This window comes from Mauremys reevesii, linkage group 5 (genome assembly GCF_016161935.1).
Source record: "Mauremys reevesii isolate NIE-2019 linkage group 5, ASM1616193v1, whole genome shotgun sequence".
In the NCBI taxonomy this organism is placed as follows: domain Eukaryota; kingdom Metazoa; phylum Chordata; order Testudines; family Geoemydidae; genus Mauremys; species Mauremys reevesii.
The window spans coordinates 70157191-70445548 of NC_052627.1; the positions used below are offsets into that span (position 1 = coordinate 70157191).

At 40.9% G+C, this 288358-nt stretch overlaps 2 long non-coding RNA genes across 3 annotated transcripts; one reads left to right on the plus strand and one right to left on the minus strand.

Annotated features, from left to right (window-relative positions):
- Positions 1-38514: 38514 nt before the first annotated feature.
- On the plus strand, positions 38515-195444 carry LOC120405764. Its single transcript, XR_005598840.1, has 4 exons — positions 38515-39286; positions 98716-98798; positions 128791-128836; positions 195137-195444. It is a non-coding gene; the product is annotated as an uncharacterized LOC120405764 (long non-coding RNA).
- LOC120405765 lies at positions 96847-119980 on the minus strand. Of its 2 annotated transcripts, XR_005598842.1 has the most exons (4): positions 119917-119980; positions 101265-101346; positions 97380-97508; positions 96847-96951 (listed from the first exon to the last, which is right to left on the minus strand). It is a non-coding gene; the product is annotated as an uncharacterized LOC120405765 (long non-coding RNA). The 2 variants fall into 2 exon arrangements; XR_005598841.1 differs by lacking the exon at positions 96847-96951 and having other exon boundaries at positions 97313-97508.
- Positions 195445-288358: the final 92914 nt, after the last annotated feature.

Consider the following 288358-nt stretch of genomic DNA (forward strand, 5'->3'; position numbering starts at 1 on the left):
CAATTATTTCCATTTGATGATCTTGCAAGCACTTAAACATATTCATAACTTTGCTCACTTGGGAGCCCTTTCTGAAATGATCAAGCAAGATAGTGGCTATATCAGTTGCCCTCACATCATGAAAAGTGTACATGGAGGGAAAATGTCTCTCGCAGAGTCTGGAACTACTGCACAGAATGGGTCAGTTGGTCTTAAGGGACATTCAGAAATAGACTTGTAGTTTTCCAGGTTAGCTTGCTTGGCTATCCGTGTTTTCCTGACTTTTCTTTCTTTTTTTTTTTTTTTAAAGTTGAGACTTGCGGGGAGCCCTGCCTGATTTTATTAGGTTGGGAATTTCTCAAAATTTCTGTTGAGGAGACTTTAGCTGTTTTGTGACAGCACTTTTGTATTCTTCTTATTAAAGTACAATAGACAGCTGGTTGAATATATTCTGCTTCTTTAGGCACCTCAGCAATGACACAAACAACTTATATAACAGTGTCTCAGAGGAAGCTTATTTAAAATTTATACAGCTACCAACAGCATGTTTCAGGTTTGGCCAGCATACTTTTTGTAAACCAGATAAGTTGGGGATCAATAATTTTTTGGCTATTATTTGCTTGTATATTTTCACATACTGTTTGAATGATGCTAACTTTTGTCTGTCGTGCTCCCTGGGCTGGATTGTAATCTGTCTATGTAAATTGCAGCACATAGACATGCTGCCCCAGAAGCAGAGGAAGAACCAGATTAGTGAGGCTGTGTCCCTTTATCTGTTCCTGAGTTCTGCAGAGACTAGTGATCTGATAGACTGGGAAGCAAGGTACTGGCCAGTGCTGAATGGCTCATGTGATGTAGGGGTAGCCTATGCAGATCTTCTACTTTGAGACCTGAATGGAGGAGTTAGGGAGATCACCCTTGGAGAGACGGAAAGAGCAAGGCAGGGGTGACAGAGAACCTGGGTAGGGAGGGACTACTAGAAAGGGTAGGTGGTGTTAGGAATGATGTCTGTTTATGTGTAATTATTTAATAGATGGTGCCAGTAGATGGTGCTCAAGAACGTACAGCAGTGTCTCTGGACTTTGTATAGGATCAATAAAACTTGATGCTGCACACAGCAAGTGGCTTTCTTTATGCAGATCTATACATTGGCTCTTAACACAGGGAAAATGAGGAAGAAACAATAGACTTTGAAGTGAGAACTGGGGCTAGGATAGGTAACACAGAGAGAAAAGGGGACAGTTCAGAGCAGGAGGGATAGCTGATGGGAGACAAGCATTCTGAAAGCCTACAGAGGAACAAAAATGTATCTGATATTACAAACTTTGAGCATGTTTATAATTAATAAAGTGAATTGAATTTCTTTCGTAAAGCCAAAGTGCTGTTTGCTTTAGCAGGTGTATAGAAATCAGTGTCTGAAGTTAATTATTGCAAGGCTGTACTTTTAAATAGGATTTATGATTTTGTGACAAACCAAAATGTCTCTTTGTATTTTAAGTTTATCTTAATAAATCCAGCCATATAGACAGAAACTTCATATCATAGGTATAACTGACACCATCTAAAAACCTCTGGAAACTGTATATTAGTCTGGGCTCTAGTTCAAATTTAAATAATCCAGCTAGGTACCAGACCAATTGTTTTGACAGCGCTTTTTATCATACCAATCTTGATTCTGTGAACAATGAGCTTGTTAGCACAGTGTTTCTCTCACACTTGCTTGCTCGCTCTCTCTTGTAGTAAACGTGAGGTGCAATCACTTTCCCAATTCACTAACAAGTAAAACTATATTAGGCATGGGACATCACTACTTTAAACTCTTTCAATAGCTACAAATAAGAGCTACAATACAAAAGTAACATGCCTGTAAGTAGTATGCATATTATATGAATTGTACATAGCTGTCTGTAATGTAACCACGGGGATATTATTTTTTATGGCTATGGTAATTGCAACGTCTCAGTGGCTTAACCACAGAGAGCACAAAAAACCATCTAAAATGTGTAATTAACCCTCATCATTTATTTTGGAAATGAATAAAAGTGATTAACTAGGATCCCAGTCCCTCCAAGACAACAGTTATAAGTAGCATAATTTTTAAAATGATTTGTCTCCTGCTTTTTTTCATTAGTTTCATTCCTTGCTTCTTCTCTATTTTTCTACCACCTATTCCTCTAAGTCTTGTTTATTTCTTTCCAGCTCTGTTCTTCTTCTAACTTTTTTTGTAAAGTCTTCTCCTATGATTGTTGTTTTTGTTTTCAATGTGTTATTTATGTCTGTTCTTCTTTTCCTCCCATTCTCTTGTTCCATTTTAGTATTTTTACTTTAGCTTTTACAATTTTATTTCTTGACCTGTTAAGTTATATTCTTTCATCACATCATATCCCTTCATTTCCCTCTGTACTGGTTATTCTTTTGGTAGGTGCTCTCAATCTCTCCCTCTTCCCCTCCTGCAGTTATTTATACTCTGGATTCAGCATGGCCTTGTTCCTGTTTCCTGACCAGAATAGAGGACTTTTTTTTGAGGGGGCAGGGGAAGTTCCAGAATCGATAGAAATTGTGAGCTAGATGTCATGGAATGTTAGGAAGGAAATCTGCATAAAGGCTGTACCCATTCCCCTCTGAGACAGACACTAGAGCAGGAGTTCTCAAACTGGGGGTCGGGACCGCTCAGGGAATAGCGAGGTTATTACAGGGGGGTCGTGAGCTGTCACCCTCCACCCCAAACCCTGCTTTGCCTTCAGCATTTATAATGGTGTTAAATATATTAAAAAAGTGTTTTTAATGCATAAGGGGGGTTGCACTTAGAGGCTTGCTGTGTGAAAGGAGTCACCAGTACAAAAGTCTGAGAACCCCTGTACTAGAGGAAAAGAGAGCCACCTGGTGGGTCTTCCTTTTGAGAATGCCTGGGAAGGACTAGCTGTGGTAGAATCCAGGAGAGAGCTTGGGAAGGCTAGGTTGCGGGGCTGCTGATGCTGGAGCTTTTGTTTCTTTTTGAATTTTTCATCACTCAAAAGGGGTGGAGGTTTTAGTTTTGCTGGTGGATTGACCCATAGGAAGAAAGTGAAGCATATCTTCCTTCACATGATGAAAAGGTAACCAAATGCTACACACAACTCTTCAGATTTGCACAAGGGGACAGATATGGCTCCCCAAATACCCTGGTTTTATCCTCTCCAAATTTGTCCAAGGTTCCCAACTTTGCCAAAGATTTTGCTTTGATTCACGCCCAGCCTCTTGTTGATTTGCATTGTGGTAATGCCTTGCAATAAGTGCAGAAAGTGTAAGAATAGAACTTATTCCTTGTGGAAAATGTTTTTTATAGCAAGAACTTTTTCTGCTAAGTAGTAACCCCCTGAATACACAAAAATTCATTCCAAGTAACTGTTCTTGAGATTCACAAGAACTGTTTCAGCATAGTTCCTGCAAATACAATTCCAGCATAACTCCTAAAGATGAAATTGAAATGAAATGGAAGACTCTGGGCAACTAACTAGTACATGATACAAGTGTTGCCAAGCTAATAAAGCACAATGTGCATTCCTCCTGTAAATTCAGTTTTGTATATAATTCTTGTTTATATTTTTTCTGAAGAAAACAAAGATCCAGATAAATAGTAATATATTTTGTTTAAGAATCTGAAGAAAGACCGTAGGTTTTATAGGCTTGCCACTGGGAGTTCTCAAAGTTCAATTGTGAAAGGTCAGTGGACTGTGGTACCATTATAGTTAAATTCTGTGCCTACAAGGAGAAAATATTAAATGTGGAGTTTAACCTTATAGTACTTATTGTCTGACATAAAATGATGTGCAATAGTTTGGGTGGTTTTTATGTTGCCTGCTGCCACTGTTAGTGCTTTAGATTTTATTGAGAAATTTATAGGTGCTTGAGTTTCACATCAGTTAAGATAAATAACCTTTAGAGTGCTCTGCAAGACTAAATACTTTAAGCCCCTTCTAAAATCACTTTTAGACTTTTAGTTTTCATAACTAAAATGAAGAGTACATAGGAAGAAACCCAATCAAACCATGCAGATGCGTTAAAAATGCCAGTGATTGCGTAGACATGAAAATAACAAAGGCTGGGAACTTCATGTATTTGTGACATATAAATGCAATACATAATTCACAGTAATATGTGATGTCTTAAGGCTTGTGTGTTTTAGAAAGATAGGTGATAGGCAAGAGGTCATACAGTGATTGTTCTCATGAATGAGATGCATCATAACATGGATATAGTAACGTATGGGCCAATCATGTATACATGGATATATAGTAACACATGGCCCAATCTAGAGTAGAATAACTTGCAGTTAAAAGCAATACATTAACAATTGAGTGTTCTCAGGCTGAGGCCTATAACCTGTTATGAATAAAGGTAGCTTTAAATGAGAATATTTTGCAGTCTGCATTTAGTCTAATCATGTCTTATACCAACAAAAGGCTACTTTTACTATTGCATCTTATTTACTAAATGAAAATGATGCCATATCAGTTCTTCCTTGGATGAAACCTATACATCATGTACATTTTAACTAGGGCTAATTGGACATTTCCATCAAAATATTTTCAGTGGAAAAATGCAGTTTCTGCAAAATTGAAATTTTCTTCAGGAAAATGTTTTTTGCTGAAATTTTTCAATTTTCAACAGGAAAACTGAAATGAAATATATTGTTTGGTGTTGAGTTGACTTTAATTGAAACATTTGGTGTGCTAAACTGAATCAATACATTTCATTTCACATCACTTTGGCATTAATTTGTTTGACTTGGTTGCTATAGTGCCTCATGGAAGTTATAGTCAGGTGGCTCATGTGCCCATTCTCTTCTATGAGGCTGTCTTCGCAGCTGGACTACATCTCCCGTGATGCACTGTAGTTTCCTCCTTGTTGAACCAATGTGATATATCAGGGCAGTCATGACCATGGTGCATCCTGGGTCATGTAGTCCATCTGGAGAGACTGCCTGCCCTATAGAGGAAAATGTAGTCTGGATACATAATGACCCCAACTCCTGTGAGTGACTGCAAGAACTCAGGGCAGCACTGAATGGAAGTAAACTGCAACATTTCAGATATGAAATTTTCTGGAACTTTCAGTTCTGCAAAAAAAAAAAAAAAGGATGATTTGACCTTTTTGCTGATTAGAGCTGAAAACATCTGTCAAAACATTAGAATTTCCTGCAGAACAGGAATTCTTATTTTAAAACAGCTCTAGTGCCCACTATATAACATATAACTATAGTATTGTTCTGTTTTTGTACCATGCCTAGCACAATATATCGTTGGGGTTCTTAGTTAATTAATAACAACAACATAGCATTGACGTGAATGTGCATGAAAATGTCTGGTTTTGTTTGTTTGTGAATCTCCTATTCTATTAGGTAAGTGTACAGCCCTTTAGAGAAGAGCCATTGAGTGTAGAGACCTTTGGAGGAGAGCCAGCGACCCAGAGTGTAAAAATGTGAGCAATTACTTTTGCCAGGTTTAATATAAAAATAGCCAAATCAAATTTCTGTTACAAAAATTAAAACTTAAAGTTGTTAAATTTAAGCTATTTTTCTTGCACTCCAGATAACCCAAATAGCTTCATTAAAAAACTTGAAAGTATTAACTACTCTATGCCTATTTATCGTTCAGAAATATTTTAAACAAATATCTATCACTGAAAAGGACTTGCTGAGCATGCATTGTTCTTTGTCATACTTTCAGAACATTTAAAACAGCATTGTCAACAAACAGTTTGAATCTCCAAATATACAGTGGACATGCAGTCACAGGCATTTTGGTCTGAATATTCTTCATCTGATTATATTTTAAAATCGTGGGGAAACATTTTCAAATTATATGAAGAGCAGGAGGAATTGCTAATACATTTACATGAATAAATTGAGACTTTCTTCACTTTTCTCATTATTTTGAGAAGGAGAAAAAAAGACTGGAATTGTTTACCTTAGGAAAGAGATGACCAAGAGGGGATATGATTGAGATGTATATAATCATGAATGGTGTGGAGAAAGTGAATAGTGAAGTGTTATTTACCCCTTCACATAACACAAATAGGAGCAAAGAGTCCTGTGGCACCTTATAGACTAACAGACGTTTTGGAGCATGAGCTTTCGTCGGATGCATGCATGCATGTATTCACCCACGAAAGCTCATGCTCCAAGACGTCTGTTAGTCTATAAGGTGCCACAGGACTCTTTGCTGCTTCTACAGATCCAGACTAACATGGTTACCCTTCCGATACTTGACAAGAAATAGGGTCACCAGATGAAATAAATAGTCAGCAGGCTTAAAACAAAAGAAATTACTTCTTCAAACAATGCACAGTCAACCAATGGAACTTGTTGCCATGGGATGTTGTGAAGGCCAAACTGGGCTCAAAAATGAATTAAATAAATTCATGGAGGAGAGGTCCATCAATGGCTAGTAGCTAAGATGGTCAGGGATGCAACCCCATTCTCTGGGTATCCCTAAATCTCCAACTGCCAGAAGCTGAGATTGGATGACTGGTTGGTCACTGAAATTTCCCAGTTCTGTTCATTCCTCTGAAGCATCTGGTACTGACCACTGTCAGAGACAGGATACTAGGCTAGAAGGACCATTGGTCTGACCCAATGTGGCTGTTACATTCTCATGAGACTTTTCTAAATATGCTATGACACACTGATACATATTCTACAGAGTATAGAAATGTTATTTATGCTGAGCACTAGCACTTCTCAGTTGCCTTCTCCAGTGATATTAATGTTCCTTTTGATAAGTATTGCTGCAGTTTGTAAAACTGCAGAAGAGCAATCCGAAAGAAACACATTAAAAATTTATCTTAGAATAATATATTTTGTAAGTTAGAGTGATTTACAAGAGGTAATGGTATTTCCTTGTAGTGGTTGGCAGCTTGAAAGAGGATTTCAGTGTTAATAGTGACAGGTAGTGGAGCTTCTTCTTTATCAGTATTAATGATAAAGCAGAAGCCATTAAAAATTCAATATGCATTGAACAGTACGACACAGAATGGAGTCAGTTTTTGCACCATTATTCAGGTTGGGTGAAAATCATCCCGTGTGATTGGCTTCACCTAACGGTTATTTAAGACCTCAAAATCTGGAGTAAGTTGCACCTACGCCATGTGCTTAGTCTAGGTACTGGCATGACTTTTCCCCATAGGCAGTATTGTCAGACCCAAGTATTCAGTAATCATGGATCAGGCCCCAAAAATCATGAGATTTTTAGAAAATGGTGATTTTGGGGTTCTTCAAACTTGCCTTCTGGCTTCTGAACCTTTAAGATAGACGTGGGTCACTTTTTCAAGTTTTAATCTGCACCCATGAGTTCTATAAATGCTTTTATTTTAAGGGAAAGATGAGATTCTCACATAATCACAAGATTCCAAAAGCTGGGGCTATCAGAAAAAACTCCAAATATCATAAGACTTGAGATAAAATCACGTGCTGGCAACACAGAGTAGTGTCTTACTTCACAAGTAGGCCCAATAAAATCAGTGGAAGTGCTCATGGAGTCAGATCCTGAGGAAGGGTAGCAGAATCTAGCCAGTTTTGAAAATAATAATCTAGCAATGGACCCTTGGGTCATGTGCCTGATATCAAGGGGTTTAGAGATGTTATTGCATTACATGTGTTATTTTCCTCATAAATACTTTATAGATTTTAGAGTAAGAATGAAAGTGAATGGGGGAGAGGAGGAAATTCAGTGGCCTGAAATGAATAATATGCAGATTAATATGTTAGTGAGGTTCCCATTTTTGTGTTATTAATTTATTTATGAAAGTGAGGTATTGAGGTAATTGCCCTGACTGACAAAGCAAATTACATTAAAAATGCAGTCTTGTTCCGTTTGAGCTTTGCAATTGGAAATAAGTTGTTCACCTTCACAAAGGAACAAAATCTGATTTCAGAGACAGGCAATCTGTTGGATTACATCTAGTAATTTATTTTGGAAGCTTTTGAAATGCTATTGGCATTGAAATGACAAAGAGCACTATTGTCCTTAACTATAATTATAATGGGCTTGATTGTATAATTCTCCTGCATTTACAGAAGTAGATATTGGCCTTACTAAACTCCAAGCAACTTCAAATTTTCTGATTACACTATTAAACCTCTAGTGTAAATTGTAAAGGAACTAGATTTGCAGCACTTCTTTATAAGAACAGTTTGAGTTGTCCAGGGAATGTGAAAATGTGAGAGGTATAATTTTGTTAAAAAGTGATTGGAAAAACACATGGTATGACTTATAAACATCACACTTTCCAGTGACCACTTTGCTTGTGTGGATTTTAAGAGGTTAAAAGAAAATCTTCTTACAAGAATGATTTCTTGTTCACAAAATGTTATGATTAAACTGCAGTCAAACATTTCCCCTCTTCTATGTTCCACTTCCTCTTGATTGCTGTCAAAGCCAGTGAAATCTGCTCAGCCTGAATAAATCATGAGTATTCAGGCTTATCAGGGGCAGATGAGGAAGCAAAATCCACCTCAAACCTAAAGTCAGGGCCAGGACTGTGTGCTCCAACCCTGCAGCTACTATTCCATGGGGGCACTATTGTCTAATGTAGAGAGTACTGGACTGGGATTCAGGAGACATGGGTTTGATTTCTGGCACTCCTATTGGTTTGCTTGGTGACAGTGGGCATTTCACTTAACTTCCTTGTGCCTCCAGTTACCCATGTGTAAGCAGAGTTAGGATGAGCTCTACCCTGACATCTGGTGGTACATTATGAGGAGTGGGCAAAGGAATTTTAGGAATGTGTATTTGCATTGGTAAACCCACTCCACTTAGCATAACACACAGCAGCATGGGATGGTTATTTTCACACTGTGGAATCCCCAATTTCTTTGTTATTGGGGCAAGAAGGAAAAAAAAGTGCGGTTACCTTAATTATGTGAATGAGGAACTATGAGACTGCTTTATGACAGAAATGACTCAACCTACATTAAATAGTACTTGTTAGACAAGGGACATGGGTTCCAAAACCCAGTGGAGAGACATGGGTTCCAAAACCCAGTGAAGAGACAGAGGCTGGGGACTGGTGTGTGTACCTGATGGTATGGGCCCCTTTTGAGGGCCTGGAACACCAATTGCACATCCGCCTCTCTCCACTGTTAAAGAGCAGAGCTAATTTTGAATCCTTTAGGAGTCCATCTGGAGGCTGCTGACCTGAATTCACGTTGGGCCAAGGTGGCACTGGGGCTCCTCTACTACAAGTTGAAACCACTAAGAGCTGAAATCACTAAAAGAGCTAAGCTTACTGAGCTGAGATCACTGAGTGGGGGAGCCTGAAGATTGATCGCTAAGCAGCTGGCACTGCAGAGCGGAGCAGTCTGCAGCACATTGGCGCAGCCCGTGGAACAGTGAGCAGTGTGGAGCGGTTCGCGTGGACGGCTGATGCGGTTCACGGGTTGGCTGGAGGAGCGGCACAGCTAATGGAGTGGAGCCAGTCGTGGTGAAGGCTACAGCAGAACTCCACGGAGAAGCGGGGCAGTCGGCCCTGGCCCACGTAAAGTGTCCCTTAACACCCTGCGTGTGCCCCCCCCCATTTCCACCCAGGCTGGGGGGGTAAAACTCTGCAGATAAACTTTTGAACTCTGGAGTGGCACTGACCAGAGACAGAGACTCTTGGGTTGTTGGACTTTGGGGTGATTGGACTTAAGACTCTAAGGGGGAAAGGACAGTGCCAAATGTACTTGGAGGTGGGTTTTTTGCTTATGGTTTGTGTATAGTCCTGTTTGTGGTATCTCTCCAATGTGATGCCGCATTGTTTCCCTCCTTTATTAAAAGGATTTTGCTACACTCGGACTCTGTGCTTGCGAGTAGGGAAGTATTGCCTCCTAGAGGCGCCCCGGGGGGTGGTAGGTAATTGTCCCAGGTCACTGGGTGGGGGCTCGAGCCGGTTTTGCATTGTGTTATTGAAACGGAACCCCTGGATACTGAACCCGGCCCTTGTTGCTGCCAATTCAGAGGGGCAGAAGGGTTACACATGTATGAAATGGGGATTATAATACTTTCCTCCTTTGAGATGTGTGGATGAAAAGTGCGGACTGGAATAACAGCTGCTGTCAATTTTGTGGGATATTGGGGCATTGTATCCATATAAATAAGGATCTCAGGCCCTGCCCTGGCTCATGCTCAGCTCACTTCCAATATATTTTTGCACTGGCCTATGCATGGTCAGCATGGACTCCTCTTTTCCCCGCACATAATGGAGCTGCTCAGCTAACAGACCCTGATGCAGAGCTTTAGTGATGCAAAAATCCTTTTATTAACCCTAAAACCTGAAGAATTTCACCCCTTCAGATTAGATACAACATTCTGTGACTATCTGTTGCTACTATTTAAAAAAAAATCCATACTACAAGCTACTTTTTTATTTGTACAGATGTATATAATGTTTTTGTTGCTAAAGTGTTGGTGTGTGTTCTATTCAGACAATTCTGTAAATATACATATTATACCATTTTTCAGGAGATGGTACAGTGAGCGAATGCCTTCGTAACCCTAGTTTATACTATTTCTTTACCATAGCAACTTATGCTTCTAATGGAATAGATTTGATCAAAGACTTGTTGACTTCTGACATTTTTATATTTCACTGGCTTTCTCAGCTTTACTATACATAGATATATACATATAAAACTATATCAATGACCAACCAATAGCGGGTCTACCAATATTTGTTGCATTTTGAAGTTGTGATCCACATTGATCTGATCTCTGCATTGCTCTGATGCTCTTTAAATGATCCTGCTTCATTTGAGCTTCCCTGGTTAACTCTAGTAAGCTATAGTCAGACTTGACTAGAATATTTATTTTTGGCCCCTCCGGTACTTTTGCTGCTACCTCTTAATATAGATACCTGGACTTTTCACTGCTTTCTAAAAGCATTAGGGGCAATTCCTATCCCGTCTTATAAGATTCATAATTCTCCCACTCTGACTCTCATTCCTTTCTTAGTCTAAGATGTTTGTTCTGGCTTTTAGTATACTAAGGCTTATAACAGGGGTGGGCAAACTTTTTGGCCCGAGGGCCACATCTGGGTATGGAAATTCTACAGTAGGCCATGAATGCTCACAAAATTGGGGGTTGGGGTGTGGGAGAGGTATAGGCTCCAGCTGGGAGTGCAGGCTCTGGGGTGGGGCCAGAAATGAGGAGTTCAGGGTGTGTGCGGGGGAGGCTCTGGGCTGGGGGTTGGAATGTGTGTGGGGGGGTGAGGGCTCCAGCTCAGGGTGCAGGAGGGTGCTCCAGGCTGTAACCGAGGGGTGCAGGAGGGTGGCAGGGGGATCAGGGCTGAGGCTGGGGATTGGGGCACGGGGGTGAAATTTAAATTCCTGCACACACCCCATCGTTGTTCTCATTCCAGCAGATCTGATTCCAAGTCCAGCCTCTGTGCTTTGTTTTCTCACCAAGGGCTCTGGGCAGCATATGCCAGTGGTTATGAATAATCAAATAGCTTTTTCAAACCAGAGCATATTTAATGTAATTATAAAAGGTAATGGTAGAAATATTATCAAAGAAATAAGCATGTGGACTCCCTTAGGATGCTAGCTGGGCACCCTAGTTATAGCCACTCTTTTATGGGAGAAATGTGACAGTCGTAACTAGAAGAAACACGAAAAAAAATGGTTTTACAAAAGGTTTCACAATGTCAGTCATATTTTCAAAATTGGATTTTTTTATTTATTTTGTGAAATATTTTTTGAAAAGAATATAGAAATTTTTGTTGTTGTTTATTCTCCCTGCGCTTTTTCTTTCTTTCCTGAATGAATGAGTTATGTCCATGTTTTCAACATGTGAAGCAGACTAAGTTGTGAAAGGAAAGATTGTCAAAAGGAAAAATGTAAAGAGAAGAAACATTGGAAAGTGAAAGAGAAACAAACCCTAGAACCATAATTTGTTCTGTTGTACTCAGTGGGGAATAGGAGTTGGAACACTCCTCCCCAGAAGCCTGAAACCCAAAATGTCAAAATATTGAAAAACAGAGAAAATTTTGAAAAATTGAGGCAGAGGTGGAGGGAGCCAATTATCATCAAAAGAAATTTTGAATGAAAAAGTCCAAGCAGTTCTAGTTGTAATAGTTGTAAACCATGGGACTGATCCTGCAAATACTTCACTTCCAGGACTCCCATTGAAGAAACTGGGAATTCTGTATGCTGAGAGCAAGTGCAAGAAATTATGTTCATGTTCAGAAACTCTACTGGAACCTGATAGGTGGCAGTCTTTAGTCATGTTTCTGCTAGCATTGACTGTTTTATATCCTCCACATAGACGTATTAAAAAAAAGTTGTTTTAAAAAAATTATAGTTAATACAGTTCTGTTCTTAGTATCAAGAAAGCCTTTCTCACTCTTTCCATTTCCTCTGAGTTTTCTTTCTCAGATTCTTTGATAATTTGGATATATTTCCTTTTTAACTTTCCATTATGCTTTGGACAAAGCATTCTTATTCCTACAGTACTTCAAAAAAAGGTACTCTCCAAAAATCCAGGAGGGACACCAAAGGATAAACAAATGTACATGGTCCAGTCTGAGTATGCAAATTAGTAAAGGGCTGCAAAATACATAACGGGGGCGGGGTAGGGGCGAGTGGGAGGAACCATCACGAGAACCATTATTCTCTACAAAGCTATCTGACCGAACTTGGCACTGGCAGTGGTTAGCCACATTTTTTTTCCTGAAAAGCACACATATACATTATTATAGTGAATTACTTCTCCAACTATATTGACGGTTATATTTACACAGACTTTGTTGACACATCATCCAGAAACGTAAGTCACTGTTTGCAAAATATGGAGTTCCTGAAGGTCTCGTATCTGATAATGGGTCTCAATTTACCTCTAAAACATTCCTAGTATTTGTGCAAAATTATAATTTTAAACATTGTACTAGTAGTCCACATTACCCCCAAAACAATGGGAAGATAGAGCAATGCAGACTTTAAAAAGACTTCTTCAAGAATCTGTGGGCCCATATACAGCACACCTGCTCAACACTATTTGCACTTGGACTATCTGCAGCAGAACTTGGGAAAGATGGGAAGATTGACTAAAGATGCCTTTACCTGTGGCACTGATACAATTTAACTTTGTCATCTGATTTGAAGGAATTTCAAAAATGGGATGCCGAAATAAAAATTTGGCAACAACAAAACTTCAATGTTCAGGACAGAATAAAATCACTACCTGAACTGAGAATAGGGAACACAGTTTGGTTCAGAAGCTTCCAGATATTTGGAGCTGTTCAGAACTTGGCAGGAGCTCCCAGAGTCTATCTAGTGGTGACTCCAAAAGGACTTCTCCATAGGAAATTGGTTAATCTTCAATATTTCCCAGTATGATGAAGAGAGTATCTGCAGGTCCCAGATACACTTAGGAAGTGAGCCCCTTCCACAGAGAACTCCATGCACAAACTCAGTGGAAGTGAGAACACAGTCTGGAAGACTGATCAGACCCCATCGAACACATAATCTTTCAATCGTTTTAAGGATTTAAAGTTTATTTTGAACTATTGCTTATGCATATACATTGGTTTATAATTTAAGTTTTAATCTTTCATTATCAACAGGGCCAGCTCCAGGCATCAGCTAAGGAAACAGGTGCTTGGGGCGGCACTCCCTCCGGTATTGGGGCGGCATGTCCGGGTCTTCGGTGGGAATTCGGCAGTGGGTCCCTCAGTACCTCTCTTCCGCTTTGTGCTGCCGCCGAAGAGGAAGAGAGAGAGTGAAGGACCCACTGCTGAACTGTTGCTGAAGAATGGAGCGGTGCGATTGAGCTGCCGCCGAAGTGCTACCGACCGGCTTTTTTCCTGCCGCTTGGGGCGGCTGAAAACCTGGAGCCAGCCCTGATTATAAAGAAAGGTTATAGGAGTCCCTGGTCCTCCACAGTTACCAGGAAGGACCAGGATGTGTTGCAGTGGAGTTCTTAATTCCCTGGTATGGGGGTTCTCTACCTACTGCTTAAAGCATGGCTCTGTTTGTCGTCACACTATGCTTTCTCTTGGTTTCCTGTTGCTGTCTGTCTATATTTTTCCGTGGTTCACATTACTCGGCCATCTAATTACTGACTGTATCTAGTGCTTTCAGAGTACTCATGCCATAGGACCAAACGTGCTCTCTTCTACTACTCACATTCTGCTCTTTCCACATTCGTAACTAGACCAACTTTGTGTGTTAGTCAGCTCTTGTCTTCACCCTCCTTTGTGTTTTTTGACTCCTTTACATTTTTATTCATAGAGAAACCAGCAGCTGCTGTTGCAAACTTTTCAATACAAGAGCCCCACTGACACCTGCAATAATTGACCATGGCAGAACGAACAAGTGCCAAGGAAATCCTTAACTTCAATTTTCTTTCCTTGAAGGAAAACCTATTTAAAGAAAACCTCTTGCATGGCTCATCATGATATGCAAACCTGAGGCATGTTACATTGTTGCATTTCCCAAACCAGCTCTCAGAAGGGGAAAAAAAAAAACAACTTACATTAATCCACAAAGTCCATTTCAGACTCTAATCTCTTTTGGACCAAAAATACTTCCCAAATCATCTTAACTGGAGTTTCTGGCTGTATGAGATAAGCAACAGTGCTGAGACAATCTTGTTTCTTCCTTTCAGCCTAAACATCTATACCTAAGACCAAGTGCTCTGCCTGGCAAGATGAAATTTAGAATAGCTTGTTTATATTGCATATTTTCTTGAACAGTTTAGTAGAACTGTAGGAATCGGGAGGGGAGTGAAGAGCAATACACAGACATTTACTACAGTGTATAATACACTCTGGAAAATGAATGGCAATAATTGTTTTAATAAAACAATGAAAACTTTTGAGTCAAAACTTAAAAGTAAAAAATAAAGTGAAAACTCTCTCTCACACCCCCATACACTTAGTGTTTTTACCTTCTACCTCTTTTGCCTAATTTTGAGCATTTATGGCTTAGTCTAACTTGTGTCCTTAAAATTATTGTGAATTATTTTAAAGGAAATCTAGTGCTAGTGAGAGTCAGCAGACTGAAGTCCTTTGGCCACAAACCAGGTACAGCATAGAGGAACTGGCAATGCAAGGGCTGTACCAGGGGAAAGGATTGTGTCCAGACTAGGAAGGCATCCAGTCTGTGATAGAAGTTTATTGAAACATCTGAGGGTGAGATTTTATAAGCTTTATACAGGGTAAAACAGATCTATTTGGGGTTTGGACCCCATTGGGAGTTGGGCATCTGAGTGCTGGAGACAGGAACACTTCTTAAGCTGGTTTCAATTAAGCCTGTAGTCTCGGGGTGGGATGTTGTTCAGATCTGGGCCTGGGTTTGCAGCAGGCTAGCATGTCTGGCTCAAACCAGGCAGGACACTGAAGTCCCAAGCTGGCAGGGAAAGCAGGAGCAGAAGTCGTCTCAACACATCAGTTGGCAGTCCCCAAGGGTGTTTCTGTGATCCAACTCATCACAAAGTCCATCTCCCCTGTGCTGCTTCCTACCCCACTCAGTCACTGGTGCTCTATTGAATGGGGACTTTGTCTCTTCTCCTCACAGTCAGGGGTCAGTCACTTCAGTACCTCCTCAGGGTCTCCTGTCTCCTCTGGCAGCAGGGGCCTGCTCCACTTGAGGGCTGGTTTGGGATCCCGTGAAGGACTCTGCTGCCTGGAAGAGATGTCTGGTCCCTCTAGTGGCCCAGCCCCAACTGAGCTCCAGGGCTCTCCTTTTATATTTCTTGTCCTGCCCTGAGGCTTCCAGTCAGTGGGGGGTGGGGGGATGGATTTGGCTCCGCCCACCATGGTGAGTGTAGTGGTTCCTTATTCTCCAGTTCCAAGGGAGGCCACTCCACCTCACTACACCCTGTTAAAATGTGTGCATCAAGATTGTAGATGGAGTTATGAGAGTTTGCTATATGTTGTTACTGAAACCTGTTGTGAGTCTGGAAAATGTCCACAGACCAGCTCCCTAGAAATAACAAAGTATCTGTAAGCACAAGACTTACATGTCAAGCTGCACGTATACAGGAGGTGCAAGCAGGAATTTGCAATTCATTTGAAAGGCTGAGTACAGAGCACGTAGGCTATGGAACTACTTTACCCCATGATACAGCAAGGACTTTTCCAGTAAAAAGGGCCAAGATATAAAAAGAGGGAACAAAGGCCCTTGGCCATGTCTCCTCCCCCAGCTATACTGAAGGCAACAATATTATTTGGAAGACAAAGAAACAACATTGAACTTGGGGGAGTGGTTCTAACTGGAAAAACTTTCCTATTACCACAGACTCCTGTAGGCTTTTGGGTAAGAGAAATCTTACTGCTTCAAATTTGCCTTAGCTTGATAAAGTTTAGGATTTAGACTGCAATTCTGTCTTTTTATTTCTTTTTGTAGCTAATCCTGATCTTCTTTGCCTATCCCACTTATAATCACTGAAAGTCTATTTCTCTGTAGTTAATAAACATATGTTAATGTTTTATCTAAGTGTGGTTTTGGTTGAATTTGGGGAATCTACTTGGGTTATAAGGGTTGATGCATATTCATACCGTTTGATGGAATGATGAACTAATTAACGAGCCTACTCTGATCAAGGGAGTCCTGAGCAATGTAAGATGCACATTTCTGGGGTGCAAGGCTGGGGCTGGGGGAATTTTCAGGTGACTCCCTGTAAACAGTTCATGAGTGGCTGTGGGAGTCTTTGTATAACTTTGGGTGTGCCTTCCCATGGCTGTGTGAGAGCAAAGCCTGAAGGGGCTGCTTGTCACTAGCAGAGCGGTGTGAGAGGTAACCTGAGCTAGAGAGTTAAGGGGCACAGCAATTCCACAGTCCAGATTGTACTGGGACATGTCACACAGGGAGATCAACTAGATCATCTAATCAGGGGCGGCTCCAGACCCCAGCACGCCAAGCGGGTAGTTGGGGCTGCATGCTGCGGGGGGCGCTCTGCCAGTCGTCGGGAGGGCGGCAGGCGGCTCCAGTGGACCTCCCGCAGGCGTCCCTGCGGAGGGTCCGCTGGTCCCGCGCGGCTTCAGTGGAGCCACGGGACCAGCGGACCCTCCAAAGGCACGCCTGCAGGAGGCCCACTGGAGCTGCAGGACCGGCGACCGGCAGAGCGCCTCCCGCGGAATGCCGCCCTGTTTGGGGCGGCGAAATGTCTAGAGCCGCCCCTGCGTCTAATACCCCTTTTTCTATCTTTAGATTCTGTTCTATCGGCAACCATGAGGCTTTATCCTGTTTCGGTTTTGCTTCGTACAGAAATTCAAGAAGAGTTTATCATTTAAGAGGTGAAGCTAGAAATTATTATTGCTGGCTTTAAAATGAGGTTATTCTGATTAACTAAACATGTCTGAATTTTCTCACTGTCCTCAGATGGGCTCTAACCTGAAGGGAATTGATCAGAACATTATTGTAATTAGAAAATAGAAAGCAAGATCCTAATGAAAATACTGCCTTTAATCATACTGGAAATAAATTGTCATTTTTCACCCCAACAGGTGGAATTGTCTACAACATGCTGTATGTGCCAAATCTGAGTTTGCCTAAGAGCCTGATATATTGAATGGCTCAAATTAATCTAGAGTTGTAATCATGTTTTGCATGTATAAATCTTAGTGTGTTGAATGCATTTATTTAATCAGTTGGTGAACAGACAGTAGGTTCTGTTCACCTCTTTTACTCTGGTGTGAACCCAACCTGAAGTCAAAGGCAAAACTGTTTGAGGTCTCAGATGAGTATTTATTTATAGTTTATCATCTAAATTAAATCTTTAACAATTGGAAAAGTCAGTTTTTTTAGGTCATGTTTAGGATGCTGGTTAGTTGTTCTGTACCAGAGTGTAGAACTCTGCATAGAAAGACTCTTTATTAGGTAGACTACTGTTAAATAAATGTGTTTCTTTAGTGGAAATAAAAACAATTTACTATTAGGACACTTTTTCTTCTTTTATTCATTAGGATTTCCAAGTCACAATAATGAAGTTTACTACACAACATAAATGTTGAGTGTTTTATTCTGTTTTGGACTGTTGAACCAGTATAATAAATGTCAACACATGACATGGGCATCACAAAGAAGCTATCCAGAGTGCCTTCTTATTTCTATCTCAGCATCGGATGCAACACTTTTTGAAAATGAACTTTGCTATGGGGGCCTATTTCAGAGACGGTGATTTCAAAAGCAGCATGCAGTTTGCTACAGTTTATTGCTGTGAACAGAATTTCTGCAGCACAATATGTCAGATGTTAGCTGGCTGATGATGTAAAACTTTTTATTTTTCATGATCATTCCCTTTAACAGCAATGCAGGAATCTGGGAATATGCACCTATGCTTCCCTCCCCCCAAATCTTTTAAAGTATGCTTTCTTCTTGGTTAACTAGACTGTTTTAAAGTATCCTCATCCTGTTTTAAACAGGCTTTTACATAATAAAAGGAAGAAAAAGGAAAAATCTCCCCAATTTCTCCCTTTACCCGCAACTCTCTGGATAAGGCCAAAGGTGCACAAACATTTCTATGAAATGCAAGGCAAAGTGAGTTGCCTTGGGGGAGGGGGAAACAACTTTTAAATAATTCTGCAGAGAAACATGCAAGAAGACATAGAGGTTTGAAGACTGCAGATGCAGGGACTGTGATATAATGTGTTAGGTAGTTTCTTTTTATTATTATTATTATTTATTTATTATTAATGTGACTAAACAGTGAGACATATCAGATGACAGATTTTCTTTATAGAGTGCATAATTTTTGTAGTCTTTGGCAGGGTGAGTATCTAGTGAACAGGCTGGCCAGTATGAAAGAAAGGATTATCAAGAAGCAAACTTGAACAGTCGTCATGTGAGAGATGACAGACAAGGGAAGTAACGTTATCATAGACTCAGGGTGATGTGCAAGATAACAAGGACCTATGTCCTGTATATATATATATATATATTGGTATTCATAAAGCAGGTTGAGCTGTCAAATATTAAATGAAGTAGTCATTAATATTAATATGTTATTAAAATCTACATGAATTCCCCAAAGATAGCTGAATAAAATGCCTTCCCTCTTTAGCTTGTTAATATGTGTAGGATGTGAACTAAATTCATTGGAATCAGTATTCCTTTTGTTTTTGAACTTTGCTAACTCTGAGATACCCATTAATGCATAATGACAAAAAGAAGCAATTTTCTCTTGTCAAGTATTCTAAGCAAAAAGCAAAGCCAATAATGTGAAACAAAAATTACATGCAAGGAATATCTATGCTGGTGACAGTACATGTGCCTGGTTGTGCCATAACCTCATTAATTGTCCACACCTAAACCTCAGAAGCACATACCTGAAGGTGAATAGGGGGTGGATAAATAAACACCTTAGGCTGTGTGATGGCCCTGTACCAGTGCCAGTGTGCAGTGTGGAGAGGGGTTAGGTGCGTGTAGGGAGGGATAGCTCAGTGGTTTGAGCATTAGCCTGCTAAACCCAGAGTTGTGAGTTCAGCCCTTGAGGGGGCCATTTGGGGATTTAATTGGAGATTGGTCCTGCTTTGAGCAGGGGGTTGTACTAGATAATCTTCTGAGGTCCCTTCCAACCCTAATAATCTATGATTCTATGTACCACATCTTGAGTTTTAGTAGTCCTCCGCTCCCATCCCCCACAATGCACTGAACCCTCTCCTTTCTGACCCTTACACAATCAATAAAGGTCCTTGTTCCCCCATTTTCACTGTGCCTGACCACATTAGAACAGCCTTCTATTAAACACTTTACAGATCAGTACAGGTGACAATGGATCTTATTCCAAGGACAACTCCCTGCCATCCATACCTGTGTGTTGATCAATGTATGGTTGGAATACACTGTCCTCCACGACTCCAGCCCAGTGCTGGGAATGCATCAAGTATATCAAAGCCATATTTCTGTATGTACTTTATTCTTAAATTTATTTATATTTCTTTGTTTTATATTTTATGAACTGGAAATTTTGTAAGAAATATTAATTACTACTTGACCATCATGTAATAGGTTCTCCAATACCATAGTGACAAATACAGGATAAGACTCTCAATGGAAGTATGTTTCTCCTTAAATATAACTGAGAGATTTCTTTTAGCTCCAAGAGTAGATAAATAATAATAAAATCCTACATTCTATCATATGTCATGTACTGTAGATTTTTTTCTTTTCAGATTTTTATTCCAAATAAGATTTCATAGTCAAATTTCTTATAATTTCTACTGGCTTTTTATTATTTTTTGATAAAACAAAATATTTTCTCTGCCCATACATATATTTACTATTTCACAAAAAAGATACCCATTTAAATGTGAATTTGATGGTAAAAATGTTTGATATTTCACAAGATTATGACTTATTAACAACATTTCTTGTTTTATCAATAATGGCATGTATTATGAAAGATGATATTATGGTACAACATTTTCTAGAAGGCTAATTTCCACGTGCTAATTATGTGTATTTTTATACTTGCTACATCCATTTTTTTTTAAAGTTTTCTCATTGTGTGAGCAAGATTTTTCTGTCATTGTTACACTGGTGAAGTACAGCACCATTACAATACTCATTTCCACAGTCTATGAAAAGTCTCATGATGGATGGAGTTAGAACCTTTTAACAGGGAGAGGAACTCATGCCACACTTAGCTCACAGACTTTATACTGCCCTGTAAAATAATGTTTCCATATAATGATCCTTCATTCGGTTACAGAACTAACTAGCAGGACCATGCTGAAACTGGTATTAATAATGACTTCAGTGGAATTCTCTGATTTGCACAGTGCTTTAATAAGTTAGAGGCTTTTAAACAGAAAACCAGCGGATCATGACAGTCATCCACTTTAATGAAAAATACTGGAACGACCTCAGATACTCATCAAAATTCAGCAGCAATATAAGATTGCTGATAAGCTCATTCAAGGCCTGGTTGGAGTGACACATTCTATAGTGAAGGACATTCTCGACTGAAGTTGAGCAGTCCACAGTTACATAAGGGACTGTAATATTACTTATGGCATTGATTTGCAGGCTGTTATGGGCCTTGCATGCTTCTTATTAAAGTCATTTGAAACTTGTGTAGAGACTAGCAACTAATCTAGTCTTATCCCATAAATCCATTTTTTTATGTCTCAAAATCCTTGGAGCGAGAGTACAGAGGGAGGCAGTTATTTAAGAGACATCAACTGGTCTTACCAAAGACATGGGAGGCAAACTCAAGGATGATGCACTTGTTAACTGCTTGCTCGCATTGAGCAAAAACAGCCTACTGGATCTACAGTTTAATACAATCACACTGGGCCAAATTCTTCTTGTATACACTGGGATAAATACTGAAATGTTCTGTTAATGTCAGTCAAAGTACTTTATATTTACACAACTGTAAAAGAAGCATGGTTTATTTTCCTTGGATATTGTTGCACATAGTATGTAGCACTCTCTGGAGAGTCCTTTGTTACCTATCCACAATAGAATGAATTTGTAAAGCTGGGTCTAATCTGGCTAGGTACTGCTATACAGTGCAGAATGTTCTAATCTGCCACTGACTTTAACAGGAGTTAAGGGCACTTATAAGAAGGAACTCAGCACCTGACAGGATCATTCCTGATGTCTTTACCTTATTTTTGATTCCCTTGATTGGTGGGTGATACCTAGAGCTTCAATATTTGCTTAAGTTACAGCACTTGATTCTCTACTATGCCCAACCTCTACTCAGGCACAGTGGATAAAGATGCTTTCATCACCCTTCTACATCCCTGACATGCCCCCGCTCTTCTCTTATGCCACTTTAGTTTTACTTTGTGCCATAAGAGGCACAAAGTCACCTTGCTGAACAAGAGAATTTGGCCCATTGTATGTAGGAGAGGTGTGTCAGTTTATGTTGCTAGTCCTTGTACAGTATTGAAATATTATTTTTCATCTATAGTTACTAATTTATATGTGTAGTCTATGCTATATTTAGCATATTGTCTAGCTAATGTAGGTATTTCTAAAGCATCTATCGCCATAGTATCCAAGGACTATGACAATTAAAGGGCCCAGTCTTTCAGTCCAGTTAAGCAGAATAGAAAGTATTTGCAGGAGTGGGGAAAAGGCAGTACTGATGCAAAGTAGAAATGAAATTACAAATTAACCAGATATATCCATAAAATATTAACAACCTCCTGCTGATTCACTACTCTATTGTTCTTCTCTGTCCACCTTTACTTGGATTAGCATGTGTCCAGGGAGGACTATGGGATTTTTATGACCTCACAATTTCCTAATTGGAGGTTAGCATGGATAGCCAACATCCCCGGAATAACGAGTTCGGTAAACAACAGAACCACATGTACTTATTGCTGAAGGAGGGTACAGAGGCAGCTCCACTCCTTGTGTTTCTAGCATGACTCCTGCTTTATCCCAGAAGCAGGAAGTACAGATACACCCCGTGAACTTCCTCTCAGGTTTACTTTCTGAGGGTACGTCCATACTACCTGCCCGGATCGGCGGGTAGCAATCGACTTCTCGGAGTTCGATATATCGTGTCTCATCTAGACGCGATATATCGAACTCCGAACGCGCTCCCATCGACTCCGGAACTCCACCACCACAAACGGTGGTGGTGGAGTCGACGGGGGAGCCGCGGACGTCGATCCCGCGCCGTGAGGACGGGTAAGTAGTTCGAACTAAGGTAGTTCGACTTCAGCTACGCTATTCGCGTAGCTGAAGTTGCGCACCTTAGTCCGACCCCCCCACCCCAAGTGTAGACCAGGCCTGAGACATGGTTTCTTTCCATCTGGGAGGAGGCCTACTTTTTAGGGGCTGTATATGGGTTGGCCAGTTACTCATATCCGCTCTGCACAGTAACTCTGTTACAGTATGGTTTAAGTCACTGTTACTGTACATATGGAAAAGCCTTCAGTAGTATTTTTCTTTAAAAATGGACAACTGGAAGGTATTCTAAAGTAGTGCTCCAGGGTTGAATCCCAAGGGCAGCTTGCTAGGTGGCTGGTTATGCTGTACTGACTTTTTGGATACCTGTTTAAACATTTCTTTATGAACTCACCTTTCATTATGAAGAATTGTATCTTGCATTAAGCTGCTGTCCTTTTACAGGAGTTGAAGTACAGTATCTATCATTTTTGTGATGAGTAGTAGCAATTCCATATCTCTGTGAATATATCATCAGAGAAAAAGGCATTCTGGAGTCAAAATAGCTTTTTTCATCCAACATAATAGGGTTTCTTATTTTTTTAATTCATTTTCTAAGGGGGTAGAGGATCCAAAAAACTCCTTTTTATATTGGAAAAAAATCTCCCATTTGGTATAAATATATAAAAAAATAATCTCTAATTCACATTCAAGTGTAGCTAGCTGGTGTATTTTAAATGGACCGTATGCACAATTAGAGTCAAATTTACTACTGAGGACACATCAGGTATGTCTGGAAAATATACCTATGCATCTGTTGCAAACACACAAACAACACATATGCAAATTGGGCAGCTCTGTGTGTGACTTGGTACTTAGGGATGGATGTACCCAACATGCCACACAAGGGCATGTATTTAGTATGGATATACTTATTGCATCTTCCTTTGAAAATATAGTTTTAGCGTTTGCTAGTTAACAGTCTTGCTGTTTGTAGAAAATTATTTCAAATATGGCAAAGTTTGATTTCCTTATTTAAATTTATGTTGGATGGCATAAGAGTGACCTAAGAATTTATAGAGAAATTATTTTCAGCCCTCTCAGGTTATGACACTGGGTAAGGTTGAATATTCTCAGGCCCTAGCTCTGGGAGGAGAGACTCATCCTCCCTCTTCTCCTGGCTACAAAACAGAAGGGCTTCCTGTTCCCAGTACCAGATTTACCATGGGGCCGGGGCCACAGTCCAAAGGGGCCCCAGCCCACTCTTCTCCGCCCCTTCCCTGCTCTCTCCTGTGGGGGCAGAAGCTTGATGCTGCTGGCTCCTGCTGCAGCAGGGCAGGCTCTGCTGGCAACCAAGCTCCTCCCGCACCTCTTCCCCGGAGGGTGCTACGTTTCCTCCCCTCCCCCTCTCCCTGCTGCTGATCAGCTGTTTGCTGGCAGGAGGGAGGTGGAAGAGCAGAGCCTCAGCAAGCTCGCTGCTCTGGGAATGAGGAGAAGAGGCAGGGGCGGGGCCTTGGGGAAGGGGCTGGAATTGGGGCATACTCCCCCCAGCCCCCAGCCGTGAGCACCCCCAGCCCACATCCCCAGACCCCTGCCCACCCTGACCCCTGTACCCCCTGCTCACCCTGACCCCTGCACCGCCTCATGCCCCCATCCCCCTGCCCTGACCCCTGCCTCCCCCTCACACCTCCCCTGCCCAGAATCCTGCATGCCCCCAGCCCCCTGCACCCCCTTCAGACCTCTGCAGCCCCCTGCCTTGATTCCTGCACCCCCCCACATGTCCATCCCCCCATATGCCCTGACCCCTGCATTGCCCCAAATCCCCACCCCCACTCTGAGCACCAAATGGGAGCTCCTTCACCCCACCTCCCATTCCCACCCACACCCCTCACCCCAAACAGGAGCTACCCCAGGTAAGCGCTCCACACACCAAGCTCCTGCCCCAACCCTGAGCCCCTCCCTCACCCTAGCTCCTGGTCAGACCCCGCACCCCAACGGTTTTTTTACATTTTTTAAAATAAAGTGCTCTTATCCAAAGCACTTTACAATAGTTAGCTAACGGTACAAACGAAAGATCATGAAGTGATCCGTCGAGACCCTCCACGATTTTCAAGTGGTCTGTGGAAAAATAAGTTAGACTCAAGAACAATCAAGTTACCTCAGTTTATTTTCATTTACTTGCTATTACATATAGGAGGAAGATGAATGGAAAAAAAGAATGAAAAATGGGGGCGGGGGGAGATAAGGAGGGGCCCCAAAAATGAAGCTGAGCACAGGGCCGGGGGGGCCCCACTAACTCTAAATCCACCACTAGCTGTCACGTTACCTCGGCTGGGGATACTGTGTTGACTGATCCCCACAGTCTCCAACCTACCTGGGCAGTACAGTAGACATGGCCCTGCCCACTAGCTCCTCTCCACTTCCTAGCCCACCCACCACTTGCTCCCCCCGCCCCGCTTAAAAATGATTGCTTGCTTCTCTCCCCCCCCCTCCCCGGCTTTTCTGACAGCCTTGTTGCCAGGTATCCAGTTCTAGACTGGAAACTCCAGTAGAAAATGGGGCCTGAGTGTCTGGTTAGCAGTGCTGACTGGAAACTAAAAGTCTGATTACAGAAGTAACCACATTAGCCTTCGCTCCTCCCTCTCCCAACACCCGCCCCAGAGGGCTGGAAGAGAACCTGTCCTGCTGCTGTGGAAGGAGGGGCAGCTCAGTGCAGAGAGAGACAAATAGAATGGGCTCCCCTTCCCTGCTGTGCTTGCAGTTTACCCCTGGCCCCTCCCTCACTCCAGGGACCAACCCTAGCTCCCGCCCCACTGTGCTTTTGCCCCCGGCCCCTTTTACAATCATTCCCCAGGGGGACCCACAAATGTTTGGTGCTGGGCCCACAAAAACTTAATCCGGCCCTGTCGGTTCCCAGACAGCATGTGCCATCCTGGAAGCCGGAAGATGGATGGATTTTGAGAAACTGCTTTGGGACGGTGGTGAATTTATGTCAGTTTTGCTGAATGTTCATTTATCCCCCATCCCAAAAAAAATTCTGAAAAATCGAAATGCCTTTTTTAACGATTTTTAAAGGAAATATTGCAATTTTTAGTTTGAAATGATTTTTTGTTTCAAAAGTTCCTTTAAGAATTCAAAGAAATTTAATGGTCAAAATCAGAGGGAACAAAAAAATAGTCCATCATTTGCCCAGCCCTATATAAAATACTAATTGAGAGGAATGAAAAGATTACATTGCATGATGATGTAATTGAGTCACTGAGCTAATTTAGTATCATTCAGACTTACCTCTGAACTAGCCATCTGTTTCCATCAACTGATATGAAATAAACAGCTTAATCATAAATACTTAAACTGATTTTTTTTTTAACTGAACAGGACATGTGATCTCCAGGCAAAATTAAAATCTCTTATTTTGATGGCTCTTCTGCTTCCTTTTTTTAGAGAAGAGTGGAAGACTCCAGAGAGCTGAACATGCATTTTAGGCTCTCTTGCTCAGGTCATTTGTCAAAAGCATATGCTAAGGTGCAGTCATGTCTCCAGTTGGAACCCTTGACTATATATTCATCTCTCCATTTCCTGCATTAGATTCACAGTTTTGCTTTCTGCATTCATTAACAAGGTCATCACAGCATTCACCTTATGGCTGAGAAGGCTGGCAATTTCTTCCAGTACTGCAATACCACTCTTTAGCGAGCCACCAGAGGATATTGGAGACACAATCTGCAATCTATTCCCCCAGCCCAAAATTGTAAACCATTGCTCTTCCAAGCAACCAAACATACGACTCAGTCCTACAACCCTTATTCATACGAGTACTTCTTACTTCCATAAGATGTCTCATTCACTTCAGTTACATTGCTCATGTGAGGGCTGCGGGATTGGGCTGTAGGGCTAGCTTTTTTCTTCTTGGTTCTTTAGATATTCATGTAATACAGAAACTGACATGTTCCTCATTAAAAAGCAAAATAAATCCATGAAATGCTGACACAACAACCATAACTATGATTATGGTTATAGCTAGTGAACAGAAAGGATATTAGATCTTTAATACGTATGCTTTTGAATTTAAAATACTCCATAATTTATGAATGACTATTATAACCTTCACCACATGCAGCACCCTCTGAAATTCACAGAAAGCTAAGGAAAGCTATCATACCAAAATGGAATATAATTTTAACCTTTCTCTAACCCTCAGTCTACACTTTTGTAGATTTAAAGCTAACCGTTAACTTTCTGAATCAAAATTGTAAGTATGAATTTTAATCCTAAAGTGATTTTTACAACTTCTTCAGAGCAACAGATTTATAGATCGTTTTCCATCATGCTGAGACATCAATTAACTCTTAGCTACTTGGCTTTGTCAGGTTTCTTACCTCTGGGCTGGAAATCTTTTACTGCTCTGAATGACTACATGCACCTTCTATGCATGCTCAGAACAGCAGACTGGGGAAGATGATTTGGTTAACTTTGTTTTCTGTGAAACTAATGTTAGTCATTTGAAATGCAGGTGAGACGTAATAAAGCAAAGGAAGAGCTCTGGTTGGCTAATACATGACGTATTCAGGCCTAGATTCTGAGTCTGACTGCATAGCTTAAATGGGGGGAGTAAAATCCCCCTCATACAACTACTTGGGGTACCCACTTATTCCTCCCCTAGAGCAATTGGGCATATAGTGAGTAAAAGGGGGCAGGGAGTGAGTAAAGCCTTGGTTGGACTCCCCCAACATGCCAGCCAGCACAACCGAGTTGGTACAGAAGGTGTTGTAATTCACTGATGGGATCAGCCATCAGTAAATGACTACCTTCTGGAATAATGGGGTAATAACTGAACTGGATTTCACCAGGATATCTGAGGCACGATGCCTTTGGACTATTTTTAGGGTGATGCAGTTTATGAATCAGAAGAGTTTAACAGTTCCCTAATTTCCCAAAATATATTTTCAGTAGCTCCCTTCCTTCCTTTGTACTGCTTTGACTTTTAGGGTTGTATCATTCCATCCTGAAGAGAAAAACATGGAGGGAAATTGTGAGCAGCTCATCATGCAGAGTCCCCACTCACCAACCCCTTGAAGGAAGTCCTGCCCTGGGATCAAGGCACACAGCACTCCAACCACATGGCTATCCTAAGATCTGTGGGAAAATCCCAATGAAATCAAGACACCTGTGAAATGGGGCAGCCCCTTTGTCCAGGTCTCTGGCAGCATGGGAAAGAGAGGAACTGTTCCTGACTGGTCACCAGTGCCTGGTGAGGTAAGAGGTGACAGCTAGTGATGAAAAGTCTGCATTATTTGTTGCATGAATTTCCAGTGAAAATTCTCTGGGTTTGTAGGGGCATTATGCTACATACAGTAATTGTCTCTCATTCCAGGTCCCTCTCTCTGGCCATTCCTGAAACCTCACAGAGCTTCAAACATACAGCAGTCATGGGGAAAGGGAGATTATTCCTGTTTTTAATTTGTTCCACTGCTTCCTGCTTACCAGATAATTTTGCCTAGTATTTGTCTGTCTATGTCTCTGGTGGTGTGGGGCAAAAATATCTCTTAGAGTCTGGAGCCTGAAGATGTACAGATTGTTGTTTTGGTATTGAAGAGAAACACCCAGCAAAAATAGTCCCATTGAAATGAATAGGCTACACGAATGAAAACAAAAGATAGACAAACTTGATAAGCTTAAACATGGCTCCTAACTGAGGGTGAAATTCCCTGACAAGAGAGGTATAATTCAGGTCTCTCATGTTTCAAAAGCTCTGCCCTATTATTTGAGCTAATGCAGGATCTCTGTTAGATATTAGCAGTGTGAGGTGTCTGCAACACAGAAATTGTTCTGTAGAGGGCAGAGATGCCCAAAGACTTATTTTACATCATTTATATCTCTTTCCTTAATACTGTCATAAATTTGCTAATTAAAATGTGTATTAACTAAAAGTCAAAGGCTAAAACCTGTGATCCTAAGTCAGATAAAACTTTGGCTCCACCTAAGGAACTTTACCAGAAGAAGGAAAGGAGGATTTCCCTAAAGTGAACATTGTGAAGTCCACTAATATTTACAAGCAGGCTAATGCATATTCAGCAGTTGCAGGTTATGACTGGTTCTTGGCACATATATTCAGATTCACAAAATAATGAAGTGTTTAGAGATTGCCATGGAATGTCATGAAAAAGCTGCTATGTGGCAAATGGGAAAACTCCCGGAAACTCCTGATCCCCCACCTGCTGCCATACACATGCATGCACTCACACACATCTATGCAGGTGTAAGGGCACAGTGTTTACAGACTGCACCTCTTGCAAGCTCAAAGGTGTGGGGGACTCTGGACTGGTGGGAGAAAGGGGTAGTGGCTCCTTTCTCCCCCACTTCCTTTGAGGGTTGGGAGAGGGAAGCTGCAAGAGGCACTACATAAGCTAGGGAATGGCCAGTAGGGCTCAAGAAAGTAACTGATCTCTGCAAACATGGGGAATGGTGTACTAGCTCTATTGCTCTGGCCTGGGGCCTCTCTCACACTTGGATTAGCAGTTCACACTAGCTGCTGAGATGCCACCACAAAGACACCACTGCAGAGGAATGGTGCCTCCCCAGCATGATGGGTGGCTTTTTTCTTCTTTCCACTGCAGCTCAAGGACCTGGTGGGGTAGATCAGGAGGAAAGGTTCATGTTGTTGCAGCTTAATAGGCAGGAGATGTCCAGTGCATGTGGGTGTTCCATAAGGGTTGAGATCCTTAATAAATGGGAGATGGAAGTGGACTTAGGGGAAGGCATCACCTGAAGAACCTGGGGAATGGGGTTTGGGCACCTAATGTAGATACAGCGAGGAGACAATCCCCTTTCCTCAGCTCCTTGCCCCTCATATGAGGAGAGGGAAGGGGAAGGGGAAGAGTGAACTGGACCCATCCGTGGAGAGGTGAGAGGCTAATGGCAGCCATCCACCAGGTGGAAATGATGATTAAGGAAGGAACCATGGCCTGCACTTTTCAAGATATTTCTGGATAGCTCACAGATGAGTTACTTTAATAAAGTTGTGGCCTAGTTAAACCTCATCCCTTGCATGTTGGCTTTGTTCCTGTGTATCCAGGACAACAGTCAAACCATTAGAACACTAGCAGACATTTGCAATAGTAGGGGGTACTTCAGCCTTCCCATTGATGGCAATTTGCTTTTTGAAGTCTATTTAGAAAAAAGTGTAATAACTCCCCCCCCCAGGATAATCTCAATGACTGAATGAATTAATGCAGCTTTACAAATGTAAATGCTAATTGAACACAGCATCAAACCTATATTTAATTTGAAAAATAAATAGGGGCTAGAGGGACAAGAATAAAGAGTCTCTGAATCTTGTCTTTCTTTTATTACGTTAAGATACAGTAGCCTGGATGTTAACCATGAACATGCTGTATGAAACCTATAGAAAAAAAAATCACTAGACTAACCCTCCCAGATGTGAGGATGGGCTGCTGAGGCCAGGTGCTGGGTCTTGGAGGGGTTTGGAAAAGCACAACCCCCCCACCCCTTCTCTTTTACCTACAGCTACTCCAGTAGCTCCCAGGCATTCCCAGTGCAGTGGCTGCTGCAGTTGCTTCTACTTTGGCATCAGTATAGGAGTGGCCATATAATTTTCATGTTCATGTGCTGCTGAAATTATCCTGAGGAAAACAAATGGGAGAAAGGAAATGATGATATGCAGAAGTTGATCTCAGTCAAACCTGAAAGGAGTTTTATGGGACAAAGAAAAGCATATGCTGGTTTCTCAGAAGAACAGTGTAGCTTACTGAATAGAGCACTGGACTGGATTCAGATGACTTAGTCTATTCCTGAGGCTGTCCTGCTGGGTGACCTCAAACAAGTCACATCAGATCTTTTCTGCCTCAGTTTCCCCTTCTTTAAAATGTATAATGATACTTACTTCCTTTGTAAAGCACTTTTAGATCTACTGGCAAAAATGGCTTTGTAAGAGCTTGGTATTACCTTTTCATTGCCAAATTTCAAAGGGCCGCTGCAAACAATGGAAGCATTAGAGATTCTCTTTAAAAAAGTACACAAGCATCTTTTATAATGGAAAGCATTAGGCAGCCTAAATATACTAGCTACCCCTATAATGATGTCCTGTATAATAGGAATGCATGTATATGCATTTAATCAACTGTTGCTCTCTAAGTCCATTAAGTTCATGTCACCAGTGTCACTATCTCTACCACAGAATATCAATATTTTCAAAGACAGTGAAGATACAGAATCATTTATAATAGTGTATTATTTATAGTAGAGTGTATTATAGTGTATTATTTACTTTGTTTTTAAATTAATTAGAGTAAAACAGCAGTATATGCATCAGCCTTTCTTGTACCAGCTTCTCACCTCTGATAGGGTAAGAAAGCAAAAAGCTGCTATTTTATCATTTATACAAATATTGTAAATATTTGAAAATTTGCTGTCATCTTATTTTTGCTGCATGGCTATTCAATGATTATCATGTTTTCGGGGTTGATATTTGTTTTTCTATTTTGATGTATTTATTGTATTTTTAATAAACTCTGAGATAGCTAGAGTATAAGATAGTTGCTTTCTGTTGTTTTACAATTCTAAATAAATAAATCTAATCTCTTATCTTAAACTACCATCTCTTTTTCCATCTCCTAGAAAAGTAAGGGGATGCATCTAATTGCAGAAGCATGTAACACAAATCTATAATGGATACCTCTGACACCATAATTAATTAGTCTGAAACTCAAATGGAAAAGGGCTTCAGATGTTACTTTTGCTAGCACAGTGATATAGACTTTCTAGCTGAATATCGAGGAATTCTAATTTAGGATTAGTTCAGGTCAAAATAAGGCATTGACTAGAACAGGAAACTGTTCTTCTTTCCTATCCCAGGCTCCTGGGGAGGTGTGATTAAATGGGTAGGGGATAGGGATAAAGTCCCTGTGCTCAACACCTTCAGATATGTTGTTGGAGAGGGAACACAAGTGAGTATCACTTTATTTGAACTGCCAGGGGCAAGGAAACTGCAATGAGGGTGAACAGGTTACAGAAAAGACCCTGAACCCTGTGGACAAGACCAGGGCTGCCCAGAGGGCGGGGCAAGAGGAGCAATTTGCCCCAGACCCCGGGCCCCACAGGGGCCCCCATGAGAGTTTTTCGGGGGCCCTGGAGTGGGGTCCTTCACTCGCTCCGGGGGGCCCGGAAAACTCTCGCGGGGCAGGGTGCAGCAGCTTCTTCCGCTCCCGGTCTTCGCCGGCGGGGGGTCCTTCCGCTCCGGGGCGGAAGGACCCCCCACTGGCGAATTACCGCTGAAGCGGGACCCACCGCCGACGTGCAGCCCGGTCTTCAGCGGTAATTCGGCGGCGGGTCCCGGAACAGAAGGGCCCCCCGCTGCCGAAGATCCCAGGGCCCAGGAATCCTCTGGGCGGCCCTGGACAAGACTGAATTGCCCCCGAGTGTTTTTAGGAAGAGAGGCACAGTCAAAACGTCTTAGATTGCGGGAGGAGTTGGGTTTCTCGAATGTATTATGCTCATGCCGGCACAGGTTTGATAACTGTACCTTTCAACGTGAACTAAATGCATATTATGTAAATTGCTTTTGTTTTCTTAAAAAAGGTACATTAAAATTCATATGCTGTGATGCTCCTTTTAAAACTACCCAGGGTAGATCCCAAAGCCATTATCAGGGTACTCTTGGATTTCTGTTTGCTGAAGGCAGATCTATCTGATGTTCCACAGCAGTCCATTTTTAAAACTTTTGAAGCCTGATTGTTACTGCAGAGCTGTCAAAAATACAGCTATCTTGTAGTTACAGGGAAATGTGACTGGATCACACTCTTATTTAACATCCTTGCTGTTAGAACAATTTGCACTCCTACTGGTTTTATTCTTCTGCTTTACAAATGGTACTGAATGCATAGAACTCTTTGGAACTTTATCCATTTTGCATAATCTATGAAAAGAGAGCTGGAAGTAAAGTCAAGCAATAGTTAACACTGTGCATTCTAACGGATAAGCATTCTAAATATTACAGGTAAAAAATTGAAGTGTTGGGGGGGAACCCTTTAAGTGGAAGACATCTCATTTCACAGTCAGTGGTCTATCAAACTTTGCAGTGCAAGCACAAATGTTCCCAAAATAATAACTCTGCTCATGTCATTGCACAATATGTCTTCTACACACACTAGATTTAGATTGCTTTGATATTTGCCCAACAAGTCTTCCAATTTCTCTTGAATGACATATGAATTATTTAAGGCCTTATTTCCTGCACCCACCCACCCCTTTTTACTTGGAGAATGAGAGCAAGCCTTCAGAAATGGCTTGGCAGCATGACCCTGACCATTAACGTATAAATAATGTATAGCTGGTCTATATTTCAAGAGATATGATTGGACCCGTAAACGTATTTGAACAAATCTGTTTATTTAATCCTCATCCACAAAAAAATAATCAAACTAGCACCAGCCTTGAAAGATAAACTAATAAATCTTCGGAAGAACTATGGGCACCTTCAATCTTTGCTTTGAGAAAGTAGTGAATAAAGGATATATATTGGTGAACAAAATATTGATTGATAAACCTATCTTTTCTAAATGCTGAGGCAGTGTGGCTGTTAGCCTTTATTGATGATGACATGATGGTCAGTTTTATTTCGGCAACAAATCATAGTATGACAGATACAAACGTATTAGGTGATAAATCATCCAGGAAGAACAAACAAATCACTTTCAGAAAATATCTAGTTTGCAGAATAATATTTACAAGTCATTTACATATTAAACCAGGGAAACACATTGTATAGAATTCTTTTGAAGCTGAATTGATTTGTCTTAAATACACACACTTTTCTAAAGTAACGGGAGAGGGTTTCAACGAAAACATATTTCAGTAACCTAATTTTGGGGAAAGAGAGATGCCTTGTATTTGTGCCATTTCTAAATACCAAAAATGTATTGTGTATCCCTGTTTCTGGAATAAATTATTCAAAATGCTGAAACAACTACAAATGTTTTAAGGTACATTTACTGAGAGGTAGTGTGGTGTAGTGAATAAGGCACTGTATTATGAGTTAGGTGATCAAGCTTCTATTCCCAATTTTCTGATTTGTGACCTTGGGCAAGTCATTTCACCTTGCTTTGCTTGTTTCTTCCTATCCCTTTGCCAATCTTCTTTATTTACTTTTTGAGCTCATTAGAGCAGGGACTGTCTCTTACTCTTATTTAGACTGCATAGCACAAGGGGGCCTTGATTTCTGTTGAGGCCTTTAGGCACAAATGTAATAGAAATAATAACTACACAGAGTTGCCTTATAGATGTTTCATGAAGTACAATTTACTTCTAAAGCAGTGAAGCCATTTAATTCTACAAGGAATTCCTGTAATGGGAGGTAGAGAGACAGTATGTATGGAGACCTGTGGAGCAGGTGGGAGCAGATTTACATGAGCCCCCTACCCCTCTTGAAGCTTTATAGATCCACACTGCAGAATGAGGAACCAGTCTGCACACCTTCATGTGATGACTTGACAGTGTGGATGTAAAACAAGGATTTCGGTAGGGCCCCTGCATTCCTCTTTCTCCTACATTACAGGGCTCGTGATTTGCCAAATCAAATTCTGAGCTTTGGGAATTATAGTTGATTAAATAGAGCCAGGATTTCACCCTACAGTTGAACACACCTAAAAAATCCTCCTCATCTGCAGTAATGGAATATTCCCAAGCAGGGGCTCTGCCCCACCAATGTTTTCTCCCCTGCTTGGAGCGCCCCCCCCGCCGCCGCCGCCGCCGCCGTCGCCAGGGCTGGAGCTTCCCCCCTCCCCGCCCGGCAGGGGCGGCTCTAGGCACCAGCAAAACAAGCTGGTGCCTGGGGCAACAAAAGGCTGGGGCCCCAGCTCATCCTGCCGCTGCGAGCCGAGGAGCGGCCCGTCCCCTGCAGCCGGGCAGGGCCGCGCTCCCGGCTCCGCTTGGGGGAGAGGGATGGCCCCTTACCGGTAGCGCGGCCCCGCCTGGCTGCAGAAGACGGGCCGCTCCTCCTCCGCTTGTTCCCCGGGTCCTAAACAGCCCGGCAGCAGCTTGGCTGGGGGGGGCGGGGCTAAGCTCCGCCCCGCTCAGAGCCGCGTGGGGAGGGGGTGGGGCTGGGAGCTTCGGGCCGAGCGGCTCCTCCCCTGACCACGCGGCTCTGAGCGGGGAAGCGCTCAGCCCCCTCCGGGAGCCATGCGGCTGCCTCGCTGGGCAGGGCTGCTTCTCGAGGCGCGCAGTGAGCGGGGGGTGAGCAGCCGGGGCCGGGAGGGTGGCTAAGGGGCAGGGAGTCCCGGGGACACTCAGGGGGCACAGGTTCTGTGGGGGGAGGGGCGGTCAGGGGCCAGGGAAGGGGGGTTGGATTGGGGGGGTCTCAGGGAGGTGGTTGTCAGGCACCCCCCCGACCCCATTACCCCCCAGCTCCAAGCCCTGACCCCCAGCTCCAAGTCCAGCCCCACTGAGATGGGCACCCCCCAAACCCATCCCCCCACAGCCCTGACCCCCAGCTCCGAGCCCAGCCCCTCTGAGCTGGGCACCCCCCCAAACCCATCCTCCCCTCCCAGCCCTGTCCCCCAGCTCCAAGCCCAGCCCCTCGGACCTGGGCACACCCCCGGCCCCATCCCCCTCACAGCCCTGACCCCCAGCTCTGAGCCCAGCCCATCTGATCCGGACACCCCCCTGTACCCATTCCTCCCACAGTCCTGACCCCCAGCTCTGAGCCCAGCCCCTCTGATCTGGACACCCCCCTGTACCCAGTCCTCCCACAGCCCTGACCCCCAGCTCCGAGCCCAGCCCCTCTGAGCTGGACACCCCCCTGACCCCATTCCCCCCACAGCCCTGACCTCCAGCTCTGAGCCCAGCCCCTGTGAGCAGGGCACCTGACACCATCCCCACAGCCCTGACCCCAGCTCTGAGCCCAGCTGCTCTGAGGTGGGCACCCCAACCCCATCCCCACAGCCCTGACCCCAGCTCTGAGCCCAGCTGCTCTGAGGTGGGCACTCCCCGACACCATCTCCCTCACCCCAGACCCCCAGCTCCGAGCCCAGCCCCCGTTGAGCTGGGCACCCCTGACCCCATCCCCACCCCAGACCCCAGCTCTGAGGCGAGCCCCTCTGAGCCAGACAACCTCCGACCCCATCTCCCCACAGTCCTGAGCCCAGCCCCTGTGAGCCGGGCACCCCCCAGAGCCCAGCTCCCCACCCAGCCCTGGGCAACAGCAGCACCAACCATCACCCAGCAACAGCCCATTATGTAATTGCAAATGTAGACAGACCAGTAAAGCATTTAATGTTTTTAAATAATGTATTTGGTGTATTTTCAAATTATTACAAATTAATTTTCACTAGTTATTTTTTACATTTCCAAATACATGTTACTATAGTATTGCAACTTTTTTTTATGGAAGGGGCCCCCAAAATTTGCAGAGTGAGTGTGCTGAGGGGGGTAGGGGGACAGAGGAGGGGTCCCTCCCCTGGAGCTTGCTGCTGCCAGTGGTGGTGATGGGGAGTCCTCTCTGGCCCTAGCCCTGGTGCAGCCTGTCTGCACCCCAAGTTCCTCATCCTCAGCCCTGGCTCACCCCAAAGCCTCCACCCCCAGCACCGAGCACACTCCTGCACTGTGAACCCCTCATCCCCAGCCCCACCCCAGAATCCTCACCTGAGGGGAAAAACGTGCAACTTAAATTTGGTGGTCAGTTTGGAGTATCATTGTATTTAGCACAATATTTGATTATTTTACACCCTTCAAAGTATGTAACTGGTCATATACAGGTGTTTTCTCTGAATACTGTCTGTGTGCCTCAGTTTCCCCAATGCATTTCTTAAGGCTCTAGATGGTGGGATAAGGGGGTGTGATTGTTGTAAAGCCCTAGAGGGTCAGTGTGATGCCGTCTGCACAGAGAATGGCCGACACCCTGTCTCCAGGCAACTGATGGCCTGGGCCACCCCCCTGCAAGGTGCCAACTGAAGGTGTTGGAGAACAAAGAGATCAGGTGGCCTCCTAATGCCTGGAAAAGAGACAAAGGCCAGAGGAGGGAGTGTCAGTGCCTGTGCGGACTTCCGGGAAGTGCATGGTGTGGAAGGGGATGCTGGGATGCTTTGGAACAACTCCATACAAAGCCAGTCAGGACTCTGGGGGAGCCTCCTCTCTGAGCAGACTGTCTCCAGGGCAAGAAGCTTACACCTTCCTGGGTCTGACCTCGGAGCATTCAGCATGCCCTTCCACACCATGCACTTTCCGCAGCGAGTGTGCCCAGGTAGGTCCTGGGGCAACCAGAGGTCCCTGCACCCCAACTCCGCAGTCAGATGTGACTCTCAGCCAGACAGTAAAACAGAAGGTTTATTAGATGACAGGAACACAGTCTATAACAGAGCTTGTAGGTACAGAAAACAGGACCCCTCAGTCAGGTCCATCTTGGGGGGTGGGGAGCCCAGACCCAAGTTCTGGGCCTCTCCCGATTTCCCCAGCCAGCTCCAAACTGACACTCCCTCATCTGGCCTTTGTGTCTCTTCCGGACAAGGAGGCCACCTGATCTCTTTGTCCCCAACACCATCAGTTGGCACTTTGCAGGGGAAACTGAGGCACCCACACAGTATTCAGAGAAAACATTAAGAACATTCCCACTTTGTCACAACAGGTGCAACAAAATTTAATACTGTATATTAAAGCAGGCAAATGCTGTTTCTGACTTTCCACTTTTAATTGACCCTTGTAATCTTGTGATGCTGACGCATTGTAGCTTCATTTTATATCAGCTTACAGGGTGAGAGCGGGGGGGGGGGACCACCATTTTGGGCCCCACCAAAAATTATACGAACCTGCCGCCTATGTTCCTGTCTATTCAGACCAACAATTCCACTACCAGTAGAACGATAGTGGGTTTTTCTTCCAACCTACACTTTGTTTCCATTCTTTTCTTCTCAAAGCAATTCCCAGCAAGTCAGAAGAGAAATACAACAATCCACAAATCTACAGCAAATAATGGGCTAAATTCCATCTTTGAGAGCTAGAGGGACACTGAGAGTTGTGCTGTGGAGGAGTAGCACCTGATCATTAGTGACTGGAGTCACTAATAAAGCTGCATAAGACACAGACAGGAAGGCTGTTTTAGGCTATATTGGGAAAAACGCATTCAGCTGTAACTACTACGTCTTAGAAAGTGAAGTGTGCCCTTTCCTTAAATCCATTTCTGTGAACTAACAGATGCACAAATATTGATGGATTCTAGCCATGCCACATACTAGTCCATTCATCATCCCCTTCATTTTGGTGAGCATCTCTAGCAATGCTAGCCATCCTCTACTTGGGCTCAAGAAGTGTGAGCAGACACCTTCTGTCTTCCTACATATGTAAATGTATAGAAGGAGAAGAGGTGCCCTGGAGGGGGAAGGGGTTTTGCTGTGCATTCTCCTCACTCTATACACCCACCTGCGTATGCCTTGCAAATCCTGCTATCCATAGGTAATAATTGGAGATATACCAATCTCCTAGAGCTGGAAGGGACCTTGAAAGGTCATCAAGTCCAGCCCCCTGCCTTCACTAGCAGGACCAATTTTTGCCCCAGATCCCTAAGTGGCCTCCTCAAGGATTGAACTCATAACTCTCGGTTTAGCAGGCCAATGCTCAAACCACTGAGCTATCCCTCCCCATAGACATCAAGAAAGGGTGAGAATTCCTAACCAAAGCTTACAGCCCACCTCTAACTACTGGTGCAGCTTGACCCATACATAACAGTGGTTCTTACAATGGTTAATTGCAGTTCCTGTTGACACATCATAATCCCTCTTCCCTTCAGCCAAAAAAGAGAAATAGAATTTAAAGTTTCTTTAACAAATAAAGATATGCGATTGGTTTCTGTGTTGCACAAACCCCACATTGGGTCAGAAGGGGTTAAGGAGCGTTTATAAGCTCAGTCAGCCCTACCCCCCTACATCTGCTGTAGGCATCAAGCCTGGAGAGAGAAGTTAATAGGGCTGAACCCAGTTCAGCTGGGGGAGGGGGATGACTGGGAAGAAAAGCAGGTTGTTGATTCTCACACAGTGAAAGAAGGTTGGCTGAAGTCAGGGAACTGAGCTGGTCTCTTCCTCCTTGAAGGAGGATAGGTCTGCAACAGGGAGTACAAGACAGTGGAGAATGAAATCGACCTAGGTTTCTCTGCACTGGGAGAGAAGCCTGCAGAATCAGGGACTGCCCTGCAAGGGGAATGGAGAAAACTGTCCTGCAGTAGAACCAGCTTGGTGGCAGAAAGTGCTAAGAAAGTCCGCAGTGAGCCTGGGAAAGAGGCTTAGAGAGAGAGAGAGGCAGTGATATACTGTTAGCCTAAGAAGAGGCTGTGGCAAAAGCCCAAGACAAGTTGAGATAGGAAGTGATCCAGGGAGGCAGCAAGGGATCTGCCTAGCTAGCTCTTGACTGGACTGGAACCCAGTAGAGGGGGTTGGCCTGGGTTCCCCAACTAGCCCACTGAGGAACATGGGGTAGCAATCTCTGGACACAAGGGGTATGGATTATGGACACACCTTGATACTAAGGATACATCCTGAGTTGGACTGAAGATGGATGGACTATTGGATTACTGGGTTAGTCTTGCCCATCCAGGCTATGTGACCTCATTGGCAGGCTGAGTCACAAGAAGCAGTTTGCTGAAGCAGCTGTCAGTAGGGTACACCAGATGAGCACGCACTATGCTATGCCATGCCCAGCTACAAGGTCGCACGTGGGCTGGTGAGTCACACTCTTATAGTTTTGTTGCATGTTCCCATTTAAATGATGGTCTGTTCTTAATTAAAGGTATGTTTCTTTAAAACTCATGTTTTTCACCTGATATTCATGGTAGTAAGGAGCCCCAAAGAGCCTCATGCTGGTTGCACCTTTGGCTAACCAATCCCAGCGGGTGGTTGGCTTGGTATACAAGGGAAATCCTAAAGAAACCCAAATCTACTCTGCAGAAGGCTCCTTACCATTCAACAGCCTTGCACTAAGCCCAGTCCTATCTCATTCAAGGCTGAGTCCATGCAAGTTAATGAAGCTACACTTCTGAGCTGCCATATGGGAGGTCCCTCTTCAAACCACACTACTCATCCAATATGTGTCTGGCTGTAAATTTGAGGAGGATCCTGACCTCATTTGGGACCTTGGAAAGGCACTTATCATAGAATCATAGACACATAGGACTGGAAGTGACCTCAAGAGGTCATCTAGTCTAGCCCATTGTCCTGAAGTAAACTTAAACCATCCTAGTCAGGTGTTTGTCTAACCTGTTCTTAAAAACCTCCAGTGATGAGGATTCTAAAACCTCCTTTAGAAGTCTATTCCGCTGCTCACCTATTGTAATATCTAACCTTAATTTCCCTTGCCACAGATTAAGCTAATTATTTCTTGTCCTAATTTCAGTGGACATGGAGAACAATTGATGACTGACCTCTTTATAACAGCCCTTACCATGTTTGATGACTGTTACCAGATCCCCCTACAGTCATTTTTTCTCAAGATTCTACATGCCCAGTTATTTTAACATGTCCTAAAAGGTTAGTCTTTGACCAAGAGGGGATGCTTGAGTAGTGGCCACCAGGTTACAGTGCAATTTTTCATTTTTCCTGCTTCTCTTTATAGCCCATTGATTGACATCTAATAACGATATCATGGCATATCTCCAGAGCACTGGAGATTTCCAACTAATAATAAAGAGTGAGCTTTGGAAAATGAGTGCTCCAGTTTACTTGCAGGATAAGAGCTAATTTCATAGTGATATTGGTTTTTTAATCACACAGGACTATGTAGTCCATAGAGAACTGGTTTGGGGGTTGAATGAAAAGCAGTAGGAAGACCTTGAACAGTAACTAAACAATCTCTTAAAAAAAAGAACAGGAGTACTTGTGGCACCTTAGACTAACAAATTTATTTCAAAATAAGCTTTCGTGGGCTACAACTCACTTCTTCGGATGCATAGAATGAAACACACAGACAGGAGATATTTATACATACAGAGAACATGAAAAGGTGGAAGTCTCTAGTATCCATCACAGGATTTCTAGTGTACAGTCAAATTTGACTTAGCATCTCTACAAGCAACTATGAAGCAATATTATATAGATTCAATTATACATAAACATAACAACACTATATTTTTAATTTCTTTATACAGGCCATCTATGCCCCAATAGCATTAATAAAGATTAGAAATACAAACTTATCCTCCTTTTCAGTCCAGTAAGTTATTAGCAATATGAAAAACCTGTGGGTAAAAAGAGAGATTAATGTTTTGATATTGCTTCAGATATGTTTTCATACTTTCTAAATTAGAACTGACACAATCAAATAAATATATTTACCTCTTTTGAAAAAAGATGAATTCAATTTTATAGTTGACAGTCACCTGTACAGAGTTGTCAGAATTTTTGTTATTGTTTCTGCCATAACCATTGCTTGCTAATCAATCATGTGACTATTTATAGAAGAAACAAAGGCTGACATTGACAACTATACATCTGAGAAAAGAAGCATTTTTGTATGTTTTTGCAAGCTAGGAATATATTTTCACTTAGAAAAAACATTCTTGCACAACAGCAAAGGGATATTTTCATGACTTTACCTTCATGTCCCAGTTTCAGGACTACTGCTGGGTAAGCCATGCACAAAGAATAATATATTTTTAAGTGTAAAGAGGGATGGATGAATATATTCTCTCACTTAGGTTAATTAACATATTTGGTTATCTCTTGTGCAAAATATTTTAAATGACTAGTTATCAATGAAATTAGAGATTCTTATGTGAATGTAAACAAGAGACTTTCAGAACACAGTATATTTCCAGATAAAAACTGTTAAAATAGAGTTAGGGTTGAGACTACATGTCAATAATTTAGGATTAAAAGCATAACAGGGAAGTTGTAATAATGCTAAATGCAAGTATTATAACCCCACAAAATTCAGTTAGTTCAACTTTAAAAGAAATTCAAATGTTAAGGAACAGTACACAGTTAAAGAACCCAAACACCCTTTACTCTTCCTTATAGAGACACCATGAGGCAAAAAAATCATGAGTCTAATGTGTCATCAGAATTGTATTGATTTAAGAGACAGCTAAGGGGAGATATGATTGAGGTCTATAAAATCATAATTGGTGTAGAGAAAGTAGATAAAGAACTGTTGTTTACTACTTCTCATAACAGAAGAACTAGAGGTCACCAAATGAAATTTATAGGCAGCAGGTTTTAAACAAATAAAAGGAAATATTTCTTCACATAACACACGGTCAACCTGTGGAACTCCTTGCCAAAGAATGTTGCAAAGGCCACCTTGTGCTCCTGTAAGGCACTTTTCCTGTACCCGCTTATGTTATTTCCCACACCAAATGCATCTTACTGTGGTCATGGAACCCTTTTTTCCTTCGCGGTCCTCTCACTGCATGTTGTTCTGGGGGTGTTGTACCATGTAGGACTTTCATCCTTTCTCTTGAGGTGTCTGCTGTGTGCCCTGTATCTAAGCATCTGTCTAATGTGAAATTGTTTTCCTTGAGCAGTTGCTCCTGTGGGAGGTGATCCCAATTGCTGCAATCTATTCTGTCCCCAATTAAGGAGTGTGAAGTCCCAAAATTGCACGTGTGCATCAGGCTGTAACAAAAGGTCTAGCACCTCCCTTTTGGATTGGAGTGGAAAAAACATGTGTCACTCTACAGTTTCATTGTGCTTTGGGGCTCCTAGGACTGCTGTGAGGCTTAAGGCAGTGCTGAGCTTCAGAGTGTTGCGGCTCCTTCTGCCTTGTTCCCCAATGAGGGAAAGTAACAGTTTTGCTTTCTTGCTGTTGTCTTCCTCTTGCATGGTCAGGTCTGTGTACAGCTTGAACTCTTTCTATCACCGAGTCCATTGCTGGGCTAGCTTTCTGTCTGCAAAATCCAGGGTTCTCTGCGGCTTCAGACAGAGTTCCATGACTCATGCTGCTAGCTACTGCACTGCAGAGAACTTGCAGCTCAGATGCCGCGACACCATTTTCCATTATCACAAACTGAAGCTGAATGCAGGTTAAGTTGAACAAGTGAAACCTTGTTAAACTCTGTGTACTGCTCTGTCTGTGGGCCTATGCTGCTTCCAGCCTAACTCCTCAAGTTCCCTGTTCCACTGGTGTCCCATCAATAAGTCTCTTCAGGGAACCTGGAACTTCTGACTCCAGTTACACTGATTGTGCTACATTCCTGATGGACAGCTCTTCCCCACTTGCATGCGCTGAGCCCAGTGGTTACAACAAAGAATTTTGATGGAAGTTAGGGGGAAAGGAAGATAATTGCTGGTGCCAAATTAATTCTGTTAACAAATAATATGATGTAAGACGCCCACTCACCGGGGGCCTCTATTACCTAATCCAGCTGGAGTGATTTCAGTTTTAATTGCTGTTTAAGCAGGTCTGCACCAAAATCCCTTGTATTAGGCTGCTGCTCTCTGGGTACCTCTACAATGCAATTAGACACTTGTGACTGGCCATGGCTGCTAGGGCAGGTGGTTGGGATGCGGGAGGGGGTGAGGGCTTTAACTGGGGGTGGGGTGGGCTCTAACTGGGGGTGAGCTCTGGGTTGGGGCCAGAAATGAGGGGATGAGGGTGCAGGGGGTGGGGGGGCTCTGAGCTGGGGAAGGGAGTTATGCTGTGGGAAGGGGTGTGGGCTCTGAGGTGGAGCTGGGGATGAGGGGTTTGGGTGCAGGATAGGGCTCCAGGCTGGGGGGGTGGAGCCGAGGGATTTGGAGTGTGAGAGGGGGCTGTGGGTTGAGGCATGAGGCTGGTGTGTGGGAGTGGATATGGGGTCTGGGTTGGCGGTGTGGGCTCTGGGGTGGGGCCAGAGATGAGGGGCTTGGGGTGCAGCCAGGAGCTCCAGGTTTGGGGGCGCTCAGGGCTGGGACAGGGGGTTGGGGTATGGGCTTCGCTTGGCTGGCTCCCGGTCAGCGATGCTGCAGGTCTAAGGCAGGCTCCCTGCCTGTCCTTGCTCCGCGCTGTGCCCCCGAAGCAGCTAGTAGCAGGTCCAGTTCCTAGGCAGGGGCAGGGGGAGAGGGAGGAAGCTCCTCCTGCTGCTCTCACTCGCAGGCACCCACTCCAGCTCCCATTGGCCACAGTTCCTGGCCTATGGGAGTGGAGAGCCGGTTCTTGGGATGGGGGAAGCACACGGAGCCCTGTGCCCCCCCTGTCTAGGAGCCAGACCTGCTGGCTGCTTCCAAGGTGCAGCGTGGTGCCAAGATAGGTAGGGACCAGCCTGCCTTAGACCTGAAGCACTGCCTACCAGACTTCTAACAGCCCAGTCGCTGGTGCTGACCGGAGCTGCCAGGGTCCCTTTTCAACCAGGCATTCCAGTCGAAAACCAGACACCTGGTCACCCTGTGTGGTGTAGAGGTTTGGGCTGGGGCTGCAGCCCAAGCTCTGGGACCCTCCCACCTCACAAGGTTCGAGAGTTCAGGCTCCAGCCTGAGCCACACAATGTGGTGCAATGTCTGCACCATAATTAAACAGCCTCTTAGCGCGAGTTCTGCAAGCCTGAGTCAGCTGGCACAGGCCAACTGTGGGTTTTTAATTGCAGTGTAGATGTACCTTGTGGTTTCAGCCCAAACTACCTAGCTCTGCTGTCCATCCCCTCACAGATGCCGCTGTCAATCTGAGCCATCCATTGCCTTGGAGAAGCTGCAGCTGATGCTAATCTGTAATGTCTGTCACATTGGAGCTCCTGCCACTGCCATCTGTAGCCACCAAATTGACACTACTGCTTTGAATCTGCTACCACTCTGCACTGTCCACTGTTTAGCAGTCTCAGCTCAGCTCTTGGGGGAATCAGTGATATCTAGGACCCTTGACTGAGTCCTTACCAGCAGGGAGGCATTCCCAGCAAGAGCTATTTTACCCCTTTCTCTCTCTCACTCTCTTAGCTCTCTCCAGGCTTCCTTACCCAACTGAACCTGACAGCAGTCCAGTCAGTGTGACCTGAGGCACATTTTAGGTTGATGTGGTGTCCTTGTATTTCCCAACAAGGTCAATTGCATTTTATTGCTGCCAAACTCAAAACTTAACTGAATTTCAACCCAAATGAGGTCAACTGCCTCAACACTGAAACGTAAGTAAGGCCTGGCCTACTTAACTCCCCTTTCTTTCCAGTAGATGCTCTCAGAAAGCTCCCTCACCAGGGGAGCCCCTTCCAATCTGCAATTCTTAAACACCTCTGGGCCACTCTTCCGCCACTTCACCAACAGCTGACGGTAGAGGCTATGTTTACGCTATGAGCTAGAGGTGTGATTCCCCAGCTTATGTATGTTTACTCAGGGTAGCTCTAATCAAGCTGACACGAATACGAATAGCAGTGTAGCCATCGTAGCATGAGAAGTGGCAGCAACAGGCATAGCTTAGCCAGGCCAAGTGCAAACCTGCCTGAAACCCATGGGTATCAACTTGGCACAGCTAAGCCATGCTTCTGCTACTGGTACCCATGCTACCACAGCTATATTCATACTCGCACTAGCTTGATGAGTGCTAGCATGACTATGTGTACATAAGCAGGGGAATCGCACCTCTAGCTTCTTGTGTTGATATAGCCATGGCTGCTGGCCACAAGGGTTACACTATGTATCTCAGAATTTTGTAGTAGCACACATCAGAGTATCTGACCAGACTTCATATTTTCACTTGTATACACATGCTCTGAATTAGGCACAAACTGTCTCTTATGAACAATCATGGTCCCAGTTCTGGCTGAAGAGGACTCATAAATCTGGAGCAGAAGAGCAGAAAGACAGCTTTGAACTGCTATTACATCCCACTGATCCAGGGATTCTCTGGGTACTGGTCTAGTCTCTGGCATATATGAGAGCTGCCTGAAGGGACCCATCATGACAGTTGAAAGGTATGTGGGTGCAAGGATGCCTCACCCCCTTATTTTCTCTCCATGTCTCTGCACCAATCAACCAGGGAGTCCTCCTATACAGGAGGTTTTGTCTAATAGCCACTTAAGGTGGGTTAAGGGCTGCTTTGAGTCCAGGGCATTATAACAAAGGACATGTTTGTTTTTTTAAGCTACCAGTATTTCTTTCTCTCTCTCTCTAGACAGTTATAACTGCAAGGAAAAGTACATCTCCTTTAACTTCCATTTTCCCTGGTATTTCTCTTAGACCATCTCAGGTTAATACTGCGATATACAATTTTATCTTGTATTTCTGATGATTATTTTTGGGGCAAGGGACATGAGAGATGTAGAGAGATGCAATGAACATGTGATGTGAAGGACATGCTTGCGCATTTAAAATTATAATTAAATGTTTTTATCAAGTCTCTAATGTTACCTAGACAACAAGCAATGGGGAGAAGTTCCTCTAGCAGATGCTTGAAGACCACAGTTGTAATTCTTCCCCAGCACCAATTCCTGTTTTAGAAGTGAAATTCATTGTCCTCATCATTAACATGTAAAGGTTTAGAGAGCTGTCCGTAGCCACACCTATTAAGAGTCTGTATTAGCAATAGAGATGTGTGAATAGTAAATTATTCGATTCATTTATTATTCCTGATGACTAGTAAATTACTTTAATGACATTGACTATTCTATTCATGTATTATTTGAGAATGATTGTAAGTGAATAGCTGTCAAGAAGGCTCTGCAGCTGCAAAATTACTTTTATACTATATTGTGTTTACTTTTCAATGTAATTTAATTTTCTCTCTTTCCCCTCTTCACTCAGTCACCTGTCATTCAGACACCTCTATACCCATCTGCTTAGTATTGCCTTGCAAGTGTCTAGGACATTTTTTTACTTGCAACACACTCACTCTTTATTCACCTCCAGTTAAAAACTATTCTTCCATTGTCCATATCTGTCTAACAGAATCACTTGTAACGTATAGGTCAGGGTCCTGAAACACCTTAATCTAAGATGAGTTTTGCGCAATCCCAATCAAATATAACCATCTAAAATCAAAACATGTCTAATATTTTATATGATTCGGTGTCAACATTTTTGAGACTTATTTTGGAGAGGACCTAAATCTCATATGCAGAACATTTATCCTGTAATGAGTAATTTTGTCATCTATATGATTGTTTACTGTAAAAATGCTATTTTACATCAATGTCTCTGAATATATTGTTTAAAATAAATAATGCATTAATAAAGTCACTGAACAAGGTGTATTGTTTTCATTTTGTCCCTGTAACATCTGATTTTTTTCCATATACTTCTGTGATGTTTAGAGAAGTGTCCACACATTTTTCATACTCAGAATAGAATTTATGCTGTTCTGAACATTTCTCGGGAGTGACTAACTGTTTTATAGAGGGACACTTGGCCACAGGCAGAACCACTGTGAAAATGAGGGTGGGAATTGAATTGACCATTTCCCTGTATATCTTCGCCTACTACACAGGCTGTTTCAGGAAAATTCGGTATTTTTTCCTTTAATAACACAACATATAGCTTCATCTGATTAATATTATCCTCATTTCTAATGGTTGTCTTGTGTACTACAATACTGCAGCTGGCTCCTGAATGAACATCAGCCTAAACTGTTTGTAATAAAACACTATTTGAAACATCTTTCCCATTATTTCCCATCATGAAAATATCTATTAATTACCTAAAGAACTGGTAAGGTCTGATTTAGGTAGCATACCTTTTTCTATCACAACTACCTCTTCTGTATGAGGTAGGTGTTTTCTGTCACCTCTATTAGTCTTATATACTTTTAATAGTTGCATCAGTCATCCACTTTCTTCAACTACCAGAGGCCTAAGTACCACAATAAGTGGATATTAATTAGCATATATCTTACTGGCATGCTATGGCAAATTTCTGATTTTCTTTGAGATAATTACAGTATTTTACAAATCTTGTTTATGGCCATTAGTTGCCAAGATCCTTATCCAGAAGCTTGAATTAACAAATAATAAAAGTACATCTTTAAAGTTTACATCTTAAAGATTACTGCAGTTCTTCATTTATTACATGCTTTTTCTTTCTTTTTTTAAAGGAATAACTCCCACAACCCTTGATTTATCTTCAGGTTAGGAACTTCACTAAAGTCAGTAAATATTATCTGTTTAGAATCAGTAGCTTTTAAATCGTATGGTCTTAATTGTCACCAAACATGTAAGTGAATTACTAAGGTTGACATCCAATTAACACAGTCTGTTACAGGTTTAATGAGCAGTGATAAATTTTAATCCTTTCTTTGGCACTTTTAAAGTAAGTATAATTATATCTTGAATGAACTAGAGAGATTGTTGTTCAACGGATTCATAATAAATTCTTTAACTTATTTGTGTTGAGACAGGAGGCGTCTTTGCAGTGAAGGCCATAGGTTATTTAAATAATTCTATCTGTAATAATGTGCAATAAAACATTAATTCCTACAATATGTAGGATAATGAAAGGGTAAGATGAGACGTGCTGTTTCATTACATGTTCTTATTTTTAGACATTCAATTAGTTTCCTCTGTAGCACTAAAATTTGTGGCTTTCCTTGATTTCCTTTGACATTAGTTTATTGTTAGTTGTGAGAAAAACATTGCTTTGTTGTCTAGGTAACATTAGAGACTTGATAAAACATTAAATTATAGTTTTAATTAGTAAGTATGGCCTTCACATCACATGTTCATTGCATCTCTCTGCTATTCAAAAGTGGGAAGAGTAACTTTTTGTTAAGCAAAAGTCCTTGGGAAATGATTAATATTTTTATCCAGGCTTGAGCTCACCAGTTGTATTCTTTATTAAAATAGTGGGACCGATTCCCCTCTCACACCAGTTTTATACTTGTGTAACTCCAGTTATTTCACTGGAGCTATTCCTGGTTCATATTAGTGCCAGAGCAGACTCAGGCCCATTAAATATAAATATGCAAAGCAGGGGCGTCTCTAGGTATTTTGCCGCCCCAGGCACGGCAGGCAGGCTGCCTTTGGCGGCTTGCCTGCGGGAGGTCCCCAGTCCTGCGGATTCGGCGGCAGCCTGCGGGAGGTCCTTCGAAGCCGCGGGACCAGCGGACCCTCCACAAGCATGCCGCCGAAGGCAACCTGCTTGCCGCCCTTGCGGAAACCGGCAGAGCACCCCCTGTGGCTTGCCGCCCCAGGCACGCGCTTGGCGTGCTGGTGCCTGGAGCCGCCCCTGATGCAAAGAAAACATGAAGAGATGGTGTCTGATTAATATCAGTATGACTTAAATTGTAAACCCTTTTGTGTAGGGACTATCCTTTTTGTTCTGTTTGCATAATGCCTAGCACAATGAGATCCTAGTCCATGACTAGGGCTCCTTGACTCTATTACGTTACAATAATATTTAATAAAAATAATCTTTAAAACAAATTTTTACACTCTGATGCAACACCCAGTCTAAAACGTGCTGCTCATGTCTGCTAAAGTTTTTATATTTTATATGCAAAACTAAATGATCTTCTATGAAAGTGTGGATCAAAGTTTCAGATCAAATCCCTGGTTGACAGAGGTCCTCAATAGCCTACCTATGTACCTGTTTATTTTATAAACTAGTTTTGTTATTTAGGGCACACACGATCATAGTAACTGAGCAGTAATCAATTGAAATTTTGAGAGTATAGTGACTATTATTTTGTGATTTATTATTTGTATTATCATAGCACCTAGGAACCCTAATCATGGGCTAGGACCCTGTTGTGCTAGGTGCTTTACAAATACAAAATCTAGATAGTCTCTGCCTGAAGGAGTTTACAATCTAAATAAGGTAGCTCCTCAGTGTGCATACCAGAACTAGGTATGTCAGAAGACTGCAGACAGGAGGCATAAGCTTAAATGCATAAATAGGAACCTGAATGTATATTCTGATAACTCATTAAATATCTTTTTTCAGTGGCGCTATACACCCAGTGCTCCCCTTGATTTCAGTTCAAGTTGTGTGTACTCAGCAACTCTTAAAAATATTTAGGTGTCAAAGTTTGAAAAATTTGGCCAGAATATTTAAAGTTGTTTTTTAGGAAATTATAAGAGCTAGCCAAAAATTTCCCAGTGGAACAATTTTCTCTTGGAAAATGCAGTTTTATTGAAATCCAAATATTTCATGGGAAAAATTTCAACACAATTTTTGTTGGGGGGGGGGGGGGGATCTAAACAAAACATTTCAACTTTCTTTTTTAGCTTTAGTAATGTCAAAACATTGCATTTTTGACTTTTTTTCTTTTGATTCCTTTCATTTTGACTTTTATATTGTATTAAAATATCAATTTAACATTGTCATATAATATTTACTATTCTATGTGTGTGTGTATATATGTATGTGTAGGTATATATATGTATTTGTTTTATATTCTAATATTTTAATGGTCTCAAAACAAAATTATTCAGATGGTCCCCAACTGACATTTTTTGAAATTTTCATTACATGGGAATTTTTTATTTTGTTATGGTTTGGAGTGATAAAAGTTTCAAAATGTCAGAAGTCCCCACATAGTAGAAATTCCAATTTCTAATTCTATTTCTATGAATTATGGAAAGAGTTCATACAGTGGATCTGATTCTTCATTGGCTTTACAGTTAATTAACTCTATTTACTTCAGGAAGGAGAATCGGTCCCAACTTTTTATACTGCAGCAAAGAAACATTTATTTAATACTCAATTTCAATACAGTACATAAACCTGCTTTGTTTAAGGATTAGAGATCCTCTGTAGATCTTTCTAGTCAGCAAGGAGTTATGTTCTTCCATGGAGATTGTCAAAAACACAAAGGCTAGTTAAGTGCCCAATTACCTTTGAAAGTAAATGGGATGTGAGCCATTTCTGCGTTTGAAAATCTTCCTGTAAATTAACTTTGTACTTAGACAATCAATTTTAAAGGCATAGCATTAGCATAATTTCATAATTACCTAGGAACAGATTATGGTGTGAATATCTGTCATTCTGTGATTTCATTCCCAAAAGTGTTGTTTTAGAAAGGTGATAATTTGGGAAATAATGTAACAGAGATAGAGAACTTCATGAGCACCTGCACTGTGCTAACATCATCTTGTTAGTTTTATCTTCCCAAAGACCTATTTGTGACATAGGAAAATCATTAGAGAGACAAGGTGGGTGAGGAAATATCTTTTATTGGACCAATTTCTGTTGATGAGAAGGACAAGCTTTCAAGTTTTTATAGGGTATATGCCTATACACATGACTAAAGCTGCATTCAACAAAAAAGGAAGAATAATAAAATAATTTTAATGACATTGAAATATAAATTGTGTCCTGGTTAGCCATTTCAAACAATGAGTTAATTGTTGTCATTTGATCTTAAATTTCACAATCTTGAAAAAAATCTAGTTTAAATCATAATCTGGTTAAATGTGAGCAGCAAAGTGGTTGTAAGGGGTGGTAGGATGATAGAAATGTTAGCTGTGCTGCCCAATTATCTAAATAGATAATTCACACTTCTCTTAAATAGCCAAAAGACAAAAAAGAAAGGCACCAAAACAGTTACTATGGATCTTGAAAAACTAGATATTGCATTGACCTTAATCTAAATCATGGCTCTATGGGATGAGTGAGGCAGTTTCATGCATTACTCTGAAGGAAGACCCATTTGTCAATTGTGGTCAAGCAGCATGGTATCAAGTTATTTTCATGCAGAAAAGATTTTCACATCAAAACAGTATTTTTTTCTTGGAATAGTTTTTAAAATCTTGTATTTTTATAAAAGTCAGTTTAGTGGGGAGTTGCATCCTTTTACATCTGGGCTGAATCGAGTCCATTATGCACATGACTATTGGAAAATATAAGTTATGAGCTTGTGTAATCATGGAACACTAATATTGGCTCCCTGGCTTTCAAAGGTAATTAGCAGTTTGGCATATCCATAAGATTTGGTGGTCTCATTTTCAGATATAACTGAATTCAGGGACAGCTGATGGTGCTTAGCACCAGTAAAAATCAGGCCATGGGAGACCAAATTCAGATTGATTGGAATCAGGTGTAACTCTGACATCAGAGACAGTGCTTCTGTTTATACCATAAGAGACTTGACCGCATTCTCTGTGTTTTTCCCCCCCACACACTTACAGTTGGGACTATTGAATTTCACTGTAACAGGAGTCTGAGGTAGTGGACCAGGGCCTGGATTCTGTGTAAGTGTTTAAGCAAGGGGAAGGGTCTTTATTCTTCTATGCATTTACTTTAGTCAAGGGAAATGTTTGTTTTAGTATCTCTTAATATAGTTTTATTTTCATGGGTTTCATATATACCAAATTGTCCCTGATTAGATTAGATCACAGGTTCTCAAACTTCATTGCACTGCGACCCACTTCTGAAAACAAAAATTACTACACGACCTGGCGGGAGGAGGGGGTTAAAGCCAAAGCCCAAGCCCCACTGCTCTGGGCAGGGAGGCCAAAGCCAAAGTCCAAGGGCTTCAGCCGTAGGAAGGGGACCTGTAACCTGAGCCCCTGGGTGGTGGGGCTCGGGCTTCGCTCCCAGGCCCCCTCAAGCCTAACACCATCACTGGCAACCCCATTAAAATGGGGTCGCGACCCACTTTGGTGTCCTGACCCACAGTTTGAGAACTGCTGACTTAGATAATTTTCCTGGGTTTTATACACTCCACTTTGTTTAGAAATCATTGATATTGGGCACAAATAATTTTCATTTTGATTCTAGGATTTTGCTAATAGTCTTTATCCACCTCAATGGAATATTATGAATTGTAACTAATTAAAGCTTGAAAAACACTTTGAGGTCATCGAAGGTTGGAGGTATGATGAGCATAATAGAGATTCAAATTATTAATGACTGTTTCCATCCTTGAATCATGCTAGGTTTAAACAAATACATTAGAGGGATCACGCTGGTCTTCTTGGCTATAAAGAGTAATAACCAAAACAGAGTGATGGTGTTAATCATTATAAAAGCCTTCTGGAGAAACTCCTTATGATGGATGAATTCTCCACCTGTGGAAGATATCCAGGACAATTGAATGAAATATTGTGAAGACTCTGCATTGAATATAAATTCATAAATAACATGCTTTTGTTTCAAGAAAAATGCTTGGAAAGAGGCAATGAACATAGATACTGCAAAAGAATTGTTCCCCCTCCCATGCTCTATTAACTCTCTGTTAAGTTATTTTCCATTCTAGTCTATACCACAGATGATGATAGCAGTAAGCAGAATTAGTCAACAATAAAGAGTTTTTACTACAGGTAATGAAACCATCAGGCTATTTCTAGATGGCAGAATGTGGAATTGCATTCACTATTCTCTATATCACTGTTATTTTAAACAGATTTAGATTTTTAACTTTCATTGAAGGCATTACATACACTGTCATAATTGTCCTTCTTACTGCACTTCCACAGCAACTTTCTTAGTAAGTAGGTCACTTAGACTAAATAAAATAAAGTATATGTTTTCCAGCGCAAACTACTCTAAACTTTCACAACCATGTCTGAGACAATTGATTCAATATGGTTTTCTTTTTTCACAAAGACCCTGAGTTAACTGCAGTTTTGTATCATAGGGGTAGCCGTGTTAGTCTGGATCTGTAAAAGCAGCAAAGAATCCTGTGGCACCTTATAGACTAACAGACGTTTTGCAGCATGAGCTTTCGTGGGTGAATACCCACTTCTTCGGATGCAAGTAGTGGAAATTTCCAGGGGCAGGTGTATATATATATATATGTGCAAGCAAGAAGCAAGCTAGAGATAACAAGGTTAGTTCAATCAGGGAGGATGAGGCCCTGTTCTAGCAGTAGAGGTGTGAAAACCAAGGGAGGAGAAACTGGTTCTGTAGTTGGCAAGCCATTCACAGTCTTTGTTTAATCCTGAGCTGATGGTGTCAAATTTGCAGATGAACTGAAGCTCAGCAGTTTCTCTTTGAAGTCTGGTCCTGAAGTTTTTTTGCTGTAGGATGGCCACCTTAAGATCTGCTATTGTGTGGCTAGGGAGGTTGAAGTGTTCTCCTACAGGTTTTTGTATATTGCCGTTCCTGATATCTGATTTGTGTCCATTTATCCTTTTCCTTAGAGACTGTCCAGTTTGGCCGATGTACATAGCAGAGGGGCATTGCTGGCATATGGTGGCGTATATTACATTGGTGGACGTGCAGGTGAATGAACCAGTGATGGTGTGGCTGATCTGGTTCGGTCCTGTGATGGTGTCGCTGGTGTAGATATGTGGGCAGAGTTGGCATCGAGGTTTGTTGCATGGATTGGTTCCTGAGCTAGAGTTACTATGGTGCGGTGTGCAGTTACTGGTGAGAATATGCTTCAGGTTGGCAGGTTGTCTGTGGGCGAGGACTGGCCTGCCACCCAAGGCCTGTGAAAGTGTGGGATCATTGTCACTGCTGAACCTTCAGTAAAATTTTAAGGTTTTATTTTTGGAGTTTTAGTGTAGAACTTTCAAAAGCACTCAGTATTGTGTTAGCTCTGCTGCCATTAAAATAAATGTTAACACTTGTCTTCAATGGAGCACAATTTGGTTAATGCTAATGTAATCAGGGTCTGAATGAGCTCTCCCCTGCCATCTGGTGATGAGCTGTGGAAGAGTTTCAGGAGTTGATCTCATTTGCATGGGCACACCCACCCTGCCCAGGGGCTCAGCAAGATGGGATTGTTTACTCAAATGATTACTTTTGGCTTGCGTTGGATTCCCTGTCTCCTTGTCATTGTGGCAGGAGTAATAAAGGATTGTTATCCTTGTGTGAATCAAGGCAGCAGAACTGTGCTTGGCATACCCTGATTGAGGGACTCACCCTCAACTAAATGGCTCTTGCTAAGCAGGGGACATGGCTTCCAAAGTCCAGTGAGTTGAGAGAGGGTGGGGGCTTTGCTTAAGGGTTTTAGCTACTATTTGAACTGTCCTCTCTCCACTGTGTAATAAAAGAACTTATTTAGACTCAATTGAGAGTCTTGTTACACACTGCAGAACTGAAATCACTGGTACTTAGGTCTAAGCATTAGATCTACTTTGGGACAGAGACTCTGATGCAAGAGATTGCCTAGTGTGCACCAGCAGTGAGGCTCCCCCATTAACAGCTGAAATCATTGAAAGCTGTATTAAACGGTGGGACCTAAAGACATCGTATTGGATCAATAATTAGCTGGCAGGGTGGCCAGCGGAAAGGTGTGTCAATTGGCCAGTGAGGTGGCCACTGGAGAGGACCAGAGTGGAGCCCCACAGAAAGATGTGGTGATCGGCCAGCAGAGCAGCTGGCAGAGAGGAGCAGAGCCCAGCAGAGAGGCATGGCAATCGGACAGCAGGGTGGCTGGTGGAGAGGAGTAGCAAGCGAGTGCCTGGGCAGCGGAGCAAGTAAGGTGCCTTCTTACTTCCCTCTCCACCCAGGATGGGAGGTGAACTCTGCAGATGCACCTCTGAACTCTGGGTCTGCACTGAACAAGGACAGAAACTGTGAGTGGGGTGCAGAGAAGAGATGGGCATGTTAAAGGGACTTTTGGTTACTGGACTTAAGAACTTAAGGACACTGCCCAGCTTACTTGGGGGTTGGTCTTTTGCTCAGTGTTTATGTTTATGAACCCTGTTTGCGTGTTTTCTCAAATTAATGCTGAGTTACTTCCCCCCTTTTTATTTAAAGTTTATTTGCTACACTCAGACTCTGTGCTTGTGAGAGGGGAAGTATTGCCTCTTAGAGGCACCCAGAGGGTGATGTGCTACTGTCCCAGGTCACTGGGTGGGGGCTCGAGATGATTTTGTGTCGAATTGTTGAGAAGGACCCCCTACATATTGAACTCAGCCCTTATTGCCGCCAACGCTGACTGGCAGAAGTGTTACACTGAGAACTTTTGAAAATCTGGACCTTAGTGTGCAGTAGTTACAGAGAAAGAGAACCCTTCCCTACAAAATTACATAACGAGAAAACATGGAGGACAAAACCCAGTTAGAGGTATGAGCCAACTTCATAACAACTGGACACAGGTTTCTGCTTTCTTGCCACTTCAGTAGTTTCTTTGGGTTCCCTTATTCCCTCTGTGACTTTGATCAAGGCCTTCACTCCTTTCTCTGTTACTCTGCTCTGTAAACACATGAAACTTGAGCAGAATGTTTCTGCAGATCAAGTAGAGGCTCAGTACTCTGCCACAGAGAGGTTCAGAAATGAAAAAATCAGAAAACAGAAAGCATGAGAGAGGGGAACAGAAGCAGGGAATAAACAAAGGACAGAAAAGAGGGGACAAGGAGAGGAGAAGAAAGAAAGGGGGAAGGAAAGAAAAGTGAGAAATACCTTGTTTCAAAAATCAGAGGGGTAGCCATGTTAGTCTGGATCTGTAAGAAGCAAAAAAGAGTCCTGTGGCACCTTATAGACTAACAGACGTATTGGAGCATAAGCTTTCGTGGGTGAATACCCACTTCGTCGGATGCCACAGGACCCTCTTTCATTTCTTGTTTCAAAAGTGTCTTTCCCCTGTTTGTGGTAAGTCTCTCTCCATGTTGCGTTGTGAGGCTTAGGCTTGTCCATAAGTTTAAGGCAATATTCAATGGGCCAGATTCACTGGTTCCATTTGGTGGTATGCGTCAATAGAAAGGTAGCTCGTAGGCACTGGTGAATCCGCCACCCACTTTAAAACTATATATATTTTACCAGTTTTTGCTTTTAAAATCAGATTTCTGTTTTGAGATTCCTGGGGATTTGTTGTTAGAAAATATTTGTTTGCTCTAATTCATCTAATTAAGGTAATTTTGTTGAACTGTTATCTTAAAACTACCTCCCTGACTTTTATTTAGACTCACTGAGGTCTTCCCTAATTTTTCTCCTACTAAGGTATGATGGGTATCTTTTAATTGTGTATATGTGAGCTCAGAAAGATGCAAGCAGTCAGATATGACTCCTTTTTTCCTTTTTGACTAGAACTGTCTGTGCAGAAGGAGATCAGAATGCTTTTCAGTTGTTCTGAATACACAGAACCTAACTGTCTGCTCTGAGTGATTCTCAAATAGAAGCAAGTTGATCTGCATTATAACATGGGGCAAAAAACATCCTTTGAAGTTTGTGGATGAGAAAAGATCTTTGCAAAGTAAGGCCATTTGGGCTTTGCTTTTTAAAATGACATGTTTTCTGAAATACAGAAGGGAAAACTTATTTTAGTTTAATCCTGTTTCTTTTGGGCCTACTGATTTTCTAGTGGGATCTAATGGGGCTGGCTAATATCAAAATTTTTAAACAGATAATTTTGAAACTTTTAAAAGTCAACAGATACCAACAGTCGGTCCTTGGGTTTTCTTTCTGTAGTTGTTCAATGCCTCCCTGAACAAAAAGCTCTGACTGTGCTAGGGCTGATCCTCGGCTGTGCTGCTTGTCTCCTGCAGGGTGCTGCTGAGGGCCCTTCACATTCATTAAGTTGAATGGCAGGTGGAGATACTTAGCATCATTAATGTAGTCTTCCACATATAGAAATAGAATATTTTCTAAGTCTTTTTAGCCAGATGGTATATTGGTAATTTCTCCTTCTTGTAGTTTTACTCATTCACAGTGTGTGTTTAGATGAATATAAAATCTTACCATATAAAATTATATAATTTAGATTGCACAGAATAGGAAACTACACCTCTTCTTTACCAAGCAAACACCTAGTTTATTTACATGGGCCCTGATTCAGCAAAGTACCTATGCACCTGCTTAATTTAAAACATCTGAGTAGTTTTACTCAAATCAGTGTGACTATTCACATGCTTAATGTTAGGCACCTGTGGAAAGAAGAGACATGCATACTGTTCCATTAATTTTGGTGAAGTAAATGAGCCCAGAAAGTCAAAGGTGTTAACATAGACTTGTAGCTGCACAACATCAACAGTTTTAAGTAAGGTTCAGAGTATAGAGACTTTGGTCTGCCTACTATTATGGCACATATACTAGAAAATGTATGATAAAAGGTTGGAAATATATTTTGTGAGCTAACCAAAAGGAAGAGTGAAAACAAGGCAAAAGGCATTGAAAATGAAATTGGGTGGTCTTCCAAAACAAACTTAGTTAAATCTATCAAAATCCCCTTTTCAGAGAAAGAGGTCATTGATTAGAGTTTCTTTTTTTAATCAAGCAGGCCTTCTTGGTGGAGAAGAAAGGGTTAGTTCTGTTTGATTTTTAATACGGAATGATGGTCACTTTCCTGCTATTAAAAAAACAGACTCAAGGGGGAGAAAAGAGGGGATTTAAAAAAAAGGGAGGGAAGTATGGCTTTTGTTGATGCTTTGTGCTGGTGGGATGGCCACGGCAGCTCTTTTTCTGTGCCCTAGTTCAGATGCTATCCCTGAATGGGGAGGTGGTTAGTCTGGTAAGATCCTTCTCCTTCACTGGTCCTTCTATCCAGCTCTGGTCACCCTCAGGCCATCTTGTCTTGTTATACTGTGTTCATGCAGTGCAGTTGATTTCAGGATCAGGTGAAATGCTGAGAGAGAGAGAGATAGGGCAGGAGGACGATAGTGGGGTCTGAGAAAAAAAACACAAGGGAGGGGAAGTCAGAGCAGGATCTCACATGTATCGGGCTGGGATCCTCTCTGGTGTATTGGTGATGGTCAGGCATCCCCATTGTGTGCCATGGTCTGAGTATCACAGTGAAAAGTCCCTTAACAGCTGTCATAGTAGTGGTACTAGTAGTTTTTCTCCCCCCCCCCACCAGTCTCTCTTTAATGGCACCTAAAAGGAGTGAGAAATGGATAGTCCATCCTCTTGTTGTTTTTCTCATCAGTTAAGCCTAAATTTTGACACACCAATTTTGGTTCATTGATTTCTAGTTCCACACTTCAGTTGTTTACCATGCATGATTTTAACAAACTCCTTGAATTATATCAGTACTTCTTGGGGGGATTAATTCAGTCTCTGGCCCAATTATTACAATGCCCTTCAGAATTTGGCCCTGTATATGCTCTATTGATTTCTCAATCAATAGCCATATACTACAAATTAATATAATGTTTATTTTCTTTACCTCCTATTATTTCAATTTATATTTTCTGATTACCTAACAAGAGGGATGTTCTATTAGTTATTTTTATGTGATCAAGTATGTGGCACTACTTATCATGGTGGACAAAAATGTATAAAATTGAAACACCTATGGAAAGGAGATGTGCGGATGTTTGGGATTGGAATATTATCAGCATACCTCATCCTTGCTACTTGTACTAATTGCGATGATATAAACTCCTGACAAAATTATAAAATCCAGCATTGTCATCATATATTGTAAATGGTAAGCACCAGGTTGTTTGAATTTAACCTTTCTTGTTGACTTTCATCTCATTTTGAACATTGGGAAATATAACAGAAGCTAAATGCCTAGAGATCATATGTTAGGTCCTCCATCATCTTGCAGAGTAAAAGAGTTTAAATGACCTTCTGAAGAACACATGAAAAAATCGTCTATTCTAGATAACATATAAGTATAGCCAAGGACAGAGAGGACAGAGAATTCTTTATAGTGAACTTTTTATTGGCTAGTGGCAATCTATTACTGACAGTTTGGGGCTAAATGAATATCAGACAGTTTTAGAGAAAACTCTATCTTTCACATCTAAGGAAAGCCACGCACCTTTTGATTAGTGCTGCATCAAGCTGTTCACCAGAGATTCCAACTCTTTCAAACAAGACTTTTGAATAAGGAAGAGTGAACTGGCCTTTTGGATAGTTCAGTTCCACATGCAGTTTGATTAATTCATTTAATTTGAAGTGGGCCCAGCTTTCTGGGGTTCTTTTTTTTAAAGAAAAAGGACTTCCAGTCCATGCCCCGTCACCTACTATCATGGCCTTACATCTCAGTTAGCTTGGTTAGTGTTCTACCTACTACTGAAAAGTTGTGAACTGTGTTACTTATTGTGAATCTTGCAAGTTAGGGTACACATATACTTGTAGTAAGACTGTTTACTAAACAACAGACTACAGGTGATATGACCACTGTGAAACTGTATAAACAGAACTTTCAGTTCAATGTAAGCTTCAATATAGCTGAATGAAATGGGTCAAAATTGTCACTGCTTTATGTGGTGTGTGTAGCTGTGTGTGTATGTATATGTAATCCATATACTGAACTTCACATTCAACTGAAAATTCTGTTTATTTGGTTTCATGTGGATCATCTTACCTGTGGCTTTGTGACAAGGTGGACTAGGTCCAGAGGCCCCATGATGGAGGCTTTCCAGCCCTGCCTCACCCTGCTCCAGAAAAGAGCAGAGAAGTCCTCCAGGCATCCTATAGTTTCAGAGAAGCAACCCAGAGCAGCGCAGAGAAGCAACCAATCAGAGGGGCTGCTGGAGTAACCAATCAAGGGCCAGAAGGGCCATATAAAAGGAAGCAGCAGAGGCAGGTCAGTCAGTTGCTGCTAGCACTGACCTGTCAGCATTGAAATGCCTTATATTAAAAAGGTACAGCAAATAGAACACCAGAAAATATAATGTCCCCCTACACACACACACACACACACACACACACCTCTCTCTGTAAGCACAGAAAGCTCACATACCTCTAGTAATATTTTTAAAGAATAAGGATCAGAAAATAAACAAGCCTGTAACAGCATCAGCACCCACCTCTCCCAAGTACCCACTTATGATCAAGTGTGAGCCTGCTGTTTTCTCTGTTCTTACAATGTGGTGGCATCTGCTTTTCATGAGTGCCCCTTCTTCTCCCCGGCTGATGGTTCTTTTGGTAGGTCTTCAGTGACTCAGCCCTCCTGCTGAGTCACACAGACTCTACCCTCTTCTTGGATATACAATCTCTATTTCTTGCTCATGGCCCTGGTATTGGGCCACAGTACCAAGGCGTCCTCCCTAGAGGCACTGCCTTCTCTAATAGCCAAACTGGGGCCCATCTTGGTACCCTCAGTTGGTGTCCTTTTGGCAGACCTCATCTGGGCTTAGTCTTCAACCAAACCAGCTGGGCCGATCACGGTACCTTCACCCAGTCTAGCTAGGTTCTGGGCTCAGTCCCCTGGGCTCAACCTGCTAGCACTGACCTGTCCATAGTTCTGTTTCTCTTCCAGCCAGGCACCCAGTCTTTGGCAGCCTTCTCTGGACTCAGTCCTGCCTGCAGGAATCTGTCCATGGTCCTGATGATCTGCCAGCCAGGCACCCAGTCCCCCCTCTCCAATCTCCAAGCAGCAACTGACTGACCTGTCTCTGCTGCTTCCTTTTATATGGCCCTTCTGGCCCTTGATTGGTTACTCCAGCAGCCCCTCTGATTGGTTGCTTCTCTGCACTGCTCTGGGTTGCTTCTCTGAAACTATAGGATGCCTGGAGGACTTCTCTGCTCTTTTCTGGAGCAGGGTGAGGCAGGGCTGGAAAGCCTCCATCATGGGGCTGAGAGTCAATTCAAAATTGCGGTTATAGATTAAGTAACACATTATGCTCTCTCAGAACTACCAGGCCATCAACTATGATAAGCTGTCACCCTAATTTACCTCCTTTTTAATGAATATTGACATGAATTTATAACCCCGCTCCTGCCACCCAAGTATGTCATATACTTCTTTTTACTTTATATAATTAGTTTTGTAATCATACATGTAACTATAGAAAGGATTTCACATTTGAAAATGCACAATCTACATCTTCTATTAACTTCAAAAGTGCAGAATTAGCACTAACTGTTTACTAGCTACTGTATTTAGTCTTCAGGATAAAAGCTTTTACTTTCAACAGTGTCTGAACTTTGATAATTTATGTGAATAAACTACATTGTTGTTAATAAATCATATCTCAAATTCTCATTCTTCTCAGGCACTTCAAAGAAACTAAACTAACTAATTTTTTTGCTATAAACACACTTCTGACAAGAAGCTATAGTGATATGAAACTCGAAAGGTTTTGATTCATACTCTTACTATTCTAACTAGCCAAAGTGTGATACAATATGGAGATCATATTCAAAAAGTGTGATCCCCACCCATTAATACACACAACATGAATCCCTATTTAATCAACTAAGCCAATACAGGCTCAATGTATAAATTAAATATTGTTTTAAACTTACATGTTCCTCAGGGATTTTTTTCTTTCCTTTCATATCTTTTTCTTCTTCATTTTTCTCCTCCCTCCATATTTTCCTGCTGTGACAATCAGGAGGAGAATAAGGGGTCTGAACCCTAAATGATAAGCAATAGAATCAGCTGATTGTATACTATATTACTGTATTATAAGTGTATCAAGTAAGACCTTTTATGAAAGACCGTGATGCAATAATGATTAATATCATTGTTAAATCTTTGCCTTAATACTAAACAGGTTTTCTCCCAGACAAGAGGGAAGGTAAATATCTACATATCTCCAATATAAATTAGGGGAGTTACCTGTTTTACTATGTGTCTAGAAATGCCTTGCATACTCAGGTATATTATGCAAATATTCATAAAAATAATATAGAGCCAAAAGCTAGATTATATATTTTGTATCTGTTCTATTCAGTATTATATCTACATATGCTCTCAAAGAGAGAGAATTCATGAAGAGAAAGTATCTGTATAGAAAATCTAATCTGACAATCTAATAGTCATATCAAATGTGATTTCCCTCTTTTTGATGAACAGCTCAAATTGAAGTTCTGAGTCCGTGGCTGATTGTGCCTCCCGAGAACTCTGTTTCACCCCTCCATGTTGATCTGTTCTTCAGTATCCTTGTTAGCTTCACTAATCCTTTGATTCATAAAGACCGAAGTTCCTCTGGAATTAAAATAACATATGATTGACTAGCATATCTCACATGATTCCCAGCAGGATACAGTTCAGCACAAGATAGTCCAATAGGTCATAATTGCTGTTTTACAACAGGAGAAGCATTTCTTCTCCTTAGTAGAACAATAGTATAAACAAAGTATAATGAAATAAGTGATAGTGGAATACTGATATTTAATATCACATAGGGTTTCTGCAGTTTTCAAGCTCATATTCATAATATTAACATTTCTTGAAATATTGTCTTTGCAGTTTTTCTTAGGGTACGTCCATACTACCCGCCCAGATCGGCGGATAGCAATCGACTTCTCGGAGTTTGATATATCGCGTCTCATCTAGATGCAATATATCGAACTTCGAACGCGCTCCCGTCGACTCCGGAACTCCACCACCGCGAACGGCGGTGGCGGAGTTGACGGGGGAGCCGCGGACGTCGATCCCGCGCCGTGAGGACGGGTAAGTAGTTCGAACTAAGGTAGCTCGACTTCAGCTACGCTATTCGCGTAGCTGAAGTTGTGTACCTTAGTTCGATCCCCACCCCCCAGAGTAGACCAGGCCTTAGTGAGATAAGCGGAGGGTGATTTTAAAAAATGCTTCTGTAAAGATCTACAATCCATTTGCCAAAACCCAATATCCTCCACCTTTGGGGTACCAACTATTCAGAAGTTAGACTCCTTTAAAATGTCCTTAGAACTCATTGCATGGCACTGAAGCAGTTAATCATGCAAGATGGTGAGGGATTTTTGATTGCATCCTTTGCAGCTAGGACCAAATGACAGTGAAATTGCTAAGTGTTTAGATATTAGGGCTCAAACTGAGCTGATATGTCACCTGAGCACCTCTCTTAGGGTGTCTATTTATTCTCCAAAGTCATTGGGCCACAAAAGCATGAGAATGACTCTGTATTTTGGTGACTAAGGCACTCCCACCCCCCACATGGGAAGTGGGAGAGCCAAGGTCCAGTCCCCCTGTTTCAATAACTCTTTAATTGAATAACTTAAATAACTCTTTAATTATTTATCCACAGTGGAACAGCTTCAACAGGAGAGATTTCCACATCAGAGTATCCCATAGCCCACTGGGTAGAGCACTCTCTTAAGAGTTGTGGGAAATCCCTATTCAGGCAGCGGTGGTAATTGAGTTAATCACAACCCGGGTGCGTGCTCTAGCTGCTGGATTAATAGTTCTAAAGTTGCTACCACCACTACCTCCTACACCAGGCAGATTTTGAATGGGACCTGATCTGATAGGCAGCCTCTGAGCACACTTAATGGATTGGGCCCCACAGGACATATAAGTGATCTTTCACCTCTCTTCCCTCACTTATGGATCCCTCTGGGACCTAGAGAGGTGGTAGGTGTCCAGATGCCTAGAATGAGGCAACTGTGCACAGGCCAAGAGGAAAAAACATAGGTGCATAGGGAATGTCTATTGTGAAAATGTAGCTGCTGAGCGAGTTCAAGCGCCTACAGAGTTTGGTGACAGACAAGCAGGGATTTTGTGGATTGAAATGGATCTTAAAACTGGGACTTAAGCACGTAAGTCTGGATTTTGGCATCTTTGTACATTTGGGCCTAAGTCTCTAGTTATTATGGATAAGGAGAAAACCTTGAAAATGTGAATGGAATGTGAATGACTGGGTTTTAGGATACATGGATATTTATTCCTGGACCTGCCACTGATCTGGCCTTTTGATCGTGGGCAAGACACTTCTCTTCTATGTGCCTCTGTTTCCCCTCTCACCTTGCTTCTCTTGTCTATTTAGAATAAATGCCTCAGGCAGGGGCTACCTTTTACTGTGTATGTATAGTATTTAACACAGTGGGTCCTTGATCTGGTCTGGAGACTATAGACACTACTGTAATGCAAATAATAAGTAATCATCATGATATTATGAAAATAGATCTGAGTGACAGATAACTCTGGTACCATTAGTGGGTGGGCTTCAGAAAGTACCACCCCTTATTTTTCCCCAATCACAAAGGCTCCAAGGCCAAGTAGTGCAGCAGAAGATCTGAACCCCACTGAGGGAAGTCAAACCTAAACCCCAGCAAGAGAGAACCAAACAGAAGTAGCCCAGCGTGTACAAGCATATTTTGCACATCAGCACAATGTACTGGCACTTTCCTCAGTTTGACACCTGTTCAATACCACAATAGTGGACATAATCTAAAGCACTGAATAATACAGAGAGTTTCTGGGACTCTCTTATTTGTAAAAGGTACATCCATCCAATCACAGATGAGGGGAAAACAACCCATGTGACTTAGGTGACATATAACACAAATATAGAACTGTGAATATTGAATACTCAGTAGAACCCTTATAATGAACCCTTCACAACTGCTCCATTGGCTGAAACTAATGGAATAAATTTTCTATGAATTATTCACTCTGTTCCACTGTTCACCCAACACTAATTTTCACTCGCTTCTTGTGGTGGGGCCACATTGCTTGACACAAACTATACACTAAGTGTTTTTGAATGAATTGGAATGTGCAAAGAATGTCAATGGCTACAATACTATATGCTCAGTCTGAAAAAAAACAATCCTTTTGCTCTGTTTAGGGGTGTCTTTCCCCTTGTTTTCTATGCATGTGGTTAACCAAGCACTATTGTACTCTTAGCACTTAAGTGACAGAAGTGTCACAACGTCAATGTTCAAAATATTGAATAGAATCATTGGATATATTTCCAGAACTGAGGCTGAACATTCTGGACTTCCTTTGTGTTCTTTTTTTGCAGGGGTCTACTTTTCCTCATTAATTTCATCTTTCACTTCCTCTCTCAGGTCCTATATTTATGTCTGCATTAGTATGTTTTGGTGTAGTCTTTACTATCCAGGATTGCTATCCATTAATTATTGTTTAGTATTTTACAGAGCCCAAATGTGTGCTAGGCACCTCAAAGTACAAATAAGAAGAAATTATTTGCCCTGAAGATTTTACAATCTAATTTTAGAATGACACAGTGAATGGGGATAATAAAAAAGAGGGGGGAAGTAGAGGATCCAGTTTTAGCACTGTCTAAAAATGGTGGCATGAAGTACTGACATGCACTGTTACAAGATGCAAAGAGCATTAGAATACCTCTCTGTCTGAGACTCCTAATCACAAATCCCCAATTTTCTGCACTTTATATTCACTTTGCACTGATGGAAGTGATAAAATGCTACCTTTTTTATTTGATAGCAGTTTACACTCTCTGTACACTAAATATGCTGAGGTGTAAATAATTACACAAGATGCACAGCAATGGTGAATTGAGCTCTATGTAAACCAATTAGCTTTTATTTTCATAGGGATTGCCAGGAAGAAGAGCAGAAGCAAATTGGAATTTGTAGGCATATCCGCTCTAGATCATCATGATCGCCAGTCAGACAAGTGCAGTGACATTTATTTTCTCTAGGTTGCTATCTGGTGTCTGTTGGTAGAACAAAATGTGATGACATTTATGACTAGTTATTGGTTTCTAAGAATCACATCAAGTTAATTTGAAGGAACAACTTCATCAGATTGGAACCTCTTTACTCCTCACCCATTAAAGAGGGGGCAAGTTTTGAAGGAATGCTTGATCTTGTTGCTCAAGAGCATTTCTTAAGCATATGTCAAGGCTGATTCCCCACTCTGGCACTTTGAGTGCAGAAGGTGGGGGCCCGCAAGGATTCTAAAAATTAATACTGGCCACACCAGGCTTGTATTAAACTCCAAAAGTTACAGCTTTTCTCTGACCTTGGATGGGTAGATGCTGCCACCACCCAAGTGCAAAAACCTCTTTGATGACCCAGAAAGGCGCACTTGGGAATTCCTTCCTGTGGGGCACCTTCAAGCCCTTTCACGCCCCCTCTGGGGAAGAGCTGAGAAAGGGGGGGGGAAAGGAAATCCGCTGTTGTCACCAGCTAATTGAACAACATGTACACAAACCTCTTAGGACACAAAATCCAACCCTGTTCTTAAAAAAGGTAAATTTTATTAAAAACAAAAAGAAAGAAAATACATCTGGAAACTGAGGCTATTGCTAGATTTAAAAAAACCACTTACAAGAATTAAGCATCAAGAATAACCTTCTTGAGGTCCAGCTTAAAGGTTACAAGCTTTTTCGTTGGTAAGTGTATTTATAACTTATAAAAGTTGCTGGCTTTGACAGACCTGTAGACAGGGGAGGAGGGAAGGAGGGCATTGGTGAGCACCAAAATAATACTGGATCAAAAATGCCGTTGTTTTTCAACAGAACTTGTGCTGCTAAGTCACATAGGCATTTTTGAAAACCTCACCCTTTATCTATTGGACTGTTATGACAGGAGGGAATGGCAGTTCAAGCTTCCCCACATGGTCCTACCAGTGAGCCTCAACCCTGTTCTGGGTGGACCACTACAGTCCTGTGTGCTTTTTAGGAGGCAACACATTTTAAACTGTGTGAGTTGAAGGAATAATTTTGCTTTATAACATTAGTTTCCTCAAACCACAGGGCAGTTTGAAGACACTTCATGGAAATGCCTTTACATGTCATTGGCCTAACCCCTAAATAGAAGGATTTGTATATTATGAAGAATTCATTAAAATCAGAGCAAATGTAGCATACGTAATTGCAAAAAGTGCTCATTACCTTGAAATCCTGCTGAGAGGCTGTGAAGGAGAGCAAGAGAATAAGGAGAGTGGCTATTTTGCATCCCATACATAAATATACATAGCTGGCGGGGTAGCTGTTGAAATGATTGGGTTTATTGCAGCAGGAACAGAATATCTTCTGTTTTGCTTTGGGTTTCTTTCTTTCTTTCTTTCTTTCTTTCTTTCTTTCTTTCTTTCTTTCTTCTTTTTCTTTTAAAATCAAGATTGTAGAAAGACAAGGTGGGTGAGGTAATATATTTTGTTGGACCAACTTCTGTTGGTGAGAGAGACGAGCTTTTGATATTACACAGAGCTCTTGTCTCTCACCAACAGAAGTTGGTCCAATAAAAGATATTACCTCATCCACCTTGTCTCTTTAATATTCTGGGACCGACACAGCTACAAAAACACTGGTGGTATCAAGAGTGTATGTATGTTCATGATTACATAGGACCGAATTCCAGACTGAAGTCAGAATTTGACTCCTAAACACATTCTTTGGCCATAATTACTGTGCATCTACAGGACTTGATTCTGCTTCCATTCAAGTAAATGGTTTAGGTTTTCATCGACCGTCTTCAGTGGCAGCAAGTTCAGAGCAGAGTTAACGTGTAATGGAATACTTTGTTGAAAGACTAGTCTTGAAAACAGGGACAAAGTTAAGCTATTTGAAATTGGTATACATAGTGCCGGTCAATTGTCCCCATACCCCAAATCTTCTACCATATTACTGTACAAAACACAATGTAATCAGTAACACAGGGGGAGAACTTAGATATAGCTATTTGATATTGTGTTAATAAAAGGCCTGATGACGAAGAACAGGAAACCCTGTCAGTTCACTAAAAGAAACAAATCCACAGGAAATTTTAAACTGTATGCCTCTCTATACCTATGTTTGGAAAAGGCTAATTTTCCTCTGCATTTAATCCAAATCCTTAAAATACCCCAGAGGAATTTTCCTAAACTAGCATCTAGCGATGAATAAACTATATCACCAGAGCACCAAAGGATAATTACAACTATTATACTAACTGTCAGGAACAATGACTTCAAAGAAAACATCTGTACAATAAAAAAACTGGAGCTCTGTGAAAGAAAATTTGTTTAGCAGAATAAACCAGAAAGGAATTTTATTTCTATGGATAGAATATTTATTAGTATAAACGAAACTTTAAACAGTATTTTATCAGCTGATTAAGGACAGACATTTGGTTCTCGGGCACAATGGTTTCTGTTGCTTCACATCTGGTGAGTGTTCTAAAAAGAGGGAGCATCTGTAGTGTTAGAATTTAAGACTTACTGAAATTTAGTCTTACATAAGTAGCATGAGGGTCTTCTTCCTAGAAGAGAGCACTAATCACAGCTAGTCAGACCCACACTAGGTGACCAGTGCCCATCCAGTTTCTTAAGTAAACTCACGTGTTCCAGTGCAGTAGGATAAAATTAGAATTTCTTGCTTTGATACTTCATTATGGGCCACATGATGAAAGGTGCTGTTGTAACCCATGCCTGCCTGATGGGGCACTCTATCCTCCTCTAGTGGCAGGTGGACCAGCTGAAGATCAATGAGCCTGCCATAGCCTTGGCTAAAAGACACAATTTTTAGCTTATGCATTAAGCTCCACAGGTCCCATGTTTGATCCTGGCCTACAATGGCCAGGGTCTGTCGCCATTACACTGTGCTCCTACTGAGAGGCATTTAATGAGTGAGTTGAGGGTTCTTTACATTGCTGTTGAGGTAATCAGTTGTCCTGTGACACAACTAATACAAATACTCTATTCAACCTTAGGCATGTACTGATATATCTGAAATAAGGTTTTATATGCACAAAGTTGTATAAGAAATGGTGAAAATTGTTAGAACACCCTAGCTCTGTGTAAGCCAATATATTTAGAAGTGGCCACTGGTTCTGTATAACTCAAATATTTTAATTCCCAAATTGAGACATGTTTTAGAATGGACATCAAAAAATTACTGGCACTGAAAATTAATGGACAGTTTTGAAAACATGGCTCATGCTTTAGTGCTTTGCTAAATCAAAGCCTATAGCAATTAGTGGGGAAAATTTGTCAGGTTTCCCATATAGCTTCCATTTATCTAGCAGAAACTATTGTCCAGAATGAAAAGAAAAATCACTGATTTCTGATAAGTAACCTGTTGCTGTTTTATGCATCCTGCTCTTCCTCTGCAAACATTTAGGTGAACTGTTTGATGCAGAAATTAATATCTCACCATGACAGGCTGAAATTAGAACACAAATTAGCTCATCAGCATTCTACACTGTTGCAAGAGGACTGAGGGAAGAATGAAACATAAGTAAAAGAGCTAAAATTAGAGAATTAAAAAGGGGTGTGAGGGAGAAACTATGATGTGAACTACTTCCAAATCTATCCAATTTTCTTTGGTATGTGCTTCAGGTGGATTACAACTTGCTGTGTGACTCTGGAACAAACATGTTTGTTTTGTATTTGTCAGCTAGCAGCAAGGTGATTTGTTTTTATTTTAGGAGCATAATTTCCAGTTGCTGTACAGAGAGGCTGTGACACATGGCCAGAAAGAGTTAAGAATCCCACAGGATAAATGACCCAAACTCAACCTTTAGGGACATAGTGGTAGATGATGTTTGTGTGTGTTAACCCCTAACAATATATATGTAAACAGTGTAATCTAACAGTTCCTGTCTGTGTTGTATTCTATTAATTCAGAGATCAAAAGGAGATCTTAACATACCAGCTTGCTGTCTAGTTGGCAGCCAGTATCAAGTGGAGTGCCCCAGGGGTCGGTACTGGGGCTGGGTTTGTTCAACATATTTATTAATGGTCTGGATGATGGGATGAATTGCACCCTCAGGAAGTTTGCAGATGACACTAAACTGGGGGGAGAGGTAGATATCCTGGAGAGTAGGGATAGACAAATTGGAAGATTGGGCCAAAAGAAATCTGATGAGGTTCAACAAGGACAAGTGCCAAGTCCTGCATTTAGGACAGAAGAATCCCATGCACTGCCACAGGCTGGGGACCGACTGGCTAAACAGCAGTTCTGCAGAAAAGGACCTGGGGATTACAGTGGACAAGAAGCTGGACATGAGTCAGCAGTGTGCCCTTGTTGCCAAGAAGGCTAACAGCATACTGGGCTGCATTAGTAGGAGCATTGACTGCAGATCGAGGGAAGGGATTATTCCTCTCTATTCAGCACTGGTGAGGCCACACTTGGAGTACTGTGTCCAGTTTTGGTCCCCCCAATACAGAAAGGATGTGGACAAATTGGAGAAAGTCCAGCGGAGGGCAACAAAAATGATCAGGGGGTTGGGATACATGACTTATGAGGAGAGGCTGGGGAAACTGGGCTTATTTAGTCTGCAGAAGAGAAGAATGAGGAGGGATTTGATAGTAGCCTTCAAGTACTTGAAGGGGCATTCCAAAGAGGATGGAGCTAGGCTGTTCTGAGTGGTGACAGAACAAGAAGCAATGGTCTCAAGTTGCAGTGAGGGAGGTCTAGGTTGGATATTAGGAGAATCTATTTCACTAAGAGGGTGGCGAAGCACTGGAATGGGTTATCTAGGGAGGTGATGGAATCTCCATCCTTAGAGGTTTTCAAGATCCGACCTGACAAAGTCCTGGCTGGGATGATTTAGTTGGTGTTGGTCTTGCTTTGAGCAGGGGATTGGACTAGATGACCTCATGAGGTCTCTTCCTATCCTAATATTCTATGATTCTATTATTCTAAATGACCTGTAAATATAGTGATATCACTGTATTGATTTCTCTTTCTCTAGCAAATCACCTGTGAATGGTGGAAAGCAGGCAACTGCTTTATATTAATCCCTATAGCTAATTACCATTGATGCTTAGGAAATAGATCTATTTCAGAGTCTGGATGATTGTCTATTGTTTGCCTAAGAACTCTGTCAAGAGAAGGCCTGGAATTGTATAAAAAATCCGTTGGGTCCTGATCTTTTTTATCTCAGATATGCTTGATGCTTTATGCAGGGGAAGCTTGAGTCATAATACTGAGTTCTCTACTCCCACCTGGATCACCCTGGATATGAACATTGAACTCTAACCTATGGACTAATTATGAAAGAACTCTTTGCAAGTACAAAGCTCACCATCTCTAGTATGAAAATGATCTCAAAACTATGTTCATGTCTGTATGTATACTGATCTTTTAACCAATGCTCTCTCTTTTCTTTTTCAATACATTTTAGTCTAGTTAATAAGGATTGGCTGTAAGCATGTATTTGAATAAGATGTGAAATAGTCATTAACTTGGGAAGTGATGTGTCTGATCCTTTGGGATTGGTAGAACTTTCATATTTGACTAGGGTGTCTGGGTGGAAGCTTAAGGCTGGGTTGCTATAAGGGAACTGTGTATTGGCTTCTGTGCATAGTGTTGCTAGGACCTTAAAAATGAACTGGTTTATAACACATTCAGTTTAAATTCAGTTTTGGTACAGTTTGGTCCACATGTGTCACCTAAACCATGTCATAAAACCAGTCTGGCATCACCAATTTTAATTTTTTTTTAAACTTGGCTAGTAAGCTACAATAGAGGGAGTATTAACTTTTCCCCACTTGTAAAAGGAAACTAATAGTATTTTACCTACCTCGGGGGTTTTGAGCACAATTTTGTTAATTTTTGTGACATGCTCTCATGATTACTGCACTATTTAAGTGTAAATATATTTTATTAATTATAATTATTAACATTAAATGAATATAGGACAACATTTCAACAGCTCAAGTTGCTAGCATAAGGCACCCAATATGCATTTAGGCACCTATATAAAAGTGGTCTGATTTTCAGAGGTGCTGAGCACCAACAGCTGCTTTTGACTTCCTATAGAGTGGTGGGTGCTTAGCACCTTTATTTAGATGCTTAACTATAGGCACCAGTCTTGTCTGAAAATTTTGGCTATAGTGTTTTTCTCTATCTCTGTATGTATTTATGTATATAGGGTCAGATCCTCAGGTTAGGTAAGTTAGCATATCTCCTTTTGTACCTGCTGAGGATCTGATTGTTAGATAGAAATGATTTTTTTCCCCACTGTAATCCAATAGAATTCTTATTGTGTTCTTGAAACACGTCTGGTTAAAATGAACAGTCACCTCCAAGTTATGTAATTTCTTTATGTTTATGGTATAAAATAACCCCCCAGCATTGGTTCATCAAGGATTTTTTTTGGTGAGGTGAATCACTTCATTTCACAGTCATTAAATATGATATGTTTTTCCAGTTTTTAATCAGTACCCCTACCCCTTTCTATCCCCAGAACTGTTTTGATAGTTCTTTTATTAGAGTGTTGCACTCGTCTTTCTGCAATAGCTGATGTAAAAGGTTTTGGGTCATAAAGTCAAATCCCATAAAGTCAACAGTCCTTATAGTTGACAGATATAAGGATGACATGCTGATCACCAGAAAGCTGACAGGCGAGTAAGTGTTGGCAGGTCCTGGGAAAAGACAGATTAATTAACATCCCTTTTGCTAACTAGTAGGTTTCTAAGTGGAAGAGTCTCTTCCCTCTTAAAGGATTAGAATCATGTTTTTTTTCAAAATGTGGTTTATTTTTGCAAATTGGAGTTAAATCTTTGTGCAGTATAATCTATCAGCTGCACTGTGATAAAAAGACTTGGTTTACCTGTTATTATATCATCTCTAAAAGTTCTTTCATTGGAACTGCTTTTTTTGAATGTAATTAAAGTAATGTTATTTTAATCTACCTTCTGAAATGAGACATCCTATTTTAAGAATAGATTTTACTAGTAAAATGTAAAATGTTACTGACTTAAGCAGTAGTAAGAACCAGAGGTTAGAATGGTTGGGGGGTCTTTACATCTATTTCTGAACAAAACAGGTGCTGAAATATGGTAGTTGTTTGGCTGTGAAATGTGCAACATTTGATGGTCTCATCTCTGTTATACTTGAGCCACCTCACAGGGTCATGCTCCTCACTAGGTTGCATTATGAAATTCTAATTTTGTATATTTTAAAACAGGACCCACTGTTCCAAGCTAACCGAAAGTGAACCACATCTGTCTCTACCAGCAAAGGCAGGATCAGCAGTTTGATATGACACTAATTTATTTGTAAAGCGATTTATAAAGATTTATAAATTGCAGAATATGATTAGATATTACTTTTGCTGATTCAATTACAACTGATGTTTCAACAATGCTAAGAAAAATTCAGATGGCTCAGGTAGGAATTAAGCTTTCTTAATTAAATGCATGGAAGAAAATCAGTAATGATAAAATTCAAGCAAAGAATTTCCACACTGAGCAAACTGAGAAAGTATGTTTCTAAGTTGTGACATATCATATGCAAAAGACAGTATTCCAAAGCGCACACCACTCCTTGTTCCTGGATCACATTATATGAATAAATTTCACCACAAATATTTAAACTATTTATTTTAGTTTCCAGTGAATTTCCCTTAAAACTGTATGAAAAACCTCTTCTATAGTGTGGACTACTGGATCACTCCCCTCCACTACCCTATTGTCTCCAAAAAGGATGGAATCAAGCAAGAGAACTATTTTTTAACTCAAACCAGTAACATCTGTATTTGCGGATATTTGTCTTCTTGCCTATCTGACTGTAGCAGTGGCTGTATTTTGCTTCTGAATTATATAGTTCCAGACATGCTGGAAGAAAAAACAAGATGCAAGAGATGTGATTTAATTAGTTTACAACTTTATTAGCTTAATTTATCTGGGAATTCAGCAATAACTTGCACTGTACATGTTGATTCCTTCCCTAACAATTTCCATCGGATAGAGGGCTGATGCCTCAACACCTAGCCTGTTACTTGGACCTCATTGTCCTTTCCTCATATGAGGATTAAGGGACTAGGAAAGAAGGTTATTGACTCATGGTGCCAGATATTAGGAGCCCTGACACCTTTTCTCAGCTTCTTTAGGGGATGCCTTCCTCTATATCCGCTTCCAAATTTCAGTTTATCATGGAGCTGGACCCCTTGGGATGAGTACTTGCAATGTGCTTTGCGCCTGAATTACATTCTCATGTCAAGTGCTATGGGTTGTAAACATCATCAGTTTGGGAAGAGAATGGCTTTAGAGTGCGTGATAAATGAAAACAGGGTAGCTTCCTTTTATGGACACCCAGCCAGCCAGTTAGCTATGAAGTCCCTCTTGTTGGCTGTTCTCTGCTTGCTTTACCTGTAAAGGGTTAACAAAGTTCCCCAGGTAAAGAAAAAGGAGTGGGCACCTGACCAAAAGAGCCAATGGGAGGGCAAGAACTCTTAAACAAAGGGAAGTTTTCTTTTCCCATTTTAATGTGTGGTCTCTCCAAGAAAGAGGGGAACAGAGGGAAGCAGGAATGCTGTGTAAGGCTTGAACCAGGTATAAAAATTAATCTTCCATACCTAGAAGAAATAATTTAGATAAGGAATGTTTAGTTAGATGCTAGCAGGTTTATTTCTTATTTTGGCTTGTGGATCTCCTGTGTGCTAACCCCAGATGCTTTTGTTTGCTTGTAACCTTTAAGCTGAACACCCAGGAAAGCTATTTTGGGTGCTTAATTTTTGTAATTGTTTCTTTTAAGATCTAGCAAAAAGCTTAAGTTCCAGATGTATATTTCCCTTTTTGTTTTTTATAAAATGTACCTTTTTGAAGAACAGGATTGGATTTTTGGTATCCTCAGAGGTTTGTGCATGTAGTTTGATTAGCTGATAGCCACAGGTTATTTCCTTTATTTTCTTTCTCAGCTCTTCCCTGTAAGGGAGGCAGTGTGAAAGGGCTTGAGGGTACCCCACAAGAAGGAATTCCCAAGTGCTCCTTCCTGGGTTCAAAGGGGTTTTTTTGCATTTGGGTGGTGGCAGCGTTTACCGAGCCAAGGTCAGAGAGATGCTGTAATTTTGGGAGTTTAATACAAGCCAGGCCCTGGAGTGGCCAGTATTAATTTTTAAAATCCTTGCGGGCCCCCACTTCCTGCACTCAAGGTGCCAGAGTGGGGATTCAGCCTTGACAGAGTGTTTATAGTACTTTGATCTCAATGGAATCCTCAGGAGGCTGAAAAAAGACTGACTTGCTGATTGTCTGTCATGCATATAGTATTGTTTGTTTTAATGTATAAATTTATTTGGCACTCATCACCGCAGTATCCGAGTGTCTTGTGAAATGCAACACACACATATCAGTGGACAATCTAGATAACCTCCTCCATTGACACCCTTCTTCAGTCCACATTTTAACCATAGTCAACAGTTCAGGGGATTATTATGATCCAAGATGGATTGGTCATCCCTAGTAATAAACCATTTTAAAACATGTGAAGTTAAGCCAAATACTGAATTTTTGTCACAACATGTTTGATGTTTTGAGACCTCTAATGCATAGTGCTGACAATTCCCTGATGCATGGTTTGAGTGCTTTGAAGCTGAACAAGGCAAAAGTTTCAGACTTGAAAATTGTCCAGTGTGGTGGTCTATTTGTACAGTTGCTAATTCAACCATAACCTGCTGATGTGACTATGACGTATCTCTGGTTGGCAGATTCATGTGAGAGGCTGTGATATTTCATTGAAGCTAGTGGGATTTACGTGTTTAAAATTAAGCATGTGGCTTTTCAGGGGCAAATCTTGCTACAAAAATTACTCTCTTTTTTTTTCTGCACTGTATTGCCTAAAGAAGTGAAATAATATTCACTGGTTTTATCTTAAATGAACATATGTAAATTACCTGTCATAAGAGAAATCTTACTAGATTGTTAATTCTAGTACAGTGTTGGGTTTTTATTTTGCCAGGTCTTTTGAATGTCTTCATAGAAATTCTGAATGGTGTATTGATCTCATAATTTCTGTATCTGTGTTTACTTCTGATGTGCACTCTTTGTGCTACTTAGTTGTATTATTACAATTTAGCAATGTTTTCAAAACCTAACACTGATTAGTACTGTAAAAAAGATGATGGTAAATAAATCCACAAAAGCAAGGAAATTCTAAAGCTCCCAGCTAACGTTCAAGACCATTTCATAGACAAACACAAAGGTGTCCACATATGGAGAAAAATTGAATGGGCTAATGGTGATTGAGTGGCTACTAGAACTCTGAATATCATAGCTTTTATAGATTAGATTACAGACAGGAGCCCTGCCAACACTAAGTGCTTGTCTTCAGTACCAGGAAATCGATGCTGCTGCAATAGGTGCAGCTGCAGCAGGTGTTAATTAGGTGGGTCTAGTGAAGACCCACTAAATCAATGGCAGAGCATTCATTGGTCGACTCCGGTACTCCAGCTCCCCGAGAAGAGTAAGGTAAGTCAACTGTAGAGCATCTCCCATCAACGCAGCACAGAGAAGACACCATGGTAAGTTGACTTAAGCTATGTCGACTCCAGCTATGTGAATATCATAGCTGGAATAGCATAACTTAGGTCAACTTACCCCATTAGCGTAGACAAGGTCTAAGATATTTCTTTTAAATCCCTAACACTGGTATAGTTCCATGGGTAGAGCAATGATAATAGTGCTTAGGGCTCCTGAGACAACCAGCATTTTTAGCACCCTTCCATGTAGATCCACTCTAAGCAAGTATGATGGGGGAGATAACCCTGCCATGAGCCAAGAAGGGGTTAAAGAACTCTTGGGGTTAAAATCAGCTTCAACCTGCCATACCTGTGCAGCTCGTCAGGCTTGGGTGCAGGCCTGTAAAAGAGAGGAACTCGGGTCAACTGGGCCTGAAACAAGCAGAGTGAGAGTTCCCAGACTAGGGTATTGGGTTCTGTGCTGAAAAAAGGCTTGAGAGCACTGCTTGCTTGAGCCCTGTGAGAAATAGAGATGGGCTGTTCATTTTTGTGTTGAAACCCCCAGGACTAAATCTTGACCCTTAGACATGTAGGAGCTGAGACTTCCCGTGGAATCTGAAACATTGCTTTCACACCTTTGTGCAAGGGATGGGGCCTGGCTCCTCATTGTCTATGGAACTATTTTCTATTTTTTTAGACTGCCTTATACTTTCCCACCCCTGGAAGGGAGTTGGCTCACTCAGAGGTACAGCTGGAAGGATATATCCCAGGACTGCTGTTCTGCTGTTGCCAGGAAATGCTGTATGAGATAAACAAGGCAGCTGACTTTATGTGACCTTGAGACCTAATCTTTGATGGTAAAGCTAAACCATGAAGTTCTTGAAATGTCAGCAGCCACCTGGAGTTCTGTCTACCCAGGTGTTCCTGCTGTTTGTACCAGCAGAAAAGCTATGCCAGCTTTATCAGCCATGGGACATTTGTCAGACAATTTCTGAGTATAGACACAGCCTTTATTGCAGTATTTTATATTACAAGTATAATGATCTGCCATTGGGAGTCATCATAGGTGTTTGTACCTGAGACCTTCAGCACTTACAGCATACCCTTTTACTACTTGAGCTAAAGGAGTAACTGGTAACTATGGCAGATTCATATGTTCTTATGTGGACAAGATGCGAGAGGGGACAAAAATCCTTGTGTTGCTTACGTACTTCCCTTACCTGCAGAAGTTCATCCCAAGCTTCTAAGATCTACTGGAGTTCAGACCCCCCCATATGGTGTGTTAATTTTGTAATGACTGCACTGGGGCATTAGTAGGGTTTGAACCTAGGATCTAACTACTAAAGGAATAATTCTATTAGCTGACAGTTTGTAGTAGCTTTGTTGCCTTTATGTGAAACAGTTTCTAGCAGGGAATGGAGACAGCTAGAATAGGTTACAAAATTTTTGATGTGCCTAGTGCTAAAGTTTGTCTTCAGTTACATTCAGGTGGGGAACAAAGACATCAGAACTGGGCTCAGTAATGTCCTGGGGATATTAATAATCACTAACCAAGATTTAGACAACTGAAGTAGAGACTTCATCCAAATAATTCTTCACAGGTTTCATACTGAGTGCTTGGTGATGGTACCTTGAGAGCACAGTTTATGCTGTGCACAAATGATCAACAGAGTTCATAGTTCTGTACCTCACTATTGAGTCTGTGTGCCATGATTTAAGAAACTCCACAGGAAGCTGGAGCATATTAAGCCCTATAGCTGTAAATGCAGCTATTCTTCACCACAGCAAATTTTGGCCCCTTCTTGTTTGCTCTTTGGAAACAGAAGAAAGGTTGAGAGGGAACTTATGAGTATGATTTTTGGTGTTTTGACAGAGCAGTAACTGTCTGAGACTTGCAAATTTGCATAACATTAGATTTAGCTCTTTGCATAAGAAAGCAAACCTGAAAGGCATAGCAATATCAAATGTTGTGAGCTGGTGACCCTGTCGCTTTCTGCTGAACTTCAGCATTTATTTAAAACCAATTATGATTCTAGTCTTACGAATGTGAAGAAAGTTTTCCATATGAAATGCTGTCATCCAAAGTGTGCAGAAAGAGGTCCAATCCATCACTGGTGTAATACCATGTAAATTAATGTAGAACAGAGAAGAATTTGGCCCAGTAGTTCTGGAAGATGTGAACTGTCCCGTTCATCTCACTAGGCTGGTAAATATGAAGCCTAATGACAATTTTTAAGCAACCACTATTTCACTATTATTCATTTTAGCAGATGTGCAGTATTGAATTTAATTTAGTTTTGGATTATCATGGATGTTACAATATAATGTCAAGAGGCTTTTCCTCAGGCAGCAGTAAGATTATTTCCTCTTTCCTTCCTGTCCAACCCTAGGCCTCTTCCCTTCAAGAGCATAGGTTCCCCAAGGGGTGTGTCAAGGATTTTGTCTCCATACTGGAACAAGGAGAAGGCTAGCTGATGATATTTTTGCTTTCACACACACATTCTGCTCCACAGGAATAGGAATATTTGAAGAACTAGCATTGCAGCATTGCTACTACTGCTGTCTATGTAGATGCTACTTTAAAAAAGCTCACAATCACAATCTGACTTTGAACCCAGGTTGTTCATGTGGCTTGAAATAAAGTTTGCCAATTCCTAATAGTCCTAATCCTACTTAACAGCTATGGGGGTCTCCTTCATCCTCTCTAGTCTGTGCCACCCATGTAGTTTCCTATGTACAAATGACCTGCATAATCTTTCCTTTTATTAAAAAATAACTTAGGTAAAAGTATTCTCAACTGTGTCCTGAACAAACACACAAAGGAGCAATTCTTGAGCAAACACTTCCTTTACACTTCGTTACATGCTTAAAACTGGAAAACAGACCACTTAATATTATCAAGGGGTTTACAATCCTTAAGGTAGCCGTGGATCCCATTTAAAATCTCGGGGGTTTGTTAAGACAAAGCTTGTCAGCATTCCTCTTTAAGCAGAAGTTTAGTAGCGGACTGCAGAAAAGTAGAAGCTGGACAGTGTGTATGCCATCTATGTGACAGAGCATGTACCCAAATCTGCAACTCCGTGAATCCTCAGTTTGCATGCAAGGATAATAAAGTGAGTTTGTATTTTCTGAGCTATATTTTTTATTAAGTGAGTGTTACTAAGTAAGAATACCTTGCTCAGAACTATAGAAATTCAAGACTTACGCTTCTTCTTCTTCTTCACTCCCTGTGGAGCATAAGGCGCCAACCACTCTCCTCCATTCATTTTGTTCTTGAGCGAGACAGCAGAGTTCATCCCACTTCATTCCCATACCTTTCATTTCCTCTTCAATGGTCCTTCGCCGCGTCCCCAATGGTCTACCTCTCCTCCTTCTTCCTTATGGTGTCCATCGTAGGGCAATACGAGGGTGTCTATCAGCATCCATTCTCAACACATGCCCCAGCCACCTCCATCTTCGTTGTTTGGCTTCATCCACTATATTGTTGATGCCCGTTAATTGGCTCACTTCAACATTGGTGATACACTGCGGCCAATGTATGTTAAGAATTCGCCTAAGACACCTTCCTTCAAAGCCCCGAAGCCGACTTTCTATCTTCTTGTTGGTCCTCCATGTTTCCGCCTCATAGAGCAACACAGAGCGGACGTTCGACCTATAGATCTCTACCTTGGTTTTCATTTGCAAGATGGTTGACCTCCAAATATTCTGAAGTCTATAGAATGCATTCGCTGCAAGACCGATTCTGGTAGATATCTCCTGAATATTGCCATCAGCCGATATGTAACTACCAAGATATTTGAAGTCGTTCACCTCCTCCAATTCTACGTCACATAACACTGTCTTCGTTGAGCTGGCTGTTTTTACTTTCATTATTTTGCTCTTACCGGCATGGATATTAAGTCCTACGCACCTTGCTACTCTACCTACTCTATCAGTCTTCTCTTGGAGGGCCGTCTGAGAACTCAAAATCAGGGCGATATCATCCACAAAGTCACAGTCTTCAATATGACCAGAGGGTCCCCATGCGATCCCTCTTGGCCTATCTTCAGTGGCTTTCCGCATCACCCAATCTATGACCACAAGAAATAGGATGGGCGAAATAACGCACCCTTGTCTAACTCCCGTTCTCACATGGAACCACTCGCTCTGCTGTCCTTCATGGCGAACACAACACTTATTGCCGGCATACATATCTTTGAAGATGTTAATCACTTTAGAAGGGAATCCATGTATTTTTAAGATATTCCAGAGAGATGGATGGTGGACGCTATCAAATGCCTTCTCAAAGTCGAGGTAATTAATAAACAGTGGCGAGTTCCATTCAAGAGATTGTTCCATTATCATACGTAGTACAAATATCTGATCAACGCATCCTCTCCCACTCCTAAATCCTGTTTGTTCTTCCCTCAGGATCTCTTCTACTGCTTGTCTTATTCTCTGTAACAGAACTCTGCAGAAAACCTTCCCGAGCACTGATAGCAAGCTTATACCTCTCCAATTACCACACAAAGACAAATCACCCTTCTTTGGTAATTTCACAATGATACCTTTCTTCCATGCTTCAGGTACCTTCTCTTCTTCCCACACCTTGTTGAATAGCTCCTTTAGAATCCCGGCACTCGTCTTCAGGTCGGCTTTTAGCATTTCTGCAGTTATTCTATCTTCACCTGGTGCCCTGTTTGCTTTTGTCTGTCTAATAGCCTCTTCTATCTCTCGCTCTATGATAGGCCCACATTCTACCTCCATCTGAAAACTCTTTTCCTCTATTTCAACTACCTCTTCAGGATTTGATCTATTTAAAGTCTCTCTAAAATGCTCTGCCCATCGATTGATTTGTTCTTTCTCTTTTATCAATATTCTCCCATTCTTTCCTCTAACCACTGTTGACCTATTGCTGAACCCTCCTGTCAAAGTCCTCGTGATTCTATACACAGTTCTTGTGTCGCCCCGCGCGGCTGCTGACTGTGCCTCTCTTGACAGACTGGTAATATAATCCCTTTTGCCTTTTCGGGCACTTCTCTTCACAGCCTTGTTTTTCTCCCTATATTCTTTGTTCGCAGTTTTCTGTTTTTCATCCCTTCCAGTTAGCATGCGTAGTTTTGCTGTCTTTCTCTCCTCAATGAGTTTCCATGTGTGATCTGAAACCCATACTTTCCGCTCTCTTCTCTTGTAGCCAAGCACTGTCTTGCTGGTCTCTACATATGCCTTCTCAGCATTGTCACAAAAAGTGTTTATATCACCAGTTCACAAGTCATTTAGAAGTTGAAACTTTTTCGAGAGCTCCAATATGAACTGTGCCTTTACCGGCGGTTCTTCCAACTTCCTTGAGTTGAAAATTTGTTGCCCATAAACTTTCTTCGTCTTTCTCAGTTTTATCTGAAGCTTGCTCAATACAAGGTGATGGTCACCACCTACATCTGCACTTCTTAATACTCTAGTATCCAGCAGTGACCCTCTCCACTTCCGATTGATTGCAATGTGATCAATTTGGTTCCTGGTTTTCCCATCCGGTGACATCCATGTCAGCTTGTGTATTGTCTTATGTTGGAAGATTGTTCCACCTATCACCAGACTTGCGCTGCTCAGATAAAACATTTTTACTTTGCATAGTAGTTTCTAGCTAGGTATGGTAGAATCCCCACTAAATCAAATTTAGTAAATATCAGAAAAAATGTTTACCCTTATTCATTCAATAGTATTTGACCAGCAACTGGCACAGAGCTGGGGAAGTGTCAAAAAAAAAATCTTACCACTTTTATGGGTGTCCTCCTAACATGCATCTTCATTAAATCTGTTGGATCAATTCCCTTGTCTACCCAGTTCACCCTCCCACAACCTTCCAAGATAGGTCTATCCATACCATCAAAGACAACACCTAATAATGAAGATAAACAGTACCAACTCTTCTATGGCTTGTGTTATACAAGAGGTCAGACTAAATGACCTTTGGTTCCCTGTGGCCTTGTAATCTATGAAAACCCTTAAAGAACAGGGATTCTTACGTCCTTACTCTCAAATTAAGCAAGTCATATAAAGTATAATGATGAGAGCTCACAGTATGATTGAATGAGAAATGAGTCGTCATTCTTGAAATTATAAACTAAAAACAGGGATATAATATGCATATCATTCAGAAGTGTGAAGAGTTTTCCTCAGACACAATCTGTCCTTCAAAAGAAAGAGGGTGGGTGAAAGGGCTGCCTAGTGGGATTTACTAGTGTAGCGAAGGGGTGTGTGTTCTCACTTGGAGACCGATGGGGAGGAGGCACCATCCACCCTTGGTGTGTGGATCCGTGCCAGCCATGGCTGCCCTGCCAGAAGCAGAGGGCTGAGACAGGAAGCTTAAAAGGTGGACCCTGCAGCTCAGCTGGAGAGGAGTTTGCAAAGGAGAGACACTCTTCTCAGCCACTGTTGAACCCCGTGCTTGAGAATGAGTCCTACAGTGCTCAGGGCCCAGAAGGATTGCTGGGCAGGCTGACTGATGAGAGCGTGGAAGAGCTACTGGGACTGACACTGGCTGTGTACCCCATAGAGATGGAGGAACCCCACGAGATAGAAGTACACTGCAATGAGGTTGTAGGAAGTAGCCCAGGGATACCAGACAATAGTCCAGTTGTGCAGCTAGAATATTGGTCAGCATGTATTGATGGGATCCTCGCTGACCCAGTGGCGGAGGCCTCTGCCACTGTTAGGGCCGTGGGCTGGGACCCAGTGGGAAAGGGTGGGCCTGGGTCCCTCTACCCCCTGTGGATGCCCCACCCCTGAGGTGGCCACCTACTCACCTTAGGCCAAGAGGCCTGTGCTTGTTCACTATCTGTTTAAGCCAGGAGGCCAGAGCCTTAGACAGCTTACTTCTCTGCCCTGCCTAGGGGGCCAGGACCTTAGACTGCTTACTGCTCTGCCTGGCCCAAAGGGCCAGAGCCCCCCAAGTTCCTTTACTCCTCTGCCTTGCCTGAAAGCCAGAGCCTCATAGACTGCTTGTTGCTTTGCCCAGAGGGCTGGCGCCTTGAGAGTACTAGTTCCCCTTTTAAGCTTGGTTGGATGGACATGCAGTAGTGAGGGGGGTGGCCTCCCTCTGAGACTGATGGGGAGGGTCAGCCATGGACCTTTACAACTAGTGACTTGTTCTTTATGATGTTGTTCTACATTGTAAATGTGCAAGTGCTGCAGATAAAGTAAATTGAGAAGTAACAACATCCAGAGGGAATAGTACTGAAACAATAGTTATAGATTTCCAGCAGAGACATGTCTCTCTCTAGCAAGGTCAGCATCATGTTAGCAGGTGATGAAAATACAAGCACTCTTACTTTGAATGTTATCTTTAACAAAGCTCAAAGCAGAAATATAATCAGAAGTTTTATAAAAATAGAGAACTTCAGAAGTGTGAATAGTAATGTAGAAAGCTGTGCGTTCATTAATTCAAAAGAACAACTCGTAGAAGCAAATAGAAGATAGGGCAACTGTTATGATACATCAAACAAAAACATTTTCATGGCAACCAATAGAGAGATATTTTACATCTACGATTTAGATGCACTCTATTATTCGATAGAACCAAATTGTTATTCAGCGATACAAACATCAAACTGTAATCTTGTATGTAACGGCTGAGTTGCAGAATTAACTGTTTTAGTTTGCCTATGGAGCTGCATCACAGCTCATCACATAGCATAGAAAGGAATAAAAATAAATAAATACTTGAGAGATACAGAGTGTGAGAGAATCCTATGGCTGATCTTGAGATGGAGAATTTTGAAAAATCTGTATCTAGACAACCAGCTAGCAAGCATTTGTCACCATAGTATTTGAGTACCTAACCCTGCTGTCCAACTGCGAGATCACCACATTAAACTGGTGATGCATGGTCGAAGACCATTATTTACAATAAACTTTCAGCATGAATGCAGGTAACTTAGCAGTGTCACTTCTATTAATACCACAGGGTGAGATACGGTTTAGTCCCATGCACCAGGTGGGGTGGAACCAAGGCGGGGCAGTGGAGGCTGGGACCTTTCAATGGAAATATGGAGGGGAGGGGCTGATGTACATTCCCTCCTCTTCCCGATATTCCCCACGTACAATATCTAATGGAGATGAGAGTGGGGCCCGGCTATGTTTCCACCCTTGTGCCTGGAGGGGCAGAGGCAAGAGTGGGACCTGGGCCAGCTCTTCTTTCTCTGTCTTCTTTCACTTGACTGGCAGCCACATGGATGACACAGTGTATGTGACTCCCCAGTGGCTTGTCGTGCCTTTCCACACCATGAGTCCTGGTGGAGACAAATGGCATGGGGGAAGGGCAGGAGCACATGTGTCAGCTGCTGAGGTTGGGGGTAGGCTGGGGTGGGGTGGAAGAAAGGGGCATGGGCACCTGGGCAGAGAGCAAGTACATGTTAGCACTCAGGGCACCAACTACCAAGGTGGGGGTGGGGAGAAGTACTGGGCACCAACTTCCCGGCTCAGGTTCACACTGGCTTGTTGCAGCTACTACTTCACTCCCAGCACAACCACAAGTGCAGGGAAATAAAACTCAGCACCATTAAATATGCAGGATGACATGGTAAGGAAAGCACTCAAAACAATGCTGACAATTTCTTTTTTTTTTTTTAATTTGCGACTTTAAAAAAAGAAATAAACCCACTGTGACTCTAAGTGTAAAATCCATTTAATAGCAAGAAGCTGTTAAATTGTTATAGCAGTTATCTTTATTGTCCATCTTGGTATAGATTTTAAGACAGAGGGGTTTTACAGGCTTGGTATATTAGTAAAGTGTTTTGTGTGTGTGTGTGTGTGTTTGAGCATGCACCTCAGCCCCTCCCCACCCCCCGCAATGCACGACAAGCTTCTTCTGCCTATGCCATGTACTGCATTTAAAAATATGCCAGGGAATTTTCCCAGTGTATCCCAGTTGTAGAATTTAATTACCTTTAAACATCTGTGCTAAGGAACTTTCCTCTAGTCTAGTTTAAAAATGTACTGTGTATTCAATGGCTTTCAAGTCTCTTCACGGGTGGTGCATCAGTTTAGTAGTTGCACACTTGGGTTTCTAATAAAACCTATAACCCAGACATTAACTAACATGTTTATGCTGTCTATATTGCACACCTATTTCTTTTTTTTCTTTGCTTTTGCTTTGCAAATAAACTACATGTGTATACCACATGAACAGGTGGGATAAAGAAAAGATTGCTTCATTGAACACCAGTAGCATTTGTAAACTCATTAGATTTTTAGATATTTTGAATTACTCTTCTAGATATTCTCAAGCAGCAGAGCATCTATATGCATGTGGTAAGCTGTTAGTGAAATGCATGGGGAATTAGATGATGAACTTTCCCTTTAGCAATAATAGGAAATATAGCTTCAATTCAATAAGCTGAAAATTGCCACCTAGATGACATGGGCTGTCACAAGGTGCAGTCACCATGAGGAAAAAGAAGAAACATTTTTAGGGACTGTTACAGGTTCAAAAGCTTCACATTCTGAGAAGATTTGCTGAGGAGTGCTGGAACATTTTTTTCCCCTCAGCACTCCTAGTTCCAGCACCTCTGGGCTTGCTTTAGATTCTTGGTGCTTCTCAAAAGGTCCGGCATGTGTGCTGGTTTGGGGGGGGGCTTTTATCCAAACTCTCTGAATTTTTATGAGCCCTAGCCTTCAAAACACATGATCCTCCACAGCACAGGCCTAAGACCACTTCTCAAAGCCACATTTATGGTATATTATAAGGGTGGCACTATTTGGGGTGTCTTGACTACTCTGTCATGGCTATACTGTTCACTTCACACCTTTCTACATGGCATAGGCTTATATTTCAAAATATTAGGATTCACAGCTATTTTGGAATCAGCTTATAGTGTCTGTCTAGTTTATGATACAGCTACATATAGTTCCTTGTGTACTACTTAACTGAGATCTCTTGGATTTCTATCTGAAGAGCAACTGATGATGCTACTGCTTTGATATATGCAAATTCAAAGTTCTCATGTCATAAGAACTTAACAATTAAAAGGTTAAATTTGGCCTTGACTATAAGATTTTAAAATTGTGCTAATTAAGAAAGTATCTTTTTTTCCATGACAAACTTCAGTCAGCAGCTGTGAACACCACCCTATTATTTCTAGCAAGAAGCTAGCACTGTTTCATGCTGAAGCTCATTGAATTGAGGACAGCAGGAATGAGTCTATTAAGTATAAGAGGGCAGTATGCCCTGTACAATTATTGTATTTTTAGGTTTGCACTGCAAGCTTCTTTAACCACTAATTTCAGTGAGTCTAATAGTTATTTTACATCCAAAACCCCTGACATAAAAAGAACACAAAAGTTGCAAAGTCAAGCACCCAGAAGTTTGGAAATGGCAGAATTAAGGTTGCACTTGTTAGTGTTAATTATGATACAATTTTTACAGTTAACTACATGATCACATACTATTCTACTCCCCCTCATCCCCAGGCCTCCTGCCTCATTCAATGACACATGGACTTGGTCCCTGAATTAGTAGTTATTCTATATTTTTAGCCTCATGGTTGGCTGTTTGGCCTCAGGCCTGCCTTACTGCATACTATCCAAACCCTGCTCTGAAGACAGAACTTTAATTTGCTCAATAGTCTTCTGTATGGCCCACTCATCACTAGAGTATTTGCATGCTTGACAAACATTTAAATTAATTAATCTTCCCAATGCCTCTGAGATGAGGGTGTGGTATTATTCCCATTTTATATATGGGAAATGGGTAACCGAAGTTCCCATTTATTCCGGTTGTAGCTGTGAGTGCTCAACACTTATGCAAATACAACTCTAGCATCTCAGGTTGGGCACCTAGAAAGTGAAGAACACACAAATAGTGACCACCTGGGAAAAGTTTGCTTTAAGTGATTTGCCCAGCATTGCCCAGGAGCTCTGTAGGAGCAGAGGTAGGGATAGAATCCAGTTCTCCCTGGTGGCATTCAGCCAACTTAACCATGAGTCTGTCCCATCTCTTCCTGCATTTCTGTGCCTTGTTCACATCACACCTTCCAATGTTTGCAATAAATAAGGCAGGGGTCCTACAGATCACAGCCTGATTCACTATACAACTCTGATTCATCCCCTGAGTACTGTCCAGCCTGTGCACTGAGTCAGGCAGGATTCTTGTTGATGGGGAACCCCCCCCCCCAAATGTGAACCTGTAATTAAAGATTGTATCATAATGCATGTATACAAGGGGCCTAGTTTAGGTTTGCATTGACGACTTCAGTTCTGGCATTCCCTAACCTTTGAGTGCTTGCCTTTGTATCCTTTACACATTCTCTTAATATAAGAATTTACATACAAAAAACTCTGTATTAAAAAAGCAAACTGAAAAAAAAATTCATTGTAAACCCATACTGTTCCACACTTGGTTCACCAGCAGGTTTAGAAGCTTCAGAACCATGCTGCAAATCTATGCCACTTAATCTAACAGAATAACTGATAAACAGAAATAGGTTATTATCCTCCATATACACACACTACCCATCTGAATTGTCTGCTTCTGCATCCAACCTGAGTGCCAGCTGTGAATTTGAGATGACAGAAAAAGACAGTATCTTGCACTTAGTTCCACCAACCACTGCTTCAGTGGCCTTCAGAGCCAAATAGAACAACTTCAGGGTAAATTCTGCTCATCTATGAAGCCCTGAGATGAGGCATACTGAGACTGGAGCATACACAATCAGCATATAGAAGCTGTGAGGACACAGAGCATGCTAAGGGTACACAGAATCTTTGGATTCTGCCAAAGTCAAACAAGCCTCTATGCAGAATATGCGAACTGATTTTTCATGGGCTTATAGTTTGACCAAAATTTGGGCACATTTTCACATAGACAGCAAAAGGCACATACATCCCTCACACCAAGCCACTCCCTAGCAAATTTCAAGTTCTTGCTCTAAAGCATGGCAATGTTAGAGTTTCTCACTGAAGCAGTTGTAAAAATTTTTTTAACATAAGCAAAACATCCCCCCTCCATTTTGTTCTTAGAAATGATTGAGCCATGTTTGCTGAAACTTCTAAGAAACAATAAGAGTGAGGCAGACACCTGGCATGGAAAATTTCAGTCGGAATGATCTGAGTTTGACAAAGTTATAAGTAACTCAAAACACTCTCAGAATGGAAGGTGTCGGGGAAGCTTTATTACAGATGGTGCTACAGACGCTCCCTTTCATTTCTTTCCTGCTGTCTTGGAAGCCAGAGCTAAGTCATGGTGTGAGAGACAATGTTTATTATACAAACTCAAAAAACTAAACCAAATATATTATCGTTTGCATACATCAATACCTTTATCCTGGCTGCACTCCCCCATCATTCCAGTCCACTCAAAGCCCAACTGCAGTTATATTAGCAATGCAAATTACACTTCCATGGCTCATTTTGCCTTCCCTCTCTATTTTGCCTTTGGATAAATTATAGCATTTTTTACCCAGCTGATGACTTGAGCCCAATGTATTCATTGAAGTCAGTGAGGTTGCACTGGGGCTGCTGAGAGGAGAATTTGGCCAAATGTGCCTTTTCGTGTGTGAAATATTAGCAGTGGTTAGTGTGGCAGGGTCACTTGTTTTGTCTCAGTGCTTTTATCAGTTCTGCTCCTCAGTAAGACGCTGCTTCCAAATGGCTACATGCTTTCAAGCACATTTTAATAATTCATCATGAACAGCTAGAGTAAGCAAGATAAATAACACTGTGTGCTCTATGGCGGCACCTCAAAGGCAAGAACTGTAAATCCTATTTAACTTCACAACCATTGTGATTGCCTTGCAGTTTACAATCACGGAGTGGAACCCCATGTTACAAATGCTCTCCTATTTAAACTTAAGACTTTCAAACCAAAAGGGGGAAGGGAGAAAAAAATATCTTTCCCCCTCTTATTTGAAAAGATTCAAGAAGAGACAGAAACAAAATTATCTATAGCACAATGTGACGACAAAGAACATTTTAAAAAAATAAGGCACATTCAAAGACAGTCAGACGACACATTTAAAAATAATAAATACAAGACATGTATGTACTTTATACATAGCAACTTTGTATCATCTCAATCATCAGTAGTTTTTTTTTAATCTTCCAATTTTCTCAAAGGAACTATTTGTTAAGACTTATTCAGATTTACTTTTTTATAGACATAGGGACCATTCATTCATTATATTTCTAAGTAGCTCTGAATTATCCCTTTGAGGAAACCTCACTCACATTAACACATTACAGCACATGCTCCTTTGACTGTGTACTGCACTCCTTCCGCTGCTACTATTTTCTGGGGCTTTGTCCTTATGAGGCACTGCAGGGAGGAGAGGAGGAGGAGCTGGGGAACAGTGGGAGCTGATACTGTTCACATCAGCTCTTTGCCCTCTATCAGACATGGGAGAAGATTAGTAGGGCACATGAACAGTGTGGGTACCAACGGCTGCATGGCTTCTGATTGAACCATGATGCCCAGGAGGAGGGGAGCAGTACAGCAGCCTCTCTACATACATGTTCCAGGATATGTGACACTGACATTTGATTCCCTCACAGATCCTAAACCCAATGGGTTTTGCAGCTCTTTCCCCCTTCATCAAGTTTTTCCAGAGCTGATGATGATTTTTGTCTCTCCCTCAGATTAGCCCTGTGTTTAGTTCTGTATCCAGAAAGTCCATTTTACCTAGATGGTCAAACATGGCTTCATCACATTCCTGATAGAATTTTTTGGTCCTCCAAATCAAACTTGTTCTCCATCCTCAAGTACCATGTTGGTTTTGCTGATAATTCAGTGTTTCCACACTTTACCCCTTATATTTGGAATTTTCTGACATTCAGATCCCCTGGGGTGCTGGCTGCCTCCTGCAAAATGCTGATCATCCTCAACTCTGGCACCTCACACAATCAGGCTCTGAGTAAGGCTCACCTCATACAATTAGAAGGAACAAAAATTTATATTCCTATATTTTCTTTCATTCAGAAGGACCCTTACAAGCTGATTTATAAGCTATAAATTCTGTGCCAAAATCACTGAATCTCCCTCTGAAATTCTGCTGGTGATGGTGTGAAAAACAGTTACTGTGTTCTAAAAAACTGTAGGAGCTTTGTTAGGCAGACAGAATGGAATTACCAACAATGAACTTGGACTCAGGGAGGTTAAAGAGGTGTGTAGCTTTTGCCATCCATGCTTTAGCACATTTCAAGTGTCTTAAGACCCAAGTATTATTATTTATCAACTACCATATACCGATACTTACCAAATACAGAAATCATGGAAATATTTAAAAAGTTAATAGTATATTGTGCTGCTTTATCTTGATCTATCCATGCTGATACCAGGTTTATTTTTACACATGATGCTTAAGGCAACATTACCAGCTGGTAGAAAAGAAACACATGACCAAGCAAATACACTAACAACAGAAATAAATGTGCATTACATTTTTTGGCACATTGTGCAGGGAGAGGGAGGAAGAAATCTTTACTTGATGTTTTATGCAGTAGGACAATTATTTCCCTGATTTGTTCCAGATACTAAAGCACTGTCTGTAATGTGTGCAGCTGTAATTAGTCAGCAGGTGTTTGCATCAGGTAGTCATAATGGCTTTTTAAAAGGCTTTAAAATGCCCATATTGTTTAAACAGACTTAGTTGGAACTTAGTTGCTTTGGAGATTTTATGGCAATTCTTTGAAAAATTAGCACATTTTCAGATAACAATTATAGAAGAGAGTTGAGTGGATGCCTCCTACTATGGGACTATTCTGATGTTCACAGGCGTAGAAGATATGCTGTTGTTCTCTGCACCTATCACCATTAGCATTGCCACACTTTATTGTCATTCTTGCATGTGTGACAGATCTGCCAAGACTTCTGCCTGATGCAATAGCATCTCCTATTTGGGATTTTTCTCCTCCTCCAACACTAGCCACTCCCTAAATTCCTGCCAGCTCCCACTGTAACCGGTATATGTCAGACATTATTTACTAATTTGTTAATTTCTCCTTCTTTATTTCTGACTGGGGAGCATAGTATTTCAATCACTTCACCAAATAATTAGATTGGCCGAATGACTGGGATATTTTATATATTTCTCTTGGGAAAGAAGGCCAACATTTCTGTATCTATTTAATTTAATGATGAAGGCAGAACTGAGTAATAATCAAACTGTTAAACCTAAAATGAATTTTGTCTCACACACCAAGTATCATGTGATTATTTTCCAGAATATGATGTACACCCTGGTCATTACTATAATAATGAACAAAGTTGCCATACATCAACTCCATATAATTAGAACAGGAAATAAGGATGGTGCCTTACATACCATCTGTGATGAGTGTTGAAAAATAGTCTGTAATGGTGACCATTTTCTCTCTGCATGCAAGTGCATGGGTATTTTTGTTGTTGTCATTGTTTGTTGTATAAATGGAGCACCAAAGAGAAACCTGAAGATGAACCTTAGTGGGGAAGGCAGAACAGTCGACCAACATGATAAAGCAGATGGAAGCAACAGCTAATGCCAGAAAGGGATGGAAGCAATTAATTTCCACCCTGTGTGACAATTAATTTCCCCTGTGTGGCAGGGGAAGGATGAAAAAATATACCTTCAATTGCTTGTAAACTGTATTTGTATATCTGGAAAAAGAGAATAAACAAAATCAAATATACGGTAGAGGTGTACAGCCAAATTCTACCATTAGATGCATTCATGCAATTCTCTTTGTCAATTATCCATCACCATGCATTGATGTAATTCTGCCCTGATGCTTCATAGTTGAGATGCTGTACTGTATCAGTTTCTATAAGAAATTATGACTCCTATTGCTTTCCTGGGTTCTTTTCCCACACTTAAGTTAGCATTGTGGTACTGTAAATTTGACAACTACAGGTTGATCAACTGTTTCATTTCAAACCCTCCACTGTTCAACAAATTAAAGACTGACACTAAGTGATACTGATTTATTTTCTTTAGTAAATGGGAGGCTTTGCTTGTATTTCTTTTAGATTGTTGCTATTGCTATTTCATTGCAATTCTTCTCTTGTTTTAAACTGCATTTCAAATGCTCTTAAACCCTGTTATATGTGGTCTCTTTGAATTATCACTGTACATTGTGGACCTCTATTTTTGATAGCCTAGTTTTCATTTGCATTTAAAGATTTAATGGTGAGGTCTTACTTAAGAAATCAAGTTTCAGCCTTTTGGTACTATTATTATTATTTATTATTATTAATTAATGCTAAGCACCTAAAAGGACACAAAGGACGCTGCAGTACATGTAAGAAGACAAAGGGTACGTCTACAGTACAAAATTATTTTGAAATTATTCTATTCGAATTTTCAGAAGCAATTTTATACATTTGGTCTTGTGTGTCCCCACTAAAGCACGTGAATTCGGTGGAGTGCATCCACAGTACCGAGGCCAGCATCGAATGTCAGAGTGGTGCACTGTGGGTAGCTATCCCACAGTTCCCGAAGTCCCCGCTACCCATTGGAATTCTGGGTTAAGCTCCCAGTGCATGATGGGGCAAAAAGATTCTCACGGGTGTTTCTGGGTGTGTGTCGTCAGTCGCTCCTCCCTCTGTAAAAGCTACAGCAGACAATTGTTTCACGCCTTTTTGGCGTGCAGGTGCCATAGTACTTTCAGCAGACGGTGCAGTACGGTGCACGGCTTCTCTCCTGGTACTATGAATCCACCTCACATTTCCCTCTCATCTTTTTATGTAATCTCTATAAGTATCTACTCTTTCTCTTCCTCATTGATCGCTTCCGCTGCCAATTCTGCTTGGCCATTGTGAACTGAGCAGCACGGCTTCCACCACCAACTCTGCTCTCCCACTCTCACCACGCTACTGAGCTTCTCCATGTTGTCTGTCCTGGGCTGTTGCCTCCTGAAAGCTACAGAAGACAACCATTTCCCGCCTTTTTTCAGCTATTGTGAACCAAACGGCACCTCTTCTGCTGGCACTCTGCTCTCCTATGTTTTGCACCCTTTTTCCAGGATTACCCATGCAGGCACCGTAGCACGGCAACCATGGAGCCCACTCAGATCTCTGCTGCAGTTTTGACCATTGTAAATACTTCGCACAGTATGTGCAGTACCTGCAAAACCAGGCGAGCAAGCGACGATAGCATGATTACTATACTGATGAGGACATGGACATAGACATTCCTAGAAGCACGACATGTGGCGATTGGGAGATCATGGTGGCATTGGGCCAGGTTCATGCCGTGGAACGCTGATTCTGGGCCCAGGAAACAAGCACAGACTTTTGGGACCACATAGTGTTGCAGGTCTGGGATAATTCCCAGTGGCTGCAAAACTTTCATATACGTAGGGCCACTTTCATGGAACTTTGTGGCTTGCTGTCCCCTGCCCTGAAGCGCAAAGACACCAAAATTAGAGCAGCCCTCACAGTTGAGAAGCGAGTGGCCATAGGACTGTGGAAGCTTGCAATGCCCGACATCTACCAGTCAGTCAGGAATCAGTTTGGAGTGGGCAAATCTACTGTAGGGGCTGCTGTGCTGCAAGTAGCCAACACAATCATTGACCAGCTGCTATCAAGGGTAGTGACTTTAGGAAATGTGCAGACCATTGTGGATGGCTTTAATGTGCTGGGGTTCCCTAACTGTGGTGGGGCGGTAGACGGAACGCATATCCCTATCTTGGCCCTGGAACACTAGGGCGGCCAGTACGTAAACTGCAAAGGGTACTTTTCCATGGTGCTGCAGCCACTGGTGGATCACAAGGGATGTTTCACCGACATCAACAACACTCGCATCTTCAGGAACTCTGGTCTGTTTGAACAGCCGCAGGAAAGGGCTTACTTCCCAGACCAGAAAATTACTGTTGGGGATGTTGAAGTGCCTATAGTTATCCCCAGGGACCCAGCCTACCCCTTAATGCCATGGCTCATGAAGCCGTACACAGGCACCCTATATACACAGGAAAATAGTAAGGAGCAGTTCACCTATAGGCTGAGCAAGTGCAGAATGGTGGTAGAATGTGCTTTTGGATGTTTGAAAGTGCGCTGGCACAGTTTACTGACTTGGTTAGATCTCGGCACAACCAATATTCCAATTGTAATTGCTGCTTGTTGTGTGCTCCACAATATCTGTGAGAGTAAGGGGGAGATTTTTATGGCAGGGTGGGAGGTTGAGGCAACTCGCCTGGTGGCCAGTTTCGCACAGCCAGACAGCAGGGCGATTAGAAGAGCACAGCAGGGTGTGCTGCGCATCAGCGAAGCTTTGAAAGCCAGTTTCATGACTGGCCAGGGTACAGTGTGACAGTTGTGTTTGTTTCTCTTGAAGTTACCCACCCCCTATATATATATATATGAAAGGAAATAAAGTCAAAATTGTTTAAAAAATGTTCTTTATTATTTGTTGCACAACACATTGAAAGAAATCAGAAGGTAGTTGGGTTAGGGGGATGGAGGAGGAGGAGGGAAGGACAAGTCCAGAAACCAAATCAAAATTTTGGAGATGCCAGCTTTCTGCTGCTTGTGCAATCCTCTGGAGTTGAGTGTGTGGGTCCCTGTAGCCTCTTCCCCCACCCCCATGTTCTTGGGTGTCTGAGTGAGGAAGCTATGGAACTTGGGGAGGAGGGAGGGCAGTTATACAGGGGCTGCAGCGGCAGTCTGTGCTCTTGCTGCCTTTCCCACATTAGATCCACCATACAGCGAAGCATGTCAGTTTGCTCCCCCGTGAGCTTGACCATAGCGTCCTGCCTGCTCTCATCGTGCTCGTCCCTCCTCTCCATGTTCTTTTAACGCTTTACGGGACTCCACAATTGTTTGTCTCCACGCATTCAGCTTGGCCCTATCAGTGTGGGAGGACTGCATGAGCTCGGCGAACATGTCGTCCCAAGTTTGTTTTTTCTGCCTTCTAATCTGGACCAGCCTCTGGGACGGAGTAGATAGGGGTCACGTTGAAACATTTGCACCTCCGGGAGGAGAAAAAGGGAGGGTAGTATTTTAAGATACATTTCAGAGAACAAAGGGGAAACTTTTTCTTGGTGAAACAGGCAATTCATAGTACACAGCACATGTTCTTTCTGTACAAGTTAGCATAAGTTTGCCTCTTATATTGAAGTGCCTGCCACTTTGATGTGAGTAAACCATCACACACGGTTGGGCAACAGAATTCAGCTTGCTGGCAGCCATGGTAAGCCCTAGGGCCATGTGGGGTTCTGCTTCTTCCACATTCATTTCAATGTTTTCAAACTGCTGGGCCCCCTTTCCCATAGCAAGCAATGCCTGGTGGGTTTGCCATATAAAAGGAGGGCCTGCAGGCTCTCTGGGATGATCACTTCACACAACACCCCCCGCACCCACTGTGTGGCTCTGATGAGGCTCTAAGCAGGGATGAGCTCTTTAAACTAAACACGAACAGCCCAGTGCGGCTGGGTTTCTCCCCACCCTCCAACATGTGGCTCCAATCAGGCTCTCACTCACCGGAAGTGCCTTCTCCAGGGTCATGGTCCAGGAACCTGCCTTGGGAGTAGGGGGAGGCTATTGGCTCCAGTGTTAAGAATAGTTCCTGGCTGGGGTGGAAACAGATTCCCCTCTTGCCGTCTGTGCACTGTCCTCCTCCTCCTTCTCCTTCTCCAATAACTCATCCTCCTCGCTCCGTGCAACTCCCCCCTTGCAGGTGTCCACAGACAGTGGTGGGATAGTGGTGGCGCCAACCCCCATAATTGCATGCAGCTCACGGTAGAAGTGGCATGTATGGGGCTGTGACTCAGAGCGCTAATTCCGAAATAACTGCATACTGTAGACCAGGTCAAAATCTCTGCCTTGAATGCCTTATAGTCTTATTTAGATATGACTTAGAGGCAACAAAAGCAGGATGGCGGGGATGGGAGATGAATCTTTTATGAACATGTGTGCAGCATGATGAAACAAGTTTTTTTAATATGCAAAATTTTTAAAAGACTTTTTGGTTCACTTCCTACAGGTATCAGAGTGTCCTTCAAATGTAGTTCTGTTTACTGGCAATTAATGTACAGTATGTTGAATTTTCATTAACTGTAAATATTCTTATGGCACCTCAAGACTTTTAAAGGTTAATCCATTTTTATTAATTTTTACAGTGCCAGAAGTGGGTTGAAGAATTAAAATTATTTTAAAGCCCAGAAATCTATTTTTGGCATTTTTTAAAATTAATTCTGTAAAGGATTTAAGGTTTAATATATTATGATCAGCCTATGGGAGATGGAATAGTGGGCAGCGTGCAGGTGAGACAATTAAAGATGAACAATAAATTCAGTTTATCACATGAGCACGTTGCTCTGCAATTTATAATATGAAGATTACCACCTTGTATGTGATATGTAGTGATATATCTTTTATTTTAAAAATATAATATTAAATCAACATCTAGGGATTCTTTTCAACATTTAAGTTTTACAACAATGTCAATGTGGTGACTTTTGTTGTTTTCAAGTACTGTAGTGGCATTACATTTTCAAGGAGAACAATTTACAAGGCAGTATTTTAAATATTTTCTTTTTTCACTGAGGATACTAAATTGGAATTGGTGGTATCATTTCTTCCTTAATTTAGTACTTTTGAGGAGATTGAATCAGATGCTTCTATTCATTTAAATTTGTTAGAAGGAATGGGAGGTCTGTTTTTGGAACACATTTAGAAGCACTTTTTAAAATGTCGTCTTTGTAATTGCACATCTCCATTTGCTTGGATGAAATGTCAAGAAATGTTTTATTATATGCAATTTTTACTTCATGATTATGCTGCTGTAAATCTGTTGATTAGTTTACTTGTTCGTTTGATAGTCAAACCATTGAATACAGCAAAAACTGATGCATCTCTGTTTCACTCCTTCAGTGGAACTCTGGAAGTTTCAGTGTCTCAGTAGGGGAAACACTTCAAAGGAATCCTGGGAGCAGAAACTGGTGTCTGCATGCACCACCCTAGGGAAGAATGCAGGGTCTGTTTTAATCTGCCTGGCCAGTTCTGCTGGTCAAGTGTGGAGGAGAGAGGGAGCCATGACACCTTAGGTAATCAGACATCATTATGTTTAGACTTGATAGATAGTTGGCATGATGGATTTGGAGCTGCTTTGTAATCTATGAATGAAGTACGTTGGCCTGATCATTAGGACATTTACTGTATGAATACAGTGGTTTAGTTTAATAGGGGGCAGTTGAGAAAATCAAGCAGGAAAGAAAAATAATGGCTCAAGATAAACTACTGTTCAGCAGACTCTTAAGAGTTGTTAAGAGACAATGCTAGGACATGAAAAGGCCTGGGAACATAGGAGGTCAGTTTACAAAGAAATGTTATTTCAAGAGAGGGAAGTAGTTGTTTGTGGGAACCAGAGTGAGACATAGACACCTACTAGGTCTACCTGAAGAAGTTAAGCCTGCCTAGGCTACCATCAGGCCATATTCAGACTAGGTAAGAGATTTGTGTGTGTAGACAGTTTGTAGCTTTAAAATCCTTTTCTTCTCTAACTGCTGTGTTCCGCCTGCAAAACAAACAACAACCTGTTAATAAGGCTGTTTTGTCACTGCTTACCACTGGTACTGGCTCCTAAAGGGAAGAACTGCAGGTGCTCAAACTCAGCTTGTCTTGCTGGACAAGCACAGATGATACACATAGCACTGGAGCCCAGGACAGAGTGGGAGAGTTGCAGAATTGCACCCCAGGAGAGGCAACGGTACAAGACCTGGCACCTGAGGGGGTACACTCTGAATGACAAAGGTGCAGCTAGCCCTGTAACCATGACACTGTACTGATCTATAAATACTGTTCATGACATTCAAGATTTCTAAATTCAGCTTTTTCTATTAGAAAACTCAACTGGGAAAGTAGCTGAGACACCAGGGAAGCACAGCTAAGTGCAATTTCTGCCAGGGAACACTGAAGAGTAAATTAATGCTTTCTCTTCGCCGCTGAACTGCCTGTCTGCCTCTTTCCAACATCAGTAACCTGACAGTGCAGCCCCTTTAACTTTTATTTATTTTAGATAATCCAAATGAGGAGATGTTTCAAGTTCCTTAATTCTGTTTAAAGGGAACTAAAGCTATGGACAACTAGTGACACCTTATAACTAACTGGTGTGTTTATTACATATTTTCAAAAAAACCTGTCCAGATTTTGGATTCCTTTCTAAATTAAAGCTTTTATTGTCTTTTTAAATAATTAAAAATAAATAATTAAATAAATTAAATAATTAAAAATAAGAGGGGACGCTTTGAATTTGCTTACATCCATTTTCATAGATTCATACGTTCCAAGGCCAAAAGGGACAATTGTCATTATCTAGTCTGACCTCCTGTATAGCACCTGCCATGGAATTTCCCCAAAATAATTCCTAGAGCAGATCTTTTATTAAGACATCGAATCTGGATTAAAAAAATTATCAGTGATGGAGAATCCACCACAATCCTTGGTAATTTTTCCAATGATTAATTACTGTCACTGTTAAAAAAATATTCCTTATTTCCAGTCTGGATTTGTCTAGCCAATAGACGATGTTATACCTTTCTCTGCTAAACTGAAGAGTCCATTATTAAATATTTGTTCCCAATGTAGGTTAATACAGATTGTAATCAGGTCACCCCTTAACCATCTCATTGTTCAGATAAATAGATTGAGCTCTTCAAGTCTAACACTATGAGGCATGTTTTCTAATTCTTTATTCTTGTGGTTCTTCTCTGAACTCTCTCCAGTTTACCAACATGCTTCTTGAATTGTGGACCCCAGAACTGGACCCAGGATTCCGACAGCAGTCACATGAATGTCAAATTCACTGGTAAAATAACCTTTGTTCTCCTATTTCAGAATCACTGGGATCACATTAGCTCTTTTGGCTACAGCATTTTCTTTTCTCAACCATCTCTGCATAATAGGCTTAGTACCTTTCCCTCATATCTGAAGAACTAAAGCCATTTTACAAAGGTTAATATTATTTGTCATTAATAGAGCTGGTCAGGTATTTTTAATAAAATGTTTTTTTAGTCAGAAAATGTAAATTTGTTGAAACCATGTATTTTCAATGGGAAGGATCAGATTTGACAAATCTTTATTTGGGAAGCTCTTGCAAAGCCAGGATAGAAATGTTGGTCAAACTAAAGAGAGATCATCCATCCCAGAAGTGCCAATAGCCTGGTTAGGATATTCACCTGGGATGTGGAGACCCACGTTCAAGTCCCTGCTCTGTGTAGTTCAAAGAAGGGACTTAAAGCCAGATCTCCCACTGTGACAATCAGAGTCCAGACAACCCAACAGGAGGCCAGGGGTCTGAGCCCCCAAGAATAAGCAATTGAATCAAGAGGTTGTATATAATGTTATTGTATATATAATATGCCAAGTAAGGTCTTTTATGAAAGCTTCATCATCCAGTCCAGAATGTTACAGCATGAGATGTGTACAGACTATAGTTATGAGTCTGTGTCTATAGAATAATATGCTCATGACTGATAATACAATTTCAAGTACACCTCACAGCAGGGAAGGGCCCATTCCAAGCCAGTTGTTTACACAAAACTATCTTCAAGTACCCAGCCATTGTCCAGCCAGGAAGAGACAATGGTGGACCATAAGTGTTAATGGGAAAACATCAAAACAACTTGAAACTGAAAAGAAAACTCTAGTCTTGGAAAACTGAGGGCATGTCTACTCTACAATCTTAAATCGACTTAGGTTACGTTGATTTATAGCCACTACAGTAATTACTGCGGTGGCTGATGTCCACACTGCCCTCCTTCCATCAGAGGTCCGTGTCCTTGCCAGGAGTGCTTCCACAGATGTGAAGAGGGCCCAGGGTCTCAGCTCTGCACAGCTCCCCACTGGAAGCCCAGCTGCCCCCCCCAGGCTTCTTCTCCCCACCCAAGCTGGGAAGCAGGTGGGGGAAAGTGCCTGGCGTCTCTCACCTCTGATGGGGAGAGCCATGCCTGGAGTCTGGTTATCTGCCATACTCCTGGTGGGGAACTGAGAGCTGGGGGTGGGGGCACCCAGGCTCCCTGCTGGGAGTGGGGAACCAGGACCCTGGGGGCAGCAGGGAGTGGGGAGCCTGGGCGGCAGCCCGAGTTGGGAACCCGGTTAGCAGCCCAGCTTGCAGTGGAGTCCCAGCAGCAGCTCTAGCTGCTTTATGTCAACCTAAGCCCTGAGCTATACTACATAGTTAGAGGAGCTAATTTCCCTCATCATAAATGACCACAGTCTGAGGCTTTGTCTACACTGCCACATTTATCAGCCAGGGGTGTGAAAAAAAACGCGCCTGGACTGACGTAAGTTTCACTGGCAAAAGTGCTGGTATGGACAGCACTATGTCGGCAGGAGAGCCTCTCCTGCCAACTTAGCTAATGCTGCTCATTGGGGTTGGTTTAATTATGTTGGCAGGAAAAGCTCTCTCCTGCTGGCAAAGAGTGGCTACATAGGAGACCTTACTGCAGCACACCTGTAGCAGTATAGCTGTGCCACTGTAAGATCCATAGTGTAGACATAGCTTAGAGAAGGGATAAAAACCCTGTAAACCTTTAAAAGGTAAAGGGGTATGAAGTGAAGGACATCCATAAACTGGGGGCCAAAATCTAGACTGGGTGCTATCTCTGGAACACTGGATCTCCTCTTTGATAGGGGTGGCTGGGAAACTGTTCAGAGGCAATAGACAATTTATATTAGAAAAGAGAATTTAGCTAATATAGAAGTACAAAGCCTGAAGCTGTATCTTTATTTATTTTCTGTGTAACTTGTATGACTTTGCTTTTCCTTACTATTTCCTCTTTGAATCTCATTTTTTTTCTATTAATAAACCATTTATTTTTACCCCAAGAAGGTTGCTTTTGTTCAGACTGTGTGGAGCGTGTGCACAAAAGTGAACTGATAAGTGCAGGAAAGGCCAAGTCTGGTAGTTAAGAACTTAGAGTAGACATATTTGGGCAGACTTGGGACCAGAAAGGCTATTGAGGAGGCAAGGGGTCTTGTTTAATGACAAAGTATGTGCATGGGGACGCGTGTATACTTTTTCTGCATTTTAGTCTTCTTAGCCCCACCGATCTGACAAAACGAAGAGAGAATGATCTGGATTCTTCAGCTTAGCTCAGCTTGGTTCCCCCCACCTCCCCTTCTGCTTCCACACAGACTCTCAGGAAGGTTTGATAAGGCTTTTGTACCATATCGTGGATACCATTCTGTTTATCAACCACCTCTCAATAATTCCTGAAACACCTACCCCATGGACAGCTTTCTAGAACCTGAAATAGTAAAATGTACTTACCGATCCATAATTTTTCCTGCTCAGAAGTGGGCATCTTGAGCTCCCTGAGCACCTGGGAAGTAGCTAGCCATAAAACAAATCTCTGCAAAGAGGAGGCAAAATTAAAACATCAGGAAAAATTCTCTTTTGAGGGTATTTTTGTTTGATTATGTTGCTTGTCTTTGTGTTTTGTTTGTTTGGGTTGCTTTTTTCTCTTGTTTTGCTTTTCTTCTTTCTGTCCCCACGATAGGAAGGGTTTTACTGAAGGAAAAGCAATGGACAATGCTGAACTCTTTGTTATGGTTTTTGGACAAACACAACACAACACATCAATTTTAAAATGATGGCTAGAAGAGTACACTGAAGACCAGGTAGCCAGATGGCAAGATTACATGAATGAAGTAGTACAGGAAATGACCTGATTGAGTGACCCCTGAGAAAAGGAGGGCAATCTTTTATAAAATGTGTGCATTTTTTTAATTATCAAATGTTATAAATGATCAACTACGGTGGTGATGAACAGAGATACAAAACCTATGGACATATTACGCCAGACTGTTTTATCTACCAACACCAATATTGGGGCAGCTCCATCAAACATAGTGAGAACAATCCTTTTTATCAATGTACTGTGTAGACTTTTTCTGAGCCTCAGGGTTACATAGTATTTGTGGTTAAAAGTCCAATAGCTATAGCGCCTTTGTGATGGTACCTCCCATAAGGCTTTATGGAAATATGCTTAGAATGCATTGACATGTGACTTGCCCATCTCCAGGTTTACCTGAAGGCAGATAACAGAAGTGTTCTTGTCTTTAACATTCAGGGCTTGGGCATGCTTGCAGCAGCAGCAGCAACACAACCTCACACCAGCTGCAGCCTGCGCTGGCGGCGCGCCAGCGCGCGCGCCAGTCAAGCCCCCAGCAGCGGAGGCCAGCGGCCGCGCCAGCGCTCCCCGCACAGGGAGCTGCTGGGAGCGCTGGGCTGGGAGAGTCCCAGCGCTGCAGCGGCTGCGCACACACTAGCGCTTCAAAGCGCTGCCGCGGCAGCGCTGCCGCGGCAGCGCTTTGAAATGCAAGTGTAGCCAAAGCCTCAGATGCCCAACTAAATCCAAACAAATGGGGTCTAAACCCAAATAAATCCGTTTTACCCTGTATAAAGCTTATACAGGGTAAACTCATAAATTGTTTGCCCTCTATAACACTGAGAGATATGCACAGTTGTTTGCTCCCCCAGGTATTAATACATACTCTGAGTTAATTAATAAGTAGAAAGTGATTTTATTAAATACAGAAAGTAGGATTTAAGTGGTTCCAAGTAGTAATAGACAGAACTAAGTAAGTCACCAAGCAAAATAAAATAAAATGCACAAATCTATGTCTAATCAAACTGAATACAGATAAGATCCTCACCAGTTCCAGAATGCTCCCTTTTACAGACTAATCTCCTTTTAGCCTGGGTCCAGCAATTGCTCACACCCCTTGAAGTCACTGTCCTTTGTTCCAATTTCTTTCAGGTATCCTGTGGAGAGGGGGAGGGGCGTGGAGAGGCTCTTTCTTTAGCCAGCTGAAGATCAAATGTAGGGGCCTCCCAGGGGTTTAAATAGACTTTATCTTGTGGGTGGAGACCCCCCTCCTCCCTCCTATGCAAAGTCCAGCTCCAAGATGGAGTTTAGGAGTTTCTTGGGCAAGTCACATGTCCATGCATGACTCACAGTTTTTACAAGTAGCGTCCATTGTTTACATGCTACCTTGAAAGTCCTCAAGTAGACTACTTATGTGGATTGGAGCATTCCAAGATCCATTGTCCTTTAAATGTTTCTTGATTAGGTACTTAATTTCAACATTCCTTTCTCCAGGAACTGACCAAATGCTCTACTAAGGTTATTTAGAAATTAAGCCAGTACACAGCCAACATTCATAACTTTGAATACAACCATGATACCTGCATACAAATAGGATGAATAGATTTGGTAGATCAAAACCTTTACAGAGATATGTTACATGACATATGTAGCATAAAACACATTCTAAGCATATTTCCATAAAGCCTTATGGGAGGTACCGTCACAGCCTTCTTTACACTTGTTGCTTTCAGCCCATACTTTTTTCCCATCCCTCTCTTTTGAAGTGCTTGCCATCTGTTTTTTTCTCTCCACTGTCCCTGCTCTGACTTTGATGCTTGGTCACATACTTATTATTACCTCAATCCCCTTCCCTCATCAAAGGCCACTTTGCTTCCCAAATTGCTGACCCATCTGATTTGTTGTCTTCCTCTCATTTCCTGTCTTAACAGCCTTGCTTAACTGCCAAACTCTACACAAACTCCCTTACTCACCATTACTTTCCATTTTGTCCATCACTGAATCCTCTCACTATGGCCACCACTTGATATTCAGCATTTCACAAGCCTCTGCTCTTCTCCATCCTTTCATGATCTTTAGCCTATCCACCTCCTACCTGTATACCTTTATCTCAGTATTATCTTCACAACTTTATCATGCAGCCTCCTATAGTGGAATGGTGTTTCACTTCCTCTCTGCCAAGCCCCCAACTTTTTCTCTTTCAAGTCCCTCTTTATGACAGTCTTCTTCCATGATTCTCTTTCCTTCATTGCTTTCCATAATCTTTGCTCACTTTCCCTTCCCTGAATAGTTGTCCCACGTCTTGCTTTGTTTCTTTGTCCTCTCATTCTTAGATAGTAAGCTCTTCAAGGCAAACAATATGTTTTAAATTTTATATGGCACTGCACCAAAGTATGATGTTATACACATGGGCTGAAATCCTGATCCCATTGACTTCAATAGGCCCTGGATTTTACCCATTATTTTTAATAGTAATAATGTGTTTGTAGTCTTCCATAAAAAGGCACTATAGAATTACATTAACAATTGTTTAAAATATGGTAAAATATTATACTACAAAGTATTTTCTTGTAACATTAAAAATATATAAAGCCCTCTAGTAGTATGAGCTCATGGATTATTAAAAAAAGTACAAAGTATCATAGAAGACAGTCCCCCAAATCTCTCTGCATTAAGCCATGCCTGCATAAATATTGATTACTCCTGAAAATTTTAATCTAGTTAGATGAGTGCAAGTATACAGTGACGTGAAGGTTTGTAACAGAGGTGCTCAGTTGTGCCAGTATATTAAGGGTTAGGTACTGTTTCCTTTTATAGATGCTGGGGGAGATTTTCAAACATGGCTATGGGATTGAGGAATACAAGTCCCACTGAAAAACAGCCCAGTGAGGCTTACTGAGGGTCAGACACTGCCTCCATTACTGATATGTGGTGAAATCCTGGCTCTAGTTGTTTTAACAGGAATTTCACCATTGACTTAAATGGAGTCTGGCTTTCACCCACTTTCATTGATGTCAGTGGGCTTTGGATCAGGGCTGTTGAATAATGCATCATTTGCAAATAGTCCTGTTGAAATCAATGAGACTGTTTGCAGAATAAGATATTCAATGTGGCAGGTGGCAGATTCTGACACTAGATAACAATTTTATTTATTTCCTAAAATTCTTGGCTTTTTAATAGGAGTCCACCAGAAAATCTCAATTGAATGTTTCCCACAGAAATGAAGACAAGATATCAGACAAAACACACCTTTAAATAGTAACCAAAGCCACCTAAAAACATACCATGTTCAATTAATTAGCTAATAATATAACATAGTAGGTGGTAAATGAGCTAATAAAATATGTAATATGATTCTATGTTGGAGTCCAAACCAAGAGTTAAAATAACATTTGTTTGTAGTAATTTGTATAAGCTGCCTGGCAGGTGGTGAGTGTTGTGCTATCCCTGAAAAATTATAGCAGGAATAATCTCATTATTAGTATCAGTAATGGAAGGATATTCTGTGAATCTTTTCCAGAACTCATTTTGTTAGGAGTGTTATAAACACACAGATCAGTGATAGGTATTACTTTAAAAAAACAAAAACAACAACAACGAAAACCCTAATGGCATCATTGCCAGCAAGTTAGCAATACACTGAGTAACTGCCCTGAAAAACAATTTCAGTGAAAACTCCGAAAATGATTTACAAAATGTTGAAACAAGTAACTTATACTGGTGCTACAGATTTTTAGAATAATAGAACAGAAAAATCACCATGACTGAGAAATCCAGCACAAAGACATACCATATGATTAGAAAATGCACACGAAAGGGTTTGTAACCTACAGAAATATTGTGAGGCAAAATCATCATATTGGGCTTGATTCTGTACCTCTGACTTTAATAGGACATTTCAGAACAACGGGCAGGATCGGGCTCACTTTAGATGCAGAACTTCTCAACTCGGACCACAGAATGAGTCACTGGCAGAGCTGGGAACAGATTCTAACTCTCCTAATGCCCTAGTCGGTGACCTATTCACTGAACCATAACACCCACCCAAATGAAAAAATATTGTTAACCAAACTCTTTTCCAGTGCCAAGAAAGGATCACTTTGAATTTTGGGAGAAGATTCCATCAAATTATTTAACTAGATTCATTTTGACTATTCCTACTTTAGGCCTCAATTCAGGAAAGAACTTAAACGTGTTTAAATCCAGCCCTATTCATGACAACATTTAAGATCATGCTTGTGTTTTAAATGCTGTCATGAATAGGGCTGCTTGCCCGAATTGGGGCTGTATAGAGGTAATTATTATCCTACAAATACCTTTAACCTAGTGGCTTCTTTACCAAGGAGCAACATTTTGTTATTCCTAAAACAATATATTTGTTTAGTGGAATACAGTTGATAGGGAATAACTCAAGAGGCAGGGTTATTACAAATGAGAGATAATGAAAAGAACACAGGATAAAGAAATCAGAAACTTGAATTAATCTGCTTAACTTCTTGGGTTGTATAATCAATGCTTCCTTCTTCCCCATGTAGAAAATATTAGACTGTTTAGCATGTAAAGAAAAAATTGGCCTCCTTGTGTTACGGAGGTAACTAGATAGGTAGGAAAAGTTTGGCCAAAAGTCCTGTCATGAGCACTCATATAATGCTGATTTATTGAATGAAATATGAAGACATTTTTCTGGAGCAAAATCACCTCCTGAGTGCAGATATAATGTAAAGGACAAGTAATGGCATACAACAAGCTCTTTAGCTACAATAACATGTTTCAGTGCTACTATTTATTTTGAGTATCTAAATATACATTCTGCATGCATTTCTTGTCTGCAAACATATATATGTTTTGAGGTTGTAACTTGAGTATCTATCTGGAAAAATGTAAACCAGAAGGATTTGAATATAAGCCAAATTTGGTGAAAGTAACACCAATACCTCCTCACCTACATTATTTAGACCAAATTTGAACTTGGAGCAAAATATATGATCCACTTTATAAAATGTGTGTGAAAGAGCTGGTGGGGAAGAATGGTTCAGACAGGGAAACAAGGGCTTATACTAGAAGTGGACATTTAATTACAGGATGCTAATGGTGACACTAATTGAAAATACATGAGAGGCAGCAGAAATGATATATGTCCACACACTGGAATGGCATGTATAGTTTGGGTACCTCAGTTCCAGAAATATTATGTCAGCCAATAAAAGGGAGATCATGGAAGAACAAAATATTATTAAAGTAGTATGGATTAATGTATAAAACAAAATTAACTGAAAGGCATATTAGTTAGATGAACAACTACTAAGGGGGAGGGAATATGTCAATAGCATCTGACAGGAGGAAACATCAAGGAGAGTGACAGAACCTTCTGACAATGTAAACTCTTAGACAAAGGAGTTGTTTCCCATTGGCTGAATCATATTACAAGTGGATTAGGAACAGCACTTGAGAACATATTGTAGAAAAAATTTCTATGGCTATGGGGCAGGGTATGAGTGCTAGAGTATAGATAAGATAACCTAGGTCTTTTCAATTTTTAATTAAATTAAATTAAAGTCAAAAGCAGATATCCTTTTTTGATTGCAATATGGAGTTAGGCATGTGATACATGAACTGAAAATTTAACCTTTAATGACAAAGAAAGATTGGGGCACTACAGAACTGCTTTCCTATTACTAACACAGCTATATCAACATTTGATTAGTTCACAGATTGTAACTGAATTAAAGCTTTAAAGTGAAATATATAGAGTATTGATTTTTCCTGTTGACTAATCAAGAAGCAACAATTTAGACGCTGAGAGAGAAAAAAATCTTTCCCGAAAATATAATTGATGTTAAAACATGGCATGGTAAGGCAATGACAAAATCAATAGTAGATGGATATCATGCAAGTCTGAATAATTTTCATTACCCTAAATTAAGCAGGTTAAGTTCTATACTGACTTACACGCCATATAACCTTGTGGATTTCAGAGTAGAATTTGGCCTAATACCTATAGACCCATCTACTTAAATGACACATTTTCTGTGTTTCTTCCTCACCTTGGGCCTGCCTTGATTGAAGTCATTTTCTCCACTGACATTAATGGAAGTTGGATCAGGTCCCTGCTTTTAATATTTATTGAGCAACTGTTTTGTTTTTTTTTCAATCTTGTTGGAAAAGGTAATGATTCCAAACAGAGATCCATGACATGATGAGGGCTAAGCCAATTCACCAAAGGACATACACACACACACTTAACTTTAAGTACATGAGCAGTCCTACTGAAATCAATCAATGGAACTGCTCATATGTTTAAAGTTAAATACATGCTTAAATGCTCTGCTGCATCAGATCGTAAGTTTAAAGAACAGATGAACACCTACATGACACATGCTTGCAAATTTCCCTAGTTGTAAAATATATATTTCTTCCACTGATATTTTAACTGAATTATTTTTCTGTAATATTTTTCTGTGAATCTACCAGATATTCCAAGGAAACTGGGTCACAGGCAGTCAAACCTAGTTGTCAGAGCAGAAGTCATGCCTAGTGGTCAGTCTGAATGCCAGAGCCCAAGGTAAAAGCAGAGACAGAATTAGGGATCAGAGCTGGAAGTCAGAATGAAAGTCAGAGTCTGGATGCCAGAGCGAAGGGTCAAGACAGTCAGCCCCACGGATGAGAGCCAAAGGTCAGAACTGTATTACTTATAGTCAGGGAAGGAAGAAGCATGGTTGCTTCCAAGGCAGGAGCAAAGCTGGGACAGGACTGGAACAAGGCCAGATTCAGTGCAGGATCTAGGCTGGAGCAAGCAGGAGCAGGGCTTGAAGTAAGGCAAGCCAAGGAAGGTAGAGAATCCACACACGTGTACTGAGTAGCCACTGATCCTCTGCGGCTGCTGGGCTTAAGAGCAAGATACCTGATGCCTTAGCCAATCAGGTGGTTCTCTTGTGGTCCAGCAGCACTCATAGGCAGAGTGAGATTGGGCAGGTATGGCTGCAGGCCCTCATTGCTCACACCAGATCATCTTCTGCATGGCCTTAACATCTAAAAGTGATAGGAAATCCAGTATGCAGGGCCGGCTCCAGACCCCAGCGTGCCAAGCGCGTGCTTTGGGTGGCGTGCCGCGGGAGGGCGACAGGTGGCTCTGGTGGACCTCCCGCAGATGTGCCTGCGGAGGGTCCGCTGGTCCCGCGGCTCCGGTGGACCTCCCACAGACATGCCTGCGGAGGGTCCGCTGGTCCCGTGGCTTCAGTGGAGCATCCGCATTTTAGTTGTCCTTCTCTGTACCTTTTCCAGTTCTAATATATCATTTTTTTAGATGGGGCCACCAGAACTGCACACCGTATTCAAGTTGTGCGCATACCATGGGTTTATATAGTGGCATTATGATATTTTTCTGTCTTCTTATCTATCCCTTTCCTAATGGTTCCTGACATTGTTAGCATTTTTGTCTGATGCTGCATATTGAGATGTTTTCTGAGAACTATCCAGAATGATTCCAAGATCTTTCTTCAGTGGTAACAGCTAATTTAGACCCCATCATTTTGTATGCATAGTTAAGATTAAGTTTTTCAATGTGCATTACTTTGCACTTATCAACAATGAATCTCATCTGCCATTTTGTTACCCCATCACCGAGTTTTGAGAGATCCCTTTGTAACTCTTTGCCATCATCTTTGGACTTAAATATCTTGAATAATTTTGTGTCATCTGCAAATTTTCCACCTTACTGTATACTCCCTTTTCCAGATCATTTAGGAATATGTTGAACAGCACTCGTCCCAGATACTACCTTTCTCCCCTGTGAAAACTGACCATTTATTTCCACCCTTTGCTTCCTATATTTGAACCAGCTACTGATCCAAGAGAGGATCTTCCCTCTTACATCATGACTGCTTAGTGTGCCGAAAAGCCTTTGATGTGAGACTTTGTCAAAATCTTTCTGTAAGTCCAAGTACACTATCCACTGGATCACCCTTGTCCACATGTTTGTTGACACCCTCAAAGAATTCTAATAGATTGGAGAGGCATGATTTCCCTTTAGAAAAGCTGTGTTGATTCTTCCCCATCACACTGTATTTATCTATGTGTCTGATAATTTTGTTCTTTACTATAGTTTAAACAATTGGCCTGGTACTGAAGTTAGGTTTACAGGTCTGTAATTGCCAAGATCACTTCTGGAGCCTTTATTAAAAATCAGAATTACGTTGGCTACCCTCCCGTAATCTGGAACAAAGTCTGATTAAATGATAGGACACCACAGCGAGTAGTTCTGCAATTTCATATGTAAGTTCCTTCAGAACTCTTGGATGAATACCATCTTGTCCTGGTGACTTATTACTGTTTAATTTCTGAATTTGTTCAAAAGCCTCCTCTACTGAAACCTCAATCTGGGACAGTTTCTCAGATTTGTTACGTAAAAAAAATGGCTTAGGTGTGGGAATCTCCCTCACATCCTCTGCGGTGAAGACCAATGCAAAAAAAAAAATTTAGCTTCTCTGCAAAGGTCTTCTCTTTCGTGAGTACTCCTTTAGCACCTCAATTGTCTAGTAGCCCCACTGATTGTTTGCCAGGCTGTCTGCTTCTGATGCACTTAAAAATGTTGTTAGTTTTTGTGTCTTTTTGTAGTTGCTCTTCAAATTCTTTTTTGGCCTGCCTAATAATAGTTTTACACTTGACTTGCAAGAGTTTATGCTCCATTGTATTTTTCTCACTAGGATTTTACTTTGAGTTTTTAAAGAATGTCTTTTTGCCTCTAACTGCTTCCTTTGCACTGTTGTTTAGCCATGGTGGTGGTTTTTTTGGTTCTTTTTATTTTATTTTATTTGGGGGTATGCCTCTGTGATGGTGTTTTCAATAGTTTCCATGCAGCTTGCAGGGTTGGATGGATCGGGAGTTGTGGAGGTGGGGCTGTTAGGGGTGTGTGTGTGTGGAGAGGGATTGGAGCCGCTAAGGGACAGGGAGCAGGGGGGGTTGGATGGGTCGGGAGTTCTAGGGGGGGCAGTCAGGGGACAAGAAGTGGTTGGATGGGGCGTGGGAGTCCTGGGGGGTCTGTCGGGGTGGGGTGTGGATAAGGGTCGGGGACGGGTAGGGTCCTAGGGGGCAGTTAGGGTGGGGGGGTCTCAGGAGGGGGCAGTCAGGAGACAAGGAGCAGGAAGGCTTAGGTAGGGGGTGGTGTCCTGGGGGGCAGTTTGGGGCAGGGGTCCCAGGAGGGGGCAGTCAGGGGACAAGGAGCAGGGTGGGGTTGGGGGTCCTGAGGGGGGCAGTCAGGGGGCAGGAAGTGAGAGGGAGTGGATGGGGCTCTCCCCCCCATCCTTTTTTGATTGTTGAAATATGATAACCCTAACTGTGGTGGGTTTCATTGGTATGTTCCCCCTGACAAAGAAGTTAAATTTAATTACAGTAGAGTTATTATTACCAAGCAGTTCAGCCATATTCATCTCTTGAACTAGTGCTCCACTTAGGGCTAAAGTAAGTGGTTGCGACTGATCTGCCATGGTTGGAGTCAGATAATGACTGCTGGGTTGGTGTAGCTGTACTGTGATTTTGTGGCCTTTCACATTGTCTTTTAATGTGTTTCTGATATGACAATAACTAATTGTTTCTAAAGGGGTCTTTCTTGTGTCCTAGCCAAGCTTTGTAGCTAAGCAACATTCAGAGATGAATACATTTCCTTTTCCTTTTTCCACACAGTGTGCTTCACCTCCTTCTTTGTAGTCTAATGACATTGTGTTTATTACATTTCAGTTATCACTACAGAAAATGACTATATTTAGACAAAAGTACCTTTTAAATCGTGAGCTTCAGATATAATTTGTTGAAGCCCTCAGTGATTGAATAAAAGAATGCCAGCCTGTCTACTGCATCAGATGTCCCATCAGAGATATGATAGCTGCTTTCAATATCAATGAATAATATACAGTGACATTTATAGATAGGAAAAAATTGAAGCAGATTTTATGTTGGAGGATATTAGCATGCAATTTGGAATTTACACACAACTTTTTATGGTGACTGTGCAGATCTATTCATAAATTGTTTTGCAAAACTTTTACAGTAAAAGTGATACATTAAACATCCTTCTCTTAGTTTAAAAACCTTTGGTCCAGATTCAATTCTAGAAAATGTCATGCCCTACCACAGTCAGCAGCAGTGGAGGAGCTATAGCAGGATCCATCCCACTAATGCTGCTCTAAGTCAGCCTGCTTCATCCTCACTGGAATTCAACCACTGCTGGGGACAAGCCACTTATGGAGGTCCCCTGTCCCATCAACACCAGTGGTAATGCTGTTATGGGGAAGTTAAGAGGGATATTTGTCCTACATAATATGAGGGAAAGGTTGCTAGAAGATAGAAGGTGGGTTTGCCTTGATGTAGGAAGGTGGTTTAAGGCACACACTTATGATGGGACATATTTCATTCAACTACTTGCGAGAGCCTCTCATGGTCAGAAATGGCTAGAGAATCTGATTTCTTCCCCTGGTTGCATTACTCTAAGTCCCTGGCCTAGTGACAGAAAGCAGAGTGGTATGGAGACCACTCTTTTTTGGGTAAGAGACTCATTAAGGTGTGGATTTTGCTTATCACTGAGGTGAATGGTTGTGGGGAATATATCGTAAGAGGTGAGAATCAGTTGTGGGAATTCCTGTTTAGGTTGGCTTTGGGACAAGTTGCGTTTGTGGGAGTGTTAGGATTAGGGTCAGCTATGAGAGATGGGAGTAAATATTCCGGGTGAAGATAAGCTTTGTATGTGCCCCAAAGGTCCTTATGCAGATGTTGTGTCTGAAATAGCCTAAGGCTATTGACCTTCAGGCTATGATGCAATGTTCAGTTTCATGGGGTTTTGAGGATGGAGATGTTTCGGGGCACAGCTTAGCAGTGGTACAATACTTGTCTTGATTCCTCTTTTACTATATAGAAAAATTGGTTAATGCCATATATTGTGAGGTTGCTTGTGGTTTGAGTTTTGTATATTTGATTTTTAAATTTCTGTAAAGAATGCCTGGACCTTGATATAGTTGCCCCCTTTTTATGGTTAGAAATCCAAATCAATAAAATCATTGAAGGCAACAGCAGCCACATGTGCATAACCAAAGCCAGAAGAAGTCTAACTAATGTCTTTTGGTTTGAGCTATTCAAATAATGGGAAGACAGATTCACAAATTAAACATCTTGAATTCAGTTCTATGGTATTTGTGGAGTCATAATATTAGTATGACTACGAGTATCAATGGAAATGTTTGCAACTCTCTAGTGCATAAGCTTACTGGCTGAAATGTTCACTGAAATAATAAATGAATGAACAGCAGTTTTTTTCTCTTTTGTTGCAAAAGTGCAGTATTCCCTGTTTGCCATTTTGTTTTTCACCCTCTTAATAAATTTCAGGTATGCAACCATTTAATTGAAAATATAGCACTTGACCAATCACATGCCACAAAATTTCAGAATAAACAGTTTGCAAACAATCCTCAATTACAAAAATTATTTGTCCGAATAATGTTTGGTGAATAAAAAACATAGAAATTGGGAATAGTTGTTAACGCAAAAAGGAGGACTAAATTTCACAGAATATTTTTTGTTGATTAATATTATGTGACTAATTTTATATTTAATCTGAAAAGAACCCAAGTGTTTTATGAACTGTGCCATATTAGCCCACTGATTTTAAAGAGGCACACCATTAATTTAAGAAAATAAATTCCTCTTTAGAAATTTGCCATAATACAATCCTATATACAATGTATATGAATTACTTTATCTAATATGTACCATTGATATTTAGGCACCTTTAATGGGAGTTTGAAGTGAAAATCAACAAATTCCAAGGCAACATTGCACAATATGGACAGCAAATATATAACAGGTCAGATTGTTCTCTCACAATAGCTCTATAAATCTATAAAGTAATTTCATGCTAAGTACAGTAATAGGGCTATTTCAAATTTACATTGACATAACAGCAAAATCTGGTATGCTGTATCCATTTGAAGTAGGGTGACCAGACAGCAAGTGTGAAAAATTGGGACAGGGGGTGGGGGGTAATAGGAGCCTATATAAGAAAAAAAAAACAAAATCGGGACTGTCCCTATAAAATATATAAAGTAGACAGGTTGTCTTTATAAAAATTTGGATATGGACTGTAGGAATAAATTCATTTGGACATGGATTGTCTATCTCTGTGCAGTGCCTGACACAACAGAGGCTTAATTAAATAGCAGCTGTTAGGTGCTCACCACTCTTGAAAATCAGGCCTCTCATTTTTCTGCCTGAATATGGATTTAGGAGGCTAATCTTAATCATCCATTTTTGAAAATCTTGGCCCTGGGGTTTTGATTTGAGGTTGTCTCTAGTGGTGACCAATATGTGTCTGGGAATTTGAATGAAACTTTATTGAAGAAAATATATGTTACCACCGCCTCTGATTTCTATTGTATGTTTTTAACATTTGTTCCAAGATGTATTCATTTTTTCAGTTGAACCATCTAATGGGATAAAGGATTGAATGATTTGTCTATAATAGCTCCCAAATCTATCTTTAGTCAATATGCTGCTGTTCTTTTCCCATTTAACTGTAACACCCTCTTTATTTTTGGTTCCAAGACTCATTAGTATACATTTGTCTTCATTTGTCATCTGCTAGCCAGGTGCCTTAATTACTTACATCATTATATATTGCATTGCTTTTCTTCATTTACTCTTCTTCCCAAGTGCATCTGGTCAAATAATAAAAACCACCCTGATCTGTGTGAATATTTCCATGAATAAAGGTATTGAGCTTAGTTAAATTCACTACAATTTGTGAGATTAGTTAGGTGTAAGAGTTTGGACAATCACTAGGTATTCATAAAAATGTTCAGAAATTATGACAGTTTTCATGAATTCTACCACAAATCATTACTCATCTAAAAACCTGTACTGAGTGCATTATTCTCCTCATTATTTGCTATTCATTAGTTATCTTTCTCCTTAAACTGATTGTTATCCAATCTGGGAGACAAAAGAATACTATGTAATTTAGGTGACCAATCAAACAACATGAATCACACATAGCACTAGTCAAAATGAGTACATCTGGAGACAGCCACAATTGGTCCATGAATGAAGTGTTAATTACAAGGAAGCTGGGGCTAAATTTGTAACAGTTTGAACAATTTTTAACTTATTTGTTGTATTCTGGTAGTACCTAGAAGCTCTGAAGAACATTAGAACATTACTACATTGGTGCTGTAAGTCCATATATTAAGAGACATTCCCTGACCCAAACAGCTTAGTATCTAAATCAGTGGTCCCCCAATCTTTTATGTTGCGCCCCCCTGACCCATAATATGATCTGTCAGTGCCCCGCCGGGGCCAGGAGCATGAGCACGGTTGGGGTTGAGGCTGCGGCCAGGAGCAGGGCCAAGGCCGGGTCTGGGGGTGGGGCTGTGTTCAGGGGTGGGGCTGGGGCCAGGATCGGATCCACGGCCAGAGTCTGGGACTGGGGCTGGCAGGCGGGGCCGTTGGCCAGGAACCAGGGGCCGAGGCCGGGACCACGAATTGGGGCAGGTCTGTGTCCGGGAGCGGAGTCACAGCCGATCTTCAGTTGAGACTGGAGCCACAGCCTGGGCTGTAGCTGGGAGCAGAGCTGGGGATGGAGTAGAGAGAGGGCAGAGCGGGGCTGGGTGGCACTCTCTCCCTGTCTCCCCCACCCCGGGAGCAGGGGAGGAGCTGGCCTGAGTCCCACCGCACCCCGCTAAACATTCCTCTGTGTCCCACAGTGTGGGGACCACTGATCTAAATAGACAAGACAGACAAGTGTGTGATGAAGGAAGTATTATTAGCCCAGTTTTACATATCCATACATTTCTATGGCCAGAAAGACCCATTATCATCATCTAGTCTGACCTTCTGCATAACTCAGGCCATACAATTTTACTCAGTCCTTCCTGTATCAAGCCCCATGACTTCAGTCTGAACTAGAGAAAATCTTTTTAGAAAGACATCCAATCTTGATTTAAAGACTTCAGTTGACAGAGCATCCATTACATCCCTAGGTAAATTGTTCCAATGGTTATTTATCCTCAGTATTAAAATTCTGTACCTTATTTCTAATCTGGAATTGTCTAGTTTCAGATTACAGCCACTGGATGTTGCTATGCCTTTGACTGCTAGATTAACGAGCCCTCTACTATCAGAAAACTCGCATGTATTGTAAATATAGGTCAGAAGTGAGTTAATTCTTAACCTCCTCTTAAACTAAATAGGTTGAGATTCTTTCGTCTCATTCAAATGGGAATTTTAAGCACTGATATTAAGTGACTTGTTCAAGGTCACACAGGAAGTCTGTGGCAGAGCCATGAATTGAACCCAGATGTGTTGAGTCCCAGTTCAGTGTTTTAACCACAGATTCATCCTCTTCTCCCAAGTAAGAGAAAGTACTGTCTCCAACTGAAAATAAGTATCCCTTTTACAAATAGGTGAGGCAGTTCAGATAAAATCAGAACAGACTTGACTGTAATCTGAGCCATTTTTGATGTTTGAAAATGTTTGGATTTTTTTTATCTTTATAAGTGCTTGTAATTCATTATTTCAACTAGAAAGAGAAACAGAAAGTCTGTTCTTAAAGCAAGCATTTATGTATTTTATTATTATTATTTTATTTTATTTATTAAACATTTATATTGTGGTAGCTTGGCTGAAGCATGTAGTTCTAGAAAACTCAAGTGAAAGCTTGAGTTCAGAAGGTTTAGAGACCCAAGAAGTTGTAATCATTTCTATAAATTTCAAATAATCTGTTTGGAATAGTTAAATGAGCCAAATACCCTAACTTTTCATCTCATTACTAGATCAAGGTGGGATCTGTGGATTTTAAAATAAACCTAGGCGCCAGGACCTCATAATCCCAAATCTGATTTTTGCCATTAACTCCTTTTGTACCTTTGCCACCTTCTGCAAAAGTACTAAGCCCTTTGCCTGACTCCTCTTGAAGGAAAAATGAAGCTGTAATCTCCATGACTCTTAGCTCAAACTTTAAAAAAAAAGTTTGCTGCTTTTGCAGGTTGCTTTACAAGAGAGAGGAATATAGTCCATCTTTGCAAAATTCACACCTGTTCCTACCTACACCTGTCACTTGTTCTTCCATCACCTCTCCAGTCACCCACTATTGAAACCCCAGCTATTCCAATTCCATAATTTACAGTCTGACATGCTATATAACTCTGGTTATCCTCATCATGGCTAATCTCAAGGCATTCCTTGGTGCACACGCTTTGGAATTTGCTAGTCTTCCATTCTGATATGGCCATATCAACAAGCCCACCAAAACTGAACCAGTGCTGATAGAAGCGGTTCCTGGGTTCAGCTTCCAATATTATCATTTCTGATCTTGTCCTGCTTCTGGATATGGAGCAGCTGATGAAGTCAACAGGAAAAACATAAATTGTGTTCTTTAGCTATCCTCAGCACACACAGTTCACTTATGTACAATGGCATAGGTATATAGACTGGCAGCTTTGAGCAAGCTTGATGTCATGATGTGCCCACAGAGGTTGCTGAAGGAGCTGAAACATGCTAGCAGCTGCTGCTGTACAAGTGCCCACATCTTTCAAGCGTTCTCCAGCATTGTCTATTACACTGCTCTAATACTTGACAGTTGCCAGCTGCTTAGTGTCCCATCTGGACAGGTTAATACTGAGCTGGCTGTAATCTGGAGCTGGAGGCTGCTTAATGATAATGACTAGGGACTTAGTTTTTTTCATATTATCAATCAGACCAATATGTATCAATTTAGGCCTGGCAAAATTGGCCATCAGATGCAGTGATTTACCAAAGTGAGCCAACAGGGCAATCTCATTGGCTTATTTGAGATCTTAAAGCAGAATAGTGTCCAGATCAATGTCGCTGACAGAGGCCTCAAGCATATCCATCAACCAATCAATGCTGATATTGAGCAGTATAGGTGACACAAAGCAGCTCTGCTGAACTCCCTTGGGTATAGAAAACCACGCTGTGTATCTGCCATTGACTCAAACAGAGCTTTCTGTGCCATTAGAGAGCTCTTCTATCAAAGTCACTATCTTCCAAGGATGTTGAATTGCTTCAGTAGATGCCACAGTCTTAGTGGATGAGCTTTGCTCTGCTTCTGCTCAAAAAGAGCAATAAAGCTGAATGTAGAAACTATAGAGATATTATGCTGTTGTTGGTCCCAGGGAAAGTCTTCACTTACATGTTAATATTTTGAATCAATGATTCACTTCGTGGCAATGGCTGGGATGCTCAGTGCGGCTTTAGACCTGGTGATTCCACTGTTGAGCAGATCTTTAGCATGAGACAGCTTTTTTAGAAGATGGTTGAATTTAATAAGACATGGTCAGTACTTTTTATAGACTTCAGTTAGGCCTTTGATTCAAGCTAGTAATTCTTGTTATTATATAAATCAGACAGATCCGTCAGGTGTTTACCAGAAGCATAATCTGCCCTGGAAAAAGCTGTAAAGAGTACTTGGGCTTTTATCTCCTGTGTCTAATTATCAATATTCTCCATTTAAGATGGTCAAAAATGCTTTAAAAGGTTCAGAAAATCATACTTTGGGAACTTCCAACTAGCAGTACTGTCCATTACAGATCTGTCAGGTTGTTCATCCTGAGCAAGTGGATGAGTGGGAGTTTTCAAGGTTGAAGTAGGCACCTTGCACGGTACATCACAAACAACCAAAAAGTGAAAAACTTCACAAGAGAGCCCCATGCTCCCTAAACTGCAATTATACTCCTTCCTCTCCTCCCCAGATCCCAAATGGTTAATCCTGACAGGCTAATGTCTGCAACTGAGTACAGACTCAACTCAGTGACTTCAGTGGAGCATACAAATTGTAATTGCCTCTGAGAGAATGAAATTATTCCGGTCTCATTAAAGTCTGTCCCACTAGATTTCTGCTGCATACACAAATTCAGAAAGCTCACAGGCTTGAGCCAAATAAGCTAGTGATGTGGGAAGAGGAATCCACTGATGGATAGTAATCATCACTCAGATGCAGGCTGGGGGCGGGAGGGAGCACATGAAGCGTATCTAAAATTTGAGATTTAAAAAAAAAATTGCTGGAGTCTGATGTTTTTAGGATTAGTCCTTCAAAAATTACCCAGGAATTTCCAACACACTAAATTAATAATAATAATAAACTGTGAATTAATTAGCTGGATAGAGGAGGAGGGTATACCGGTAATTCTTTTTCAGAATGACTCCAAACATTAACCATGGAATTTTTGTTATTGTGACAAATAAAATGGATAAATAAGGTACAAACATAGATTTTGATCCAGAACTCATTGAAGTCAATGGAAAGACTCCTATTTACTTCACACTAAGTCATGGATGGTAGTAGGGGACCTTGAGTGGATTGTTCTCAATGTGGTCACTATTTATCACTGTATATAGCCTTTCTCTACAAACTGAAAGCTCAGCTCATTTGATAAACATCCATTCCAAATGCTCCTAAAAGACATTCTCTATCAGGCATAAAGTACTGTGAATCATTTACTCTTCATCTTTTCTTTGTTCATATTGAGTCCCCTCTGCTTCTCTAATAAGCATTTTTCACCGCAGACTGTAATTGCATAAATAATTTCTTTGGGGATAAAAGCTAAATTACAATTTTAAGAGGTTCTGTAAGCAAGTATTTTAATATTTAAATACATTTCAGCTAGAAGGCAATTAGATCCAAGAATCTTTGATACAGTGATATTGATTTGTTCAGCTGCTATACGCTGAATGTGTAGCACTGCTTTTTTATGTAGTTGATTAGAAAAAGCTCTGGCTCAGCTGGCGTTATTTTTCAAATGCTTGACAAAATGTTTATGGCAATGGACAATGGATGATCTTAAGGGAACTGTGGTGTTAATTTCAATTTGTTCTCATTTATTTTGATGCTACATTTAGGACTATGGTAGTTGCAAAGACTTATGCTTCAAAAGAATATTGTGATGAAACTTCCAGAAAATGAAACATATCAAATAATTTCATTAAGAAATAATAAATAAATGCAACACACACTGAAATTATGCCTGAGTGAAAAAGAAAACATGAACTCTATGGAAAATAAACCTCTAAGGCTCCCCCAGACTGGATGAAACCATAAAACCATGGCTGGAACATTCTCAGCAAGCTTCCAACTGACTTTCAATTATATAACTGTCATTCACCATCTGTCAGCTCCCCAGATCTGGTCATTTATCTATATGATGAGTCACTATAGGGAGCTGTCGGTATCACCATTACTTTATTTAATGAGCACCTTGTCTATTTGCACCCTTCCTGACAGTTTGTGTCCATATCATTCATTCATTGTCAGCTTACCATCAACATAGCGGGGAATGCATCTTATGCAGCTATCTCATTACAGTCTGCTGCCATTGTCAACACTCATTCCGTTAATATAGGCACTGAATAAATGCCTAGTCAAGTCCATTCTTATTGCATAGACTGAAACTCCAATAACTAAAAACTCCCTGTAAACAATAGACTCTTTCATGACACACTTAAATTATAAGAATTTGAAACTTGCCCAGGGGGAAAACAAGAAGTTCCTTTTGATCTTGAATCATATATAACATGCAAAGCAAAAAAGATACATTGACTCAGATAGTTCCCTACAGTGGAAAAATGGCAAGATAGGCTGGGGTGAGGAAAAATCCATGAAGTTCCTTTCAGTCATGTCCAGCGAGGGATAGAATTCCCATCCTCTCCTTTCTCCCCAGGAAGGAGATCCTGAAATCCATGTAAGCACTTTGGGGCAGGGTTCATGATTCTGAAATGTATTTGTACAGTACTTAGTACTCCGGGGCTCTGACTGGGACTTCATAATAATAATTAATAAAAATAATAAGCACAGGCTGGACACTTGCACAGAGGTCTTATACTTCTCTGAGTTCTCATTCACCCCTTATGGCTCCTGGGAAAATGGGTCCACTGAAGTGATTGTCTAACTATTAGATTGTGAGCTTTCTGGGTCAGGGTCTTTCTTTGTGTTATTTGTTAAAACCATGATTAGTACAGTGCAGCTCTGGTCCTTGATTAGGATAGTTAGGTGCTACCACAATACTTGTTATTGAAAATAGTAATAAGAAGGGATTTCCTTGGCTACTGATGCTCACAGGATCCTCAATAGATGTGTGGTGATTTGACAGTATCTTGAGAGGCTAGTTTGTACGTTTTCTGTGCTCGAGTATCAGTGAGGTGCTTGAGGGTCCATAAGGCACTGAAGGTGTTCAGGGAATTTTGTGTGACCTAGCAGGATTTGGGCGACCAGTTTTTTGGACTGTGATGCTCCCCAGGGGTACTCAGTGTTGTGCGACACCTTACCACTAGCTAACCTTAGTGGAAAGAAGTCATTTGTGCCTGCTGTGGCCCAGCTCCCTGAAACCTCTAGCCTTGCAAGCACTGACTTCCAGGTCCCTGCCCTCTCTGCACAGGTTAGTGACAGGTGCACACTAACCCCAAAGTCCTTGGAGAGTTCCCTGCAGCCTCTGTAACTGGGCACTTGCAGAAATGACTAAATAAGCTGTCCCTGAAAGAACAGGACTGGTACAACTCAGGATCAGGTTTTTTATAACATCGTAGCACTGAAATGTATCTATAGTGAAACAATCATAAGTGTATCATCAAAGGTTAAATTTTAAGAGAGAGTGAGTAAGGATAAACCGTGAGTAATAGATGGTGCTCAAGAAACTGTAGCATAGATCTTGGGCTCTGTATAGGAAATATAGAAATAGTGGAAAAGCAGTAAAGTTACCTACTATATATATCTTTCAATTAAGTAAAATTATTCAGTGTTTATAAGTTTGACATTTCTAGGCAACTTTACTGCTCTCCCACTATTTCTAAACTTTTAAAGTTTTTGTAGCAGTGGCTTTGCTTCTTTGCCACTGCCTCAGATATCATCAGTATTTTTAAGTTCCAGCTCTGACTGTTGCCAATGTGTTCTTTCTTCATTATCTTTGGTGCTTAAAACTATACAATCTCTAATAAGTTCATCTATAAGTGTGTTAATTTTGCATGAAAAAGCTAACTACTGATGTAGCCAGATTGCAATTTGTATATGGTTTCACTTTGATCTAATGCAGTAACATTATAATTCTCATATTTCTTTTAGGGACAAAGTATTTTTCTAAAGTATCTAAGGTTTTAGCTATTGTGACATTCCCCTCTGGTGTTATCTGGACCGGTGATCTGCTAGGTCACCCAAATCCTTGACTCTGGGATCCAGCCTTACGGTCCCTGCTCTGCTGTGAGAACCCCCACTCCTGGGCTGTCCATGCACAGCCTCTGGCATATAAGGTGCTCCCAGCTACTTGCAACTGAATGACACTAGCCAATATCTCCAGTCTCAGACACAATCCTAGGAACCTCCATCTTGCATGTCTTGGATGTTGTAAGCTTATATGAATTTGTCAATTTAACAAAGAAATTGATATGTACCAGGCTTGTTATCACAAGGGGAGTTTCTGACACGCCTCAAACCAAACGCACTGCTTCAGGAAGAACAAACAAACAGATTTATTAACTATAAAGTAGATTTCAAATGATTATAAGCCAAAGCATAACAAGTCAGATTTGTTCAAATGAAATAAAAGCAAAACGCATTCTGAGCTATCTTAACACCTTCAATGCCCTTATAAACTTAGATGTTTTTGACCACAGGCTGGCTAGTTGCTCTTCAGCCAGGCTTTCCCCATTAATTAGTGCTTCAGTCACTTGATGGTGGTGATGCCTGTAGATGTAGCTGGAAGACAGAGGCAAACATCTCTTCCTTTTATCATGTCCTTTCCTCACTTTTGGCTTTGCACTTCCCACCCGATCCCCGCTTTCAGAGTCAGGTGAGCATTACTGAGTCTCTCCAAGCAAGGTTGAGCAATTCCCCTGTTGTGGCCTTATGCAGGTGAGTCATTGCATTCTATCTCCCTTGCTGGAGAATGGCTATTGATGGGTTGTTTGACACCCCACCTGGGCATTGGTTATTTTCCTTGCTGTTGCCTCTGGGGAGCTAATATCTGGCTGATTCCCCAACTTACAGCATGTTTTAGTGACAACCATTCTACATAATTCTCATAACTTCATATGCATTAATGATACACATATATGGATAGAGATATGGCTTTCAGCATTTCGTAATCTTTCCCCTGATACCTGACATGCTTTATATGAAAATGAGGAATATGGACGTTACAGCATGCTCCCCCAAGGTATAGAATGTCACAGCTATATCTTGACTTTCTTCATCTGCTAGCTATAAGTGCTAACAAATTAGGAAATCCTTATGTATCACTGTATTCAGGATAACCACCTTAAGTGCTATGCTTTCTTTGTCTGGACTTGCTGCCACTTCAGTTTGTCCAGGAGGCCCTAAAATCTCTCCAGTACCCAAAGGCATGTCTTCACTGCAGTGTGTACCCCATCCTGGCTGACATGCATGAAGATACATGCTAGCCAAGTCGGCCTCTGAGCAGACACACTGCAGAGCCTCACACAGTCTGTCTTTGTAGACATCCATGCAGGCACTTCAGTGGCATGGGTTTTGTGCTAGGATTTCTGGGGCTGTGTCCCAGGAGTCTTAATGCCTCACTAACTGGAGGCATTTTAGGAATTGGTTCACAATGGATTGTGGGAGAATGCGTCTGTCATTCCTGGACCCCTGTGTGGACATGGTTTTAGCCTGCCAAAACATTTTAGATGAGGCTCTGTGCTCTCCTCCAGGTTATGGATCCAGCACCACTGGATGAACTGTTTTTGCTTCTGACTGAGCTACCCATGCAGCCGGATAGACATTTTGCAAGATGGAGGATGAGATTTCAGCAACAGTTTCCGAACCATGGAAGATGGCAGGATTTGGAGGGATGTTGATTCATGGTTGACCTGAGAAATCCCCATGCATTGTATCACAGGTTGGAGTGGAATGTTGCTCACAGCCATTGCTGAAGTAACTCAGTCCAGATTTACAAAGGTATTTAAATGACTAAAGATGCAAATAGGTGCCTAGTGGGATTTATACAAATACCTAAGCAAGTTAGACACTTAATTCCCATTGAAGTCAATGAGAGTTAGGCACTGAACCTGTTTCATGGGATTTACAAAAGCACTTAGACACCTATCTATATCTTTTGGAGGCACTTAGATACCTTTGTAAATGTAGATCTCAGTGCCTCTCGTAGCCACAAGAAAGAAGTAAAGTATTAAAGAAACCCTCACTTCTAACAGCAAGTTAGAAGCACCATACAAGAAGCCATTTGCAATGCACAACGGTAACAATTTCATTGGTCCTATATAAAATCCAGTAATTATGGTACATATTTTGAGTGTCATCTACTATCACTTTTCTTTTTATTTAACTATTTACACATGTATACACATAAATAAACATATTTTTTTATAGAGCACTCCTGCCACAGTGTGAGCAATTGAGGAAGAAGACTGTGCTAGTTAAAAAACTGGCCTGCTTTAGAGGAGAAGTCAAGGCAACTATAAAAATGAGATATAACAAATGGAAGAAAGGGGAAGTCATGAATGATAGTAATGAATATAAATCAGAAGCTAGGAATTATAGAAAATTGATAAGAGAAGCAAAGGGCCCCAAGGTTAAATCTATGGCCAGCACAGTTAATGACAATATGCAGTTTTTAAAAATATGTGTTCAGAACAAAAATAATCCTGACAATAGTATTGGTCCATTACTAAATGGCAGTGGCAGAATTATCAGTAATAATGCAGAAAAGGAGGTGTAATGTACAATAAATATTTCTGTTCTCTATTTGTGTGCAGGGGAGATAATATAGTCTCCTCATATGGTGATAACACTCTTTCCATTTCATTAGTATCTTTGGAGGATGTTCATCCAAAGCTATTAAAGTTAGACATTTTCAAATTAGCATGTCAAGATAACTTGCACTGAAGAGTTTTTTTTAAAAGAACTGGTTGAGGAAAGTGCTAGATCACTAATGGTGATTTTCAATAAGCCATGGAGCACTGGGGAAATACCGGAATACTGGAAGAAAGCTAATGTGCCTATTTTTAAAAAGGGTAAACAGGATGACCCAGTAATTACAGACCTGTCAGACTGACATTAATCCCAGAAAAATGGAGTGGCTGATACAGGACTTGATTTAATAAAGAACTGAAGGAGGGTAATGTAATTAATATAAATTAACATAGGTTTATGGAAAATAGATCCTGTCAAACTAACTTAGATATCTTTTTTTTTAATTAAATTATAAGTTTGGTTACTAAAGTTAATGTTGTTGACATAATGTATTCAGTCTTCTATAAGTTATTTGACTTGGTATTGCACAACATTTTGACTAAAAACTAGAATGATGTGAAATTAACCTGACATACATTAAATGGATTAAAAACTGACTAACTGATAGTTCTCAATGTAATTGTAAATGGGGAATAGTCATCAAGCAGATGTGTTTCCGGTGTGGTCCTCCTGGGATCAGTTCTTGGCCCTACACTATTTAACATTTTTATCAATGATCTGGGAGAAAATGTAAAATCATCACTGATAAAGTTTGCAGAGGACACAAGAATTGGAGGAGTGCTAAATAATGAAGAGGACAGATCAGTCAGACAGAGAAATCTGAATCACCTGGTAAACTGGGCGCAAGCAAACAATATATGTACATTTATACATATAGGAACAAGGAAGGTAGGCCATACATACATGATAGACTCAGGGAGCTTAATCTATTTGGTTTAACAAAGAGATGGCTAAGGAGTGACTTGATTACAGTCTATAAGTGTCTACATAGGGAACAAATATTTAATGCTCTTCAATCTAGCAGAGAAAGGTATAACATGATCCAATGGCTGGAAGTTGAAGCGAGACAAATTCAGACTTGAAATAAGGCATAAACTTTTGACTGAGAGGGTAATTAAGCATTGGAACAATTTGAAAGGCCATGGTGGAGTCTCCATTACTGACAATTTATAAATGGAGATGTTTTTTCTAAAAGATATACTCTAGGAATTATTTTGAAGACATTCTCTGGCCTGTGCTCTACAGGAGGTCAGACTAAATGATGACAGTGGTCCTTTCTGGGCTTGGAATCTCTGAATTTTCTTGCAGTTGTTCAATATACAACTTTCTCTTATTGATCTAGTCACTTTTCAGAGCATGCCTATATTTCGAGTCATACGTGATCAGTTAGGTTGCTATTGAGACTGAACTGTGGTGTGTGTTTATTTTGCGGTTGAGGTATGATGATTACAAACCCAATATCAAAGGCATAGCAAAAAATGCAACTAAAATGTGAGAATTCATATGGTAGCAGAGCACTACAACTATGCACCAAATCATCAGTAACTGTTGTCATCAGTTCTCTGTTCATTATCATATTTCATATATCATACTAGCTCCTGGGACTTGTGATGTAACAAATGAGTTCTTTCTTGGGTTGACTTTTTCCAAAAACTGAAGAAACAAGTATTTCCTAGTTTGTTCATTAAAGAAATCCATTTAGCAGAAATCCTAAAGCATTTAACCACATGCTGTTGATGGAGTTATCTTGCATTTTGGTTTTTCATAACATCTGTCTTATATTCTGCTATATTTTTCAAAGGCTGATTTTAAATTTCCTTCCACTCACTGGGAAGCTCTGATTGTTTGATCCCACTTCTGCCAGCTGCTGCTTGGTCACATGCCCATCTAGAAAAAGATAAAGTCTTGACTTTGTCTTTCAAAGAGTGTATATGTTACAAAGTGTTTGTTTTTGAAGTTCCTCTGCTTTGGTATGTAATGATCTAGAAGCTCTCTGTCTGGCAGAAGAGAAAAGGAAAAAGGTGGTTGTTGTATTCTGAATCTAAAGGGTGAGCAGTAAAGCTGTTTCTACGAGCAATTATGGCACCATTTGAGTAAATGGAGCATTCTGTGTCTCAACTAATGGAGGAATCCAAATAGAGCTGGATGAAACAAACATATTCATGAAGAATAATTTTGAACTTATATCAGAGGGGTAGCCATGTTAGTCTGGATTTGTAAAAGCAACAAAGAATCCTGTGGCACCTTATAGACTAACAGACGTTTTGCAGCATAATGCTGCAAAACGTCTGTTAGTCTATAAGGTGCTACAGGATTCTTTGTTGTTTGAACTTATATTCACACTAGACATTTGATTCAAATAATTCCACTCATCCAGTCAAGAACAGAAACAGTGCCTTGTGACCTCTGCACCCATTCAAATCTGAACAACCCAGCTTGAATTTGGATACTGAGTACTTACAAGTTGCTCGTAAATAGACTATGAATTATTTGCAGAGACGACCTAGTGAATAAATTCAAATTTAAGAAAACTGTAAATGTTTTTCAAACAATTTATTCAAAGAGGTGAAATAATTTATTGGCAACATTTTTTGCTCAGAGTATTTGTATCACTTGGGATGTTTGGGCAGAACCACGTGTCTGAAATAAAAAGTAAGAAGAACAAAACTAGGTGGTGTTTATAAAGGGATGCATTATATTCTCTTTCAATTCTTCATGCAAAAGTCTAGAATTCCTGGATAAGAAATACTTGACTTCACTAGTATATCATGGGAATTGCTTTTATCTCTTTTTGTTTAGCACTTTCCAGAAGTTTGTATTTAACTAACAAAACTACTAGATTGAAAACCATCATTTTTTGGTAAGCTCAGCAGAAGGCTACAATATTAGTGGAAATATGACTATCTTTAATTCTATTAAAAATCAGTCAAGCAGGCATATAATCAAAGATTGATATTGTTCAGTATAGTAGGCTGCTTGTAACAATTAGGAAGTGACAGGTGTTTAGAAATACGATATAAATCTTCAGTTTCTCTCAGTCTGGGACATATTATCTGGTGGGTAATTAGCAATTCACAGTTAAATCTTGAGATGCTAAGCACTGCAACAGCTGCCAGAAGTTCAACAATCCTCCTCCCATTGATTTCAGTGGGAAAGTCAACTGAATTAGCCAGCATCTTCTGTATTCTGAATCTAAAGGGTGAGCGGTAAGCTGTTTCTACTAGCAATCATGGCAGCATTTGAGTCAACAGAGCATTCAGTGTTGCCTATAGCAGGAAAATTGCACTCTAGTGTCAACATTGCAAGCTTCTTAGGGAAACAATTTGGTGAAATGAGGTAAGGGATTACTATCTTTAAAGAACCTCTTGGAATGCTCAGCATTCTGTCCTATCAGCACTCTTTGCCTTGGCTGGCCTGAAGAATGAAGGACCAATATTGGAAGCTGTGATGGGACACCCCCATATCCCAATCAGGAAAAGGCTAACAAACTCTTATGGGTCTAACCAATACTGAATAGGCACACCTGCACAGCCTGCTCCACTTGGAGGAAGTAAGCTTAGAAAGGAGAGTTAGAGGAAGGGGCAGCAATCAGGAGAAAGGCTGCTGAGCCCCAAAGTTAGCTGACTCTTGTGACAGAGCTCCTGGGAGGTAGACAGCTGCCCACAAAGACCCACCAGATCAGGTACGAGCTAACTGAAGCAGGGAGAGGTTGAAGATAGGCCCTGACCCTGGATCTAGTCATACTCAGCCTTCCTAAACAAGCTAGACCTCTATAGACTCTTTTGAAACATTCGGAGACCAAGCACCCCCATAACAGGAAGAATATTTGAGGGCTAAAGTTCTCTGAAAACACCCAAATGCAACGTAAAAGGAACCCAGCCTACCACAGAAGCAAATTTGCAGGTCCTTGGCAATGTGCCATAGGATTGCTGGGTGACTTATGACCTTTTGAGGATATTGAGACAGTCCCTGTACAAATTTGTTCTCCCATAAAGCTGAAATGGAAATGGAAATTTCACTGAATGGAAACACTAAAATAATCATTTTTGTAAGAGTTTGAATAATATTCTTGGTCTCATGTGGAAAATTATTTAATTTTATCTATGATGTGGAAACTAAATTTATTACTGGGAACCTAATCATCTTCCTACTAGATTTGTTAATATTTTTTCAATGTCCAGTGGACAATGATAAATTATAGTAATTGAGATTAGGTTAAATGAGATTGGAGACTCTCTTATTTAATGTCTGTACTATCTGGCTTGTTTTTGATGATCAGCTATTAAATTGTGAGTGACAGAAATGAATAGGTAATGTTACAGCCTAGCTAGAAAAACTGTAGAATTAAACACTGTTCTTAATGTCATTTTAAATGTGAATTTATTTTTGCTCACTTTCTGTTTCTTATTAAATGGCAGACTTTAGGGATTAGAAGAGAGATAAAGGAATCGACTTTGAATAAAGGTAATTGTACTTTTCTACCTTTTTTGCCTTGGTTAGTGTGAAAACTCTAGAAGCTTGGCCCAAATATGCCCCTATCCACATCACTAAGTGGTGCACTTGAGGATTTCTACTTTAATCACTCCTTTAATTTCCCACAGTGACACTTCTCTTGAGGTAGAAAACCACTATCCACATTCCTTTCTCTTGACTTCTGTTCTATAAGCATCTCAGACTTTATTTAACACCTAATACAAAATGTTGTATCCAGTCCCTGAATCTAGGATAAAAACAAGTATGCTCAATCTCAAACCCCACTAGCCAGTTTGTAACCCTATAACAAATTAGTACTAGGTTTGGGATATATAGCGTTTGTGAATTAAAAAGCATATGTCCATACAAGCAATGCTGCACCTCAGACTTGAACTTTTATAACTGCAAAATACTAGAAGATAAGAATAATCAATTACTGTTCCAGATTAAATTATTTGTGATCCATTTGCCCTGTAATAAATCACTTTTTGTTCAGGATTAATAAAATTCCCTGGTTGATGCATAAACAGTCTTTGAGTTTCCAGAAAGTGCTTAAGTGTTAATTCTATGAAACCAAGACAGGACACAGAATTACTTGGTGTGTTCAAATTCCAAGATACGTCAGAGTTTTCTCACTTCATGCATTACTAACTTCCCCTTCAGAGGAAGAATACATTCCAATAAAATATATGGCTAAATATACACATTTATATTCTTTAAAAATCACAATCTAAAATAAATATGTAGTAGACTTGAATGCTTGCAGAAATACATATGGGCAAGTATAACTAAATTCATAAACCATTCCACGGAACTTATGACCTTTCAAAATGAAGCACAAGAAACTCATGTGAACATGGCAAATATACAGGTCAATGGACAGGCTAGGTGATTTTATAGCTTCTATTCAACAAGTTTTTTGCTGCTATTTTGACTCAGCTGGCATAGGCAATAGTGACTTGAGAACTTAATTATATGTGGGTTAAGTGCTTTTGCCTTTTAAAATGTCATATACTCAATATTTAATGTCTAAATGCCAGAGAATCTCATTGGATGTCAAATGTGCAGCTGGCTGACTTAGCTCGAGCCCTTTAACGCATAGCCCCTGCACTGCTGTAACTCCATCCTTGTCTAACTGGCAGTATGATGTATTTTTGATAAATTGGGAAAGTAATTGAAGAACATCAGAAATGAATGATATGCCTAGGCTGCCTTGTTAGATCTATTTTGCTGAAAAGTAATCCACAGTAAGAGAGTGCTTAAATATTCAATCACATCCAACACCTAAATAATCAAACCATCGTATGAGTGCAAACTTAAAAAGCTCTGGCTCACTTTAAAATGATGGGGTTTTAGCTTTGGGTGAAACTGCTATATTGAACACTGAAATGTAGAGCTCTGAGAACCAATCCCCAGCTATTCAGTGAAAGTATTCTTTGCTGAGAAGTGCAGCATCCAGTCAAAAGAGAGTACTTTTATCAATCAAAAGCAGTTGTTCTACATTGCTATAATCCTGTGTAATGTAGTGTACTGACTTTTCAATGTTCAAAAGAGGAACCCTTTTGGGTTGACAGCATCATATTCCAAACTTATCCCTGAAATCAAACAAATACCATTGCCTCTGCTATGGGGGTTAGCTAGGACCAGCAAGTTTAAACGAGTGGTTTGGCTTGGTGAGTGATCACTGTCCCACCAGAAAGTATCTAACCTGATCACCTTGCTTGATAGAACACAGAGAGCAGCCAGGCTATTAGCACATAGAGCTAGGAAGGGGACTCTTCTATTCTTTAGGCAATTTGTTTCTTTATAATTGTTGCTGTTCACAACCACAAAGAAACAGCAGGTCTGGGGGACATGAGGTAAAAGGTCTGTCTACACTGCAGCTGGGATCGTGCGTCCCAGCCTGGGTAGACAGACTCATGCTAGCTCTGCTCTAGTTAATGACTAAAATTGCCATGTTGGTATTGCAACACAGGCAATGGCTCTGGTAGCCACCCAAGTTCAGACCCAGGGCAGGTGGGGCTTGGACTCCAGCAATAGCCCAAGCTGCTGCCTGTGCAGCAATGTCCACATTGCTATTTCTAGAGCAATAGCATGAATGGAACTAGCATGAGTCTGTCTACCCGGGCTGGAAGACATGCTCCCAGCTAGACATACCCAAGAAGTTCTGCTGTGGATCTTATGTTTTTGTTTGGTTTGCTCTTTCAAAAAGTCTAAAGAAAAAAACGATTCCAGGAAACAGGAGAAACTTTAGTTAACCAAAGTCCAGTGTGATGGATCACCAAAGAGGGGGCTACAATTGCTATTAGCCCCTTCCTCATGTTAGTATCCTTTCTGTCGTCCAGGTAAGGGGAAAGGTCCTGAACCAGGAAGTAGCCAGGTCTCTTTGTGGGTGGGAGCTTCATGGCAGCAGGGAGCTGGAGAGAAGCCCGAGAAACTGTGGAGAGAGCTGCATGTGAAACTGTCAAATGGCTGTCAGATGATAAAGCTGAGTGCAGGTCTCTGTGGGACTATGGGGGAGCAGCAGGAGTTGGGCAGGGAACATGCATAGATGGGCTACAGTAAAAGATAGGTCTGGCCTGGTACCCTGCAAGCACCTACTTGCTGGAAGAGAGCCTGGACTGGAGAGGGCAACCCGCATACTAGGCCCAAAGAGCCCTGACTCTTGATTTGGACTTCCCCCAGGAACCCAAATGACAACTGCTATTACTCACTTTCAACTGTAACTGTCTAAATCTCTGTACTTAGAGTATCTGCAACTTTTCCCTTTCCTGCCAGCCCTAGGAAAATACATTTTTCCTTAGCCATGTGTCTCAGTAGTTATGGGGAGCCAGAAGATCTAGCTGCTGAAGCATCAACAGTGCTTGTCTGAGTTGTAGTACCTCTGCCATTGCTACTGACACCTTAGGACTGTGGTGTACTGGGAAGCCACAATAATTACACTAGTTTACCTTATTATTGAGTAAGATGCCTTGTTCCAACTGCATCTCACCTGGAAAAAAAATGTATTAGCCTAGTATACTTCAAAGGCATCTCAGCCCATTCAAGAAAATTGCATTTACATTTATTTAAATGATGTGGATTCATTCACCTTTTTTTGTAAAAAGCATATTATAGATGTTTCAAAACTGATTGTTCAGTTCATTTGAAGAGAATGAAGACATCTTATCCCACCTATTTACAGGAATACAGACGTAAGTGTGTATGTATGTAGGCAATGTACATTGTGTTCTCATGTACATGTAAAGTTGCCTAGGTTACCATTTCCATGCCAAGGAAAAGGTAACTAGGCAACATCCACTTTTTCCTCTCTCTTTCCTTGCAGAAAGAGGACAATATCAGAAGACCCACATCTTGGGTCAGAACCTGAAACAGAATAGAGGTGTTTCCTATTTCTACTAATTTTCCTATGTCATCTTTAAGGATTTCTTCATCCAATGTGACATAACAGGACATTCATGCATACAGTTCTCCTGGACTTTGTCAGTTGTTTTTTAAACATTAATGTTTGTATAGCCCACGTGTGTTCACTGCAATATTTAGAGGTGTAAATAAGGAAAGAAACAGTGGAAAGGATACATTATTTCTTGGATTTTGTTTTGAGTACTCTGGGTGCTTGCAGACTTGCAGGAACTGAGAGGGGTGACTCTGCTGGATGGGCCAGAATGACCCAGGTGTTGGATAAGGTGAAAACTAGGCATGCTCATAATTTGCTTGAAACTACTTAGATTATTTCAAGTGTGGGCAAATAGCCTGGGAGGACATATCCACAGTCATTCTCTGAGAGTGGAACCAGTGGGAACTTAAGTGGGGGGAATTTATAAATGGAAGGAATGGGAACCAGTCTGAAGAACTCTGCATTAGACCAGCACAAGGACCAGAAGGATCTTCTGTAAGGACAGATAATGTTCCACAGATAATGCTAGTTTTGTTGGATTTAGACTGCAGGCTCCCTTGCCCTAGAGGAGAAGAGAACTAGAATTTTCTTCAGGTTATACAAATTGTAGATGGCTGTTGGGGAGCCTGTGGGACTATCTGTTTCCCATATTTAAGGAGCGGGTGTGTTCTACAGAGGATTTGGACCCATTCCATAGAGATTGAAAAGGTAAATCCTCCCAGAGAAGAGCTCTAGGAGAGTGTGTGTATGTGTGCATGCACAACGTTATATTGCATTTGTACCTGTGGTAGTAACAAGTACTAGAACTTGGGGAACGCCCCCTCCCCCTGATTGTTATCTTAAAAAAATTATTGACAATATTCACAGTTGTTTCATGGGTTAAACTGTTATGCATTTATACACACACACACCAGTAAATTATGTATTTATATATACACAACATATGTAGACTTAGTAAATACATTTTTTTCTTTACTATTTTTTGTCACTTCCATTCTCTCAGAGATTTAACTCTGTATCATATATACATAGATAGGCATGTTCAAGCCCTGAAAAGACTAGACTTTGGTATGTACCCCAGCAGAAAGATAAGCTGAGGTACAGGAAAGAGGAAAGACATATTATACCTAACATTTCCACAAGCCCATTGCATTTTAAATCTTTTTAATATTTTCAGGCAAAATCCTGAGGTTCCGTTCACATTGAAATTAATGGGAATTTGTGTAACACTGAGTAAGACTTAAGGGTCTTTGCCTGTAATCAAAATATTTTGCTATTTGTGTATAGTAGACGATTGAGACAATTTTCTCTTTACCTATGGTTCCCTCACTCAGGGGAATTGTATTTGTATGGACAGCTCTACACTTAAAATGCTGCAGTGGTGCAGCTGCACTGCTGTAGTGCTTCAGTGAAGATGCCACTATGCTGACGGGAGAACTTCTTCCCTTGATGTAGTTAATCCACCTCTGCGAGAGCCGGTAGCTATGTCAATCGGAAAAGCCTGCATGTTGACCTAGCTCTGTCTACGCTGGGCATTAGGTCAGTATAACTGCATTGCTCAGGGGTGTGGATTTTTCATACCCCTGAGCAACATAGTTATAGCGGTATAAGCCTATATGTTTAGTCTTTGGCATCTCTTCTGCATATTTGTAGTTGTATTTTCTCATTTATATTTATGACCTGACCTTCTTTATTTATATAACATGCCACAGTTGTTCCCTCTTGGGAAATTAAACCGTTTCTTGTATTCCAGGCATTTGTTTAAAAAAGAACACCAGGATCGCCTTTTCCTGCTAGTGTGTGGTGCTGCCTCCCTGGCCCCATGTTGCCCACCCCAGACAGGGCTAGGGGTTTAAAGGTGGGAATGTAGTGGCCAGGTGGGGTCATGTATCCTCATCCACTACTGTCTCTAATCAGCAATGGTAAAACTGTTCATCTGTTGCCTCCCCAGGTTACATTAACCTTTCCGCTGTGCCCCCTTCAGACTGGGAACCCCCATTTGATTTAACATTTTCTTTCACTTTATGAATAAAACAATAAGTTATCCCTGGTTCTAGGCACTTGTGATAAATCTTTAAAGCAATGCAATCAACTAGTGAATAACAAAATGAGCAGCAAGATTTTATCCCATAGAAAAAGACAATTTTAAACGATATGGTGTTTTTCTTCCACAACAGCCAGCCCTCAGCCTGCTTTCTTCTCCCCAAAATCCAAACAAATAGTTGGGTTTGGAAGTTCACCCTTATGGTCAGCAGATGCAGGCTACTTGGAGTGGAGCGAGTTCCAAAGTCAAAACTCCTCATGGAAAATTCTCTGCCAGCAAGTTCTTATCCCTTAGATCCAGGGGCTCCAGTTTAAGAGCTTCCAGCTTGATTCCAGTTTCAGCAGTATGGTATTGGGAGAGGGGCAGTAATACGGTTAGGTGAGTCCCAAGCGATTCAGGGCTTTAAAGCCAACACATTATGCTCATCTGAAAGCTAACCAGCAGCCATTGGTGTATTGTGCCTTTAGCTCAATAAGTGAGACACCACATGTTGCACCATTTTCAGTTTCCAGATAGATTTAGAAGTTATGTGAATCTGCAGAGCATTGTATTTCTCTTACCTAAAATCAAGATGACACAGACTTAAACAAGTATCACATGGCACCCATTTGAAAAAAAGAGTTGCTACTTCCTGGCACGTAAAGATGGGGGTCGGGAGAAAGCTGTTCTAGTTTTTGCTTCTATATGACCTTCTAACAGCAGCGGGAACTCTAACCAGCCCCCTAGTTGTAATCTTGAGTAACAAACAGTGCATTCACACCCTCACTTTAAGGGGCCAAATAGCTTTTCAAGTTGTTTACTCCCAGCATAGCAATCTTCCATTAGTTTTATCAGGACAGTGCATCATGCAGTTAGCCCTCATCTGTACCTCAATCTCCCCAAGATTCTAGGTAAGTTCTTGACTACTACAGCTGCTTTGAGCATTTAGAAACAGAGTTAGGCATTATCAGCGTACAGAAGGCCTCTTTCTATGCCCCTCCCTCAACAACTTTGCATACATTAATGCTGGTTGGAACTTTTTTTTTCTTTCTACAGAAAATGTTGACTTTTCAGAGAATAATAAAAAAAAATATTTTGGCAGAAAAAATGTAAATATATTGATTTGGAAATGCCACCACAGTGCCTCATAAAAGCTGTAGTTTAAGTGGCTCATGTTCCCATTATCCTTTATAGACTGGGCTTTCTGATCAGACTAGACTTCTCAAGATGCATCACAATCTCTCTGCTTGAACAGGGGAGGCAGGGCATCATGGGAGTCTGATGTCCCGCCCACCCCATGCATGAAGTCCAGCTGAAGAAGCTATAGAAGAGAATGGGGACATGAGACAACTGAACTAAAACTCCCAATGAGCACCCTGGCAGTGCTTTTTCATTTTGGAATGTTCAATTTTGATGAAAAAAAATCAAAACATTCTACAGAAAGCAGATGCTTCCAGTAAAAAAAAGAAAAGAAAAGAAAAGAAAAGAAAATGTGTAGTTGAAAATGCGAAGTGTTGGGTTTCATGCATTCTTAGTCCCTCGTCCTGATACCACTGGACAGGTGAAGTGATGGTCCTGTGGAAAGAAGGGCTCAGGTAGCCTTGTAAGGTGATATATATCCATCTGCAAAGGGAAAAAACCCTGTGAAAGGATCTACTCTCCACAGGCACTGTCTTGTGGTCAGGTTAGGGCATGACAGGGATGCTGCTGTCTCAGTACCCCCTGTTGATAGCTGCTTCGGCCCTGAGGTGGACTGTCCCCTTCTGTGCTTTCGCCCTTGGGCTGCACCACAAGTTATGATCATGCCTTTTGGGATAAGAAGGAGTCCAACAAAGGGCTAGTTCTGCTGCTCAGCAAGTGTCCTCAGGCTTGTAACTCTCTGGAATATAGGGTCTTTGTAATCCTGAGTCTCCAGTATCAGAGAGGCTTTTTTGCCTCCAGACCCATTGGGAGAGGGGGTAGGAGAACCCAGGCCCACCTTCTCCACCGGTTTCTGATCTGGGACCCAAAGGTAGGTGGCTGAGTCCTTCACCCTGACACGCTATGCAGCTGCCTCCCTGGATCACTTTCTACCAGCCTCCCCATACATGAGGGAAAAGAAAAGGCTTGTAAACAAATAAAAGTAAGAAATCCCCAACCTGCAAATTTCCAGCATCTTTTCCCCTCAGCAGGCCAGGTATACCATCAATAATCAGGGGCCCCACCAGCTGGGGCTCCCACAGTCCTCCTTTGTGGTCCTTCAGAGTGTAGATCTGCTCACCTCCATTAGCTGCCTGCAAGTGAGCTACTCTGTTCCCCTTTTCAACTTTTCCTCCAGCCTGTGCATGCATTGCAGATGTAGTGGGTCAGAGCTGCCAGGGCTTAGAGCAGCTCCCTTAACCTCTTCCTGCAGAGGGGATGGCTCTCTAGAAGAGACCTCCACCTCTTTCTCCGATCCAGCCCTGACTGAGCTACAGCTCCCTCCACTTCCAGTGAGGAAGGCAGGGTGGGGTTGGCTCTGCCCACCAGGGGCAGAGGGAGGCCACTCTGCCTCGTTACACTGTTCATTGCTATATATGTGCACCGTATGGAACCAGGAAAAGTCTCAAATTCCAGAAGTCTGAATTTTGAATCTGGTCATGAAATTATTTTTATAGATAGGTTTTGTTCTGTTTACCTCCCTGTGGCAGCCCCTCCTAGATATAATAGCAGGAGTATGGGGAGATGAAAGACTTCACATATAATTACCATACACCAATAAAATGTTAAGTATGCAAGACACAAATAGAGACATTATCTGACCCAAACAGCTTACAGACAAAGATCAATAAAAAATTACTCAGAGAGATGCAGGTTATAGCAATGACTTTAAACATATATGCATGTAAATTGGTGGTAGTATATGGTGTCGCAGGGCAACATCTGCCCAGTAAGAGATAAGAGGCCAGTGCACCAGTAACTGACCATCTGAACCCCTATTAGGCTTAAGAGTGGGCACCTGAGTCTTAAAGGGGAGGTACGTTAGAGAGCTGGAAAGTCCGAGCCTGTGAGAAGTCTGACACAGGAGAGATGGGTGACTGCTGCCTGACTGAGATCTAGGAAGCAGCGAGCAAGAGCTGGCAGGAGTTGCTTGGGAGAGAGCTTCAGGAAACCCAGTAGAAAGAACTGAGTTTGGATGGTACCAGTGACAGGAGTGCTGTGAGAACTGACTAAAGCTGGGGACCCTGAGGAGCAGAAGGCTTGGGCAGTTTTTCCTAGGAAAAGGGGACAATCCAGTGAGGTCAGAGGAGCTCAGCCCAGAAGCAAGATTGGTGTTGTGGGAGGGTAGATCCTCCTGAGCAGGTGCAGGGCTCCCAGGCAAGGAGGCCAGGGAGTGGAACTTGTGGGGAACCTTATGGGCAAAAAATGTGAGTGAAGAGCTGTGGGAAGACTGGTCACTCTCAGGCAGGGAGGCTGGGAGACAACAGATACTGTGAACAAAGTGCTGTGATTGACTCTCAGGTAGGTAACTTGGAGTTGATGTCCTTGACGAAAGGAATGGGAAAAACCTGTTGTATCTTTGTTTATTGTGGAAACGGTAGAATGGTTTTTATTAGAAGGTTTATGGGGAATTACTGCACTAGTGTATATGAAAAGAATTATGCCCAGAGGCAGGCTTAATATCAGATACTGACATTGTTTCTTTTATAAGTGAACCAAAGGTAAACTGGGCTAGTGAACCCTATCATGTTCTGCCTGGTACTGGATGGTACCTGAGGTGTGGGGATTGTCTTTTCACATATGGGTTGAGGTTTTTTTATATGACTCTCAGGAGGGGGAGCTTTTCAGGAGGGGTTTACATGAAGAACAGGTATGCGCTTGGCATATTGGGATAAGGAAGTGTTCCAGGAAAGCCAGTGGCATGGGAAAAAAAGCATGAAGATGAGCGTAGAAAAAGGAAATAAAGGAAACAGTAGAATTGGCAAAGCAAAGGGAGCAGGAAGAGATGTGATAAGAAACCAGCAGTGGAGATATAGGCAGAGATGGAGCTTTGATATTCTTGGGGGCAAGGAGAAGATGCCTAGACTTTTTTTTTTGATAGGTGAGGGATGCAATCCTTTCTCTTCCACCCACAACAGACTTTAAAGAAAACATGGAGTACAGAGAAATCTGAAAGCAGTGTGAAATGATTTAAAAGATGCTTAAACGAATATTTGAGGAGGGGGAAGGGAGAATCTGTTTTTTCTTCCTGTAGTCACAAATATGTCCATCTCAGCTGAACACAAACCAGAACAGTTATCTCCCATTCTGTAAAGTTATATGGAAGAAAATACAACCAATTAAATGATGTAATAGAAATGGAACATTTGTATGCTCCTCTCGTGCTTCTTTCCTCCTATGTGGATTCTGAGTGGTTATCTGCCTTTGAGTATTAAAACACACTTGTCTTTCCATTATCTGGAGGAATATAGGAATTGATCTGCAGGAGAAGTGAGGTTCGGCCTCCCTTTTGTGACTGCAACTTGCAACAATGAAATTTGTGCCTGCATGAATGCACACCTGCATTCAGAGAATGTGTGCTTCTACTTACATGATTAGTGCCTGCTTTTCAGTAGTAGGTTTTCCATGGGGTTTGCCTCATAAATAAGGATTACTGTAAGTAAATACCTCAGGATTTGGTCTCTGCTGTTGCCCTTTTCCAAGATTTAGGTTGACCCTATATATCTTCATATTTATGTATTTCTTCAGGTTAAAAGATAAGTTATTTCTAAGAAGGCAGATTCTGAAACACTTGTGATTACTACTTACTTACATTGTTATGCAAATAATTCACTTGGTTTCAGGGTTACTATGCATGAGTCAGGGTGGTAGAATTTGTACTAAGCTGTTGAAATATTGTTTGCATTATTATAAAACTTGAAAGGCTGTTAGTCCACATGATGAGAATGAAATGACAGAGTATTTATTTGCTAAAAATGCATGTCATTGGTTAAGTGGCATCCGCCACTGTTATCAGTGAAAGGTGGCTTAAGTGTTACTTGGGTGTATTTAGTAAATACAATAGTTGTGAAAGAAGGGAGAGTTTTATTTCATTATGATCTCAATAGAACACCTACAGCAGTTGTTTTAGTGTTGTATCGCATCCAAAGACCTGACATGGATTTTTGTATGGGTGTTTCATACATCATTATTGAGATCATAATGACTCATAAGAAACTCAATTGAAGAACAATTATGGTTTTAATGGCTTAAAAATCCTACATATATCAGAAAAGTGAGTCTTCATGTTATAAAATTGTATAATATAATTGCATTTCCCATTAACTACTATATACTCTAAGAATTCTTGTCCATTGTGGGACCATTCACCACTTATTAAGATCATAAAGAAGCCTCATCATGGGATATAATTAGGGATGAGTGAACCAATCTAGATATATTAAAAACCAGAAATCTCAACTCTTTGCCCTAAATTTGCACTGACCCATACTCCTTTTTCTTTTCCCTTTTCCTTTTTTTTTTTGAGGTTTGAAAAATAATTGGTAAACGTACTTTTTCTTCCATTTACACATGTTACTTCTGCATTTCCTGGTTTATACCAGGACTCAAAATGGAAGTATCAGAATACCACAGAAAATGTTTTGAGATTTTTGACCTTGGAACTTAGAAGTACCAGAAATCTCTTTTTATAATATTTTCATTCTGCTTTCTAGATCAAAGTGGTTTTCAGAACTAAATACTTGAAATACTAGGCAAACTTTTTGACATTAATTCCTCACTGGAAATTGTGGGGAAGATTATGGGTTAGTTCCTTATTTAAATAAGCTATATTTTTTGAACAAATATCAATGTAAAAATTATACTCATGATATTTTTCCATGGTCGGTTATTACTTCAGCTAACAGGTAAAAGGTAAAATTATTTTTAACTAGGAAGTAGAAAAGTTAGCACTAGTTCCTATCAAATACATACAATGCATGTAGTTATGAAAGTCTGCAGTTTCTAGTAGGACAAAAGTTCAGTACAAGCAGGGACTTTAAAGTAAGAACAATACATTTTATTTTTATCACTATGGCAGATCTTCCTTATCAGAACATGACTGAAGTGAAAGAACAAAAAAGGAAGAACTCTATGACAAGGATAAACTGTTTAGACATTTTTTTTCTAAAAAAAACAAAAAAAAAAAAAGCCTGACACTATTTACCATACTGTTTCCTTTATCTTTGAGTGCTAACAAATTCTAAAAACTGACCTACTGACCTCCAAAATATTTAAATTGGTTGATTCCCATCAATATTTCTAAGCAAAATATGTTTATTAACACAATAAAGGGTTTCTTGTGTATTGGAAATGCGAGACATTTATATATCCCTCTTTTGTAGCTTGGTTAAAAGTTACAAAACAAAGGCTAGGAATAAATGGTCAGTTTCCACAGTAGAGAGAGATAAATAATGGGGTTCCCCCCAAGGAGCTATACTGGGACCTGTGCTGTTCAACATATTGATAAATGATCTGGAAAGGGGGGTGAACGCTGATGTGGAACATTTTCCAGACAATACAAAATTACTTAAGATAGTTAAGTCCAAAACTGACTGAAAAGAGTTACAAAGGGATCTCACAAAACTGGGTGACTGGGTGACAAAATGGCAGATAAAATCCAGTGTTGAGAAATACAAAGTAATGCAAATAGGAAAACGTAATCCCACCTATGCATACATAATAATGGGATCTAAATTAGCTGTTACCACTCTAGGAAGTTATTGGAGTCATTGGGGATAGTTCTCTGAAAACAGCTGCTCATTGTGTAGCAGCTAAAAAAGTGAACAGAATGTTAGGAACCATTAGGAAAGGGATAAATAATAAAACACTGTAAATCCATGGCATCTGTACACCTTGCATATTTTATGCAGTTCTCCTCACCCCATCACAAAAAAGCTATATTGAAATTGCGAAAGATGCAGGAAAGGGCCACAAAAATGATTAGCGATATGGAACAGCTTCCCTATGAGGAGAAATTAAAAAGACTGGGACTGTTCAGCTTAGAAAAGAGACGATTAAGAGAGGGATAGTCTATAAACTTATGGATGGTGTGAAGAAAGTGAATAGAGAATTTACCCCTTCACATAACACAGGGTCATGAACCAGGGGTCACGTGATGAAATTAATCGGCAGCAGATTTAAAACAAACATAAGGAAGTACTATTACTTGGCTGTTAACAAGATGGTCAGAGATGCATCCCCATGTTCCTGGTGTCCCTAAACTTCCAAATGCCAGAAGCATCTGACATTTGCCACTATCAGAGACAGGCTACTGGATAGGTGGACCATTGGCCTGATACTTATGTTCCTATTATAGACTTGACTGGATTGCATATATAACTGAACAATAGTAATGTGTGCTTTTCAAATGCTTCCTCTGCCCTTAAAGTAATCATGCTATATTATGGGGAACTGTTCTGTTAATTATAACTCTATACAATTACCATGTCTGAATAAAATAAAAATCCTCCAGAATTGATTACATTTCAGTCATTCATAATTAAAATGTTCATTTCAGAAAATTCAATTGATCATATATTTCATAATCTATTCTGTTGTAGTACTAGTTTAGTGGAGATTCTTGGGTCTTGTGTGTTATGTCCTCTTGTATTTAGATGGGCCCATATATCCCATCTAAATACAACAGGACACGAAACACATAAGGTACAGCAGACAAGGAAGTGATAGGAGACATACTGAGAGAGGATTATTTTTACAATTTAATATTGTAAATATAAATAGAGCCCTGCATGAATACAAATTTATATCTGTGGATATGGATATCTGAGAATATAAATCAGTATCCACAGAACTACAGGACTCTACTAGGAACTGCAGCAGTGAAAGGAGGAGAACATGGGGCTATCGCTCCCAGGGTGCTGGCAGCTCCTCTGGCGTGGTTGTACCGCCCCCAGTCCTACCCCCACCTCTTTCACGCAGCTGTTTGCATCTCCTGTCTGGGGCTGGTACAGCTGCGCCTTAGGAGCTGCCTGTGTGGGCCGCTGGCTCCTGGGAGCGGTGGCCCAATGTTCTGCTCCTTTTGCTGCTGCAGTTCCTGGAAGAGTCCTGCAGTTCCACGAATACCATTTTATATCCACATCTGTGGATATAAATTTATATCTGTGTAGGGATCTAAATATAAATATATATGTAAATATAAAAACTGAGGATCTAATTCTGCTCTCACAGAGGTGAGTATTAGGTATAGCTTTACTGATGGCAGTGGTGATACTGTAGTTTGGTGAGGTGAAAATCAGGCTCCTAAGACTGTAATTCCTTCTGTGGCCAGGGACAAATCACTTCAGGTCTGATTGATGATATTACCAGACTCTCTTGGTAGGATTCAAGCCTTCTGCATTGCTGGGAGGAACATTGTTCATAATTAAGATACAATGGGCTTATTAAGAACACCACACACCGTAATTTGGCTCAATAAAACAAAGCTGAACATAAAGTGAATTACATCTGAGGGAAATGAAAATATGATGGACTACTACCCAACCTATTCAATATAAAAAAAGACTGTGAGAGTTTGTGTTTGATTTGTGAAGGGCTAAGTGAGCCTAAACATTACTGTTGCTTATGTGTTTCATTTAGGCAATCTAGTAAATATGAATTATTACTCTGAAATGTGGATTCTCCTTGTGAATTTCTGTTGATTTAGAAAACTTCTGTACAATTTCTAATCAATTAAAATCCATTTTTTCCTCATTTTAGTCATCAGCATTACGTTTCCTTAACAACTTAGTTAAGTCAGTTGCTCTCACTTTTACTTTTTCATAAAAAATATGTATGTGGCTGTCCCAGATTTTCAGCATTTACACTCAAAAATAGCCATGTGTAATTAAATAATACTTAGAACTATTCAAATATGGAGCTCACAGCATTTTACGGAGATAGATAAGTATTATCATGTCACTTTTTATAGATGAGGAAACTAAGTCAGGAAGGTTAAGTGTTTTATCCGAAGTCACACATTAGGTCAATGCAGCAGTAGGAATAAAACCGTGATTCTCAGTCCACTACTAGTGAACCACATTGTGTTAACAAGACCCTCTCATTGTTCAATGTTAAACTGTTTAAAACGAGATTTGGGGTTTGGTATACAGAGACCTCAGTCTGCTTTAGTACCATAGCAAACACCATTTAACTTCCCTTTAACCTTATTTTTAAAGTTACACAGAGGAACAAAAAAATGAAAGCATTTGAAATGTAAAGTATTAAATAATTCATTTAAAAAACATCCCTTGTTTCCTTTTTCTTTAGCTGGAGAGAGTTTTAGAAGGAAAAGCCCCCATGTTTGATGGTCTCTTTGATGGTATTAACTGTCCTTTTTGGGGAAAAGAGAAGAAGTTAGTTGAGATGGACTGGAGCTGTCATTGTTGCTGTTGTTAAAGTTTAATCTCATTTCCTAGAAGACAAAACAAGACAAACACACAAAAGAGAAAAGAACAGCAAAGATGCAGCTTCCATCTCTGGTGTTGACTTTCACTTTCAACCTCACTGCTGGAGAAACACAGGCACAGCACACAGTCTTATCAGACGCTCCAAGACCTGAAAAACTTGTACTAGTGTCGGGCTGTTCAGGGCATTGCATTTAGTTGTTTTTGGTTTTTTTGTCACAAGCTTGCACTAATGTTTCAAAATATGCAGTCTTATTAGACAGAAGGAAAAGGAGAGGGTTAGGAAAGAAAGAAAGTAAGGTAGGGAAGGAAAAGGACACATGGGGGGAGGTGTGGTAGAGATTTAGCTGCTGGTGGAGATGGTGTTGTCATCAAATGGATTCTTCTCTCTGGTCTAATCAGGATGTTTATCAGGATTGGGATGAAGAAGGCCCAGGGTCTCAGGAGATGGTTGGGGTGGCAGCCAGGATGGTGAAGCTCAGTCCAGTAACCAATTTTTCTCACACTATCGCTTTCATACAGACCCCCAAAAGGGAGGGATGGGTGGAGTAGCCTATCCTCTCATTATTTTGTCCATCAATTAGACCAATTTCCAACACACCAATTTTGGGTCAGTAATTTTTGGTCTCATACTGTTTTGTTTACCAGTCATGATCTGAACAGAGTCCTTGAATTATATCAGTAGACCTTTTGTTTTGGATTAATTCACACTTTGTGTTTCTTTCATACTTTTTCTTATCAATATTTGTTATAGCTGATTATGACATCTTATGACCTTACATTCACTTCTTACAGTTGAGCTCGCAATTAAGGTAAATGTGTAAGATGAATTATCATAACAGTCCTATCCCAACCAACGTGCTTTGTTCATCTCACTCAATCCTAGTGTGACACTTTGAACTTCAAGTGTTTAGTTCTGTGATTAGTTCTCCTTTATCTGTTAGGACAAGGTCTAATATAGAATTCCCGTGTTGGTGGCAACACTATTTGAGTTAAGAAATTGTCCCCTATAATGTTTAGAAATTCCAAGGATTCTTTAATATTAGCTGTATGAGACCTCCAGCATATGTCACAAAAATTCAAGTCCCCTATGATCACACAGGTTTTTTTCTTACACATTATAGATACTTATGTGCCTACCTGCTAGTGATGTCAACAAATTCCATTATGCACCTATTTGCATCTTTAGATGCCTAAATACCTTTAAGTCTGGCCCTTTAGTTTTAATTCCTTTTATGCACCTTATTTATAGTTGCCTTTCATTGAAAGATAAACCCTTATATACTGAAGGAAAATTAAAATATTTGGTGCAATGGACACTTAACTTCACCAGATGATACCTTAATGGCACATATAGTGATCCAGAAGTAGGAAAATAATTTGCCATGATTCTACTTAAATAAATAGAATTACCTGTGAAAGGTATGTTAATGTTTTAAATTCTCCTTAATGGAGTGCTACAGAAATCTGTAGAGGAACATTACATATAATTTTGTTGTAAAACTCAAAGGAGAAAGGAAATGGGCTTTATGGAGCCAGTTATATAAAACGTAAATGTGCAAAGTAATTTGTTTACCTGAAGGCAATATTTCCATAAAACATCTTGAAGAAAGTAACTTGCAAAAGTGTAAAAAAGCTGTGTTAAATTGAAACCAGTAAATTATGTCAATACAGTTATCTGTAGGAATTCATTCTGCTTTTGAATTCAGCAATAATTTATCGTTGAGATTTTGTGACATTTTAAAAAATGATAAAACCTTAAAGAGGTAATCTGAAATATTTGAACATATTCTTAGCATTCAGTTTACTCCTCTCTCTGATATATGTAACAGCAAGGTGGATTTTAGATAAAGCAAAGGAAGAAATAGTGATCATATGCAAATGATTTTTCTTTAAACAGGCATGAGCTAAAAGTATGAGACTATGGGCAAATGGCTCAAAACGTAGTCTGTTGTTCTATCCAGATGTCAAAGCTCTGGGGCTCAAGTTTATTAAGCCACTGGACACCAAAGTGAAACAACCACTGTTACAGAAACTCCCCTGGACACCCCCTGTGAGGTATCAGCTGGTGAAAATACTAATGAGAAAGGACATATATTTTCCATTGTTGTCTGGGTGGTTATTGATTGCACAACTGTTCCTCCCATATATCAGGAATGGTTTAAGTAGCCCTTGAGGACAATGGAATTACTATTATCATAGACATTAGACAGGCATTTGGCCCAATTAGAAAAAGCAAGATGTTTCTTCTTTGACTGAATGGAAAGATGCACAATGAAGAACAAGATGAAGATGAGGCAGGGGACCAGAATTAGATGCTGATAGATGTAGTGTCAGATTGGATTTTTTTCTGGTGACTTCGGTTGAATGTTTTTTTTTTCTAGTATTTAGTTGTCTGATTGTCTTATATTTTCTAGTTTATACTATGAAAATAAATTACAAGAAGTGTGTGAGGGTTGGGGGTGGGAATAGGAAAAATTTGGACTCCCTTGACATTAATGGCAAAATTGCCAATCCTGCAATGCTTACTCAAGCAAAAACCTCCACTGACTTTGATAAGTAATTGTATGATGGCAGAAAAGTTAAAGTCACCCCTTTCTTTCTCTCCAATGCCAAAACATGAGAAAATACCCAGCCAGAGATTAACTTAAACCCCAAACCTGCAAATCTAAGTACGTATCATGTCTCTCCCCTCCTCAGCCTGAGCAAATAGGTGGGAATTCCTGAGAATTCAGGGTGCCCTGAGAATTCAACAGATTCAGGCTATTTTGGACCAAAGAGACTAATAAATTCCAAAATTGACAGGCTCTCGGGTAGAAAGAACCCAGACAGCACTTGTGTGAACTTGCCAAGAGATAAGAATGAAGCCCATAAAGACCAGCCCTGTGTGCAGTTATATGGTTTGTAGATAAAAACAACTTGTGTTGAACAGCTTAGATCAGTTGTCAAACAGCATCAGCAACTCATCTCTTTTCAGGAGGAGATCATCTACCATTGCTTGCATTGCAGCATTGCAATCTCTGTGCCATGCCTAGAATAAGAAGGGTCAAAAAGATGCGTGAAAGCTTAATTAATCCAATGCTATGTTTTCACTGCAAAATAAGGTGTGTGGGTTTTTTTTTTTTTTTTATTACATCAAGATAGCTAACTCAAGATAGCTGTCTTGATGTAAAATCCTAGTGGAGAGAAGGCTCTGATGTAATTAATAAATGTAAACCTTAGGTGGGTTGACTTCAACTAGCTAGATCAGCATGGATCTGCATGTGCCATACATAAATAAAAAATCAAGAGAGCCTGATTCTCCATTGTTTTGGGGTTGCTTTGTAGTACTCTAGTGACATAAAGCAGCCTTAAAATTAGTTTAACCAGTCTGCCTCAGAATTACTGCTATCAAGGTGAATCTCCTTGTGGTGTAGACCACCCACAAATTCAGATAGTGTAGCTGGAGAATGGGGGACATCAGGACCTCCTTGCACCCTGGAAATCCCCAGTTTCTGCAATTGACCTGTGGAGACACAGGAACTGGATATAGATTAGAGAAGCGCTGAGACTACATTATAGACACTCCCTGGGTTATGCAAGACCTGACATATGCAAATTCGACCTTACGCAAAAAGTTCCATAAGGCATTGTAGCAGGGGGACCCTGCTCCGGCCCTGAGGGCTTTGAAATGCTGCCTGACAGGGCTTGAGAGCGGTGGCTCTGGAAGCTGGGCTGATTAAAGAAGTGGCTGCAGCTGGGGCCATGCCCCAAACTGAAGCCCTGGGGATTATATGAGGCAGGGAAGCCAGAGCACAGACAGAGTCTCTCTCTGCTTCAGAGAGAGATGGGCCTGGCTGCTTAGAGGCTGAGGCTAGAGTACCTGGGTGAAGCAGGACTGGGAACAGGCTGAGGAGCTGGGGAAGCTCCAGCCTAGCTTTGGGCTAACGGGTACTGGGGGTTGCAGAGGGCAGCCCAGGGGTAGGACAAGGCAGCAGGTCCAAACCCCCTATTGCCTGTGATGAGTAGGCTGATACTGCAGTCTGCCCCAGGGTGTGGGGCTAGACCATGACTGTCAGTAGCCACTACTGAGGCAAGGCGGGGATAGTAGCGTGGGGTTCCCCTGGGAGGGGGAGACCCAACCATAAATAGGGGGCACTGGGTCCAGGGAGGGACGCCGGGGCCAGAGAACAGGCGGGTCACCAGCCTGCCGAGGGCGCTCCAGGGCCGGACCGAGGGACATTCTGCGACCGACCAGCAGGAGGCGTGGCAGGGGTGAGTACCACCCATTTACAGGCATAAATAAAATTTTTGAGTTCTGGAAAATATTGCGTAGCGTACGAGAACGCAAAGTACTGTAGTGCCATATGCAGAGGAATACAGCAGTAGTATCTCCTACAAGGGAATGCTTTGCGCTCTCACAGCCTCTCAGTCTCGTGTTATTTCAGTGATACTGTAATTCTGTTATTTCACCCTATTTCATTCAAATCATGCCTTTCTCCTCCTCTCCTTTCTCATCTACAAATTAAGCCCATTGTCATTCACAATCAAAATGCAGCCTTCAGTGTGCCAGGATAACACTAGGATTAAGTATCAGAGGGGTAGCTGTGTTAGTCTCAATCTGTAAAAAGCGACAAAGAGTCCTGTGGCACCTTATAGACTAACAGACGTATTAGAGCATGAGCTTTCATGGGTGAATACCCACTTTGTCAGATGCAAGACAATAGGATTAAGGTAAAAACAATATTTTTGTTTGTAATTGTTTGTTTTTTATGCTTGCACAATATACATTTCCAACTTACGTAAAATTTGGGTTACGCAAAGGCTTTCTGGAAGAGAACGATTGTGTAAGTTGCGGAACGTCTGTACGCTAACTGACCTCAGAGACCGGAGTGGTAGATTGACAGACACAGGACAGGTGAAGACAGCAGTACAGTGGTTCTGTTAACTTTCCCATAGAGTCTCCTCTGTAGTGGGGAACCAGGCTTAAAGGGGTTCTAGGCGCAGCCAAGGCCCAGGAAGGTCTGGATAACATGGCTTCAACAGAGCTGCACTATTAATAATCAGGTAAGGGGAGGTGTTACTGGCCCATGAGTGTTGGCATTGCTGGCTCTCTTCTCCCACATATACCCTGGGATCAGTTAGGTCTAAGGTCTAAATCCATTCCACTGCGGGGAGAGTTTGGCAATCCTGTAAGGAGTGGGGTAACCTCCAGGAGGGTTTTCTACATTATCGCTGTTGAGGCCTGCAGAGATTTAAAGCAGTTGTATAACTTGAAGTATTATCCCAATGTAGTTTGTTTTATTTGTATATGTGTATATGAATTTAACAGTGCATATTTGGTGTGTGTTTTGTATATATATCCATATACCTGCCCTAAAAGGTATATTTCCTAGCCTTCTGTACTGTATTGAGAAAAGGGTTAACAAAGCAGTTTTTCAATTGAAAATGAATGTGAGCTAAACTGTGCCTTTACTTATCTCTTCTACTTCAAACACATTTCTGGGAATGTACACTATGAATATAAGAGGATAGTGTGACCTCTTTATTGTAGTGGGATGTGGCAATTAATTTGTTATTGAAATTTCAATTAGCTTTTCTGTTCCTATAATGTTTTACCTAAATTCCCTTTTTATGTTCTTAGTAAGGTTACTGGAAAAGATCATCTAAGCATGACTGTGTTAAAAGGTAGAGGTAAAGAAAACAAATTATTTCTATTGTGCACAAAATTGAGGTCACTTTAGGTTAACTGAATCAGATTCCTTGAAGAGATGAAGTCTTTCCACATCATGAAGAATCATTCCGAGAATTCTAATTGAAAAAAGGAAGACATCGGCCTCTTATAAAATAAAAAAGATACCAAGATTAGTACAACTGAACAGGAAAATCTGAAATAGATTTTACAGACTGTTGCCTTTATGACCCTTATAAAAGAAGAATTGTTGAGTGAAAAACAAAGGGGAAAGCCCTAAGGATTACAACTTTATAAAAACTGTCTGGCAACCTGAGTTGACACTTAGAACCAGTTACAGAATAGCTCTAGCAGAAAAGAATCTCGGTCTTTTATAGCTGGATTTCTTCTGAATCTGAAATGTTCAAATCTTCCTGCAAACTTAAATAATAAAAAGTCTAGTCTGACAAGTTACATTAGATACAAAATTCTTAAATGAGATATTTACAGCATTTATTTGTCAGTGATCTTTATAGTTAAGGATACAATGGGTCATTCATTATAAACTCCTGTTTTCAGTTACATACCATTCTGAAAAATTCACCTTTTGGACTGAAATATTCTATTCTTCATGAGGCTATGACAATGGTTTTCCTGTTTTTCCATGAAACTTTTTGATATTTGGATAACTCAAAAACAGGTTAGTTTTACTATTTTGAACTTCCCAAGAGATAAGTGGTGCAGCTGGCTTTTTGAAATTTATACATATTAACTCTTAATGAAGGTAAAGTCTAATCTAAATCTCATTCAAATTAATAGGACTTTTTCCTATATTATCCTTATTCTGGAAATGTTAAAAAGATCAGTTCTGCACAGTAGAAAATGTTAACTAATTTCAAAAGTGTGACACTGAAGGGTCTATGAAGTTAAAGTACAAGCAATGGTTTACAGACATAATGAAATCAAAGTAAAGGTCTTTCTATCACTATTGTGATAGATCTGGCCTCAGCAGTAACTCAGCTATTGCACCTGAGCTTTGTGATATTAGGCTTATGCTGCCTACCCTTACTGCATGGTACTGTATTACTTTTTGTAATCACCCAAATCACTGAAATATCACAAGTATATGATGTAGATTGACAATCACTTTAGAATATTATAATCACTATTTTAATCAAGACAATCTGTCATAATAGACTTTAAGGCCAGAAGGGACCATTGTGATCATCTAATCTGACTTCTTGCACATTGAACGCCACAGGACCTCTCCACCTCCTTCTGTAATAGACTCGTAACCTCTGGCTGAGTTTACTGAAGTCCTCAAATCATGATTTAAAGAGTTCAAGTTACAGAGAATCCACCTTTTACTCTAGTTTAAAGCTGCAAGTGACCTGTGCACCTCCCTTCCCCCAGTGTCTCTGCCAATCTGACCTGGCCTCAAATCTGATGATCATTAGATCCTGAGCATGTCAGCAAGACCCACCCAGCCAGACACCTGGGAAAGAATTCTCTGCAGTAACTCAGTCATGGCAAGTACATTGTGGCACTTGACTAAATTATTGGCAATTTAAAACAAATAGATACTAAAACTTCTTGTATGTAAATGCTTGTGTCAAATGTAGTAATTTCAGGCAGTATTTTCTGTATCCATATCAAGCAAAGTGCAGCACAGTTTGATTCAGTGTCTCGTATCACAGCAAAGGAAATTATTCACTTGGGCCTTGATCTTTTTATCAACTACTGCAAGTTTTGCAAGTCACATACTCATCCAATTCTGCCCAAACATTCTGGGTTAGCTCATAGTTTCCATCAAATTTCACCATATTTACCCTGCCATTGTCTGCCTGTACAAAAATACATTCATGTAGCAGAAGCAAAACATGCTTGTCCAGCACACTACCCAATTCTGCAAATAAACCAGCCACAATACCTGTTCTGGCCAGGAAGCCAAGAAGCTAATTTTCAAAATTTATTTATTTATTTAGCGTTTGCATATTCACCAAGCCAAGCGACAGCATTCTTAGTGACCAGATGAGCAATAGAGCAGATTAAATGTTGCTTGGCTGTTGATAAACCCTCAATGTTGAGTTGTAAGACTCTGAGTGTGGGCCCGATGCTATGGAAACCATGGCATTGCACATTCTTAGGGTTACTGGAAGTAGTGATACCGGGATTCTTCAAGTATGAGCTTGCAGAATTCAGTTTCCTAGGAGAATCATTAGCTTCCCTGGTCTGTGCCAGGTATAGACAGGTGGCGCAACAAGAATGCTGATCCACTGCCACCTGTTAAATGCTCGGTGAGACATATCTCACCGAGTGTTTAACCCTCTCAAAGTAAGGTAGAGCAAGTGTGGATGCAAAGATGGGGTTTTACCAGTTTTTACAGTGGTTTTGAGCCTCTATTATACAGTGCAGAAGACAGCATATTTGAGAAACCATGGCCAACTCCATACTTAAGGGAGATTTTTTCAAAGTCATGTGGAAAAAATAGGCTTATAGATTTGGTATATCTTCTGATTTGTATAAACATCAAAGATTGGGCAAAGTTCACAACTGATATAAATGAATGGAAACCCCCTTTTAGTCGATGGTGTTGAATCTATTTATGCAAGCAGTAAATTGGATGTTTTGTGCTGCTTGCTTTTTCAGTCTGGAATAACTACATGATGGGATAAAATTCCTTAAAGCTCTTTGAAACATAAATTTGTACATCCATAAAGATATATGTTCCTTGGTCACTCATTCCCTACAGGGAGGCTATACAGTAAGAGGAAAAATGAGAACACATGGCACTTTGCTATCCCTGATAATCAAGGATAGTTGCCATAGTAACTGCATCAACTTCCACCAAACAGGATCAGGATGCATATTCGTTTGACCTTGGTTCCTTTTTTTTGCATGCTGCCAGTGTTATCAGCTTTACTGATGCATAGTTGGGAATTTGAATCCATTTTTTGGCCGTTCTTTTTTCTCTGAAGCAAAATAACCCAGTACATATCATCCCTGTAATGTTAATATTAAAGTTCTAAGTTTATGCGCACACACCTGTCAGGAAACAAGAATGGTAGGACTCTTGAGATAACATTGCATGTGTGCTTCGTTTTTCTGTTCCTGTTTTTCCTCTTTAAATGTTTACTTAAAAACATTGCTGTTTGTAGTTCCAGTCCTCAAAGACTTAAGCACATACTTAACATTATGTACTGTGAGTAGTCCTGTTGAAATCTGTTCATAATAGTCTGCTGGACCAGGGCCTGTGTTGCTAAACATATAGAATAAAATCTACAGAAGTACAACATGGCTAATTTTGTTACTACAAGAGCTATAATATTTTAATTTCCGGAATATTGAGTATTTCAGTTTAAGTGTTTACCCTTAGTATTACAGGAACATAATTTTTGTAAAAAGGGAAGGAATACAGATTTTCTTTTTAAAAATAAACAAAAAGAAATTTAATGTCGCTATATGCTCAACACACAATGATTTTCTTTTTAAAAAAAAGCTTTTCATGAGAGTTATTTTTCAGTCCCTTTATTCACAATATTCTAAACCCCACAAAACAATTGACTACTTATCCATCCAATGATTGGATAATGCACCGGTGAAAATTTTTCCATTAATTTATTTTCAACAGAAAATTTGCTTTTTGACTAAATAACTTCTTTGCAGAAGGTGTCTGCCTTTCTTTAGAAGGTTGGATATGTCAGAAGACCAAAAAATATTGAGTTGAAAACTTAGGTTTTCATTTTTTTAATACATTGAAATTTGCCATGGGGGGGAGGGTAATTCAGAAGTGCTAATCCTACAGATTTATTACCTTTTCTGGGTAAAATCCTTGGAGAAAGTAAAGGGGAGGATTTACACTGCTATTAGCTGTGGCCTACACAATCTCTGCCACCTGCCCCAGCATAGAAGGCTTCTGCTGAGTCACATGTCAGTAGTGGCTTGAAGACAGGGCCTCAGAGACAGCTGAGTCTCTTTCATGAGAATAGGGAGATTGACACAAGGAGGCAAACTTTTTTATTTTTATCTTTATATTTACAATATGGCTTGTGTTATGGACAATATGTTGATTTACTGTTTGCTTTAGCAGAACTTTACCAAGCAATATGAAATACTGTAGTAATGTAGAATGCTGGCTACATTCAGTAACTTATTTTGAATACATTCTTGAAATTCTTGGGAGTACGCTATTCTCAGGTACAGCATTACTGTACCCCTAAATACTTTATATATATATATATAAGATTTATTAAGGACCTAAAATGTTGATGACAGAATAGCGTTTTTTTTTTTTTTTTTTTTTTGACATTTTGCTATACCATTGCCTAACAGGAAAGATGCAAGTTAGGTTTCAGAAATCTAAACATATGGATTTAGGATAAAATTATAACTGAATCCCATATATTGTACATGCACAAGGTTTGTAATGTAACAACTGTTTGATAATTATGCAACTGACCTATTTGCTGCCATAGGTTCCATTAAAAATTACAGTGGCATTTTCAGATTCAATTTAGTCTTTATTCTAGTACAAAAAATATTCCCGTCCCTGAGGTTCAGCTGCATTTAGAACATTTTGAATTACTTAGCCCCTTTGGCTGCTAGCAGGAAAGAAAACAAGCTATTGTATTAATCTCCATCCCCCAAGTAAACAGAAAGTAGGTAGGTCATGCAATTCCTTCTAATATTTATCATCTGCTATGAAGTGGCATATCATTCTTGCTAGTGAATATATTTATAGTATAAGCAAAGCTATGAGCCTTCTAAGCACCAAAGGAAATGAGAAAAACTTAGCTCGCCTACTTTCTGCTTACATTAGCTGAGATTTTATTAAGATTCTAACTGTATGTAGCTGTATATTATGCAAGAGACCTCTTCCTATTTCACCTTTCAGAACTCTCTTCTATGCCCCAAAAATTCATGTAAAAATTATCTTTTGTGCTTGTTTCTTCTCTGTGCGCTGTTGCCAGGGTCATGATTTTGCCCTGTATTCATACTGAAATTTTTAGACACCAAATGTTCTGAACTAAAACAATTCTCTTTTTCCTTGAAATATCCTTCAAATTGCCTTATTTACTAAGGAGGAGGAGAATGGCATTTTTTGTTTAATTATTTACTTTAATTTGTTGTCAGTGAATATGCGCCACACATGGTGGGGATATAATTTTAGTTTTTCCTTTTATATGTGAAATAAGAAATGTTGCCGGGCTGGGTTTTTTTCTTTTCATATTACTCAGAATGATTGAGTTACTTTTCTGACAATAATATATAACAGATACTACTGAAAGAGCTATCAAATTGGAATCTTGGGATCTTACAGAGTTCAGAATCTGTCAACCAAACTATAACACCCAATTTCATATGTATAGGTGGCAGGAATATTGAAATAACTGATATCAATGGGATACATTTTAAACAGTGAGATTCTTGTCACGCATGCATTTATTTAGTATGTATACATGTTGCTTTGGCTGTTACATTTACATCTACTTTAAGGCCCCATTACAGTGCCAGAGAGGCCTTTGTGTAAATAAGAATCAGACCGTTGTATTTCATTCTAATCTCTGTATTCCTAATTAGAGCATATGTACAATATGCAACAGTATAACAAGCATGCCTCTTCTGTCTAGAATTATCACTTACAAATCTACTGAAAATAATCCTCCAGTGGTTCCAGTCTAGAACCACTCTACCTAGAAGACATCAGGCAACAACAATTGTCTCATCTCCAATGTACTTGTAATCTGGTGTCCTTCAAGGATTGATTTTATATCCCATGTTGCATGAAATGAATCTTCTTGTTGAGATCACTTCTGAACATAAGGTAGAGACACATAACTTTATATCTCCATCCTCTCTGGAATCCCCCTTCAGGTAGTTGAAGGCTGCTATCAAATCCCCTCTCACTCTTCTCTTCTGCAGATTAAATAAGCCCAGTTCCCTCAGCCTCAGATGACCCAAAACCCACCTTTAAAGTCATGTTAGAAAGGTATGTGAATGGTAATGAGGACCATTCGTGCTAAATAGGCTCCAACTTTGAAATGTAAACCTATATTGTTAGAAGTTAGAAGTAATACTAATTGTGTGTCTCTTAAATGTCTCAGACAATTTCTTTCTGTCACTATAGCTAGCTACTAATTCAGAGATCAAAAGGGAATATTAACATTTAGATGAATCTTGGGTGAATTAATGTCATTGTCTATATGACTCTTTGAAGTTTGTGATTGACAGCCTAATGGATAAATTGCCCTATGTTAATATGTGTAACTAATTACTGGTGGTGTTTAGAAAACAGAAGGTTACATCAAAAGCATATTGTTTACAGAGGACTGTGTGGTCAGGTGGATGCTAGAACACTGTATAAAAAGACCCTGTGCTTAGGGCCTTTATGGAACTCCCAGAGCATGCCGTCCCATACAAACATATTGGACAGATCTATTAAGCATATTTATTGAATTTCACTGTCACCCATTTTCTGTCTCTATTCACCACACTCATTGCCAAGGTATGTGTGTTCATTAATGAAATCCATATTTTCACAATCCTCAAGCTTTCACGTGAATAAAGCTTCATGGAAAAGTCAGCAAAAATGAGTATGAATAAGGTCAAATTTTGTTGTAACTCAGATTTTCTGAATATATTTGTGAATAATGTCACACTACTGACCTAGCTCTGTTGTCTGGAAGGAAATAGGGGGTCATAGGCCCAGAGAATTAAGGTTTCCTTGTTTCTTCTGTCACAATATCAAACAGTGAGATGTGGTCTGGGGGTTGTATAAAGTTACATCCAGACTGCTCCCATTGTAAACCACTTCCATAGAATACCTTTTAACTAATTTGTTAATCATACATAAAATGGGGGGACAGTTAAAGCATTTGTCACTGAAAAAGTTAAGTTAAAATGTTAGTTTTATTATCTCCCTTATTGTCTTCCCCTCTAGCTATATAAAAGGAAAAATTCCTTGCTTGACCATCTTTTAGATTGTATTAAAGATACTGTTAAACACCTTTGTTAGGAAATCAAAGGGAAAGGTGGTACATTTTGGATTGTTGTTGTTGAGATTTGATTCTGTTCCTTTTAAGACAAAACAAAATGAATTCACATACTGGGACACAAAGAGAAAAGGCAGTGCACCATGGGTAGATATCCAAAAGTGCAATTCATCGCAGGGTAAACATAAGAATGGCCATACTGGGTCAGACCAAAGGTCAGTCTAGCCCAGTATCCTGTCTTTTGACAATAGCCAATGCCAGGTGCCCGAGAAGGAATGAACAGAACAGGTAATCATCAAGTGATCCATCCCCTGTTGCCCATTCCCAGCTTCTGACAAATGGATACTAAGGACACCACCCCTGCCCATCCTGGCTAATAGCCATTGATGGACCTATCCTCCATGAATTTATCTAGTTTTTCTTTTAACCCAGTTATAATCTTGGTCTTCACAACATCCTCTGTCAAAGAGTTCCACAGGTTGATGGTGCATTATGTGAAGAAATACTTTCTTTTGTTTCTTTTAAACCCGCTGCCTATTAATTTCATGTGGTGACCCCTAGTTTTTGTGTTATGAGAAGGAGTAAATAATACTTCCTTATTTACTTTTCCACACCAGTCATGATTTCATAGACCTCTATCATATCCCCCCTTAGTCGTCTCTTTTCCAAGTTGAAAAGTCCCACTCTTATTAATCTCTCCTCATATAGAAGCTGTTCCATACCTCTAATTTTTGTTCCCCTTTTCTGAACCTTTTCCAATTCCAATATATTCTTTTTGAGATGGGGCGACCACATCTGCATGTAGTATTCAAGATATGGGTGCACCATGAATTTATATAGAGGCAATATAATATTTTGTCTTATTATCTATCCCTTTCCTAATGATTCTCAACATTCTGTTCACTTTTTTGATTGCCGCTGCATATTGAGTGGATGTTTTCAGAGAACTATCCACAATGACACCAAGAGCTCTCTCTTGAGTGGTAAAGCTAATTTAGACCACTTCATTTTAGATGTATAGTTGGGATTATTTTTCTAATATGCATTACTTTGCATTTATCGACACTGGATTTCATCAGCCATTTTGCTGCCCAGTTTTGCACCTAGTTTTGTGAGATCCCTTTGTTCCCCATTGCAGTCTGCTTTGGACTTAACTATCTTGAGTAGTTTTGTATCATCTGAAAATTTTGCCATCTCACTGTTTAACCCCTTTTTTCAGATCATTTATGATATGTTGATATGTCGGATGTTCTGAGAAGGGTTTTCAGCGCCTTGTGGGAGCAAAACATTCTTGCAGGGGTGAGTGGGAACATAGCATAAACATCCCATGGTATATTTTTCCCTCCCCTTATTTCATCTGCATTCCAAAATATTTTGTGCCTGTTTTCAAAAGCCTAGCAATCCTGCACAACTGCCATCTCTAGAGACGCTTGGACTCTGCACAGCTCTGCACTGTTGTGGTGAGCACTGCATACACCACATCCCTTATTCTACAGTATTTCCATAGTCACAAGAGAAGCTGCTGCATGGAACATGGCAATTTTCTACAAGTAACAATGGAAAGAAACAATTCCTGGTTGCTGTTGGCAGTCCCAGATCAGCTGAACATGTTGGAGAGCTAGTTCTGTCCCTGAGAAACCAGCAGTGACTGGTGGGATCGCATCATTATGCAGGTGTAGGATGACGAGTCGTGGCTACAGAACTTTTGCATGCACAAGGCCACTTTCTTGAAACTGTGTGTAGAGCTCACCCCAGCCTTGCAGCGCAGCAACGCCAGAATGAGAGCTGCGCTGACAGTGGAGATGCGAGTGGCGATCACTCTATGGAAGATTTCAATGCCAGTCGGTGGGGAATCAGTTTGGAGTCAGGAAATCCACGGGGTGGGTTGCTGTGATCCATTCTGCTAAGAAGGACTGTGACTTTGGGCAATGTGCAGGAGCTACTGGATGGTTTTGCAGCAATGGGGTTCCCTAACTGTGTTGGGGCAATAGATGGCATGCATATCCCTATTTGTCCCTACACCAGCTTGCCACAGAATACATAAATAGAAAGGGTTTTCTATGGTGTTGCAGGTGGGATTACCGGGGATGTTTCACTGACATCAACACAGGATGGTCCGGGAAGGTGCATGACACACACATCTTTAAAAACACATGCCTGTTCAGAAATCTGCAACCAGAGATTTCCGTTCTGGACCACAAAATTCCCATTGGAGATGTTGAAATGCCAATAGTGATCCTGGGAGACCCAGCCTAATCCTTACTCCCATGAACCATGGGAGTAAGCAGTAGGCACCTGGACAGCAGCAAGAAGCACTTCAACAATAGGCTCATCATGATGGTTGAATGTGCCTGTGACTGCTTGAATTGGTGCTGGCACAGTTTACTCACTAGGTTAGACCTCAGTGAAAAAAATATCCCCATGGTTATAGCTGCCTGCTGTGCACTTCATAATATCTGTGAAAAAGGGGAGAAGTATCCCAAGGAGTGGAGACATAGAGGCTGTCTGCTGATTTTGAGCAGCCAGATACCAGGACTGTAAGACGAACTCAGCAGGGAGCTACGCAGCTCAGGGAGGCTTTGAAAAACAATTTTAATAATGTGTGCTGCTGCTTTTCTGTGTTGTACCTGCCAATGTGTTTTGGAAACCCTACTCTGAACCTTGCTGTGACTGCTTTCTGTGTAGTAATGTAACCTTGAAACTGCACCTCTTGCTTTGATCTCACAAGTATATCATACCTCCCCCATCCCCGCTCTAACTCATAGTACCTACTCCCCTCCCAGCCCCCACCTGCTCCAATCACTAGATACCACTCCCTTTCCAGATCTGGATAAGTCTCTGACGTGCAGCATGAGCCAGGGGTGTGTGTGTGTGTGTGCGGGGGGGAGGGAGGTGCTGGGGATGCTTCATCCTCCTGATCTGGGGCCTCTGGGTGCTCTGTGCCTGTCTTCTCCTGCTGTGGTGGGGTAGGCAGAAGTTCCAGGAACCCAGTTTCCCCAGACACTCCCCAAAGGGGGCATCCAGTGTAAGCTACCTATCCCACCTGCTTCCCCCTAGGGGAAAGAGGGTTTCCCACGCTCCACTCAGCCCCTTCCCCCTCCAGTGATACTGCTGGTGAGGGGGCTGCTTTATGCAATGGTCCTCCCAGGGAATGGGCTGAGACCCAGCAACTCCATTCCACACAGGTGTCACCCCACGGGCTGACATGTGTGAGGAGAGTGGGGGCTAATGGTTACAGCAGGGCCTGGCTGGGAGCCAGGACACCGGGGTTCTATCTACAGCTTTGACTTTGACTCTCTGTGTGACCTCATTCACATCCCTCTCCCGTTCAGTGCCTCAGTTTCTCTATCAACCGCCCTCCCTTTCCCCCTGTGCTTCGAACTAATAAAGTTTCAAAATTTGACTTTTATTGCACATATATATACCAGCAAATATTTGTATGACAGAAGTAAACTTTAGAAATACAGGGGAATAAACGCGGTAGGGGGAAAGCAATCATCTTCTTTTTAAAAACACATACACTGACGTTGGCTGTCACACCTCAGTGTATATGTGGTTGTGCTTGTCTGCACCCTACCCCAGTGTGGAGTGCACCAGCCTCTGATGCCAAGTGGAGTAAGTGTGGTGCAGGGAATATTCCGGTGCTGGAATGTAGTTCTGGACAGGATGCAGGAGTTGACATTCAAGGGGTTTCTCCTGAAGGTCAACAAGATATCTCAGCATGTCTGTTTGGTCTGTCAGAATCACCATCATCTCCTGCTATGTGTCACGCTCATTCTTCTGAACTTTTCTCCTGTTGTTAATGTCCATGTCCATTTTCTCTGAAAGAGCAATCCTCCACGCCAGTGACTCTCAACCTTTCCAGACTACTGCACCCCTCTCGGGAGTTTGATTTGTCCTCAAAACCCCCAAGTTTCACCTCACTTAAAAACTACTTGCTTACTAAATCAGGCATAAAGATACAAAAATGTCCCAGCACACTATTTCTGAAAACAATGCTTACTTTCTCATTTTTACCATATAATTATAAAATAAATCAATTGGAATATAAATTTTATGCTTGCATTTCAATATATAGTATATAGTCATTGTCTGTGTGAAATTTTAATTTGTATTGACTTTGTTAATGCTTTTTATGTAGCCTGTTGTAAAGCTAGACAAGATCTAGATGAGTTGATGTACCCCCTGGAAGACCTCTGCATACCCCTTGGGGTACATGTACCCCTGGTTGAGAAACACTGCCCTATGCCCTCTGCTCAGTGTCTGCTGTTCCAGAGGCATGCATGAGCTCTACAAATGTCATTGGTGGTTGTTCTTATCTGGATCAGTCTCTTTGCTTGTGTGGAGGGAGAGATGAAGGCCCCATTTTCAGGGGCAAAACATACAATGCACAGAGGCACCATTGTCAGTACCATAGTCAAGCTATAGTGCAGATTTGCTATATTGAAATCATGCCCCTGAATCCATGCAAGTGCAAAGCAGTGCATTTTCATTTCAGCCAGGTATTCATTGAACTCTTTGGCTGTCCCAGCCCTGGTGAGAATGGCCCGAGGTTGGGTTGTGGGGAAGCGGTGAGCTGGCATAAGGGAGGGGGCCACACAGGCACCAGTGCTTGCAGTTTGGGCAATACTGAACTGAATACTGGCACCATTTCCCACAGGTGACTTTAGCTGATATCTCACTCTTGCGGGCGACAGAGGTAGTAAGGGAAAAGTTGCTGCATGCGTCCAGCTACAGATTGGATCTGTATGCTGCTAACGTGCTGCAATGATGCCTGATGAATTAATACAGGAGTGGCATGGGAAAGTATCCTACTGCAATGGAAGAAATAAGGCAGCCCTCCTGAGAAACCTTCTGCAATGAATTGCACACTACCTCAAGTTTCCTTGAGAGCTCTAAGAAGGACTCATGGGACATCCCGGGGCGCATAAACAATCTGTTTTGCAGGGACCCTTCTGCCTAGCTGTGCTGGGCAACGAGAAGCAGATAACCAGTGCAGATACAGTGGCTATTTCAAGAAAAAATAGCAAATGAGAAGATGTGCCCCCACAATATTAATACAAGCTGCATACTTACCAGAGGTTCTTCCCTGGCATCATGCTTGCCCACACTGGAGTGCTGCAGTTGGTTAGACTGCTCCAGGATTACAAACAGCTCCTGGCCTTCTATCACAATGGATTCCTCTCTTGCCTGTCTCCTATTCTCCTCCTCCTCCTCATCCAACATGTCCTCCTCAGTGTTTCCTGTGGTGGCCTGTGAGTCCGACTTGTCCAAGGTTTCCACATAGCTCTTGAGAGTGGGGGTCGCCGCAGAGGGTAACATGCAGCTGCCTGTAAAAGCAGCATGTCTGTAGTGCTGCACCAGACTGACTGCTTGCCTTCTGGTATGCCTGACGCAACTCCTTGGCTTTCACATGGCACTGCTGTGGGTCCTCTGGTAGCCCTTCTACACCATGCCCCAAGTGATCTGCTCATAGATGGCCACATTTCTATGGCTGGATCTGAGCTGTGACTGGACAACTTCTTCTCCCCACAGACCCAGGAGATCCACCACCTCCTGTGTACTCCAGGCAGGAGCACGTCTGGAGGGTGGACTTGGCATGCTCAGCTGGGCAGGAGAGCTCTCCACACCAACCAAACAGGAAATGGAAATTCAAAAATCTGCGATCCTTTAACAAGGGAGGGACTTTTTCCAGTGTATCTGGCTGGTAGACAACAGAGTTGAAAATGGCGACCAGAGGAATCACAATAGAGCATTGTGGGAACTCTTGGAGGCCAGTTACATTGACGTAAGCAAATCAGTGTCTGCTCTGCCACAATACGACCTAACTACATCGACTTCAGCACTACAGCTCTTGTGGAGGTGGAGTAATTCAGTCAATGTAGGCAATGAGTTACGTTGGTGGGAGGTTTATCGTAGTGTAGACACTGACATTATTATTATTAACTCTATAGAGTAGACCAGGCCCTTGTGTTATCTACTAGTTTGTGGAGGCCTGGGAGAAAGGCTGATCTCACTGACGTTGATGGGAAAACTCCCATTTACTTCAATGGGATCAGGATTTCACCTCATGCAACTAGTTTAGTTTTCCAATATGAATATATTCAGTACTTTTTGTTCCAGTGGGATTTTTTTTTTGGTTCCCATGTGACTTAATTTGGTACTATTGCCCATGAATATTTCCTTTTGGGACTTTGGTCTAGCTTACGTGGCAATAAGAAACATCATACAGGGATGCATTAGCTAGAGCACTGCATGAGCTGGCTGCTTCTTGGATCAATTCTGGGCAGTTGGGTCAGCGAATGAGTGTGCTAGAGAGAAGCTGTGGATCTCTTCCACACCAAAGTGACAAAGATCTGCCAGGGATGGGTGCTAGGATACTATATAGATATTGCAAATGAGCTCCTACCTAGCAAGCCAGTAACAGTCCCTTTATCTGCATCAGCTGGTGGAGATGGGTGGGAATTGGAGAAGTGATGAATAATACACAATTTTTCTGTAATACTCTGTAGTGTTTTTTTTTTTCAGAACATCCCATATATTATCAATATACTGATTCAGTGGGAGGGAAAGCCAGGACTGGGGCAATAAATTATAGCTATAAATGAACAGGAAGCCAGTGCAATTCCCAGCAAACTAGTATAATACATTCCCTGTTGTTGATATCCCTAACAGGTGGTCATAGTAATACTGAAACGGGAGAGGGGGCTTTCACTGCTTCAGCCAAGGAGGAGGGAAGCTGTAAGAAAGAGCCACTCTTGTAATCCAGGGAGAGGCAGGGGAGCTTCCATCTCTTCTTTTAGCAAAGTATGGGGAGTTGTGCTCCTTCTCATGCTGCCCCTTCCTTTAAACCCTGCTAAAGGGAGAGCAGCTACATTCTGCGCCAGTCTAACTGAAATCTCCCATTATTAAAATAACCCCCTAAGCATCAACAGTTTCACTAAGTAGAACATCCTCTTTTGATTTGCTTTTGTGACATCACAGTTAGTTTCAGTAGAGATTATTATGGTTTCAGGTGGAGAATAAACAGTAAGAGCAGATGAACTCCTAAGGAAAAATAAGCTTGTTTCTATGCAAATAGCCAGAACAATAAAAATAAGGGGAAAGAAATGCAGAAATATTTCTTTTCACAGAGTGATTTGCTTTCTAAATGGAATTAGTTCTGTTAAGCCTCAGTAGGGTTTTAAGAAATAGATTAATATTTTTAATCATCATACAGGGATGCATTTGCATCCATGGACCTCTCTTCTACATGTACAAAATTGTGAGAGCAAATGTTTGTGTCTATAAATTGCAAGTGTAAACAGATATTAAATATTCTAGTTCCATGCACCCTTTAAATAGTCTAATTTCTGCACATAGGCTAGTGTTGGTCTTTCTGCTCTCAGTTTCCATTGGCCCCTTATTTATGTTCAATAGTTTTGGCACCAAAGGGTTTTCAGGTGGAAATGCTAACACTTACATGTGTAGTGATGTTACGCTATTTAAACGGTGCATAAATGGAGCTTATGGGCTGAAACTTTTGACCTATTAAGTCAAGGTCAAAATAATATTTTTAACTGTTCAGTGACATCACTGAAATGGCCAAAGTAGATTATAAGTAAATCTCAGTCCCCAGTGTTACTATTTGTTGTTTGCTAGAGGAAACATCTCTTCTAAACCCGTTGTTCACTTTGTGATGGGATGTACAAATACTGCAATGGGACCAAAGGCATTAAAGGACAATACTGGCTCAGGTAGCTCCACCCCTCCAGACTTGCAGCTCATGCTCCAACTGGAAAGGAAGCTTAAAAGGGAGCAATACAGCTCAGAAGAGGGAAGCTAGGGATGAAGACAGGCTTACCTTGGGGGCTCCTGAACAAGTGTGCCAAAAAAGTTTGCCTGTGAGGGATAGAACAGTGTGCTAAGCCCTGTTGGGGCTGAGGGTTTAGCTGTCTTTTCTTTTTCGTTTTGATTATCTTATATTGGACTTGCAACTGTGGGGATGATGGATAATAGGATAGGAAACAATCCAGGTCGGGGTAACTCTGAGTGCACTCCAGGGTGCTGGGCACTGTTGGCTCTCATAGGGCCTTAGCTTGGAGCCCTGTGGAGTGGGAGGGTCTGGGCTCCCTTACCAACTCCCCCTGCAGAGGTGAAGTTAAGCCCATACTTGGATAAGGAACTGGACTGAAAGGCCTTCCTGCTGTGAGGCAAGGCTGGATACTGGGTGCACTAGTGAAGAGTGCAGAGAATGTAGTATCCCAATACTGGTCATCCAGAGAAAGAGAGAGAGAGAGTGAGAGAGAAAGACAGATGGATTTTGAAAAAAAACTGCTGAAGTGGGCTCTTGAGAACCAGCAGCCGAAGGTGGCCCAGCAACAGCAGAGTCAACAGCCAACTGGAGCTGCAGCAGCTGATTAAGGAAATTTATCCAGCAGCAACAAGAACAGCAATGACTCATCCAGCAGATGGTGGTGCTCCTAAAGCCACCGGGGGCAGCCTCAAGTCTAACCATGGGAGGGGGAAATGCCGTCCCAATGCCGCACATTTGGTAAAGCTGACAAAAATTGGCCCCTTGGATGATCCAGAGGTATTCCTCATCACATTGAAGAGAGTTGCTGTCACAGCCCAAATCTGGGACACTCGCTATTGGTCCCGTACTTGACAGGACTGGCCCAGGCAGCATAATGGGGTTTTGACACAATGGCTACACAAGACTACATGCATGTCCAGGTGGCCATCCTAGATGTCTTTAACATCTCTACTGGCAGAGATGATCATCATGGAATAGTTCATCCAGATTCTCTCCACAGAGGTTTTGGAGTGGGGTTAGTCATGTGTGGTAAGACACCAGCTGCAAAACCTGGCAGAGGCAATGTCTTTGGCAAAGAATTACCTCATGTCCCTTGGGTTGGAGGTGGAAACACCAAAAGTCAGCCCTGTGCACCCTGGTCCCTGCACATCTATCAAGATCATCATGGGGAATCAATTGTTGGTGCACTGAAAAACTTTTTAGTGATGCACAAAACCTCTGTATTTGGCCATATTTTATTCTTCTCCCTGTTCTTTTTTTTTCTTCAGTAAATTTCACATGAAAACTTACTAAGTGGGACATAACTTTTTTTTTTGTTAATGAAATTGGACCTATACGAAATATGTATGAATTTGTTGCAGGGGATAGAAGCAGAACTAATGCTAAAGTAAATGTGCTTCTGGAAATCATTTATCCGCTTCACCAACTGTTGAAATTATTTTTAGCACATCAGTGCCATAGGTTCATCATCACTTGAAACATCACATGTTCAGAGGTGTTAGAAGTAAGGTCACCTGGAAAAATACCAAAAGGCAATAAATATAAAAATAACAGTTAAAACACCACGCTCTTCTAGTGTTTTTCTTTTCTGAAAAATATAATGCCAAACACTGCATAATTTAGCACCTAAAATACGCATTTAAATAGTTTTTTAAAGTTTATGTTCAGAGGTGTCTGAATTGGAAAGCAGACATATTTTCACTCCTTTTATTTTCTTCACACCACACAGATTCAGAGAAAAATATATTTTGAAGAGATTATTTTATACTGATTTGTATATTTAAGTGATTAATACATAATGTAACATCTCTTCTGGGCTGGAAGTGGGGATGATCATGACCTTCCCAGTCCTAGTTCTTGGGAACTCTGGACTAGTTTAAAAAGTAAACGGTCAAGTTTTTGATGAAGATGAAATTAAAAATAGATTTTTAAAAAATACTACAGTGCTTGGCATGTTCCCTAAGTGAGGTTTTGAACAGAATCTGATGCCCAGTATTTAGTACTGCATTTAAAGAAAAGTCTAAGCAATCAGCAGTTCCCTTGGACTCTAAGATTATAGCTGGACTACATTTTTCATATGAAACTTTTTTAACAACAAATTGTGTCCATTGAAATATCAAAAGAAAAAAATTAGACATTAAAATTAATCATTTTGACATTATCACAATTAAACATATTGATTTTTGGGGCTAGATTAAGAAGGGGGTTTAGGCATCATTCACAAAACTACTTGTGATGGCTCTGTTCCATCATACGTCTATAATCTTCAGTCCAATGCTCAGGGCACTCACTGGGATGTGAGAAACCCACATTCAAGTTCTGACTCTGGAACAGGGACTAGAAGCCAAGTCTCCCCTTGGTGAGTGTCCTAGCTTCCTGGCTATAGGGTATTCTGGAGTGGGTTTTTCTCAGTCTCTCCTGTTGAAGCTGTTCCACTTAGCATAAAATACATGAATAGTCACTAGGGCAAAGAGAGAGAGAGTGAAAGAGACGCTGTAGCCTAGTGGTTAGGGCATTCACTTGGGAAGAAGGGGCAGCTGAGTTCCAGTTCCCCTGCTCAAATGAATAATTATTTATACAAAGTGGAACAGATTCACCAGGACATATAGAGAGAAACCCATCCCAGAATAACCAAAATGTGGTGGTTAGAAACCTTACCTAAGGGAAGAGATCTGTGTTCAAATCTCTGTTCCAGAGTGGGGATTCAAAATTGCGGTCTGACCCATCAAGATGAATGCTCTAATCACTAGATTTAAAGTATTCAAAACTAAAACATTTAGTTTAACCTGAAACAAAATATTTCTGAAAATTCTGTGTTCAGGAGAATTCCATATTTATTTGGGAGTTTTGGTTTCAGTTGATCTGAATATTTTATTTCTCTGAACTGTCAGAGAACCAAAAAAATGAGCTTTACCTAAGATGTCTGTGCTGAAGAGCTTTTATGTTTGTCAGAATGAGTCACACGAAAACCACCATAAACCTGGACTAAAATGGACCATTCTGTAGTAAAATGTGTAGTTACCTGAATAATTAATTTATTACTCCTCTTTGATATCTTTCAATAAAGGTTTATTTTCTTTCTTAGAAAAACTTAAAACCTTTTCAGTAAACTTTCAAGGGTATTAAGTATGTAACCATCTGGTAAATTTAAAGTATGTACAGAGTAAAATAATGGAACAAATATTGAGGAAAAATAACTAGTTAGGGACAGAATCAATAGCTATAAATGTCAGTTGTTTATAAAATATTTGGCTAAACAAAACTTATCACACTTTTCCATCAAATGACAAAGCACTACAATTTGATACCCTTACTCATACTGACCAGCACCTTATGCCACAAAAGATACCTGTGATGGTATATGTGAATTTCTCTCTGTCTAGAAAGGGTAAATGAGCTGCTATGGGCTCAGTAAGACCCACTTTGCTTCATCTGCAAGAGCTGTCAGGCTTGAAGGAGGTGCTTAAAAGGAAAGAACCAGGTCAGCTGGGTCCTGATTGGGAAAGAGAGTAGATTGGTGGCTTCCTTGCTGTGTGAGATGGCTGGCTGGGGTCATGAGTTGACTGGAGCCTGTGCTCTGCCTATGGGAGGGAAGGCCTGACACAGACTAGTAGTGTGATTGATTTACCAAGAACTTGTTGATGAGTGTTACGGAAACTGTTGCAGCTGGAGTTGGCGTGAAAGCTGAGCCAAATGGGGCTGAAGATTCTCCTTTTTGGTTTGTGTTTATGTTGGACCTTGGCTTTTGGACTTCTCTTTCCAACTCTAGAAGGGTTGAATTCTCTGTAACTGGTGGAGGGCCCATCCATAATTGAAGTGGGTTGAAGACTCTGGGGAAACTCAGGCAGAGCTGCCGCAGTACTATGCCATGAGGTGGCAGAAAGAGCTAGAGCCTTAGCCACAGTAGTATCAGAATCTGGTGCAAAATTGGTGGACAGAAAGAATCCAATAGATTTAACATAAAAGGATGACAGCTAAGCATTTGCGGTGCTGCTGTACAAAATATGAATTAAAGTTGGCTTGGATTTGAAGACTGCTAAATAGACTGTACAATGCCTGCTACATACAATATCTTGCTATGGGATGAATTTTGGAGCTCCATGTGAGGCTGCAGAAATGCTACACCAATGTGGATTAGGAAAGTGTGGGAGTCAGAGGCAAGGTAAGCTTGTTCTGGGCCAGGGTGTTCTTACGCACTAGACTTTTGTGGCAGATTTTGTAGTAAGATGGATTGCATTCCAACGTGTGGACATGGGAGCATATGGGGTGAAATCCTGGCCCCACTAAAGTCAATGAGAGTTTTGCTGTTGACTTCAATGGGGCCAGGATTTTATCCATCGCCTTTAGTGAGCAATGAAGCCACTCCACCTGTTTATGGCCCAGACTGTCCCTGCACTGTTAGATAGATGCATGGGGAGTAGGGGTGGGGTGAGGGGTATTCCATAAGCACATCCCTTCTTTCATGAAGAAGAGGAATGGGAAAGTCTCCTTCTCTTCTCCTTTAGTCTCTACGGAAAGTGCTATTTAGGTCTCAGGTCCTTCTTGTGGGAGGTGGTGAAGACTCAGTGGGCTGGAGGAAGAAGTGAGTGAGCTAGAGATGGGGGATGATCACTACCTCTGACCCCTGGGTTTTTGGATCTTAGGTAGAAAAGATAATTCAATCTAGAGCTATGTTACCTTTTTTTGAGTCCCCGCGCCCCCAGTGCTGGTGGGCCCAGGGTCCACTAGACTTCAGGGAGACCATAGTAACATGGCTGTGATGGAACGGTATTGTCAGGAAAAAGTGTGTATAGGGGTGGGTTGTGTGGCAGAGAAGCTCAGGGGTGCCTCATAGATTACTCTGGGATCTGTGCAGATTCCTGAAGATCCTCCAGGTTTTGGGGAGAGTTCCTCAGCTTATTCTCTGGGAAGATTGCTCTCTGCCCTGGAACAATTGACCAGAAACTCCACAAGGGGATATTTGTGGAAATTTCTTCTCCCAGAGACACTTCCACAGGTTCATCAGTGGAAAAAGTTGATCTGGCCCCTTGTTTTCATTTCTACCCTGAGGGCTCTGCTCCTAACAGTTTCTCACTGAACCTTCTCGCTGCTGTATCAACAGGATAGTGGAGGTGTCTTAAGATATTATGAGCACATAATTCTTCACTATTTATGCTATAGATAAACAGTTGTGACACTGTATAATGAATATTTGATCAACCTGTCAGTGTTCAGTTAATGTTCTCATTTAGCACTACATATACCTGCAGCTCTCTATGGTCATTTATTATGGCATATTTAAAGATTACTCACTTTTCTGCAACAAAGAAACATCAAATTTTTGGGCCATGTCCCTTCTATATTTTATGGGTCTGATTCTGATCTTGATTAACTCATTGTAAGCCAGGAATCATTCCAGTGAAGTTAAATCCCTGTATTATCCATGTGTATTAGACCAGAAACATGTCTATGTGTGTGTGTGGGGGAGGTGTACGAGGGGGGAATAACCCAAAGCAAATATATTGTTATGCATAGTGGGGTTAGCTTATCATCTCTTAAATTCATTAATAAAATGATGGTTTTAAGTCACTCACTGACACTTGGACTGTCTGCTAAGCAATCATAATGAATAATATGTAGAGGGCCAGATCTTCAGCTGGAGTAAACCTGCATGACTCCAGTGGTGGCTGAGAATCTTTATTTGTAAGTAGCTAGGACAGAAAACCAGTGAGTTTGTAAATGAGGTGCTAGTAAAGTTCCCAACGATTTTTTTTAAATCCAATTAAGTCTGGGGCTGTTCTTTGCTATGCTTTTTGCAGGCAGGAGGTGGTAAAAGCAAGCATTGCTGAATCTGGGAGCCAGACATCTGGAGTGTCGAAAAACCAGGTGCCTGGCAACCTTAATTTAGAATGATTTAAACAGGAAAGTGAAAAGAGGGAGAACATGTCCCCCTTCTCCCTCAGTAGTTGTGGTTACTGGATCCCTGCAGTAATGTAAAGTATCTAACATCCTCTGTGATTTCTGAGGATCCATGTAGTTGTACTTCGTTTATCCACTGGATTCTTGGTATCTGTGATGTTTCACAACTTTTTGCCTTACCCCTCTCATTGGAGGGAGATTGCAGGGTAACCTCTTCCTCCTAAAGTTTCCAGTTCTATTTCTCCTTCCATGGAATGGTTCAGCTTGAGCTTTACCATTGAAAGTTCCTGATTGTTATACATGTGGGTAAACATGCCAGCAGTGAGAACTAGGTTTTTTGTATAGTAAGAACTAATGCATAAACAATAGCTGACTTATTACTGTAGATGGTAAGTCAGTACAATCAAATTCCATACCATGTTAAAAGAAGCACTTCACTTGAAATCGTAACTGTATTAATCAAGGTTAATCAAGAATTAAGAAAACTGGCAAACATGACTACTCTCATCAAACATAGTAAAGATTTTATGTTCTTAGGCTTTATGGTTACTGATCCAAACATATCTAAGTCTCAAAAAATGTTTGTTTTTATCATGTTCATCTTCAAATTTAAGACAGAAAAAAGTAGAGGAAAGGAAAGTCTTCTGACCTGATTCTTTTGTCAACACTAGCAAGTGTTGTGTATAACTTTGGTAAAACTCCCTTGAAACCTAACTGAGTTCAGCTCATCATCAAACATATATATTTTCTCTTTTCCAGTTGCAAGACTAAGCTGCAAAACATCTTTTCTAGGTACCCTGCAAAAATAAATGACTACACAAAACAAATGGATCACCACACTCTGTAAGAAAATATTTTTTAAAAGCCTTTACTTTTCAGCTCAGTCATATTATAAAAATGTTTAATGCAAATGCCTACTAAACAGTAACTTTGTTTTGTCCTTGCATTGTATATTTCCAACACAGTAAATTAGTTTACTTTGATGTTTTCCCAACAAGACTTCTCATTCCTCTCTGATGACATCTGAATTATTGAAAGATTGCATCTTGACTGCAAAAACTCACAGAATGTCTGAAAGAATCTAAATGTATTCCAGACAATATAAATAATTCACACTCAATTCTTCTTTCCTCAGCTGCAGGAATGATTGTGGTTATTTACAGCACATTTCAAGAAAAAAAATCTAATTTTATTAAAATTTCATTGTCATTAGGTAAAGTTGGCCATAGAATCCTTTAGTAAAAAATATGTTTAAAGGAAAAGACTGGACACAATTAGGATACTTTGGTAGGTGTGCCAGAAAATTTTACCATCAGTTTGTGACATTAAAGAAAGGAACAAATTGGCATTGACAATTTTATTAGAAAAGCTGGAGTAAAAACTATTCTTATACTTCTCTCTATGCACTATATGCATAGGGAGTTAAGAAAGGGAAGAGATACCAAGCCTTCTCTGAGATGATTTTTTGGTAGAGCTGGCCAGAGGACAATCTCATTTTGAAACAACTTTTGAGTTTTTCAAAGTTTTGTTCTACGGGGAACAACCAAACCCTTCTAGAGAAATGGAACTATGTTGAAACAGCCATTTTCCAATGAGAAAGGTCAGGTTTTGAATTACGGGGTCTCTGGAATTGACTACCGAAACCTTCCTAGTGAAAATTTCATTGAATCAATACATCTCCATTACACATTTTGACTTTTAACAAAACAGCATGTTCTGACCAACTCAAATCTTTTGTTTAAATCTGAACTCCATAGTTGTGAATTCCATCTGTAGAAGTGGGGGCAAGAACAAGATGATAAAACTAAGCATGTACTAACTAATCCATATTCTTTTCCCAATCTTTTCTATAGATGTGGGCCTGACCCAGAATCCTGGGTATGAAATCCTCACACTTTGGGATCTTTGTTTGTTACACCCCATCCTCTCTCAATCATGAGCCTAAAATTCACACTGTACCTGAGATTGATCCCCTTATACAAATGTAGATTCAGAGTAATTCCACTAGTGAAGTTTCACCAGTGTAGAATATAGGAATAACCATACTGGATCACAGCAAGTCCAGCTAGTTCGATAGCCTTGCTTAAGAGGAAAGTGAATGAACTCCATAGTAGATTATTATGGAATAATTTATCCAAGGAGAAATTTCCTCTTCACCCCCTTAAGTGAGCAGTAAGTTTATTCACTAAAGCACAAGGCTTTATATTCCTTAAAATGTTTTAGCTGAACTAACATAGAAGCAAATGCTCCCTTTATTTGTCTAACCCTTTTTGAACCCTACTATGATAAAGGGTCATGGGCCTCAATGAGAGCTAATAGAAATGAGTTCCACAGATTAATTATATATCGTTTAAAGAAGTGCTTCCTTTTGTTGCTTTTGTATTGTTTGCTTTTTTTAATGTTGAATGGATATGAGTTCAGATTTGGGTCCACTGATTTCAGTAGAAGCTGAAGTAAGCCCAATAAGCTGACTAAAATGCCCATTCATCTGAACCCCCGCCCCTACCATCTCAAAGGAGAAACCACAATAGTGACCTAGCCAGAGAGCTGAGTCACGAAGAGGATGCTGCAGTTCCTGGGATGAGAGAGAAGCTACAGGCTTGAGAGAGAGGTGATGTGATGCTGTATGACCATGAGAAGGGGTGTTGGCCTGATGAGCTAATACCCAGAATGGCAGGAGAAGGTGCCATACCTGTGGTGAGTAGAGCAACCCCATCACAGGCCCATATAGTCTTGATAGCCCTTCTTGATGGGCTGGGAAACCATGCTTCTTGCATGACTTGCATCCGAAGAAGTGGGTATTCACCCACGAAAGCTCATGCTGCAAAACGTCTGTTAGTCTATAAGGTGCCACAGGATTATGCTTCTTGCGTAGGTTGACAAGTTTAGAGCAAGCATATTTACAATTATAAAGCAAAACTTTCATATTACCTTGTAGCATGGGATACAAACATTACAAATGAGATGGCTGTATGCAGCAACTTACAGGTATTATATGGAATCTAAATTTTAAACACTTCTTTACAAGTCTAACACTGATCATGAACAATATTAACATCCAGGTTTGGTCTGGTCTGGTTTCCAGCTAGAAATTGTCAGTGCTCAGCTGATGTCTATAGCTTTGGCAAGATGTGGCATCTGGTTTGCCAGCATTACAGGCCCATCATCCATAAACCAGAAGGGAAAGCTTCACTGATATTGGTACTCTCACTAGTTAAATCAAAGCTAGCTCGGGTAAGTGTATGGATGCTTGAAGTCACACCTCTGATCGTAGTGTAGACATATCCCTAGACAGCACAAAACAACACTTCGAGACCTAAAGAAAAGTTCAGTCAGATGTTTTTGGTTCAGCTTCTCTCTCTCTTTTTTTTTATAATATAGCTGGTTGGTAGGGTATTGTTGTAGGCTTTGTAGAGTTTGAGGATGGATTGGATCGAAAAGAAGGTGATTGTCTGACCTACTGGGAATGGTAGAAGTTCCAGGCCTGAGGGTAAGAGTGAGAATGCTGCAGGCATATAGTGAACCAGGGAGATGAAGGGAAAGAGGAGAATAGACAAAAATGTTTCAAAGGCTTTGTACGGCCAACTACATTCTAAAACCAAGCTACTTATTTTAAAAATAACTATGGTATTCTGAGTGAGATTAATGTGGCCATGGGAAAATTAATAATTTCTATAACTCCAAGCACCTTAAGAAGTTTATTATAATAAGTGTGTAAGAGTGACCAAAGGGAAATTAGATCAGACAAATTAGATTCTTGAGTCTTTTAATTTCTGCCAACTTTTAATCTTTGCAATATTTCTGTTAATAACAATGGATATTTAAATTCCCATTTAGATACCCATAATATTTAATTTTAATGAAAACAAATTCAGGTAAATTTTTCTGTTAAATTAACTTTATGGTCTTTTAATGGAGATCCTAGCAATATATAAATATTACCTGAAAGATTTTTAAAAGAACCTTAGGTTTTTTAATAATGAAAAATAGTTTACTGCTAATTCAGTACTGAAGAAACGGACACTGGTAACTAAGAAACTAAAGATGTAGATATAACCTTGTTTCTACTGCTTCAATGAAGTGGTTTAATAAAGCAATATATTATTTGGGTAAAATAATGAGCATTATGAATTTAGCTTTTCAGACAAAATTTCTTCATATTCCAGTGTACCAAAAATCCACTACTTGATGTGTTAGAAGTCTGAAAATCATATAGGGCCTTACCAAAGCTTTTTGAAGTCAATCTATTTCAGTAGGCTTTGGATTAAGCCTATGAAGTACCCATTAGTATTTGAATACTAAATAGCAACACTAGCTACTTTACAAATAAGCCATAGATTGTCACGTGTTTTCATGTGCTATTCAGCAAATATTTATGAAAACCCATTAGAATTGCAATTAACTGAACAGGCTAATAAATGCAGCACACACAAACCAGCCAATTCTCCAACTTTAGTAATCAAGAAATCCTATTTGACCATATGGAGCGACTTGTGTGTTTCTGCATTATTCATGTCTTCACAAAAGGCTAGACTGTTACTCAGACTAGATCAATGGTGGGCACTCTGCGGCCTATCAGGGTAATCTGCTGGCGGGCTACAAGACAGTTTGCTTACATTGACCGTCCACAGGCATGGCCACCCACAGCTCCTAGTGGCCACTGTTCGCCATTCCCAGACAATGGGAGCTGCAGGAAGCAGTGTGGGCCACAGGAATATGCTGGCTGCTGCTTTCTGCAGCTCTCATTGGCCAGGAATGGTGAACTGTGGGTACTGGGAGCTGTGGGCAATCAATGTAAGCAAACTGTCTCATAGCCCGTCAGCTGATTACCCTAACAAGCTGTAGGTTGCCCATCACTGGACTAGATGGTTGTGAAAAGGAGTAAGAACTCCCCATTGCACTTCTACACAAGCTATGCATGCCTTGAATCTAGGCATTTAGGAGTCAGAGGGATTACTTATTTACTTACACCCTTCCCAGAGCATGTAAGTGGGTAATGGTCAGAGCCTTGGCTTCACCCCTCTATCATACTCCCTGTCCAGAGTAGTTTAAATGATCATGGGATGAATGGTAAACTACTGATGGTATAGGCCAGAAGTAAATAACTGCATCCCAGAAGGAAGCAGGGGTGGGATTTGGGGCACAATGCCTCCTGATATTACTCCTGGGTTGGTGCAGCTAACATACCACCCCTTGCTCAGAGCTGTGCCTAAAGTCACAATATAGACTAGTGGCTATTAGTGCCCAGTCCTGCTGTCAGTGACAAAGCTCTTGCTGGATTCAATTTACAGAATCAGATCCTTAATTCTTTGGTACTGACTGTCTGACTCAGCTGTTCAGTTTCAAACTTTCAAACTATATTTCTGAACTCAGATTGGCAGTGAGAATGGAGTCACAGTTGGAAATTTGAATGCAGCCTGGAACGGTGACATCCGTTATTTTTATCACTGTAGGTTTGTAACATGAAAGAATTGTCTAGATGAGTCCATTTTTTTCTTCTCCCACTCGTATATAATCTAATGGGAGAAGCAGATGTTATCTTGGGGGGTAGCATATGCTTTATTTATATAAGGAAGTTTTTATGCCTTTTTTATTTAGGTATGTTTAAATTGTTCTGAAGTGTCTCTCCTTTTGATGTCTATAAAGAAGGTGTCTATAAAGGGCACAGATTTTTGGAAATATGGCCTGGTGGAAAAGCTAATGGATCCACATGGCTAATTCAAGAAAATCTAGTAGATGATGTAGAACATCAACAGGGAAAAAATAAAGGGAATCAGGAAGTATTTCCCCTGAATGCTTAAGCTGTTACCACTACAGAGTTGTCAGTTGTGCATGGAAGGATGAGAAATGGAAAAATCATGCTATTAACGATAGGCTGGTAGCTTAGATATCTGGGTTCTGTTATGGCACTGCCACAGACTTACATGATCCTGTGGTGGGTTGGGTACCAATGACATGTGAGCTCCAACCAGGTCCAGAACTGTCAGAGCTGGCACTAATTCTCTATTATAGCCCTGCTGTATGTGTGATGCCTGAGGCTATGTTTATACTGCACTGCAGCTCGGACTCCATAGGTGTGGAAAGCAGTGCACACCAGAGTGTTTCACTGCAACTCCCCCACATAGAAACCATGGGAGAAAACTAAAAGGGTCCTACTTCGCATTAATGTAGTCCTGTTTGAAGAGGACCATATTAATGTAAGTTAGGAACCTTTTAGTTTCTGCACAGTAACCACATGAGAGAGTTACAGTGCAGCACTCTGGTACACTCTGCTATTCACATGCCTGAAGTCCTGACCTCCTCCCGCACCCCCACTTCCTGCTCAAGTCCAGAGCCCCCTCCCGCACTCTGAACTCCTCATTTCTGGTCCCACCCTGGAGCCCACACCCCCAGTTAGAGCCCTCACTCCCTCCCACACCCCAAGCCCCTACCCCAGCCCAGAGCCCCCTCCCATGCCCTCAACCCCTCTGCCCCACTTGCCAGCCTGGAGACTCCTCCTGCACCCCAAACCCCTCATCCCTGGCCCCAACCCAGAACTTGCACCACCAGATGAATCCCTCACCCCACTGCACCCCAACCCCCTGTCTCAACCCACAGTCCTCTCCTGCACCCTTAACCCCTCATCTCTAGCCCCACCCCAGAGCCAGCACCCCCAGCTGGAGCCATCACCCCCTCCTGCACCCCAACCCCTGCCCTAGCCTGGAGCCCCCTCCCATATCCTGAACTCTTCATTTCTGGCCCCACCCACACCCCCAGTTAGAACCATGACCCCCTCCCCTACACCAACCCTCTGCCCCAGCCCAGTGAAAGTGAGTGAGGGTGGGGGAGAGCGAGCCACCGAGGGAGCAGGAATGTAGTGAATGGGGGGGCAGGGCCTCTGGGAAGGGGCAGGGTTAGGGTGTTTGGTTTTGTGGTATTAGAAAGTTGGCAACCCTAATTCTAAACAGTGTTATAATCAGAACTGACTGTCTAAACTACTTCTGATTTGTGTAGAGAGTTTGCAGTAGTTTTACTCATGTCAGGATTTTGGAGTATATTTTCAGACGGGTTGATCTCTGATCTTCAAAATATACACACATTTTTGTGCCCACAAAATTAGCTTGAGTCCTTGCTTTATCATTGTGTATATCTTTTTGATTTATAGAATGCCAATCATTGTGGCATTTAAACACTGTTATTCCAAGGTACTGTTTTTCTCTTTCTTCCAGTCATAGGAGCTGAAATCTTGTCTCAGCTTATAAAAATTGTCTTGCTGAAATATTTGATACAGTTGTATATGGTGGATTTTTATTTTCATTTAAAGAGATTTTGTTCAGTTTATTACAGGCAGGACTGGTTATTATGCCTATTAAGGTTTCCTGACACTTCCTATTGGAAGACCCTGTTTTCAGTTCCTGATAACTTTGCCAAACTTTAACTGTTTGCCATGGCATTTCACATGCTGGATGCCTGCCTCAAGTCCCCTTTTTTGGAAAACTTAAGCCAAAATAAATTAGCTGTTTCTGAGACTGAGTCTAGGAGGGGAAATGTTAAAATCCTGGTGACCTTTTCTCTGAACAGCTCTAACACCCCTGAGTTTTTACGACATGAGCTTGAAATACGGCAAGGGAGTGTCCTTTGTGCTTCTCCATCTGTGTGAGAATCTGCCCAAATTTGGCAAGTAATAAGCCTTTGAAAAATTAATTTGCACATGCTAAGTACAGACACTTTCAATTTAAGCAGTTAAATCTCTGAAGCTTCTATCCTCACTGAGTATGCTCTAGCTTCTCACAACCCCTAATGCAGATCAGACATATGTCCCATCCCCACAGAGTAACTCAGCTTTACTGGGGTGAAGCCTGACTTCCCCCTGTAATGGCTGCTTCCAGATGCTCTGGGCTGCAAAGTACAGTTTGGGGCTGGGCACTGGAACTGAGTGCAGAGAGACTGTCTCTCCTGTGACCCCCTCTGTTGATATCAAAGAAGCATGGAGGAAGAAACCAGCCATCTGATTTCAATGCTCAGGGGACAAGGAAGAGAAAGGAGTAGATTGGGACAAGAGACTTGGGTGGTGGGGGACAAACTATGAATGGAACTGGCTGGGTAAGGAGAATGACTCTGGGAGTTAGGGGGTGTGAGTAGACTTGGAACTGGTAAGAAAGGGGAGAGTGTGTGTGTGTATGTTGGCCACCTGGGAAGTGGGAGACCCAAGTTCCACTCCCTACTTCAGTTACTATTCAAGTGTTTTATGAAAAGTACAACACCTTTAGCAGAATAAACTGAGAGCCCACCCCAGAATATCTATAGTCCAATTGTTAGGGCACTTAACTGGGAAGTGCAAGACTGGAGCTCACACATCCCTGATCCACACTGGGGAGAGTGCGGATTTAAATTTAAGTCTCATGTAAGTAACTGCTCTAACCATTGGTCTACTGGGTGAAAGGGGGATACTACTATCCCCACCCCTTCCTCCTCTGGTAGATATGCTCATTGGACACTTTAGAGTACATCTACTGGATTGGGCCCTGGAGGCAAAATAGGTGGGGAAGGCCTGTGAATCCTGCTAGGTCTTAGGTGTCAGTTAAGTGCCAAGGTACTTGGTGGTGTCAGGACTGAGACAGCTGGTCTCCTGTTCACCAACAGAAATTGATGTGCCTTGGGGACTTTATTAGTGGAAACGTAGGCTCCTTAGGAAATTTAGGTCCCTGAAAGGTTAAGTGGCATCTGAACAGGGACTTGGGGGATTCTAAATTTTGGAATTAGGTGCCTAACTGCCACTCTAAGTACCTAAGTCCCATTGTGAATCTATCCCTAGATACCTATCTGCATCTCTAGGTGCCTAAATACCTATAGAAATCTGGACATAACTGTGTGTTCCTAATTTTTGGGGTGCCTATCGTTAGAACCTGGACATCTGATTATGCAGATGTTCTGATCACTGATCGTTGCAACTGAAGTCAATGGAAGCTGTACTTTGAACATATAAAGTGCTATATATTACTAAGTACTCTGAAAAATCAGGTCTCGGGTGTCTCCAACTGTGCACCCAAAATTAGTAGAAGCTTTTCATCTTTATCTCTCTGAGCCTCAGGTCCCCCCCTCCCTCTATACATGGGGATAATATCACTCCTCACCTCATGGGGGCGTTGTGAAGGTAAATTGATTGATATTTGTGAAGTGCTTAGTATAATGATGAACACTTCAGAATAGCCCCTGAGGAAATTAATAATTTTGCCTTCAGAGCAGGGTTTGCGCAGTGGTCAGTGAATAAGACAGAGGGCTACATGTTGAACAATGAAGATAAAACAAACTTTTGAATAGCTACTTATTCAGTAATCACCATGCAGTGAATGAACCAGGGGTGCTGTGGGAGAAAACTAGCATGTGATCATGTAACTAAAGAATATATCACAGTTCTTATGCACAAGGGGGCAAATTAAGATTAAGGGCAACTGTAATTCTGGCATTTCCTAACTTTTGAGTGCTTGACTTTGCAACCTTAATGTTTTTTTCAACAGAATTTTTGTATTTGTAATGTATGTATATACCACATGTCATGCTGCCCATGGTTTCCATTGGTAATGAAATATCCCTCCTACCACCATTTTCTAGTAATGACATCACTGTACTAACATCCAGCTGTTAATTGGTTGAGTATGTGCAATGTTATTCTTGTCAATCCCACCTTCTGTAGATAATGTTCCCCAGGGAAATGGAGAAGCTTAGCTTATCCACACCAGTTCTGCTAGCCACCCAGCAAGACTGTATACGGGATTTGCCATACCTTCACCACGATTGACTTCCAGTTGCCGTTTCATAAAGTTGAATTTGTTGGACTCATATTTAAAAATGAGACTGAAAGTCAGAGAAAGGAACAAAGAAGGTATAGCTGCTAATCAGTATTCAGTAGAAAGAAATGGACTCCAAAGAGGGGAGAGAAATTCAACCTGAAGCCATATTGCTGATGAGAGGCCACCTTGGCTCCCTGACAAGTGCAAAGAAATCTTTGTATCATGAAATCTCTTCAGAGTAATTTTTCTAAAGTACTGAATTTCAGAATCCAGGGGATTCCAGTCCAAAGACCACATCAAGAACGAATTATTCATTTCCCCCTGCTTGTTAAAATCTTGATTATTATCAATTGTAGCTACATGTGCTTACAGTACTATTTGATTGGTTTGATGAACTACAAGACAGCATCCCTCTTGACCATGTGTTTAACTCTATCTCCTTGATTAAACTTGGCCCTTGTAAGAGAATGGGCGAGACAAGCAGGAAACAAAAACATATTACATAGATTTTTTTTAAAAACCATTATCTCATGCTGCTGGGAGCACTTTGTAAAAGCACTATCCTGTTCATGTCCAGCTGTTATGTTAAGCACCAATCAGAGGTGAAAGTAAGTCAGTATGGTCCAGTGCGGCATACCAGACCGGCTTCCCCAGGCGGCGATTGAAAAGGGCCTGGGGTTCCCTCAGTGACTTAAAGGGCCTAGGGCTCTGCTGCGGTAGCAGTGGCCATGAGCCCTGGGCCCTTTAAATCACCACCGGAGACCCTGGCCGTCGCCGCTACCTCAGAGGCTCTGGCAGCGGGGCTCGGATGGCAATTTAAAGGGCCCAGGGCTCTGGCTGCTGCCACCACAGTGGAGCCCTGGGCCCTTTAAATCACTGATGGCTCCAGCAGCGGGGCTCCAGTGGTGATTTAAAGGGCCTGGGGTGGTAGTGGTGGCCGGATCCCCGGGCCCTTTAAATCACCGCCCGAGCCCCTCTGCCAGAGCTCTGGGGTAGTGGCAGCAGCCAGGAGCCCCTGGGGCTCCTTCGCAATTTAAAGGGTCTGGGAGCCCCTGGCCCTTTAAATTACCACCGGAGCCCTCGGCTGCTGCTACCCCGGGGCTCTGGCAATGGGACTTAGGTGGTGATTTAAAGGGCCTGGGGCTCCCAGCAGCGGCTGGAGCCCTGGACCCTTTAAATTGCCACCTGAGCCCCGCTGCTGGAGCCCCCGGGTAGCGGAGGCAGCCAGGAGCCCTGGGGCTCCGTAGGTGATTCAAAGGGCCCGGGGATCCACTGCGGTAGTGGTGGCCAGAGCCCCAGCCCTTTAAATGGCCCCTGAGCCCCGGGGCTTCCAGCCGCCTCTGCAGTTGGTAGCTCTAGTGGTGGTTTAAAGGGCCCGGGGCTCCAAGCTGCAACTACCACAGCCGGAGCCCTGGGCCCTTTAAATCTCGATTTAAAGGGCCTGGGGCTCTAAAGGCCCTGCCTCTTCCAGGTTAGGCCCCGGTGTACTGGTAGGTCCTTTAAGTTACTTTCACCCCTGGCACCAATATACTTTCCTCCAAAGGGGAATATGTTAAAAATGCCTACAAATGCATAAAATATTGATTTATTACACACTGTTAATGGACCACATATTTTATGAAATACTGTAGCTTCTCATATTTGCCAGATAAAATTGTTCCATTCCATCAGACATCCATCCCTAAAGTTAACACTGCAGAGCAGAAAGAAATAAATTAATATCCAGTTAGATAACATCTGCCCCGCATATGGGAAACCCACAGAGCTTTTATTGGAGTAGAAAAATCTCTTTGAAATATCTTTTGAAAGTTTTGCATTGCAAATTCCTAGCAGGGTCAGACATGGGCCTTGATTCAACAAGGTACTTATGCACATGCCTAACTTCAAGGATGTAAGTAGCCTCATTAATGTCACTGATGGCTGAAGTGATCACTATATTTCTTTTTTTTTTAAATGCCTGGAGATCTGCAGGGATTATAGGTGTGTGTGTGCATGCGTGTGCATGTGTGTGTTTGTGTGTTGGGAAAAAAATCCTACTGAAATATTTGGTTGCAAAATTATATACTTTGTTTCAGAAATGCCATTGTAGTGCCTCATGGGGTGCCATTAAGGCACCTCATAATTTGGCTGCCTTGCATTCCCATTCTTCTCTGTATTGGCTGGGCTTGCTGGTTTAGGCTGCATATCCCAATGAAAGACTTAATTTAGTTGAAATCCCAATTTTCCACTAAAACTTCTGACCATTCTTGCACATTGAATCATACTTTGTGAAACCACACAACCAAGCACAGGAGACATGACTGAACAGAATTTCACAGACTATTAACTATGTAAAGAAGGCAGTCAGTAACTTCCCATACTATCTCTAATATCCAGAGGTTACAGTGCTCTGAATTTACTGTCCACAATATATACATTTTGTTAGCACATTTTAAGAGCGATTCTCCCTCTGTATAACAAATACATGTTGTACACAGACATTAAGAAGGAATCTTCTTGCTGTAGAACTCTCATTCTTATAAATAAAATGGATACAACTTATTTAATATATTTTGCATTATCTACAGTATCGTCTTACATCTTTCTAAATGGTTCTCTATTTATAGCCCTACTTAGTACTATATAAGTCTTAGGGAGAGGATTGAATGACTAGAAATCTAATTGAGATATTGGAAAAACTTCCTTTACATACAGTGTGTGACAGACCCAAACCAGTGAGGTACAGGAGTCTGGTAGAGGGCAAATATACTGGTCACTGGATGTGTAGTTTTCTGTTCCCTGAGTGACCAGAGCAGGGGCTGCACTAGAGTAATCAGGAACCTGCTAGAACCAATTAAGACAGGCTAATCAGGGCACCTGGGTTTAAAAAGGAGCTCACTCCAGTCAGGCGAGGGGGAGCCAGAGAAGAGGAAGTGCGTGTGAGGAGGTGGGAGCAAGAGGCGCAAGGAGTTGAGAGTGAAAGGACGTGCTGCTGGAGGACGAAGGAGTACAAGCATTATCAGACACCAGGAGGTAGGTCCTCTGGTGAGGATAAAGAAGGTGTTTGGAGGAGGCCATGGGGAAGTAGCCCAGGGAGTTGTAGCTGTCATGCAGCTGTTACAGGGGGCACTATAAACAGCTGCAATCCACAGGGCCCTGGGCTGGAACCCGGAGTAGAGGGCGGGCCCGGGTTCCCCCCAAACCTCCCACCTCCTGATCAGACACAGGAGAAGTTGACCCATACTGTGGGGAAGATCACTGAGGTGAGCAAATCTGCCAATAAGCGCAAGACCCACCAAGGTAGAGGAGGAACTGTATCACAAGTGCTAATTCACAAACATCTATTTCTGCTGCGAACTTGTACTTTCCCTCCTAGAACAAAAGTATGGCTTTTCTAGAAAGCTAGTAAGAATAAATATAATATACAACCCATTTTAAGACTGTTCTTTTCTGGTTGACTTTATAGGGCTGTCATAAATAGTTAGTAAAGGGTTAAAAATAGTACCTGGTAGGCACCTAACCTAAGAACCAATTAAAAAAGAAAATACAAAATCTTTATGAGTTTAAGCTGGACACTCATAGGGTATAACCTTGCTAAGTTTTGGAGAGAATTTTCTCTCTTCTTAGTACAACCAGTACAGGCAGAATTAAGAATAATCAATAACAAACACACAGAATTGCAAACATAGGATTATTAGATAATGACACAAAGTATCTTTTTAATACTCACTATTTTGACTAGAAGAAATTAGTTTAGAAGGTAGAAACTTGTAGACTTGATTAAAACATTTGGACTTTTGTAACTTCAGACGGCTAAAGACAAAACACACAGGATCAGAGGGAAAAAGTTCCCTCCTAGAAATTTTAAATTTTTTTTTTATTGGTTCTTAGGTTAGGTGCCTACCAGGTACTATTTTTAACCCTTTACTAACTATTTATAACAAGGGCCCTATTGCGCCATTTTTTTGTTCTTTGTTTTTTCCCCAATGGGGAGTTCTGCCTAAAAATTGACAGTGTTGTCCATAACTGTAGTTAGCCTGCAGTAGTTACTTGTTTCAACTCTAGGCTCAGACCATGTCTGTCCATCAAAGACTGATGATGAAGCGTGATGTTAGAGGAGGAAAGGGATGACTACAGATGTCTGAAAATTTACCATATCTTATTAGACACTGAGAAACCTTGGGAAACTTTTACTGCCTGATTACTGTCTTTGGCCATGGTACATGTTTGCCCCATTTTGTTTGGTGCGTATGATTGTCAGCTCATTCTTGGGCACCCTGGCAAGATTGTCTTTCCACCCACATTGCATACAACACTGCTTGCATGCCAGATTTTCACATGTTGTCATTGAGCTTTCATTTTCTGCCTTGCACACTTCCATGGGCAAGAGTAAGCTTTAGCTCAGAGTTTGAAATGAGTGATTTAGGAATCTGCCAAAGTAGACTCCCGATGACCACTTGTTACTAGAGGGTCTCTGCAGCTCCTAGGTTGAAGGGTTAATGCATTGCGCATTAGCACTTAGCATTTAGAAATTCTAGTTCCAAGTGTCAAGAGCTAACATTGTGTATGAAGTTCAGCACTGTACTGAAACTAAAGTAATTATTAAACTTCAAGACAGGCTCAACTTTGAAAGTTGCATTTTAATTATTTTTAGCTATGCTTTTTATTATATAAGCTGAAAGCAGTGTTTTGTCACTCTGACTTCCTAAAAAGTTAATAATTCTTATCCTTCAGACAACTATTACCTGTTTTCTGATTCATTTAGTGACCTATGCAATGGGTATATCTAGCTACAGGTTTAATGTTACATGAGTGAGTCTGTGCAGGATCAGGCATTTAATATGGATTTGTGAATTCACATACCATGCAGGTGTCCTGAGAAGAAATGAGACAGCATCTTTTCCACTGAAGGTCTAGCTCTGGAATTTTCAATCCAACATAGGCATATGTCTTGGTTCTGTAAAAGTTAGTCTCAAGACTTTAGGATTTGCTTGTGTAGTTTTTGCTTTCCTGCTGCTTGTGTGTTTTGCATGGCTTCATATGTGGTTGTGTGTGGATTTTTTTTTCGTGAAGACTCTATTGTTCCTGCTTTGCTATTTAATTGTGGTTTTGCCTATTTCATGTAAATTTTATTTAGTTTAATTCTATTAAAGCTTCCAAATACCATTACGAATGTGTGTCTGTAAGTGACATGTTAAAGTTCCTGTGTCTAAAATTTCATTTATCAATAAGACTGAGTGTTTAGCTCTTAATCAGAAGAAGAGGTAACCTTGATGATTCACATAGGCCACCCAAAAGTTTGTCTTCTGTGACTGTTATTTGTATTTATAAATGCTTTTACTTGTCACCCAAGTCTCTGGATGTACTGACATTAAGCACTATGTTATATAAAAGTGAAGTTACAACATTTCCTACAATATCAGTAAACAATAAGCCATCCTCCATTCTAAAAACTAATTTCAATACCAAAGCTATTGAGAAGTAGTGCAGTGATGATCACCATTCTAGTAGGAGGAAGGACTTCATTTTTTAAATACCACCCCACTCAAGCAAAAGCTTTAAAAAATATTGTGAAATTGTGCCAGAGCCTGAAGACCAACTCAGATAGGATACCTAAGATTGGTAGGGCCCCGACCATATAGGTATTTATACATGAAAACCAACCTCTTGAATCTCATTTAGAAGAAAATGAGAGGCTAGTACTCAGCCTGACAGGTATAATTATTTAATGCTTTGAGATAATTATCTTCTGTTACTAAGGGATAAAGTACATTGTAGTTGTAATGAAAAGTAAAAGTGGTTAGGAATCATCCTGGGCTAAAAAACTTGCATGTTTTTACTGAAATCCAAGGCATAAATAATCAAAACTTGTTAGGATTCATGCAACCATTATCTTTTTATATCTGAACATATCCCCACAGTTGTCCAAAGTTACAAAGCTTAACCAAGAGATCTAGAACATCAGTCTAATATATTACAGTTAAGATGGCAAACAATAACACAAATATTTTTCACTTTAATGAATGAGTGTCTCCTTTCATTTGGCTGCCGTTGGTTCATTATGCACACAATGTAATTTATTTGAAATACTTAATCAAGAAATTCCTATTATGTTAAAGCATCTCGTTTCTATATTTCAGTGTGAAACAGAGAGCCTTTTTTAAATTGGAGGTTGGTAGATAAAATAGCTGGTTTGCTTATCACAAAGTAGCTATACAACGTAGTGGGTTACCTTTTGATTCAAAGGGAAGGCAACGGTTCCTTATTAGGATAGTAGAGAAAACAAGTCAAAGTGCATTAATATATATTAATATAGCACTAACAATAAGCGGTATTGCGGATAAATAGAAGTTAAGGTCTCTACCACTTCAGTTTGTCAAATATTGTACAAATACCATGTATTAACGTCAATACTCACAACATCTTTGAAGTAATTAAATAATTATATATAAATTACTTCTGCATTAATAGAGACATGGTGATCTCACCTAGAGCATTCAGCTTCCTTTTAGCAGGCTTTAAAATTCATCTGAATATCTGGGACACAGTGCAGACAAATATTGGCCGTTACCCTAGGGAAAATGTGATGCACTTCAGGCTAAATTTAAAAAAAATAGAGGGTGCACTGACTTCTTTATCTGAATATTTCTCGTTAATGTCTGAAGGAGGTGAACTGCTGTACTGATCCATGCTCATGCAACCCTCAATACCTTAAAAACTTGCCAACCATGACTTACATCCACCCATCCATTAGTCAGGGCTATTGTAGATGGATAAATTGCTTCTTCAGAAACAGGGTAATTTACTTCAAGGAAGAAGTAGGGACAATCTGGCATACAAAAACCAAAAAAATTAAGTTTAGGAAAAATAATGTTATTTTGACTCAAAATATAATCTAGTGAAATTGTTCACTGAGCCTGTTCTTTAGCAGTGGTCAGTCGTGGGTTATACAAGTTATATGTGCCTTAGCTGTAATACCAGCACAGTCTTCAATAATGTAGATAATATATTACAAGAGTGTTTGCATATGAATAATGCAAAAGCTTTGAATGGTTCAATGAGTCAATCCAAATGGCCCGCTCCACTGGCATGTTCTAGGGGTCATTTCTAAAGATTTCACCCTAACAAATTGGTTGCATTTAAAAGCCTAATAAAACTTAAAGCCATATTACTGGTTGCATCTGTTCTTAGTACAATGGTTTATTTAAAAACATTTAAACTGTTCCTGTCAAGTAAATTATATACCCAAGAAATATAACTGACAAGTACATCAGTTGAAGTACAATCTGAACTGCTCTGAATTTAAAGCACTCATTTATAATGCATATAAAAAGTTTATAATGGAAAACATCAATTTTCTTTGAAATGTTTACATTTCTTCAAGCTGTGTTCCTGACTTCTTTTGTCCTTTTATTCAAAGTATTTGGGATAAATGTTGATTCTGCTTCCCCTATTTTTGCTTTTCGTACTGCTTTCATAGAATCATAGAATCATAGATCAGAAGGGACCAATATGATCATCTAGTCTGACCTCCTGCAAGATGCAGGCCACATTAGCTGATCTCCCCACTCCATTAGCAAGCGACCCCTGCCCCATGCTTCGGAGGAAGGCGAAAAACCTCCAGGGCCACAGCCAATCTACCCTGGAGGAAAATTCCTTCCCGACCCCAAATATGGCGGTCAGCTGAACCCCGAGCATGCGGGCAAGACTCTCCAGCCATACCCTCTGGAAAAAGGTTAAGAATAACATATTCTGGTCAGAGAAGTGGAATCTGACAGGCAAAGTCATGGAAAATATATATTGTATTAAGGGCTGCAACTTTAAAAAAAAAGTCTATTAACCAAGCTACCAAGAAGACTTCAGCTGCTCATTCCTTGTTTCCATATTTATTTATTTATTTATTTATCTATCTATTTATAGGAGCTGACCACTTTCCATGTAATGTGAAATAGAGGTTCAGTGAACTTTATTTTGGCTTTAAAATGTTACCATCCACTTGCATCCCACATCCCCATCTGAAAATGTTATACCTACCATTTGTATAAGTAACACATAAGATTACTGTACTGAAAGAAATTGATTACTTTCTACATTTGATAGTACTTTGCATATATTCAGTTTCACTGTCTGTTATGGTCACTTTCACATCCTGTCTTGTGCACTAGCAGGATTACACTCATGCACTGCATGTACATTCTAGCTCAGTGACATGTTTAAGGAATAAGAATATGTAAAGAAAAATGAGTTTTCTGGAAAAAAAATCCAGTATCTTTTCTACAGTGGATTGTTCAATTACATCTTCATGGAGGATATATTGGTGGGAAGATTGATGTCAATATAATGGCAAAAGGAGTCTCCTGTGGGTAGTGAGTAGTAAGCAATTGGAAAAAATGACAAATGCAACTATTTGGGAGGCTTCCATTTGAGAGCAGATGCCACATCTCTGTCCTTTCAGTGACACATCCTTTGAGAGGATGAGATGGTGGAAATGTTACTACAGAGAACAGGAATCTGATGGCACAGAAGAGGAACCAGTTGCAACATTTTAGGTTTCTTGTTCCCTATGGTGATGGAGAGGGAGAGAGAGAGACAAGGCAGTAAATGGTAAAAAGATAAACTTTCATCCTTTTTGTATATATCATGATTGAGGATATTTGGTCTCCAGCGTATTGGCATCCGCTCACATAGAATACTGTGAACACCCATTTTGACTCACCGGTGATCTTGATCTGTGCTTCATGCTATTAGCCTCTGACTGCAAGATCAAGTCACCATTGCTCATGATTTTACTCAAGGTTTTTCATGAGTAACAATATCTCAGACTTATCTTTGGGGACTGAACCAAGTACTTCTGGTCTAAAAGCACATAAAAAAGCTCAGATTTTCAATCTGAAACAGATGTGTTGACACAATTCTGCTTCACAACAACATTTGAAAGGTTTGGTTTCCATTCCAATGTGAAACAAAAACAAATCTCAATTTCTGTGAAATAGAATCATTATCCTTTGGACAGCTCTAGAGACAGTTCCTGTCCACAGAAGTAATAACACCATCACTCCCAACTGGGGAATATCCAGCACCCCTGATTGGCTGAGAAGCTCCATTTAAACCAGAAAGAAACACAAGAGATTGTCTGAGCAACTAGAGAAATTCCTGGCTGGCTTCAACTATGGACCCCTCTGTTCCTATATCTTACCCTGACTTGGTCTCCAGCTCTGACACCTGGCCTGGCACTTGATGCTATCTCTGACTTTGACCTGGCACAAGCCTCTAACCATTAGGCCTGATGACCCATGTCCTGATCATTACAGCTAGTATTGTCGGCCTGTGTTTTACCTTTACTACAGATGGAGGACATCAGTCTCCAAGTCTGTCCATTGGGCATCTTTCAAGAGCAACAGATTCACTATTTAGATTTTAATTATTAAAAAGTACATATGTTCTTTTCTTTAGTTATCCATTTGATTCATCTTTCCTTTAGAGTCTTGTCTGAGTTCTCAGCTGTCTTTCAGGGGTCAGACACAGTAAGCAATCACACATCCTTTCACATTTATGAAAACAAGAATTTATTCAGAACTGGAAGTTTTGAGAACCTTGGTATTGCGTTCAAAGGTCAGCATCTTGATTGAAATGAGCATTAATTAAGATAAATGAAGTGCCCTCACTCATCAACTTAATTGAATGAAAAGATGATGACTGATTCCCTTCTTTCCCTTGCTGCTTCATATAATGAGAAATGTAATATTGTTATTGGAAGGAGAGGGGATTGGGAAGCTACATACACCTATGTTTGTGATAGCATTAAGTGCTTAATGAAGGAGAAAATCTTATTATTGATAAAATTCAACTGATTGTATTGCATAAAATGCTTTTGTTCTGTAGCATAACTTCAGTCTTAATGGCTTTTTAGAGACATCAAGCTTATTGAATAATGTTATCTATAACTTTTGCTCTTGAAGTAGCTAATTAGGAAGAAAACATATGACCCTTTTTCAAGGCAAAATTCTGCTCTATTAGCATATCTAGACAAAGAAAAATTGCTACTTAGATTAATAGATATAACACCCAAGTGGGCTTGATTCAGTCTATGCTGGCGTAAGGCGGTAGGAATTGTACCTCCCTGTGCCAGCAGAAGCCACTTCACCCAAGTAGCTATTTTATCCTGGGTGTCATGTGACAATGGTAAAGCATCACCAAGGGAGTCTTTCTTCTAATCGAGGAACTTTTTGCTTACGGAAAAGCAGCATTATCCTTAAATCCTACCTACCTTTCTCTCTGTGCAGAGCTTCTGCCTGGAACTTTTCCCAGCTCCCTCCTGCCTGGTTTCCAGTATTAAAACAGTAGTATACGTATCCCATATTGACACAGGCAGCTTATCTGTCCAACTAGGCTATTGAGCATTATTGTAGATTGCTGACTCTTAGAGCTAGGGTACATTTCCTTAAAATATCAGTCATCTTTAACCACTGTATTGCAGAATTTAAGATTATGTATTCAGGTCTATTCATGAGTGTTCTTTTTAATCAGAACCCAGAAAACACGAATCATTTTATACCTGGTTGGGCAATTTTTCTGATAACGTTGCCTCAAAAAGACAAGCTCGCCTTGACCTTTTTCTTAGGGTTTGTCCATAATACAAGTTAGTGCACAGCAAGCCAGGGTTAATCTTGCTGCACATTATCTTGTCATGTAAACAATTTTTTACACTTTCTGTACATGCTTCCACTGCCATCTGTCCTGTGATCTCCCTCTTTTGTTATACCTGCCCAGAAAAGTTAGCTGTCTTAAGCATTTTTATAGTTCTCCTCTATTCTCTAAGGGATTTTTCTTTTCTTGCGCTACGCTTCTCCTGCTGTCTTTTCCTGGATGAGTTGCATTTTCATTATCTCAAGCAGCCACATCACTAGCTCTACTTGTGCCAGTTATCTCAGATGAAAAGTTTTTCATTTCATTGACACTTCCAGCAAACAATTTTGACTTTTAATTAAAAAAAATCCACCACTGCCCCCCCAAAAATTAAGTTAAAAATTGTTGAAAAGGAAAAATAAAGAATTTTAGAAACAAGCAGTTACTTTCCATGAAAATTCACATTTTATCTAAAACCCAGTTATCTGTCAAATGTTCTGACAAATTTCAACTAGCGCTGAAAGTGAACTTAGTGGACCACAGAATCCTGCCCATAGTGTATAATACACATTCCAGAACCTCCTTATCTAGTCTTCAGATAACATCACCTGAGGGTTCTCTGTTGATGCAGTGGCTCCCGCTGTAGCACATAGCAAATAAAATACTATTATGATGTCAAGTCATGAACTTGTCTCATTGTTCTAGTCTCTATAAATGCTTCTTTCTTATATCCCCTCTCCAGTCATGGTTACTGTTGTATCCTGTGGTACTACTCTTCAGTCGTACCAATGCTGGTATTTTCCAGATGGCAAAACAAAATTAATGGTTAAGAACTATGTGCAGATGCGGGAACTACACACACAGATGAGTGCAAGAGAACATTTAGAGATCACACTTTCATGTTGCATCTAATTTACTTTTACATTGGACAAGCTTAAAATATAGTTTTGAAACTTCTCACTTTACTTTTTGCATTGAACTGCAGAAAACAAGATAATTTTGCAGTATGCACTCAAAATTCTTCTCTTCAGATAATTCACATTTCAATTATCTCCACTGTACAGTGTCATTCTTAGGCACTTGCAAAACTGAGAACCTGTCATACAATTCCATGTCATGGTTTTCCAGTGGGAAGCATGTTTATGAATTGTTCATAGGTCTGAGATCACAGACTAGCATTAAAATGAATAAAACACTGCCTGAACACTTCACAAAGAATTATGAAGAAAAAATTGAGACATTAAGGAAAAATCTTTATGAACTTTAATTCATGATGGAGAGAGGATGTACTTGGAGGGAGACACAGTGAAGAGAGGATGTAGTACAGACAACATGAGAGAAGATGGGAGGAAAAAAAGATGGGGAAAGAGGAAGGAAGAGAGGAGAGTGTGGATACTGAATATAAAACATTGGCCTGAAGAAACCCACACACACTCAAACCCAGGGTGTGTATAAACCAAGATACACAAATACTGTAAATGAAACAAAACAACAGACTGAAGGAAACAAAGCAGAACAAAAGCAAGAGAGAAATAATGGACCATATTCTTAATAAGTGGTGCTTAAGTTGCTTTTACAAAATGTACATGGATAGATTAAAATAGATAATGGCATGGAAAAGTATGCTACTATGTGAACAAAGAGGGTTATTGTGTAATAAGGAGTTTTGTACCTTTAACTATATATTATTTCAGGATAGTTTATTCTTATTGTAAGGTCTTTACTGGAAGGTTATTTTTAATATTTTTAGAAATATTAAAACATTTATCTGAAAAATAAAAAATAAAACATTTTATTTTATGCTTCAGTTTTTCATGGCAGGAGACAATGTGGGATCTGAGGAACTTGACTATAGGATCGAGTGTGCAGAGCCCTGTAGGCTGGCATTTTTGGATCCGAAGTCAAATGGTTGCATTTGTTGGGATGCTAGGTCTTGAAAAGCATTGATATGTGTTTGCATTGGAAATGCTGGATTTGTGCATGATGCACCTGGTTTTCAAAGATGCTTTCAGGAAACATATTTGGGATCCCCCCAGATCTCATATAGTCTTAGTCCACCCCAGTGACAGACACATCATTATATATTTTGATTTATGAAAATGATGACAAAGGGAGATGGGGTGTCCATCCACTTAGCCTAGGCACCCTTGATACAAACACAGACTACAGCAGCACACGTAATATTCTAAGTGCAGCAGTACAGTTGAATATAACCCAACAGCAGTAAGCCAGCCAATTTACTTAAAAGCTCATCTCCCACTGCCCCGCTTCCAAAAATTCCCCACCTGTACAACTTACCTACATCTTCAAGTTCCTGGGAAAAGATGACCCCTGCAGCATACATAAGGTTTATCAGATTTATAAATAGTGCATATAATGTTTGTTTCTATAAAAAGTGTGTGTCGATTAAAAGGTATTACAATGTATGCTATTACAGTAAAATCATAATAAAGATTCAACTGAAATATGGGCGAGCCAAGATTTTCATAGTTTAGGACTGGATGTAGTTACAAAAGAGCTGTTTTATTATCCCTTGTCTCAATGGAATCATTTCAGAATTAAACTTTAGATGTGAACTCCACCCAAACCTTTCCTGAATTGCCTTGACAAACTGCCACTGGATTTTGTGTAATGTTTGTAAAGTTTATGGTATAGGAGTACTTCTTAAAATTCATAAAGACATGAATTTTGGGGACATTGTCTGTGGTGATGCAAGAGAGTTGCTATCTACCCTCTTTCTTACAGTAATCTAGCTGCCATCTATGCCTCTGTCTTTTGAACATTGCAGAACATGCCCTCCTGCCCGCATCTTGCTAATTGTCTGACGTCTAAACAGTGTGCCAGATTGGCTCTCCTTATCGGTCTCTCTATAGACTGAACATCTGCTGAACCAGTTATCAAACTGCTCCTGTTACCTCTGAGCAATGCAGCAAGAAAAAAATGCTGAAATCTGCTTTTTTAGCCTATTTATGCCAATTGTCATGGGAACATACCTATGACTCTCCTGAGCCAAAGAGCATAGAGATGAGAAGTCTAGAGAAATGGAAATTCACCAGAACATCACATGCAGAGTTAGAGACTGATAGGAAAGTGTAATACTCCTTTAAAAAATGTTTGGAAAGTGGGATTTCATGCCAGTGCCACGATAATTGAGAAGTATGCTACAAATCAATTAACTTATTTTTTGTGGGGGAGGTATTTTTATAAAGAATTAAAGTGAGGAATAGACCAAGAAATACAATTAAAAGAAGGCCAAGCAATCTATAAAGCTGAATGCTAGTCCACTGAATCACAGCTCTTTCACTTTCTCTCATGACCATTGACTTTCAGTGAGACTTAGGCTCCTGTGCGATTTTGAAAATAGTGTTTTCAGACAGGTGTTTTTGATAGCTTTACAACAAATCAGCATTTTTGCTTTGCTCTCCTGTGGATATGTGAAATCAGATACCTACAGTTCTTTCTCATTCTTAAATGACATCATTGAATGGAGATTATCAGACTTTATTATTCTACTTCTACAAAACCTGGTTACTAGTTGAAGATTTTTTTAAAAAATTCTTATTCTGTGGTGCAGTGCATAAACCTGGAATAATGCATAGGAATAATTATGTATTGAGAATACCATATCTACTGATTTTATTATGTACAAATTGAGGCTACCCTTTTTAGAAATCTAGTGTAAGGTTTCCATTATATTTACAGTTGTATGGCTGCAATATCATTGCATATACTAAAGAATAGATTCTGTCCTCACACTTTGTGCAACGACAATGATTTCAGGGAGGCTGAATGCAATGTAAGTGAGGGTATAGTCTGATCTTCAGTTTCCACTTATAAAGTACTATACCATGCATCATTTTCATTGACAATAGCAGGTGGCTAAACTGCTCTAGTTGCCCCCAGGGTTTACCTTCTAAGAACAGGTTGATTTCATTTATTTTTAATTAAATAACAGTGGTAAGTGTGTTCTGCAATATAATCTGTGTACCAGTGTTCTAGTAGATTGTCAGCATTTTAGCTGAAATAACTTTCTGCAGCTGTAATAAGCTGTTAAACACTGGTAGGAAGAGTTAAAATCCACCTAGGACCAATGTTCCTTTTCTATCATTACCTATATTTATTGGAAACCACTCCTGCTCCCTAAAGAGCTGAGGAGCTTTTTAATAAGGCTGCGATGAGATGATAGAGGAAAGAGGATAACACAGGGGAAGAAGAGGGGAAACAGGAGAAAGGAGATGTGATTTCAAAATAAGTGGGGAAAAAATTGAGCAAAGAGATCAGGGAGAGTGGGTAGAGGCAGTTTAACTGGGTATTTCAAAAACTGTCTGCCTGTTGCTCAGACTTTATTTAAGAAAAAATCCCTCTCCTTTCTTGTGGTAAGAAATACGCCATAGAGAATTACAGCAGGATTTTAAAGGATTTAAGGGCTTGTCCATAAGGAGTATTGGAGAGCTCAATTGCCAATAAATAGTATTGTCCATAGACTTATTGTGAATCCTTTCAAGACAGATATTGCTAGGAGTTATAACTTATAGGATAGTTCTAGCAGCTGCAGATTTTTGGGGCAGTGGACTGGTTAAGTACTAGCCTTCATTTGTCAATACTTAGCTAATCACTAACAGATATATAGTTGGTAATGCTGAGCATCTAGCAAATAGTAAAAAATCCCATTTTTGCTAGGTTTGATTATAATCTCTTCAAAATTTTCATATCCCTAAAATTGATCTGAACTGAAACACCATCCATCTTTTCACTCACAGCATGCGGTGGCAGGAGGAGAGGGCAGATGAGCTACACATTTGTTCCTTCTGCAGGTGGAGCCTATCCTAAGTGAAGTGGTCTCTTCTGCTGTAGTGAGGCCTAGAATCTTAAACTGTCCAATGTGAATAGAAGATGACAAGACGCTACCTTAAATTGTAAACATGTTATGTGAAAACTGTTTATAAATTAAGAATAAATGGGAGTCAAAACATCTGCTACAAATTAGATGTGTTTAAACTGTACAATTGCGATGAAGGCTTGTGGTGAGGTCACAATTGTTATGGGAACAATATGTGTTGTCTTATAAGCGGAAGTGTCTCCCAGAACCAGTAGATGTGTGTTTGATAGGTTAATTTACATAAGATGAATTTCCCTCCCCTTTCAGATACTGCTTTTTTGGAGAAGACACCTGCAATTTGTTGATTTACTCTCCCCCCTCTACCTCCCCCCAAAAAAATGATTGCAGAGGGAGTGAGGAGAGAAGAGGATAGCTGCTGCTGCATGTCAACAAACTTCACCTTCATGATGGTGGTTATCCCCAGCACTTGCTGGGACCCCAGATTTACCATCATATCACTTTCATGATCCTAAAAGATGTATTGACCACATAGGGAGACAGTCAAATTACATCACCACCTCCTTTGTGCTGTATCCTGAGCAACACCTTAGTTCTCCATTGTTATTCCCTTGATCTAGGGCTTGATCCTATACCATTAAAGTTAATGGAGGTTTTCCATTGACTTGAATGGGAACAGAATCAAGCCCCTAATGTATGAATTTCCTCTGTCACATTTTCCCTACCTTTCTCTTTCTGCCTTTTATTTAATATGATTCTGGCTTAGCCAGCCATGACAAATCTACCCCTGCAACACTAGTGTGAATATGTGACCAGAAAAGCAAACTAAAAACAATTCCTTAGCCTGATCCTGGCAAAAGTATGGCTAGAATCAAGGCAGATAAATGTCATGAGCACATTGTGTGAGGTGCATTTGATGTTTTTTCAGCAGCAAGTATCAGAGACAGAAGCTGCATTTTCTTTCTTTTGCTATTCTTTTCTCTTTTCTATGTATGTCTTTTCTCAAAAGAAACAGGATTACACTTTAATGACAACCAGAAACCTATAACTGAATCTCCCCTTTCTCAAAAAAGGATAATACTATGTAACAAACTGTCAAGCAAGGGCTTTTCTCTTTAAAGCGACTCTAGGCCAGAATAAAGGAAATTGTAAAAATGAAGTTCTGCTTACTAAAAACAGTTCACATATTTAAAATTAGTATTTGTCTTCTTTGTGTCTAATAAACAGTTAACAGGTTTTTATAGTGGTGCTTTGCAATGTGAATAGGACAGCCACAACGTTACACAAACCCTGAACCACAACTGTAGCATTAAAAGTATTAACTCAAATTAAGCACAGCCTCCACCAATAAACTGTCTAAACAATGCCATCTAATCAAACCAGGAATCTTTATCGCTGGACTATTTGGAAAGAATGATAGTGGTTTTTGCTTTTAGTTTTTTTTCTACTAGGGATTTGTTTCTTTCTTGTGAGTGGAGTATGGACAAATGCCAGTACTTGTTTTCATTTTGATCTTCAAGAAGAGATTGTTACATGGTTGAGCCCATAAAATGCTACTTTGTATATAAATATATGTGAAGATGGAATTAGGTGGTTAATAAAAGGTACTTTATACCCTGATTAAGATTTTTACGAAGGCCTGTTATGATACATAGGTAGACTCATAATAGTGCAGCTGATATGCTGAACTTTCACCCCACTCCAATTGTAAAAATATGTGATCTTCAGTCCTGTTCTTCCATCGATGCTGGGCTTCTCTCCTTTTCCCCAGCTGAGTCATTCAAAAGGTGTTTGGACCAGCTCTGAGGACTGCTTTCTGCAGTGTAGATGTTCCTATGTTTATCTCACAGCTGAAGATTTATGGTTCTTCAACTCTCAGTAATATTCTCTCTCCTTACTGCCTAGTAAGGGTTTCATTTTTCTTATGATTCAGGGCAAATAATGCCATTTTCATCTGTGTGAGCCTTTGACCTCAGCCCAGCAAACCAGAGGCATTAGGCAAGAGACCTGTGGCTAATATCACCCCAACAAGCTCAAGTTCTTGAGCCATAACCTAGAAAAGAATTGTGCCTTAAATCAGCTCAGCAAGTGAGAGGTACTAAACTAGTAATCTCACAGAAGCCTCTGCCTTGACATCAACTCCTACAGCTGAGCTTCTCATCTTTTTTGTTATCTTTCTCCCATTTCTATGAGGGAGCTTTAAGAACATCCTGTAAAAGAGCAGAAGCAAATTGTCCTAAAGTATGAGTATAGATCATGTACAAGGAACCTCCTCTGTCTTCTCCCAAACACCCAGCAGAACTAGAAAACTCAGTAGCTAATGTTAGACTAATCTAAAGGTCACTGGTTGAATCCAGGTTTTTGGAGCAACCCTTCGCGCTCCCCCCTCCTCCGACCCTCATTGCTTCTATTTCCTTCATAAAGTAAAGATGTTTTAAATGATAGCATAGCTTCTCTCCTACGTCTGTAGAGGTCCTAATTAGAAAATTGTACAATCTCAAATTGGAAAAAATCAAAACCAGACTTCCTAGGTGAGGATCACAAATCATCCCTGCTAGAGCATCTGTGAAGTGTGAAACAATGATTGAACCAGGATTTTTCTCCTGTCTGAATAGGAAGTTGGCAAATGTCATTAGCTATTTCTCCCTTACCCTTCAAATAAGGACAGATTATTTTTTGACCATATAAACACCTTGTGCTTTTATGGTATTATTTAAAGGAGCATGGCAAGGCGCTAAAAAAGCTAAAAATTGCATCTCATGTCCTGATCCAGACCAAAAAAGTCCATAATGATGCATGCACAGGTTCACCCAATGGATAGAAATAACTAGACTTATCAGTGAAGTTGCACTTTAGACTCTAAAGGGGAGTTCAAAATAGGCTTAATACTTACACAAAATATAGAATACTAACCAGGAAGACACTGCCACCTCTTAACTCCATCTGCAGTGGCAGAAACAACCAGCAAAACCAGAGTTGATCATCAGGGACTTTAAAGATCAAGGGCAAAGGATCTTTCTTACTTCTACACAGGCCAGATATGAAAAGGCCTGTCTTGCAATATTTCATCATTTCTACTTCCAGTCCTGGCAGGAAACAGGAAGGGTAGATACACACAAAAATGAAAGAATTTGAGGGAGCAAGGAACAATACTAATTGTTTGAAACCTTAAAATAAAGGTTCAGTTCATGTTCAAGTTTTGCATGAAGGTTGGAGTCAATTCTTGTTTTACTTGCCCCAACTCTTTATCAGATTTTTTTTTTTTAAATCCTGGAAATGAAGTATGGTGAGATTTTTCTTGCTTTCAGTTCCAATTTTGTGGTGGAAATAAAGAACTGTATGCACTTTACAGTAAGTGTAATTGAAACATTGTGCCTCAGTTTACTAAAGCACCATCAGGTGATATGGTCTCAAGTCAGTGATTTTTGCCTTAATGTTTGGTCAACTTTATCAGCCATCACTTTCTCAAAAAGAAAGGCGGTTTTTGTTTTTGTCTTAATGCAGTAGAAACGCAGGTAGTTTTCCCTTAGGGATTTACTCTTTGTGGTTAGCTATTACAGTTGAAAAAGGAGGCAAGCAGCTGTGACCCCAAAGCCAAATGTGAATAATTATTTAGTGTGAGATACAATTCCTATAGAGATGAAATGCATGTTCATCTACTTGATCTTAGAGAAGCAGCAGGCAAGGGCCTAAACAATACATGGCAAGGGAAGAACAAAATCCTCCTACAAGGGCAAGAAAAAAAGAATAAGAAGTGAATTGTGAGCACTTCAGCCTCTCAGGATGCTGAACAAAAAAATGCCAAACCAGAAACTCAAATGTAAAAGGCGGCCTTACTAGCTGCCCAGTGGTAGCATAGCCTAATAGCTGTGTTCTGCACTATGGCCTGAGCCCAAACCCATTGAAACTGAAGAAAAAACTCCCTTTGGCTTTGGATCAGAGTCTATGAGACCTGGATCTAATTTCATATACAATAGGGAATAAAAGTGATTAGCCAAATTTCCTGAGAGAAAATTGTCTTGAACCATTCAGCAGTGAACCAATTTGATCTTTTGTCTTGTCTTAAGTGTGCCACTTAGTGCCAGCCACAGTGGTGCTGTTCTATGTTGTGGCATTATGAATAGCTGTGTGCAGTCAACCTGGCAGGGATCTTAAACTCATTTCACATAGGCCATCTGATGGTAAAGACTCTGACATGCTTTCAATTTGTACTTTTTTTTTTAAATCTAGTATAACTTCTCTCACCTGTGTTTATGTGTCAGTTTGCCCAGCTTGTTGCTGTGGCATTAGCAACATGACATCTGCTAGCAGTTAGACTTAGCACATAGGCGGAGGTTGACTCATATTCATAGAAGATTATTAATTAAACACAACCTATAAAACAAGTATCAGAGGGTAGCCGTGTTAGTCAGGATCTGTAAAAAGCAACAAAGAGTCCTGTGGCACCTTAAAGACTAACAGATGTATTGGAGCATAAGCTTTCGTGGGTGAATACCCACTTCGTCAGACGCATGTAATGGAAATTTCCAGAGGCAGGTATAAATATGCAGGCAAGAATCAGTCTGGAGATAATGAGGTTAGTTCAGTCAGGGAGAATGAGGCCCTCTTCTAGCAGTTGAGGTGTGAACACCAAGGGAGGAGAAACTGCTTTTGTAGATGGCTAGCCATTCACAGTCTTTGTTTAAACCTGATCTGATGGTGTCAAATTTGCAAATGAACTGAAGCTCAGCAGTTTTTCTTTTAAGTCTGGTCCTGAAGTTTTTTTCTGTAAGATGGCTACCTTTACATCTGCTATTGTGTGGCCAGTGAGGTTGAAGTGTTCTCCTACAGGTTTTTGTATATTGCTATTCCTAATATCTGACTTGTGTCCATTCATCCTTTTACGTAGGGACTGTCCGGTTTGGCCGATGTACATAGCAGAGGGGCATTGCTGGCACATGATGGCGTATATAACATTGGTGGACATGCAGGTGAATGAACCGGTGATGTTGTAGCTGATCTGGTTAGGTCCTGTGATGGTGTCGCTGGTGTAGATATGTGGGCAGAGTTGGCATCAAGGGTTGTGGCATGGATTGGTTCCTGAGTAAGAGTTGTTATGGTGCGGTGTGTGGGTGCTGGTGAGAATATGCTTAAGGTTGGCAGGTTGTCTGTGGGTGAGAACTAGCCTGCCTCCCAAGGTCTGTGAAAGTGAGAGATCATTGTCCAGGATGAGTTGTAGATCACTGATGATGCGTTGGAGAGGTTTAAGCTGAGGACTGTAGGTGATGGCCAGTGGAGTTCTGTTGGTTTCTTTCTTGGGCTTGTCTTGTAGCAGGAGGTTTCTGGGTACATGTCTGGCTCTGTTGATTTGTTTCCTTATTTCCTCTTGTGAGTATCGTAGTTTTGAGAATGCTTGGTGAAGATCTTGTAGGTGTTGGTCTCTGTCTGAGGAGTTGGAGCAAATGCGGTTGTACCTCAGCCCTTGGCTGTAGATGGTGGATTGTGTGGTGTGTCCGGGGTGGAAGCTGGAGGCAGGAAGGTAGGCATAGCGGTTGGTGGGTTTCGGTATAGGGTGGTGTTAACATGACCATCACTTATTTGTATTGTGGTGACTAGGAAGTGGACCTCCCGTGTAGATTGCTCCAGGCTGAGGTTGGTGGTGGGGCGGAAGCTGTTGAAATGGTGGTGGAATCCTTCCAGAGTCTCCTTCCCATGGGTCCAGATGATGAAAATGTCATCAATGTAGCATAGGTAGAGAAGGGGAGTGAGTGGACGAGAGCTGAGGAAGCGTTGTTCCATGTCAGACATAAAAATGTTGGCATATTGTGGGGCCATGCGGGTGCCCATGGCAGTGCCACTGGTCTGGAGGTATATATTGTCACCACATTTGAAATAATTGTGCGTGAGGATAAAGTCACAGAGCTCAGCAACAAGTTGTGCTGTGTCATCAGGGATACTGTTCCTGACAGCTTGTATTCCATCTGTATGTGGGATGTTTGTGTAGAGAGCCTCCACATCCATGGTGGTTAGGATGGTGTTTTCTGGGAGATCACCAATGCATTGTAGTTTTCTCAGGAAATCAGTGGTGTCACGGAGATAGCTGGGAGTGCTGGTGCCATAGGGTCTGAGTAGAGAGTCCACATATCCGGATAGTCCTTCAGTGAGAATGCCAATTCCAGAGATGATGGGGCATCCAGGATTTCCAGGTTTGTGGATCTTGGGTAGTAGATAGAATAACCCTGGTCAGGACTCTAAGGGTGTGATGATTTGTTCCTGTGTTACTGTAGCGAGTGTCCTGAGTATATGGTGCAGTTTCTTGGTATATTCCTCAGTGGGATTTGAGGAAAGTGGCCTGTAGAATTCGGTATTGGAGAGTTGTCTGGCAGCCTCCTTCTGGTAGTCAGACCCGTTCATGATGACAACAGCACCTCCTTTACCATATTATATTAACCTATAAAACAGACACTACTAATAAAAGTGCCATTACACAGTGATTTGTGTGCTTGTTGCAAAGTATCTTCATACCATAGGAGGAGGAGGTAATATCTCTGATGCCAGTGGGTGCAGGATAGCAGCTTGTTGAAACAGGGTGCTGGTTAATCAGACTGAAAAGAGAAGATCCAGCAAAATCTGTTCTGGTTGTTGCCATTGGCATGACTGCAGAATCTACTGTATCACCTCAAGATACTGGCTTTTGCAACCATTCTTCTTCTGCTATTGTTGCATTTGCTATAATTGGGGCATTTACCACTAGCTGTTTGTCTCTGAAAATTTAAATGATTTTTTTTGTCAAAAAGAGGGCATTATTTTTGTTTGGAAGTGTTTTGATACATGACCCTTACAATCTTTTACTTTCTCCCATTCCTCTTGCACCTCCTCCTGGAAAAAAGGTTAAAACTGAAAGAAACGTTTGATTCTTTTCCAGGTTCAAAACAAAATACAAATGAAAAAAATCTGCTCTGCAAACTTTTTCCTATAGTTATTGACTCAGCTTGTGGATATATGGGACACTCTGGAATGCTCCTTTTCTGCTCTATCACCTACTGATGTGACGTAGGAATTAAATTTGACAAGGCAAAAGGAAGCCAGGAGTGAAAGTGAATGCATTTGAGTAAAAACTGGCAAACAGATGACTTTATGTATCCCTTTTAAAATAAGGCAGACAATGAGCTAATAGTTTCTGTGCATGTTAAAAATAAAAAATCACATAGCTTTGCTGATGACTACAGTCCACTGCTCTGTTAGCATTCTGGACCCAATTCTGCATTACCGTGGCTATGAATCCCATTGAAGTCAATGAGAGCTGCAGAGGCTAAATAACTTCAAAAATAAGGTAAAGATTATCCAAAGATGGACCAAAGATATATTCTCCTCAACCTGTCAGGAATCAGGGCCTGCAGCAAAGCTAATGGATGCTGATGCCTGGATGCTGATGCCTGTTCTGACACTAGTCTAGATCACCTGCATCCCAGTTGGCTGACACAGCCTTGGCATTGCAGAGTTCAATTCAATGTGTTTTCTATAATTTTTTTAAGCCTCATCTCAGAAATGGCTAGATCTAGAAACTTCTGTCAAGAAGTGGCAACCTCTCCACAACCAAGCTTGTAATCAGTTTTCCATTGTAAGACAGATTTTTTGGGGGGGTGGGAAAGGGGTAATCTTTACCCCATCCGATATGCTCTAAAAATGGCTTCAGTATTAGATTTTGTATTTGTGACCCAAGACAGGGAGGAATTATTTTGGTCAACTTTAAGGTAAACCAGACAAACCATTTCTCAGGTAGAAGAGTTGGAAAAAATCAAATGTAAATTGCATTTGGTACATTTTACAGTGCTTTCATGTCCTGCTCTCAGTGAGTGACCTCCTCTCAAGTGCCCTGTCATGGTCTCTGGGTAGCCCTGCAAGCAGCCCCTCTTGGGTCCCCAATGAATTGAAAAGAACGCTTTTACAAGTTCAGTAAAATCCCTCTTTATGGTCTGGTTTATTTCCTTAAAGTTCAAAAATAAGCACAAGTCTTCTCTCCAGCTTAAGCTTGGCATAGCCCTAGGTGTCTCTTCTGCTGTTGCCGGGTCTTCCCTGCTTTATTGAGCTACTTCTAGCACCTTGTAGCTGGGGCAACTCCCCTGTTCTCAGGCTTTCCCTGCAGAAACCTCTGTCTCATTCTCTACGGTTTTGTGAGCGTTCCATCCACCTTGCTGCCCTTTATAGGGGAATCAGCTCCTCCATACTCATCTGGTTCTAATTAAACCTGATATCTCATCCCAGGTGTGGCAGGCAGGCTATACAGGACTAGCCAGATCCAAGCCTCAGGCTTTTAAAGGGACAAGCCACCATTTTACAATGCCATATTATTGAGCTGGGTTCTCAGCTGCTATAAATCAATGGAGCTTCATTAAGTCAATAGAGCTATGCTGATTTTACTAACATTTGAGGGTCTGTCCTATCAAGATTAGTTTGACCTAGAAGCTTGCAATTATATTTTTAAGAAGTGGAATTGTGTACATTGTAATTATTCATGGGAAAAAAATTGGAAAATCGGAATTGCTCATTAGGCTCCTAAAAACTCTAATAAAATCCACCAAAAGTCTAGCAGTCCTCGTAAGATTAACCAAATTTACAACAGAGTTGTATAGTCTACAGATGGTTGGATAGAATTTGGAAACCTCCTGGCTCCTTATTTTTTTTAAATATCAGTATGCATTTATGATGCTTTTCATGTGATTGTGCAAGTTATTTCATAGAATCATAGACTATCAGGGTTGGAAGGGACCTCAGGAGGTCATCTAGTCCAACTCCCTGCTCAAAGCAGAGCCAATCCCCAACTAAATCATCCCAGCCAGGGCTTTGTCAAGCCTGACCTTAACTGAATACCACTTAACTAACAGAAAAGCATTGTAAATGAATACACAGATGTATAACCTCAACCTCTGGTTAATGAAGTTTTCTGTCTGGGGACATCCTATTACGCTAAAGAAGATAAGAGCTGGAGGATAATAAAAACCAGATCATTTCAGTGGTGTATGCATTAGCAACAACAGTGATTTTCATTCTATTTAGGTAGATAAAGCTATTTGCACATCTGCATATTGCTTTTGGAAATATGCAAATGGTTTTATCAGCCTAAATGAGATGGAAATCTTAATTTGAAAGAAATGGCAGATAACATAGTGTAAAATCTGTCCTTATAGCTATATCAAATGCAATATTTTTGAAAGCATGATATTTCATCTTTAAAATCCCAACGAGCTCAAGGAAGCTGATGTTTTCTGAAATTAATTTTCCTCAGATCCATAGTTTTAGTTAGGCTGCAAACAAAAAGGAAATCTTAAAGTGAGATCCTGCCACTCTTATTCTTAATTGGCTACAGCTGGTGTTGGGTCAGGCCATTGTGTAGTCAGTACCTTACTTCACAAGTTATCTCAGTGATTTCAGTTAGCATCCCCTTCCTATCACCCCTTCCAATGGATATTTATATGATGATAAATATTTCTCAGAAACAAAATGAAAGGGAAAGTAACATTTGAGGGAAAACATTCAAAGAGGTAATATTAATACAATATAGTTATTGTGGGGTAAGTGTACAGATCTTAAATTCTATAGACCTATCCAAGGAGAACACTAATCTTTTTTATCTAGGAAAGGTTAAGTGATTATTTTCACAAAGTTACTATGGAAAAGAAAGCTTTGGAAAAGTGGTACAAAACCAGTGAGTATCATCAAATTCTGCAGTCAGCTAACCCAGTAAATTCTGAGTTACTCCTATCTAATTACTCATGTTACTGAAAGCAAAATTTATACCTTTTGGTCTTATGTTAGATTACCTGTTCTATAGAACTGGTATTGCTGCTAAGAAGGCCCTCACACACTATAGTGGTGATCAACCTTGTGAAACTAGAGAGACTGAATGTAAGAACAAGCATGCTTAGCTATGCTGGGCAGGAGCTTTGGAACTGAAGAGGAGACCACTGAATCATTAAACCACAATATGTTAATATATCCTATTCCATCATAAGCTTTAATAGCAAAATTTGGCCCTGCCTCTCACTTGCACTGGTATATATCCAAGTAAATTCACAGCTGTCAACAATCTTATTGTGGATTTATATCTTGGTAACTGACATGGAATCAGATTAATAATTACTATCAAAGTTGCCTATGCTTTATTGCTGTGTAGTCCTTGTTTTCCAGAGAAAATTCAAATGTCAAACTAATTTTGAAGACATCTTAAACCTACAGTGCTTCAAACAGAAGTACCCTCCCTAGTAGGGTGCGGGCTCAAACATGCAGAATTAGATTCTAGACTATTGGTTCTGAAATAATAATTTGAAGGGCACTTGGTGGTGATTCAGGGAGAGCTGGTTAGTCATTTATTAAGGGCTCTCCTGATTTCCAGGTGCTAAATTTAATTAAAGGATACTAAAAATACATACTTGCTTTCCTAGGCTTTTTCTATGTAAGAGATGGCTGTAGTTGCCACAGCGATGCTGTTTGATTGCTGGGGCCCCTGCACTCACACAGAAGCCTGGTGTCCACAAGACAAATTCTTGAATTAGATGCAAGCTGTTTACAAAAATGTTGAAGAATCTTTGTATAGAAAAATGCAACGTGTGGGCTGCCAGCTATGAGGCCTCTCACTGCTTTAAAGTGGGGGAGGAGAATTTGTCCTCTTGAGTCTAGATGATATGAGGTTAATTTTATAACTGAATGTGTTTGCAATGCTTCACATGGATAAAGATAGCATCCCTCATTTTTTCTTCCTCCTAAACTATCCTTTAATCTTGAATTCATCCGTGCATACTTCCATGCTCTGTAAAGTAATGCTAGACCCTGTTGATTTAGATCAAGATTACCAGAATATGTGTCTAAATTAGATCTCTATAAAGTTAGCTGATTCTCATTTGGGCTGTTTTGATCTGCACTGTTTCAATGAAATGTATTTTTTCCAATAACATTGTAGAACAACAACCAAAAAAATCTTACTAATGATTGCTACAAACTTTTATATACCTAATGCTTCATTAAGATGTGTTGTATTGTAATGCCCGGATAATGTCATCAGGTTTATAGGTAAATTGGATTATGCTCAAGGAAAAACTCACTAAAACATTCAAGTTGGTGCTTATTATTTTATGCGACTTTCACATAAAGATAGAACAAAAAACTAAAACAAAACCCACACTGAATCTGTTTGCCATAATGAATGAGAATGTAATGTAAAATTTTAATATAGAAAGATGTATTCCAATTAAATATTTGATTTTTTTCAGCAAAGAAATGAGCTAAAATACAGTATTCCTATCAGTTATGTATGCTTCTTTTGGTCTACAGCTGTAGGACTGAGACACATGGTTTTCTCTCTTGCATTATGCCCTGCCCCATAGAAGCTCATCTACATTAGCCATGTGAATGAGCCAGGCTAGGGTAAAGGAGGGTCAAGGCTGGGAAGCCACCTCTGAATTAATCACCCTCCCCCCACATTCTTTGGGTAAAACCAGTGGAAGATAATATATACTTCATGTAGAGTTAATATAGATGCTATTCCATTTTGATGACCCCTCTCCCCTGTATGCATATTTACTAATATATAATACACACATGGCCACCCTATCTGCCAGCTGCACAGTATGTGCATACACTCAGGATTTTTGAGCTCTTGAAACACCTGAGACCAGTTTAATGGAGTTACAGTGAGTGATGTTCGATTAAAAACCCTTGTCTTCCTTGCAAACCAACACAAGCAAAGCCAGAAAAGACGGTTACTCACCGTAGTAACTGTTGTTCTTCGAGATGTGTTGCTCCTATCCATTCCAGTTAGGGTGTACACGCCGTGCGTGCACGGCTCTTCGGAACATTTTTACCCTAGCAACTCCGGCGGGCCGGCTGGGCGCCCCCTGGAGTGGCGCCGCCATGGCGCCGAATATATACCCCAGCCAGCCCGTCCGCTCCTCAGTTCCTTCTTGCCGGCTACTCCGACAGTGGGGAAGAGGGCGGGTCTGGAATGGATAGGAGCAACACATCTCGAAGAACAACAGTTACTACGGTGAGTAACTGTCTTTTCTTCTTCGAGTGATTGCTCCCATGCATTCCAGTTAGGTGATTCCCAAGCCTTACCTAGGCGGTGGGGTCGGAGTGAGACATGGCAGAGTGTAAAACTGCTGAGCCGAAGGCTGCATCGTCTCGAGATTGTTGCACCAACACGTAGTGGGAAGCGAAGGTGTGGACAGAAGACCAGGTGGCCGCTCTGCAGATGTCTTGGATGGGGACATGGGCCAGGAAGGTGGCAGACGAGGCTTGCGCTCTCGTCGAGTGAGCAGTGAGGCGGCATGCAGGCACGCGAGCAAGCTCGTAGCATGTCCGGATACATGCCGTCACCCAGGAGGAAATCCTTTGAGAGGAGACCGGTTCGCCTTTCATGCGATCGGCAACCGCTACGAACAGCTGGGTCGAACGCCGGAAGGGCTTCGTCCGCTCGATATAAAAAGCGAGAGCCCTGCGGACGTCCAGGGTATGAAGCTGCTGCTCGCGAGGTGAGGCGTGCGGCTTCGGGAAGAAGACCGGGAGGAAGGTCTCATGGTTGAGGTGGAAGGCCGACAGCACCTTAGGGAGGAAGGCCGGGTGTGGTCGAAGCTGCACCTTGTCTGCGTGGAAGACAGTATATGGCGGGCCAACCGTGAGGGCATGGAGCTCGGATACCCATCTTGCCGATGTAATTGCGACTAGGAAGGCTGTGTTCCAGGAGAGGTAGAGCAGAGAGCACGTGGCCAGAGGCTCGAAGGGCGGTCCCATAAGCTTGGCCAGCACGAGATTTAAGTCCCAGGTCGGGGTAGAACGCCACACCGGCAGGTACAAGCGGTCCAGGCCTTTAAGGAAGCGGGAAACCATCTGGTTAGAGAAGATGGACCGACCTCCCATGGGTGGACGAAAGGCGGACAGTGCTGCCAGGTGCACCTTCAAGGAGGAGACCACCAGACCTTGCTCCTTAAGGTACCAGAGGTAGTCCAGGATGGTAGGGACGGGGACTAGGAAGGGATTGAGGCCTTGTTGATCACACCAGAGCGCGAAATGCTTCCATTTCGCAAGGTAGGTGGAGCGAGTGGAAGGCTTTCTGCTCTCTAGCAGGACTTGCTGCTCTGCTGCCGAACAGTCCCTCTCTGCGTGGGTCAGCCACGTAGGTACCAAGCTGTAAGATGGAGGGACTGTAGGTCCAGGTGGCGGAGTCTGCCGAAGTCCTGCGTGATGAGGTCCGGCCATAACGGGAGGGGCATGGGATCCTGAACGGAGAGCTCGAGCAGCAGGGTGTACCAGTCCTGCCTCGGCCAGGCCGGAGCAACGAATATGACGCGGGCCCTGTCCCTCCGAAGCTTCAGTAGCACTCGGTGTACGAGCGGGAACGGAGGGAAGGCGTAGAGGAGGTGATCCGTCCAGGAGCAGAGGAATGCGTCCGACAGGGAGCCTGGAGAGTGACCCTGGTATGAACAAAACAGATGGCACTTCCTGTTCTCCTTGGAAGCAAACAGGTCTATCTGGGGAAACCCCCACCTCCGGAAAATTGTGTGCACCACATCCGGATGAAGAGAGCACTCGTGGGAGAGGAACGACCTGCTGAGATGGTCGGCCTGCGCATTCTGCACTCCTGGAAGAAATGACGCTTCCAGGTGAATGGAGTGGGTCATGCAGAAGTCCCACAGGAGCATCGCTTCCGTGCAGAGGAGGGAGGAGCGGGCTCTGCCCTGCTTGTTCACGTAGAACATTGCCGTCGTGTTGTCCGTGAAGACCGCCACGCAGCGGCCTTGCAGACGGTGTCGGAAGGTGTGACACGCTAGGCGGATCGCTCGCAGCTCCCGGACGTTGATTTGGAGAGCGAGCTCTTGGGGTGACCAGAGACCCTGGGTGTGAAGGTCGCCCAGGTGAGCCCCCCATCTCAACGCCGAGGCATCCGTGGTCAGAGTGATGGATGGGCGAGGAGGACGGAACGGGACTCCTGCACACACGACTTCTGGGTTCAGCCACCAGCTGAGCGAAGCGAGTGTCGGCTTCGTGATGGTGCCGAGGGTCGGTGCCGGTCGTCACGGTACCGAGATGGCGAGCAAGCGAGACCATTGACTGCCGCGGTGCCGGGAGCTCGACCGGTGCCGGGAGCTTGACCGGGATCTCGACCTGCGGTGCCGGGAGCGGCCTCTGGAGTCACGGTGCCGGGACTGGTGCCGGGACTCGGACTTCCTGCGGTGCCGACAGGACGGTGATCGGGACCGGGAGCGTTTCCGGGATTGCGACCGGTACCGCGATGTTGAGCGGTACCGGGACTGCGACCGGCGTTGAGAGGGTGAACGGTACCGCGATGGAGAGCGGTGCCGGGACCTGGAGCGGCGCGACGGTGATCGTCTTTGGGACCGGGAGCGAGACCAAGTCCTGGAGCGCCGTCTATCCTGTCCGTCAGGGGAAGGGGGCCGCATCATGGCCGGCTTGCCCGCTGAACAGCCCGCACCGGCGGTGCCGGGGGCCGGAGGCTCGGTGCCTCTGTGAGCTCAATAAGCTCTCTCGCCGTCGAGAATGTCTCGGGCGTGGACGGGAGATGCAGCTTGACCGCGGTTGGCACCGGGGAGGAGGGAGGTACAGGACTCGACGGCTCTTGAGGTGCCGGAGTCAACTGGACCGTGCATGGCTTGTGCACTACCACAGCCGGTGCCGGAGGTGCCGGTGATGGCTGGGTAAGCTGTCCCGAAGTAGGAGGCTTAGGAGCCGAGTGTGCTGTCTTCCGCTTCCTCGGTGGAGAGAGGGAACGGTGCCGGGACTTCGGTGCCGTCAGCGAAGATTTAGCCGTGCTGGTACCGGGGCGGCTCGGTGCCGCTTGTGCGCTGTGCGCCGAGGACGGTTTCGGTGCCGCCGGGGACGGCGCGGGAGGCTGAAGTGCCGACTCCGTAAGGAGCTGCTTGAGGCGAGAGTCTCGCTCCTTTCTGGTGCGCAGCTTAAACGCCGTGCAGATCGGGCACTTATCTGTCCTGTGAGATTCCCTGAGGCAGCGCAGGCAGGAGTCGTGCGGGTCGCCCACGGGCATGTGCCGTTGGCAAGCCGCACAGGGCTTAAACCCCGGTGCCTTGGGCATGAGCCCGCACCGGTTGTGGAAGAAGAGGGGCGAACCCCTCTAATTCCCTTACTATACTATAACTAACTAAACTTATTCAACTAATCTAACTACTAAACTAAGGTAACCAACTATGTACAGAGAAGAATGGAGAAACGCTAGGGCTGTGGAGGTAAGAGAGCACTCCACTGTTCCAACTGGCCATCACGGGCGGTAAGAAGGAACTGAGGAGCGGACGGGCTGGCTGGGGTATATATTCGGCGCCATGGCGGCGCCACTCCAGGGGGCGCCCAGCCGGCCCGCCGGAGTTGCTAGGGTAAAAATGTTCCGAAGAGCCGTGCACGCACGGCGCGCACACCCTAACTGGAATGGATAGGAGCAATCACTCGAAGAAGAATGTAAGGTGTTACTGAATTTATGGGGTGGGGTGGGGAAATCACATGCAAAAATGAAATACTTTCCTAGAATGTCCATTGCCATTCTTAAGACATTTTTCTTTGTTCCTATTTTTAAGATAGTGACTGAAACTGAACATAGAATGTAAGTTGTTAAAGTGCACTGAGACTATGGTGATGGGTGACTTAGAAATGCCTAGAGACAGGATCTATCAATGACTTCTATCTTATGAATCAGATATTTTGGGCAAAAAATGTGTCATTTAATCACTAGCCTGAATAGGGGGCAGTTTGGAGCTGCAGTAGCCTATAGGGACTTCAGGGCAGGATTGTGCATCACAGAAGCACAATCTCTCCCTCACTGACCCATTCTCTCCCTCACTGACACATTCTCAGAAGACTGTGCAGGCTGCACTGTCCTATAAGACACTGCAAACTGTTCCTCTCGAGTGAGCAGACCACTCTACAGATTTTTGTGGGGTGGAGAGATGATAATATATAACCTGGAGTCGACTGTAGGAACAGTAAATGTGCTTCCATTGACTGCATGAATAGTAACTGATATGGCCTTATGCAGTCAAGAGGAAAGGAGGTTTCTTGGGTGTTTACTTTACCCTGCAAACCCATGTTAGGCCCCAGCTATTTCTATATTCTTCTCTTTACCTTTCTTAATGCAGGAATTGGAATTTTTCTACCATCTTTAAGTAGTGTCTTTATCCACAATGACATCTGGATCTTTTTTGTGAAAGGTGATAACTAATTCAGAGCTTATCAGTGTGTACATGTAGGTTAAATTGTTCCTTCCAAATGTATGTTACCTTGTATGGGTCTAAAATGAATGCTTCACCTGTCATTGTGTTGACAAATTACCCAAACCTTACCATTTAAGACAGGTTCAAAAATGTACTTTTAAAATCCTCCTGCTTTCTCCTACTATCCCATGATACACCCCCACTCTCCCCAACCTTCAGTAGAGTTCACAGGCTTTTAGTGCCCTTACCTGATTGCAATGTAGAGTGCAGCAACTATAGACACTTCTCTGATAGGTTCTGACTCCTATTTAACCCAATATGTTCTGGGCCATGTAACTTCTGAATCTGTGGAGTCTTAATATAGTGGAAATGTGGCCTGACTCACCGACTACAAAATGAAGCAAATATACCACTCTCTTAGAGCAAAGGCGTGGCCTTGTTACACGTGGAATGAGATACAATGTAACACATGAAAGAACGGAACTGTTTTTGCTAGAATGAACCCTTACGTTCTCAGCAGTGAGAACAGAAGCAATAGTTTCTTTTTCATAACTTCTTTCCTCAAGTATGAGAGTCTTGGATGTTGTGACTTGGGGGGTGGGGGTTTAGTTACATAAGGAAATAAGTATTTGACTTGAAGGGGCCCCTTTTTTCATCTGTTTCTCTCTGGTCAGTGTCCTGGAAGTCTCTTCTCAGCCACTTACACCTACAGTTTCAACTACTAACCAACCCCATTGTCTTTTAACCATCTTCTTTAAACTCCACTCTGAAGCAGCCTGAAGAAGGCAAAACACAGTGATCTTAATTTCTTTCAAGGAGGTCTCCTGATGTTTGTGATAAGCCAATACTAGATTCTGTAGCAAACTAGAAATTGTCACCAGAGCGACATGCATGAAGAAACATTTGCAATGTTTTTAATACTAAATCAATAGTTCTATATAGAACTCAATTAGAAAGGTGCTTTCTAACTGTTTCCTTCTGTTACCCTGAATTTGAGGGGTGTGTGTACCTCAGTATGCGATCAAGTCAATTGCAACCATGTTATGTGCAGTCAGCCACCATGAATTAATAAAATAAAACACCACATAGTTAAGGGTTAATTGGAGACAGGCTTTTAGTTGGCAGTTTCTGCTAATTCAAATGAGCGCGGGGGGCAAGCAAGTGAGACCGAAAACCTTGGTGGTTGGAAAATCTTGAGTCTAGATGCCTCTGATATAGAAGCTTATTGAAAGTTAGGAAAAGTGATGATCTAGTAGGGGTCACTATGATCTATGTGTTTTGTAGAAGTTCGTTATAAAAGATTAGCTAATGGAGTGTACTTTGGAGCAGTCCTCTGAAGCCATCTTGACGGATGTTTTTCCTGAAAACTTTTCTCCCGTTGGGTGAGCAACTGGTCACTGCAAACCTGCTGTTAATTATTCAATGCTGTTCCAGATGTTAGGTTAAATATCTGAGATGTTCCAAACCTATTGTTTATGTCTATGTGTGCTTAAATCTTATAAACTGCAGTGTTAGATAAAACATGCTAACCTGCATGAATCTTATCAGATGGAATTGCTGTGTTCCCACTGATTTATTCCTGACACCACCTGGAATGAAATAGTTAAGTTACCACTCTTGGGGGTTCTGAAAATCCCGGCTAACACTTCTATACATCAGAATGCTGCAGAATCAAGCCATGTTATGTTGTAGCATTCAGGAATATTTTCAGAATTTAGGGCCAGGATGCTACAGAGTACACATGATCTTCGGAGACAGATCTTCCCAATTTAGATGTTTGGGTTTCAAACTCCAAGCTACTGTTCCAGAAAACAATAGATTTCTCACCAACATTCAAGATTTTTCATGTCTGTTTTAAAGTCAATGTATTGTACAAATGAAAAACCCTTCAAATTTTATTATGGTTATCAACAAAACAAGATTCTTTTATAGCATCTGGGGGCTATATTATATAGTATCTGGGAAATCAATGGCTCTAGAGACTCAAGACTGATCACAATTTCCATCTCCAAGCCCAGATAACTTAAAGTCCTACTCTAGATAAGCATTCACCCATCTTTTAAAGTGATTATGTTTTTATTCTGATTTTTTTTTTAGACTCCGTCAGAAAAAAAATGGGCAAGAAGAGTGGCTAAAATTGTTCACTGCATGAAATAAGAATTAGTGGCGTCTGAGAAGAAGAGCTTATAACTTTTAGGAGAGAAAGGATAAGTTTGATAAATCCAATAAGTCAACATCTCCGAGTTTAAACTTTTTTTTCCAGGCCCACTTCTGAGGCAGGTCAGGAAAAAATACTCCAGGTCCAAAGGCACCAAAAGGAATTACTGTGAAGAATGGCTAGGGTTGACTAGCAAGTTACAATATAAAGATTATTTTTTTAAAGAGTGTGTGGGGAGAGCCTATTTGATACTAGAAGCCAACAAATCAGACAAGTAGGCCAACTGAACAAAACGATTCATGGCACGCGTCAGAAGAACATAATGAAATTTGCTTACTCATAACCCTTTCCCAGCTTCTTTAATTCATCCATATTTCTTAATTATAGATAATAAAAACTACAATATTTCAGCCATGGTGGGCCATTGTTCCATTTTCTTTTGCCTTTGTGATTAAGAAATAAATATTTTAGCTACAGTATAGCAAAAAGTCTTAATCTTCTATTCTCTTGACAATTGCCTTAGACAGCAGAAATGTGTTCTGATAGATGTCTTGCCATCAAACATTGTTGCTTCCTTTTTAATATCCCAGTGTACATGATGGGTAGTGAGTCATGGCTAATCATCAAAATTAAAGTAGAACAGGATATCCCTGAAGCCTGAGGCAGAGGAGAGGAGGAATTTGGAGGAAGAATTATTTGTGTAATGAATTCATGAGAAATCCATGAACAAAAGCTTGCTACTCTACAAACTATTACTACTTTTTTTGCATGTTTGGTATGTTAAATCTTGACATAGATCAAGGTATGAATTTTGTAGCTTGGGCATATCCCACTATTAATAGTATAAATTCAAAATGGGCCTGTCACAAATTTCAGATCCTAATCTAAATCTTAACTTTCTCAAAGTTCAGGCATGTTTGGATTTAGGGTTTTGGTTCATACTCATCTCTAACAAAAATAAATAAATAAATCAGTCAATCATTTAAACTAATTTAAACTAATTAAGTCTTCAGAGGGAGTATTTATTTAGTGGTTACAGAATATATGAAGACAGTCTGGACTCCTGGCTTCTATTTCCAGCTCTGCCTCTGACTCACTATCTGATCTCCATCAAATCACAACTTCTCTCAGGTTTCTTTTTGCCCAAAGATAAAATGGGGATAATACCATTTTCCTATCTCACAGGAGGGTTGAGGGTTTATATATTGATGTTTGTACAATGCTTTCAGATCCTTGAGTGAAAGGTATTATATAAATGCAAAGTATTGGTATTCTCCATAATCTCATCTATAAGCAGGAGAATATCAGGGGTGAAAGTTTAGGATGCAACACTACTGACTGTGAGCCAATATTCAAATGTGACAAAGTGAATGGAATTATTTTTGCCATTCAATCACCAGACTTTATGTTCTGCTTAAGGCAACATAGACACAATGTGTAAAACAGGTGACTCTGATTATAGCATAGTACCTTCCAGATGAGCTTGCCATAGCTAGATTTCTGGCAGATGCAGATATAGAGCTCTGGCAACTCCAATAGAATCTGAAGTTGGTGAGACAGAAAAGGACATATGTGACTTGACAGGACTCAAATGCTAAAGGTTACTCAGTCACTATGACATCAACTTTTGTTTTCATCATCAGTTTCCTGGAGAGAGAAAAAAAAAACTTCCTGTCGTCTTGATTTTTGGATGAGTACTTGATTTCAGAAAGGTTTGCAGATTGACAATGCCAGGAAAAAAATCTTTTCTTGAGGTGGAACTTGAGGATGATTGCTGTGACTGCTTCAAAATCCTAATAATTCACAAAGTCCCTTTCATCGTGTACTGGTATCTTTGAACCAAAGGAAGAAAACTCAGTAGTGAGGTATGTCCTATAATACTGGGCTTTAACAATCAAGTCTGTGCAATGGGACAAATATTGATCCCATTGAAGTTGATGAAAACTCCCACTGACTTCACTGGGACTAGGATTTTGTCCTGTCTGAGCATCCATGCAGCACTTAGGGCTAGTCTACACTTACCAGCCGGGTCGACGCGGTGAGTTCGACTTCTCGGAGTTCGAACTATCGCGTCTAATCTGGACGCGATAGTTCGAACTCCGGAAGCGCCGTGTTCGACTCCGGTACTCCACTGCAAACGGCGGTGGCGGAGTCGACCTTGGAGCCGCAGACTTCGATTCCACGGCGTCTGGACGGGTGAGTAGTTCGAACTAGGGTACTTCGAACTCAGCTACGCTATTCACGTAGCTGAACTTGCGTACCCTAGTTCGACCCCCGCCCTTAGTGTAGACTTGCCCTCAGTTCTCATAGTCCTGAGATGTCATACACCTAGGACAAAAGTAATCTTGGGACAATCTCCTCTTTGGCTTTTACGCATCTGGAGGGGAAGTGCCCAGAACTTAAGTTTTTTAATTTCATTTTTTGGAGCGATTGTTTTCTTCTTTACAAAACAATTTGGGTAAAATTTTCATAAACATGTAAGTGACTTTATGAAAACAGGATTTAGATTAATAAGTGTCTTAGGCACATAGTAGTATAAGTTCCAGTGCCATTTTAATTTTCATTATTTTAAAACTGAAGAAATTAATTTAGATATGAATCCTTTGCCATAATCTAGAAGAACTGTCAGTGTTAACACTAAAATGAAAGGCCTATAACTAAGCATCACAGAATGAACTATCTTTTACCTGCAGAAAGGGAAATTGCTCCAGGTATTGATATTGCTATGTGTGTTTGAGAAAGAAGCCTGTGCTTCAGCTGCCTGTAATAATCATATTGCTTAGTTATTTTAGTTAAGACACAAAAATGAGTGAGCTGTTAAAAGCATACTGGATTATTAAGGAGCTATTAATGTTTTGTAAGTGTAGTGAAAAAGTAGGAAAATGAGGGCAGTATATTCCTTTAATGTGAAATGTTTGCCATATGTAAACTCTTGCTTCTAAGGTGCTTGTCTGAAGTAAAGAGTTAATTAATCATAATACCAAAATCTAGTGAAAACCATTTTTTGTAAAGGAATTTAGGTAAGCACTGACCTATAGTTGTATATAATTCTGGAGTGCTAATATTCTTATTAATTAACAATGAAAGTTAAATAGTACAAGAAGATTATTGGCAACAGTGTTAAGGCTGACTTAAATCTTACCTTCAAAACTTGGATTTGATTGAAATTGTATTTATTTAACGGGTAGTGATCAATGGCTCCATGTCTAGTTGGCAGCCGGTATCTGCAGAAAAGGACCTGGGGATTACAGTGGATGAGAAGCTGGATGAGAGTCAGCAGTGTGCCCTTGTTGCCAAGAAGGCTAACGGCATATTGGGCTGCATTAGTAGAAGCATTGCCAGCAGATGGAGGGAAGTGATTATTCTGCTCTATTCGGCACTGGTGAGGCCACATCTGGAGTATTGCATCCAGTTTTGGGGCCCCCATTACAGAAAGGATGTGAACAAATTCGAGAGAGTCCAGCAGAGGGCAGCAAAAATGATTAGGAGGCTGGGACACATGACTTATGAGGAAAGGCTGAGGGAATGGGGATTATTCAGTCTGCAGAAGAGAAGTGTGAGGGAGGGATTTAGTAGCAGCCTTCAACTACCTGAATGGTGGTTCCAAAGAGGATGGAGCTAGGCTGTTCTCAGTGGTGGCAGATGACAGAACAAGGAGCAATGGTCTCAAGTTGCAGTGGGGGAGATCTAGGTTGGATATTAGGAAAAACTATTTCACTAGGAGGGTGTTGAAGCACTGGAATAGATTACCTAGGGAGGTGGTGGAATCTCCATCCTTCAAGGCTTTTAAGGCCTGGCTTGACAAAGCCCTGGCTGGGATGATTTAGTTGGGGTTGGTCCTGCTTTGAGCAGCAGGTTGGACTAGATGACTTCCCGAGATCTCTTTCAACCCTAATCTTCTATTATTCTATGAACCTCAAGGAGTGGTTATATAATGGAAAACAACACCACCTACATTTGTAGGTTAAAGGGAGACGTTTCCAGAGAGAGAGAGACACACCCAAGGGCCAGCTGAAGGGGCGAAGAGCCTGGCCACCTACAGAGACACCTACTTAGACAGGCCGGTGTTTGGCCGACCTATAGCCCAGAAAACAGCTTACCATATGCTTACCATCTATAAACACTTATTTCTGGGACACACCTTGCTGACACATATCACACATATCAGGCCCAGTGGTTGACCTGTTAACCTATTTGAGACAGGATGGCTTTGTACATACATCAGCACACTTGTACATATACATACACACCTTTGTACATATATATTTGGATGGCATTTCATTGAAACAGCAACAAGCTAGATTTGGGCAGATATATATAGTATAGGCCACACAACAAACTTGGCATATATACAGCTTGACATACATAAGATAATATTATTCTACACATACAATTTGAACAAATACACATTAACCAACTGAAGTACACAATACATTTGGTTTTTCAGACTTCAAACTTGGACAATTTCACCAGCACCTTTGATTTTTTAACAACTCTTCTTCAGTTTGGACAAGCCAAACTTTACTTTGCTTTTTCTTCACACTTTGAGGAAAAACTGCTTGAGAACTACAGTGATATTGACAGCAACCTTTTGTTTGCCTTTGAACCTAACAACAAACTTTTTTAAGAGATTTACTAACCATCTGAACAACTGCCACATTCAAGGATTGACAACTATAATTTGTCCAATACTTCAGTCCCAATGGTTGAATAAATGCAGTAGTAATGAGGAAACTTTTTCATTCCCATATTTCCCCACCGGTCCACCTGTCAGGACATAAATGTCACATACCCACCCTTGGTCTTTATAAGTGTGGGGATCATCAGATAAACCACACCACAGAAATGTCTCAAGACCCCAGGTATAAGGGGTGTATGTGGGAGTAGGTGTCAAACTCAGATGTGGTAAGTGGGATGTGAGCCAAGTCTGGTATTCAAGATCACTCCAAATGGCCATCAGCTGGTCATTCAGGAAATCCTGAAATTCCAACTCATGCTCATCCCTCAGCAAATAAATCCAAACACAGTGAACTTCAATGATCCCATCATATTACCACACCACAATCCTGACTACTTACACTAAAAATCTGCCTCAACATTTTTGCCAGCCTCAGTACTCATGCAGCTCTCTCTCTTAAAGGCTGTTGGCAACTTACTAGCTTGGCCTTATATGTTAAAAATGTTCTGTGCCACCTAGTTAAAAAAATGGCTTTTAATCTTGAAATAACCCCCTTTCTTTGTAAAACCCCTAATTTCAGGGCCCTGGCAGTTCTAATGTTAGCTCCCTTGCCTGTAAAATCAATCAGAAAGCAGCTTAAATCTAAAAATGTAAAAGCTTTCCTGGATAAAAAGGTTATTAATGTAAAACAAAAATTAAAGAATATTCCAATTTATCCAAATCCTGTTACCCAAAACCCAATTAAAATAGTAAAAACCATTTTTGAAACCCAAATCCAATTTAAAAACAAATCCAAAAACATTATCAAACTCCTTTTTTCAAAAAATTTTTCCTTCTCATTTAGTTTCTTTTTCAATGTCTTTTTCAAAAGAATTTAGTACTTTATTCACACAGTTGGAATTTTGTTTTTTCTTTTTCCCAAATTCCCTGAAAGATAGCAATTTGAATGGGAGAAGATTTTTTTATTTCACCCCCAGAACAAAGGTAGTTTAGGTTCTCTTTCTTCTAAAATGTACAGTAGGTTCTCAATGTGTTTTTTTCTTTTTTAGGTTTGTCCAGAAGGCACCAGTTCCCTGCTGTCCAGAAGAAGAAGGAGAGGGAGAGAGAAGAAAAGGAGAATGGCTTCTCCAGTCAGAGGAGAGTCTGTAATGGTGTGGTCTTTTGCAAGAGACATCAGGGTGGTCCAAGCAGAATTTCTTTTGCACTTTTGGTAGTGTGCAGAAGCAGCAGGGGTCTTTTTGGTTTCCAGCAGGTGGCAGGAGCAGGGTCTTTTGTTCCATGGGGGGCAGCACCAGCAGTTGGCTGTTTCCCAGGTCAGCAGGCTTTGTTGTTCAGGTTCCATTGATCCGGTTTTGTGGTGCCAATTGCCACATTTTATTATTGTCTTTTTTTTTTTTTTTTTGCCTTTGAAGAGTATTGGTTTTTTTTTTTTTTTTTTTTTTTTTGTTGTTTGTTTTTTTTTTTTTTTTTTTTTTTGTTTTTGTTTTTTTTTTTTTTTTTTTTTTTTTTTTTTTTTTTTGGTTTTTTTTTTTTTTTTGTTTTTTTTTTTTGTTTTTTTTTTTTTTTTTTTTTTTTTTGTTTTTTTTTTTTTTTTTTGTTGTTTTTTTTTTATGTATCTACTTAATTTTTATAAATTTTTTACATTACTTTTACACCTTATTTTTTTTTTTGCTTATTGTTTTATACATTAAAATTATCTATTTATTTCACTTTGGAAAGAACAATCCCAGCAAGCCCATCTTGGCTGCTTCACAATACACACACAAGGATCCACAGCTCTTCTTCCCAAAGACCTTTTGTTAAAATCCCCTCTGAAACAATTTTTTTCTTTAACTTTATTAATTTTTTTCACTTAGTTTTTTTTAATTTTTGCTTCCTAAGACTGTTAGTTTTTTTTTTTACTTTTTTAAAAAAATGCTTTTAAATTGTATTTTTTTTTAGTTTTATTTCAATTCTTTTTTTCTTTTCTTGCTTCAAATTTTATTAATTGCAAGAAACAATTAAAAACTATTTCAAACATTCAGAAGAAAACAGACAGACAAAACAATCTACACAACCAAACACTAAAATTTACCTTTTTGTTCTATTTAAGTCAATATATTTTTTTTTAACACATTCTACAACAAAAGAACATTTTTCACAAAAGCAAATATCTACTTAAAATAAATAAAATCTTCTGTTTTAAAATAAAATTATAAAAGTTGATTTTAATTATTTATGAATTTTATTGGCAATCCAGTACCCCTTGGTATATGTTTTATATTACACAAATTTTTTTTGTTTTTTTTTAATATTCCTGCTTATTTGTTTTATTTTCCCTTTAATTTTCATTTTTTAATTTTATCTTTACTTATACTTTTCTTTTTACTTAAAATTTCTTAACTTTAAGCACTTATTACAGCTTTTAGCTAATTAAACAAAATTTTCTTACAAAAAATCATACATTCTTAGCTTTAAGAGCCTAATATATTTTATTTTTACTTTATTTTTTTAATAAATTTTCTTTTAAACACAATAAATTCAATTAAAAAAAAAATTACTTTTGCAAATTTTTACATTTTTACTTTACATTTAAACTTTCAAATTCTCAAACTCTTTCACTTTCCCTCAACTCTTTTTACACACTTAACTCTCACTTACTTCCAAACTTTACTCTTTTTTACTAAAACAAATTCTTCCTCTCTTTCACTTTTTCCTCTCCTCTTCTGCTACTCCTTTCACACTTTTCTTTTCACTTTCCTCTTCCTTTTCCAAGAACCTCAAAGTCTCCTGCTTTTTTTTTTTTTTTTGTTTTTTTTAATTATTTTTTTATTTTTTTTATCTTTTATTTTTTGTTTTTTTTGGTTTTTTTTTTTTTTTTTATTTTTTTTGTTTTTTTTTTTTTTTTTATATTTTTTTTTTTATTTTTTTATTTTTTTTTTTTTTGGTTTTTTTACGGCTCCTCCTCTTTTTTTTCTTTTCTGCCCCAAAAACATTTCCCACTGCACCACCTTTTTCTAGCTAATCAGTTGCAAAACAACACAAACAGTTTTTGCTATGCACTGCTGGCACTTGGTTGTTCTGACAATTTTGCCCTGTCTTCCACTGACTTTAACAGCCAGGAGTTTTCTCCAACTATGGCTTGCATCCCTCCTTGCTTTTGCCCCTTTCCCCCTGCACCCTGGCCCCAACAACCCCTTCCCTCCAGAACCCTTCCCCTTCCTGTCACCTCCAGTGGAGAGACTTATCTGGTCAGAGAATCCCTTCCTCTTTACTTATGCAAAGAGACAAATATAAAACACAAAAAACAACATCAAACAAAAAGCAACAAACAATAAAAAAAATAAAAAAACTAAAAAAACAACAAGTAAAACAAACTCTCAAACTTGTAAAAAAAACAACAAATTTCATTTAATTCAATTTCAAACAAACAACAGCAAATAAAACAAACACTGCAGATGATTGCAAACATAGAGAAAATAAAAAAATTTAGGAACCAAATTTAAAATAAACATAAAAAATAATAAAAAACAATGATCACTCTAAGGAATGCTCAAGAATCACTCAAGAAAGATATAAATGCTATTACAGAACACATATCCAGACTCATATAACATTATATAACATTTCAGAAAGGGGAATAATCACACGGGAGATTATCCTGTATATTCAGAGTTCAGAATTCTGAACATGCTTCCGCCCTCTGAGGCTTGCTCTCCAGAATTTCCTCTCTGTTTCTCTCTCTCTTTCAGCTGTCTTCCTGGTCAGCACTTGGCTCCTTCTCCAGTGTCACCAGCACACACCCCCATCCACAAGTCAGACTCAGTCAGACACCACCACACCTCACCAAGTTGGTTGCACAAAATGTAAACTGTCTGTAACTTGTACTTTGTTTTTTTTTGCTTACTTTTTTAGCATAAAAAAACTTTTCTTTTTTTCTCTTAATCTGTTGAGTTTTAAATTAACTCGCTTCTTTTTCTCTTGTTTTACTTAAAAGTCAGAGTTTTTTTTTTAATGATTAAATCTAGATCTCTGATATATATCTTCTTTAAGATTTTAATGGATTTTTTAGAGATTTTTTTGATCTATCTTTCAGATTAAGATTTTAATTAATTCTCTAAATACCTGCAGGTTTTAGAACCATAATGTACCATATTTTATGCCATAAAATATTAGGGGGATAATTTAGTGCTAATATACCATGTCCCAGAAACCCAGGAAAAGAAAAGGGAAGAGAGAGGACTACCCCAAGGAAAGAAAGAGAAGCTCCACCAATAAAATAGACAAGACACCAGAAACACAAAAAAAGTAACCAATAGAAAAAAAACAAAAGGCCCCCTACCAAAAAAAGTAAAGCCTAGTATGGGCTCACCAAGGGAAGTTAATGGTTTTGGAATTTTATATTTATGGTGTGAACCTTATTATTTTAATTTAGTGTTACCACTTTTACACACACACACCTTTATTTTTTATTACTTAGGGGCCCAGGGTCCTTTACTTTCCGGGGGGGGGGGCCAAATAAAGCAATCCAGGAGACCTTACCACGCCCGGACGCCCGGGCCACGCACGCCTGCAGTGGCTGGTCTCTCTTCGTCTCGCCTCCGTCCCTGTCGCTTGGAGTTCTTGTTCTGGAGGGGGGCCGCTTGGCGCCGGCCGCGGGGCCCCCGCGGCCAAGCAAGCCAAGCGGCAGCTCTCCTCTGCCCTGAAGCGCGCTCTCGCCCGCGCGTCCCCGTCAGCCCAGCCGGCCCAGTCAGAGTCCCGCCATTAGTAGCCCAGCCGCCTGCTTGGCTTCAGCCATTACATAGGAGAGAGAGGCACGGAGACAGGAAGACGAGTACCACAAGACAGGTACGGCACCCTTTATTGATTGTGGTGTGGCTGGGTGCAGAGAAGAAGAGACACAGGCCAAGAAACACACACAAACAGCGGCCAAAAACACAAAATTAAACAAACTACGCTTGTCGCTATTTTTTGGTTGACCTATACCCTGTGGATAAATACCCTGGAGGATAGGATTATATATTTTTGGGTGGGGGCAACAAGAGACATACAGCTGTTGATACACATTTTTCATTCTGAAGAAGATACATCAAGATACATTGACTTTGTTTATAGATTACTTTTGATGCACACATGCAGCAGCATATGCATACAGGCAGCCAATATAATTGGATTGGGGAACAAAAAAAAAAAATAAATAAAATAGCTGACTGGTAGATACACGGCCTTGCCTTCAGTGAGTTCTGGTTCTTTCCAACACAGTTTGGACAAGCATAACATAACTTTGGTTTACTCAGGCCTAATACGGAAAGGCTTCATTAGCACTATGATTTTTCCAACACATTCAGATTAAAAGTGTAACGTTCAGGGAATATCTCTTCCAAATTCCTATTGTGAGACTCATGAATGAATATATCCCAAATTTTGGACTGAATCAAGTGCAGGTTAAGACAGCACTCAGAGACAAAATCAGTGTTAACTGTATGTTTGTACAGGACCAGTTCCTGGTCTCACTAAAGTCAATGGGAACTTTTCCTTTGTCTTCAGTGGGACCAAAATGTGGTCCATAATGGAGACCTGACCATTAAAATCGTATATTACAGTGGGTACCTTACATTTTCATGTAGTGGTTCAAATGCCCCAGCTTCATCAGAAGCTAAGCTTTCATTTTAAAAATATGTATTTATCTAGCCATCATGGTCTGAACATAAACTTGACCAGAGTGCCAGGGCATCTGCATAAGGCCTGAAAGAATAGCTCCAAGAGAAGATGAACTGCCTTATGCATCTCAATCATGTGTTAACGTTAAGACCTGCTGATCTGTTTCTTGAGGACAGAGTAGCCCCAACTGCTGCTTTTGGGTTATCACTGCCTGTCTTGAAGGGGGAGGGCTTTCCCCTGCCGTCACCACTCCAAGTTGGACGATGGAGCCACAGGAGGCTCCATGTTATGGTGTGCCTAGCGCCCTGGATTGCCCTAATCTGTCCCTGATTAACATTATTATTTTGTGCGTTTGAGTATTTTGGAATTGTAACACAACTAAACATAGCCAATCTCTGAGATCCTACAGCAAGTGGCATAGCTGCATACTCAATACATAAGCAATCTCAGTCAATATGAGGTCCAGATAATATATCATGTGACCTCTGGCTTTACAGTGAAAACTGTACAAATCTACAGAATTCTGCACAGGCATTCATCTTTAGAAAGTGAGATGGCAAATATGTTGCTTCCAGGTTCTGCATATTTTTGTGCACCATCAAAAGGTTTGAATGAAACTCAGTCAATTTCATTTCTTTGTTTGAACCTGAAACTACACAGGTTTTATATAGTTTGTGAAATTTCCATTAGTAAATTCCAGTCTAGCTTCACTTTCACTTGTGCAGCTTCAGCATCTTCTGTGCCTAAAACTCTCTCCCTCCTGAACCATTTAATATGTTTAAGGGCATGATCCTATGAGGTGAGGAGTGCCTCCCAAAGCAGTGATGGGTTGAAGAGAGGAAAAAAAGCTATTAAATGAACAAATCAGTGACATGTTGTGACCCCCTCAACTCTTTTTGAAGTCTGTGGTAGCTAATTGTTCTCAGCATGTTAGAGGAAGTGATTAGCATCTTGCAAGCCCTAAATGTCCCTTGAAAAGCTTTTTAATTTCAGTTCACCCTATGACTTTTTCTCCATGTAAAGTGTTTTGTGATAGTGTAGGACACTACATAAAAAACATGATGCCAGAGATTGGCTCGGAAAGCTGATAAGTGAATTTGCCACACAGCAAAACAATAATAGAAATCAAAATATGAACATGTATTGTATTTTCAGTTGAATGTGGGATGGAACATGAAAAACTATTCAGTTTAATATTGCATCAAATGAGAAAAGCATACTAGACAACCATTGTCATCCATTTAAAGAGATATGAGGAAGTTACATTGTACAGAGTAATTAAACGTATTGTTCAATGCTCATAGATAAAACAAATTTAGGGAGTAAACAAGTTGAAGCCCCACTTTACTCACACTTATTTCAGTGGTGTTTTATATCTGATTTACTCCTGTGTAAGAGAGGAGAGAGTTCCATGTTTGAATTTAGTTGGCTCAGTTGGAATTATTTAGTCAAAGACTATTAGTCAAAGGTTAATATAGCACTATACAGAATACAGAAAGAAAAACAAATATACCTTAGCAGCTCTCTCTAACTTGTGAAGTGATAGCAGCTTGTTCACTCCCAACTAGCTTTCCAAAACTCATGCCTCTACATACTGGTTCAGAATAAAGAAAACTCCTTTATGGGAAGTGGAAAAATTACTTTCCCACAATTGATCCCTTAATATAGCACTATACAGAATACAGAAAGAAAACAAATATACCTTAGCAGCTCTCTCTAACTTGTGAAGTGATAGCAGCTTGTTCACTCCCAACTAGCTTTCCAAAACTCATGCCTCTACATACTGGTTCAGAATAAAGAAAACTCCTTTATGGGAAGTGGAAAAATTACTTTCCCACAATTGATCCCACCATGTGTTCTGTTTTCAATATCTCAGGTTATCATATCTGTTTACAAGACTGATAAAGGGATTTCTAATCCAGTCATTACTAACCGCTATGGAAATTTCAATTGAGTTAAAAACATCTTTCAGTGGGTCATTATTTCATAAATCACAGAAAACATCTGCAATAACAAATAGCTCTTATCAATCACAGAACATAATTAAATCATATTCACCCCTTATGAGTTTACCCCATTGTGTTCATTACAACACACCTCCTTGGTTAGTTTCCAGGGGTCCCTTCATGAGCATCTGGACTAGGTCAAGGAAGTTAAAAGATTATACACATTTCACTGAATATATGCCATTCTTCACTTTTGTCACTCACTCAGATTCAAGTTAAGTACAGACAAATTTTCAGTTTAATAGGATAGAGATCACTAAATTTCATGGATAAAAAGGAATTTTGGTTATGTTATGTAACATGAAAGAATTGCAGGGGTTTTAAGATCTATTAACTAGAGAATCAGGCTCAGGAGTCTTAAACTGCTAATAACACTTATGAAAATAATACACACAAATGCAGTCCCTCTCTCGCTGTATGGAAACATTCCAAATTAATAAATTCTATATTGTGCATGTGCAATAGGCAATTTTTTCTTGGTCATAATTATTTCTGCTCATGCACATAATCCTCAATGAAACTATTTATAGGCCAAGTTTGAAATTCTACCTGATTTTATCTTATAAGTACAACAAAGATATTCCACAATTTGAGAGGTGTGAGTTATCAACATGTGATGGGGTGTCTGCGTCACACACAACATTGCAAGGGGTTAAGATGGTCCTGCAGGCCAATTAACTCCATAGGCTGCACCTGGAGGGGGAGCTAGGAGGAGGCAGGAAATTCATTGAAAGCAGGCTCCGCTGGGCAGGAACAGAGAGGCTGGTGCTGGGAAAGTGCAGTTACTCCCTGGGAAGTGGGATGAGAGTTTGGAGCTCATACTCCCATGGAAAGGGGGGAATCAGAGGTGTAGGGAAGCAGTCCAGTAAAGGAGTAGTAAGGGCTTGGAGAGTAAAGCCCAAAACTTCTGGGTTGAGGATCCTTGGACCAGAACCCAGAGAAATGGGTAGGCCCAGGTTCCCCAACTGGCCACTGGGGAAGTGGCACCCTCAGGGCAATCCCAGAGAGGACTGCCTGAGACTGTTTGCATGGAAGGACTTTGGGTAACCCCCTGGAAGGTGGAAGCATGTAGTGACATGGCCAGAGGCCTGATTCATGAAGAAGAGCCTGCAGTTCCTGAAGTGAGAGGGGCCACAGGACAGGGGAAGACACCATCAGAGGGGGGCTAAAATGCAGGCATCACTAGCGGTGAGTGGATTCCGTGACACAGCGTCACAAGGAATATACTAAAAATCCCAATTCCAAAAGTCCAGATTAAATACCATGGTGGGAAAGAATATCCTCTGAAAGGAATTCTGGGAACTCTGTGTTTTATCTGACTTCCCCTCTGAGCCAGGATCTGAGCAGGATCAGACAAAGGCTGCTGGTGGGAAAGAGCAGTCACTCTCTGGGAAGAGGGATGAGAGTTTGGAGTTTGACCAATATATTGACAGTCTATTGCTAGAATGGGAGAATTCTGTTGCTTTGTTGTGATAGATCAGATAAGTCATATTTGTTGAAATATTGTTTTTGTTCCATAACTGTGTGTAAACATTTCTTGATGTAAAGTTCATAATTAATTATTTTCAAAAACTCATCTGACTTTACCATTCACTTTCTGCACACATTTTTAACAGTGAACTTGATCATTTGGATTTTCACAGAAAGCAAATAGGAAAAAGGTTGAGAACATGGCTGCACCGAAGTCATTTAATAATGTTACCAAGTTTTCCTGGAAATTGTTTTTACAGGTTTGTTTGTTTTTCTTTTTCTTTTTGTCCTGTGTCCCTTTTACCCTACTTTAATGGGGGAAAAATAAAGTTGACATTTTCCTATGGAAGAGTTTGAGTTTTAGTGGTGAAACCGATTTTTTTCAAAGGGAAACTTTATCACATTTTTTACTACCTCTACCCAAGACTATCCAAAAGTCTACAATCAATTGCAGTATTGAGAGGAAAACATTGTCTGGATTGCTGAATGAACTGAACATTGTCTGGCCTGACTTCTCATTTCTGAAGTACTGAGAAATGAGGAAGTAGGTGCAGGAACCATGCATCTGGCCAGAAAATTGAGAGCGTAACTTAACTGCTTTCTTGTATAAGAACTGCATAAGAAACATTGGAGACTAGCTATTTAGGAAGTGATATATAGATCCAGCTGTGAAGTTTCCTGCTGCTTACAATGTTTAATATTTCTAGATATATAAATTTCCTCCCTCAGACATTAATATCTGAATGATGCATGAACTATAAAATTCTCTATCTGACGTAAAGCTGGGAAAATTAATTATTCTTGTTGATTAACCTGCTAGTTTGCTTTGCTGGTTTTGGGGTGAATGATTTCCATAGGAATTAACCTACTTGATCAAATGACTGGTCCATCCAGTCCAGTATTTTGTCTCTCTCTGACAGACAGTGACCTGTACCAAATGTGTAGTTATAGGAAAACCTACTCACAAGGGAAGTTTCTTCTTAAAGCCCATTAATGTTAGAGGTTGGATTATACCACACAGTTTTGAGGATTAATAATATCCCTTCCACAACTCTTGTTTCTCTGCTAATATTTACAACTCTGACTATATTTGTTATCCATGTAGATGCCTAATCCTTTTTACCCAAGCCTTAGAGATGAGCTCAATAACCTAATAGAGAAAACCTATCTCTATTTTCTGTGATGATCATGCATAGACGTTATCAGTCACAGAACTAGTTACCAAAGAAGTGTCTGGACATGGAGTCCAGGTCAGCCACAAAGCAGCATGCTGGGCATTCTCCTCTTTCATCCTGTCAAGTTTGCAAGGCAGACAAGAACTGTGGAAGTGCAATGCTGGTGGGGCTAATGTGGAGGCAAGAGGATCTCTGATATTAAATCAAGACATAGCACACACAGACTATAAGCTTTTGGAATGAAGATCTGCATTTCTCATCTGCTGTCATTTAAAGGGCAAGGTGAAAATATGGATCATGTGGTTTTATTTCTCAGTGTATAAATGACTCTAGCAGTCTTCCTCTTACTGTTTTTCATTATTCTCTTGTATGTTGAGATGAACTTGAAATTTTTCTAATTCAGCCAGGCCCCTGTGCAGTCTTTTAGCTCTCTACCTTTGCTTTTTAATTTTTTTTAACCTTCTCAACTTCATTTTGCAGTCTTTTCAGCCACTCCACTTAATGTGTTAAACATTACCCACGCCTTGAGGTATGGGCACGATGGCCTTACAAGTCTTTTCAATATCTAATTTCTATGATGCTCATGCTACAGTTCCCTTGTCTTACACTCACTTTATTTCTTGACCTTCCTCCTTCATCCATATTGGCTTTCCTAAATGTCTCATTTTATTGCTACATGCTATGCATTCCATGTCCTTTGGGCACACGTTAATCTATTATTTACTTTTCAGTTTCTCTCTCCATGCTGTTTCCCCTCTGCTTTATCATACTTGATTTCTCTCAAACTGTTGCATTGCAAGATTTGGCTCTAGAGGCCTGATTTAAAGTCCATTGAAGTCAATGGGAAATGTTTCCACTGATTTCAGTGGGATTGGATCAAGCTTTAAATGGGTTTAAGAACCGAAGTCATCTGTAAGAATTTCAGTGCATTTTTTTCTTTTGATCTGCAATGGAATCATAACACATAATTTCTTGGCAGTATTAAAATATTATTAAACTACCTGTACATAAAGGACCAAATTCAGGTATGATTCCATTGAAGTCATTAGGTTTATCACTAGTATAAATAAATCACACATCTTAATCTTGTAATGTGGATGATATAAATTCTTCACTTGGGGGAGCATCTCGCTATTGTTGGTACAGCACATAGTAAGTGAGGCCCTACTACAAAACTAATGGAGTGGAGAATCCCTGGAACTCGAATTTGGTGAATAAAGGATTGATGATAAATGGGGTAGAATTGAATCTGTATGTTTCCTCCATTAAAGAACAAGGTCAAAGAGCATGTAAGTGCACACCAATATTGCTTAACATGCTTGTTTAACTGAACTAAACTGATGACCAGATGGAGGCTCTGGAACCATAGTATAGCAGAACAGTTGGAGCAACAGCATGCTAAGGAAGGAGCAGATTAAAGCAATCAGGTTAGTATTTTGGGCATTTTACAAAGGAACCTCACAACTTGATTTCTACTGACCTGAAATGAAACACTAAATAGAACACAGTAGCAGGAGACTTCCAAAGTGTGTACCAAATTCCTGTTAAGCCAGCAATGACAGTAGAACAGATCCTCAGCTGGTGTGCATTGGAGCTGACCGTGTACATCAGCTGAGGATCTATCCTAGTTCATTGGGGACCACAGTGTTAATTTTTGTCTTTCATCTTCAATATCATGTCTTGCTCCATAAAGGGTATTTTGTATGAAGATAATTTCTTAAACTGAATTTAGCCCAGTCAATTTAGCCAACGTATAAAGATCTGGCAATGCAGAAAAATCCTCTGTCCCATTCACAGCTAGTCAAAGGATTTTGTTTGATGTTGGACAAGACCCAGGGGAGGAAAATGTCTCTGATTATTAGATCACATGAGGCAGGAGTCTTCAGAATCCAAGGACATCCCAAGATCCACTGGATATCAGGGCCATATTGGTAGAATCTATACCCTTCTGGACTAATGCCACCACTCCAGCTTCCATGTCAATATGGTTCCATTGACAACATGCTGCTAGGGACTTCTCTAATGCCTACTGCTCCTTAAACCACCCTAAAAAGAGATTCTGCAGTGCAGTGGTGTTCAAATGTGTCCGAAACTGATTGTGGTTCGATCAGCTTTGTATTGGGTGAGGAAAAACAGGCAGGACCAGAATAAGGGGTAAAGCCAAGTGGCTGCGTTTATTTGGGGGAAAGTTACAACTTGGGCCAAGGGAGAAAGGCAATTTTTAGCTGGGATGTTGTTAGGCAATATAAACAACCCAAAAATCATTAACAGTACAATCCTATACTGCTCACTGCACCACACTGGATAGGCAGACACACCAATCACACAAGATGGGAATCGGGTTCATCAGGGCGGTGCCCGGTGCAACACAGGAAAGAGACCCACAGGCCACTGCCTCAACCGCCCTTGCTTTCACACTAAGGGTAAACCCAGAGTGTGGTGCGGCTGCAGTTGGGCAGATTCCACTCACACAGACCGCGGGGACAGGAACCCCTTGGTCAGCTAATCCCCAGGTGGAGACAGCTCCCAGACACAAACACTCCGGACAAAGACAGAGCAGTGACTGACACACTTAAAACAGTTTACAATAAACAATTTATTAAAACCTTAGAACAACTATTCACCTAGGCAATTGTGCAATTATGAGCTCAATACTTTAATCCTTAACACTGTGTACACACTTAGTACTGGGTTAGGGAGGGGGAAAATAGGAGGCTAGATAAGCAAACTGCCAGAAATTAGAAAACAAATACCGCACTCCAGGTGCAGCTGACCAGCAGAGCAGACACCAGAAGCATGACGAGCTGATAGAATGGATCCAAACGACACGACACGAGCTAGCTATACTGGGAGGAGACCCTGGCTGAAAGGTTGATCAGGTCCTTCAGCTGACACGCGGACACTCCACACAGATTTTGGGGGGAAATCTAGTTTTATAGAAAGGGTCTCACTCGTGTCAACATCTGATTGGTCCCTGGTTCCTCCTCCCTCCAGGCTTCGAGCTGTTGCCCCCCACACCGGCAGGATTTGCACACGGCACACTGGGGTATCTGGGCAGAATTAGGTCTCTGTATACAGTACTCTGGAGTTGTTGGGCAGAACTAGCCTGACCTCCAGACGACCGGGCCCCAAAAGAGCAGGAAAATGCATACTACGGAGTTGCTGGGCAGAATCAGGTCTTTGCACACTGCACTGGCCTGACCTTTAGACGGCCCAACAGAAAAAATAAGCAGGAAAGTACACTCAGCACTTTAGTGTTGCTGGGCAGGATTAGGTCTCTGCCCTTTCCTATGCAACAAGAACCTGGTCCAAGATGGAGGCTGCCTTGTCCTTTTAACAGGACAAGATGGCCGTGGACCGACAATTGGCCATACAGAGCCATAACTGTGTATCAGGTTGCGACAAAATGAAAAATTAATATAGACTGCTGCTCAAGCTCTCAGAGACAGCATCCTACTCCTGACTAAAGCCTCTCTTTTCTAAGAGGCAGGTCTTTTTGGTATCTGTTCTTGGGGCTAGCTGGAATATTTCCTGTGTCCCTTTTACCCTACTTTAATCCCTTTCTTGATAAATGACATGCCATGGTGTATACATTCAATCACAGTACCTGCATAACTATATCCCTGGGAAATATTTTTCTTCTAAGATCAGCATCATGCTGGTTCATATTTGAACCCAAATTTAAATAGCAGACACTGCCATCTGGCTGAAAACTAGACCAGGTTCAAACATGATATTCCTGTGGGCCTCACATGCATCCTTCCTGTTCCCACTCCCAAATAATTTTTTTCCAGGGATAAACTTCAGAAAGGCAACTGAGTCTAAGGAGAGCATTAGGAAATTAAAGGATAGTATAAAGCTGGAATCTGTATAATATTAAGATGAAGAATAATTAATAATAATTAAACAGTGTTCATGCATCACACTGAACAAATGTTTTTTTTTGTATTTTTCCATTTCTTTCAGGAACCCACAACTTCACAAATGCCTAATATGAATTTTTTTTTGCTAATCCAAAATTGGTTACTAATTATTTATGGATCATTCCTCCTGTCAGATTCCTGTTAATTAACTGGAAGCAGTGATCCAATAAAACAAATTGTGAGATGAGTAATTTGTCATATCTTCCTTAATTAGTCCAATTAGAAAAACTCTGTAAACCTAATAGTCAGTAAAACCAGGAGAAGGCATTCCAGACATTGCCTTCCAACAACAGTAAATACCTAATTCTATGGTAGATTTGCTACATTTAGTAGCTACAAAAAATTGCACGAGATTGTTTTCCGTACTAACACAAATTTAATTTAAAAAGGGACTAAGGGACTTTCATAACAGGGAAATGGTCAAACTCATCAGACATAAAACATAAATTCATTTAGCCTCCTCTTGATTTTGTACATGTTTCTTGCTACATCTGTAATTACTTGAAGGCATTTCTTTTTGCTTGCTATTTCTCAGTTTATTTTTATCTTCCTCGTTACTGAATTTGTAGTGTTGCTTCTTTTCTGGCACTGAAGCTGTAGTGTTGAAGTTATAAAACTATGATCATTTCAATAGCCATTGGCTCTATACATGGACACATTCACAAGATGTCTTAAATACAAGATCATGAAGATGTGGCAGCAGGGATGTAAGGTAGGGAATTATTCCATATATGAAATACTGATATATAGAAAGCAGAAAATGACTAGCCACATAAATTACATTTGAAATGAAAGTTTTTTTCATTGTTTTCTCCAGCATGGAAATCCCTCTTAATCGATACGAGGGAGCATTTTTCAGATATTATTTGACTCAACTCATAAAAAGAATAGAGGGGGGCAAAAACCAGAACACTGGATTTGACCATAGCAGAAGTTTAACTCTAGGACAATCTTTATAATCTCATCTGGAATATCAAGGATCCAGATCTATTTCTAGAACAGATATTTTCTTGGTGTTGTAGCCTGATCTGTGGATTATGTATTAATCATATTGATTACTTAAGAATTCCCAGTTATCACTTTTGAGGTTTGATAGGCCTGATCTTGGGACAAGAACATAGTATTATTAAAATCACGTTATAGTTGGGAACCCAGATTTGCATGGTTGCAACACTCACACTATAGGAACTCTATATTTACAATAATGTATTAAAGCATTTAACAAAGTCAGAAACACCCCAGCTCAGTAAAGGAGACAGAGATAATACAAAATGTACATCTGAAAATCACACCATCTCTTCCAGAACAACCTGAAATGTTAGCCATCACCTTCCTCGTCATTATCAGTGGCCACCATTCTGGCAGCTCCGAAGGGCTAAATTTTTCTCTCCTACTGCTAGTCTGGGATGCGACTTTTATAATATGTTATGCTGATGCCACTATGTCTAATGTATATTTGGTAGCGGTTTCTCCCCTCTTCCTTATTTGTATTTCCTCCCCCTACTATTGGAGTATCTTCCTATAGGTTAGTATATCAACGATATCAACTTATCATATATGTCAATTTGTTGCCATGGCACTCTACTAGTCAATCATCTGCAGATGTTGACTCATGTTCCTGTCACAAAATTCCCTTTGCACGTTCTATTTTCAGTTCCCTAAAACTTTGGCACAGTTCTTATGCCTCAAACCTTATGCTAACTGCTGAAGCTAATGGCTTACAAGAATACAGGCCTATAGGTTCCTTGCATTACTGCTGAACATAATGAATATAATGAAGGCACAGCAGTGAACATAATAAAGGAAAGCTAGCCCTATGGGCTATAATGTACAGTGCAATCTGTTTTGTTTATATGACTATTCATAATCCAATCCTTTGCAGAAATAGGGTATTGGCATTAACCAGTGTTGAAATAAATGCTTACTGCTGTAAATGTCTGATGACTCTGACATTTAAAAAAAACAAAACCAAAGTGGAGCTCATACCCCATGGCTAATAAGTAGACGTGAGCTTCTGCAAATTCATCTCTCTTTGCAGGTGTGTGGGAAGAAAATAGGGTAGAGTGGGATTGCATGATTCTTATATCCCTGTCTACCAGCAGTCAGTCAATATGAACTAAAATCGATGCATCCTGAGACTGGAGTGAATGTGGGGGTAGTGAGGTTGCACTGGAACTTCCTTCAATCAGCAGTTCTGTCCATAATCCTCCAGTGGTCTGCAAAGGATGGCAGATCACTGGATGTGAACTCTCCTCCAGTTGCTAAACCACAGGAAAAGACACTGCTTTTCCAATAGAAATTCTCCATGTAAGTGATTGCTGTGGGTGCCACAGGGATGCTATTTTCGTAATGAATTCAAGGAAGGTGATCCATGTGATGGGAGAAGAGATGATCCAGGATATAACCTCTTAATTAAGATGTGGCCCAAACTATGGTAAAAAGTTGGAGAATCTGTGTTCTATATTCTTCAGTCTCTGTCTCTGAGAAACCAGAGATGGTGGCTGGGACTGGGAGATAGGGGCATGAGATTAGTCTTCAGCATTGGTAGATGAAACCAATGGGCTGGTCCCCCCCCCCCCCCAAAAAAAAATCAGCCTAACAATTTTCCATCGAAAAATGCAGTTTTGTCAAAACAAACAAAATTCACAGGAACATGCCACTTTTGATGTAAATTTCAATGTGGAAAAAATCAAAATGTTTCATTTTTACAATGCTGAAAGATTTTCTACATTAGAAGCCAAAAGGAAATGTAGTTCAATATTTATAATATTGTATTTAATATTTTAACACTATAAAAGTCACAATTTTAATGGTGCTGAATCAAAAAAAAAAAGGAATTTTCATTTCATGGGAAATTTTGGCTTTTCATTCCAATTCTGAACAATTCCGCAAAATCAGAATTTCATGTGGAACAGGCTTTCTCGTTCCAGACCAGCATTAGACTTTACTCTGCTGCTAGCTGGTACCCATTGGTGGTAGTCAGACAGCAGGTGGTGCTGTTTCCTTGTCTCCTGTGATATCCTCAGATATTTCATTAATGACTGTGATGGGTTTCAGGATAACTTGTATACTTTATAAAATTTATCTAATTGTTAGTTAAAATAGCTCTGCTTGTGTAATCAAGCCTGGCTATATTCTCTGTCTCATTCTCTGTAACATAGCCTGTAACAGTCAGTGAGAAGTGTAGCACTGCATAATATCTCACAGGATTTGTGGCATTTCTAACTGAAGTGAAACTATTTATGCCATAGGTTGTACCTATAGCTACACATGAAGCAGCATTCAGCCAGTCAATGCTCATGCTGGGTGAGGAACAACAGTGATTGTTGGTGCCCAAAATAGCCAGTGGTACTGTAGATACTAGAGAATCTGCCCTTCTTCTCCCCTCTACCAGCAACGTCTTCCCCATTTCCCCATAAAGAGAAAAATCTGGAACATCTGTTTGTGGGGTGAGGGGAATCATGGAAGAAGGTTTTGTTGGGATCCTGGATGTTGATGGGGGAGGGGAAGAAAATGGTTTCTTTATCTGCACAAACCCCATCTTCTCCTTCCTAGCTCCTACCTAACTCTCAGCACAATCCCAGCTTCTCTGCCAGCTTTTATCTGATGGTCCAGCATCAACCTGACTTGCCTGAACAACCTCATTCCCTCTGTCTTGACCCATGGCACCATCAAACCACCACACTGGCTCTGTTGCCCTGCAGTGAAATAAAGAGCTCAGTTGATGTTTTATATTCAGCCCGTGCTCACAGTGAGATAAAGTGATCACTAGTGACTGTTCACTGAGCCATGTCAAATGACTTCAGCGGTTTTGGTCTAGTTCTTACAAACATGTGTCCACATTGCATAAAACAGTGGTTCTCAACCTTTCCAGACTACTGTACTCCTTTCAGGAGTCTGAAGCATGTAACTTAGCTTTGCAGGGCCTCCTGTGGCATGAGGCCCCAGGCAATTGCTCTGCTTGCCATCCCTTAAGGCTGGCCCTGCATTTGCAATCCCAACCCCGGCTCATAACCCTCTGTGGTCCATGACCCCCCAGCTGAGAAACCCTGATCTAGATAAATTGACATAATCCCTGGAAGACCTCTGTGTACCCTTAGAGGTACACGTACCCCTGCTTGAGAAACACTCACATAAAACACTGCCACATTCAAGACTAATTTGAAACCTGGTTGGTAGTCGCAGCAAAGGGGCCAACAATTGATTGGAGAATGAAATATCCTGTCATTTTTTCAGTATCAGAGTTAAGGCATAATGGTGGGCAACATGCAGAAGCTTGTACTAATAGCGCCAGAGAGAGAGATTACAGATCAGACTCCAGACTTCAGGGGTGTTGGTTTTTCTATTACTATAAATGTGCTCAGAAGCCAGAACAATGGGTGCATTTAAAAAAAAATAAGGATAAATATTTTTCTGGGATCAAAACTGAGAATGGATAAACTAGTTTAAGTGAAATGAGAAACAACCCAAGGCCTAAATTCACACTCAGTTTGAAGCAAATCTTTTTTTGAAATTAAAGTTTGGATAACTGTTACCCCTGTATTTTTCATTTTTCTATTCTGCTGCACTTCTGAGTTCTGTCTGGAACTAGCAGTGATGGGAAGTGGTGAGCAAGGTTGTTCAGATGTTGTTTCTCACAGACTAGAAATCAGAGATCTCTCCAAGACAGACCCTTGGCTTATTATAATTATATTTAAAACATTCTTAGCCAAATTTTGCAAACCCAAGCAGTGTGGAAAGGTCAGCTTCTTAATGTCTAGGTACTTATCCAAACCTTCTGAGATCTGCCACTCACTAATTCACCTCAATTGCCAAATAATGCTTAAGGGGGTCGGGGGAAGGGGAGGGAGCAAAGAATAGTAGACTCTTAAGTTAAAGTTTTATAAAGATATCAATAATAACATATGCTAGCTACTCTCTTGCCCTACTGCTTAATTTAGTACAGTCATCTGAGTTTCTTTTTGGCACTTACCAGTTAACAGATAAATGTGATAAAGTATCAGAGGGGTAGCCGTGTTAGTCTGGATCTGTAAAAGCAACAAAGAATCCTGTGGCACCTTATAGACTAACAGACGTTTTGCAGCATGAGCTTTCGTGGGTGAATACCCACTTGCATCCGAAGAAGTGGGTATTCACCCACGAAAGCTCATGCTGCAAAACGTCTGTTAGTCTATAAGGTGCCACAGGATTCTTTGTTGCTTTTACAAATGTGATAAAGAAGCTTTCCTGGCTTCAAGGAGGTTGCCAGTTATTGAATCAGACTGATCTTAATAACAGATCTATGGAACAGTTCACTTTTTGGTAATGAAAATAAAATCTCTACTTAGCAAGGTTGGCAGCTGCCAACTCTTTGTGCTTTACTACTGATATACATGCAACTCATAGTATAAGACAAAATTTGCAGCTATACTGAAGGATATAGAACTACAAAATTGTGGCTAAAGAGAGCACCCACACAGACTAAGCTTTCAATATTTAGAAAGAACACAAGATGCAAAATAGATCCAAGCACACACAGTGTCCCTGCAGTACTTATTTGAAATAGACTATTGCCATTCAAGAATTGGTTTTAATAACTCAATTATCCATCTATTTTGGTATTCTGGATAACATTTTCAAAAGTACTTAAATGATTTAGGACCCTCTCTCCCTTTTTTCAAAAATGATTTTGGCATTTGGGAATGTAAGTCTCATTGATGGTCAATAGGACTTAAATGCTTTTGAAATTTATACCCCCTGTCTTCAACAGCACATAATAAGAGGTGTTTCAGAAGATGTCAAAAGGCTCAGCCACTGGTAAAAGACTCTTATTGCATTAAATGAGGGTTAATATCCCATGTTGTTGTTTTTTATAGGCTCACTAGTGCAACTATGCATTTATTCTTATTATCCATATAGTGGTGTAATCCTTTTTTGAATCCTACTGAGCTCATGGACACAGTGTTTGGCAAGAAGTTTCAAAGGTTAATGATTGCAGTGTGTGTGTGTAAGCATTTCCTTTTATCAGTTTAAATATTTTTTGCCATTTCATTGAATGTTCCCTTGTTATTCTGTTACATACGTAGGTGTTCTTGGTTGACCTTTATTCCACCATTATAGTGTCACCTCTTATTCATCTTCTGTCTAAACTAAATAATACATATCCTTTTAATCTCACCCCATATGAAAATCTTGACTTTAATCATATTAATTGACCTTCTCTGGAACTTTCTATTGTTGGTGCAACCTTTTTGAAGAGGGGTGACCAAACTGAACACAGTATTCAAGGTTCATTTAAATAATATCATTATAACATGTTCAGTATTATTCTTGCTCCTTCACTTACCACAGTCTAACACTTTGCTTTTTGACTGCTGCGCGGTGTTGTGATATTTGCACTGAGCTGCCCACAGTTATGCTTATCTTTTTCTAGTCACTACAGTTAATTTTTAAGCCATCAATATGTATGATTAGATCAAATTGTTCCTTCCATCTTGCACTTATCTATATTGAATTTTATCTGCCATTATGTTCTCTAATAATGTAGCTTTGTTAATTCCTTCTGAGGTTTCTCACATTCCTTTTTTGACTTGACAGATCTAAATAATTGTGTGTCATCTGCAAATTTTGCCACCTCATTTTCACCCTCTTTTTCTGATCCCCCTAAACAGTATTCCACACAAAATACATACTATAGGGTCAAGGATGTGTGAACTCATTGGCAACAACTATGAATTCAAATATGAACTGCAGAGCTAGTAACAGTGGTATGTAATCTATCACTTAAAACAGCTTCTCTACCAGATGATTGGAGGATAGCTAATGTGATGCCAATTTTTAAAAAAATCTCCAGAGGCAATCCTCGTAATTACAGGCCAGTTAACCTGACTTCAGAACCCAGCAAATTGGTTGAAACTATAGCAAAAAGCAGAATTATCAGACACATAGAGTAACACGATTTGTTGGGGAAGAGTCAACAAAGTTTTTGTAAAGGGAAATCATAACTCACCAATCTATTAGAATTCTTTCAGGGGATCAGCAAACAAGGGTGATCCAGTGAATATATTGTACTTTGGACTTTCAGAAAGCCTTTGACAAGATTCAGCACCAAAGACTATTAAGCAAACTAAGCAGACATGGGATAAGAGAGAAAGTCCTCTCATAGATCAGTAACTGGTTAAAAGACAGAAAATAAAGGGCAGGAATAAATGGTCAATTTTCAGAATGGGGAGAAAGGTAAATAGTGGTGACCCACAGGGACCTGTACTGGTACCATTGCTGTTCAACATATTCATAAATGATCTGGAAAAAAGGGATAAACGGTTACATGGCAAAATTTGAAGATGATAAAAATTACTCAAGAAGTTAAAGTCCAAAACAGATTGTGTAGAATTACAAAAGAATCTCCCAAAACTGGGTGACTAGATAACAAAATGGCAGATGAAATTCAGTGTTGATTAGGGCGAAGTAATGCACATTGGAAAACATAATACCAACTATACATACAAAATTAGCTATTGGCACTCAAGAAAGAGACCTTAGAGTCATTGAGGATAAGTCAGTGTATAGTGGCAGTCAAAAAAGCTAACAATGTTAGGACCCAAGGCATAGATAATAGACAGAAAATATCATAATGTCACTCTATAAATCCATGGTACGCCCTCACCTTGAATATTGTGTGCAGTTCTGGTTGCCCCATCTCAAAAAAGATATATTAGAAATAGAAAAGGTAGAGAGAAGGACAACAAATATGATTAGTGGTATGGGACAGTTTCCATATGAGGAGGGAGTAACAAGACTGAGATTTTTCATCTTGGAAAAGAGACTAAGGGGGATATAATAGAGATCTATAAAATCAAGATGGAGAAAGTGAATAGGGAAGTGTTATTTGCCCCTTCACATAACACAGGAACTAGGGGTCACCCAATGAAATAAATAGGCAGCAGGTTTAAAACAAACACAAGGAAGTACTGCTTCTCACAGTCAACCTGTTGAACTCATTGCCAGGATTGTTGTAAAGGCTGAAACTATAATGGGGTTCAAAAGAGAACTAGATAAGTTCATTGAGGATAGGTCCACCAATGGCTATTAGCCAAGATGGTCAGAAGCTGGGAGTGGATGACAGGGGATGGATCACTCAATAATTGCCCTGTTCTGTTCACTCCCCCTGGAACATCCAGCTTTGGCCACTGTCGGAGAACAGGATAGTGGAGTAGATGGATTTTTGTCTGACCCAGTGTGTCTGTACATACAGTATGCAGAAAAACAAATTGTGGTGCAATTCCCTTGTGATTTCATTTGTGGATATCATGACCATTGGAAATCTAAACAAATGTGGAGAAGAAAAAGTCCTAAATGGAAGATAAAAGCCTAAGTCTCAAACTGGATTTAGGACCTAATAAAAAAAATGAACCAATGGGGATTAGGCATAGAGGTGGGTGAATAACTGATTTGCTTTGGTTAGTTGTCAGTTCCAAAAAAATTGAAATAAATTTCAGTGCAACCTGAACTAACTCTGAAAATTCTAAAAATTACAAGTATCGGGGTAGCTGTGTTAGTCTGTATCCACAAAAAACAACAAGGAGTCCGGTGGTACCTTAAAGAGTAACAGATAGCTGTTAGACTCGTTGTTGTTGTTGTTGTTGTTTTTTAAATTACAATGAATTGAGAGTTAATTTGGGGTTGAATGAAATATTTTATTTGACCCAATATGTTTTATTTCCAGGAATTTTTAAATGGTTAGGTTCACAAAATGGCTGGAGGAGGCAGTGCCCATCTTATAACTTTTAGCCCAGTGGGTAGGGCACACACCTGAGAGCTGAGAGACTCAAGCTCAAGTCCCTTGTCCCCATTAGGCACAGGGAGGAATTGAACCTAGGTCCTCCAACATCCTCCCTAACCATTGGGCTAAAAGTTATACAATGACTGGCCATACCATCTCCTGCAGTATGGTGCTTAATGCCCCTGTGAATCCAGTCTGGTGCTGGTGGGGGGGTTTTGGGAGGGGTTGAGAGAATTTTTTTTTCCCCAGAAACTATTTGACAAATTCACAAATAGTTTCTGGTAAACCAAAACTTCATTTTTCAGCAAATAAAGAATTTGTGCACACTTTTTTGCCTAGCTCTAGTTAGGTGCCTAACCTACTTAGTTGTCTAGTGGAATTTTCAAGAGTGTCTATCTACCACTGTAGGCATTTAAATACATTTGAAAACCTGGCCTTTATGAGCCTAAATCCAGTTGAAACTCAATAGGAAAGCCCTAAATGCTCACTTTTGAAAATGCTTTTCAAAGTGTTTCCCCTATTCTACAATGTCCTGCTATGCTGTACTCCATGCAGTTCCCATTGTCTTTTGTTTAAAATGTAATCCTTTATCAACAAAAACAAACATGCAGAAGGCATTCTAACCACAAAGAGAAACTGAAATCAATTAAAAATACAAATCCCATACTTTTCACTCTATTTCTGCTCTGCTCTTGTCTATTTTCAGTTCCCCCCCCCACTGGACTGAAGCTGCATGACAAGCTGCCAGCTTCACATCCTACTCCCACTTTTGTCTTGGTGCATTCTTCCATCCACCTCTCTATCCCAGGTAGCTCCTCCCAGTTCCTGTCTGTCATTCTTTCTACATAGAGTGTGGATGTGAATCTGCAAAGTTACCTCTGTCTGGTCATTTTGTAGTTCTAGGAGTCTAAAAGACTTGTTCATTCTTACACTCATCCATTTTGCACGGTTTATGTATGTGAAAGAAAGGTATTGAGAGACAACTGTTCACTTTAGAGTTTAAGATCAGGAACATACAGGGGCAAAAGGTTCAGGGCATGTAATTGATGTAGGATGACATAGCCATTCCTAGTGAAATCGTCAGTAATGACCTAACCAATATTGGACAGATTGTGGATTATGTGTTGTCCAGTAATGAGCTGTCAATAAGTAGATTGATTCCACTTGGTAAACCCGTGTGCGACAATTGTCTTCTTTCCCAGAGAGTGTTTGTAGTAAAACTATCCATCCTCTAGCATGTTTAAAATACATTTTGTACAAACACAGGGTGATACGACATTCAGTGAGAAAGATATGGTACATTATATTTCTTGAAGTATTGCAGACTGGCAGACACCTGATGTGAATTTTATTGGTGAGATGTCACCCAGCTAATAATCAATTATATTTGTGAATACAAATTTAGTGCTTCTTTGGAGAAGTGATAAGAAGCCTTTGAATGCTAATTAGGGAAAGAATGCAAATCAGATCAGTTTGGGATCAGCTTTGGTTTACCCTGCTGATTTTTGACAGTTTTCATTGTTTGTAGACCAGATAAATTGTTTGCTTAGGCTATTTCCATTCCATAGGGCTCAATCCTTGCATCTTCCAGAATCCACATTACCTCTTTGCATAAAAGTAATACAAATTAAACATGGATCTCTCATTCTTCTATAAACCTATAAAACTAGGGGCTCCGAACAAAAACCAAAAGTTAACAGATTTCAAATACAGAGAATTTAAGGTGAAAATCACTCTTGTGATAGGGCCTGCACAAAGCTCTAAACTCTGTTTAAGCCCCACTGAAGCCTTTAAATCACTTAGACATATGGGAATTAATGAGTAGTTGGAATCACATGTGGGTTGTGCATACCTGGGTGTATTGGACCTCTATTGAGCTGTAACTTCAAAAATAATGAATACTGTTATAGTGGTAAGCTAATTTTCTTGACAAAATTAAGATGGAAAAAGGTTAATTCATTCTTTTTCCCCCAAAATTTATTTTCAGTATTGTGCATCTGACTTTTATGTCTCTCAGTGTTCATATTGTGTTGAAGAGCAAGACAAGCTATAGTTAACCATAATGGGCCAAATTCATCTCTGATATAACTTCATTGACTATGGTGGAGTCTATTCTGACCTAGTCATATTCCTGCCACCTGCACCCAAATGAAGGGAGAATTTGATGCAAATTAATACAGCATTGGTTTAGTTAGTTATTTTAACTAGGCTGTCATCCTATTTTTGCATTTTACAGTTAGTCTCAGATTTCAGAATCTTTCTTTACTCTCAAATTTGCTTTTCTCTGCAATGCTTAAATTAGAGGATCCCATGGAAAACTTTTGGGGAGTCTAGCATGTGAAATTAACAATCATAAATTAAAACAGCAAAAAAACCCATTTTTTGTTGGTTAATACTCTTGGTTGATACTCTTTGAAATACATCAGAAAGAGGTGACGTTCTCTACTGAAAGGCAATTTGAGTTAAAAAAAACCTGTGAATTTCACAAGCTGAACAATAAGTGTTGAAAAGTATAATTTTTGTGTGACAAAATAATAGGAACCTGGCACTCCAAAGATTCTGCCACAGCAAAAATGCTAATCCATGTAGCTTGCTATTCAAAAAGAAAAAGATACATATCTTCAAAACTATTTTTTTTAGAATGCTGGTTATTTTGGAGTGGAGGAGAACAGACTTTCAATTCCATAATAGTTTCAGGTATACTATAGGCAAAATTGTGATCTCATGTTTGTACATATCTGAAATAACTACACTGGGTCAGACTAGTGTCAGAGATCAGAATTTGACCCAATATTTCATCATAGATTCCATTAATACAACTAACTGTTTACATTGGCCTTGTATTATTGCATGTTCACGCACATTGTACAATAGAGTGTGTAAGGTTATTTTGCTCTGGAATAAAAGTGAGTCTACACATAGGTGCCAGGCCTGTGAACTGTGCAGTGCCAAGTCTGAAGTCTACTATGTGCCCACTCTTACTCGATACCATAATTGATTAAAAAGAAGTGGTGAAGAATGGGTAGAGAATGAGCATGTTGGGAAGAAATGAATTTTAGCACAATCCTCATCTTACTAATAATCAATTAGTGTTTCTCTTTTAGGCCCTTCTTCTACTCTCATCAATGTAAGGTCACATTCCTTTGCATTCCCTAGTCTGCTAATCACTCTTTACCTTGTGTTTACGGGTGCTCAGCCTTCAGCACTTGTATAGTGCTAGTTCAAACTCAGTGTTGGGTTTCAGTTTTTGAATATTGGGCACTTAATTAAGGGTGCCCCATTCTACATGTGGGTACTTATTAGCACAGAGGTACCCCAATACCCATTTGTGATGCATAACTGCTGATCTCACCATCCAAACTGAAACTGAGCATACAAACCTAAGGTTTCCTACAAAGTTTGATAACAATATAATGGAATTCTGGGTCATTGTTTGAATCCTGTACAGAGGAAAGAAGTTTGAAGACTTCTAATAGTCTGCTGTAGAAAGGAAATAAACAAATTACACAATGTTGTTCTGCCACAAAATAGTTGTCCAGAATATATAATACATTCTTCAGGGTGTGGACCAGGTCATTTCTATATGTTTGTATGACAGCTAGAACATTGTTGAGCACTCAGTAAGAAATAATAAAAAATAAGATGAAGAATCTCATGCTGGGATGTACAAACCCCACCCCAGAAAGAAATGGATTTAAGAGCTACTTTGGGCCAGGCAGCCCCACCCTATCACATATGCATGTATGTATTGAAGGAGGAGCTTAAAAGAGGAACAGAGACCAGCCCGGTTGCAAGTGGAAGTGGAGGTGAACAGACCTACGGTCTCTTGACTCCTTGAGGGTGTGCTGCAGGAGGTTCAGCTGCCTGGCACCTTGAACTATTTGTGACTACCAGAACCATTGAGAAAAGAGACTCTTTGCTCAGAAGGTCTGAAATTTGTTTTATTTACATTGTTTCTTTCCTTTGCCTGTGAAAAGAAAGGGACTGATAGGAAGAAATCCAGGGAAGCAACAGTATAGCACGTTTGGATACAGACCCTTGCTACCTGGGCCCTGAATTTGAACCTGGTGGAGAGTGTGGGCCTGGGTTTCCCTATCTACCTCTAGAGGGTGCAGAGGGCTGTAAGTCTATCTTGGCATGGGAGAATTTGGAGGGGTAAAAAGGCCCCCCAAAACAGTGGAATGGAGACCTTGAGACAAAGACTGAAGGAAAATCTCTGTAGTAGCAAGGGTGAATCTAGCATAGTGTGAAAATAATGGGGATATTTTAAATAATGATTAACATTGTATCTTGGCCTGCCACTAGCATGGTATTCCTGTACAAAATACAGGGATGTATATTTTAACCTTGGATACTGTCTAGGTACCAGAGCCTATCTGCCTCGGGTGGGAAGGAGGAGACTTATCTAATGATCACCTAAGGCTATCCAATTAAGGGTCCTTAGGAGAGATCGCCAGAGCCATTAACCTTACAATGAGATACTTAAAGAAGTCAATTTGTTTAGCTTTTCAAAAAGAAGGTTGAGAGGTGTTTTGATTAAAGAACGCTTCAGCACCTGGTAGTATATCTATAGTCCGGTGGAGAAAAGCATAGCAAGAACCAATGACTGCAAGTTAGTCTGACAAATTCAATCTGTTAACAGTGAGTGTTATTACAATTTGAACAAATGACCAAAGGAAGTTTTGGATTGTCCATCTTTTGATGTCTTCAGCTCAAGGTTGGATGCCTTTCTGGAAGATATGGTTTTATCAAACACAAGTTATTGTGCTCAATACCAGGGATAAAGGTGAAATTATATGGCTTGTGTTATACAGAAGGACAGAATAAATGATCCAATGGTCCCTTCCTGGCCTTAAAACACATGAATTTTGAACTCTGTTTGGTTTGCAATGATAAAATTCAATGTGGAATGATTGGAGGGAATCTATGCACTCTTGTCTTACTAAACAAATGTATGTGATGGGTGCTGAATGCATCTTTTTTTTTTACTTGTTTACTTAAGATTAAAATAAGAGTCACTTTTCCTTATCTATCTTACTTTCCATATCTTTGCTTGATCAAAAGAGACATTATTACTTGTTAGTTTTACAAGGGTTTTATACAGCAAATTGAGAAATAAAGAACTTCAAACCAGGCTGGTTTGAAAGAAATGAACACCTTCAACCCATAGCCCCAAACACAAAGATGATTTCTCTAGACTCTGAGAATGTTACCATTTGGCTACATAAAGGTAGTCTAAGAGAAGATGCACAAAATTAGCCTTTTCAATAAGGCTTATTACTATTTATTTACATATCTCCTATATCATATTCAACTTAACTACAACTCTTAGCAGATTGAGGAAAAGTATCTTCCCTTTCCCAGAAAATTCTTACCATGAAAGTAAATAATCCTCCATCATAGAAATTAGAGATGTTAAAAAAAATTAGATCACTTCGTCCAGATTCATTGACAGTGGTGTCTGAAATGCCACTGAGGACATGTTGGGCCAAATTCTGGTCCAACAGGCATTTGTTTAAAGCCAGGGCCGCAGGGCCGTGCTGGCCTCTGCTTCCCACAGCTCCCATTGGCCGGGAACAGTGAACCATGGCCACTGGGAGCCATGGGCAGCCATGCCTGCAGACGGTCAATGTAAACGCTGTCTCGCAGCCTGCCAGCGGATTACCCTGATGGGCTACAGGTTGCCCACCACTGCTCTAGTCTCTTCTAGCCATTGGGTTCAGTACTTGCCTTTTTATTGTTTGACATTATAATAATTTGCTCCTTATTATATCTTCCATGTAAGAATCTCAGACCCAATTAGAAACATTACAGGACTTACTTACAGAACACCCATGTTGTTGTTCCTACTTACAGATAAAGAAACTGAGGTAACGCACTGGTGCGGCAGAGCTCAGAAAACAATCAGTATTTTGTAACTTCCAGTCATGAGACTGAACATGAATATCCTAGAAAGTGCTTAACTTTGATGTTGTAAATCCAGCAACGCATGCCTGTAAGAGCACTTGTTAAATCACCATACGCAATTACTAGTGTGTGAGTTCTCACACAATTGTTCAGTATTGCCAGCCTCAAGCTTCCAAAAATCATCAACATCAATAAGCCCCCCAAAATCATGAGACTGGCTTAAAAATAAACTTTTTAAACGTTGGGTCACTTTTATTTGCTTTCTGGTGGTGGGGATTTTAGGATTCATGTCTTCCAACAGCTAGCCAAAGACTCAAAAAGTAATAATTTTTTATAAGTACATCAGTAGCAGGAAGCCTACTAAACAACTAGTGGGGCCACTGGAGGATTGAGATGCTAAAGGAGCACTCAAGGACGATAAGGCCATTGCAGAGAAACTAAATGAATTATTTGTATTGGTCTTCACGGCTGAGGATGTGAGGGAGATTCCCAAATCTGAGCCATTCTTTTTAGGTGACAAATCTGAGGAACTGTCCCAGATTGAGGTCTCATTAGAGGAAGTTTTGGAACAAATTGATAAACTACACAGTAATAAGTCACCAGGAGCATATGGTATTCACCCAAGAGTTCTGAAGGAACTCAAATGTGAAATTGCAGAACTACTAACTGTAGTCTGTAACCTGTCATTTAAATCAGTTTCTGTACCAAATGACTGGAGGATAGCTAATGTCATGCCAATTTTTAAAAAGGGCTCCAGAGTTGATCCTGGCAATTACAGGCCGGTAAGCCTGACTTCAGTACCGGGCAAACTGGTTGAAACTATAGTCAAGAACAAAATTTTCAGACCCCTAGATGAACATAATTTGTTGGGGAAGAGCCAACATGTTTTTTGTAAAGGGAAATCATGCCTCACCAATATACTAGAATTCTTTGAAGCTGTCAACAAGCATGTGGACAAGGAACATCTAGTGGATACAGTGTACTTAGATTTTTAGAAAGCCTTTGACAAGGTCCCTCACCAAAGGCTCTTAAGCAAAGTAAGCTGTCATGGGATAAGAGGGAATGTCCTCTCATGGATTGGTAACTGATAAAAAGATAGGAAACAAAGGGTAGGGATAAATGGAACATCTTCAGAATGAAGAATGGTAAATAGTGATGTTCCCCCAGGGGTCTGTACTGGGACCAATCCTATTCAACATATTCATAAATTATCTAGAAAAAGGGGTAAACTGTGAGGTGGCAAAATTTGCAGATGATACAAAACTACTCAAGATAGTCAGGCAGAGTGCGAAGAGCTACACAGGGATCTCACAAAACTAGGTGACTAGTCAACAAGATGGCAGATGAAATGTAATGTTGATAAATGCAAAGTAATGCACATTGGAAAACATAATCCCAACTATATATATAAAATGCTGGGGTCTAAATTAGCTGTTACCACTCAAGAAAGAGATCTTGGAGTCATTTTGAATAGTTCTCTGAAAATATCCACTCAATGTGCAGCGGCAGTCAAAAGAGTGAACAGAATGTTGGGAATCATTAAAAAAGGGATAGATAATGAGAGAGAAAATATCATATTGCCTCTATATAAATCCATGATACGCCCACATCTTGAATACTGTGTGCAGATGTGGTCACCCCATCTCAAAAAAGATACTGTATATTGGAATTGGAAAAGGTTCAGAAAAGGGCAACAAAAGTTATTAGGGTTATGGAATGGCCATCTTATGAGGAGAGATTCATAAGACTGGGACTTTTCAGCTTGGAAAAGAGATGTCTAAGGGGAGATATGATTGAGGTCTATACAATCATGACAGGTGTGGAGAAAGTAAATAAGGAAGTGTTATTTACTCCTCTCATAACACAAGAACTGGGGGTCACCAAATGAAATTAATAGGCAGCAGGTTTGAAACAAACAAAAGGAAGTTCTTCTTCACACAACACACTGTCAACCTGTGGAACTCTTTGCCAGAGGATGTTGTGAAGGCCAAGACCATAACAGGGTTCAGAAAGGAATTAGATAAATTTATGAAGGATAGGTCCACCAATGGTTATTAGCCAGGATGGGCAGGGATAGTGTCCCGAGCCTCTGTTTGCCAGAGCTGGGAATGAGCGACAGGGAATGGATCATTTGATGATTACTTGTTCATTCCCTCTGGGGCATCTGGCATTGGCTATTGTCAGAAGACAGGATATTGGGCTAGATGGACCTCTGGTCTGACCCAGTATGGCTGTTCTTATGTTTTTAAGCTTTGGAGACCGCCAGTGAAATAAGGACCACAGTTTGACAACTGGTGAGATACATTTTACATTATATATGTCAGAGAGACACTTGTAATGCAGTACATATACAGAGAGAAGGCTCTTTGTGTTCTTTAGGTACAGCTCTGTATTAGAGAAGGTTGGACTCCCAATGGGTGAGCTCAGGGAGAGATTGTGCTTCTTTGTGAGTTCTCAAGTATGCGTGCTGCACCACGCTTGGTAACTGGACAGCATTCTCCCTTGCCATGCCAGACTATCTCCACGGGGCAATGCGAAGTGTATAGTAGGCACATGGTTCTTTCTCCTCCCCCTTCCCCTTTCCAACAAGGTGATGTATGTCCTGAGATTTCACTGAGGGAGTTGTCCAAGCTCTCCCTGTAATTAAGAGATGGTAGGGCAAGGAAACTTGTGGGGAGGGATGAGGTCTCCTTTTACCACCAGACGTACACACCCACATCCCTGTGCAAGGGCTAGCCACATCAGAAAGACAGAAGAAGAAACACATACATGGAAGCAGTGTAAATTTATCTACTACAGTATTGTTAGTTTCCTCTTTTGTAACTGCCAGCTGTTGGGTCCAACATTAGAGCAGATTAATTATAAGAATTTTCCATCTGAAAGGACTTGCATCGTTTTGAGGAGTACTTAGAATACAAACATGTTGTACAATATCCATGGGGCCAGATCTAATGCATCCGAGGGTGCTGAGGGAATTGGCTGATGTGATTGCAGAGCCATTGGCCATTATCTTTGAAAACTCATGGTGATCAAGGGAGATCCCAGATGATTGGAAAAGGCAAATACAGTGCACATCTTTGAAGAAGGGGAATCCAGGAAACTACAGACCAGTCATGGATTATGTCATCAAGACATCCATTTTGAAGCACTTGGAGGTGAGGAAGGTGATCAGGAACAGTCAACATGGATTCACCAAGGGCAAATCATACTTGACCAACCTGATTGCTTTTTATGATGAGATAACTGGCTCTGTGGATTTGGGGAAAGTGGTGGACATGATATATCTTGACTTTAGCAAAATTTTTTGATACTGTCTCCCACAGTATTCTTACCAGCAAGTTAAAAAAGTATGGATTGGATGAATGGACTATAATGTGGATAGAAAGCTGGCTAGATCATCAGACTCAACAGGTAGTGATCAATGGCTTGATTTCTAGTTGGCAGCCGGTATCAAGTGAAGTGCCCCAAGGGTCTGTCCTGGGGCTGGTTTTGTTCAATATCTTCATTAATGATCTGGATGATGGGATGGATTGCACCCTCAGCAAGTTCCTGGATGACACTAAGATTGGGGGAGAGGTGGATATGCTGGAGGGTAGGGTTAGGGTCCAGAGTTACCTAGTGAAATTGGAGGATTGGGCCAAAAGAAATCTGATGGGGTTTAAAAAGCACAAGTGCAGAGTCCTGCATTTAGGACAGAAGAATCTCATACACTGTTACAGACTGGGGACTAACTGGCTAAGCAGCAGTTCTGCAGAAAAGGACCTGGGGATTACAGTGGACGAGAAGTTGGATATGAGTCAACAGCATGCCCTTGTTGCCAAGAAGGCTAATGGCATATTGGGCTGCATAAGTAGGAGCACTGCCAGCAGATCAATGGAAGTGATTATTCCCCTCTATTCGGCACTGGTGAGGCCACATCTGGAATATTGTGTCCAGTTTTGGGCCCTCCATTACAGAAAGGATGTGGACAAATTGGGAGAGTCCAGGGAAGGGCAACAGAAATGATATGGGAGGCTGGGGCACATGACATAGGAGAGGCTGAGGGAACTGGGCTTATTTAGTCTGCAGAAGAGAAGAGTGAGGGGGGATTTGATAGCAGCCTTCAACTACCTGAAGCGGAGGTTCCAAAGAGAATAGAGCTAGGCTGTTCTCAGTGGTGGCAGATGACAGAACAAGGAGCAATGGTCTCAAGTTTCAGTGGGGGAGGTCTAGGTTGGATATTAGGAAAAACTATTTCACTAGGAGGGTGTTGAAGCACTGGAATAGGTTACCGAAGGAGGTGATGGAATCTCCATCCTTCAAGGTTTTTAAGGCCCTGCTTGACAAAGCTCTGGCTGGGATGATTTAGTTAGGATTGGTGCTGCTTTGAGCAGGGGGTTGGACTAGATGACCTCCCGAGGTCTCTTCCAACCCTACTTTTCTGTGATTCTATGAATATGTACACTCACATACATCAGTTAAGGGAAAGAATTTTCAAACCCTCCAACACTAATGAAATCTTTAAAGTATAATCTGTCAGTACTTTATCAGCTATCAGGAATCCAGAAGTGCAACAGCCATACTGTGTTTTTTCCCACTACACCTTAAAGAGATGTGTTTTTTTTTCATTACTTACAGGGGACAGATTGGGGAGCTTAGATGGATGGTTCAATAAAGAGCCTGCCTTTCTTAAACTGCTTATAACTCCCATTTTCTTTTAAAGGACACTGTCCAGACATACTTCATAATTGTGGACAATATCTTTTTATATCTCTGTATTATGCTTTACAATCAGCAATACACTCTTGGGGAGTTTGAAAGTGAAGTGTGCTTTGTTACAGAAATGTTTTTTGCCTCATCACACCTGCATATGAGTTTTATTGTGGGGATGATCCTAAACTTTGGGTTATTGGCATGCATCGTTATTTTGATAAAGAACTTTTAAACACACTTTAAAAAATATAATTTGGGGGTCTCTACATCTTTCTGTGATATATAGTATATATATAGTTATATAGTTCTGTGGGTCACACTCTCTTTTCACTAATGTGGGAGTTAACAGGGATACAAATACGGGGCCAACCCAGACATGCTTTCTGTGGGATTAATTTAGGTGTGTTCATTTGTACTTATATTTAGTTGATTTGTGTACCGTGGCTAATGGAAGAGTACCTGACTTCAGTCTTTAGAATGGTAAACTGTGACAATTATTGCCCAGTCCTACAAAGTGCTGTGAACAGGTTGCTGGGGCTGATTTTTCATGTTCATTCAGTGCAGGCTGAGCTGCAGCTGCTGCCGCCGCTGGGGGTTTCCTCTGCTGGCCTTCTTACCAGGGTCCCCCGCCAGCCCACTCACCTTGCTTCAGTTGGAGTTTCAGCGCAGTGTATGGTCGTTTCCATATTCAAAAGAGTATTAATAATTAATTAAATTATTATTATGATATAATGCAAAAAAAAAAAACTTAAAGCATGGCTTCCTTTCCATTTTTTTTTTATTATATAATATATATATATTCAGGGGGGGGGGTGGGGAAAGAGGGAGATTACACCCATTCTGGGCCCCACCAAAAATTATACAAACCTGCCGCCTATGGGTGCTGAGTGCTTCTGATTGGGTGTTAAGCACCATCCACATCTTCTGTACAGGCCAAAAAGTTATGAAGAGAGAAGAACATGTGGTAAAATCTGCACAATGTCTATACCAGATACTTTGCATTCTGTGGCTTGAGGCCATGCACAGTTTTTGGTTAAGAGAACACAGTTCTCTTATTTAGCTATTATCATTGCAATTGCTCTATTTTGAGTCTAAATGTCAATAATACAACTGTATGCAATTTAGTTATAGCTGTGTCAGTCCCAGAGAGACAAGGTGGTGAGTTAATATTTTTTATTGGACCAACTTCTGTCCAGGAAGTTGGTGTTAGTGTGGGAGTGTTCCAGAGAGAGTTTAATGGTGGTGGTTGTTGAAGTTGTGGCAGAAATCTGAGGGAGTTTCAGCCATCTGTTCAGAGGATGAAAATATCATTGATGTATCTCAGGTAAAGCTTTGGTTTCATGGTCCATTTGTCCAGCATTTGTAGTACAGCTGTAATGTAAGAAGGCAGATTTCTACAGATATGGGCTATAACAGGGACTGGCAGTACAGGGCAATGTTATACAAGTCAAAATCAATTTTCAAATAAATATTTATTAACTCTAGCAGTTGTCTTGAGGCTGTCAGTGATTGCACCCTTAGCTTACATTTTGTTTCTTTAAAAATGTGTAAAATCTTTGCTAGAAAAGAATTGTTAAACAGACTCTTTGGAGATCTGTATCCACAGTATATGGAATGATTTTCCATAGTCACATCTGCATCCAGTCCAATCTATGCTTTCCCCTTGAAGAAAATATGAATACATTATTCATGTGAAATCCAGTGGACAAAATACTGAGGTCTTTACTCAGGTAAACTCCTGTGAGCTTCAAAAACCATGTTGGAAAACTGAGCCATAATGTGGCTCAATTTGTTTTGGAGAGGAATTCAAAATCAATTCAGCATCTTATACACTCATCCTGACTTAGAGTTTAGATGAATAGAAATAAAGAAGTATTGCAATACAGTAAGAAAATATTATCCCTAACTGAAAATGTTTAAATTCCGCATTCCCTCTGGGTCTAAAAGACTAATTTTCTGCTCTGGAGTAAATCAGGAGTAGCTTCATTAGCATGACACTGGCATTAAACTAATATAAGAGAAAAGTCAATCACTGGAACAATTGCATCATGCAGACCATAGCTGGCACATATGTTTCCTTCTTTGCTCCTTGAATTGTACTTATTACATCAGCTTTTGTCTAGAGAATTTCAGATGCACGTTGATGTAGAATGCCTTTCCAAATCCACTGTCAAGAGAAATAAATACTTTTAGAATGATTGATTGATTTGGGGGGAGGAAAAAGTACAGATAATAAGCAAGACAGCAACATACAATTTTATTTTCAGAAAATAGCCTAAAATCTGTGACTTACCCTCCTGGGGAGATCTGAGGGATCATAAGATTTAGTGAACTGGAAATAGAGTGCTTTTCTGCTTTGAGTAATGTTAGGACTTCCAAGGGCTTGGGGGTAATGCGACAAGCAGGCACACAGGAATTTATATTTATTCCTCAGCAAGAACATTTAATATCCTATCTTCTCAGAGCCGAAACACTTTAATAGAAGCTTCTTATCCAAAAGCTTGTCACAGGGTTCTGAAAGTTATGATATTTGAAACACTGATAAAGACTGAGGAGGTTAATGTGAGATGAGGGTCTAGAAGAGATCTCGGTTACTAGAAGATTAGAGATTGCAGACAACCTGCAATGAATTACAATTTACAGAAGAGATTTCTGATTCAATTCACTTCAATGAAGCACTGAGAGTAATGTAATGCTCTAAGGGACTTTTATCTTGTGAACAACTGTCTAGCATACTAGTGAGCAACTTTTAGTCTATGCATAAAACTATTTCAAATGTACCACCTGGCAAAACACTCTATAAGAGTATTTTCCCATTGAAATTAATTAATAGTGAGTGCATGATACTAAATACTGAGGGCCAGATCCTCTGCTCTTGTTGTAAATAGTTATAGTTCCTTTGTCTTCAGTGGAAATACTGAGGATATGGCTGTATATGTATGTGTGTATATACATACATATATATATATATATATATATATATATATATATATATATATATATATATATATATATATATATATGCTGTTCTTACCTTTGTATGGGATTCAACATTTTAACATTACAATGCATTTTAGTTTGAACCCAAACTTTAGTATTGTTTTGGCACTCTAGTCATCTTCTTTCTCGCATTCCCCAGCCTGGGCCTCAGAGCTGCACTAGATCTGCTTTGCTTTTGTATTTTTCTAGAGAAGTCAAGGAAGTATTCATTAAGCATCCTATGTTCACTTTTCAGCACACTGTGGGGGAGGGAAGGAACCCAAATATTTGTATAAGTTCTTAGGAGGCTATTAGACCACTGTGCATAGAGGTCAGACTCTCGGCTTGAAATGACTATGGCTGCTCTATAAGATACATCTCCTGTCATTTATATATATGTAGACTTCTGCATACAGTAGAACCTCAGAGCTACAAACACCGGAGTTACAGACTGACTGGTTAACCAGACACCATGTGAAATTGGAAGTAACCAATCAGGCACCCGCCACAAAAACATACACTGTACTGTGTCTGTGTTGCATCTTAAAGGTCGGCACATCTGGGTTGCCTGTCCCCACCCCATCCCAACCCCCACCCCCACGTGCAGGGCAGCCACTTACATCTAGGAGTGAAGATGCTGGGGCTGCTAGCCCAAGGCAGCTGGCAGAACAGGAGCAGCGCTAGGGTCTGTGCTGCTTTCACCCTGCCCCCTCCCCTGTTTGGGAGGGGGGTGCTGTTTTCACCCCTCTCCTCCCCCATCAGGGAGGAGGACAAGCTTGCAGTCCAACCCAGGGAAAGAAGCTGCCTGCAAGGAAGCTGCGGGCACTGAGGAGGGAGTTCAGCTACTGCTGGAACTGGAGCCCAAACCACGCTTTGTTCAGAGTTCCGAACATTTCAGAGTTATGGACAACCTCCATTTCCGAAGTGTCCCGAAGGTTCTCCTGTAGTTGATAATAGGTATAACATATTAGTTTGCAAATTGTCCACAGCTGAATGAGTGTAAGAGAAAATGTGCACTAATATCTGAACTGCAAGGGCCAGATTCTGTCACCTTTACCCACACTGCACAGCACTTACTACAAAAATAATCCCATTGAAATGAGTGGAACTACATGTCTTGCGAGGTATGAGAATCTGGTCCTAAGCAAACTCTCAGTCTTGAATATACTGGGAACAAGTGACCTTCCTGAAGTTTATGGCAAATAACTGGCTGTCATCAGGTTTCACACTACTCTAAAACATCACCCATGAAGAAACAATGTAGCTGTTCCTGTACATTTTTATAGCAATTTCCCAAAGTTCTTTGTCCAAACTAACTGATGCTATTTTTCTATCAAACTCTAAAAAAACGTAGAAGCCTATGTTAAGTTTCCCAGTTTCACATTTGGACACACATTTGCACTAAGGTGCCAAATGCTGGCTTCAAAAGTTTAGGCAATTTAAATTAAGCATCCACATTTGAAATCTGGGCTCCCTATATCTGTGTATGGACAGGACCTGAGGATATAAATTCTCAGCATAACCCGAGAATGATGATTGCTTGTTCAGTCCCAGTTAATATTAATAGCACCGGTGAGGCATCAGCTAGAGTACTGTCAAGTTCTGGGCACCACACTTTAAGAAAGATGTAGACAAACTGGAGAGTCCAGAGGAGAGCAACAAACATGATGATTTTTTTAGAAAAGCTGACCTATGAGGAAAGGTTTAAAAAAACAGGCATGTTTATTGATAAAAGTAGACTGGAGGGGAGACTTTTTAACAGCCCTTAACACATCTGAAGACTTTTAAAAAAAGAGGACAGTGATCAATTGTTTTGTGTATTCACTGAAGGTAGGACAAGAAGTAAGCAGCTTAATCTGCAGCAAAGGAGATTTAAGTTGGACATTAGGGAAAGCTTTCTAACTACAAGGATAATTAAGCACTAGGATGGGCTTTGCTTTGCAAAGCTGCCCAGTCATACTGAATGTATTGCTGTTCTATTTTAGTGGGAGAACAGCATCATTTGCAAACAAAAGAGCTTTCTCATGACTCGATTACTGTTGCAGTTCACATGTGAGATTTCTATACTAAGTGGTTAGCATCAAAAAAGCCTGACTGACCCCCCCGCACCCCCCACACACATATGTCTCCTGACATCCTTAGACCTGTGGACTGTTGGCCCAAGAGCCACTGCACAGAACAGTCAATCTAATGAAAAGAAGGCAGAGAAAGAGATAAATTAAGCCACCTTTCCACCTCTGGGAATATAGGCTGCTTTGGGGACCAACACAGCTAGTGCTCTTGGGACCGATCCAGTTTATGGCAGTCTCCCCCACAGTTACCAATGGATTGCTCTGCAGCCCAGGATAAACAGAGTACACAGAGTTCCTCACCACATCCTCTCCCACTTCTGGATGCAGCTTTATGCTGGGGGAGGTCTGGGAGAAAATCTTGTATCATCCCTCAACTGGAGAAATTCTACTTCCCATCTCCTCGTTATAGCTCCAGGTGGGATAAAGAGATCTTTGGAGGGACAGATTCTCACATGCAGTATTTTAACAGCCTCCATATATTCTTAACATTTAAAAAAACTGATTGAAAATATTCTAAGACAAAACCCCTTTGTTATAACTTCATACAAAAATATTCTCTCTCTGTGGGTTTCTACTTAAGTGAATGTCTAATATATTGAGTTGGACATAAATATTTTTAATTAACTTAAAAAAAGATTTTTGACTGGTGGAAGCTTCTGTGCTTTTCCTCTCTCCCTTTTGCTCTTTTCAAGGCAGCAGTCTGATTATTCCAGGATGAAATTATGTCAGTTGCAGGATTCAGTGCTGGTGCCATGCTCCGCCCACCTAGGAGAGGATCCTGATAAGAGTATTAAGCAATCAGTCTTCCCCGCTCCCACTGCCCTCATCCATCATTCTGAGAACAATCAATGTGTAACTGCCACAAATTGCTAGCTCCTGTTCACTCAAGACATACTGTAAGACCATGACTTTTTTCACAAACTCAAGGCCCATAGCACACAATATTATGTTTAAAGAATTCTTGGCAGCTAGAAGTACATGATAATTAGACCACAGATACTTCAGGATGCTTGATGCATTTAGTATGAAATAGGCTTTGATATCTAAAAATGAATGATGGGTATATTGGCTGGTCTTATTTTCCTTTGATATAAATAATTACTATAATTTAGCTGGTGTAAATCAGTGTAGTTCCATTGATTTTCCACCGGAACTACACTGATTGTACATCAGATGAAGAACGGCACTCATATTTTTGTATTTAACAAAAGAGGTTGTCCTACACGGCAGCATATTGCTCTCTATAAATAGACCTGACAAACATGTTATTCTGAATCATAAAATTGACAAATTACCCAGATTATCACTGGAAATGTTGGCATGTTGCTGCTGGAAACTCTAAATGAACTTGGAAAGGGATATCCCCCCCTAAACACATCTACTTAATACACAAAAAAACAACCAACTAAACTTCTTTATGTCCAGCAGGTTACTTGATATCTTACTAATTAAACAACAACAAAAAATATTAAAGCTCCTGAAAGTAATCTTGTGTGTATTGCTTCCTGGCTATAACTGCTCTTTGACCTTGTGCTACTTTACTTCCTTGACATTGGAATGGCTATTTTTTACATTTCTAAAATGATTGCTCTTCTGGAGGAATTCTTTGATAGACACATCAATGAGACTGGAAATACTCTGTGAAGGGGTAGTGCCATGGATGGTCTTCCATCTGCCAATCATTATTAAATGCACTTTTGACAGGAAAGAGTCTAGAGTAGCAATTTTCTTTCCTCCTCCATTCTCCGCCCATAGACACATACACACTTTCTCCACTGTTTTTACTGATGTTTTGACTTGTATATCTCCTCAGCCCACACAAAAACATTTTTTCTTGATATTTACTCAAAAGCTAAGGTGGTGGAATATTGGGGTCTTTGTGGAAATATTGACAGGTGAACAATATTCCTAACTGTCTTTTCATTTTAAATAGATTTTATTGCTTTGAAAAATAGAAAATTATCACGATTATCAAATGTATTTAAGTGCCTAAAGTTGCAGGTAGGTAGTGCCTAAGCAAGTTGAGCAACTAACTCCCAGTAACTTCAATGGGCGTCAGGCACCTAACCCGCTTAGGCACTTTTGAAAATCCCACTGCACCTGTCTGTATCATTATGCACTTAAATGCCTTTGAAAATCTGGCCCCAAAAGCCTAATCCTGCAAATCCTCATGACTCCGAGTAGTTGCATAGAAAGCGTGATTATAGGATCAGACCCAAGAAGAGAAAAGAAAAATATTATGCATACAGATATCTACTAATGCCGAGAAAATCAAAACAGGTCTGCTGCTGGACTTGTCCTTCTCTCAGACTCAGATTATGGCTACATTACAGCCCCTGTCAGCATAATTTATGTCATTCAGGGGGGTGACTAAACCACCCTGCTGAGCGACGTAAGTTACACTGACATAAGCGTTCATGTGCACAGTGTTCTGCTGTTTGCAGAGGTGGTTTTATTATGCCAGCAAGAGAGCTCTCTCTAGTCAGCATAGCCCAGTGGTGCAACCTGCAGCCCATCAGGGTAATCTGATTGCGTGCGGGGAAACATTTTGCTGATGTTGACCCTCCGCAGGCACAGCCCCCCACAGCTCCCAGTGGCCGGGGTTCGCTGTTCCTGACCAACGGGAGCTGTGGGAATCAGTGGTACAGCTGTGGCATTGTACGTATAGCCATGTCCTCAGGCTATGTCTTCCCTGCAAGCTATGGATGTGCTACATACTTGTGCTATCCCTAGCATGAGTATGAGTACACCATCAGGGGGATACACTCCTAGCTTGCAGCGTAACCATAACCTAAACCAGAGGTCTCCAAACTGTGGGGTGTGCCCCCCTCAGGGGGCATGGAAGAATGTTTGGGGAGTGTGGTGGGGTGTAGGCCAGACCCCAAGGGGGGCGTGGAGAGAGAGCGCCACCCAGCCCCACTCCACTCCCAGCTCTGCTCTGGCCTCTCCCCCAGCCACAGCCCTGGCTCCCGGCCCTGCACCCAGCCGTGGCACTATACACAGCCCTGGCTCTACTGCTGGCCCCAGACCCACCCCCAGCTGCAGCCGCAGCTTTTGGCCCCCTTACTCCTGTCCATGCCCACCCCCTGCCCCCTGGAGCAAAGGTCTCTTTCCCAGCCCCAGCTCTGGTGGGGGGGCACAGATGGAGCAAAGGGGGACACAACCCTGAAAAGTTTGGGGACCCCTGATCTAAACTGACTGCTCCAAAGAGACTACACTCTAACTAGAGAAGAAAGACAAACTATTATTTTCCCCATTTGACAAATATGGTAACAAGTCACTGAGAGATTAAATGATTTGCCAAAGATCACACCAGGCGTCTGGTGCAAAGCCAGGAATTTAACTCAGATCTACTGAGTTCCTATCTAGTGTCTTAAACACAAGATTATCTCTCACTGTACCCATCTGCTGTGCCCAGCCTAACTTGGCCTCAAAATTTTCACCAGAAGCCCACACTTTAATGTTGGATGCTCATTCCTAATGATAGTTTCTGAATTACAATGAATGTCTTATAATGCATCATCTCTGCTTTGGAGGGTCTCTTCTATTCATATGGTAGATGAGATTTTATTCTTTATCAGCAATCAGACTACCGTTGATAAGATAATGGACAGAGATTGATAGCAAATGCTGTCTGTTCTTAAAGCTGTCAGATAAGTTATAGAAATTGCAAGTCTTTGTCTGGTACAGATTATTTCCTTGTAAAGAATCTGAGTTACTATATTTTGTGTTTAAGAGAAACTGGCACTCCAAGCATCTTCCATACTATTTCTTCTTAGAGAAGGAAAAATCAATGAGGACTTTGTAATTTATGAACTATGTATGTGGTGCAGGCCATTTTTCTTACATAAAATATCTACCTTAATGCTGCCTGAGCATTTAAGACATAGATCATCTGCAGTCTGATTGCACTGAGTTTTCCACAGCAATGGACTCTATATCATCAGATACAATATCCCTTGTCTTCTTCCAGAGGATACACACATATAAGATAAAGGTATAGGAAGAATATTTATTAGGACTGCATAGAATAGAACCTATGTCTGTTGGCAAATGGAGCTGGTTTAGTGCCAGGGACTCAAAGAATGCAGTTGTAAGTTAAATAGCTCACATACAGTTAGGGTGACCAGAAATCCTGATTTTATAGGTACAGTCCTGATTTTTGGCTCTTTTTCTTATATAGGCTCCTATTACCCCCACCCCTTGTCCCGATTTTTCACACTTGCTGTCTGGTCACCCTACGTACAGTAGATGTATCATCGTTATAGCCAGATGACAGTGGGTTCAACTCACATACTCATCCTCTCACTGGAAAGCACTGGGAATCCTGTGGAGGCAGAATGTTCAGACTGGAATTATTTCCACCGACCTGAAGAGATTCATAGATTCAAAGATCAGAAGGGACAATTGTGATCATCTAGTCTGACCCCCTGTGTAACTTAGGCCATAGAGCCTGCAGCAATTACTTCCTTTTGAATGAGAGCATATCATTTAAAGATAAAGACGTAGTCTCCCTGGAGAAAAATGTAGCAGTTGCTTTCTCAACAGCATACAGGATTTTTAAATATGGCTGTTAAACAACATGGGCTAGATTCTGATCTGGTGAAAATGGGCATAGCTCCATTGACTTCAGTGAAGTTATGCTGCTTTACAGGGCCGGCTCCAGCCACCAGCCGAGCAAGCTCATGCTTGGGGCGGCCGATTCTATGGGGCGGCATTCTGCCAAATCCTAGGGCAGCCTTTTTTTTTTTGGTTTGCCAATCTGGCCGCCCTGTAGTGGGGTGGCGGCGTGGAGGAGGGGAGTGCCCTGCAGCAAATTTGGCAGGGCAGCCTGTGTCCTTCCCTCCCAGCCGGCCAGAGCGACGCAGAGCTCTCCTGGCAGGCAGCACGGCAGTCGGGGCTGCATGGCGAGCGCCCTGCTGAAGCCCTGGCCACCCCTCTTCTATCTCTCCCCTCCGCTAGCTGGGGCACATCTGCAGTGCAGGGAGTCCCCCTGTATCCTGATTCTGGCCCCGCCGCAGGTTATTTTTTGTTTGTTTTTTTCGGCTGCTTTGCTGCTCCGGCCGCACCGCAGGTTTTTATTTTTTTGTTTTTTTCCCCTGCTTTGCCACTCCCCCACCCCCCCTTTTTTTTTTGCTTGGGGCAGCAAAAAAGCCAGAGCCAGCCCTGCTGATTTAAACCATTTAAGGGACTGGCCCTGTATTGTTAACACAGAAACTAACATAGCATAGACTTTGTATAACGTTGTGTGTATGTAAAATTGTCTACAATGTATCTTAATGGCTCCTAAACCCCTTATTGTTCTGAGATTTAGAAAACAGGAATCAGAATTGTATGATATGGGGAGTTGTTTTATATGTTTTCCTTTTGGTATATGGTAGAAGCTGCACATAGAAGCTTCCACTGTGAAAGGGCTTTGTGGCTTTCCCTGGTAGTGCATATATTCAACATTATAATCACAACACTTTCTTCTGTCAATCATGGTGTAATTTTAACACAGAAAATACTTAGATTGCTTTGGTATTTGTTTAGCGGGGCATATTATTCCCTTCTGGAAGACATGTAAATTATTAAAGCTTGTGTGGTACCTGGGAAACTCTCTAATTGAATGGAACTTCTAATCCCTTGTCTGAAAATATAAATTATTCATTGTAGGATTTAATTTAAAAGTAAGCAGTATGGCTACTATGGTTATTTACACTGCATTCTGGTGAAATTGAATGTACAAATGAATTCCACTAAGCTTTGTTAGTGGCCTTCTAACTCTGTATATCTGAAGGCTGCATTTCTGCTTCTCTTAGTATATCCACTCTTCGTGTTTGCCTTCCCTATCTGAAAATCAAATATAAATTAGAAAAAGAGATGGTGTTAAGTGCCTTCAGCCATACCACCTTAGGTTATGCTCTCATCCAGTGGATCAGTAATAGAACTTGGATGGGGGGTTCTCCAAAGGAATGGCTGCAGGAAGTGGTATTGGTATTAGGTAGGTACGTAGGTAGGTGGTGTGCTTTCCTCTGAGTCAGAACAAAACTAAGGTTCTGGATGCCCTAACCACTTTTAGTTATTAAAGGGCCTGTGTCACTTTTTGCAAGGGCGGAGATATTAGTCTTGGTGTCTGAGCAAAATTTTCAGTTGCCTACTTACATCCTGTCTGTGTGCCATGGGCAGAGATAAACAGGCCCATGATACATCAGGCAAGGCACTTAATTTATCTGGTTTGCAATTCTTGCATCAAGTCCAAGGCTAACATTACCATTCTGCTACCATAATGACTGGTGTCATCTCCCTGAGATAACATGATGCCTGATATGAAGAGATGTTAGCATGAACCATCTACACGCTATCTTTGGATCAGATCCTCAGGTTAAAACCTGAATAGTTTTTGAATTACAATGAATGCCTTATAATCAGATCCCCAGTTTAAAACAAGCTATGCTTAATGCAAGATCTAAAGATCAGGAAAGGGGGTTAGGGTGCAAAGTTGGTTTAAAGCCATCTATGTTCACCCCTGTGCTCCTGGTAGATTTTCATACATGGGGAAATCATTCCTGCCTTAGTAGGACAGCTCTTCAGCTTGCTGGACCAAGAACTGAAGTTCTGGTCCCTAATGTAATAGCCTGATCAGAAGGCTTTTGTTACACTCTCCCTAGGAATCACAAGAAATATATCTAATCCCTCACCATGGTACAATGTGTTAATTGCTCCCTCAAAAGAAACCAAGTACATCCCTTTAAGCTAACAGAATAAAAAAAATGCTTGTGAAGAGTGAGTACAAGAGGGGAGAACATGACAAATCAAAACTGGCTTTCTCCTTTTTGCCAAAATATTCACAAAAATTTCCCAGTTCTATTAATCATAATGGAAGTGCAGGAAGTATTATTGATTGTTTCTATTTTTACTTACTGTAAGTATACACAATTTGTACTTCTTCAGCTGGTTTCTGGGAATTGTATTCTATTCATTGTTATAAAAAATATATTATATGTATAACTTATTCATAAGATTATCCACCCATATATACTATTTTGCACCAAGGGGGAAGGTGTTTTTGTATTATTCGCCTGTGTTGTTTTAAACTGTAAATCAAAGAAAACATTCTAAAATAGAGAAATGCTCTGTAGCTATGACTATATTTGGAATCTGTATTAAAGTATATAATGCTCAAAACTCTACGAGAACAGATACACAAACAATTAAAACTTGCACCAGAAGTGCACGTACTCTCTCCAGTGAGTGATACATGCATAATGCAGGCCTGTAACCAGAAGGTCAGAAGAGTGTCAGTGTGTTACTTCAAAGACTCTTTTGTAAAAAACAAACAAATGAGGGTTTCATAATAAAATTGAAGCAATGTCTCTTGAAAACTGTAGCTCATGGAGCTGATTTTTCCCAGTGGTATAATAGCATTTATTATATCTCTACACTGGACAGTGACAGGAAGTGCACCATCTCTCCACCATAGTGCACTACACAGGCGTCAACATCATTTGACCACCTGTCTATTATCTGGTGGTGTCACTTTCATAAGTTTTTAAAGGCATGAAGTCAGATTGTAACAGGTCATCAGCGCCCCATATTGGGGACAGTACCGAGCTGACCTGTCCCAACAGGAGGTGCAGCACTTCCAGGATCTCGGTGGTGAATATTGGGAGAGCATCTACTTTTACATCTCTCTTACATAGCAATTTGCTTGTGGGCAAGACAAGCAAGGCAAGGTTTAAAAAACAAACAAGAACAACAAACACCTAAATAGTCTTGAGCCAGTCAATGGCCTCTGATCCAGCAGCGTTCAGCTTGGGCAGACATCTGAGGAGACCAGCAACCATACAACATGTGTGCAGCATTCTCCTCAGCACCACAGATGCACAGTGGGCTGTCCTGGATGCACCAGGTATGGTCAGTCCTGGTCCAGCAAACCATGCCATGCCTGAACCACTAGAGACGGAAGTGTGGGAGCCCAGTGCCAGGTAGCCATTCATCCGGCCTGATAGTAGCGATGTGGAGGTTCCTGAAAATGGCACAGGCTCGCTCCCATTCTCTCAGTCACCATGAGCTGATGATGATGTTAGCTGGATGCAATATTGTCCAGGTAGGATTTCTTCCTATGCAGTCAGTGGCAGGATGAATCCCAAATATCCCTGAACAATGGCAAGTGTGACATCTGCTCTACTTTGGTTATTAGTTTGTTGACTGCATTCCAGTGCTGGATGTTAGGTGGTGGCATTTTGTTTAGGACTGGTAACCATACAAGTTTTGTATGGCTTCTATGTGCCTGTGATAATTCTCACAGATATCAGTTTGTTCAGGAGACAGTTTCTGCTCTTGACCTTGTGAGCTACTTTAGTGAGATGGTATTTGTACATGAATGTGAAATCTAGGTGACCCTTAGATACCCTGGCTTTGTGCCAACCACTGACCATTCAAAAAACTGTTAAGCTCAATTTAGTTCTGAGGATGGTTTAAGTGGAAACATGTTTACACAATCTTGATGTACTTGGTTACAGTTTCCATTTATTATGCTAGTCACCAATGGCAGCCATATCCCTGTTCAGAGATGCTTCAGTCTTTTGGAAGTCACTGTCCCTTGAGGCGTCTCTAATGGAAACCTTTTGAATACAGCTGCGAAGAAGAGTTTTGACAAAACTGCTTTCATCAAAGTATGTTGTTTTGTCAAAGTCAAAACATTTTGTGGAGATGTATCAGTTTTGATGGAGTTTTCAGTGGGCAGGTTTCAGAGATCTAGGATGGATTCTCTGATCAATTCCAGAAACAGAGGAATAAGAACTATTCCTTTTCAGTCTGATAATGGACATTTCAACACAATTCATTTCAAAACACAAATTAATTCCAAAATTAAAAACGTTTTGGTTTTGTTCCAGTGTGGGATGGAAACAAATTTCCAAACCTCAAAAGTTGGTCTGAAACAGAATTGTTATTCTCTGGCTAGCTGTATTAATCACACTTTAAGTGTAGAGAGCAGTGCTTTCATGTAGATACATATATTGTAATCCTTTGCCACACTGTACTAACTTTAAAGACACAAGGCTTGATTTAGATCACAGGCTATCTGTAAAGTGTTCCAGATCAGTAGACTGGCTGTTTAATAGATCTTTCACAGTTATAATAAAATGTTTTAAGAAGATTTAAATACTCCTGTGAAAATTCATTCTCCAGGTTCTTCATGCTGCACACAGTTATATAAATAAGGTCATGAAATGTTCTATAACATTAATACTCATTCTTTTTGCATTAATATTGTTTATTAGGTAACATGAAGATGATAAATGCATTATGGAGAAAGGTCACCATGTACAAATTTGCACATAATGTAAAGTTATGATTACAAAGTATTGACATTTATGGCCCATAACATTGCAATTACAGATGTGAAGATACCAGATCATCTACAGATTTTGTAGATAATTTGGATTTTCTGTGGATAATTTAAATTGTTTTCATCAGTTTACTTATTGCAATATACCAGAAGTCAGGGCCAAAGAAATGTTAGTTGCTCTTTTTTATACATGCTTTTCTCTTTCTTATTATCTGGTGTTAAATCTTATCTTGTGTCATAGCTGATGCAATGTGTTATGATTATGATATAATACGAGCTAGTCTATGACAGAGTAACAAAACATTAAGAGCTTCTCTACATTGGGGGTTTAATCTGCACCTTTTGGATACATGTCAGGTAATGCACATGGGATACTTGTGCTATCTTTCAATTCACATCACTGTGCACACAAGCTGGTGGCTTGCTGCACACTAAGCATGTGGCATTCCTGAAGGATATCCCGTGGTCCTTTGCTTCACTGCTGAGCACTGAGCATTCTGGGATATTTATCACTGTGCATTGTTAGATGTGTAGCAGAAACCAGGTGATTCAATTTAAATATCCCATACTTCTACTGTCTCCATTCCATGCTCCCTTTCTGGGTGAGCTATCACCGTTTTCAAATTTCTGTTAGACAGCATGGACCCCAACAATGCTCTGAGCCACTATCCTGGCAACTGTGAATATGCAGAGGCTATGTGGGCTGTATTTCAGCACTCAATGATGGATTCGTTTGGCTTTGAACTTTGTCCACAGTGCCACTGAGCAGATGATGTGGCAGCAGCTCCTCTAGCAGCAGGAGATTCTTCAGTGGTGGGAAGAAGTGGGAAGAAGAAAAGGACACCAAGCAACTGATCCTAGAGGGTTGGTTTCTGGAGCAGCTTCACACCATGTAGTGCCATTTCTGTGCCTGGGAAATGAGCGAGGATTGATGGGAAAGGATCATTCTGGGATGCCCAGCAGTGGAAAGAGAATTTGAGGCTGGAGAGGCAACATTTTAGTTTGAGATGTTCTGAATAAGCCCCAGAGCTGCAATGACAGTATACTAACAGACAGTGCCCCGTATCCATGGAGAAGAGGTTCACCACTGCCACCTGGAAGCTGGCAACCCCCAAATGCTACTGGTCCATAGCCAGCCAATTCAGTGTGCAGAGATCGACTTGGGGCCATTGTTATGAAGATGTGTGATGACATTGAAAAGGTGCTGTTGCATCAGGTCATAAAGCTTGCTAAAGATCAGGAGATTATTGATAGCTTTGTATGTATGGGGTTACCAAATGTTAGGGTGCTACTGATGGAACCCATGTGCCTATTTGCTTTCCTTCCTCCCAACACGAGGGCTCAGGATTTATAAACAGTAAGGGTTAATTCTCCACCTGGGTTACTGCTAAGGTAGTTTGGAAGAGTCCGTGACATTGGGATATTTCAGAGCTCAACTCTGTTTACCAAAAAGGACTGTTTGCCTCCAGGATTGCTATGGACAGTAATGGTGTAGAGATTGCTCCAGGGATCTTGGAAGACACAGATTATCCTTTGCTTCCCTGGTTAATGAAGCCATTCACAGGCTGCTTGGCCAGAAGGAGATACTTAATTATTGTCTCAGTAGTTGCAGAACCACAGTGGAGGGTGTGCTTGGCCATCTGAAAGTACGGTGGGAGTGCCTGTGGTATTGGTTGGAAGATGCAGAAACAAATGTGTCTAAGAATATAGCAACGTTGTATTTTGCAGCCTTCCCAATGGGAGAGAAGAGGCTTAGGTCCAGAGACTAGCTCAGAGGGTTGAGCAAACAGCAAGGCATCCACTAGAAAATGGAAACACAGGGCAATATTGTCAGCAATGCCTATTGCTCTTACTTTGAATCTCAGGTCTGAAAATGTACAGTTGTACATCCAACAGTTTACCCTGTATGTGGGATGGATTGTGAGTAAGACAGTCTTGTTTATAGGTGAGAATGGCAAGGCTTGAATTTACCAGATGTGCTGGAGAGCTCAAAAGAGCTGGACTCCCAGATACAACTGTTCTCATTACACTGAGGAGTTGTTCCCATAGCCTGTGTTGTTCAAGGACTGCAGAACATGACTGGATGACAATAGTGCAGTGCTGGCTACCCTAATAACAACTTGCTGGCTTTGTATTGCCTCCAGGAATTGCCTTTGCATCACCCTGTCTTTTGCCGTGGCAATGCTGTCCTTGGCCACTCCCACAATCTCACTGAAGAGCTGTCTTTTTTCCTTCTCAGTCCTCAAATACCATCTCTGCCTTTTTAGGGGGGGGAGGGGGAAGTAGGAGAGGGAAGACTCTGCAATAAGGTCTGTGGTCTGCAAACATTTCTACCCAAGTTTTAAGTTTTCTCCCCCTCAGGTTAGCTAGTCCTTAAGGGTCTGACCACTACAGGTGCTGTGACTATGGAGTAGGAAAATTCACTAGTGGTTTGCATATTTTATTTTATTTTGTTTGGTAATTCACTTTGTTCTGTCTGTTACTACTTGGAATCACTTAAATCCTACTTTCTGTATTTAATAAAATCACTTTTTACTTATTAATTAACCCAGAGTATGTATTAATACCTGGGGGTGGGGCAAACAGCTGTGCATCTCTCTCTATCAGTGTCATAGAGGGCAAACAATTTATGAATTTACCCTGTATAACCTTTATACAGGGTAAAACAGATTTATTTGGGTTTAGACCCCATTGAGAGTTGGGCATCTGAGGGTATGGCTACACTGGCGAGTTGCAGCGCTGGAAAGCCTCCACCAGCGCTGCAATTAGTAAGTGGCCACACCTGCAGGGCACTTCCAGCGCTGCAACTCCCTGGCTGCAGCGCTGGCCGTACACCTCACTCGGCATGGGGAATAAGGATTCCAGCGCTGGTGCTGCAGCGCTGGTCATCAAGTGTGCCCACACACCAGCGCTGTGATTGGCCTCCAGGGCATAAGGATGTATCCCAGAATGCTTTTATAAATTACTCTTTGTTTTGTTATGCAGCCTCTCTTTGTTTTGTTATGAACGAGCTCCGTGCGGAGCTCCGTTGCCGCTGCTGCTTATCTAAAAAACAAACAGAGCTCCTGTTTGCTGTGATCATCTGTACCTGGCTGTAAACAATCAAATGAGAGGCAGGCAGGCAGTGAATGAAACAGCGGGGAGTCGTGTTGGCTGCAGGCTGTTTGCAATTAAGAGTTAAGACTAAGGGGTCAGAAACATGTTCTGATTTTTCAAGGCAGGAAGCTAAACACACAGTGTTGGCTCCAAAAATCCCCTCTCTCTCTCCCCCCGCTCCCTGTCACACTAGACCCCACTCCACCCCCCTCTTTTGAAAAGCACGTTGCGGCCACTTGAACGCTGGGATAGCTGCCCATAATGCATCACTCCCAACAGCGCTGCAAATGTGGCCACACACCAGCGCTGGTAGCTGTGAGTGTGGCCACACACCAGCGCTGGCCCTGCACAGCTGGATGACCAGCGCTGCAAACTACCAGCGCTGCAAACCGTAAGTGTAGCCAAGCCCTGAGTGTTAAAGACAAAAACACTTCTGTTAGCTGCTTTCAGGTAAGCTTACAGCTGTTAGGGGACGTGATTCAGACATGGGTCTGGGTTTGCAGCAGGCTAGCGAGTCTGGCTCAAACCAGGCAGGGCACTGAAGTCCTAAGCTGACAGGGCAGGAAGGCAGGGGCAGAGGTAGTCTTGGCACATCAAGTGGCAGCTCCCAAGGGGGTTTCTGTGATCCAACCCATCACAGCATCATTACTCAAAAGATTTACAAGAACTAACAGCATTTGTATATCACTTTATTTGGGCATTGAAGAGTCTACAAGGGTTTGGATTATCTGCAGAGTCTTTACATTGCATATTTTGTAAGTAGTGCATATTTCCACAGGGATCGTTTCTATTCAGCTTGGTACCCATAGATAATGATCACTTATTTTTACCTTTGCAGAATGTATAAAATCTATACTAAATTACTATAGCAAATCATAGTGTTTTGTTTTGTTTTAAAAAGTTCATATTGATACGATACCATGATTTAGATCTTCAAAGCTAGAGCTAGTCAAGAATTTTTGTCAGAAAATGCTGATTTGTCAAAACTGATGTTTTCCATGTTGGTTTCAATGAATTGTTCATTTTGAAAAAAAATTGAAAGCTTCAAAAATATGAAAATCTCATTTGATATTTTTTTAACAAAATGTTTTGATTTTTAGTTTCAAATGACTGTTTCAAATATTTTACGTTAAAAATATAAAAACAGATCAAAATCTAAATTAAACAATTTTAACTTATCAAAATAAAATGTTTCAATTGACTTAAAAATTGTTTTTCAGTTTTTAATGAGTTTTACTTGATAAGTAAAACCAACATCCGTGATCAGTTTGGATTAATCTCTCTATGAAATGTTGCAGGAGTAGGATTTTATATTTATATTAGAGGTTATAATGATTGACAGTTTTAATAATGTAGTATGTATTAAATGTGTTAATGTATGATTTGATTTCATCCTGCCAGCCACCCTTTTTTGATTTCAAGGCAGGAAAAGACCAGAATAGTCCTCCTGGCTGATTATGGTAACATTTTGTTTTTAGGATAAGATTTCATTACAGTATTTGCTATATGGTCTTGCTTTTTGCATGCATTGCAAGCTAAGTTGTGTAAGGTTCTTTTGTAATCCCTTTAGTAACCATATAATCCTTTCCAAAATGTTATCCTGTCTGAAAGTCTCTGTAAAATTGTTTGGTATGAGTAAAGGATGTGTGCACGGTTAAGGATGAGTGTGAAAGCCATCACAAATATCCAGATAGTCAAGAAAAAGTGAGAGACTTTGAAACACCAGGAGACAATCAGAAAACATCTATTGTATCCAATACTAAATATGTTAGCAGTATTGATGACCTCAGAGGTGAGGCAGGAACCCCCGAAGGTGAGACAACAAATAGGAGATAACGATGGGAAGCCTGACAATAACCATCAAATGATAACAGCAGAAAACCCCAAGATTAACACCACTTAAGGACTAATGATTACAGGATGACATTGCAAAATGCATGGACTCAAATGGGAATTTACAACTATAAAGCTGGGGCGTTTTGCCATGAAACTCTGGGTTCAGTCCTGCAAAGCTTCGGAGCATTGGATCACAACTGACAGAGCCCAGCTCCTCACTTGTGTTCAATCTAACTGGCCATTAGATTTACTCGAGCTACGACAGACTGGTAACTATAAAGACCATCTGCAGGACTTGTGTGTGTGTGTGTGTTGTGTAATTGAATGCATATGCTAACTGTTGTGTTTTCAGTAAACGCGGTGTATTGCCTTTTTCCCTGAAAAAGATCCCGTGTGCTTTGTATGGGCATAACAATGTAAAGTTCTCATCACCCTCTTCATAAAACAATCTATTTATGTGACTACGCAGGTTTTATTGGCATCCACCGCTGCAGCATCTAAACACATTTGGCATCTGATCACCAGCCTTTCAGGAATCTTTAGAAAACATGCACACACTGCTGTCTATGTATGAGTAAGTTCCAGTTACAAGGACAACCTGAAATTCTGATATACCACAGGTGTTTTTCAAACGTCCAAGATATCATATTTTTAGAAAATGCAACTAAATGTCATGAACTGTACTGTATATTCATTCGTTTGTTAGAAAGCTAGTTCCCAGTGGCACGCTATAACCTCCTGAATATCTAAGCACTAACCATGTAAGCCACTGAAGGTAGGGTCAGCTAGACTTAGGGTGACCAGACGTCCCGATTTTATCGGGACTGTCCCGATATTTGCTTGTTTGTCCCGCGTCCCGACCTCGGGACACTGGACAAACAAGCAATTTTGCCCTCCAATCCGGTGCATAGACAGAGCCCGGAGGGGCTTTCACCCCCACTTCCCTCGACCATCCCCCACCTTCCCCCATTGGACCCCTCCCCAAATCCCTGCCCTGGACCCGCCCCAACCCCGCCCCTCACTGCCCCATTGGATCCCTCCCCAACTCCCCGCCCTGGCCCCGCCTCTTCCCCAAGCACGCGGCATTCCTCCTCCCTCCCAGGTTTGCACACGGGCCATGGCCAGGGCTGGGAGCGCAGCACGGAGGCTCCTCCAGCCCTGCAGCCTGCAGGGCAGTGCGGAGCAGGTAAGGCCTGGGTGGAGACACGCGTGGGGCGGACACGCTCCTGCCAGGAGGGGCCGGGCCCAGCTGCCTGGTTCGCCCCCTGCCCGGGGGGGTCCCCAAGCTCCCTGCAGCCGGAGCGGGGCTGCCCGGGGCGAGTGTCCCGGGAGGGACAGAGTGGAGCAGCCTCTGCTGTGGGGCTGGTGCAATGAAGCCCAGGAGCGGCTGGGCCGGGAGCTGCAAGAGGGGCCCGGAGCATGGCTCGGCTGCACAGCTCGGAGTCCAGGCTGGGCCCAAGAGCGAGGGGATGGGGGAGCTGGGAGTGTATCGGGGGTCAGAGCCGAGAGTTGGGTGGAGACGGGGCTGTGCCACTGCCGCCTGGTGGCAGGGGGCGCTCCGGCTTTTTTTTTCTCTTCCCCCCGCCCCCCGCATCCCGATATTTCATGTTTGTCATCTGGTCACCCTAGCTAGACTACAGTTTTCCTTTGTGAAACAATGTTGTGAAGCATGACTGACTTCTATGCTTCTCCACAATGTAAAACATATTTCTTCTGCTCTGCAAGACATTTATTTAAGAGCAGAATACCATCTGTTGGAAAAACCCTACTGTGGAGAGATTTTGTTACAGAGAAAGTTGATTTTATATTCTTGAAATGATAAACTATCAATCTAAGGACCAAGACCTTTCAGGGAGATGAAAGGACAAGAAGAAAGATTTGTTCTGTTTGCTCTATTGAGTATTAAAGGCAATGTCACTAATCCATTTTAACTATCAACAAGATGGTTATTTATTTAACATTTGAATATAATGCCACAGGCTGTCTACAGGAAAAACATAGACATGATCTATCCTCTGAGGAACTCTCAGTCTAGGTTAGATGGGCATAATGCAGGGAGATGATACCAGCCAAAAGGAGAGCAAGTGAGAAACTATGCTGCTTGTTTTCACAAGGCACTTGTCATGTTACAGCCATTCCGTTTTTAATTTTATATTTTTTTAGGTTACTGTGGGTTATTGCTGGAGGCCATCAAATTCATTTTGTTTTTTATCTAAAAATACATTTCTTCAGAGCAATTGTATCTGTTTGGAGATCAGTGTATTAAACATCCATTCACTGGGACAGGGTCTTGAAGATTGCAATGTGTTCTGAATTCAGGTCCATATAGTTCATGGCACTGATGGGGGAGGGGGAAGAAATCACATTTTAAAGGGCATAAATTCCCCTATGGCTGCAAAAGTCAGGATCTACCGCACTGCAATAAACTCCTGGCATTTCTAAGATCTTTTGGGAACCAGTCTTCACCAACACTGTGTGGCTGGGATCCTGTGGATCTAGGGCAGGATGTATTAGGATTGGAGGCGGGGGAGGGAGGGAAGAGCAGCCATTCTATAGAACATGATTTGCTATAGAAACAGTAGCATTTCTGAAGGATTATCAGCAGGGGTTAATATCCCTTTGACCCCTCAATGAGACTACAAATCTTTCCCCCTTAAGGTGACCATGAGAAAACTGACGAGAAGAAACTGGGCTAGGCAGTGGATTGGAATGTTAAAATATCACTGCAGTTGGTCATTCAATTTTGCATCAAAAGTGTAATGAGGTTAAAAAAAAACTCACAAAACAAACCACCACCCACTTCAGTCTCCATTTTTCAGTTTGATAAGCTGTGGATAATAGGGTCATTTATTTGGACTTTTTAAATATGCCCATCCACTGCTCTGTGTTCATGACCATTAAACAATTACCAGTCTTTTTTATTTAATTAAAAGGCATTTTTACCTTTCAACCTATATAAAGTATTAAATACCTTCCTCGTAAATGATGTACATCCTCCCTAAACTATGCTCCATCTCAAAAGACAGGAAAACAGATTTTAATTTGATTGAGTCAATGCTGAGAAGTAGATGATGGGGCCAGCTTCCCTCCTGCATCCACCTTATGCTGGACCTAACAGAGATGTTCCCTATTCTCTGCCCTTCCCTGGTGCCAGCATACTTTAGCCAGGGGCTCCTCTAAATTGTACTAGCTTGCTCAGGTCCCCTAAGGACTATATGTGAACTGGGAAGTGCTGGAGCACTTTTTGCCAGAAATGAAGGCTATTCCGATGACTAGGGCAATAGCCTAGGACTTGGGAGACCCTGACTCAGTTCCCTGCTCTGCCACAAGCTTCTTGTGTGATCATGGGCAAGTCACTTAACTACTCTGTGCTTCTTTTCCCATATGGAACAATGGATATAATAGCACTTCTCTACTTCATAGGGGTGTTGTGAGGATAAATATATTAAAGATTGTGAAGCATTTTAAGATCTAATGATGAAAAGTGCTATATAACAGCTACATATTATTTTGTCTGCCCCTCCCCATTCCTAGAGACCCCTTCCCTTTCCCAGTATGTTACTTGCACTGGGGTCCACCAGGAAGGAGGTCTAGGAGCAGGCTTCGCTAGTCTCATATCTGATGGAGATTCTCCTATGCTGGGGGTGGCCTCAGCTGGGGAGTTACAGGAGGATTCTGCTCACTTTAAGTGCCCAGAGGCCAAAGCAGACCTGAGAATCTGGCCTGATATATACACTCAAGAGTTCTCCTTGCATGCTGGTGGTTTGAGTGTACAGAAACCGGGGATTGGAATATAGTTTAATAAATAATAATTTCTAATGGATATATAATTTAAATATCTGTTTTTATTTTTGGACGTGGTAGGCATATTGCTCAAAGCTTCAAACTCATCAAGCCACATCTTTCAAGTAAATGAGAGACTTTCATCTTATAAGTATTATGTCAGGATGACATGACACGCTTTTATTATGACAGATCTATGAATCTGAGTGAAGGGCTCATGAAATAAAGGTGAATAGTTAATGGGCTATAATCAGACTACATTAAATATATTTTTCTGGTTTTGAAAGCTAAGCTTGAAGATGCAACATTAAACACACTTTCTTCTGTTTAAACTATAGTTATAAATAATTGTTCACCAGCCTTTAGAGTGCAGTGATAACTGTAATACATTTACACCCACCAAAGACTGAGTTTCCCTCCCACCGCCCACCCTTTCCAAAATTGCTCCACCAGGGTCTCTCAGCCCTAGCCTGAGGGGATGGATGTGAGGGAAACTACATTTGCACTGTAGAATGGAGCCCTCTGCCTTTATTCGATTTGTAAATAAGTGAAGGACTTCATTTTCCAGTGCTATTAGTCCACCTTTCACAACCACTAAAACTCGCACAAACAGACCCCTCAGACAGAACATGTACCTGCTGGTGTGTTTTGTCTGCTAAAACTAGTTTTCAGATTTTATACATGTTCTCACTATGCTATGTATGTCAGAATGATAGCCTGTAAGACTGATAGTAACTGTTTGGGACTGGAAGATGAAATTCAGGGAGATGAAAATCAGTGCATTGTCAGTACCAGACTCTTTATGAGGAAGCATCCTTGTAATCGCAACTTTTCTCTCTTTAAAAATTTTTTCCAACTGCTGTATATTTAGCTTGGGAGCTCTTTGTATTAAGTGTGAGGGTTTTTGCTAGCTGTGGATGATCACATTTCTTGGCTAACTTTTCCCTGATTCTGGTTACATTGTACAGATAAAAGCTGCACTGGGTAGTACAACTACACTAGATGGGACAAGAGAATGAGCCAAGCACCAAAAGTTACTAAAGGCTTCAACTTAACAAAACTCATCTGCTTCATCTACATCTGAAATGAAGAGGCTGATACAACTTCTCGTATCATTTTTGTTTTTCCTTTCTGCATTGAGATGAACAGCTTACACAAACTGATCCTTCCTACTTTTTTTTATCATTATTACACTTTAGGTATGCCATCTACCATATGTCTTTTTAAAATATAACAGTTGTTTTAGAGAGATCCTCATAATGTATTATGTTCGGTATTGGGATAAGCTGTCTCACATGTTTTTTCAAAAAGCTTTAATGACTTCTTTCAGTGTGTGAAAAAGCTTAAAGGATGTACATGCCAGAGCACCACACTGAATAATCTTTGCATAACTGCACAACTACACAACTGTACTGTTATAGTCAGTTTGTATTTTATTATGTATTTATTTATTAGTGTGTTATATTTCACAGTAATATTCTATCAATTCAGTTTACTCTTTCCAAGTTCTCCTGTTATCACTGAATTGTGCTCATTTTATACTATATTTTATAACCAAAGTAGAATATGTTACAAAAGATTTTTAACTTACTTTTATTTTCCTTACATGTCAAATCTAGTTTCATATGCATTCCATTTGTTTTTAGTTCAAAGTCACCAGGTTTTCTTTAATCAGAAAATATACTGTTGCTCTCCTCCAGTGCAGCAAGCAGATGATTCTGAGGAACTCCACTGCAATTGCCAGATATTTGGGTCTGGCCAAGTTCTGCTCATTGCTGTAAGGGCCCAGGGGCAATCCTCACACTCCGGCCTCGGCTGGGCAGCTCATTCAGAACTAGTGGAACTGAAGAGCTAGCAGAACTCTGACCCATCCCAGAGGTATCACCTATGAAGGTCCTGCCTGGGGGCAATGACCACTGACCCCACCTATAGGCCTGACCATACTGTTTAAGAGAGAAGGAGGCACAAGAAGTTGTCTGAGCAATTGAGAGACTTCCTGACTGGTTGCTGAATTGGACCTTACTCTTATTTGATACCTGTACTTCGATTCCAGCTCTGACACCTGGGTTGGGCTCTAGTTCTGATTACCCATGCTCTGACCACTAGGTTCAGACCTCCCATGTCTTGGTCCTCCCAGTTGAATGACATGAGGAGTTCAAAGTTGGCTATAAGCCACCTTTATGCTCCCCTGACTTCTGGGGCTGATGAATCCAGTCCTGACCCCAGTTCAAGCTCCTGATGTAACTTGTTCTGGCTTATAACTTCCCCCAAAGGGGCCATTACACCAGCTAGGGACCAACAAAGCAGAACAGTGCTCTAGACATGCTCCCTGAGCCTTTGACATACCCCATAAACAGAGGGACAAAAACTGGTGACGTAGAGCCAGATACACCAGCAGTGTTGCCAGTTATCATGAGACTGGCAAATGTTGGTGATTCTTAAAATCCCAGCTGCTGGAAGGATATTGCATGCAAATCTTGCCTTACTTTTTTTAAAAAATAAAAAATTCTAGCTCTCCTGCTTGCAGAGAAGTTTGAAAATGTGAAGTGAGTGCACCCTAAAGGTTCAAAAGCCAGAAGGCAAATAAAAAGAACCCAACTTGTGATATTTTACATTTGGAGTTGATGTACTGCTTCCTTTATGCCAGGAAAATCCTCAGCTGCCTTGCTACGGCAACTTTACAGCAGCTTTGCATTGCTGGAGCATGGATCAAGATCTGAGTGCAAATATTTAACACTGGGCATCTGAATGGAAATATGTTCTGCTTCTTTAATAACTAAGACTCCTTAACAATGATAGAGAGTGCCTAACTAAACTAATTAATTGAAAAAATAGGCTCTTAGCCCTTCTGTGCTATGTGGAGTAGGTAACTTCAGTCCCCACTTTTACAGACTAGGACAGTAGGAGGATGTATTAATTGGCATGCTGAAGGCTAGAGAGGCAGAGTCTAGGTCAGAACCAGGGCTGAAATTTACTGTTCTACAAATCTAACTTCAGTGCCTAGAACAGGAACAAATATTAACCTGGGGAGGAGGGAAGAGACTCTAAAACTTCTAGTAGATAATGGATGCACTAAGGAGCATGAATTTTATAAAGAGGAAATCTTGCCTGAGTGCTTTTTTTATTATTTTTATAGAGTTACAAAATTAGTGGATGTCCTTTGATCCTGGGCCAGCTCCAAGGGATTGTTCCAGCAGCTAGGAGTTGCTGGAGCGCAGAGATTCTCCTTACCCGCATCACACCCCAGTCCTCCAGCCATGGTCACTGTGCTAGTCATAGGGATTGAGCTGCCGTGGTGGTTCTTTGCCACCCAATAGTCTCTATAGTCTGGAATGATCTTTGCATGGCTGGCTAGAGGTTTGAGGACCACTTGGCACCAGCAGAACAGTACAAAACTGTCCTAAAGTAAGGGAGAATCCAACTCCTTCACTCAAGATCATTACCTCAGTTTTTCCCACAAAGGGCTGAAAAGAGTCAAATGTTCCTTTAGAAAGAATATGACTGCAGGGAGGGGCAAGTCTATAGGAGCTGGGTGTGCACATCTGAGAAGAAGAGGCCAAAGACTTTTTTTTTTTTTTTTAAGATTATTGATAATTTAGGATTTTGTTTTATTTTTTGGGCTCTTTGTTTAAACCTCATACTAACTGTCTTCTGGATCTGCCGTTACCCAGCTAGCCATGCCCTGACCAAACAGACATTCCTGCACACAGACCACATATAAGGGTTCAATGGAAGGGAGCAGGGATAATGTAGAGCTGGCTCAGACCATCCCTGCAACAAAATTTAAGCTAGAAGTGTGGCTAATTGATCCTTTCCTCCCTTTTCTGGGGGGAAAAACTGGTCTGGATTTAACTAATTTTTGTTCCAATTAAATTAGTGACTTCTCCATATTGCAGTGAATTGAAATCAGTCTATATTTTGATACTTTATGGAGCTCTTTGAATAATTTAAGTGCGTAACCTGTAAACTTTTTCAATTATCATTTTCATTAGCATACCTGATGATGTTTTACTATAGAAATTAAACGCATTTCACTTTACTGAACTCCAGATCTCTCTCCCATGACAGACCCAGCTTCCGCCAACATATGCAGGGCCTGGAAAATCTAGTTAAATTTCCAGGCTTTCTTACACATCCTAGAGCAATGAGCTAAAACTAAACTACTTGGCTGGCTTCAAATAATTAATATATTTTTTAAGTATAGAGGAGAGGATACTTAATTTTAATTTACTGCTACTACATTTAGTTAAATTCTGAATGAGGGTTTTCATTTGACATGATAATCTTTGAAAATTCATGAGGGAGAGCTGGGGCAGTGTCTTTTAATACATTAATCGACTCAGTCTGCCAAAAATGGCAATTTATTTAAATTTATAATGAAGGTCAGAACAAGTGCCTATGTAGTTTCATCCTTGGCACATTGCATGTAGAAGCCTTATTGAAACTTTGGCCCTGGTATAATTTTATTAGTTTTGCTGACATGATTTTATGTTATAACCCGTAATACTTTATATTTGGGGTTCGCCTCATAAATGGGTAATAAAATGTGACCTTCAGACACCACTTTCATCTTCAAAAAACTGATGAATTTTGTTTACTATTAATAGTAATGAAACTTCGTACCAGTGGTTTAGGATTCTACTTAACAAAAAAACCTACTTCTGTATGTATGAACATCACACATCAAGTCAGTCAAGAAGTTATCATCACAGGCCAGTGCAGCATTAAGACCCTGATAAATACAGTCCTCTGTTTCTTCCTCTTTTGTGCTCGAAATGAAAAACCCAAAATACATTAATCCCTGTGTTAAATTTTCTAATCCTGAAAATGAGCTGCTTTCTCCCTTTTTTTCCCCTCGGGCCAGAAACAAGTAACTCAAACAAGGGACTTACTAGTTTTGTTACAATGCTTTTGAAGGCCAAACGAAAGCAAGAAAGATTGTACAGAAACAATATTTTCTGCTTTCTTAAGCTTGTACCATGCTCTATGTGTGCAAGTAATAAAAGTAAATGGGAGTGACTGCTGGTTCTTGTGGCTTCTCAAGAAACAATCTCTATGGTAATTGACTTCTGTTGTCTCTATGAGCTTCTGTCCTCAGAAACACTGGGCCAGATTCAGGCCTTTATGCAACTCCAGGGGTGTACATGGGCCATGAAGAGAGACCTGCCCCTGCACTGCCTGGTGAATTCACCCAGTTTAGTGATAGCAAAAAGTCCTATATGCTAGCCCTATGCTGACATTCTTCACAGTGCCCAGCACAGGGGAATACCATGGGCAAGAGAGGAAAAGGCTGGAACATCCCATTCTACAGCAAATTTGGGCTACAGTGGAACCCATTTACAGACAGGTAAGATTGCTGTATAGTTAGAATAGCTCCTGGGGTTGCAGTGGCCACTGGAGCAGGCCCAAATATAGGAGAACCAAAGGTGGCCTAAAGCCTCTTTGGCCCCCAAACTCATCAGCCCTCATCGTCTGTGCTTCACACCATGAGAGAGAGAACATAGAATCTGGCCCACTGAGTTACTTAGCTATTGCATCGTAACACTTTAAACTGAGATTAAGTATGCATAAGGGGCCACACCTCTCTCTCAACCATCCTGAGTAACTTGCTTGGCAATCAGGGCACTCTTGGAAGACAGAGGGGAGGGGATCCATCTACATTGAAGCCAGAGGTATGATTGCAGCACATGCAGACATAGTGGAGCTAGCTTCAATCTAGCGAGCTCAAGTCCCGGTAGCAGTAAGTAGCCACAACAACTCAGGGTTTCAGAAGGGCAATCCACTTCAGTAAGTACCCAGGGTCCAAGGTGTCATGTCCTTCTTCTACACAGTAGGTTGCAGATCTGCTACTAGAGTTCAGGCTTCTGTATCAGTATCAGATACAGACTGACAACAGAGTGTTATGTTTAGAGAAAAACACACCAGATGTGTTTAACGTCTTCATTAATGATCTGGATAATGGGATGGATTGCACCCTGAGCAAGTTTGAGGTAGATATGCTGGAGAGGAGGGATAGGGTCAAGAGTGACCTAGACAAATTGGACAATTGGGCTAAAAGAAATGTGATGAGGTTCAACAAGGATAAGTGTGGAGTCCTGCACTTAGGATGGAAGAATCCCATACACTGCTACAGGCTGGGGACTGACTGGCTAAACGGCAGTTCTGCAGAAAAGGACCTGGGGATTACAGTGGATGAGAAGCTGGATATGAGTCAACAGTGTACCATTGTTGCCAAGAAGGCTAACGGCATATTGGGCTGAATTAGTAGGAGCATTGGCAGCAGATCAAGGTAAGTGATTATTCCCCTTTTGGCACCAATGAGCCACATCTGGAGTATTGTGTTCAGTTTTGGGCCTCCCACTACAGAAAGGTAGTGGACAAATTGGAGAGAGTCCAGCAGAGGGAAATTAAAATGATTAGGGGGCTGGGGCACATGACATAGGAGAGACTGAGGGAACTGGGCTTATTTAGTCTGCAGAAGAGAAGAGTGAGGGGGAATTTGATAGCAGCCTTCAACTACCAGAAGGGGGGTTCCAAAGAGGATGGAGCTAGGCTGTTCTCAATGGTAGCAGATGACAGAATGAGGAGTAATGGTCTCAAGTTGCAGTGGGAGAGGTCTAGATTGGATATTAAGAAAAACTATTTCACTAGGAGGATGGTGAAACATTGGAATGTGTTACCTAGGGAGGTGGTGGACTCTCCATCCTCTGAGGTTTGTAAGGCCCGGATTGACAAAGTTCTGGCTGGGATGATTTAGTTGGGATTGGTCCTGTTTTGAGCAGGGGATTGGACTAGATGACCTCCTGAGGTCTCTACCAACCCTAATCTTCTATAATTCTATGTGTTCATTGTAAGGTCCTTTAATGCTCTGCCAGGTCTGGCTAAGATTAGGGTAAATGAGGCATTTATACCTATTCGTGCAACAGTATAATACAGTTTAGCATTTCATTGCACCAGATGAGCTTATGCAGCCTGTGCTGAAGCCCATGCTACTGCATTCATTGCTATTAGTGCTCAGTCTAGCTAGATCAGTGGCTCTCAAACTTTTTTACTGGTGACCCCATTCATGCAGAAAGCCTCTGAGTGAGATAACCCCCCCTTATAAATTAAAAGCACATTTTTAATATATTTAACACCATTATAAATGTTGGAGGCAAAGCAGGGTTTGGGGTGGAGGCTGACAGCTCGCGACCCCCCATGTAATAACCTCGCGACTACCTGAGGGGGTCCCAAACTCTCCGTTTGAGAATCCCTGAGCTAGATTGAAGCTAGCTCAGGTTTTTCTGTGTACTGCACTCACACCTCCAAATACAGTGCAGACACAGTGGCTTTGTCTACACTAAATACCACTGGTGGCAGCATGTAGTGTATGTGTAGTGACACAACATAATGAAAAGGACGTTGCATCCAGCTTGCAACGTATAGTTACACATGTCAGTGGAAGGCTCTGGCAGAGGGGAAGCAGTGGGGAAAGGCTTTAGCAGCTTCACTCGGCCCTGGCAGAGCCTTTCCCTCTTGCTGGAGTCTTTTCCTGCTGTGGTGCAAGGGTTCCAGCAATGGCGAGATACTATACTGCTAAAAATGGCAGTGTAGACAGGGAAGCACAGCATGGGTGAATAGAAAGCTGTGTAAGGTATGTATCTGGGTACATGTCCACACCCTTCTGGTGAGTCTTTATTCTACTCACCTAAGCAATGCCTCTCAGTCTACTCTGCTATTTTTACCCATTATGGGGAGCTAACCATGTATGTACACTGCACTGAAAGAGGTGTGCAATGTAGACATATGCATAGTGTCATTCATATCTCTTCCTTCCCAGCCTCCAACACAGTTGCTGGGGAAAGGACAAGAGGTTAATATACTGGTTCCACCTATCACTCTCCTGATCTGGGTCCAACCCCCCCAACTTATGAAAGCAAGGTGGGAGTCCCCTCATATCTGAGCTCTGCATTGCATAGAGGCTGTGTGGCCATACCATAGTATGAACTGCTTTCCGGAAATAAGGCAAACAACATTGTTTTATAGTTGGAATAGGGCAGTAGGAGTCAAGAGACCTTGGCTGCAATATTTCCTCCAGCTACAGCTTCTGTATGCTCCTGCTGCCACTGTACTGGGGGATTAACTGTACAAAGAAATAGCTAGTGCACTTCGTGCTGAAAGGAGGAGTATCAACGTAATGTATCTGAGTGTTCTTTTCTCAACACAGGATTCACAGATCCTAAAGTTAGACAGGTAATGTTTATCTTCAAAATCTAGCAAATGAAAGATACAACTTTTCAAAAACTGAAAGGTATTTTCTTCTAATGACCCAATTTCCAACTTAATTCAATGCAACTTTCCCTAACAGAGAGAAATCTGTCCAAAAGAATGCTGAAGGAATCAACAAACACTGGTTGCCAAACAAACAGTCTTCTGAAAAAGGTGAAACAGAATTTGTATTCAACAGGCCAGATTCTCATCTTTACCCAGGCAAAAATCTGGAATGATGCCATTTAAGTTAATGGGAGCATTCCAGATTTACATTGATATAATAATGTATATATCTGCAAAGGGTTTTGTTTTCAATTTGTAGCACATAATGGTATATTATTGAACTCAAAAGGATTTTGAAATGCATTTTAGTTTTCTTTGAGTTATTCAGGGAAACTTATATAAATACCAGAAGATGTTTACCCAGTCCGTTTTTTCCCCCTTTTCATAGAACCAAGCCATGCAGTTACAGATTCATTCTTGATGGATGTTCCCTTGGAGAACTATACAGTTATGCTAAGAACCTTAGTTTTAAGTAGCATTATATGTGACAGACAGTATCTTGATTAAGATGAACTTTAATTAAGATAAACGAGGGCTGCTTAGTCATCTGTCTGGCATGATGAGACTTGCATCTTCAGACTAATGCTGGAAGTAATGAAAATTTTCCATTTTCTTAGTGAAAGTTCAAATTAGATTTGTGAAGGGTTGCTTGCCCGCCTGTGCTGAAAGTGTACACCTGTTAGAAAGCACTGATGCTGCAATTTCACTACACAGATTTTTCTATGTAATAGGGTTATGCTGACTTCCCAGCTCATACAAGGAGGTAAGTCAGCAGTCTGTTCCAGAAAGAATGCTATTTAAACAAAGCTAAGCTTAATTGTTACTGATGCAAATAGTCCTTGTTTCTTCATTAATATGACAGTCATGGTGTAAGCGGGCGGTACTCACCCCTGCCGCGCCGCCTGCTGGTTGGCCGCAGAATGTCCCTCGGTCCAGCCCTGGAGCGCCCTCAGCAGGCTGGTGACCCGCCTGTTCTTTGGCCCCGGCGTCCCTCCCTGGACCCGGTGCCCCCTATCTATGGTTGGGTCTCCCCCTCCCAGGGGAACCCCACGCTTCTATCCCCGCCTTGCCTCAGTAGTGGCTACTGACAGTCATGGTCTAGCCCCACACCCTGGGGCAGACTGCAGTATCAGCCCACTCATCACAGGCAAGGGGGTTTGGACCTGCTGCTTCGTCCTACCCCTGGGCTGCCCTCTGCAACCCACAGTACCTATGGCCCTTCGCTAGGCCGCAGCCTGGGGCTGTCCTAGCTAGAGCTTCCCTGGCTCCTCAGCCTATTCCCCAGCACTGCTTCCCTCAGGTACCTTGTCTTAAGCCCTAAGCAGCCAGGCCCATCTCTCTCTAGAGCCAGAGAGAGACTCTGTCTGGGCTCTGGCTTCCCTGCCTCTTATAATCCCTGTTCCTCAGTTTGGGGCGTGGCCCCAGCTGCAGCCACTTTTCCCATCAGTGCAGCCTCCAGCCACAGCTCTCAAGCCCTGCCAGGCTGCTTTCTAACCCCTTAAAACCCCGGAGCAGGGTCCACCCTGCTACACATGGCTTTTGTTTTATTGTGGGATTTTGGGGTGGGAGGCAGCAAAGAGTAATTCATTTAGGGATATAGTGTTGCAAATCATATAATGTATATATATTTTTTATTTTAATTCTGACATTTTGCCTTAGTAGTACTAAGCACACCTTTGAGTAACAATTCATTAAGCTGCCATTTTGTATGTATAGGAAAGATAGATTTTGATCTTGAGCAATGTTAAAATTAAAAAAAGGCAAATGAAAATAACCAATTTCATAAAGGTATTTTTAATGTTAACTGCCTACTGTTCTGTGTGGTGGTATATATTTAATGTGGAATTTTCCATTTTTTTAAACAAAATATATTGAAGGCTTGTCTTTAAGAAAAAAGTATTATTTGTGTGTCCTGATCCTGCAATGGTGCATATGATTTCACAGAGTTACTCGTGTTTAATGTGACCAAAAATGAGGCCCAAACAGCCTGTGAGCCGGAAAGGTTGTCATGGAAGTGGAGAGACTGTACTAGATACCTTTGCTTGCCAATTAATTTTAATACTCCACCCACCCATCCCCATACCATCCCCTATAGAATACCTGATCATGTTGTGCTTGATGAGGACGTGTGTGTGAAAATGTCAATTCAATTATAATTAAAAAACAAACAAAAACAGCCCAAACAAATAGACAAAAGTCCAATAAAACTAAAAAACAATAATAGGAGAAACAATATGAGGATTTCACCTTCCTGGTTTTGTTGTCCTTACACAGTAACATATTTGTGGAGAAAAATATATGCAGACTGATATTTTTATTGTAGATATCTATATTTCTTTAAATATTCTTTGTCCGGACACGACACACTCTGCCTGTTTTGCAATGCTGTACATAAGAGAAGAGGAGGGTTGTTCCTGTCTCTGCAAACTCTCATCTTTCACTTTAAAACATATGATGGGGCACAAGTATTTTGATAGTCCTCACCATGAAAATGTACATTGCATTCAGATAGCTTAAGATGTCTCACTCCTTGAGAATATTTTTTGATAAATCAATGAAAATGATAAATGGCATGTAAAAACACAGTTTGGGCTGGCCTAATCTGGGATCTGATTTATTAACGTATTGCTGTCTAAAAGTAGAATGTCACCTCTGAACTGTGCCTTGCCTGTATGCTTTCCAGATCAGAAACAAAAGCAGCGAGTCAAACTTTTAAAAACACACCACCACCACCCAAGTACATATTTTATGCCTTAACATTTCCTGTTACTCTAAACAGCATTAGTCCTTTCTCAAAAGTGCTGTTCTTTTGGATCATTTAGTGAAAGACATACGGTTTGGGCAAATTTAATTTTATTGTTATTGCTGTAGTCATGGCATTAAATTTCAGCTACATCTGTGCAGAGATCACTGTTCACATAAAGGCTTTATTAGGAGTGAAGAAATAAGTATCCTGATACCATTCTTGCTTCCGAATGATTCAAGATACTAGTTAAGCAACATACTCCATTCAACTCTCATTAATGCATTTTTGAAAGGAAAACAAGGCTCTAAATCAAAGTCTGAATTTTCAAAAGCTTGAGTGGTGCATGCAAGCCTGTTCCTTCTACATGTGTGTATTTTGGGCCACAGGTGGCAGATAGGCTTGCATGGATAGGATTATCAAAGTGGCATATTTGTTCTAAAGGATGGACTAGTAGAATAATAAAATAATAATAATTAATAGCTAGCTCTTATATAGTTCTTTTCATCAGTAGATCTCAAAGCACTTTACAAAGGAGGTAATGAAAAAAGACTCACAAGTGTATTAGAAAATAAACTATTCAATTCACTGCTATTCATGGCATCTTACTGTTCATGACTGATGAAAAATTGAACAGTGACCATGTGTCCATGAAAAATATTTGAGAATTTTGTAAATTACTGCAATTGTTATATTCATTATTTGCTATTCTTTATTTTCCATTTATCATTCATTATTCCCACACTAAGAAAGATTCAGAGAGAAGCAAAACCATATGGTGTGGAAGCTCAGTTGTTCATTTGCAGAGTCGGTAAAAAAATCTTGAAATTCAAATCTGACCCATTTTTTCTTTTAAAAAAATGTGATTCCCCCCCCCCCCATCAGTTCTATCCATTTGCATAATTTGCTGAATGGACTTTTCTGCTTTGCAAAAGGTTCATGAAGCCAAAATTCAACAAATTATATGTTTGACAAATACTATTTGCCCCAGCTCTGATTATGGGAGTGGCCTAAATATATCAATGCACAGGACATTTTCAGAACTGTGTGGGGCCAAAGGTGACTAATTGAATGAGCACACGGAAACTGGTTATGGTTTTGTCAAGTGCAAGCCAGGAGGCACAGATAACCTCTAATCAACCTTCCATGGGGCTCAAGTATGTACTTGTGCAAGAGAGAGAGAAAAAGACAGAAGTTTTAGTGGGAGTTTTAGGGGCAAGAAACCTCCTCTCGCTCACTAACATCATGGCCTTATTTGTGTCTGCTTGTCCTTGGTATATATGGAAACCTCCCTCTTGTGTTCTGCTGTGAATATCTACAATGTTGATCCTGGCTGCAATTGTCTCATAACCCTTGCTTCTGACTAACATGCAGTACATGGTCCTACAACAGCTTAGGCTCCAGTACTTCACTGAGGAAAAGTTTTACCTCTTTCTCCTGGTTTAAGATCTACACCGGGGAGAGGGACCATGTCCCATGTGGTCTGAAACTGAGGCTGGGACTTGCTACCCCAGAGCAGCCGCACACTATATCTTGGTTAGTGCCTGAGGGAAACCTAACTAACTTCTTTCCTGGCCTGCTGCTCTTCATTCACATTTGCTGCTTGGTGTAAGTGCAGCATCAACCAAGTATTGAATGCAGTCCACTAAGGGCAGGTCTACACTAAGGGCGGGGGTCGAACTAGGGTACGCAAGTTCAGCTACATGAATAGCGTAGCTGAACTCGAAGTACCCTACTTCGAACTACTTACCCATCCAGACGCCGCGGGATCGAAGTCCGCGGCTCCAAGGTCGACTCCGCCACCGCCGTTTGCAGTGGTGGAGTACCGGAGTCGACCGGAGCACACGGGGAGTTCGAACTATCTCGTCCAGATTAGACACGATAGTTCGAACTCCGAGAAGTCGAACTCACCGCGTCGACCCGGCAGGTAAGTGTAGACTAGCCCTTAGTCTCGCAGACTAGTGGGGGAGAAGTTCACACTGGCCTTTATCCCTTCTTTAAAAAAAGAAAATAATTTACAAGATTCTACAGCTATGAATCTAACATTGTGTACAAAAAATAAAATAATTTATTTAAAAAATAGTGGTCCTGATTCTCCTGACTTACAGCAATGAAACTCCATTGACTTCAGTAGAACTACTCCAGATTCCCTCTGGTATTAATGGAAGAGGAAGCTGGCCCTTTATTATTTGGAGAAAATGTATATAATCACATGCATACAGATTGTAATGCAATGTATAAGCCTAATGGAAAGTGCATGCTCTGTGTTCAACCTGTATTTCATATTTCCTGACTTTTGAGTGCTTCATTATGAAACCTTAATGTCTCTTACTACATTCACAGATAGGACCATAGCTTTTAAAATACAGCC